The sequence below is a fragment of the Lithobates pipiens genome, unplaced genomic scaffold, assembly GCF_037356315.1.
Source record: "Lithobates pipiens isolate NorthernLeopardFrog02 unplaced genomic scaffold, aLitPip1_a1.2 Scaffold_3, whole genome shotgun sequence".
In the NCBI taxonomy this organism is placed as follows: domain Eukaryota; kingdom Metazoa; phylum Chordata; class Amphibia; order Anura; family Ranidae; genus Lithobates; species Lithobates pipiens.
The window spans coordinates 36,639,183-36,871,232 of record NW_027507790.1 but is presented as its reverse complement, the minus strand read 5'-3'; the positions used below and the strand labels follow the sequence as shown (position 1 = coordinate 36,871,232).

General features: G+C 44.3%; 1 protein-coding gene across 4 annotated transcripts; it reads right to left on the bottom strand.

The window, feature by feature from the left end:
- Positions 1–60,942: 60,942 nt before the first annotated feature.
- On the bottom strand, positions 60,943–229,998 carry PRKAB1 (protein kinase AMP-activated non-catalytic subunit beta 1). 4 transcript variants are annotated; one of them, XM_077461431.1, is made up of 8 exons: positions 229,585–229,986; positions 169,419–169,553; positions 77,580–77,746; positions 72,969–73,062; positions 72,761–72,875; positions 63,500–63,633; positions 61,673–61,741; positions 60,943–61,587 (listed from the first exon to the last, which is right to left on the bottom strand). In XM_077461431.1, the coding sequence occupies exons 1-8, from the start codon at positions 229,762–229,764 to the stop codon at positions 61,510–61,512; spliced, it is 972 nt and encodes a 323-aa protein (XP_077317557.1). In that variant the 5' UTR covers positions 229,765–229,986; the 3' UTR covers positions 60,943–61,509. The 4 variants fall into 4 exon arrangements, with proteins under 4 accessions (XP_077317557.1, XP_077317558.1, XP_077317560.1 ...); XM_077461432.1 differs by lacking the exons at positions 169,419–169,553; positions 229,585–229,986 and adding an exon at positions 93,045–93,277; XM_077461434.1 differs by lacking the exons at positions 60,943–61,587; positions 61,673–61,741; positions 63,500–63,633; ... (1 more) ...; positions 72,969–73,062; positions 77,580–77,746 and adding an exon at positions 137,775–138,079 and having other exon boundaries at positions 229,585–229,998.
- Positions 229,999–232,050: the final 2,052 nt, after the last annotated feature.

Here is a 232,050-nt window from a genome sequence, read left to right as displayed (position 1 = left end):
GTACAGCCGACCGCCGCCTGAAGAGATGGATATCTCGGTTGTGGCAGCAGCTGCTGCCGTTACCAAGATATCCCTCTTCAAAAATAGGACGTACATCGTCGTGCGGCGGTCGGCAAGTGGTTAAAATCCATATTTTTTGCTAGAAAATTACTTGGAACCCCCAAATATTATATATATATTTTTTTTTTTAGCAGAGACTCTAGAGAATAAAACGCTGATTGTTGCAATATTTTATGTCACACGGTATTTGCGCAGCGGTGTTTTAAACGCAACTTTTTGGGAAAAGGGACACTTTCATGAATTAAAAACTGCATAATGTGAAAGATAATGTTACGCCAAGTAAATAGATACCAAACATGTCAGACTTTATAATTGCACGCACTCGTGGATTGACGACAAAGTACGGTACCTAAAAATCTCAATAGTCGACGCTTTAAAAATTTTTTACGGTTACCAGGTTAGCGTTAGAGGAGCTCTAGTGCTAGAATTATTGCTCTCACTCTGACGATCGCAGCGATACCTCACATGTGTGATTTGAACACCGTTTACATATGCGGGTGCGACTCCCGTATGCGTTTTCTTTGCTTCGCGAGCTCGCGGGGACGGCGGGGGCTTTAAAAAAATTATTATTATTTTTTATTTTAAAATGAATAAATTGTTTTAAAAAAAATAATAATAATTTGATCACTTTTATTGCTGTCACAAGGAATGTAAACATCCCTTGTGACAGTAATAGGTAGTGACAGGTACTCTTTATGGAGGGATCGGGGGTCTAAAAGACCCCCGATCCCTCCTTTACACTTCAATGTATTCAGATCGCCGAAAACGGCGATTCTAAATACTGTATTTTTTTTTAAACCGGCGCCATTGGCAGCCGAGTAAATGGGAAGTGACGTCATGACGTCGCTTCCGTGTTTACTATTAGGATACTGGAACAAAGCCGATTGCGGCTTCGTTCCATATCCTCCCCAGCAGCCGGAGGCATCGGAGCTTGAATCGGTGCTCCCGATTGAGCGGGAGCTCCGGTAACGGTGGCGGGGGGGGATCCCCTCCCGCTCCTCCGGCATAACAGCCGGGCGGCTTTTAGCCGCTTCGGTTGTTATGCCTGGATAGCCAATCGGCCGCTGTAAAAAACAATACCGGGATGATGCCCCCGGAAGCCGAGTACGCAGATCTGCGTATGCTCGGCGGGAAGGGGGTTTTAACCGCTTCCCGCCCGCCCTATAGCCGAATGACGGCCTTAGGGCGGGCGGCTTCCCTCGCCTGGCCGTCCCTGGACGGCCTGGTGTTTACTTCCGCAATGCGCGCCGCCGCGGGCGCGCATCGCGGAAGTTCTGTGTTTGCCGTGTCCCCCGGGGACAGGCAAACACAGATCGCTGTAAACGGCCAATCACAGCGGCCGTTTACAGCGTGATCGGCGTGTCCAATGGGAGATGATCTCATATGTAAACATATGAGATCATCTCTCAGCGCCGCTCTCCCTCCTCACACAGACAGCGTGTGAGAGGGGAGAGAAGAACGGCTGCAGCAGCCGTCAGTGTACAAAAGAAAAAAAAAAAAAAAAAAAAGTAAAAAAAAAGTGCCATCCTCCCCCAGTGCCACCCCCCCCCCCCCGTGCCACGCCCCCCCCAGTGCCATCCTGCCCCAGTGCCATCCTGCCCCAGTGCCATCCGCCCCAGTGCCATCCGCCCCAGTGCCATCCGCCCCAGTGCCATCCACCCCAGTGCAATCCACCCCACCCCAGTGCCACCTGCCCGCAGTGCTATCTGTCCCCAGTGCCACCTGTTGTCAGTGCCATTTGTCCCCAGTGCCATCTGTCATCAGTGCCACGTATAAGTGGCATCTGTCATCAATGCCACGTGTTATTAGTGCCATCTGTCATCAGTGCCACGTATTAGTGCCATCTGTCATCAGTGCCACGTATCAGTGCCATTTGTCATCAGTGCCACCTGTCAGTGTCACGTGCCATCTGTTGTCAGTGTCACGTGTCATCAATGCCACTTATCAGTGCCATCTGTCATCAGTGTCACGCGTCATTGGTGCCACGTATTAGTGCCATCTGTCACCGGTGGCACGTATTAGTGCCACGTATTAGTGCCACATGTCATCAGTGCCACGTATTAGTGCCACGTGTCATCAGTGCCACGTATTAGTGCCACGTGTCATCAGTGCCACGTATTAGTGCCACGTGTCATCAGTGCCACGTATTAGTGCCACGTGTCATCAGTGCCACATATTAGTGTCATCTGTCATCAGTGCCACGTGTCATCAGTGCCACGTATAAGTGTCATCATTGCCACGTATCAGTGCCATCTGTCATCAGTGTCACGTGTCATTGTCCTGGTGCTTCAAAAGTGTAATAAATAGTCAACAAGTTAGATGTGTAATTTATGCTTCTAGAACACGTGATGGCGCTCCCTGCATGTTGGGCCTCTCTATGTGGCCAGGCTGTGAAAAAGTCCCACACATGTGGTATTGTAATACTCAGGAGGAGTAGCAGAATTTTTTGGGGGGTGTCATTTGTGGTATACACATGCCACGTGAGAGAAATAACCTATTACAATGACAATTTTGTGGAGAAAAATAAAGAAAATGAAAAATCTTCATTTTGCAAAGAATTGTGGGAAAAAAATGACAACATCAAAAAGCTCACCATGCCTCTTACTAAATACCTTGGAATGTCTACTTTCCAAAAAGGGGTCATTTGGGGGGTATTTGTACTTTCCTGACTTGTTCGGGTCACAAGAAGCGAGATAGGCCACCAGTACATCAGATGTGATCAATTTTGTGCGATTCGCACCACAGCTTGTAGACTCTATAACTTTCACAAAGACCAAATAATATCCACTAATTTGGGTTATTTTTACCAAAGATATGTAGCAGTATAAATTGTGGCCAAAATTTATGAAGAAAAATTAATAATTTGCATAATTCTGTCACAGAAACAAAGAAATATGCGTTTTTTTTCAAAATTTTCGGTCTTTTTTCATTTATAGCGCAAAAAATAAAAACCCCAGAGGTGATCAAATACCACCAAAAGAAAGCTCTATTTGTGGGAAAAAAAGGACAAAAAATTCATTTGGGTACAGTGTTGCATGACTGAGTAATTGTCATTCAAAGTGTGAGAGCACCGAAAGCTGAAAATTGGTCTGGGCAGGAAGGGTGTTTAAGTGCCCAGTAAGCAAGTGGTTAAGCACCATTAAGGGGCAGATATCCGCTTTGGTTGTCTTTGGTGCCTACATTTGTTCGGGGATTCGGCATGTGGCCCCTCCGGTATGACCGCCGATGTCCCCGTGGGATCTGAATCTGGTGCTCTCGGTGCTTCAGAAACCGCTGTTTGAAAACATTAGGGAGATCCCTTTATCTCAGGATAAGGCGGTGCTGCGTCTGCAGCCTTCTTTTCTTCCGAAGGTTGTTTCGGCCTTTCATCTAAATGAGGACATTGTGCTTCTGTCCTTTATGTCCTCGGCTGTCACATCCCAAGGAAATCACTTTACATTCTTTGGATGTGGTCCGGGCTCTGTGGGTGTATTTGTCTGCTACGGTTCCGTTCTGGAGGTCAGACTCTGTTGGTGGCTGGTCTGAAGAAGGGCCTGGCGGTCTTGTCAGCCACAATTTCTTGGTGGATCAGACAGATTGTTGTGCCATAAGGGGGACAGGCACCTCCCTTTCCTGTCATGGCGCCTTCTACCAGGGCAATTGGTGCTTCCTGGGCTTTCCGGCATCAAGCGTCCATTTCACAGGTGTGTAAGGTAGCTACGTGGTCGTCTGTACAGACACTCACCAAATTTTATAAGGTCCATATGGGCGCATCTTTGACTGATTGGATTGACTGATCGGATCCATTTGACACAGGCTTATATGCTTAGATAAATGGTACCCGAGCCTCGTAAGAAAGACCCACGATCTGGCAAGGTTTTGCCTGTAATGTGGCTTCCGGTTGCTGGACCCTGCAAAGTGGAATCCTGGACACTACAGCGCTAAGGCATTCCTGCAGGGTGTTGTACAGGTCCAAGGGAGTGGACCCTAAACATGAAAAGATTACCCCGTCCTTGAAGGTTCTCAAGTGACAGGAACCCGCCATGAAGGGTGAAGATTGGGATTTTAGTTTCTAAGCTGCCCTGCGCCTGGACAGGTAAGTGAAAACCCTTTACTTATTATTGTGGGGTATCAAGCTAGCTAGAGGCTGGACACCTGTGTGCGGTGACCATATGGGAGAGTTTTGGGCTAGCTGTGGGTGTTTGCAAAGTGTACTATTTTTTTTTTTTTTTTTGCTTGTGTCTGGCTGTTTTTTTACCTGTATTATGGCGCATGACTGCGCCATGTCGCCTTAGTTCACCAGGGCGCACATGCGTTCGCAAGAGTGCCTCTATGTTCAGTTAGTTTGGCGTACGCAGCTTCGCTACACGTGCAGTAGCCTTTTATCTGGGCGCACAAGGATTCGCATCATATGCGAATACAGCCACACCCGTTCCCCAGGACCCCGCACGTGCGTGTGCACACCCAGCTTATTTAAGCTGTATAGGCCAAGCATGCGGTTCTTCCAGAAGGCAGCTGTGGGACACAAAGCAGGCTCTGAACAGACACTTGCAGCGGTTCATTTTTTCCTTACCCGGGTCACGTAAGTCATCAAGTGTTGCTTGGCAAGTTAAAGGTGCTTAGCAGGATTGTTATAAGGGCTTGGCAAGGCCTATTAAAGGGTCTCCCTTCTGAGGTATTTAAATACTACACCCAAGTACTCTATTTTTGTGGCTATTAAATGTCTTTTAAAAAAAAGAGGAGTGGGAGTAACGCTACAGGGAAGGGCAAACCAATATCGTCAATAGTTCCTGACCAGAGAGACCGGAGGCTCCTGGCTCAGATTGCCCATCTGGTATTGTGCCTACAGTCAACACTGCTGCTTCATCCTTTATCACTAAAGATGAACTGTCCTCGGCTCGGGTTAGAGCACAGGATTTCTGGCATGATTGCCTCTATCCTGCAGGGTAGCAGGAAGCTTGACAGATCCCCCTCCCCGTAGACTCCTAGTTTGGAGCAGGAATGGGGAAGAGCTTAAAGCTCAGGACTCTGTGGAGGGCCCAGCAGATGAGTCTGCTTCCGAGCAATCTGGACAAGAAGTTATCCAGTTGATGTCTGCCTCCCAGGCGCAGAGGCTTTTGACCCTGACTCTGACCGAAATGGTTCATTCTGCCTTTAAGTTGCCTCTTGCAGAGGTGACTGAGCCCCCCTGGTCCTCTTTGGGATCTGTGAGGCCGCTTTTCCTGCAAACCCCCTGTTGGAACAGGTGGTGTATGCTGATTGGGAACATCCTGACAGGATTTTTGTTCCTCCTAAGAGGTTTTCCCTTTTATATCCCATGGATGAAAAATTTGTTAAAAAATGGACATGCCAGCAGTAGATGCAGCAGTCTCTTCCTTTAACAAGAACTTACTTGTCCGGTAGATAACGCACAGGGCTTGAAAGACCCTGTTGATGAGAAATTTGAGTAATTTTTAAAGGCTTCCTTTTCTTTGGCAAGTTCAGCTATTCAGCCAGCTGTTGCAGCGATTGGTATCTGCTAGTCCGTAAAGGATCAGGTCAAACGACCTGATAGGCCTAACCAGGAGGATGATCTGTCTGAAAGTAAGACCGATATTTCACGAGCGCTGTTTTGCTATTGACACCTTAAAAGATTCAATACAGCAGGTTTCTTGTTTGGCTCTCGTCTGTACATAGGCGCAGACTCTTATGGCTTAAGAACTGGTCAGCCAAGATTCCTTGTAAAAAGTTATTGGCATGTTTCCCTTTTCATGGGGAATGGTGATTTGGTGATCATTTGGACAAATATATCCAAAAGATCTCTCCGGGGGGAAGAGTTCTCTACTTTCTGTGAAGAAAAACACCAGCTGTCCTTCATTTAAAACCTCAGAGACTGCTTCCTCAAATGTGTCAGCACCAAGGCAGTTCTGCCGCAAACAGGGCACTAGGGCAAGGGCCACAAAAGGCCCTGGGTCCAAGATTATTCTAAACCCAGCACCAAGCCCTTCTTTGGAGGCCCCCACTCCATCGAGTGGGGGGGGGGGGGGGGCTTCTGCATTTTGTGGACATTTGGAGAACAATAATTCAGGCTAGAGTTGTGGGGGGTTCCCCCTCAGAGGTTTCTAAGATCCAGCATTCCTTTGGATCCTCCAAAAATAAACTTATTGCTTCAGGCACTACATCATCTAGTACATCTAGGAGTGTTTGTAGAGGTTGCGGTATCTGAAAGGGGCACAGGGTTTTACTCAAATCTGTTTACGGTTCAGAAACCAAACAGGGACACGAGGCCCATTTTGGACCCAAGATCCCTGAACAAGTATCTACTGATACAGTCCTTTCAGATGGACTCTGTCTGCTCAGTAGTAGCCTCACTCCAGAGGGGAGACTTTCTAGCCTCCATTGATATAAAAGACACGTATTTACACATACCTGTCTTTCAGCCTCATCAGAGGTTCCTACGTTTTGCAGTAGATGAACGTCATTTTCAGTTTGTGGCTCTACCCTTCGGTCTGGCTACAGCTCCCTGGGTGTTCACAAAGGTCCTAGCAACAGTACTGGGTCTTTTAAGGGCCCAAGGGATCCTGTTTAGGTATCTGGACAACCTTCTACTCGAAGATCACTCATTACAGGCTCTAGAACAGAACATAATATGCACAGTGCAGAATTTGAAAAGCTTAGGCTGGATCATAAATACCGAAAAAGTGAAACCAGCTCAAAGTCTAAAATATTTAGGTCTGATCCTAGATACAATGCAAATATATACAATACAGCGCTAGCAATTATAATAAAAGTGAAAATAATGAACAGAAGAGTCCATAAGATGTGACTGAAGTGCTCCGATCCAAAAGTGCTTCAGAAATTTTCAGGTGTACCACAACACCCCCTCCTGTGTTCCCAATCACCAAATCACAACAACCCCCCAGCTTTTCAGTCTAGAGGTCACTTCAGGCTTAAAAGTGATGGCGGATTTGGCATCGGATCATCAGAAAAAACTTCCTTGAAAAGGTTCTCAGACAAATAGGTACCTGGCCAAAATCAGCCAGTAAAGTCAAACTGGCTTCTGACGAATGAGCGTGCTTTAAAACAAGCAGTCGCTTGGCATCTAGTCAGCTCTTGCAGCTAATGGCTGCGAGCACTAACCACTAATGTGTTCTGGTGAGGGGGGTGGCCCCCCATCAGAACAGAAAAGCACAGCGGGGCAGATGCTGTATCCAGTCTGCCACACAGTAGCCTAAACCAGGGCTCAAAATGTCAAGTCCTGAGCTACAAGCCAGGCCTTAAGGGCCACTCGCCACCATTTGCCCCACCCAACCCCTACCCTTCCCCGAAACACGCCCTCATAAATGATTTAATGAAATTACACTGACAAATGTTTTATGCCGAATTAAAAATAAATATTTACTTTATCAGTGCCACCTCACCAGTGCCCATTAATGCAGCCTGATCAGTGCCCATCAATGCAGTCTCACCAGTACCCATCGGCGTAGCCTGACAAAGTGCACGGGGATCAGAGATGGGAGAGGCACAGGAGAGCCAGCTGGATCATCACAAAGAGCAGGGATCACTCACTGTGACAGCTTTGATTTGAATTGCCTGCAGTCACACAGTCTCGGCTCCTATGATAGGCATTTGACCAGTGTTCTGGCTATCAAAGGAGGCGGGACTTTGTGTGACTGTAAGGCAATCCAAGTCAAAGCTGTCACAGCGGGCAATCCCCACACTGTGCGACGATCCGGCCGGCTCACATTTTCTCCCTTCTCCTGGACGATCGCTGGGAGAACGGCTCCCATTCAACCCTGCCTGTCTGCGGCATTCAATCCCCTTCCGAGGCAGCCCCGCACTCGCCCTCAAGCTTTTTCCACTCACCAAATACGAACAGGTGAGTGAAAATTTTGAGGGCTGGCCTAAACCATATAAATACAGAAAGGTGCGCCATACCAAACCCACATCACTTTTTTTGCTCAACACAGGGGGGTCCAACCTGCAACCCAACACAAAATCTTCAACCAGATATTAATGCGTTTGTTTATAGAAAACAGTGTCAAATATCATACTCTTTTTATGTTGCCCCCTTTTAGTTATATAATAGAAAACATTATTCAGATAAGTACATTATCTATATCGGTGATTGTTAACTTGTGATCTGCCCAACCTTTTCTGCTCATCAGCTATCCTTATTGTTGGTGTATTTTATGCGTGGACAGGGGTCAAGTCCTGGGGGAAAAAGGTGTGGGAACTTACCCAAGATTCCCCCTCCCCACCTCAAAAACAAATGTATCCCCATCCCCGCCCAGAATTATCTGCATCCCTTTCCATAATATATCCCCATCCCCACCCAGCGTCATCCATCCCTCTCCACAATGTATTCTCCTCCCTCACCCAGAATTATCCCCATCCCCAGGATGGATGATTGTCCCTGGGGATGGGGAAACATTGTGGAGAGGGATGGATGATTGTCCCTGGGGATGGGGATACATTGTGGAGAGGGATGGAGATAATTCTGGGTGGGGGATACATTGTGGAGAAGGATGGATGATTCTGGGTGGGGATGAGGATGATGAAGTTGCATTGTGAAAATGGATGAGGATGACTCTGAGTAGGGATGAGTGTTGCATAGTGAAGAGGCTGTAACTCTCATCCCCACCCAAAGTCATCCTCATCCATTTTCACAATTCAGACATGATACAGGAGATGGTCAGAGACTGCGAACGTATTACAGGAGATGGTCAGAGACTGCGGACGTATTACAGGAGATGGTCAGAGACTGCGGACGTATTACATGAGATGGTCAGAGACTGCGGACGTAGTACAGGAGATGGTCAGAGACTGCGGACGTAGTACAGGAGAGGGTCAGAGACTGCGGACGTAGTACAGGAGAGGGTCAGAGACTGCGGACGTAGTACAGGAGAGGGTCAGAGACTGCGGACGTAGTACAGGAGAGGGTCAGAGACTGCGAACGTAGTACAGGAGATGGTCAGAGACTGCGAACGTAGTACAGGAGATGGTCAGAGACTGCAGACATAGTACAGGAGATGGTCAGAGACTGCGGACGTAGTACAGGAGATGGTCAGAGACTGCGGACGTAGTACAGGAGATGGTCAGAGACTGCGGACGTAGTACAGGAGATGGTCAGAGACTGCGGACGTAGTACAGGAGATGGTCAGAGACTGCGGACGTAGTACAGGAGATGGTCAGAGACTGCAGACGTAGTAAATGAGATGATCAGAGACTGCAGACATACTAGAAGATAGAAAAGCACTAGGGGGCTAGAAAGCACTGGGGATTGCACAGCGTGGGGGTTGGAGAGCGTGGGGCAGGGTCTGGAGAGCACTACAGGGGCTAGAGAGCACTGGGGATTGGAGAGCATGGGGGCTGAGAGCACTGGGGGCAAACGGAGATAAGTGGGGGAACTGGATTGAACTGGGGGGAAGCACATGGTGGCAGTGAGAACTCGTTGGGGTGCCGAAGATCACTGGGGGGAAAGGGAGCACAGGGGTGAACTGGAAAACACCAGAGGGAACTTGAAAGCACTGGGGGGGGGGGGGACTGGAAAGCACTAGGTGAGCACTGGGGGAGATCATGGGGTGCAGCAACAGAAGCTGGATAGGAGGAGTGGTGGGAGCAGCAGCATATAGAGGAATTGATCTTTCTATAGTCCTGCAGCTGCTAGATGCCTGCAAGAGGGAGAGGAGGAGAAGCAGGCATTCAGCGGTTGCAAGAGGGAATATGGAAAGATCAATTCCTCTATATGCCGCTACTCCTATCTAGTCACACGTTGAGCACCTACGTTTTCCCTGTCTGGCAGGCGACAACAGGTGATGGCACTGGGATCCAGCGCAGCTCCTTCCCCCTTCTTGCCATCATAGGGCAGCTGGGTAGTTTCAGCTCCCTGCCATGCCTGCTGAACGAATAGGCAGGATGAGCAGCGTGGGCTGAAGAAGCAGCCCATATGCTTTCCCCACATGGACATGTGGCATTGTGTGCACCTCTGAGCAGCGCCAGCCAAACACCCCCCAATCTGTGGCACCCCACTGATAGCAGCGGCGTCCTGCAGGAGGGATTCAAATGGGAACGGCGTTCCTGCTGCGGCAAAAGTGCAGGAATTCCGTTCCCCTGCATTCCCGCAGCACTCGACCCCTGTGCGTGGACCAAGATAATTCCTCTTCTTCCAGTGTGGCACAGGAAAGTCAAAAGGTTGGCAACCCTGGTTTAACACATTGATCACAATAAACATTACTTGGTAAACTACTGGATACTTCAAGAGAAAGAAGCCACCCTGAAACAGGAAACCTGGGGCAGCAGTGATGCCACCAGCTAAAACTGGAACACAGGCAAGGATTGAAAGAGAAGCTGTATACTCAGTTAATGATTAAATCAGCTGCTGAAAGTGCTTTGGGATGTAAAAAAACAATTAAAAATCAGCACACCGACCTATAAATTACAATAAACTGTTCCTAAATTTATAAACCTCAATGTTTTTTTTGTTTTTTTTTTCTCAATCAAAGGTTTTATTGAAAATAAGATCAGGTTTACAGTCAAAATCTGAATACAAATATCATTGCAGTCAATCTGTAAACAATAAAACATATAAATACATCTCCATTGTGTTCAAATTTGGTTAGCGGCTAAGTTGAAGTAAGTACACAATTGAAGACGCTAAGTAGCGTATGATGTTTGGGGACAGGTGGGTATGGTGTGGAGGGTGTGGGGGGGGGGGGAGGAGGGGGTGTGATCAGCCCATTGCTATCATTCATAACTCCGTTAATTAGAAATGTTCTATGTCGGTTTAAGCTTTGCTCCCACCATGTTGAGGGTCAAAAGATGCTAAAGAGTTTAATCTCTAAGCGTGTGCGGAATTCAGGGGAGAGTGTGAAGGCCAGCCATGACCCATGTTTTGATAAAGTTTGTGCTATTTTCATGTTTGTTAGCCATGATCTCCTCCATCTTATAGATATATTGTACTCTGTCTAACCAGGCTGTAATGCTCGGTGTTTTGGTTGTTTTCCAGTGAATTGGTATCAGTGTTTTAGCGGCCGTGAGTAAGTGTCTGGACAATGAACCTCAATGTTTAGGACAAATCCAATGCAATATTCATGATGTCCTCACTGCAATTTAGTAAATAGCAGCTTCGGCTGGCCCTAGGAGGGGAAAATCCAGGGATTGTGTCATGTGCAGCCCACTCAGTTATGAGAAAACAGTATTATTACCTGTTAACTCACTTTCCTGACACCTTCATGGCAGCACACACTGGGTTGTGACTCCGCCCCCACAACCTGACAGGATTGGTTTAACTATAAATTTGAAGGGGAGACGCCCCGCTGTCTTCTCTTTTTTTATCCTCACCTGACAGGTTGGATTAACAGGTTTCTCAGAATTTACAGATGAATAAGCCTCTTACCGCAATCGCCCCAGCAGGTTCAAGCCTCTTCTGTTTTGAAGTCCCTCCTGTACAGCCTCTAAAAGAGCTTCTATGGAGGGAACCCCCATTCTGGTGGTCTAAGGGAGCGTCTGGATTTTGGCATTTTATAAGCTTTAAAGAAGCTTCTGGTCCTTGCTGTCCTCCGCCGTGCTGTCATGGCCACCGTCATCATTTCCATCGCTCTGCACATGTGCAGAGTCAGGTATGCACTGGGTTACATTATGCCCTTACCCAAGATGGTGACGGGTTTCTCGGAACGCTTCTGCGCATGCGCCAGAGCGTCATTCGGCCGCCGCAATGACACCATTTTTAAATACAGGTTTTCTCTCTCTTCTCTTTGTGCTGTGATGTTGTTAGATGATTCCTGCTTCCCAGCAGATCGCCCAGCTTCTCAGGTAAGTCTATTCTTTATCATATCAGCATCTCTGCCTATATTCTTGCTTAATATTTTCCCAGTTTTGAAAAAAAAGGGGGGGGTAAATATATTTAATTAATATTAAAAAAAAAATATATATATATTTATAATTAATTGTTCATAAATATATAGTCTGCAAGATTTTTTTTCTTATTATCCTCAGCCTGCACTGTCCACTTTTTTCCAATGGAGTCCACTGCCCACGCAGACCACCATCAGCAAGATAGGTAAGAGGCTGTACCAGGTATAGGTAAGTATTGAAGAAGGGGAGAAAAAAAAGAGTGCCACACTGCTAAATGCTGCATTTTTTTGGCAGCCCTACCAGATCAAGAGCCGCAAGTTCCAGGCATGAGAGAAAATCAAGCCACACTTCAAGCAGAAGGTCGCGCAGGAGTCTCTCAAGATCTCCATCTCGCCATCAGAGACATAGCTCCCAGCATAGTCGGTCAGATCGCAGGCGGTCTCCTTCCTCACACAATCAAACTTGCCTGCCGCTCTTGCTTCAATGAAGCTGCTAAGGAGAAAGAAGCAGACGCGAGGATGGCCACAGAACTCATGAGAGTCAGTGCAGGAGTCCATTCTGGAAACAACAGCACCCGCAATGGATAGAGCAGTTCCTAGTACGTCTTCAACAGACCCCCCTCACACCCAGGCATCAGAATCTTCCTCTGAAATTGAAGGTCAGGAGATGTCTGTAGGGTTTAATTTTTCTCTAGTGGAGCCCTTCGTGAAGTCAATCAAGGAAGCAATCGGCTGGGAAGACGATATAGCAGAACCACAAAAAATTCGGAAATATTTCCCAAATTTAAAAAGAAATCCGGAATCCTTTTCGTTTATAGAAGAACTCAAGGATCTCATTAAAGACGAATGGGAGAGATCGGATAAGCCATCTAGTCTTACTAACAGGCTGGCGACGATGTACCCTTTGAACGAGTCAAAAGTGAAGCCTTTGATTAACGCTCCAGTAGTCGATTCCTCCTTGATGTGTCTCGTCACACTACCAATCGAGGATGCTGTCTCCTTTCGGGACGTGCTCGATCGGAAGATGGACCTGGAATTGAAGAAGGCATATTCCATGGCCGGGGGTGCTTGCAGACCAGCCATTACCACAGCAGCAGTGGCTAAGGCCATCTCAGGATGGGCAACTAAAATAGAGAAAGATCTACTGGATGGCATAGAAAATCCTAAATTGAGACTTAAAAATATTAACCAAATTACTGGCCACTAGACTCAATAAAGTAATTAAATCTCTGATTGACTCTGGTCAAACAGGCTTTATGCCAGGTAGGTCCACAGACATCAATATACGTAGACTGTGTTCTAACATTCATGCCCCTCATGCTAATTAAGGCACTAGGACCATTGCCACCCTTGATATAGAGAAGGCACGGTGGAATGGGTGTATCTGTGGGAGGTGCTTAGAAGAATGGGTTTCCCACTGAAGTTTATTGCCTGGATACGCACACTATACACCGGTCCCCTAGCATGCATTAAACTGAATGACTCCCTGTCTCCTTCGTTCCCCCTGCAGAGGGGCACCAGGCAGGGATGCCCTCTCTCCCCGGCTTTGTTCGCCCTGGCCATGGAACCTATTGCTGAGGCTCTCAGGAGCTCGGCCGAGGTCCGTGGTCTTAGGGTGGGCTGGCTGGAGGAGAGAGTGGCTCTCTATGCGGATGAGCTACTGCTTTTTTTTTTTTAAATGATCCTGGTGATTCTCTGTGGGGCGCACACGGAATCATGGGTGCCTTCTCTGCCTTCACCGGGTTGAAGGTGAATTGGCATAAGTCTCAGCTCTTTCCGGTGGACAAGGGGGCCAGGACCTCACCATCCTCTGACCCGCTTCAGTGGGTGTATAGGTTTACCTATTTAGGTATTATTATTTCAAGAGAGAGCAGGGACTTTGTCCGGCTCAATCTTGAACCTGTTCTGATGGGGATCAAGTCCAAATTGATGGCGTGGGGCAATCTTCCCCTCTCCCTCATTGGGCACATCAACCTTCTAAAAATGAAGGTCCTCCCCAAACTTACGTACTTATTTAGGAACTCCCCACAATGGCTGACTAAAACCTTTAATTCTCTTAAACAACTTTTCCTCTCCTTGATCTGGGGATCTAAATCCCCTAGATTCAAATACACCACTCTCACCAGGTCTGTGGGTGGTGGGGGTCTGGCTCTTCCTGATTGTCACAAATATTTCTTGGCCACTCAGCTTGTAACCGGCCATTGGTGGTTGCAGCCAGACCTGACCACGCCGCAAAGGTCCTGGAGGCAGCTATAGTGAGGTCTCTGGAGGCCTTGAAGGGGTTGATATTCAGGGGGCCAAAAACACCTCACTGCCTCACCCCTTCTATGCGCACCACTATGAGGGCGTGGAAGGTTGGAGAGGCACTGAGGGCATCCCTGCCGAACTCCTGGTCTCCTCACACCCCCCTGTGGCTGAATCCTAACCTACCACAGTTCAGTACCATCCCGGATCCACAGGCCTGGGCCCAATGCAAAATACTGACTCTCGAACATGTTATCACCAACGGGGAACTCACTCCCTTTCATGTACTGCGTACCAAATTTAATGTACCTGCATGGGCCCATTTCCAATATCTTCAAATCACACATGCTTATCGGTGTCAGTTTTTGGGTCAACCAGTCATACTGGAATATTCTGAGCTTGAATCCACCCTTTGGGTAAAAGACTTGGAGAAACCCATGTCTCAGATTTACGGGTCCCTGCTGGTTGCTGCCATCCCCGAGTTGTCCTCCCTCCGCAGGAAATGGGTGGGGGACATACCGGGGCTGGATGAAAATGACTGGAGGGAGGTTTGGGATTTTCCGTTCTCCCCTCTGGTCTCAGCCAGAGACAAATTGGTCCAATACAAAATTATACACAGAGCCCACTGCACACCCCACAGACTGCACCAGATGTCGCAGACGCATTCCCAGGCATGCTGGCGCTGCTCCTATCAGCCAGGAGACTTCTTTCACATTTTCTGGGCTTGCCCAGTGATTGTGAATTATTCGAAGGAAGTTCTCCGGGTGATAGCTAAGATTACTAAGACTAGTATCCCTTATGATCCTAAATATTGTCTGCTAGGGCTAGTGGAGCAAATGTCAATCCTCAGAGCTAGGAAAATACTCATATCCCTGTTACTGTACTATGCACGCAAGGCCATCACCATGAACTGGAAACAATCGTCTCCCCCCTCTATCAAGTTCTGGAAAAACCTGGTAAACGCTAGTTTGCCCCTCTATAAGGCCACCTACTCGAGCAGGGGTTGTCCACAAAAATTTGAAAAGGTGTGGACCTGCTGGTTAGATGATAACACTACGGCAACTGATGTAGTAAATAACCCATAGTTTAACATTATGGCTATAGTATGATAGTAGATTGACCCAAATACTCTTATGTCATTATGTCCTGTCATAACACTGAGCACAGAATCTCCTGCGCTAACCTCTCCCCACATTGGGGTATAGATAGGTAAGATTATGTTTGTGTTGGTCTGCCCTCTTGCGGTCTGTTGCTGCCTCAGAGGCAGACTGTTTATTATGTGGTGTGTCCTTCTGTGGCCTATTGCCACATCTTACAGACGTAATCTCTTGTATAAGTACAGAGAATCTAGATCCTACCATCCTGGCAGGGAGTTTAGGAGAGACTGGAAGAACACAAAACCTTCTTTCCTGAGGATGCAAAAATCCAAGACTGCCCCAGCAGGGGAGCAGCAGAAGTAGTTTTAAAAATTCGGTGGGCGCCAGGCTAAAGAACTTCATTCAAATCTGGACGAACCATATAAAAGATCTATGGACACTGTCCACAATCAAATTTGGACACAAGTGGAAATTCACAAACAAGCTCCCAGGGAACCTCTTCCAGCCAACAAGATTGCCATCCGCACTATCCAAGAGAAGTCTGCTAATAAAATATGTAGCAGAATTAAAACAGAAGGGGGCTATTCTAGAGGTCCCATCAGGTCAAAGGGGGAGAGGATTCTACCCCCCTTTGTTTCTGGTGAAGAAAAAGACAGGAGATTTGTGACCTGTGTTAGATCTCAAGAAGCTCAACAAAGGCATCAGAGTGGAGGCCTTCAAGATGGAAAGTCTCCAGTCCATACTTCTGGCAATAAATCTGGGCGATTGGATGCTATCAATAGATTTATCGGACGCCTATCTTCATATCCCAATTGATCCAGCCTTTCAAAAGTTTCTTCGGTTTGCCATCAATCAATGCCATTTCCAATTTCGGTGCCTCCCATTCGGCATCTCCTCGGCACCCAGGATGTTCACGAAGGTCCTGTTACGATTGGTGGCATTCCTCAGGGGGAAAGGATTGCGAATTCACCATTACCTGGACGATATCTTACTATTAGCAAAAAATCAGGACACACTGATTCAGCAGCGGGAGGTGGTTCTTACAACTCTCCAGAATTTTGGTTGGATTATCAATTGGAAGAAAAGTAGTCTGCAACCCACTCAAAACATGGTATTTCTGGGAGCAGATTTAAACACCAAATTAAACAGGGTACAACTCCCGCAAGAAAAGATTCAACCTTTTAATACAAAAAATTGGGAAGTTTTTATCAACAAATCATCTACCAGCCAGAGCCTGTCTTGAGTATACTGGGGTCTATGTCCGCAACCATACCCATGGTGCAATGGTCACAATGGCACATGAGAGTTCTGCAGAACTAATTTCTCAGGCAGTGGGATGGAGTATCAATGCATCAGACCATTCTCATCTCCAGATCAGTGGAACAATCAATATGGTGGTGGACGCGCCCGAGCAATCTCGGGAAATACAGACCAATAATCCCTCCGGACTCCGAAGTAGTCACTTCGGATGCCTGCCAGAGCGGCTGGGGAGCCCACTTTCAAGATCAGACAGCCCAGGGCCAATGGCATTTCCAGGCACAAGGTGTGGTCTCCAACATATTAGAACTCAGGGCGGCCTTCCACACCTTAAGGGCATTCACACCACTCCTGAGCGGGAAGAATGTGCTTATCAGAATGGACAACAGAGTGACAGTGTCCTACGTTCAGAAACAAGGAGGTACCAGGAGTGTCACACTGATGAAAGAGGTTCATCCCATTTTAGAATGGGCACAAATACACTTAGTGGATTTGAGGGCAGTATATGTCCCAGCGGCACAGAACATGTTAGCCGACTACCTGAATCGAGAGACTATCAAACAACGAATGGTCATTGAGTCTTCGGGCTTTCTTTCTCCTGAGAGAAGCCTGGGGGATGCCGGAAAGACTTGCAAGCCACACCGATGAACATCAAGTGTCGCAGGTTCCTGTCGAGGGGTTCATTCCCATAAGCCGAGGGAGTGGATTGTCTGGTCCACCCATGGGATTTCAGGTTTGGGTACATATTCCCTCCTACTCCGTTAATTTGCAAGATTCCTGTCCAGGCTCCGGAGGTCCTCAGTGACAGTAATCGCAGTAATTCCACTTTGGCCGAGAAGACCATGGTTTACGACCCTTCTACAGCTCAGCCTTCAACCTCCAATTCCTCTTCCAATAACCCCGAATCTTCTATCACAAGGGCAGTTACTATACACAGCACCAGAGAAATTGCATCTGATGGCCTGGAGGTTGAGAGGACTAGACTAAGGGCACAGGGCTGTTCTCAGGAAGTTATATCAACCCTGATGCAGGCCAGGAAAATCACTACTAATACCATCTATACAAGAATTTGGGAAAAATTCTGCTCCATGGCCCAAGAGAAAGAATGGAATCCCCTTTCTCCGGAACCTCCTCAAACTCTAGAGTTCCTTCAGTCGGGAGTTAACAAGGGTCTAAGCTCAAGTACCCTCAAGGTACAAGTATCTGCTCTGTCTGCTAAGACAAGTACAAGGTGGGCATTCCATCCCCTGGTTATACAATTCCTGAAAGCTTGTCTAAAGTTTAAGCCTCCCAGAAAACCTATTTTTTCATCATGGGATCTGTCAGTTGTCCTCCATGCTTTCTCCAATCCTCAGTTTATTCCAAATGAATCTATCTCACTATGGGACTTGACTTTGAAGCTTTCTTTCCTCATTGCAATATCAGCTAAGAGAGTATCAGAAATCCAAGCACTAATTATCTCAGAACCCTACTTAGTATTCTTTCCTGACAGAGTAGTTCTAAGACCTTCAGATCGCTTCATACCAAAAGTAGCAACTTCCACTATAACCAAGACATCATCCTCCCATCCTTCACTGATGATCAGGGTGAACCTCATCTGCTGGACATCAAGACTACCATCAGTAACTACTTCTTAGCAGCTACCACCTCTTTTATAAAGACTGATTCTCTCATGGTCATTCCCCATGGAACCAGATGCGGCCAAGCGGCCTCCTCACGCACCATCACATTCTGGTTGGTGAGATCCATTAAAAAGGCATATTCCACTCAGCATCTGATGATTCCTGAAGACATCAGGGCTCATTCAACTAGGGCAGTGGCTACCTCCTGGGCAGCATATTGCAGGGTCTCACCAGAGACAATATGCAGGGCAGCAACATGGTCTTCCGGACATACTTTAATTTCCCACTACAGAGTGGATTCTGCTCACTTGTCCTTGGCGGACTTTGGTAGATCCATATTTAGAGCCAATTCTTCCGCATTATAAGGAATAATTATTATTTTCATGCACCCACTCGTCTGACGAGTTATTTCCCAGTGTGTGCTGCCATGAAGGCGCCAGGAAAACGGAAAATTGTATACTCACCTTTCTGTAATTTTCCTTTCCCGACGCATCTTCATGGCAGCACACAGTTGCCCACCCCCTTTTTTCGTGATGATATGTGCAGAGAATGAAGCGGGGTGTCTCCCCTTCAAATTTATAGTTAAAACAATCCTGTCAGGTTGTGGGGGTGGAGTCACAACCCAGTGTGTGCTGCCATGCAGATGCGTCAGGAAAGGAAAATTACAGAAAGGTGAGTATACAATTTTCCGTTTTTTTCAGGACGGCTTACAGAGATAGGCTCCTCCCACCTAGCACAGAAAAAATATTATAAATGTGCAACCATAGGCAGTAGTCCCTCCTCATTAAATAACAGAAGACACAGAACAAGCTAAATTAAATACTTTCATTAGCGTAGCCTCATTTATGTCTACATAGTCCACAACAAAATGTTTTTTGATTGAAAATGTATACTTTATTTTGCATAAAAATATTTAAAAAAAATACTTCAACAGGGTACATTCCACTCTGTACTGCGATCCAGAAAATTAAATACACTACATGACAATACAGTTCCAAGCATACAAATAAATCACATTTTTCCTGCGGGATGATGCCTAATGTGTTTTGTAGAGTAATAATACCCAGAAATAGGGATGAGCCGAACACCCCCCCGGTTCAGTACGCACCAGAATTTTGAACGGACCGAAAATTTGTGCAAAATTTAGAACCCCATTGAAGCCTAGGGGACTCAAACGTTTGAAATAAAAAGTAAATACTACAGTTTTTTCGGGAGCACTGATTTTATTGACGATTAAAGTGAAAAAAAAAAGTGAAATATTCCTTTTAATATCGTGTCTGGGGGCATCTATAGTATGCCTGTGAAGTGGCACATGTTTCCCGTGTTTAGAACAGTCCCTGCACAAAATGACATTTAATGTAAAAAATGTCATTTAAAACTGCTTGCGGTTTTAATGTCATGTCTGGTTCCAGCAATATGGATGAAAATCATTGAAAAAAAAAATGGCATGGGTAGCCCCCCCCCTGCCCATTACCAGCCCCTTTGGGTCTTGTACAGATCGTAAGGGGAACCCCATACCTAAATTAAAAAAAGGAAAGGTGTGGGGCCCCCAGGCCCTATATACACAGAACATCAGTATACAGTCGGTGCAAACAAGACAGGGACTGTGTAGGTTTGTTGTGTTCAGTAGAATCTGTTTGTAATTTTGAACTGGTACATTTTTAAAGTGTAGCTCCAGTCAAAAAATCAATTTTTAAGATTTTTGGAAAACATGGGGAAGGGTTATCACCCCTGTATCATTTTTTTGGCCGTCCGTCTTTTTTCATCTCACTTCCTGTTGTCTCCTTCTGTTTGCAAGTAGGAAACGTTTGTAAGTTGGATGTTTGAAAGTAGGGGCCTGCCCTATATGTTCTGCAGAAATGGGGGCCTAAGGTGTTGGTGTTGCCCCAACACTGTAAGCCCTCAAAGTGACTCTTGGTGGGCGCTGGAGCGCCCTGCTTTGAACGATAATATCATCAAGAATTGTAATTACATGCCATTGTTGAACAGTGGTAAAAAAATTGGCCTTTGGTGGTTGTGGTGGTGCTGGTGCCACAACACTGTAAGTCCTCATAGTTACTCTCGGTGGGCGCAGGAACGGGCCCTGCTGTGAAATATTATATCAAGAATTGTAATTACATGCCCCTGTTAAACAGGGGCTGAAAAATTGGGCCTTAGGCACTGCTTGCTGGTGCCACGACACTGCAACCTCTCCCAGATACTCTAGTTGGAGTGCAAGAATGAGCCCTGCTGCAAAGCATTACATCAAAAATTGTAATTACATGCCCCTGTTAAACAGAGGCTGAAAAATTGGACCTTGCGCACTGGTGCCACGACACTGCAACCTCTCTCATATACATATCTGCCCCAGTGTGGCTCCTGTCCCCCAAACAAACCAGTGCAAGCACGGCATGGCATCTTTTTGCCTGCGTATTTGCGTAGCCCCTTGAATGCCTATGGAACACCGCTGGTTCCGAGGACAAAGCACTGGAAGAGGCCATGGAGGAAGAAGAAGAGGGGGTGGAGGAGAGAGGTGTCTGTATTGAAAATATAGGTAGTAAGGGCGCTCTGCTGCAATATTCTATACCTCCAGGAAAAAATAATAAAAAATAAGTGGGTGTGTTTACATCAATTCCGTGCACGGTGAAAAAAAATAAAAATATATAAATATATATATACACACACGCACAATGTGAAAACAAATCAATAATCGAATATTAATATATAACTTATATCACGTGTTGAATATGTGTCTTTCCAAGTGCACAATACTAGAAACCAAATACTAGAAAATGTATATAAAAACATTGATCACAAATATGATTAAATGGTGCGGATAACACAAATATTAGTTCATTAATGAGTGTCCATAATATTAAAACATGTAAAAAACCGATCCAAAAGCGTAAAGTGACTAGTGCAAATAATCCTTGGGGGGTATAAAATCCAGTGCGATTTGGTGCAGTTTTCATGCAATAGGCAGAATTCGCACTCACCAACTCCCCTGCCCCTGCAGGGGTAGAAGCGCCTTCACAGTTTTAGCCACTGTGTAGCTATTTGTTGGTCCTAATGTCCCGCTCTCTGCTGGTCCCAGTGGTCTGTTTACAATCTCAGGGATATGTTCCTCTCGGATATAGAGAAAAGAGATCGCCCATAGCGTAATATTGTAAGCATTCGGCATTTATTGCGTAAAAATTAGAAAACTACTCACAAGGATACAATATTAAAACCGCGATATGTGCAAGCACTGCCTCTTGAAGGGAGAGTCTGTGTGTGTGTCCTAGGCCATTTCCTACGCGCTTCGTCATACGTCCTCTGGAGCTGGAGGACGTTGTATGATGAAACGCGTAGGACATGCTTTCTGCATTTGGACGTGGGTGCACTGCTATCATAGTGTCCGCAAGTACCTGGCTGTGACACACCTAATTCTACACCTTCATTCCTCTCAGTGCAGGCTTCAGAGAGGACTGAAGGTCTAGTGGGGTTGGAGATTCCAGCTGATGAGGAGCAAGGAGAGGTCCACTTTGTTCTTTGGTGTGGGTCTTTAAGGTATGCTTGCCAACAAGCTGCATGGCAGGTCAACATATGTCTGGTCAAGCATGTGGTGCCCAAGCGGCTGATGTTTTGGCCACACGAGATACACTTGAGACAAATGTTGCAAATAGCAGCGGTGCAATCTGATGCACTCGTCTCAAATAAGGCACACACCAAAGAACTTTTGGAATAACGCACAGAGGCAGCGCCCTGCACAGGCGGAGCTCTGCGGTGTGATTCAGTCGGTGTGCTGTCCCTAAGCTAGCCCCTGGAGGGCATCCTGCCTCAGAGATGTGCCTCCTCCTCTCTACTATCAGGCACCCACGTGGAGTCAGTGACCTCATCATCCCCTCCCTCATCACTGGAGCAATCCTGGCAGTATGCTGCAGCTGGTGGAACATGACTGCCAGATTGCTGTCCTTCTTGAGCATCCCCTCTCTCTGCGCTCACGCTACTGCCTTCCTCTAGCTGGGTATCCTCCTGGAACACGTACCCAACACTGTGCTCAAACAGTTCGGGGGACTCCTCGGGAGGACATGGTGGGTCTAGGGAAGGAATGACTGATGATATTGAGACAAGGGAAGAGGACGCATTGGCAGCTGCTTTGCTAGTACCCTGAGCTTGGGTGAGAGAGGATGAGGAGAGCTTGGTCCTCCACTCTACCAAGTATTCAGCATGATGCGGCTCAACACGTCCAGCTGCCGAAAATAAGGACAAGTGTGTCCCATGGCCACGTGCTAATGACGATGCACCGCGTCCACGACCAGCACTGTTGTCTCTAGACACAGAGCCTGCTTGCCCTCTTATTGGCTCGTGACCGTCTGCCTCTCCTTGTTGGACTTCCAGACATAGTAATGGCCTGCAGGGAGATAGGAAAACCAGCAATTGGGTAGTGTATATACTGTGCTGGAGGCACACAACACCCACTTTAACTCCTGCAGATGCCTGTATTAGAGAACACCAGCAATAAAGGGTAGATACAGGTGTATACTGTGCTGGAGGCACACAACACCCACTTTAACTATTGCAGATGCCCGAGAAAAGAACACACTGTCCCTGCCTATCCTTCTCTCCCTGCATGCCAGAACACACTACACAAGGCCGCCGCGCTGGCAGCCTTATATAGTGTGGGGCGTGTACTAAACCCCCTGAGCTATAATTGGCCATAGGCATCCTGCCTGTGGCCAATTATGGCTCTCCTCGCTGCCGGCAATGTGATTGGCCAAGCTTGCCGGGTCACAGTGCATGCTTGGCCAATCATGATCCAGCAATGCACTTAGATGGTGCCGTGCATTGTGGGCCATGAGCGCCACATGAATTTGGCACGAACGGCCCATAACGTTCAGTATTCGCCGAACAGCCGATGCGTTCACCTCGAACACCAAGATCATCCCTACCCGGAAACATCACATCATGCATGACACCGCATTACCCTGAAAGTGTTAACTAAAAACACGTAACTAGCGAGTCATATAACTTTTCAGACAAATTGCATCTCAATAGGCAACGGGTGTGATGGGGGTGGGGGGGTCTATAAGGGAGGGGGAAAAAAGAGTTCAGAGGCCCGAAGCTTTACTGAACTGCCAAAGGATAGGGGGGAGAATCTTCAGACCTCCTCTTCCTCCTTAAAGTCCATCAAGTTATAGTCTCTGAGCAGACTGTGAACCAGTCTGCGACAGTCCTCTATGGACATCCTCTCTTGCTGGTGGATGAGGCGCTTTCTGTTGCACCATACAGCATCCTTAAAGCAACACAGCACCCGCCAGGCACTGTCAATGTCCTCCTGTGAATGAGTTCCACAGAAGCATCCATTCAACACACCGAAGTGTGTGATTGCATTCTGTGGTACAAAAGTTCTGGTTCCAAGGCCCTCAACAGGTCCTGTACAAAGGGGCACTCCCATAAAACGTGCAAAGCAGTTTCCTCCCGGATGATACAAAAAGAGCAGTGCCTGTATCTGCACAGGTTTCTTGGCATGGATGAATGTCCTGCGTGGCAACCCCCCTTGGATTGCCATCCATGATAGATCTTTGTGCCTGTTGGCGAGTCTCTTTGAAGAAACATTTCTCCAGACCAACTTTGTTGAGACTGTTTCAGGCCTCCCTTCAGCCACTTGCAATGCCTGATGCTTTAATCAACTTGTGGATAGTTTTTGGCTTCCACAAGTCGGGTTTAACTCCATGCAGCTCCAGCTCCTTGATAAACGTAAAAGTATCCAAGTAGTACCAAGGACTGTCCCAGTTGTAGGGGATGGAACTGTCCCATTTGTCCCATCCAAGGGACCTCCAAAGAGGCAGGAGGAAAGAACGGGATGTGGCGTTACCGCCACAGTCCAAAGTTCTGTCAACCAAAGTCCTGCGGATGCAGTTACAACCAAAGAGCACCCGCAGTAGAGTATCAATTTCCGGCACTCCCTTACGAGGTTCCTTAAACATAACCACCCACTTCACTCTGTCCATTTTGGAGCTCCAGATGAAGTGAAACACTGCCCTGGTGATGGCCTTGCAGGTGTTAACCAGGGGAGGCCAGGCCTGGGCGAGGTACTGCAACACAGGGAGAATCTCGCTGCGGAGTACCAGTGTTTTACCTTCGATGGTGAGTTCTCTGAGGGTCTAAACTTCTAACGCATTTTGACCAGTCTCTCCTCCCAGGACTTCAGGACTGCAACCTCAGCTCCAAACCAGACCCCAAGAATTTTGATGAAGTCCATTTGACGCTGAAAGGAATGGGTGCAGAAGAAGACAGGAACCACTTTCCTGAAGAGCATGACTTCTGACTTCCCGCAGTTGACATTTGTCCCTGAAGCTTTGCTGAAGTCCTCACAGGTCTGGGCGAGTGTGTCGATGGAGCGCCGATTGGCACAGAACACCGCCACGTTGTCCATGTAGAGTATGCACTTGACCCCCTATCTGTCCAGTCCTGGTGCGGTGATCCCTCTGATCTCTGGGTTCCATCTGATGCTTTGGGCGAAGAGCTCTATACAGGAAACAAAAAGAGGTGAGAGGGCAGCCTTCTCTGATCCCAGATAGAACTGGAAAGGGGTCAGCTTTCCAGCCATTCACCAACACCAAACTATAGATGTCAATATACATCACATTCACACAAAACATTTCTCCAAGACCAAACCTGCGCAGAGCTCTGCACATTAACTCATGAGAGACAAGGTCAAAGCCCTTCTCCTGGTCAAGACTGACCAGGGCCGCATGCACATGGCGGCCATGAATGCACTGGACCGTGTTCCAGACTAGTGTAAGGCTGTCCGCAATCCAGCGACCAGGAATGCCACAAGTCTGATCAGGGTGGGTGATCTGTCCAATGACAGACTTCAGCCTGTTGGCTAAAACCTTGGCAAGGATTTTGTAGTTCACGTTCAGGAGAGATCAGAAGCCAATTTTTATGATCCGTTGTCTCTCCCTTCTACTTATACAAAATCGTGATTATCCCCCCCCCAGCGATGGAGGCTTTCTGCCCTCCACCACCATCTTCTCATACAGCTTGAGCAGGTCCGGGCCCATGAGATCCCACAGCGCTACATAGAGCTCTACTAGGAGACCATTGCAGCCCGGGATCCTGCCCTACCTAAAGGATTTAGCGGCAGAGTGCAGCTCCTCCAATGCCAAGGCAGCGTTGGTGGCCGATGAACCTGCAGGATCAATTGTGTTAGAGATACCTGACAGGAACCTATTGGCCACCTTTGTGTCTATTGGTTTCGGGGAGTAGAAGTTGGTGTAGTAGTCGCTGACCACTTGCATCACAGCCTCCTTCCCCTTCTGGTCTCATCACGCAGCTCTGACAAAGGTGCGTGTCCCAAGTGAAGTTTCCTGAAAAAGAAAAAAAATTACATTTCCCACCTTTCTTAAGATTCTCCACCTTGGCATGGAAGAAAATGTGCCTGGATTCTTCCTCGAAGTGTCCTTTCAGGCTCCTCGTGGTGTCCTCCAGTTCCTGCCTAATGTCCCAGCCACGGTGGTGAAGGTCCTGCAGGGACTGCAACTGATGATGCAGTCTCCTGAGTTCCCTCTTCCTGGCACACACTTGCTGGCATCCCCTTGCCTGAAAGGAGCTGCACAGATTGACTTTCACAAACTCCCACCACTCACTTACCCTTCTGAAGAATCTCTTTTCCTCTTTCCAGGTGGCAGAGGCCTCCCTGAGTTCCCCCATCAGTTCCTCATTTTCCAGCAGGGTACTATTCAGCTTTCAGGAACCCAGGCCATGGGCAACGCCCTCGCCCAGGTCACCCCGAAAGTGCATGGCCCTGTGGTCAGAGAAAAAGCAGTGGACCATGAAGAACTTGCGATGCCTGACTGCCCTTGAAGTGAGCACAAAGTCTATCCTGGAACACACAGATCCATCGGGTCAGCACGAATAGTTCACATAACTTTTCCCTATGGATCCCACGGTGTCCAGCAAGGAAGCCTCCGAGATCATCTCCCTGAGCAGCCTAGAAGTGGCATCAAGTTTTGCTTACATGCTGGAGCTGCGCCCGTCCTCCTCGATCAGACTGTTAAAATCACCGCCAATCACTACTGTTGTAGTGACGAGTTGGGTCCGCAGGGTCTGTAAAAGTTCCAGCCACACATTCTTATCTAGGGGGCATACACGTTGATGAGTCTAACTGGCTCTCCCACCCATGAGCCATGGATAGATTCGACAGTGAAGCGCCCACCCTTGACAAGAATGGCTACCCCTGCGAATTTACAATCGCCACCTCCAGACCAGAAGGAGGGACCAAGGGTCCACTGGGAGGATAGATGAGTGTACCCCCTCAAGGGAGAAAGAGCGCACTGAAGCATGTAGACATCACGCTGACGAGTAGAAAGGTCAGCACCGCTTGCCTTCTAGATGTATCCTTGATACTCCTCACATTAACAGAAAAGCTGGAGATCTCAGCCATAATAAAAAAAAGGGTATGAGGTCTAGTCAGCAAGGGGCCGAACTTACCTCCACTTAGTCCACAAAAAATAGGGAAGGAACTGACGCCGCCCTGAAAGATTCCTGGAAAAAGTGAGTTAATCTTCCAGGGTGGCTTACAGAGAAGACAAAATAGGACTACCTGGTCAGGGCAGGACCACAGCCTGCAGCACTTTCCTGCCAAAGGACTCGTCTTTACTGGCAAACAGATCCAGCTTGTAATGTTTTACGAATGTCTGGAACCTGGACCAGGTTACAGCTTTGCATATCTGGAGGGGAGATGCTCCAGCTCTTTCAGCCCAAGATGTGGATACTGCTCTTGTGGAATAAGCATTTACTTTTGAAGGTGGTGTCAAGGATGCTGTTTTGTATGCTTCCGTGATGGCTGATTTCATCCACCTTGCGCTGGTATTTTTAGATGTCTTTTTACCTTTGTTTGGACCTGCAAACATCACAGACAGGCTCGAGGAGGATCTGGATTCCTTGGTGCGCTCAATGTAAGCAATCATCTCCTAACATCTATTTTATTGAAAACCAGCCTCTTTATGTGTTTAGGGTCTGCAAAATTCAGGGATTACGATTTCTTCCAATCTATGGAAGTTAGAAGGTACTTTGGGGAGAAAGGCAGGGTATAGAGAGAGGGTAATTTTGTCTTGCAAAATGATGCAGAAGGGTTCAGACATTGAGAGGACCTGGATTTCACTAACCCTTCTAGCAGAGACCAGTGCCACCTACAAAGACTTGAACGGTACTTTACAAAGACTTTGCAACACTCTGACCAACTCCCAGGAAAGGAACCTCCTTGACTTGGGGGGCCTTCTACAACTTATCGCTGTAAGAAATCTCTTCATTAAGGGCTCTTCTACTAGCCTCTGATTTAGAAAGCTAGCTAGTGCCAGATACCTGTACCTTGAGGGTAGTGACTGCTATATTTTGGCTTGCTCCAGCTTGGAGGAAATCTAGGATGGCCAGGATCATAGCACTCTGTTGTTGAGCATGTGCCAGGCCCCAAACTTCTTCCAGATTTTATTGTATATAGCGTTAGTGGATGGTTTCCAGCTTCTAGGAATAGTGTTGATTACTCTTGCTGATAGAGTAGAGTAGAGTAGAGTAGATTGCAAGAGTAAATCAAAGCTAGGGATAGCAAATTTTCTGCGGTCCACTGTAGGATTTCTTCTGCTTTACTCAGAAGGCCTGCCACTTTAGTACCTCCGTTTGTGGATGTAGCTTACAGTGGTAACATTGTCCTAAAGGACTTGTACACGTCTTCCCCTCAGAGCCTGACGACAGGATATTAGAATTGCTTTCAGCTCTCTCGCATTGGAGAGGCAGGCTACCTGATAGTTTCCAGACTCCCTGGGCCATTTGTACGCCCGAGTGGGCTCCCCACCCCCTGACCACTGGTGTCCCTGGTGATTGTCACTGGGTGATGTTGAGACCAAAGTCGACCCACTGAGAGATTTGCCAGGTTCAACCACCACCTGATTGAGAGTTTTATTACCTATGGGATCTCTGCCCAGCTTTGAAGAGACTCCTTCTTTCCATCCCAGATCGACAGCATGAATGCTTGTAGTGCTCTTGTATGAAATAGGGCCCAGGATGGCTGCCATCATCAATCTGAGGACCCTCATGCTCTGAATTGAGGTCTCCAAGCTTGCACAGAGGTTGCTAACCTCTGATTAGTGACACAATTATTTCTTCCGTCAGAAAAATTTTGGACATAGTCGAGTTTATCAAATATCCCAAAAATACTATATTTTGAGTAGGGACAAGTTGGGACTTTTCCTGATTTACCAGCCACCCAGCTGTTGAAGGTGTTTGATGGTCTTTCTCAGGTTCTGTTCTACTTCTTTTGCCGAGTTTGCAAATATCAGCAGGTCGTCTAGGTAAGGGATTATTTGAATTCTGTCCAACCTCAGGATTTGAAGAACTTCTGCCAGAACTTTTGTGAAGATGCGTGGCGCTGATGCTAGTCTGAATGGCAGAGATCTGAACTGGAAATGCAGCATATTGAATCCGTTCTTCACCACAAACCTGAGGTATTTCCTGGACTCCACCTGAATGGGGATATGAACATAGGCGTCCCTTAAGTCTAATGGGGCCATGAAGACTCCCAAGGTTAACAACTCTGGTGGTGTAGATGGACTCCATCTTGAACCGTTTGGATTTTACAAATGTCTTTACCTGCTTCAGGTTCAGCCAAAATTTCCCTGATGTCTTTTTTTTCTGAGAAAAATGTGAGAATAAAATCCACCCCTTTTCTGATTTGGGGGGATGTCATTTATCACATTCTCCTCCAGCATACTCTGCAGGTCAAAGGACATTGCTGTCGCTTTCTCTTTGTCTCTATGTAGGATTGTTGGGTAAAATTTCTGAGGGGGATAGCCCACTCTACCCTGTACCTACACTTGATTGGATCCAAGATAAAGATGCTGCTGGAAATAGCCTGCCATTGTGGGAGGAACACCCCAGCCTTCCTCCCACATGGCCGGCAGGAGTCACTAAGAAGGGTCCTTTGGCTGCCTACTGCCACCCTTTTCTTTGGTATTGTTTAATTGCAAAATCTTTTATGCTGATGTTTGTCCCCTCTGCCCCCATCTGGCCCTTTTAAAAGGGACAAAAATTCCCTTTTTGTTGTTTCTTGGGGAAAGGAAACCCCTTTTTCCTATCGGCCGATCTTTCCAGCTCTTTACCGAAGAGTAAATCTCCTGAGAAGGGGAGGGAACAGAGCTTGGTTTTTGACACTATCTCCAACCCAGGCCTTTAGCCAGATAGTCCTCCTGGCCTCATTAAGGCTTACGGATTCTGTGGAAGCATCAGCTATATAGGCCACGCTTTATTTTTAGTTGGTAGTGCCTCTAGAATTTCTTCTTTGGGAGTGTCAGACTCCAGAAGAGCACGGAGCTGCTTCAGGCACAAATCAAGGGTATGAGCCATGCAAGTAGTGGCTAGGGCCGGTTTAAAGTTAGCGGAGCAGGCTTCCCACGCTTTCTTTAAGTATCCCTCAGCCTCCCCATCCATCGGCTCTTTTAGGGAACCTGTATCTTCGAATGAGAGCTCTGATCTCTTTGAGACTTTTGAATGGGAAGCATCTAACCTAGGGCACTTTTCCCACAGATTCGTATCTTCCTTGAAGGGGAATCATCTTTTGAGGTTTTTAGGAAAGAGGACTCTTTTTTTTTTTTCTGGAGCTTTCCATTCTTGGAGCACTGTTTCTTTTAAAGATGCATGAACTGGAGTGTTTTGGTCTGTTTGGATTGAAGGCCTGCGTATAAAAGTTTGTGAACCGACAATTTTTTGTTTTCTGGCTCTTCCAGCTCCTCTGAAGGAAACAGAAATCTCTAGGTTTTGCTCAATTTATCCTCCTTGAGCTCCCTTTCCCCGGAATCTGAGGCCGATTCTGAGCTCTCTTCCAATTCTTCCAGTACCCTCTGATCCTAGGTTACCCGTGCGTGAAAAGGGGCTGTTATCTTAGCACTGATGCTGGATGGGTTCCACACCTGATTCTCATGCCCAGGGGTTAGAAAGACTGTAAAGTCTGTTTAATTTCTCTTTTTTCATTGAATCCAGAAAACCTTTAAGAACAGACCCCGTTTCCCCTTTCATGAGATTATCGATACAATCTTGGCATGCATTCTTCCAACCAGAAGACATTTTCTTGGTGCACCTTTTTCTGGGTGCCGCTGCCTTTGGGCTCACAGGCTTTGTCCTGAAATAAAGCAGAGGACAGACCCACCCCATATTACTTCCACTGAAGCATGAACCATATATGCAAACACCTGGTGGATAACACAATTCTAGTCTAAGAATATCTAAAGAAAGTCTATGCTGTAATGCAAGACACCTTTCCACTAAGCAAAAAAACAAAGCAAAAAACAGGCCCCTGGTTAAAAAAAAACAAAAAAAAAACCCCTGTGCCCCCACCACAGGAGGGTAAGAAAGGAAACAGGAGCTTCCGAGTCCCCTATTTTCTTACCTTAGGACCAGATTCTAGTGATGGCACCTCAAGACCTGCCTCCATGGCCCTTGCTTCCTCCATGCTGCAGTCCTAGAAGTCCTCCCAGCACCATCCTCTGTCCAGGCCCCATATTTAATGAACCATGTCCAGGCCCCTTATTTAATGAATCCCTAAACATTATATATTTTATAGTATAGATTTTTTTTTATGACGCGCAATATTTGTGCAGCAGTTTTGCAAATGCAATTCTTTTGGGAAAAAAATAAACTTGTCACACTTTAAAATTACACGTTTGTGGAACAGTGATAAACTATGATACATCAATAGGTGAAGCTTTAAAATCCTTTTGTTACCAGTTTAGAGTTACGCGGAAGTCTGGTGCTAGTTATTGCTCTCACTTTGAGATCCCCAGCAATACCTCACATGTGTGGTGCAATCACCATTTACATATGTGTGGGACCTACTTCTGCATTCACATTTGCCCATGAGGATGGGGGGGGGGAATTTAAAAAATATATATATTTTTTTTTTTTACACTTTAACCTACACTAAAACATTACTGCTATCACAAAGGATGAACAACATCCCTTGCGATAGCTTGGGCCATGACAGGTCCTCTTTATGGAGAGATCTGGGGTCAATTATACCCTATATCTCTCCTCTGGCCCTCAAAGCGTCTGAGCAAATGGAGACTGGTTTAATCGGATGCTATACAAGCCGGTAACAGCTTGTCAAGAACAAACCAAAGTAACTACCGTATTTATCGGCATATAACATGCACAGGTGTATAACACGCACATTCATTTTAAGAGGGAAGTTTCAGGAAAAAAATTTAAATAAAATTTTTGTATTGGCGTATAACACGCACACGCTATTTGCATCCGATTTTCATGGTGAAAAAGTGAGCGTTATATGCCAATAAATACAGTAAATCCTCATTGCTTTCCGTTTCTGATGTCATGGAAGAGGGTAAGAACTTCTGTTCCTTTCACTCTTCTCAGAGCACGCAAACTGGTTGCATCGTTATCAAGCTCCCTGATCGAACAGGAGAGTGCAATAAACTCAGTGATGGGAAGAAGAGGGGGGGGGCCCCCTTCCACCATCTGGAAAAGTGAACGAGTGGATCTATACAAAATAAAGCAAGTAATAAGAGAATCCACAGCTGAGGGAAAAAAAAAAAAAAACACACAAAATGGTCCTGGTATAACCACATCAATAGGAGGTTGTATTATATATATATATATGCCCAGTAAATATTCAATGGACTCCTGCGCTTAAATGGGATTTGTGAGGAATGCTCTTATTTAGTGGATGCCGCAGGCACTTTCATGAGACACCAGCTCATGTATATAGACTAAAAGAAAAAATGGTGGTGCTGCGCTTCCAGAAAAATGGGACCTTACATGAAAATGTTATAGAGCTAATTATTCAGATGGAAATATGTCAGATGGTATGTATTTAACCACTTGCCGACCGCCGCACGACGATGTACGTCCATTTTTTGAAGAGGGATATCTCGGTAACGGCAGCAGCTGCTGCCACAACCGAGATATCCATCTCTTCAGGCGGCGGTCGGCTGTACGATAACGGTGGTCTCCGCGGCGGATTCGCCGCGAGATCACCGCTATCGGCGGCGGGAGAGGTGCCACCCCCCCTCCCGCCGCCCTCCCGCACCTTCCGCCGCTTACCGGAGCCGTCGGTAGCGGCGGAGGCGATCGGGTCCTTCAGTCAGCTGGGCATAGAGACAAGTGAGGCTAAGATGGCCCCCACTCGTCTCTATATCATAGGAGGGCGGAAGCGACGTCAAAACGTCACTTACGCCCATACCTCTTAAAGCTATATATTTTTTTTTTTTTTTTTTTGCATTTTAGCCCAAATATGAGATCTGAGGACCTTTTGACCCCAGATCTCATATTTAAGAGGACCTGTCATGCTTTTTTCTATTACAAGGGATGTTTACATTCCTTGTAATAGGAATAAAAGTGATCCATTTTATTTTATTTTTTTAAAAAGTGTAAAAATAAATTAAATAAAATTAAAATAAATAAGAAAAAAAAAACCCCGTTACGACGAGCTTGCGCACAGAAGCGAGCGCATACGTGAGTAGCGTCCGCATATGAAAACGGTGGTCAAACCACATATGTGAGGTATCGCCACGATCGGTAGAGCGAGAGCAATAATTCTAGCCCTAGACCTCCTCTGTAACGCAAAAAATGCAACCTGTAGAATTTTTTAAATGTCGCTTATGGAGATTTTTGAGGCTAAAAGTTTGACGCCATTCCACGAGCGGGCACAATTTTGAAGCGTGACATGTTGGGTATCAATTTACTCGGCATACCATTATCTTTCACAGTATAAAAAAAAATTGGGCTAATTTTACTGTTGTCTTATTTTTTTATTCAAAAAAGTGAATTTTTTCCAAAAAAAAGTGCGCTTCTAAGACCGCTGCGCAAATACGGTGTGAAAAAAAGTATTTCAATGACCGCCATTTTATTCTCTAGGGTGTTAGAAAAAAAACAATATAAAATGTTTGGGGGTTCCAAGTAATTTTCTAGCAAAAAAACTGTTTTAAACATGGAAACACCAAGTCCGAAAAAGAGGCCTGGTCCTTAAGTGGTTAAACTAGTATGGTAAAGTAGTATGGGAGAACTCTTATCCTGATGTAGAAATTATTCTATCAATAGTACCTGCAACAGTGTGTACACAATAATAACTGTCACAATCCCAAGTGCAACTTATATCTCTATGATATAATAATAGTGCTAAGTGCAATAATACATATAAAACCACATACAGTGGTCTAACTATAAATCAGACTTCTATGGCAAAAAGTGCTGAGTGCATCATAGCAAAACCAAAGTGACTGAAATATAAACAGTTACTGGCTATGTAAGCGCAAACTAGTGACAATAGTAAAGTGCAAAAAAATGCAAAACTACAGTGCAAACTGTGACAGTTATTATTGTGTACACACTGTTGCAGGTACTATTGATAGAATCATTTCTACATCAGGATAAGTGTTCTCCCATACTACTTTACCATACTAGTTTGAATACATACCATCTGACATATCTCCATCTGAATAATTAGCTCTATAACATTTTCATGTAAGGTCCTATTTTTCTGGAAGCGCAGCACCACCATATATACACATACATACACATATATATATATACACATACACATACATACATATATACATCAGTATTAAGGTGGTTAAACTACAGAATGAAGAAATACATTGACTACATATCTGGACAAGGCAGAAAAGCACCAGCAACAACAGGGGAAAAAGTTTTTGCCCAGAGTTCAGCTTTAACTATCACTTTAAATTGTTTCACATTAGTGGTACTGTTTACCACTCCCTGAAAAGCAATCGGCGGTGGAGTGCTTTTACACACACACACACACACACACACACACACACACAAGTCCACGGTCCTGTTCCGTTATCGCGCAATCATGGGTGCCTGGCGGACATCGCGACTGCCAGGCACTCACCTCGGCTCCCGAGTGACGCAGCAGGCGCATGTCCCCTAGACGACTGGGACATCATATGACACCCACCCAGGATGGGAGATCCCTCCTGTGGACATCATTTGATGATGGCTGGGATGGGAAGTGGTTAAAAGGATAAATTCTTTCTTAAATGTTACTGCTACAGCACCGACCGCCCGCCCCACATTTCTCTGTGACAGCAGGTGGGGAGAAGATCCTGGCTTGCTGTGACAGCAATTTGAAAAAGACGTGGTCATACAGGGCTCCACCCATCTGGCTGCGTCATTCATTCGCAGTGCTCTGTGAATAGGAAAATACAAGTACTGACATCTCGTATGAGGTACGAGCAGACAGATTTCACACAGAGTCTGCAAGAGCCCTGCATTCCAATTGTGATCTGCTGATCCCAGGTGCAATACTTTACAGGCTCCCTATAAAAAAAATACTAAGTGCAAATTTTTTAACTTTTTTTTTTTTTTTTTTGAACTTGCCCTTTAAGTCCTTTATATACCGTTATTCCAACATCATAAACTATTGGCAGCTCTGGAACACCAACTTATACAAGACACTAATATGTATGGAAAAAAAAAAAGAATATTCTGTAGTGTGTGGAATTTTTGAATATTATTTTTGGAAGATTCTATATAGAGAGGAGAGTTTCAGCAATAAGGTGCAGATTCGCACTGGGGTATGCAAACCGGTTTATGAACCTATGTAAAGCGCAAGCTTCAAGATCAAGAAAGCAATATTTTGGTGGCGTATATACAGTATAGCTGTGTGAAGGGGCCCAGAGGAAGATTTCCTAAGTCAATTGAAGAATGTGGAGTGGCATTTGGAGTTGTGCAGTCTATACAGTATTCAGGGAATTTATTTTTTATTTAGGGGAAAAGAATAAACCTCGCTACTAGTATGGATTGTAAGCCAACCAATTGAGATGGGCTTTTGAGGGTGTAAAGTTGTCATCATAATACAACACCACATATATAGATATATCTTTCAGCGTTGATGGTGCCTTTCCAGATGTGCAAGCTTCTCATCCCATACACACTAATGCACCCCCATACTATCAGAGATGCAGACTTTTGAACTTAGCACGGATAACAAGCTGGAAGGTCCCTCTCCTCTTTAGTCCAGAGGACATGGCACCCAAGAATGAATTTTGATTTGTCTGACCACAGTACAGCTTTCCACTTTGCAACAGATCCTTTCAAATGAGCTTTGGCCCCAAGAAGATGGCAGCACTTCTGGTTCATGGTAAGATATGGTTTCTTCTTTGCATGATAGACCTTCAGCTTGCATTTTTGGGTGGCATGGCAAACTATTTTCACAGGCAATGATTTTTGTAAGTATGCCTGAGCCCATTAACCACTTAACAACCGCCCTATAGCCGAATGACGGCTACAGGGCGGTTTCTTAACTCTGGGAGGCCGTCATATGACGCCCTCCCAGAATTCCGCTCTCGCGCGCCCCCTGGGGCGCGCACTCGAGAGCATCCGTGACCGCCGGGTCCATAGGACCCGGCCCATCACGGTAAACGGCCGCTCATAGCAGGCGTTTACCACGTGATCACTCCGTCAAATGATGGAGTGATCACTTGTAAACAAACCGGCGTCATGTTATGACGCTGGTTCCTCCCTTCCCCTCTCTGTACCGATCGGAACAGCGGAGGGGGAAGAGATCGGTGTCAGCAGCGATGTGGGCTGCATCTGCAGTGCCCACATCGCTGCTCACCGAAAATTAACCCCTCAATTCCCTGCCAATACTCTGCAATACCCTGCCATTACTCTGCAATACCCTGCAACACTCTGCAACACCCGCCAATACCCTGCAACACCCTCCAATACCCTGCAACACCCGCCAATACCCTGCAACACCCGCCAATACCCTGCAACACCCGCCAATACCCTGCAATGCTCTGCAACGCAATTCTCTGAGATACCCTGCCATAGTCGGTGATACCCTGCAATACCCAGCCATAGACACCCCCCCCCCTCCCGCCTCCCTCCGGTGCTTCTACCGACTCGCCAATACAAATCCAGAATCTTTTTTTTTTTTTTTTTTTTTTTTCAGGCTTCCCAGCTTAGAGGTGAGATGCGGGGTCTTGACATATCTCACTGTAAAGAGGACCTGTCATGCCATATTCCTATTACAAGGGATGTTTACATTCCTTGTAATAGGAATAAAAGTGATCAAAAAATGTATTTTATTTTTGGGGAAAAAAATGTCAAACTATAATAAATAAATTAAAATGAACTCGAATGCAGAAGCGAACGCATACGCAAGTCCCGCCCACATATGAAAACGGTGTTCAAACCACACATGTGAGGTATCGCTGGGAACGTTAGAGCGAGAGCAATAATTCTAGCCCTAGACCTCCTCTGTAACTCAAAACATATAACCAATAAAAAAAAAAAAATTAAATCGTCGCCTATGGGGATTTTTAAGTAGCGATGTTTTGGCACCATTCCACGAGCGTGTGCAATTTTGAAGAGTGACATGTTAGGTATCTATTTACTCAGCGTAACTTCATCTTTCACATTATGCAAAAATTGGGCTAACTTTACTGTATTTTTTTTTTTTTCCAGCACAAAACTGTTTAAAAAAAAAAAAAAAAAAAAAAAAGCATTCGAAAAATTGGTGCGCAAATACCGTGCGAGATAAAAAGTTGCAACGACCACCATTGTATTCTCCAGGGTGTTTGATAAAAAAACATATATAATGTTTTGGGATTCTATGTAATTTTCTAGCAAATAAATGATGATTTTTACATGTAGGAGAGAAATGTCAGAATTGTCCTGGGTGCTCCAGAACGCCTGATGGCGCTCCCTGCATGTTGGGCCTCTGTATGTGGCCACACTGTGTAAAAGTCTCACACATGTGGTATCGCCGTACTCGGGAGTAATAGCAGAATGTGTTTTGGGGTGTAATTTGTGGTATGCATATGCTGTGTGTGAGAAATAAACTGATAATATGACAATTTTGTGAAAAAAAAAAAAAAGTTTAAAAAAATCTTGATTTTGCAAAGAATTGTGGGAAAAAAATGACAACTTCAAAAAACTCATCATGCCTCTTACTAAATACCTTGGAATGTCTTCTTTCCAAAAAGGGGTAATTTGGGGGGTATTTGTACTTTTCTGGCATGTTAGGGTCTCAAGAATTGAAATAGGCCGTCAGTACTTCAGGCGTGATCAATTTTCAGATATTGGCACCATAGCTTGTGGACTCTAACTTTCACAAAGACCAAATAATATGCACCAATTTGTACTTATTTTTACCAAAGATATGTAGTAGTATAAATTTTGGCCAAAATGTATGAAGAAAAAATTACTAATCTGCTAAATTTTATAATAGAAACAAAGAAAAATTCATTTTTTTACAGAATTTACTGTATTTTTTCTTTTATAGCACAAAAAATAAAAAACCGAGGGATGATTAAATACCACCAAAAGAAAGCTCCATTTGTGTGAAAAAAAGGACAAAAATTTCATATAGGTCCAGTGTTGCATGACTGAGTAATTGTCATTCAAAATGTGAGAGCACCGAAAGCTGAAAATTGGTCTGGTTATTAAGGGTGTTTAAGTTCCCAGTGGTCAAGTGGTTAAAAGATGTACACCAAAGAGTCATGCCAATTTTTATTGCAGTGTCGTCTGAGGATCCAAAGATCACAGGCATCCAATATTGCATTTTGGCCTTGTCCCTTGTGTAGAGATTTCCCAAGATTCTCAGAATCTTTTGATGATAATATGTACTGTAGATGATCTATGTAAAGTCTTTGCAGTTTTAGGTTGAAGAAGATTATTCTAAAACAGTTTGAAAATTTTTAGCTGCAGCTTTTCAGAGTGGTGAACCTCTGCCTATCTTTACTTCTGCGACACTCAGACTCTCTAAGATGCTCTCTTTCTTTATACCCAATCATGTTATTGACCTGTTTCCAATTAGCCTAATTAGTTGCAAAAATAGGATTTTTATATACAGCTTACCTGTAAAATCCTTTTCTTGAGAGTACATCACGGGACACAGGAGCTTCATTACATAGTGGGTTATATAAGCACCTCTGGTGATTGGACACTGGTTAACCCCAATTAAGGAGAATTCCTCCCCTATATAACCCCTCCCATATGGGAGGCACCTCAGTTTTGTAGCAAAGCAATAGGAAACCACGTAAAACCCAAGAGGTGCGGGAGCCCTGTGTCCCGTGATGTACTCTCAAGAAAAGGATTTTACAGGTAAGCTGTATATAAAAATCCTATTTTCTTGATCATACATCACGGGACACAGGAGCTTCATTACATAGTGGGATGTCCCAAAGCAATGCTCAGTTTGAGGGGAGGGAGACACAGATCATAATTATAGACCGCCATGGGCCGGAGGACCTAAACTGCAGCCTGCAGTACACTGCGCCCAAAGGCGATATCCTCTTGCCCTCTGACATCCACCTGATAGAATCTGGTGAATGTGTGGACTGATGACCAAGTTGCAGCCTTACAGATCCGAGCCAGGGTGGCCTGGTGATGCACTTCCCAAGAAGCACTTACAGCCCTAGTAGAGTACGCTTTCACTTGAAAAGGAGGTATTTTCCTTTTAATACTATAGGCCTGAGAAAAAATATGTCTAATCCACTTTGAGAGAGTGGATTTTGATGCCGCCTGGCCCTTCCGGCAAAATAAATAAGCAATCAGTTTTCCTTATCTGAGCCGTTGCTTGAAGATAGATACTGATTGCCCTAACCACATCCAAAGTGTGCAAAGATTCTTCTTCTGCGGACTGTGGGTCCGGAAAAAAGGATGGTAGGATTACATCTTTATTCAAATGGAATCCCGAAACCACCTTAGGTAGAAAGGACCTGTTGGGGCGCATGACCACCCGGTCCTTATGAACAATTAGATACGGCTATTTGCTGGAGAGAGCTGCTAGTTCTGACACTCTTCTAGCCATGGAAATGGCTACCAAGAAAACCAATTTTTTGGTCAAAAGAACTAATGAAGCCAGATGCAAAGGTTCAAAAAGGTTGCCCCTGCAAAGCCGAGAGAACCAAATTCAGATCCCATGGGCATACCGGAGGTTTGACTGGCGGCCTTATCCGCATAGCCCCCTGGATGAAAGCCCGCACCAGGGAATGCGATGCAAGTGGCTTCTGAAAAAACAGTGACAGGGCCGAAATCTGCACCTTGATAGTGCTTACGGTCAAATTCATTTCTAGGCCTGACTGGAGAAAGGCCAAGATCCTGCTAATGACATACTTTCTAGGATGCCATTCCCTGAGTTCACACCAGGAAACATATGCCCTCCAGATTTTGTAGTAAATAAGCCTGGAGGCCGGCTTTCTGGCATTAACCAGAGTAGAAAGGACTGGCTCCGAGAGCCCACGGTCTCTCAGAATGTGGGTCTCAGCAGCCAAAACATCAAATTCAGACTGTGTAAAGCAGGATGGTAAATTGGACCCTGTGAGAGCAGATCTGGCCGGAGAGGGAGGATCCATGGCCTGCCTACTGCCAACTTCATGATCTCTGCGTATCATGGTCGCCTGGGCCAAGCCGGGGCTACCAAAAGAACCGATTTTGTTTCCCTCTTGACCCTTCCCAGGAATCCGCAACAGAAGCAGGTACAGAGGGAAGGCATAAATCAGATTGTACTGATCCCGGGGAACTGTCAGAGCATCTGACCCCTGAGCAAGTGTATCTCTTGTTCTTGACACAAATTTGTCCAGTTTTCTGTTGAACCTGGACGCAAACAGATCTACGTCTGGAGTACCCCACCTGCGACATATGTCCAAAAACACGTCGGGGTGCAGAGCCCATTCTCCTGGGCACAACTGCTGGCGGCTCAGAAAATCCGCCTGCCAATTTTCCACTCCTGGAATGAAGACTGCAGAAAGGCATGGAACATGCTTTTCTGCCCAGACAAGTATGCGATTCACCTCCTTTTGCGCAACCAGACTCCTGGTACCGCCCTGGTGATTGATATAGGCCACTGCTGTGGCATTGTTGGACTGAACCCGAACAGGCAGACCCTGTAGTCTGGAAGACCACTTTATGGAGAGCCATATAAACTGCCCGGATCTCCAAGACATTTATGGGCAATAGCTTCTCGATCGCAGACCATTTCCCCTGCGAGCACGTCTCCTCTAACATTGCTCCCCAGCCTGTCAGGCTGGCATCTGTTGTAATAACCTTCCATGGAAGAGGAAGAAAGGTTTTTTCCTTTCAGCAAATTCTCGGTTTGTAACCACCAGACGAGACTCTTGTGTGTCCCTGGGGATATACGCATAGGAAGATCCAAGGATTGGGGCTTCCTGTTCCAAGTCGCAAGGATGCATCTTTGCAGAGGCCTTGAGTGGAACTGGGCAAATGGAACGGCCTCGAAGGAGGTGACCATTTTCCCTAACAGTATCATGCACAACAGAATGGGGGAAGATCTCCTGCCCAGAATTAGGCGCACCAGATCGCCGATGGCCAAGGCTTTTGGCCTTGGTAGAAACACCTTGCCCTGAGCGGTGTCGATAAACATACCCAGGTATTCCAACCTGGTAGCAGGCTGTAGGGACGACTTTTCTAGGTTTATAATCCAACCTAGGCGTTCCAGGTGTTCTAGTGTTCTGGAAACACTGTGGTTCAGGAACGCTACTGTTCTCTCCATGAGAAGCAAGTCGTCTAGATAAGCCATGACGGCTATACCCTGAGCTCTTAGGTTTGCCAAGAGAGGGTCCAGAATCTTTGTGAAGACTCAAGGGGCCATAGCGAGCCCGAACGGCAAGGCCACAAATTGAAAATGGCACCGCTCTACCGCGAACCTTAGATACTTTTGGTGTGCGGGAAAAATTGGCACATGGAGATATGCATCCTTGATGTCTATTGATGCCATAAACTCTCCCCCTTGCAGGGAGGAGACCACAGTGCGAATTGACTGCATTCGGAAGGACCGGATGCGTAAAAACCGGTTCAGATCCAGGATAGGTCTGACACTTCCATTTGGCTTCGGAAGGGTGAAGAGATTAGAGTAAAACCCTGAACCCTGTTCTTTTGGGTCCACTTCTACTATCACCCCTTGGGATAGTAAGTGATCTAAGGCCAGAAATAGCGGTTTTTGCTTTACTGGATCCCTGACCTTAGAAAGCGAGAAGGTGGAATCTCCTGAAACTCTAGCTTTTAGCCCAGAGATACCGAAGAGATCACCCACTTGTCCCGGATCTCTTCCTGCCAGGCTTCCGCAAACTGCTGAAGCCTTCCCCCCCACTCGGCCGAGCGGGGGCGCCCCTTCACAAGGAAGCTTTTGGGCTCTGCTTGGCAGGCTTTCTCCCCCAAGTCTTTTTCTGCCCCTGGGCCCGGCCCTGAGCCTTTCCTGTAGAGGAGGGTTGAGAAGGCAGTCGCCACTGCTTAGAGCTTGATGCTCCGGGAGAGAGAGAACGCCTAAATGATGGATGTTTGCTCTTTTTGACTGGGAGGAGAGTAGATTTACCCCCTGAAATTTTTTGGATGAATTCGTCTAATTCTTCTCCAAACAGACGTTCCCCTTTAAAACGGGAACCCAATCAAATGCTTCTTGCATGATAGCTCAGCTGCCCAATTCTTTAGCCATAGGGCCCTTCACATGTGTACCAACAGGAGAGACAAACGAGATGCTTGTTGGACAGAATCCAAAATCGCATCAATCATGAAACACAGAATTTGAGGTATTTCTGCATAATTCTCCACTTCCTCACTGGCAAGGAGGCCAAGCATCTGCTTAACCTGTTCCTTGAGGAACTGACACAACCCCACGGCTGCGACTGTAGGTTGCACTACCGCGCCAGTCATGGAAAAGGAGGCTTTTAATAATGTTTCCAACCTCTTATCAGTTGGATCTTTAAATACCTGAGCATTATCCAAACGGACAGGTCAGGTTTTTATTCACGCAAGAAACAGCCACATCGACAGATGGGACCCCCCATTTCTTGGTGAAACTTTCCTCCAGAGGATAATGCATAGAAAACCTTTTAGGAGGAGTAAACAATTTATCGGGATGTCCCCAACATACATCAATTTATCCATTAAGGGATGAATTGGAAAGGAAAAAGCAGTCTGTGGGACTTTCCTGACTCCTAGGGAAGAAACAGAGGACGTAGCGACTTCAGCAGCAGGCATTCTGAATGTGGTACGCACCAAATCAGTATAATACTGCACCTGTTTTCTGAGCGCCTGGGAGGAGGGGACTCTCTCTCCGATTCCTCCGACTGCTCAAGATCCCTGTCCCAAGACAGGGATCTCTCCTCATTGTCAGAAGAATCATCTGAAAGAGGAATCTCAGCAGAGGGTGGGGATCTATCCCTTTTCCTGCTATCTTTCAGGGAAGCAGAAATAAAATGCATGATTCTCCCTTCAAAACCCTCCAATGTAGCCCTAAGGGAGTCCTCAGTGACGTATACTGGGGCTGAGCCATTAGGAGAGGCTGCAAAACCTGACAGGGGCACTGACTCGTCCTGTGAGGCTGGCTCCAGTCTTGCAGGGGGGGGGGGGGATGGTAACTTGCAGGCATTTTTAGAACCCCTAGACCTAGGCGGTGATTTACCAGTACCCTTGTTACCTCCCCCTGAGACCCTCTTACGAGGAGACATAGTCCTAAGCTACAAAGCAGAGGTACTCGTATATAGTGCAATCACTGTTGTGCTTAAAGTCTCACAATAAATATATATGCTTAATACTGCACAACCTGATGCTGAGTAGGTGTCTAGGTTTGCCTGGATCCAATCCCCTGGGATGCTTACTGCCCACAGCTCCTGTGTCTCACTCTTACAGCCCCCTGACGCTCTGGGCTTTTAAAAACTGCCACCTGGCGCCTGCACAATACAGCGCCGTGCACGGCTCACAACCACACTCCCCCCTCCTCCATTAGCCCGGGAGCACGCTCGGCGCACGTGCACGAGGACCACCGGAATCCAGGGGGGGAAAGGAAACTCCATCAGAGCTGCGTGGGACCCCCAGACTACGAGGGACCCCTGTATTACCTTGTTGTAGCAGAGACTGCAGTGGAGACGTGAGACCTCTGGAGAACCAGGCTTCACTGAGCGTGTGTACTGAAAGGCATGTAAGTATGCATCAGGCTGCTCTTACTCCCTCTAGTGGTGGAAACCAGGTAAGACATACTACTACTCAAAATGAAGAAATCCATAATATAATTATATATAGGATTAACTTCCCTTACCTGTCCTCGCCGCAGGAATTGCTGAAAACAGTCAGATTCCAGCCTTCACCCATCACGGCGGGCAGAGTTTGCCAACTTTCAGGTTTATCTGGGGTTCTTTCTCAGAAGAACCTCCTACCTGGACCTTGTAAAAGACTCTGCCAGAAACTTTCGTGTCATCTGTGTAAACAGTAAACGAAGTCTGGTTTTCCCAGAGCCCAGTCTTCCAATAGGAGAGGACTTACAGGCCAAACCTCGTTTCTTCGGATGACGAGGCCCGGGTACCATACCATCTTGGGAGACAAATATCGGCCCGAGATATGGATCCAGTTTGTTTTAGCCCTTAGGCCCCCGCAGAGACCTGCACAGAGCTTTCTTAATAGCACATGTTTTACGTGACCAACCACCATAGACACTGGCGAAAAAACGGAGGTGCCTCCCATATGGGAGGAGTTATATAGGGGAGGAATTCTCCTTAATTGGGGTTAACCAGTGTCCAATCACCAGAGGTGCCTATATAACCCACTATGTAATGAAGCTCCTGTGTCCCGTGATGTATGATCAAGAAATGTTCTTTCTGCTCTTCCTTAGGAAGAGTAAAACACCACTTTAGGCGATTCTCCACTGTTCCCACTGATGGATGCTGGCCCTGTATGTCACAGGAATCCCAATGTAAAAAATTCTGGCTGGCTGTACTTCCATAAAACCACCTTTATTGATGCAGAAAATTTGCAATGTACAAATGAGGGGTATAGCATACAGCTAATGTATTTCACGCCATTCTTGCCACTTAATCATAGCTCAACATCTTCCTTCTTAGTACCATGTATTTTGCCAGGTTTTTGTTGCCCTGTCACAACTTTCTAAGCTGTATTGCTGCCATCAATTTCAAAATTACCTTTTTTTCTTTTCTTAAAATGGTACATTTTCTCAGTTTAAACATTTGATATGTTTTCTATTGTGAATAAAATATGGGTTCATGAGATTTGCAAATCATTGCATTTTGTTTTTATGTAGAGTTTACACAGCATCCCAACTATTTTAGAATTGAGGTTGTACTGGTTAAAGCGGGAGTCCGCCGGGACTCGCGCTTTTTTTTTTTTTTAAGTCAGCAGCTACAAATACTGCAGCTGCTGACTTTTAAAATAGTGACACTTACCTGTCCAGCGCGCCCGCGATGTCGGCACCCGAAGCCGATCTCTAGATCGTCACTCGAGTGCTGCCGCCGCCATCTTGGGTATGGGAATCAGGAAATGGAGCCTTTCGGCTTCATTTCCCGGTTCCCTACTGCGCATGCGCGAGCCGCGCAATGAGGACGGTCCCCGCTGCCTCTGGGATCTGTGTGTTTCCCAGCAGGCAGCGGGGCACTTGCGGAAGGGGGTGGGCACTTGCGGAAAGGGGCGTAATCTACGCCCCTTTCCGCAGAGAGCTAGCCCGGAAGTGGGTGCAGTTACCTGGATTATCCAGGTAACTGCACCCCCCTCCCCCCTGAAAGGTGCCAATTGTGGCGCCGGAGGGGGGGGAGGATTCCGATGAGCGGAAGGTCCATTTTAGGGTGGACCTCCACTTTAAGCCTCATGTGCACTGGGCATATAAAAATAAAAAAGCAGATTGAGGGCATTTGACATTTTACATCAGCCTTTAAATGCCCCTCTAGGTTAGCCTATGTAGCTAGGCACATATAGAGGGTTTAACTGCTTCCCAACCGTGGCACATCATTTGACGTTGTCGGGTTTGAGCAGCGATATCTCAATGATGCCTGCAGCTACAGACATCATTCAGATATCTTCTTTTTCAGCCGTTGATTCCCTACACCATAAGAATGATCATAGTAGCTGTTCAGCCGATTGATCGCTCCGGTGCTTCTACCAACTCACTCCTGCCCTCCAGAAGGGCTCCGCCATCCCTGGATGCTGATCATAGAGATTTCCGGCAGACCAGATGGTCCCTGGAGTCTCTATGATCGTTCGAAGGCCGGGTACGATGTTATGAAGTCACGTCCGGCCTCTGTATTAATTTTATTATTATTTTTTTTTCTTTTATTTCCTCGCTTCCCAGGTTAGATGTGGGGGTCTTATTGACCCCCACATCTCACTGTAAAGAGGACCTGTCATGCTTATTCCTATTACAAGGAATATTTACATTCCTTAATAGTAATAGGAATAAAAGTGAAAAAAAAAAAAAAAAGTGTCAAACTAGAAAAATAAAAGTAAAATTAACAATACATTTTTTTTTTTTTTTTAAAGCGCCCCTGTCCCCATGTGCTCCCACGCAGAAGTGAACACATACGTAAGTCACGCCCACATATGAAAACTGTGTTCAAACCACACATATAAGGCATCACCTCGAACATTAGAGCGAGAGCAATAATTCTAGCCCTAGACCTCTTTCTGAAACTCAAAATATGTAATCAGTAAAAAATTCAAAGCATTGCCTATGGGGATTTTTAAGTACCAAAGTCTGGCACCATTCCACGAGTGTGTGCAATTTTGAAGTGTGACATGTTATGTATCTATTTACTTGGCGTAACATCCTCTTTCCATATTATGCAAAAAAATTGGGGTAACTTTACTGTTTTTTTTTTTAAGCGTGAAACAAAATGCATTTGAAAAATTGCTGTGCAATACCATGCGAGATAAAAAGTTCCAACCACTGCCATTTTATTCTCTAGGGTCTCTGCTTAAAAAAAAAAAAAAATACAAAAAAAAAAAAAAAAACATATGTTTGGGGTTATAATTTTCTAGCAAAATGATTTTTACATGTAGGAGAATGTCAAAAATTGGCCTGGTAGGCAAGTGGTAAAGGTATATTAGAAGAGAAGCAAATTAGAGGTTCAGGAGAGGTGCGTTTGAGCAGAAAAACAATATTAAATTACAGCACTGATACAAAAAATAGGATTTTTCAAACAGCTAACCTGTAAAATCCTTTTCTTGGACTACATCATGGGACAGAGAGCTTAAGTAATAGTGGGTTATGGGCCACCTTCAGGTGTTGACACTGGTATACCCAATACAGGAAGTTCACTCCCCTATATAACCCCTCCTCCTTCCAGGAGCAGGGGTTTTTGTAGCAAAGCAATATACTTAAACCCCATGAAAGAGGGGAGGGACCTCTGTGTTCCATGACGTACTCCAAGAAAAGGATTTTACAGGTAAGCTGTTATAAAAGTCCCATTTTCTTTATCGTACATCATGGGACACAGAGCCTAAGTAATAACTTAATGGGACGTCCCATAGCAATACTATTTGAGGGGGGGGGGGGAGAGACAACCCGTAGGGCAGCCCCAGACCTGTGGACTTATGCTGCTGCCTGCAGCACACTGCGCCCGAAGGCGATATACCTCCTTACATCCACCTGATAACATTTTGTTAATGTATGTACTGAAGACTAAGTTGCAGCCATGAAGGCCAGGTGTCGCACTGCCCAAGAAGCACTAACCGACCTGGTAGACTGCGCCTTAACTTGAAACGGGGGAGTCTTACCCCTTAAAATCATAAGTTTGAATTATAACTTTCCGAATCCACTTAGCGACAGCGGATTTCAACGCTGCCTGTCCTTTCTTGTCTTATGAATCTGAGCAGTTGCCTTTAAATACATTTTCACTCCTCTCACCCCCATGAAGACAATGTAGTGACTTTTCTTACCTGGAACATGGTTTTGGAAAAAACAATGGCAGGACAATATCTTGGTTCAGGTGGAAACCTGAGAAGACTTTTGGTAAAAAAAAACCTGGACAAGGGTGTAACACCATCCTGTCCTCATGGAAATAAATAAATAAAATATGGCTCTACAAGAAAGAGCAGCCAATTCTGAAACCCTCTTGCTGAGGATATAGCAACTAAAAATACCAAGGAATATGTTGTATCGGTTCAAATGGCTGTTTTTGTAACACTGCCAAAACTAAGTTCAAGTCCCAAGGGCTCAAAGGTGATTTAACTGGTGGATTAATCCGCATCACCCCTTGCATTAAACCCCGGACTAAAGAATGCGTAGCAAGTGGTCTTTGAAAAAAGGTTCTCTAGGTTGAGAATCCAACCCAAACTTTCCAGGTAATTGGTTGTAATGCGTACACTTTGCTTCAAGCGAGCCACTGATTGGTCTATTAACAATAGATCGTCTAGGTATGCCAAGACAGTTATGCCCAGTGCCCTTAGCCTGGCTAGAGGTGGGGCCAGTCCTTTTGTGAACACCCGGGGGCTGCTCTAGCTAGCCCGAAGGTAAAGGCTACAAATTGAAAGTGCTGCTGTTTTACTTCGAATCGCAGAAACCCTTGGTCAGCGGGAAATATAGGGACATGCAGATATGCATCCCTGATGTCAATGGATGCCAGACGTTCTCTTCCTTACAGGATAGAAACTACTGACCTGATTGACTCCATACGAAAGGAGCGCATTTTCAGGAACTGATTTAGATTCATTAGATCTAGAATGTAAATAGGTTTGAATAAAACCCCAAACCTTGCTCTTTTGTGGGGATCTGTATGATCACCCCCGAGGCCTGTTGTGCAGGGACCTCCTTAAGGGCCTCTTTGAACAGGACTTTTAGCCTAGTGCAGCGACTGCAGGCTGAGAAATGGACCCTGCCAAGGAAAGAAAAAAAAAAAAAAAAAAAGAAGAGGATTTTAAACCGAAAATCCAACTTTTTTTCGGTTGGATCTTTAACAGTGCACTTACACCCCCTTCCTGACCAGACCAATTTTCAGCTTTCAGAGCTCTCACAGTTTGAATGACAATTACGCAGTCATGCAACACTGTACCCATATGAAACTTGCGTCCTGTTTTCCACACAAATAGAGGTTTCTTTTAGTGGTATTTAATCACTAGTGGGCTTTTTATTTTTTGGGCTATAAATAAAAAAAAAAAAAAAAATTGTGAAAAAAAATGCATTTTTCTTTGTTTCTGTCATAAAATTACCAGTTTTTGGTCATAAATTTTGGCCAAAATGTATACTGCTACATATCTTTGGTAAAAATAACCCACATTAGGCCCCTTTCACACAGGACGGATCAGTAATGATGCGGCCCGTGATGATCCGCTTGCTCAGCGGGGATCGCTCAGTTGTCCCCGCTGAGCCGGCGGATAACAGGGCGGTCCCTGCACACTGTCCCTGTTCATCCGATCCGCTCTGCAGACTGATAGAAAAATAGGATTTTCCTCTGTCTGCAGAATCGGACAATTGCGGAGGCAGACGATATCGGGTGTCTGCGGTTATCCCATAGGAATGCATGTACGTCCGTATCTCATCCGCAAACAGATGGATGAAATACGGACATAAATGTCCGCATGTGTGAAAGGGGCCTTAGTGTACATTATTTGGTCTTTGTGAAAGTTCTAGAGTCTACAAACTATGGTGCCAATCACTGAAAATTGATCACATCTGATCAGGCCTTCAGTACATCAGGTGTATCTAATTTCTTGAGACACTAATAAGTCAGGAAAGTACAAATACCCCCCAAATGACCCCTTTTTAGAAAGTAGACATTCCAAGGTATTAAGTAGCATGGCGAGTTTTTTTTTTAAGTTGCCATTTTTTCCCCACAATTCTTTGCAATATGAAGATTTTTTTTTTTTTTTTTTTTACAAAATTGTCATATTATCAGGTTATTTCTCACACACAGCATATGCATACAACAAATTACACCCCAAAATACATTCTCCTACTCTTCCCGAGTATGGCGTTACCATATGTGTGAGACTTTTACACAGCATGGCCACATACAGAGCACCAACATTGAAGTGGCACTTTCAGATACTCTAAAAGCAAAAATGACACATCTCATTTCACAGCCACCTATTACACTTTCGAAGGCCCTGGAGTACCAGGACAATGGAATTGCCCATATGTCAGCGTTACAAAGAGTCTCCCCCCCCCGGGGGGATTTTCTTAGTGGCTGAGGCTTAATATTTTTTGTAGTAGCTCGTGGCTCTGTACAAATATATGTGGATCAGCCTTACCGCTGTCCTACCTTGCCAATTAATTAAAGCGGGATTCCACCCTAAAGTGGAACCTCCACTGATCGGATCCCTCCCCCCCTCCGGTGTCACAATTGACACCTTTCAGGGGGGAGGGGGGTGGAGATACCTGTCAAAGACAGGTATTTTCACCCACTTCCGGGCATAGACTCCCGTGGGAGTCTACGCCATTTCCTGCCCTGCCGCGCTGTCTGCTGGGACACACACGGGTCCCAGTGACAGCGCGGAGATTTCCTATTGCACGGCTCGCGCATGCGCAGTAGGGAACCGGGAAGTGAAGCCGATTCGCTTCACTTCCCGATTCCCTCACCTAGAATGGTGACTGCAGCAGCCGAGACCCGAGCGATCGATCGGCCTCGGCTGCCGGCATCGCTGGAACCCGGGACAGGTGAGTGCCCATTTATTAAAAGTCAGCAGCTGTAGTATTTATAGCTGCTGGCTTTTAATATTTTTATTTTTTTGGTGGAATCCCTCTTTAAGTAACATTGCTCAACTGAAACTTGTGTCTTTCTTAGACCGATAGGATGTATAAAATGCTGTACCTCCTTAGTTTTCTCAATTGGGGGAGAGGACAACTTGTTCAATAATGAACCCCCTCCTGCAATACACACACGGTTTGTAGCTGGTCACAGAGCTGTTAAAAGAGTGTGTATTTTTACTCCCTCTAGGAGGAGATTTTAAGGCATTACAATGTTTCATATGGAAGAAAAGGCATAGGTGGACTTGCAGTTCCTGAGGCTTTTCTCTTACCTTTTCCTCACTGCAGGATACTGCTGAAAACAGCCAGATCCAAACTTCATCCATCACGGCAGGCAGCGTTAGTAAACCTTCAACGCTCAGGCCCCTATAATAGGGGTTCCAGTCCTTTGGACCTGTACAGCACCCCTCAGGAGCAACTTTAGGTAATGTAGCATGACCAAAAAATAAATAAATAAATAAAAAAAAAAAAAAAAAAAAAAAAAAGGAAGGAGAAAATCGGTGCAAGCCTATTTTGAAACCAAAAAGCTCACGTTTATCCAGCTGTTTCTGCACTGCATTTACCTTACCGAAGTTATTGTGTTGCCTTTCCTATGTCCAGCTGTGGTTCACCTCAAGGAGATTCTCTCCATTATCTGGATGTGGTGAGGGTCATCCGGGTTTATCTTTCCGTCACTGCCTCACCAGAACATACAATACCATGCACCTGAGATGTCTACTGGGACACAGCATCTGGACAAATCCAACACTGTTTTTCCCACACATAGAGCTTTCTTTTAGTAGTATTTAATCACTGCTGGGTTTTTTATTTCCCTAAAAAAAAAAAAAAAAAAGTTTGTTCTAAAATTTTGCAAACAGGTAATTTTTCTCCTTCGTTGATATGCACCGATAAGGCAGCACTGGTGGGTGGCACTGAAGGGCATAAATAGATGGCACTGATAGGTACTGCTAGGTGACAATGATAAGCGTCACTGATGATGAGGCACCGATTGGGCAGCATTGATAGGTGGCACAGATACTTGGGTGAGGTCTTCCCCTCTTCGGGACCGCTGTCCCTTTGACAAAAGCCAGTGATCTGTTTTTTTTTTTTGTCTGCTCACGCTGTCTGCACGAGCAGTAAAAAAGCCGATTACCGATCTTTTGTTTATATCACGTGAGCAGCTGATCACTGGTAAGGGGCTGGGATCAGCCCCTTAATCCGATCTGTGATCAGCCAAGTCTCATTGACTCGGTGAGCACAGAGCGGGACGCGCAGGCAAAAAGGGTTGTTTTGCAGGCGCTAAAAATAGCACCTGCAAACCGACCTGAAACAGCCGCTGCTGTCTCTCCAACATGAAAGCTGGAGGGCTTTCACACTGGAGCGGTGCGGTAGCAGAACGATAACAAAAAAAAAATAATTAAGTCCTGCATCTTTGAAGCAGTGAAGGAGCAGTGTATACACCTCTCCTGCCCATTGAAATAAATGGGGCAGCGCGGCTATACCGCTGACAAAGCGCCTCAGCAGAGACGCTTTGTGGTGATTTTTAACCCTTTCTAGGCCACTAACGGGGGGGGGGGGGGAGGTTAGTGTAAAACCACCCCAATATCAGCCGAATAGCACCGCAAATCTGACGGTAAAGCGTTGCTAAAAATAGCAGCGCTTTACCACCGACGCTCCTCCCTCCCCCGTGTGAAAAGGGCCTAAATGACAACACAGCGCACCAATGAGCATAATGTGTGAATCTTGCTTAAAGCTGGCTACACACTATACAACTTTCCTTTAGATTTAGCAAAATCATATAATATGGGGGGTCAAACCTAAACACTTTCAAATTGTATGCAATCAGACATGACCCTTGTTGAAGGTAAATTTAAAGGAAATTGAACAAAAGTATACCCAGCTTAAAGCGTATTTTTCTTTTGGTTTAACAAACAGATTCTGTTCCTTTAACCACTTCAGCCCCAGAAGATTTCCACCTCAATGATCAGGCCATTTTTTGCAATACAGCACTGTGTTGCTTTAACTGATATTTGAACAGTCGCGCGGCCCTGTACCGAAAGAAAATTGACGCTTTTTTGCTATAATAAACATCCCAAAAATAATATAAAAAAAAAATCTTCAGCAGTTTAGGCCAATATGCATTCTTCGACAGTGTCCCTGTGCCATGTAAAAAAAAAAAAAAATCCATATCAGCGTGGCACACAGCTCTCTCGCTCCTCTCTGGCTGACGTCAGCGGGAGTGCTTGGCCCTGTGCGCTGGAAGTGTCGGGAAGTCAGCCCAGCGCTGGGAGCTGCTCTGATATAGCTACGCATATTTTTTACATAACACTTATTGGTATGTTACAGCAGGGATGGGATGGTTTTATACAAGTGGGTTAACAACCAAGACTCAATTCAAAGTTCCAATGTAGTAAGTAACATGCAAAAAATAAAAAAAAACCCACACGTTAATATTACTTGCATTAAATAGGAAAAACAATGCATAGGAAAATGTGACATTAGTCCACATGGCGCTAAAGAAGCCCATCACAAACCTTAAAGATGCAAACAAAGAATACAGTCAAACAACGCATAACAGTTACATACAGAAATACAGTGGCAGCCCGCACATTTGTTTTTTTCAGTCAACTCGCTGGTTGAACGAAAAAAATGACCTGATGGATTCCCTTATCCAAATTGGAGTATGTGTATGGGGGAATCCATCCCGTGGAGTTATTGGAGTCTTCCTATCAGTGATGCTACAGTCAGCAGCACTGATCGATTGTAAAAAAAAAAAAAAAAAATAACACGACAGGGTGGTTGTACAGAAGTCGATCGGTAGACTGACTTCTGTACAACCAGCCTGCCCATACATGAATGTAAATTTTGTGTGTCCTGCTGAACGGGCCACATTTGGATCTATGTACAGCCAGCTTTAGCAGGCATGCTTTTATCTCTTCTGATGTACCATGTGCTGATTTTAGTGGTGTTACAAAGAGTAGATTTACTAGGACATTCTGCTTCGGAGCTCAGCCACACAAGGATAGCGTACTAGGAAGACTTTACATTCAGATACACTTAATTTTTTTGCAGCTCATCAAGCCGTAGGTGTAAGGTCTGCACTAAGAAAGGATTTTACGTTCACCGACTGACACAGCTCCTTTCTTAGACCATTGAGACGTCCAAGCAGTGCCAAAACGAGGGGTGGGAAACAGCATAAAAACTTCACCCACATTGGCATGTGGGAAACAGTATAAAGCGTCACCCACCAAAAAAAACAAAAATAAATAGAGTGCTCCTCAATCTGGGAGTCACTACCTTACAAACCGCCTCAAAAAAGTCTCCGCTTTACACACTTGAGCGACAGACACTTGATGACGGAAGGCCCAAGACGTACCTATTGCCCTGGTGGAGTGGGCCATGACCGGTAAAGGAGGCACCTGCCCCTTTAAGGCACAGGCCTGTACTACAATCTGTCTGATCCACCTGGAAATGGTGGCCGACTAGGCTGCCATGCCTTTTTTCGAACCAGTCACCAAAACATACAAGGAGTCTGACTTCCGAAAGGGAGCCGTAGCAGACAAATACACCCTCAGAGCCCGGACCACGTCCAGGGAACGGAGGGCCAGCTTCTTAGGATGTGTCGGTTTAGGACACAGAGATGGTAACACAATGTCTTCATTGATGTGGAACGCCGAGACCACCTTCGGCATAAAAAGAAGGTTGCATACGCAACACCACCTTATCCTTGTAGATAACCAGATAGGGCGACTTGCAAGACAAGACCGCCAGTTCTCAAAACCCTCCTGGCCTCCTGGTGGTTTCTGAAGCACCGATAACACCAGGTTCAGATCCCACGGGGGCAACGGTGGACTCACTAGAGAGTGAGCAGGATCCAGCAGGATCCTGGATATAGAATAGGAGTGCGGACGCCATCCTTGCTCCTCACACATTGAGATGTAGGCCTTCCAGGTACAACGATATATTTTCCGAGAAGATTTCCGTACTCTCAGCATAGTTGGAATCACCGGGTCCGAAAGACCCCGGTTCCTCAACACCTGGCTCTCAATAGCCATGCCGTTAAAACCAGCGATGGGAAAGCAGGATGGAGGGAGGATCAGACCTTGAGACAGCAGGTCCTCTTGTAATGGCAGTCGCCATGGGGCGTCCGCCACCAGTCGCACTAGGTCCGCGTACCAGGGACGCTGGGGCCAATCTGGGGCAATCGGTATAACTGGAATCCCCTCAGCCTCCACTCTGCAGAGCAGACTTGGCAAGTTTTAGCGGAGGAAAAGAATAGATCAGCTTGGTACTGACCCCACGGAGCCACCAGCGCGTCTGCCCAAGTATATCTTGTCCTGGACACAAATCTTGGCACCTTCCGATTGAGACGGGAGGCCAGAAGATCTACGTCTGGAGTGCCCCATCGTAGGCACAGTAGCCTGAACACCTCCGGATGCAACGCCCATTCTCCTGGGTCCAGCATCTGGCGACTTAGGTAGTCCTCCTGCCAGTTCTCCACTCCTGGGATGTAAATGGCCAATAGGGCCGGTACCTGTAGCTCTGCCCACTGAAAGATGTGTGACCTCCCGTGCGTCGGCCAAGCTTCTTGTTCCTCCTTGGCGATTGACATGCCGCGATTGTTTGACTGGATCCTGAGCGGATGCCCTCGAAGTCTTATCAACCGGCATAGCCTGATCACTTGCAGCTCGAGCACATTGATCAGCAACTTTGATTTCTCCTCCGACCAGAGGCCCTGGGTCGACTGAACTCCCATTACTCCACCCCAGTCGGTTAGGCTGGCATCACTGTCCAAAATAGAGGTAGGAACGACTTCCCGGGCTGAAGTGCCGGGAACCTCAACCACCAGAGCAGGGAGTCCCTGACTAACTGGCTCACCTGAATCTGCCAATCCAGGGATAACGGAGACTTGTCCCATTTCATCAAGATCTCCTTCTGCAAGACTCTGGTGTGAAACTGGGCATACTGTACTGCCTCGGAGGCCACCATGAGCCCCAGGACTCGCATGCAGAAGCGTAGCAACGACCACCTGTGCTTCATCAGCAGTTTTACCACGGCTCTGAGAGTCTGCAGCTTGTCTGTACAATCACCGACTTTAGGTTCAACAGCCACCTAAATTCCTGCAGGGTCTGCATGGTGATCTCCACATCCTCCTAATTCTGAGGCAGAAGATGATCTCATGAGGAGATAGTCTAGGTAACCTACGATCGCGATCCTGCGTTGTCACAGCAACTCCAAAACAGGAGCCAATACCTTGGTAAAGACTCGTGGGGGGGGGGGGGGGGCTGATGCCAAGCCAAAAGGGGAGAGCCACGAACTGGTAGTGGGCTTCCCCAACTGCAAAATTGCCAAAATTTCTGATGCCATAGGCATATGGGTATGGGCAGGTACACATCCTGGATGTCCAAAGACGCTAGGGAGTCCCCTTGATTGAGTGCAGAGACTACTGAGCGAACCAATTCCATTCTGAACCGCTGTACTTTTACAAAGTAATTGAGGGCTTTTAGGTCCAAGATTGGACGTACCCCTTTTTGGGGACTACAGATTGGAGTAGAACCCCTGGAATCTTTCCAGCTCCGGAGCAGGTCCCTTACCACCCTCATTAGGGCCTCCCAGAGAGCCGGGGGTACGGGTATGCTCGAAGGGGGAAGAATCTGTTTGGCTACAGGATAGAGTTTCTCTCTTGGTCACCAGAGGAAATCAGATCGCAGACCAATTGGTCGGCCAGCCGAGAGGCCCACCGGGCTGCAAACTCCTGAAGGCGACCCCCCCCACCCGTGTTGGGGGCGGGGCAAACCTTCATGCGGTAGCACTTTTGCTCGTAGTTCCAGGGACGCTTTTGTCACTGAAGCCCCAGGTGGATAAAAAAAAGCAGTTTATGAGCAGAAAAAGAGGGCCCTTACCTATGGCGTGGCTCCTTAGCCTTCCTGGCCTGATGGAGTAGGGAACTCTTACCACCTGTGGCATTTTTAATAATGTCATCCAACGAAGCTCCAAAGGGCCACTGCCCAAGGAAGTGTAAATCAGTCAGGGCTTTTTATTTTATTTTTTTAGCCGAATCGGGCGCCTCAGCACCACTGCTGACACTGAAGCCCTGCATAACAGAGGGAGGGTATCCAGGGCTGCATCACAAACGTACTTAAAGTGGAAGTAAACCCATGGATTTAAACAGTAAAAAAAATAAATAAAAAAAAAGCATGCCGGGAATGCTAACTGCACATTGGCTGTGCTCTCAGCCAAACTATCAAACCATCCAATGGCTGGTGTCATAACGAATCACATGTGCAGCACCATAGCAGTTGAAGATTAAACAGAGGCAAAGATTGCAGCTTCCTTGGCTGAAAATGATAGGGGAATTTACTTCCACTTTAAGGCCTTGCACTAACTGGTCTTCTAGTTCCACGCAGACAGGAGAAGCCTGTTGCTCCTAGAATTCATGGTGCAAAAGTTTTGCCCACTCAGTAAGTGTCCGCGACACAAGTGCAGATGCCAGTACTGGTTGCATTGCTGACCCCACAACCGTAAACAAGGAACGGGCCACTGCCTCGGCCTTCCTGTCCGTGGGGTCCTTAAATGCAGGAGTCCCCTGGGATGATGGTTACTTTGTTTAACCTGGATACTGGGGGGTCCACGACTGGAGGAGCCGACCATCTTTTTGAGAAGGCTCTCCTCAAAAGGGGTATCACACCGCCATGTGTTTGGGGACCGAGAAGGTCCCTTTGCGGTTGACCCCATTCCTTGTACATGAACTTCTCTAAATACCGTATTTATCGGCGTATAACACGCACTTTTTTACCCTGAAAACAGAGGGTAAACTGTGCCTGCGTGTTATATGCCAATATCTGCTTTTTTTCAGGGGGGGGGGGGGCGTTAATCGGGCGGCCCGTCTGACTCTCCTGGCCATGGGACAACGCTGCCAGGACACTAACTTTACTGCTGGCCACCTCCCACACACCGCTCCCCCATGCCATTGTATGTCAATTCAAACCCCTCCACCAACGCCGCTCTCGTCCTTCAGCTCCGCCCCCTTCCTCGAGTGTAGCTTGTGATTGGAGGAGGAGAGCGGTCATGTGACCGTAAATGATTCAGAGTAGAGATGTCACATGACCAGGTCCACGGCGCCAATGGAGGTGTTCAAAAGATCCACAGGTGACACAGGAGGAGCGGCACACGAGAAGGGGCCGGCAGTGATGGCAATGCAGGTATTCAATAGCTCCGATCCAGAGCATGCTGGCAATGCCGTCCCAGGAGACTTGGTGGTCTCCTGGGAGTGCAGAGGAGGAGGCTTTATAATTAAAGGGGCCTGTGTACCATGCAGGGGCTCGGTGCGTCACTGTGTACCATGCAGGGGGCTCAGAGGTCTGTGGAAAGTTTTTTTTCCTGAAACTTCCCTCTTAAAGTTAAGGTGCGTGTTATACGCCGATAAATACGGTAAGTCAGATACGGAAACACCAGGTGTAGGGGCTGGCTTTCGGGACCCAAAAAGGGACCACTACATCAGCAGAGGGATCTGCTGTATCCTGAATCCAGGGCATCACGCACAGCTGTAATAAGTGCTCCAACAATCGCTTTATTGCGCACAGACCTGGACAGGGAATCATCCTCACTGTCATCTGAAACTACAGAGCAGGGGTCACCAGCCTCAGCAGGGCCCAGAGTCTGCATCAGAGCTCTCCCCGGAGGATGGGAGGGGGGGCCAGGGGGCTTTTTTTTTTACCACCTTTGTGCCCACGCACCGCCTCTATCTATCTTGGAACGTATTAAGGACCACTGACAAAGCGTCCAGAGGCACTGCAATGTCTGCAGGCAAACCGGTTGCAATTGCCTGGATTTCGGGTGAAGAAACACACCAGTTTCTGAAGCCATGCTGACCCTACCCTGTCTGCCACCTGTTGGGGACTTAGGACACTGATGGTCCCACCATGTTAACATGTTCTGCCTAATCCTCTCCTGAAGGCGGTGTAAGAACCCGATGGTCTAAGAAAGGAGCTGCGTCAGTCGTTGAACGCTAGAGAAACACAAAGAAATAAATCCCATGTACATAAGAATTCACAGCCTTTGCTCAATACTTTGGTGAAGCCCCTTTGGCACCAATTACAGCCTCAAGTCTGAGTATGATGCTACAAGCTTGGCACACCTAATTTTGGGCAATTTCTCCCTTTCTCCTTTGCAGGACCTCTTAAGCTCAATCAGGTTGAATGGGGAGCTTTGGTGTGCAGCCATGTTCAGATCTCTCCAGAGATCCGGTTCAAGTCTTTGCTCTGGCTGGGCCACGCAAGGACATTCAGAGTTGTCTTGTAGCCACTCCTTTGTTATCTTGGCTGTCTGCTTAGGGTCATTGTCCTGTTGGAAGATTAACCTTTACCCCAGAGTGCTCTGGAGCAGGTTTTCATCAAGAAGGTCTCTGCATTCATCTTTCCCTCGATCCTGACTAGTCTCCCAGTTCCTGCCATGGAAAAACATCCCCACAACATGCTTCACTGTAGGGATGGTTTTGGAAAGGTGATTATCAGCGTCTGGTTTCCTCCAGACATGATGCTTGTTATTCAGGCCAAAAGAGTTTCAACAGACCAGAGAATTTTGTTTCTCATGGACAGAGTCTTTCAGGTGCCTTTAGGCAAATTCCAGACATGCTGTCATGCGCCTTTTACTGAGGAGTTGCTCCCACCTGGCCACTCTACCATACAGGTCTGATTGGTGTAGCGCTGCAGAAAGTAAAATGGCGAACACAACAGGGAAAGCTAGATTTGGGAGAAGACATCAGGAAAGAAAAAGAACCAGGAGGAAGTAGACAGCGGAGGGATAAAACCCGGAGGAAGAAGATGCGTTGGAGCTACTTTATTTTTTTTATAAAAAGGACTTTGTCAAAAACATCTGTACAGGATTTATTATTAAGGCTCCATGGACACTGGACTAAAAAAAAAAAAAAAAAAAACGTTGATTCTACAGGCATTTGCCTTTTTCTCTTGCCTCTAGAAGCACTTCTATTGTGTTCTATGCGTCTTTGCATATTAGGGCTACTACAGGCTTTTTCTGTCAGGGACGTTCAGAGGCAGGAGAAAAAAAAACCTTCTCTATTGTGTTTTCTGGAGAAGGAGATGTAAAAACATCAGTCTCTCCTACACTTCTCTCACCTCTTCTGAAGGCCAAGTTTCCACATGTTTTTTTAAAAGAGGAAGGTGTGTTGTCACTGTAAAACGTTTCCTGGCTTTTTCAGAGGGGCGTGTAGTGCAAAAACGCCTATAAATACTCAAATCAAAACGAAATGCTCTTATAGACTCATCTAAACTTTGTACAATACGCTTTCAATTTGCGTCTTATGCCATGTTTTTAAGCTAAAAACTTTGAGGTTTTTTCTGCTCCTAGTGTGCATGGAGCCTTACACTTTTTTGGGTGATGGTACCCCCTACTCATTCACCTAGGTTGAGAGGCTGGATCTAGGGGCCACCTTGTTAAAGGGGGCTTCAAGATTCTGACAAGCTCCCACAAGCACCGCCCACGGTTTTTGGGAAGAGGGCATGGGGCCTGGGATTTTTTGGGGGGCCCCCTCCCTTTTTTCCTGACCTGCCAGGCTGCGTGCTTGGCTAAGGGTCTGGTATGGATTCTAGGGGGGGCCGTGTTTTTATTATTTTGGCATGAGGTTCCCCTCTCAAGATCCTCAGAGCACAAGTCAGATCGGTTAAGACGGATGATCCAACTTAGATGTGACTTGTATTCAAATCAATGGGCTGAAATCATGCCCAAGTCGGACCAAAGCAATGCAGGAACCCTTTTTAAAAAAAATCGGCTCTCATAGGGAAACATTGGGAGAACAGGTCACCTGACATTTATAAATCAAAGTCGGAGCACATGTTGCACCAGTGTGAACTGGCCTAAGCCTGTAACATAAAATATGGAAAAAGCACGGTGAATACTTTCCAGATGCACTGTAGTTTAGTTCATATGAAAAAAATTTTAAAGTATAAAACCAGTTATACATATTTTTGTTTGTTTGATAGGTCTGTGTGTTTCTCTTGGCTGACTTCAGTAGTTATCTTGGCTTTAAAGTGGAACTAAACCTAAGTTTTGTAAAACCGCAAATTAAAAAAAAAATAAAAAAAAATTACCTGTCTGCTTGCAGTTTTCTACTGAATGGACACGGAGCTTAGCATGTGCAACTCAGAATGCATTCCTGGCACACAAAGGAGAACAAAGAGAAAAACTGGTACATCCTAAAATGTATCATAAGGGGTTTTAATACTGTACGAGAGTAAGGGACTCAGGGAGCGCTAAATATCGGTGGGTTAGGGGCGCAAATTACTTGTCTTGCCTTGGGTGCTGACAACCCATGTTACGAAAATAATTTTACTGTTAGTGGTCCCCACAAATTGGGAAATTTTATCAAAGGGTCACGACACTAAAGAGGTTGAGAACCACTGTGTTAGAGGGACATCGGTCCCCTTAGTGATCACCAGTGCTGCCAATCAGTACCTACCAGTGCCACATATCAGTAGTGCTACTCAGTGCCACCCATCAAAGGAGAAAAATTACCCGTTTACAAAATTTTAAAACAGAATATGAATTTTTATTTTTTTAATTGGTCTTTGTTCAGCAAAAACTAAAAAACCCCAGTGGTGATTAAATACCACCAGTAGTGTGTTGCATAACCATGCAATGGTCATTCAAAGTGTGACAGTGCTGAAAATTGGCCTGGGCAGGAAGGGGGGTATAAGTGCCTAGTAAGCGCTTTTTTTTTTTTTAACACAACACCCCACAAACACACACACACTTTTTCAAATATGAACTTAATGAAAAACCTGCACAATCAGATGCACATTTAAGGCCTGAAGTAAGACAGTCCATCGGCCAATTATAATGTGCATTGATTTTTATGTTCTAAACAAAAAAATAAATAAAAAAAAAAACACCACACACACACACACACACACACACGTAAAATACTGAATGGAGCTTGTTAAATGAAGTTAAAATGAAACTAAACCCAGTGATTTGATGGCAAAACAGTTACATTCAAGACATGCCATGAATGACAACTGTCAGAGTTGCTTGTGCTCTCAGCCGAACTATCAAGCCATTAAATAGCTGGTGTCTTATCAGGTCACATGAGCAGCACCATTGCAACTGCAAACCAAACAGACTAAGATGGCAGCTTTCTTGGCTGTAAAAGGACAGGAGAGTTTAGTTCCACTTTAAAAAAAAAATAAAATAAATAAATAAAAAAAAGGGGGGGAAGATGACATTCAATCCTTACACTAATACCACATATATGGGTAAATAAGGCTTCAACATACACAATACCTCAGTGGCTTATATTTTATCCTATGTGCAGATAGCTTTATAATTAAGAAACACATATCAATGACTTAAGATTCCCCTAGATATACCTTATAGAACTCATTTATTTCAGTTGAGAGAAAAGATGTTACCAAGGAACAGAATAAATAGTGACTGGTAGGGTTGCCTTAAACCCCATGTAAAACTAACAGTACAGCTGTGATGTCCACACTCACAATCAGCTCACTGCAGAACACAGAAGCGGGGGGGATCTGCATTACAGTCCATTATTGATCTTCACACAAACCTGAGCCAAACATCTACAGTAATATTGCTGAAAAACTGCTGCAGGAAAATCGATTCTATTCACTAGTGCTGTCCCTTGCCCAACCCAGCAGGGCACTCTTCTGGGCCAGGAAAGTGCAAGCTTAATAAAAAAAAAAAAAAAAAAAAAAAAAAGTTGCTACCCCTACTTTGGCCAAATAAATGTGCAATCGAGACAGATCTAGAACTGCAGCACTGTCAATATAGATCCAACAGTGAATTGTGAACCAATATAATGCTCAATGCATTACTGACAGCTATAGCTTATTCCGCAAATATTTAATGCGTTTAATATATAAAAAAGTGAAAAAAGGCGTAAAATTTCAATGAGTACAGTCTATGGAGGCAGATCATATGGGTTTGTACAGCAGTGTGGTGACATACTTCTTCTTGTAACGATGAGTAGCACTTAACACCATCACACCATCCTAAAAGAAGAATACAAAGATGTAACAACTGTGAATGATATAGCTGAAGGAAAGAACTGCAAGAGAACATCAGAAAAATATGTACCTTGATGGATAGTGCGTAAAGGTGATTCAGCATGACATGATTGGGCTCTGGGAGCAAAGCTGGATCACACTGTTAAAATAAAAATGTTATATTAGATGGATATCTAGCATTTATTATTATTGGACCAATGCTGGCCAGGATCATTTAGTTGAAGTTATCCCAGTTTATCAAGCCCATCTTACCTGACCAAATTAGCCATACCGCTTTAATGCATCACTTCCACTTTAACACACTGTAACTCACATCTTCAATCTCTTCCTCTGTTCTGGCATATTCCCCAACTCTCTAAAAACATGCACTAGTTCCCCCCCCCCCCCCCCCACTTACTACAAAGCCCCAATTGTATCCCATCAATCTTAACCTACACCTCATATCCTTGCTCCCCCTTTTCCAATAAAGTCCTTGAATGCCTGGTCTACAACAGACTGAGCTACCACCTCACTGAGAATACCCCTCTTGGATCCACTTTAGTCTGGATTTCACCCTCAACACGCCACAGCAACTGCTCTCCTAAAACTCACAAATGGTTTACGAATAGCTAAAACCAAGGGTCACTATTGTGTACTCCTACTCCTGGACCTCACTGCTGCCTTTGATACTGTTGATCACTTCCAAAAAAAAAAAAAAAAAAAAAACACCCCAAAACACACACACGGTTCTGTTTTGGACCACTCCTAAATCTCCATCTACATTTCCTCTCTGGGTCAGTTGATAGCCTCACATGGCTTTCAATACCATTTCTATGCCGATGAAACCCACATGCATCTCTACTCCTCAGCTATCACCAATTTACCAACAGACATATCAATCTGGATGTCACACCACTTCCTCAAACTCAATCTATCCAAAACCGATCTCATAATATCCCCCACCACGTGCCCCTTCCTATGACTTCTCTGTCAAGATCAATGGCACAACCCATCCCCCATATCCCAAGGTTCTAGGTGTAATCCTCCTTTCGGTCCTACATCCAATCATTTTCCAAAGCTTGCCGCCTTAACCTCCGCAACATTTCCAAAATATGCCCCGTCCTAACCAAATGACACCACAAAGCTGATTTACTCCCTGGTCATCTCTAGCCTCGACTACTGCAACTCCCTCCTCATTGAATTACCTCTATACTTATAAAGGCTATGCCCCCTTCAGTCCATCATGAATGCTGTTGTCAGACTCATCCAACTGTTCAGTGTCTGCTACTCCTTTATGTTAATCCTTCCACTTGCTTCCCCTAACCCAACTAATTAAATGCAAACAACTAACAAATCCATCCACAACTCGGCCCCCAGCTACATCACTAACCTAGTCTCAAAACGCCAACCAAATAGTTCTCTTCATTCCTCCCAAGACCTCCTGCTCTCTATCCCGCTTGTCGCCACATTCCATGCTCGCCTCCAGGCGTAGGCTTCTCCAGAGCCTCTCCCAACCTGTGGAAATCCCTACCCTAATCTGTCTGACTATGCCCTAGTCTATCCACTTTTAGGTGATCCCTGAAAACCTCTCTCTTCAGAGAAGCCTATCTGGACCCCACCTAACAACTGTACGCCATCAGTTTATCCCTTTTGTATCCACTTGACCCTCCCTTTTAGATTGTAAGCTCTAATGAGAAGGACTCTGATGCCTCCTGTATTTAATTGTATTTTAAATGTTTTGCCCTCATGTTGTGAAGTGCTGCACAATCTGTTGGTGCTATAAAAATACTGTATAAAAACATTAATAAAATTAAATACATTGTTAGGTTATTTTATCATGCAGGTCATACAATCAGAATTACCACAGTCCAATAAAGTAAACTGGATTTGACATCTGCTACATTTTTTGCATACTTACTGAAATGCCTGTGTCTTTGTTAAGAATAACTTGAAGCAGATGGGGTGGGAGGATAGGGGGAGATTTGAAACGTTCTTCCAGCTTACAATTATATGCATCTTGCTGGTAAGGACCAGGAGGGGAGCTGGAAAGCTCTGGCAAAACAAAGCAGACATACACAGAATGCACAATGTTAAAGTCCAGGTGTAGCAAATTCAATTAAAAATAGATTCAAAGGCCATTCATTGCCATCTATGCTTTTAGAAGAATATTCAGCGCTGAGCATAAACTATTCCACAATGGCCACAATTTGAAGAAATTTGTACTTTAGGCACTGGTCACACCATTCCAATCAGAGTTCAACTTTTAAAGCTCAAGTTTTAAAGCATGCTTGGGAGTTCTATGCAGAAGTCAAAAACACCATTGTTTGGATTTGCCTTACAATTGCTGCAACACCATCAAAATATCCCAGTGTTGTCTGCATCACCACCTACATCACCAATTGCAAATGGGCTTAGTGAGCCAATCACTTCACCCCATTGTGGAAGTAACTGAACCTGACAGATGAAGCATTGCTTTTGATAAGATCATTTAACACTGCAGAGTAGCAGCCATGAAATAGTTACCCGTTTATAAGCTGTCATATGCAAAAACGCGTGGGCCACATTCTGCTGAATTAGCCAAAATTTGAGCCAGGAGTGGCCTTGTTGGCACCACTTGTCTTGACAAACGTCAAAAATCTGAGGTGCCAGGTGAAAATTCGCCAGTTGAACAGTGACTGTTCCAGCAACCACAGATATGACTCCAACGGTTGGCAGTGGAGATTCAGCCATTCACACACCGTTTAGTGTGGATGAAGGAATCTATCCATATATGGCTAGACTTGCTAAGTACAGGACTACTGGGAGCTGTGTAAAGTCCATGCTGGGTATACACCCGTCTCAACCATTGAATGTTCTGTGAAATTTTTCAAGCCAAGACATATTTATCCTACTGGGTCCCCTTCCTCTAAGTGAGGGCAATATTCAATAGATGTTTTCTGTAATGCACGGACTAAGTTGTATTAAACCCCAAAAACAAAAATTTAATAAAATTGCAGCTCACCAAATTTACATGTGGTGACTGCATTCTCCCTTAAAAAACAAAACAAACAAAAAAAATCCAAAACCACACACACACACACACACACACACACACACGTGCATTTTGGCTCACAAAAGAGGAAATAATGACTGGAAAAAAAAAAGCTATTATGAATAGCTTACCTGAGATCGAAGCCCCCGAAGCAACCCTCGTCCACGTCCCCCGTCACTGCCATGATAACTGGAGTGACTTCCGGGTATCGCGGCTCCAGCACTAGGACGTCACTCCAGCGCATGCGCACGGGACTTGCATTCACTTGCGGCGTGCATGCACTGTAGACAGAGGTACCCGTTTTTTTTTTTAAATATCTCCGTAACAGTATAGGTTAAAGAGATCCATTTCTTGCACCTACAGGTAAGCCTTAATCTAGGCTTACCCGTAAAAGCTGTCCCAGAGGGTTTACAACCACTTTATGAATTGGCCATTAAGAATTAATGGCACCACCACACGTCGGCAAAAGGGTTGTGCATTTTTTGTACATTGTGGGAAAGCGTGCGATTTTGCAAACGTTCAAGCAACACACAAATGTGAACCTAAGGATTGGTATGCTGCAATCGATTACATTTACCGCTTTATTTACCTGGCGACCATATAATCTACATATATGGTGGCAAAGTGGCACTGCTGCTCCCTAGTATGTGAACCTGCATTTCCGGGTCATTCGCTCCACGGGCGGCCCACTCCCACTGCGATTATACACAGCAGGAGCTGATCGGTGGGTCCCATGGACTTGAAGTCCACTGGCGCACACCGTTCCTTCGCCTCCTGCAAAGCAGAACACACAGAAACACAGGCTAGGCACACAGTTAACCCTTTGAGCACCTGTTAACCCCTTCCCAGTCAGTGTCATTAGTACAGTGACCATGCATATTTTTAGCACTTGCATAGTAGGCGAGGTTGAAAAAAGACACAAGTCCAACCTATGTGTGATTTTGTGTCAGTATTTCATTGTAGATCCCTGTAGGTCGTGACCGTTTGGGTGTTTATATCAGTTTCCAAAAACGATCGATGCTCCCCACTGAAACAGTGGAAGGGAAATCCACATCCTTGCCACTCTTACAGTAAAGAGCCTTCTACAAAGTTTAAGGTTAAACCCATTTTCTTCCAATTTATTTTTTTAAGTTTTTATTGGGAAACAAGACATTTGTACAGATAATCTTCAGTCAATTTTGAACAATGCTTCACAAAGAGTCAAAGATTTAGTAAGTTGCACAAATCAAAGATAACAAAAACAGGAGATAACATTGAAGCTGAAAGACCAACGTTATGGGGTTGTATAAAGTGTTGTAAAGCATGAAATCTCACCTAGTGAGATCGTGGAAAGTCATCCTAGATAAACACTAGTATAAATCAAGAAGAAAGATTCTAGATGGATCCGTCTACGAGCCCCTGTTATTAAAATGAAATCAGAAGAGGGGGTTATAACCGAGTCAGCAGGGGAAGGGGAGGGGAGTGGATGGCGGGCTATAAGTTCCAAAAATGATGGATCCCGAGGGCGATCAGCCATGGTAGTTCCAGTAAGGGAGAGAGAGAGAGTCTGAAGTGCCAGTGCCTTTCACAGTTCCTTTGAGAGTGGCTCATCGTAGAATGAAAGTTTGTCTAAAGCCGCTTGGTCAGCTGGTGAGAGGACCGAAGAGATGAAGGCTTGCCATCTGTAGAACAAACAAGCGCTAGATCTGGGTTCTTTGAAGTCTGTGCAAAACCGTTCTCTATACAAAAGGTTAAGGCAGTCCTTTTGAGTTGAATGATAGACACTGGATTTCACTCCAAGGCCAGTCTAATAATGAGTCTCCTTGCATTAAGCAGGCATATCAAAATCCAGTCTTTGGAGTAAGGACGTTTGGTAGTCCCGGAGGAGGTTAAAGCAGTGGAGGACAGAGACCAGGGCAACAGTAGAGGGCCCCAGTGACCGAAGATCAGGAGTAGAGGGTCTTTGGGCAGTTTGAGCAAAGTGATCTTCAAGACGAAGGAAATTACTTGGTCCCAAAACAAAGATTAAGGAGCAGAACCAAAAACTGTGTGAAAGAGGAGGTTTGGAGACCTTACATAGAAGGCATGAGGCTCCATTCTTATTGGATTTGGGGGGAGATGAAAGGGATATATGCCCGGTGGGCGATTTTGAGTCGAGTTTCTCTCCATATTTCGTTGGGGGTTAGTCTGAGAACCTTCTGTAGGCCAGACAGATCCTTGTCCGTTTGAGGTCTGGGAAATCCGCAGCCCAGTTAGCAATGGCGGAAGAGGATAATAAAGGGGATGAGTCTCGCAGGAAGTTTGTAGATGTTTTGTAGTAACCACTTTGCAAACGTTCCGAGAAGCTGGTTTTAGATCTCCGAGATTAATCTTTGCAGGTGTTAGAAAGGAAGCTGATGCATTGGTTATAATAGAATACTTGAGGAGGCGGCAGAGAGAATAATGTTGACAAGGTGGAAAAAGGGAAGTGGTTTTCCAGCATTCACGTTGCACATTGAGAAATTGGAGAGGCCTTCTTCCTGCCAGTCTGAGAAGGCTTTGCATTGAAGACTGGGAAGAAAACTAGGGTTCCCTTGGATAGTTAAATGAGGAGAAATGAAAGGTCGGAGTTGGAGGATTTTCCCGATTTCTCTCCAAGCTAGGGCCGTGTCCCGTAAAAGAAGATTATGTTGATATGGAGGGGGGAACAGCTTTCTATCTGCAGTGAAGGAGGGCAACCAAAGAGTAGGGGTGAGCCATTTCAGACTCTAGGATGTAGCTGGAGTGATGAGATGAAGGGCTATCCAGTCTAGGCTGGCCCTCAACAGGCATGCTAGGTTACACAATCTAATATGTGGTGGACCGATGCCCCCGTCACTCCTAGGAAGCTGTAATTTCTTGAAAGTTATGAGGTCTTTTGCCGGGCCAGAGAAATTTTGGAATTGAGAGATTTGACATACTTGTGTTTTAAGAGTAAGGGTATGGTTTGCAAAGGATAAAGCAGTCTGGCGAAGCTTATTTTGACAAGGTGGCACCTTCCCAGGAGTGAGGGGGAGATCCATCCAGTTAGATAGTTCCTGAAAACATTTAGTAAAGAGGAGGGTAGGGTCCCAATCTTTATTCCTAGATAATGTAGGATGGGGCGACTTTGAATAGGGAGTGCTGCGTCCAGGAGGGTGGGGTGTGTTTACCAATGGGGAGAATTTAACTTTTGGAGTAATTGATACCAAAGCCCAAGCAAAGACTAAAGTTATCAAAGATACTTTTAATAGTCAAGATGTCGTCTGGGGGGCTTGGCCCTGAAAACGAGGATGTCGCGAAAAGCGACGTGAAAAGTTCTGTGTTGCCTCGCAGGGGGGGCTATCTAGAGAGGGGTTCCAGCGCTATGTTGAACAAAAGGGGGGGGGGGGGGGGGAAGGGCAACCCATTCTGGTCCCTTTATGGAGGCGGAAGTCCTCTGAGAGGAGACCCGCTGCAACAAGCCTAGCTGGGGGCGATGTATACATAGAGTTATTGAGATGACAGAATGGGCCTGAGAATCCCATTTTAGAAAGTGAACGTGATAGCCAGTCAAAGCTTACATTATCAAAGGCTTTTTCTGCATCTAGGGTAATGATGGCGTAGTCCCCTGTGGGATCTTGCTTGGCTTGTTCGAGGGCCAGTAGAACCCTGCGAATGTTCAGGGTGGCTGTGCGCCCTTTCACAAAGCCAGATTGGGCAGGGTGTATGAGGTCAGGAAGGATGAAAGCTAGCCTGGAAGCCACTATTTGCGACAGGATTTTAACATTCAGGTTGAGCAATGAAATGGGCCTGTAAGAACCCTGTTCCAGTGGGTCTTTGCCCTTCTTAGAGAGTAGTTTGACGACAACCTGGTTGCCCGTCGGAAGATGGTTTACGCCCGCATATGGACGGGTGGCCCCTAAGTGAAGTATGGGTACCGTGATATTGGGGAGCGTTTTATAGAATTCGCATGTGAATCCATCCGGGAGCTTTAGAAGGGTGGAGGTTACGGATGGTGCGTTCTATTACATTGATTGTAATAGGGGCATTCAGGGTTTCCAACTGGGTGGGAGAAAAATAGTCGGTAGATTCATTTTCTCTAGAAAGGCATGGGCTAACATTTCATCAATTGGGTCAGGGGCATAGAGGGCCGTGTAGTATTGCAACATGGTTTCATTTATGTGCAGAGAGGTGGAATAAATTGTCCGTGTGATCCCACAGCGAGGTGATGTTCGTCGGACGGGACATGCCCTTGCACTGCCTGGAGAGGAGTTTACTTGCCTTATTTCCATATTTATGTAGAGTGGCGCCTAGGTGTGTTTTTTTGGCGATTTCCAGGGTATCAGCCCAGGTAACAAAGGCGGATTTGGCCGCTGACCATTTGTCCCCATTAGCAGGTGAATCCGAGGTGGCAAGAGTGCGTTGTGCACAATGAAGTCTAAGGCTAGCCATTTTAAGTTTCGAGAAGGCATTTTTTTTTTTTTTTTTTAAAGAGGTGGCATAGGATATAATCCGACCCCTCAGGTATGCTTTGCCAGCATTCCAGAGGAGGTTCAGATCCCCTGCATGTGGGGCAGTGGCCGGAGGAGAACTTTTCCCATGAGCGTTACATGTAGTTGCTAAAATCAGCATTATTGTGGAGGAAGGAGGGAAAGCGCAAGAGATTGGGGTGGGGGGGGGGAATGTCTAACTTGTCCCACGCGAGAGTTATTGGGACATGATCGGAGATGGCTATGTCACAAACTTCTGAGTCTGAAACTAGAGGGAAAAGGTTATCGGACCCAAAGAAATAATTGATCCTGGTGAGGATCTTGTGAGGGTTGGAGTAGAAGGTGAAGTCCCTGTCTACCGGATGTGATAAACACCAGAGGTCTGCAAGATGGAGGGAGTCCATAGTGGAGGAAAATAGGGTGGGAGCAGATGTAGCAAGTTTTGCCGTGTAGTGTTTTGGTGAGGACCTATCGTCTGCTGGATGCAGACGATAGGGGTAGATAAGGGGTGGTAAGGAGCCAGGAGGAGAGTTGGCAGTAGAATGTCTTTGTTGGACGGTTAGGTGTGTAAACATTAGAAATCACTAGTTCTTTGGCGCCTATTTTAACCCGGGTTGAGATAAAGCGTCCTTGGTCATCTGTGTGTGGATAAACCAGTACTCGGGAGGTTTTTATGAATCAGGAGGATGACGACACCAGCTTACCGTCCAACTGATTCTGCACCCAGGACTGTCCCTACCCAGAGTTTCTGCATACTATAAAAGTCAGAAGCTGGAAGATGAGTTTCTTGTAGCAGAGCTATGTTGGTTTTTGGCCTTTTAAGAAGAATCTTCATTCTCTTGTTAGAACGGAGACCCTTCACATTCCATGAGAGATTCCTACGGACATTCCTACAGAGAAAGGGGATTCATAGGAAGGACCAGTAGCTGTAGGAATATATGTTAGACACGAGAGGCACAGCTTTGGCACAGGAAGAATGGGGGCGTTGAGCCCTTGAGTGGAGAGTGTATGGTGGTATAAAGAGGAAGGCAGGGGAGAAGGAGAGGAGGAAGGGGATGGAAAAACAAGGCAAAACAAGCCAAATAACTAAAGCAGACAGAGTAAACTTTACTTTTTTCTGCATGAGTTCACTGTGCAAGGCGGTTCCCCATGCAGGACCCTGTATGAAAAGAGGAGAGCAACAAAGTGCCTGAGCGCCCTAGGGATGCTAACGAGGCACGAGGGAAACCCGGAGTGGATACGGGTTAAGGAGCCGGGTAAGTTGCACAGCGAGACCATAGTGGAGACCAGTATATAAAAAGGAATGTAACATGGCATGGTTGCAGCGCTGAGTTAACTGAAAGCAGTGAGCTTGAGTATAAAACATTTGAGAGCATATAAGGTTAAAAAAATAAAATAAAAAAATGAAGTCAAATAAATGAGGAAAAAAGCCCTGGGGATCCATTCCGGGGGTCGGTGACAGGAGGTGGACTCTGTGTGACCACAGAAGAGACCACTTATTTAGGGCAGAACATCAGTCAACGGGTGCGACACAAACAAGCCATACGACCTGTGATAGCGGAGAAGAAGTCCAGTAGCGGTGTGAAGATCTTCAACACAGTTGTGATTGCGATGGTCCAGGGCAGAAGGCCGAAAACGTTTGGGAGAGTCTTTCCAAGGGCTTCTCTGTTCCAGAGAGTGGAGGCTAGAGGCAGACTTGGAAGGCGTATGAGGGAGTGCATCTGCCCGTAGAGAACGGACGAAGGATTCTAAGGGATTCCAAGGGGTCCTGGAAGGACAGTTGGTCCCCTTTAGGCGATTTAAGGCGGAGAGTTGCAGGGAAAACCAGGGTGAATTTTATCTGTTGCTTGAATAATTCAGAGCAGATCGGTTGGAAAGCTTTTCTCTTCTTAGAGACTTCAATCAAGCAATTACGACTGGGCGCCGGTTTTTTTCCAGGAGCCGGTTCATCTGCTGCTGAGGGGCACCTAGAGATGGCGGATGGGACTTGGGGGCCGCTCAGGACGGAGGATAGGGTGCCTGGAAAAGGAGTTGAGGTGAGGCGCAGCTAACTCATGCGGCGCCGGAACCGGAAATCATCTTATGTTAACGAGTGGCCATGCGTCTTATTAAACTCCCTTTTCGCTGAAAGTTTTATCCCTATTGTGCGGTCACCAGTACGGTATTTCGAAATTTAAATCATATCCCCTCTCAAGCATCTTCTCCAGAGAGAATAAGTTCAGTGCTCGTAACCTTTCTCATAACCAATATCCTCCAGTCCCTTTAGTTTTGTAGTTTTGTTGCCTTCTAGGTACTCGCTTCATTTCCAACACATCCTTCCTGAGGACTGGTGTCCAGAATTGGACAGTATACTCCAGGTGAGGCCGGACCAGGCCCTGTAGTTAATCCCATTTTTAATGCATGCCAATATTCTGTTTGCTTTGTTAGGAGCAGCTGGCATTACATGCCATTGCTGATCACTGTATTAGTGTCACTGGTCAAAAAGTGTCAGTGTTCAACTGTTCACCGCAATATCTATAGTTTGTAGACACCAACTTGCAAACCAACCAGTATACGCTTATTTATTTTTTTCTTGCTTTTACCAAAAATATGTAGCAGAATACATATTGGCCTAAAATAAAAAAATAAAAAATCTAATTTCTTCAATAGTGCAAAAAATAAAAAAACTACTGTGGTGATCAAATACCACCAAAAGAAAGATTTCTGGGACCGTGACATGGTCAGTTAAAGTAACGCAGAAAAAATGGCCTAGTAATGGGGGGGGGTAAGTCTTCTGCAGGTCAAATGGTTACAGAAGAATGCACTGGAAGATTAGCTGTGAAAGAAAAGCTCTGCAATTAAAAAAAAAAAAAAAAAAAAAAAAAAAAAACATTTTTGTTCAGTTTGCTCACACTCTTGAAACTTTTTTTTTTCTTTTTTATTATTTCCTCTATACAGCAATTGCCTTGGGTGACACATACAAATGAGTGCAGTTGTTAGGAAAAATGGCAGTTGTGAGGAGCCAGGTAAGATGAAATGCAGGGAGAATAAACTTCAGTTTATGTCTCGTTCACACCATGGTGCAGAGACGTCCGTTTAAAACAAACACACACACACACACACACACACACACACACACACACACAATTGTTCTTCATGCGCCCTCACACCACAACACTGGTATCACATGCAGATTTTTTTTCTACGCAGGAATCTGCAAAGTGTACGCAGTTTTTTGCATGGTAAAAAAAAAAATAAAAAAAATAAAAAAAGGGGGGGGGGGGGGGAGGGACACAACATCAACACTGGTGTGAACAGGGCGCAAAAGTGACGTACATGAAGACTGATGTCAACTTGCATAGAAACAGACTGAAACATGCATGAAAACTGAAGTAAGCTCATGTCTCTGCAAGTGAAATCTGTGCAGTTTTCATGTATGCATGTATGGTGTAAACGAGCGCTTCAACTCTTCAGATATAGAGAAATAAATATGGGGGGGGGGAACACAAATTATATATATTTATTAGCCTCAGTCCTCCATGAACACACCCCATTTAAAATCTACTACGTTGTACTTTGACAGACAAAGAAATAGCTGAAACAAGTGGATAATAGCTTCTCATGTTATACATTTACAATGTTCTAGTTTTATGACTGGGCTATAAAAAAAAATCTCAATGTGCACTGCAAAATGAAGTATTTATGGCTGGACTTTTCATACCTGACACATCAGAGCCTTTCTGTGAGTCGACCATTAAGGCATCAAAGACTTCAAAATCAGTTTTCTTCACATTAAGGATATTGTTTATTGTCCCAAGCTGGCTAGTTACTACTGGCTGTACAAAAACAAATTAAAACGCAATCAGTTGCCTGATACTGTATGCAGGGTAGAAAAAAAATTAAATAAAACCCACACACCACAAGATTACCTCAGCAGGATCGTGAGTCCACTGGCCATCAACAAAAAATTTGTACTGGTGCTCCCCTTCTGGAAGATCCAATATTGCTACAAAGTTATTGTGGCTGCAACATAAAGAAAACAAATTTAACACTACAGAACATGCCAAATATTAAATCTCAAACTGAGGTTAAAGTAGACAGTTAAAAACGTATTTATTGTGACGGAAAGCTACAATCCAAAGCCAGGTTCAGCACATCTAATGAAGTGGTATCAATCTCAGCAGTATCCTGAGCACAGGGTGGCTTGATGACCTATCCCCTAGGGGACAAGACCTTGACTGTATAAGCTCACAGGAAGTTAAATGACACTGGGAGTCTATCAATCCAGACAATGAACAGTTTTGGAGCACAGAGCAGAGAGTCTGCAGGGTACAGCATAGAAGATAGTGTGATTTTCGCAGCCAGATTTAATATTTACTAGTGCATGTTAATAAACTGGAGCTGGGCTTTAAAGAAAATGATACAATAGTTTGCAACTGTGTATCTGCAAAATGATTTACAACTCTGTTCAACCAGCCCTATAATTCCCCACACCCATGTCACAATGCATAGCCTGAACGATAACTCAGCTATTTGCATGTTTAGTCATCTGCTCCATCAATAGACAATAAATTAGAAGTGTGATGATGCTAATTAGTTGTCCTTTAAGCAGGCAGAGAAGTATTAGCAATCTGTAAATTTTAATGAGAAAAGAGAGAAAAGGGCGCGAGAGAGCAAAAGAGAAAGGAGAGAGTTGGGGGGGGTCATCTTACTGGTTGCGTAGTATGACAGGTGTGACACACACACAGCCTTCTCAAAAATATTTTATATGTGCTGGTTTGCATGAGGATTAATTCTACTTATTCAGGTTCTTTCAGGAATTTAGATTTGATATTTGCAAAATCTTCTTCCAAGCACCTAGCGCTAGAATAGTATAGCTTATAAGAGGTAACCTTTTATACCTTAAAATACAACAGTACAGCGCAGATAATAAAACATAATACACAAAATTATAATATAAATAAAACGAAATGCAGAATAGATGAGGTAAGCAACAAGAGTCCACAAGTGCAGGGTGTCTCCTTCCAGCAAAGGAAAGCGATGATGTGATCCCTTCTACCAATGGATAGGATGGACTCTCATCTTAAGCAATGGACCCCTGACAAGTCAGACAGATCAAAAAGGCATATCCCCACCAGCGGTTAATCACAGACATCTGCGCTGTGCTGTTGTATTTTAATTTTTATTGTGGGATTTGGTATTTTGACCTATAGTATTCTAGCTGCAGTATCTAATTACGAGTTCTATATATATATATTTTTATTTTACATGTTCAGCACTGGTTGATTTGATTTGTTTTTCAACCTTTTATACCTACTGATAAGTAATCAGCATTAGGGTGCCAATACAGAAGCGACTTATTATGGCAAAATAGGCCTTTTATCCATTCCTTGCACATCAAACGGCTGTAAAAGCACACCTGATCATATTATAGCTGAACCTGCCAGTGTATGCTCCCACTATACAAGTGCGCTTTTTTCCTAAAGTTTAGACCGGGTGAATAACAATTTTGTCTAAACCTTTAGGTCTATTTTGTCAAAACAATCAACATTGTGAAGGCAAACTTAAAATGCTGGACATGTGCATTGCACTCTTCTGGTTTCTATATAGTTCTCCACAGCCACCATTAACTAGACTTACATTTTATTTTCCATATGACAATGATAAAGTAGTGACTAGTAGTGTGATCTGTGGAGTAAAGTCAGTCACAGAGGGCAGCAGTAAGCAGCTCTGGGATCTGGACACAATGCAAAACTTTCTCACCCACCTTACCCTTGATGGATTCTTCAGGATGTGCAAGAACGTCACTACTGCCCACATTTAAAAGGAAAAATGTTCCCTTACACAGTGGGTAAGACCGCTGATAAGCCAGTACAGCCGGCCCTGTTGTACTGGGCTCCGCTCAGCAGGGTGGGTCCAGGCAATCTCAAAGACAGAATGCAGAATTAGGGGTGTACTCTTCCCATTTTCTGTGCCCCTTTCTGTTGTGCTGGTCAGAGCAGAGGTACTATTTCTTCAGTTTTGGGCGCATGCCCATTCCACTCCCTCTCCACATGTTCTTCTGGCTTGGTTCAAGTCCCAGCCAGCCACCTGCCCATCTTCTTGCCTTTCCAGACAGAATGATCTTCCTACGCTCAGCTCTGCTCCCCACCCCGGAGTAGCCAGGGCCTGGAAAGCAAGACTTGAGAGGCCGTGAGGGGGGGTGGCAGTGACAGAGAGGCCGCTTAGCTGACAGTGTTCAGCAGGAACAGAGAGGAAGTGGATCATGGGGGCTGCCAGTTCCTTCAACACAGGTGTGATTTGGGGGTGTGAATAGACTACATTGCACTATATCATCATGGATGGTATCATAATGCAAAGACAGCAGGCACTCCATCATGGCTCTGGTTGGCAGTGCTCTGTCACAGTGTGTCACATAACATGGCTGCTGGTTTTGACAACTTATTGGTCATAAGTTAACAAAATCAGCACCCAACAGCCATGTTATGTGACACACTGACAGTTACATTAGTAGGGGAGGTTGAAACACAAAAAACGACATGAGTCCATCAAGTCCAACCTATGTGTGTGATATGTCAGCATTACACATATACATATATATACACACACACACACACACACACACACTGCAGTCGTTCAGGTACTTATCTAATAGTTTCTTGAAAATATCGATGCCCCCCCGCTGAGACCACTGCCGGTGGAAGGGAATTCCACATCCTTGCCGCTCTTACAGTAAAGAACCCCCTATGTAATTTAAGGTTAAACCTCTTTTCTTCTAATGAGTGGCCACTAGTCTTGTTAAACTCCCTTTTGCGCAAAAGTTTTATCCCTATTGTGGGGTCACCAGTATGGTATTTGTAAATTGAAATCATATCCCCTCTCAAGCGTCTCTTCTCCAGAGTATACGTTCAGTGCTCGCAACCTTTCCTCAATTAATATCCTCCGGAGCTTTTAAATAGCCTTGTGCCCTTCTTTGCACTCGCTCCATTTCCAGTACATCCTTCCTGAGGACTGGTGCCCAGAACTGGACAGCATACCTCAGGTGCAGCCGGACCAGAGTCTTGTAGAGCGGGAGAATTAGCGTTTTATCTCTGGAGTTGATCCCCTTTTTAATGCATGCCAATATTCTGTTTGCTTTGTTAGCAGCAGCTTGGCACTGCATGCCATTGCTGAGCCTGTCATCTACTAGGACCCCCATGCCCTTTTCAATTTTAGATTCCCCCAAAGGTTCTCCACCCAGTGTATAGATTGCATTCATATTTTTGCCACCCAAATGCATTAGACATTTTTCTACATTGAACGTCATTTGCCATGTAACGTCCGCAAATACAGAGATTGAATTGTTTATGCCATCCTCCAGGTCGTTTATGAACAAATTAAATAGGATTGGTCCCAGCACAGAACCCTGGGGGACCCCACTACCCACCCCTGACCATGCCGAGTACTCCCCATTTATCACCACCCTCTGAACTCACCCTTGTAGCCAGTTTTCAATCCATGTACTCACCCTATGGTCCATGCCAATGGACCTTATTTTGTACAGTGCCAGCCAAAACCATGACAAGAGTGCCTGCGAGTTCAAATATTGAGGATCTTAACCAGTTGCTGACCGCCCCATAGCAGATTTACTGCTACAGGGCGGCCACGCAGGATCACATATATTCATGTTCTTGCATTTCTGGGTTTTGGAGCCAATCAGCGGGTCTGGCGGACTTCATGTCCATCTGTGTCCACCGATCATTCTGTACACTGGCAGAACAGCAGTCTATGTAAACAAGCCACACCGCTGTTCTGTCAGTATGGAAAACATTGATTCAGTGTTCCTGAAAAGCAGGGACAGGGATCTATGCCTTCAATTAGTAAAAGCACCTCTCACACAGTAAGAAAACACTTGTTAGGCACATATTTCAATAGTACAGTGACATTACATATTTTTAGCACTGATCACTGTACTAGTGTCAGTGGTTCCCACAAAGTGTTAAGTGTCAGTTAGTGTCCGATTTGACTGCCGCAATATCGAAGTTCTGCTAGAAGTCGCTAATCGCCACCATTACTAGTAAAAAAAAATTCTGTATAATTTAATACATACATACATACATACATACATACATACATATACACACACAATACACTTGAGATTTTATTTAATTTTTTTAAAATCAAAAATACATATTGGTCTAAATTTATGAAGAGATTAGATTTATTTATTTTTTTATTTTTTTTTTAGGTTTTATAGCGCAAAGAAAAAAAAAAAAAAAATAAGGGGAAGGAGGGACACAGGTGGGGTCTTGGGAGGGGCCAGGGGGCATGGTCATGGCTGGTGCCAGGGGCAGGGTTGAGGGGGGCCCCCACCAAGTAGGCTGTATGGGGCCCCATGATTTCTATCAGCAGCCCTGGGTAAGACACAAAAGTTTAAGGACAAGTCATGTTAAATGAACATCAAATATTAGGGCATTTTGATTAGATATGAACTAGAGGGAGAGAGAAGTGTGTAAAGAAACAAGTGCAGAGTGAAATCAGAATAGAAAAAGGAGGCATACCTTCTTGTTAGAGGGATTTTCCCCCAGTTGTTAAATGACCCAGCTAAGTAAATTTCTTTCCCTCCTCCAGTCCACCGAAAAACTGTTGGTCGAGCCTGAGTCGGAGCTTTGTCATTTACTTCTAAATCATGCTGCCATGCCAAAAATTCATCTTTTTCCATGGGGGCCTGTAAAGGTCAACATAGCAATCATCACCTAAAACAGTAGTAGGTAAAAATATTTTGATAATAAAAATCTATTTATGCAATTAATACATGCATGCACTGATTTAAACAGACCAATCCCAGATCTACCTGTAAAAAAAAAAAATATATATAATGTGATGCAAACACTGCTGCTACACTTAGGCCCAAAACAATCCCTCAGTTGAAAAAAAAAAAATATATATAAAATATTAATATACATACATACATACCACACAGTAAAAAGTCTACTCACCCCTGTTAACCACTTGCCGATCGCCTATATACATCGGCAGAAGGGTTCGTACAGGCAAACTAATGCACCTCTACATTGCTCTTTAAGGAGGCAGCCTGCAGGTGCGCGAGGCAAGTTCCATAAGACGGGTACCATGGACTCGATCGCCGCAGGGATACCCACGATAGGCTCACGGAGAGGAAAAACAGGGAGATGCTAATGTAAACAAGCATCTCCCTGTTCTGCCTAGTGACAGTGTCACTGATCTCTGCTCCCTGTAAATAGCCAAAAATGAAAAAAGGCCTATAAACGAAACACGGCTAAAAGTGAATTATCACGTTTAGCGATTGAAATGCCTGTAAACTCTGCTTCTGAACGCATTTTTTGCATTCCAAAAAATGCCTCTAAACTCAACAGCCTAGAAATAAACTCTATGTGCATATACTGATAAGATAACAGAGGAGAGTTCAGGGGCAGTTGGGAAAAAAAACAAAAAAAAAAAAAACTCCCAACTGCTCCTAAATGTCAGTTTACCACCAGCAGCATTGTACAGGAGGCTTAACATTTTCCCACATTCTTTTGGGAGACTTCAGATGCGTTTTTGCAAAATTTAGCTGGGCTTCGATGTTTGGCTTCTGTAAGAAAAGGCTTCCATCTTGCCACTCTAGTCCATAGCCCAGACATAGGAAGAATACTGGAAATTGTTGTCACATGTACCTCACAGCCAATCTCTTCATCAATTTTGGAGGGGCGTCCAGATCTTGGTAATGTCACTATTGGGCAATATTTTCTCCACATGATGACTGCCCTCACGACGTTTCATGGCATATCTAATGCCTTGGAAATTCTTTTGTACCCTTCTACTGACTAATACCTTTTAACAATGAGATTTCTCAGATGTTTTGGAAGCTCTGCAGGCCATGGCTTTTGCTGTAGTATGCGACTAAGAAAATGTCAGGAAAGACCTTCAAGAACAGCTGAACTTTATTTGGGGTCAATCAGACTCTTTAAATGGTAGGTGTGCATGGACTCCTATTTAACATGAGTTTGAATGTGACTGCGATTGCTTAGACCCCTTTCACACTACGCCACTTAAGGTGTCAGCAGTAAAGCGGCGCCATTTTTAGTGGTGCTATTCAGCCGCTAGTGGGGCGGTTTTAACCCCCCCACTAGCGGCCAAAAAGGGGTTAAACCCACCTACAACGTCGGAGCGGCGTTTTGCCGGCGGTATCGCAGCGCTGTCCCGTTGATTTCAATGGGGAGCTGCGGTGGAGGAGCAGCGAGTTCACCACTCCTAAGAAGCTGCTGGCAGGCCTTTTTTTTTATGCCCTACCAGCACAATGCTCCAGTGTCCACCTGTGTGTAATTTCTTTTTTCCCCCAGTATAAATATTGCTGTTCTGTGAAGCCCTCAGAGGTTTGTTAGAGAACATTAGTAAACAAACAGCATCATGAAGGCCAAGGAACACACCAGACAGGTCAGGGATAAAGCTGCGAAGTTTAAAGCAGGGTTTGGTTATAAAAAAAAAATATGCCAAGCTTTGAACATCTCATGGAGCACTGTTCAATCCATCATCCGAAAATGGAAAGAGTATGGCACATCTACAAACCTACAAAGACAAGGTCATCCCCCTAAACTGACAGGCCGGGTAAGGCAAGCATTTATCAGAAAAGCAGCCAAGAGGCCCATGTTAACTCTGGAGGAGCTGCACAGATCCACAGCTCAAGAGGAATTATTAGTTGTGCACTCCACAAATCTGGCCTTTATCAAAGAGTGGCAAGAAGAAACCCATTGTTGAAAGAAATCCATAAAAAGTCCAGTTTGAAAATTGCGAGAAACCATGTGGGGGGCACAGCAGTTATATGGAAAAAGGTGCTCTGGTCAGATAGGACCAATATCAAACATTTTGGCCTATAAGTACGGGGAAATAAATAAACAAATAAGTAGAAAACCCATTTATCATTTTCCTTCTACTTCACAATCATGTGCCACTTTGTGTTGGTCTATCACATTAAATCCCAATAACATATATTTAAGTTTTTGGTTGTAACATGTCAAGGAGTATGAATACTTGTTCAAGGCACTGTATTCATCTTCAGACTTCATACCCATCTCCATACATTGACTGTGATCTCGCCTGATAACAACCCAATAATGAAATATGCTCTACTACACAGAGCTACTGCCTCTTACAAAATATCACTGAAGGCAGCAAAGAGCCACTGATCCAGCCTTAAAGTCACTTGAACTACTTCTTTAACCACTTCAGCCCTGGAAGAATTTACCCCCTCCCTGACCGGGCCATTTTTTGCGATACAGAACTGCGTCGCTTTAACTGACAATTTCAGTGTCGTGTGACGCTGTACCCAAAACATTTATTTTCTTTCCCCCCCACCCCCCCACAAATAGAGCTTTCTTTTGGTGGTATTTTATCTCTGCGGTTTTTATTTTATGCACTATAAACAAAAAAAAAAAAATACCCGACAATTTTGAAAAAAAAGAAAGAAAGGCAAGAAGCGTATATTGGTTTGCGCAAAAGTTATAGCAGCTACAAAATAGGGCTAGATTTATGGCATTTTTATTTTTTTTACTAGTAATGGCGGCAATTTGCGATTTTTATTGTAACTGCAACATTGCGGAGGACAGATCGGACACTTTTGGGACCATTGACATTTATACAGCGAACAGAGCTAAAAATAGCCACTGATTACTGTATAAATGTCACTGACAGGGAAGGGGTTAACACTAGGGGGGCGATCAAGGGGTTAAATGTGTTCCCTCAGCGTGTTCTAACTGTAGGGGGATGGGACTGCCTGGGGGGGAGATGAATGATCGTTGTTCCTATAGACTAGGAACACAAAATCTGTCTCCTCTCCCCTGCCAGAATGTGGATTTGTACACACACACACGTTCTGGCTGTCAGGAGCGATTGCGGGTGCCCGGGGACATCGCTGCTGCCAAGCACGCGCATCGGCTCCTCAGTGACACAGCGAGCGTGTTAACCCTTAATGGGGGCCCCTGTACAGCTACAACAATTTGTGCAGGGGAGCCATTCTGCCGCCGTCAAAAGGCGCATGGTCGGCAAGTGGTTAAAGTGTGTTACTAAAGGCTCTAATAAAAATAAAAACATGTTGCACTCACCTACTTTGTGCAATGGTAATTGACAGAGTGGCCCCGAACTTCCTTCTCTGGGGTCCCCTGCTGGCGATCTTGGCTCCTCTTCTTTTCCATGTGCCACAATAGCACAGCTTCCAAGCTGTGTGCCTATGGTGCCATGCTCCATAGAAACACACAGTGGTGTTTGTCCCCACCCAATCCTCGCATCATTTGACTGTCACCGTTGGCTCCTGCTGCTGCCCGACTACTGTGCATGAAGACGAGAGTAGAGAAGAGATCCAGCTGTGCACAGCGCTGAATCAATTCAGGACTCAAGTATTTAGGGAGGACAGCAAGTTGTGAATTTTTTTTTTACCTTAAAGCAGAACCAAACCCTCCTACTGTTCTCAGCCAAGGAAGCTGCCATCTTGGCCTCCGATTCTCAACTGCCATGATGCTGCACATGTGATCAGGTATGACACCAGCCATTTGATGGTTTGACAGTTTGGTTGAGAGAACAACCAATGGGAGTATTACATTCTCGGTACGAACAAGGATTGTAACTTTTCTTGAAACTGTTAAATTGATGGGTTTAGTTCCACTTGAAGGGAATGCCTTAAATATGAATTGCAGGAATACAGCAAATTTGTAAAAACGTGAAGGCACTCTGAGTTAAGTCCAAAGAGGTGCATGCCACCTCCTCATGTCTATTATTTACATCGGACAGGTTTACTGTGCTCCTGTAACAGCTTCTGGAGCTCTGATGCTGGACTCAGCCCTTTCAAGTGTAGAGTTGGTTCAGCGACTATGCCTGCCCCTCCCATCCTCCTAACCAATCACTGAAGCCTTTGTATTGTGTTAAATTATTCACACAATACAAAGATTTCTGAGAGTGGGCAGCAGAGGGGGGAAGGGTGGGCATAGATGCTCTGTGCTTCTCTCGTTTCTCTCAGACACCAGTGTGGAGTCTATGCCCCAGCAGGGCCATAAACCTGTCAGATAAAAATAATAGCGATAGGGGGCGTGGTCTGGACATGGCCGGGTGAAGACGTGTTTCTGCTGAGCTCCCGGCCTCCTGGTGTCCACCCTGGCTAACTATTGTCGTTGTGCCCTGTATAATGTCCTCCAAGAAGCGGGCCACTCAGCGGACTAAGCAGAAGAGCGACCAAGCTCACGGTTCCCAAGCCTCCGGTGAGTTGCAGAGGCTGTTCCACCGCGCGAGTGCGGGACCCTCGGGACCCAAGATGGCGGAGATGCGTGGCCCGGACTCCAGCACCGGAGATGGTGGAGGGACCCTCCGGGTCCGAGGGATCGCGGAGCCCGATACTGTACTTGGGCTCTCCGGCGGCACCGTCCACAGACCTGAGTGACTCCGTAGCCTTACCGGTCTACCGGACGGACCCGGAATTGAAGGCGATTATTGGGAGAGTAGAAGCGGCACATAGGGCGGAGATTGCGGCCGTCCGACAGGAGGTACAGAACCTGGACACTCGCGTTACAGCGGGAGAACAGTCAGCGACCTCCCTGGAGCAACGAGTGGCATCTCTTGAATCGCAGCAGAGGGACCATTTCCGCGCAGCGGTGGAGATGCAACTACGCATGGAGGAAATGGAAGACCGGGGCCGCCGGAACAATGTGCGGCTCCGCGGCCTTCCGGAGGCCACTGGGCCGGGGGATCTCCTAGCCACGGTGATATTCCGGCAAATAGCGGGTGATCAGCTACCGGACACTGTGGAGATAGACAGAGTCCACAGGGCCTTGGGCCCTAAATCGCTGGACCCGAGCCGACCCAGGGATATATTGTGCCGCCTGCACCACTACACACACACACACACACACACACACACCCACACACCCACCCACACGGACGTTATTGCACGCAGAGCCTGGGAGATGGGCGACATTGACTTCGATGGGGCCCAAATCAAGATCCTGCCGGACATCTCCAGACCGACCTTATACCGACGAGCCTTATTGAAACCCCTTTTTGATTTGGCCAGGCGCTGCAATGCCACTTACCGCTGGGGGTTCCCTATTTTGGTGACCTTTATTAAAAATCAGCACACCTTTATGTTACGGGCACCGGAGGCCCTACCAGAACTTTTCGCTTTCTTCAATGCTGACCCTATTGATGTCCCTAATTGGCTGGCCTACTTGCCTCGTATGCAGGGACGCCCAGCTGTCTCGAGGTCCTCTGCCCCGCTGCCGCGAAGAACACAGAGGGGGAGCAGACGTCCACGAGCACTCTCACAAGACAGCGACCGAGAGGTGTAAGCTGTTTCTCGCCTGTTACTTCCATGACACCATACGATCTACCTACCTTGCTTCTCCCGATCCAGTAACGCTCAGTCCCTCCCACCGTGTGTACCTCAAGACACCCTGCAGCGGATTCTGCCTCCATCGCCCCCTACAAGTAGACCTCGGTGCCAGGAACGTGGACCAGCACATCCTTTAACTTGCCAGCTATAACAGCCCTGACCCCCTACGGAGTCTAGGAGCAGTGCTCCCCTTTCGGAGCACCTCGGTCCCGGCGGAGTTGCTCCCTGCCCCCTCCTGTGCCGCCTCTCTGGGAAACCCTTCCTCGGCTACGACACCTGCGATAATCGACTGCACGCGGGGGACCGCGCAACCCTGGAACTGCCTACCGACATTCTTCCTCGTCGATGGATGGCCACCCAGCTCCTCGGCACCCCCCGCAGGTATTTCTGCCTTACGGCACTGAGCCGGTTATCCCTCACCGTTTAAGGAATGCAGTTTGTAAGGGCCGACCCTGCCGCCGTGATGGCGGACATTGGAGGGGGGGGTTGTAAGGAGACTGGGTTCCTGCTGTTCTTCGTCAAGTTGGTTAGGTTCCCTGTACATGCCTTTGCTGTGATCCCACTGCTGTTCCCCTACCCAGACCTTGAAGTGCCTTACATATTATTTATGGGGGGGGGACAGAGGCCTTGGGGGGAGTGGCAGGGGGAGGGCGTCGGGGAGCCTTCTGAGGGTGCCACACTCCCCTGCTAAATGTTTTCTATGCGGACTATACCACGGGCATACGACAGGAGACACTAACACACCTGATACAATGGGACCAGTTACGGATGTTTCAGCTGCTACCTGTTTCTCAAACTGGGGGGTCCTACCCCACTCTACTCGTCGGCGCGTTCATTGGGATGACCCGCTGGGGGGTGACTTTTGGAGATGAGTGCAGGTGCTCCCACAACGTAAGCTCTCATGTTACACTAACAGTGACTTCTCCTGAAACTGTCCCTCTGGAGGTCCACTGCTGCAGGGGTAGGGGGAGGGAGGGATGTACTTGCCGTTCTTATATACCGTTATGTTTTGTTTTCCTGTTCCCCCTTTTTTTTTTTTTTGCCTCTGGTCGGGAGACACTACTATCGTTGGTGTTTTAGGTAACAGAGCACCCTTATTCTTTCCACGATTATGATGATATATGCTCTGCACTATAGGGCTATTATAATGTTTGTTCCATGATATCTGCTCTCTACATTATACTGCTCGCAGGTTTACAGGTTTCCAGATGTCATGTTGTGTTTTACTGCTTTATACTGGCTGTTATGCTTCTTCATGCCGGGATGGACAGGGAGGCCGGGACCTCACACCGGTCCTTTGTCTGCCTTCACCCCACGTAGGCCGTAGTATACCCCCGGAAATCCGGGGTGATACACATACGAAGACAGTGTCTTCACCTTAGTTCTCTGCCCCGTCCCCTACACGGAGTACTGAGGTGTTACGCGGGCTCAGCCCCCCACCTCTCTACCACCCAACCTTCCCCCTCCTACCTCCTCCCAATTCTCTCCCACACCCCCTATCTATTCTTTAAACCCCTCCTGTCCCTACCCGTCCTCTTCCTTAGACATGGTGGTGGATTCCATCAAAATAGTATCTCTGAATGCCAAGGGCCTAAATACCCCCGAGAAAAGACGGATGTTGTTACATGACCTTAAAAAGGCTCATGCAGATATCGTCTTTATCCAAGAAACTCACTTTAGGGATGGCAGGCTTCCCCTACTCCGGAACAGACACTTCCCCAGGGTATACCATTCCACTAACCCCTCCTCCAAATCTAGAGGGGTGTCCATTCTGATCTCGGGCAGGCTGCCTTGGCAATGCCAGGCGGTTACCACAGATCCGGAGGGACGCTTTCTCTTCTTGCAAGGCCTGATTGGAGATATGCAATTTACACTAGCTTCTCTCTATGCACCTAATGTCCTCCAGGACAGATTTCTCAAACGCACCTTAACACGCTTAATGGATATTAAGTCAGGCCAACTGATCCTAGGCAGCGACTTTAATGTCCCGCTCTCTCCCTCCTCTGATACGTCCTCGGAACATTCCGCGATATCGCCCGCCTGTCGGAAGCGGATTGCCCAAACACTACGCGACACCCAACTGTGGGATGTGTGGCGACTACATCACCCCGGTGAGAAAGACTACACTTTCTATTCTACCCCACACAAAGTCTATTCCAGAATAGACTTTCTTGGTGTCGCACGACCAACTACACTTAGTGTCCTCTACCTCTCTGGGGCAGATTACATGGTCGGACCATGCCCCTATTTATATGACTTACTCCCTCAGTGACCACCCCTCACCTAGATCTCTTTTCTGGTGGCTCAACGAAAGCCTTTTACAAAATACCCGAGATTCTTACAGATATTACTAAAGAGCTTGGCCTGTACTTCAGGGACAATGACACTCTGGGCTGCGACCCTGGGATTCTCTGGGAGGCTCATAAAATGGTTATTCGGGGAATATTTATTAAACATGGGGCCCGTATTAAAAGAAAAAGAAATGAGCAACTCACACACTTGCTTGCCAAATTGGCCACAGTGGAAGCCCAACATAAACATACCCCCACGCAACCCCTGGAGGCGGAGTTGTTGACACTCCGCACGCAAATAACAGCAACTCTCCACTATAAAGCAAAAGCGGCGGTACAATTCTCCAGACGCATAGCTTATGAAAGTGGTGATAAATGCGGGAAAACGTTGGCCAAATCAGTTTCATATATTCCGCAGGTGGTTAACTTGCAAGGCCAGAAAGTATCTACTCCAATGCAGATTTCTAGCTCCTTTAGGGACTTCTATATGGGTCTCTATAACCTGCCGGACTCCTCCCGTAGCCAATCCCAAATAAATGAGTATATCACCAACTCTCGACTCCCCCTCACTCCCACCGAAGACACGAGTTCTTTTGGAGGAACCCATCACTCTGGCGGAACTGCAAATGGCAGTCAATGCATTGAAGGCAGATAAGGCACCTGGGCCGGATGGCTTTACTGCCCAGTACTATAAAACCCTTTTTCCAATACTGGGCCCACGACTGGTGACCTTTTTTAATGCACTAGGTGCAGACACCTCCTTCCAGAGAGACACTCTGAGGGCACATATATCCTGATCCCCAAGAACGGGAAGGACCCGAGCCACTGTGGTAGCTATAGACCGATTTCCCTCCTAAACCTAGATCTGAAACTCTTCTCCAAGATTGTGGCCACCCGACTAGCACAACACATCCAGTCCCTCGTCCATTTAGATCAGGTGGGGTTTATACCTACTAGAGAAGCAAGAGACAACACCATTAAGGTGTTGAACCTACTTCACATTGCAGAAGCCCAAAAGATCCCCTGTGTATTGTTTAATACAGATGCCGAAAAAGCTTTCGACAGAGTCAATTGGCGCTATATGTTCTCTGTCCTCCACCACATAGGTTTGGGAGACAAAATGTTGCGGTGGATCACTAACATTTACTCTACCCCTACTGCTCAAGTCAAGGCTAACGGAGTCCTCTCAAGCCCCTTCCCCATCCGGAACGGGACGAGACAGGGCTGCCCCCTGTCACCCCTGCTTTTCGCTCCCTCTCCCTGGAACCGTTTCTATGTACTATTAGAAGTAACCCTGATATATCAGGAATACGGTCTGGTGCCTCCCATTACAAAATATCAGCATATGCAGATGATCTTTTATTCTCACTGACTAACCCCAGCATCTCATTACCGAACCTCCTCAGAGAATTCCAGCTCTATGGTGCGATCTCCCACCTGAAAATAAACTTAACCAAGTCCGAAGCAATGGGCATAGCAGTACCGCCCTGTACCCTTTCTGATTTGAAAGCCAATTTCAGCTTTAAATGGACCGACAAAGCTTTGACATACTTGGGTACGAAAATCCCGGCTACTATTGCCCAGACATTTGATCTTAATTTTCCATCTCTACTGACTAAGTCTCGATTGCTGCTGGAGCAGTGGCAGGGAAGACTGCACTCCTGGTTTGGGAGATGCAACCTCCTAAAAATGAATATCCTACCCAAATTTATATACCTCATCCAAGCCCTTCCCATACATATAACACCCCCTTTTTTTTTTTTTTAGACAAGTACAGTCCCTCTTCACCAAATTTGTCTGGGCGTGTAAGAAGCCTCGGCTGCGCCACGCGCAACTGATACTCCCCAAACATTGGGGGGGGGCTAGCGCTTCCCGACATACGTAACTACTATTTGGCGCCCCATTTGGGAAGGATCGTTGACTGGAGGTGTAACGGGGCATCCAAACTCTGGGTGCAGATCGAACAGGCCCAGACCAATATATCCTTGAAAGGAGCACTGTGGTGTTATATAGAGCTCCCGACACCCCTGAAACTGCACCCCCTTATTGGTACAACGCTGAGGCATAGTTATGGCGCCGCCACCAAAACTTCCCTTATCTCGAAAATCTCTCCCCTGCTTCCCATCTTAGGTCATCCGAGTTTTGAACCAGGTCTTCACTATTCTACCTATGCAGCGTTAGTCGACTCCGCCCACGACCATGTGGCCAAATTTTTGGTGGGGGGGGGAATGGCCCTCTCCGACAGAACTCACTGTATCATCAGGAACATACCGTCTCCCATTCTGGACAGCCTTACAATTGCACCATTTTCTACAATCACTACCGCACCCCTGGGAATTCGCACAACATCTGACACCATTTGAGCACTTGGCTCGACGACTGACCCACTGGCTCATGTACTTTCCCAGACTTATGCCCTGTTATCTTCACCTGTAGACCAGCCTGATTTACCCTGTTTAAGTAAATGGGAGCAGGATCTCGACTGTCAATTCTCACCACTACAAACGAAACGCATTGTCACTCTGGCCCTCAAATCTTCTCTTTGTACCAAAATTCAGGAATCCAACTTCAAGATCCTTACCCGTTGGTACCTGACTCCTTCCAGGTTGAGCAAATGCTACCCCTCGTCCTCAGATCGGTGTTGGCGCTGTAATGAGGAAAAGGGTACACTGCTTCATATGTTCTGGTCCTGCTCCAGGCTGCGGTCATTCTGGGAGGAGGTTCGTCGCATCTCCCAGAAGTTCGCGGCCTACCCCATCCCGGCGGATGCTGCTTTCTTTTTGCTCCATCTCTCAGTAACACCTCTTAAACAATATCGGAAATCACTTATATGCCATCTACTAAACGCAGCTAAGGCGTGCATCCCCCTTCACTGGAAACAAAGCTCCCCCCCCCCCCCCCCCCGACAGTGGCACATTGGCTGCGAAAAGTAGAAGACGTGCGGAAATTGGAAGACCTAATTCTCACTGCACAGCACAAACAAGAAATATACAAAAAAAAAAAAACTTGGGACATCTGGTGTTTGTTCATATTCTCCGCTGAAGGACAAGCCTTGCTAAAACCCTGATTCTCCCCCACCCCCTTTGTGGGACTGATGACTTGAACCACCGCCATGTCTATCAGTCAATCCTTCTCCTGTCTATCCCCTACCTCTCTCCTCCTCCTTCCCCCCCTTTTTTTTTTCCTTCCTCTGTCCCCGTCCCTCCTTAGTTCTTCCCCCTATACCCCTCCGGCAACTCTGAGTTTTCTCCCTGTGGTTAGTGGGAAGAGACTCAGATACTGTACCCCGTTTATGTACCTCCTCAATGAGCCTTCACGCCCACCGATTTCACACCCACCGAAGCAAGGATCTCCTGTGCACCCATTTGTTTTACCATGTCTTGCTCATTGCACAGCTTGGGTTGCTACTCTTACTCTGTATCGCATTGCTTCCTGTATTCATGGCTCTAATTGTTTTTGCCTGTATTATGGGGTACTTTTCTACCCGAAATAAATAAAAAAATATATATTTGAAAAAAAAAATAATAGCGATAAGCCTAGACACTGCAGGCAGCTATCAGGACTTTACTCATGGTGTGCCTGCACTTTTTACATAGTTGCTGAAATTTTGTGCTTCAGCTTTACGGTAAAAACATTTTTTTTAGGGCTTTATAACCACGCTATAGCCGCAAGCCTGCTACAGCGAGGCTCTCGTTTTGGGAGGGCATTCTAGCACCATGTCCCCGCATGTCACCAGGGATCTCTCTGTGATCGCAATAAAAAGGGACAATCAAAGCAGCACTTTAACATGTGATCAGCTGTGTCCACAGTTGATCACACGTAAACAAAACTTGCCTGTTATCACATTCCTTTTCTCAAGTACAGTCAGCATGAGGAGACGAGAGCCAGTAACCGTCAAGTGTGACAGGGGACAGTTACACAGATCAGCAGGGCACTGATAATCAGTGCCTTGATTATCAGTGCAGCCCCAACAGTGGCCTTGAGTTCACATCGATGAAGGATAAGAAATACTTCTTTGCAAAGTTTTATAACATTTTTTTTTTCAAAAATCTCTGCCTTTTTTTTCGTAAAAAAATAAATAAAAAATAAAAATAAAAAACACACACAGACACAGTAGTGATTAAACACCATCAAGAGAAAGCTTTGTCTTTCTGATAAAAATGTCATATGGGTACAGTGTTGCATGACCACACATTTGTCAAAGTCCGACAGCGCTGAAAATTGGCATGGGCAGGAAGGGGGTGAAGGCGCCTAGTATTGAAGTAGTTAAAAGCTCAGCCATTTATAAGCAGCTTTGTATTATCTTTATTAATACAAAGCTTGCTCTGACTGGCTAAGCCACCTATGAATGGCTGACAGCCGCCCAGAGCAACTCAATTTTTCTCTGGGTGTGGAAAGGGATGGAAAGGTAGCTTGAGAAATTTTATTTTTAAAATGATAAAAGGATTAAACACACACACACCCTCCCTGCTCCAAGGTGGGTCAGCTGGAAATTAGATCATGCAGGGTGCTAACCCAGTCATAGCTGTAGTATTTCCACGTAAAAAATTTAATAAATAATATTTGGGATGGCTGCACACCCAAACGTAAATGAACAAATTGAAATTATTGCGGTACAAAATGTATAAAAAGCATCACAGAAAGCAAACAGGGGAGGCAAAAGGTTGATGCATTTCACACTACAAAAGTGTTACATGAAAACCAGGTGTACAGTACTCCCCTGGAATTCTTATTTCCTGCTTGAGTAATTTTCTCACTTTTAGCAAAGATCTAAAAGTTCAAGTACAGACATCCCCTGCAATGGAAGGTCATACGATATTGCAGTCCCAGTCCTTCATATGGTATCCACATCTACATGGAAACCTTCTATTGGCCGTCCAGTGGTGGGGTCTTCTAAGGTCTTCTAAGGAACCAGAAGAGGAATGACTTCAGTGGAAAGAACTGTAGAGGTCTTGGGGTAATCTGCAGGGCTTAGTGGCCCTCGGATCCAGCCAGTAAGTCTCTTGCTGAACAGAACAAGCTCTTCACCAAATGTAGCAGTTAGAGCAGGGCTTGACAAATCCCAGATCACCAATGGCGACTAGAAATTGCATCCTGGCACCTGTGCTTTTGTCAGCCCACATAAGAGAAGGGGTTTTTTCATTGAAAACAAAGCTTTGTTTAACCACTTGCCAACCGCCACCTGTATATTTACGTTGGCAGAATGGCACGGCTAGGCAAAGTAATGTACCCGCACGTTACTTTGAATTTTGCGTCATGCGGGTCACCAGCGGCACGCAACCTCTGCGACCGTGCCCGCGAGACCCACGGACTCTATGTCCGCAGGGATACCTGCAATCGTGTCACAGAGCTGAAGAACGGGGAGATGCCAATGTAAACAGCATCTCCCCATTGTGCCTAGTGACAGGGCACGGATCGCCTGCTCCCTGTCATCGGGGACAGCGTTCAGTGTCGGGTCACTGCTAGCCCATCCCCTAGAAAGTTAGATACACACCCCCAGGACACACTTAGCCCCTCCCCACCCTCTAGTGGTTAACCCCTTCAATGCCTGTGACATTTTTACAGTAATCAATGCAATTTTATAGCATTGATTACTGTATTAATGCCAATGGTCCCAAAAATTGTCAAAATTGTCCGATGTGTCCGCCATAATGTCACAATCACGATAAAAACCGAAGATCGCCGCCATTACTAGCAACAAAAAAAAATTAAAAATCCATAAATCTATCCCCCATTTTGTAGACGCTATAAAACTTTTGCACAAACCAATCAAAATCTTATTGCGATATTTTTGGTTAAAAAAAAAAAAAAAAAATGTCAAAAAATACGTACCAGCCTAAACTGAGGAAAATAATGCGTTTTTTTCAAAATTGTTGCTCTTTTTTGTTTATAGCGCAAAAAAATAAAAAAACTGCAGATGTGATCAAATATCACCAAAAGAAAGCTCTATTTGTGGGGAAAAAAGACGTCAATTTTGTTTAGGTACAACATCGCACAATTGTCAGTTAAAGTGATGCAGTGCCGAATCGCAAAAAGTGCTCTGGTCAGGAAGGGGTAAATCCTTCCGGGGCTGAAGTGGTTAAAAAAAAAAAAAAAAAAAAAAAAAAAAAAAAAACACACACACCACACAACACACTACCTTCTAACTTTTTTTTACCTGGTTTCTAGATTCAAAGCAAAAATGTCTCAAGCCCTGAGTTAGCGTGTTGAAACAAACCAATTACCACTGACAGGGATACTTACAATGATCAGCTTTTAATTTATTCATGTAAAACCTATCCCAAAAAGGGAGAAAAAAACAAAACAAAAAAAACAGTTGCTGTAACTGCAGTGTGATCCGGAAGCTTGGCTTCAATCTGTTAGTGTATCTAGATTTGCTAGTACATCTAACACTCCCCTCAGGAGGGGGACCGATTTCGACAGGTACCCGCTGCCACTCTCGTTCCCCCTTCTGAAGTTTTTGGGACCAGTCACAGAGCAAGCTGTCACAGTCAGGTGCCCATAGCAGAGATTCTGGCGTGGCCGAAGGAGGAGAAAGGGAGAAAACTGCTGGGGCGAGGACCCTGCTGGATCATGGGACAGGCGAGTGTGTGTTTATTAAAAGTCAGCAGCTACACTTTTTTTTTTTTTTTTTTTTTATTGTATTTGCTGACTTTTAATAAACACATAAGTGACCGGAACTCCGCTTTAAACTAGCCATATACTAGTAGATTTCAAACATTCATACAAAACTTCTGACCTGTACATGCAATGACTTGATCAATGCCATGCAAAAAGTACTTCAAGATTTTTTGGGGTTTTGTTTTTTTTATTTGCATTTGGAAAGAACGGACTTTCCTGAACGAAAACACATCTGATGCCATTAGAAATTTCCTTCCTGCTCCACCAAACTTTCACAAAACAAAAATGTTGACTCCACAAATGAGTAGAGAATCCAACAGATGTTCTAAATACAAGCAAAACTACTAGGACACAGCCTGCTTTTAGAGTGACAGCTGATTTCCCAGTCAAGGGCCTTTCAATGGGAAGTTCAGGGAGATAAATACATTCTATAAAATAATTTTTTTTGGGGGGGGGGGGCATTAGGAGAAAGACAATGAAAGTTGGGCTACTAACATGTAGGAGTTGCAGGAGAATTCCTAGTAAGGTAATGTTCCCTGTTATTAGTGTGGAGCCCCCCACACTGAGCAGCAGGTGTGAGCCCATCTCCTGTGTATGGAGTCCCCACATGTCTGTGTCTATCATCACCTCACCGACATGGCCTGGCTTCCAGCGGCCTAGCCCTTCTCCTCCTCAGGACCTGCCAATGACAGAGCCGACCAATGTCCAGCACTCCGCCTCACCTTGCTCTCCTCAGCGGGGTACATGTCAGCGTCCTCTGGGCTGTCCATTAATATTTTAGCCCGGTCTTCCCCTTTGGCGGCTCCGCCGCCGCTGTCCCTTCGCCCCTTCAGGGGTCCGGGCCTCTCGCTACTCGTATTCCCCATGTTCGAAGCACAACAACAAAAAAAAAAAAAAACCCGGTGAGCGAACAACCTAAAGGACTTTATTTATGTCTCCTCTACTTCCGCCTCCTGTTTCCGGTAGGGCTGGGACGCACTTTGCGTTCCACGCCTCGATGTCCGAACTCATGCCGCTGGGATTAGCGCGTGTCGCCCCGCCCATGTTGTCTTTCTGAAAATCAACAGCTAGAGAAAGCAGTTGTGGGCTTTCTGAAATCAGGTGAAGCTTTTTTTGGTTTAGGAATCTGTAACTGGCCACTGTTATTATGAGTAAAAAGAAGTATATTAGTAGTTTTGCTTTTAACCACTTGAAGACCAGTCATTTTTTGGCACTTTTTGTTCACATGCAGCAATCAGTCTTGTCACACCTCCCAGCTTTCTGAGATGGGAATGAGGGACACCTATCAGCAAAAGCATAGGACATACCTCTTGTCACGCCTCTTAACCAATTTAACCACTTGCCTACTGGGCACTTAAACACCCTTCCTGCCCAGACCAATTTTCAGCTTTCGGTGCTCTCACACTTTGAATGACAATTACTCAGTCATGCAACACTGTACCCAAATGAATTTTGTGTCCTTTTTTTCCCACAAATAGAGCTTTCTTTTGGTGGTATTTGATCACCTCTGGGGTTTTTATTTTTTGCGCTATAAATGAAAAAAGACAGAAAATTTTGAAAAAAAAACGCATATTTCTTTGTTTCTGTGACAAAATTATGCAAATTATAAATTTTTCTTCATAAATTTTGGCCACAATTTATACTGCTACATGTCTTTGGTAAAAATAACCCAAATTAGTGGATATTATTTGGTCTTTGTGAAAGTTAGAGAGTCTACAAGCTGTGGTGCGAATCGCACAAAATTGATCACATCTGATGTACTGGTGGCCTATTTCGCTTCTTGTGACCCGAACAAGTCAGGAAAGTACAAATACCCCCCAAATGACCCCTTTTTGGAAAGTAGACATTCCAATGTATTTAGTAAGAGGCATGGTGAGCTTTTTGATGTTGTCATTTTTTCCCACAATTCTTTGCAAAATTAAGATTTTTTTTTTCCACAAAATTGTCATTGTAATAGGTTATTTCTCTCACATGGCATGTGCATACCACAAATGACCCCCCCCCCCCCCAAAATACATTCTGCTACTCCTCCTGAGTATTACAATACCACATGTGTGGGACTTTTTCACAGCCTGGCCACATAGAGAGGCCCAACATGCAGGGAGCGCCGTCACATGTTCTAGGAGCATAAATTACACATCTAACTTGTTGACTACCTATTACACTTTTGAAGGCCCTGGAGCACCAGGACAATGACACGTGACAATAATGACAGATGGCACTGATACGTGGCACTGATGACACTTATACGTGGCACTGATGACACGGGGCACTGATGACAGATGGCACTAATATGTGGCACTGATGACAGATGGCACTTATACGTGGCACTGATGACAGATGGCACTTATACGTGGCACTAATACGTGGCACTGATGACAGATGGCACTAATACGTGGCACTGATGACGGATGGCACTAATACGTGGCACCAATGACGTGTGACACTGATGACAGATGGCACTGATAAGTGGCATTGATGACACGTGACATTGACAACAGATGGCACGTGACACTGACAGGTGGCACTGATGACAAATGGCACTGATACGTGGCACTGATGACAGATGGCACTAATATGTGGCACTGATGACTGATGGCACTATGTGGCACTGATGACACGTGGCACTGATGACAGATGGCACTTATACGTGGCACTGATGACAGCACTGGGGACAAATGCCACTGACAACAGGTGGCACTGGGGACAGATAGCACTAACAGGTGGCACTGGGGACAGATAACACTAACAGGTGGCACTGAGGGCAGGTGGCACTGGGGAGGATGGCACTGGGCGAGGATGGCACTGGGGAGGATGGCACTGGGGTGGATGGCACTGGGCGAGGATGGCACTGGGGCGGATGGCACTTTTTTAACTTTTTTTTAACTTACGGCCGCTGCAGCCGTTCATCTCTCCCTTCTCACACGCTGTCTGTGTGAGGAGGGAGAGCGGCGCTGATATGAGATCATCTCTCATTGGACACGCCAATCGCACTGTAAACGGCCGCTGTGATTGGCTGTTTACAGCGATCTGTGACTGGCTGTGTCTGAGGGACACGGCCAGCACAGAACTTCCCCGATACGCGCCTGCGGCGGTGCGCAGAGGGGAAGTAAACAGGAGGACATCCAGGGACGGCCTCACGGCAGTTAGCGTCCGCTCTGTAGCCGTCTTTCGGCTATAGGGCGGGCGGGAAGCGGTTAAGGACCAGGCCTCTTTTTTAAATGTGGTGTTTACAAGTTAAAAACATTTTTTTTTTGCTAGAAAACTACTTAGAACCCCCAAACATTATACATTTTTTTTCTAACATCCTAGAGAATAAAATGGCAGTCGCTGCAATACTTTCTACTTTATATTTGTTCAGCGGTCTTACAAGTGCACTTTTTAAAAAAAAATAATACACATTTTACAGAATTAAAAAATAAGACAACAGTAAAGTTAGCCTATTTTTTTTTATACTGTGAGAAATAATGTTACTCCAAGTAAATTGATACCCAACATGTCACGCTTCAAAATTGCGCCCGCTCGTGGAAAAGCAACAAACTTTTATCCTTAAAAATCTCCATAGGCGACATTTAAAAAATTCTACCGGTTGCATGTTTTGCGCTACAGAGGAGCTCTAGGGCTAGAATTATTGCCCTCACTCTACCGATCGAGGCAACACCACACATGTTTGGTTTGAACACCGTTTTCATATGCACTACTCACATATGCATTCGCTTCTGCACGCAAGCTCAGCGGGACGGGGCACGTTTAAAAAAAATGTTTTTTCTTATTTATTTTACCTTTTACTTTTTATTTTTACACTGTTTTAAAAAAAAATATATATATGTCACTTGTATTCCTATCCTCTCCTGCCATAGATAAAAGTGATCCTGCGGCGAATCCGCTGCAGAGACCACTTTTATCTTGTAACGGACTGCTGGCCCAACGCAGGGATACCGGGGGTTATGGCAGCTAGCTGCTGCCATAACAACAATATCAGTTCCCAAAATAGGGACGTACATGGGCATGCGTCTGGAAGTGGTTAAAGGAGAATTGTACAAAAAAACAAAATTGGTTAAGCCCACAAGTGTTTTTTTATACCACTCTCATTCCTTTATATTGGCTTTTGGAATATATAAATGCAGCAATTTAGAAATCAAATGAAAGGTTTAGTGCTGGAAAACACTTTTTGATAGATAAAAAGTGCATTTTATATACATCTATATAGATCAGACCAAAATGAGGGACAAATGAGGAGGAAAAAGGGACAGAGGGACATTGTTCCAAATCAGGGAAGGTCCCTCGAAATCAGGGACAGTTGGGAGCTATGGTTTAGTTTTTTGCTAGAGAATTACTTAGAACTCCCAAACATTATAATTTTTTTTAAATCAGAGGCCCTAGAGAATAAATTGGTGGGTTTTGCAATTTTTTATGTTACACTGTATTTGGGCAGTGGTTTTGCAAATGCACTTTTTGGAGAAAAAGACACTTTTACAATTTTTTATGCAAAAAACAAAAACAAAACAACAATACATAACCCTTTTTTTGGGGAAAATATGAAAGATGACGTCATGCTGAGTAAATAGATATCAAACATTTCACGCTACAAATTGCGCACACCCGCGACAAACAACGTCAATTTTACTATCCATTGCTTTAAAAGTCTTTAGGCCCCTTTCACACGGGCGCCTCCGTTCTGCGGGTTCCGCTTCCTTAGCGGGGGATCGATCCACTGATGCCCACTGAGCAGGTGGATGACAGGTCTGCCTCTGCTCACTAAGCAGAGCAGAGATGGACGGAGACCCGCTCTCATCTATGGGGAGATCTGATCCCACCCAATCCAATCTGCCAGATGGATGGAAAATAGGGTCACCATCCGTCTGATTTTGGCGGAGAGGATCGGATAGTGGCGGATGTCAGCGGACATGTCACCACTGACATCCGCCACTCCATAGAGGTGAATGGAGTGTCCGATCAGGTCTGCCTGAAAAACTGACAGGTGGACCTTATTGGATAGCCTGTGTGACAGGGGCCTTACAGGTTACCACTATGTCTACAGAGGAAGTGTGATGCTAGAATTGCTGCCCATGATCTGACTTTCGTGATGATACCTCACATGTGTGGGACTATCACTGTTTGCGTACGTGCAGGACCGACGTATGCTTTTGCTTTTTGCACACTAGCATGGGATTACATTTTTTATTTTTTAATTATTTATTTATTTTATTTAATTTATTTTTACACTTTTATTGCTGTCACAAAGAATGACCAAAACAGTTACAATCAAGGCAGTTGCTTGAGCTCTAAACTGAACTGCCAGGCAATCAAATGGCTGATGTCATAGCTGATTTCATGTGCAGCACCATGGCAACTGCAGATCAAGCAGTGACTAAGATTGCAGCTGCCTTGGCTGTAACATGTTGGTAGGTTTAGGTTTCCCCAAAAGTGGTTGTTAACCCAGTGAAGTGACTGGCCAGAGATGATACACAGAGATGAAACAAAACCTCCCACATACTTTGTACCTGTTTATCCACTGTCTTCCCTTCTCTGCATCCATTCAAAGTCCAGAATTTATACAGCTTGTCTGAGCTGTTAGAAAACAGGGGGCGGAGAGCTGAGTTTACACTCTACAGAGCTCAATGTGGAGAGCTCTGAGGGCTGATTGGAGGGAAGGGACACTCCCAACTTCACACAGCACACATGGACCGAGCTGAGGCTGTCAAACAGCTGGAGTTCCCGCCCCTGTCACTTTTTTTCTCTTGGTGTCAGTATTCATGCTGATAGCAGAGGAAGGAAACAGCAGACAGAAATTGCACTTAGTGCTCAGGATTGAGACCAGTAGACACTATAGATGGATATGCTTCATTCAAATTTCACGCCAAATAATAAAAAAATAAAATAAAATAGACCCTGCAATGCAAAGGCATAATGAGCTAGTATGCATAGCATACTAGCTTATTATGAATAACTTACCTGAGATGGAAGCCCCTGAAGCGACCCTCGTTGTCCTCCTCTGACGATGCCATCTATCCCAGAGTGACTTCCAGGAATCGCAGCTCCGGTGCTGTGACTGGCCGGAGCTGCGATGACATCACTCCCACGCAGGAGCCACCAATAACGGCATGTTCGCCGTTATCAGCGGCATGCTCAGTGCACCTGCGCGCCGCTGTCTACGGTGCATGCGCCGTATACAGCGGTGTCTGTCTTTTGCAAATATCTCCTAAACCGTGTAGGTTTAGGAGATATTTCTTGCACCTACAGGTAAGCCTTAATCTAGGCTTACCTGTAGGTAAAAGTGTCTGTAAGGGTTTACAACCACTTTAAGTTCTGCGGTTCATGTAGTGATGTCATGGGTGGAGCTAGTGTCCATATTATACCAGTTGTGGGTGGGGCCTAGTGAGTACAGTGACATGGGACTAGTACAACCTTGAACTGTCAAGACGTATCTTGAACTGAACCAGTCAAAAGAGCCCTATGCTGGGCTGAACTCCCAGGGAGAGGGATTCAGAGCGCTTGCGGAACTGACAGCTGCAAGTCCTGTGCATATGGCCTCAGGGCCAAAGTAAGAGTTCTCTTGTGTGTGTGTGTGTGTGTGTGTGTGTGGGAGCAGGCACCCTGGGAGCAAGTATCATCGGAAAGGGTGCCCAGTTGGGCAGGACTGGAGAGAGGACATTTTGAGAGTAGCAGTATGTAGGTGGAGGGCAGTGGGGTATGGTGGCAGTAATTCACACACACAGTTGCAGTAAAGAACTTGTATTGAAGAGAGCAGAATGCAGCCTGGCCATCCATTACCCTATCGGAAAGATGTCCAGAGGTATCACCAATGCTATGCTTTCCCTCCTAGTCAGGAACCTTTCCCTACTGCTAGTACTGTCCCTCTGATGACCTTACCAGAAATCCCTGTTGCTAGGCAGTCTTCCTAATCTGCCTCTGCGGTGATCTTCGGTCTTCTCTCCTCCTCGCGTTACCTTCTGGGTAATGGGGCACGCTGTGTTCTGGGAACTGTGTGTTTCCTAACACAGCGCGTCTCACTCACAAATCACTGCGCAACTCGTGCATGTAGGAAACGGGCAGTGAAGCCGCAAGACTCCACTGCCTGTTTCCCTTAGTGAGGATGGCGGCGCTGGAACCCGAGAGCTGAGGGATGGGTCGCCCTGGAAAGGTAGGTGTCATTATTAAAAGTCAGCAGCTACTTTTTTTTTAGCTGCTGACTTTTGAAAAAAAAATTCCCCTGCTGGAACACCCCTTTAAATAGACTCTGCCTGACTCAAGATGGCTACTAGAATCCCATGGGGTTACAGCATCCAATAGGATAGCTTCCCTAGTGACCAAAGGAAACCATAAAGGAATCCAGCTCCTCTTGACATCCTCCTGTAACAACACTGCTGCTGCAGGAGAGTGCTACCTGTTGTGGAGAAAGTAGACTGCACTTGTCTGTAAGTATGCTAATGGAGGGACCTTGCCACCCCTGACCCTTAGCTGTGGGCCCTGTGACTTTTTGTTGTAGCACCTAGGGCTCAGGAACTATTGAGTAGATCTCCCATCTCTGTTATGCTTCCTAGAAGGGAAGATGGCTTAATACGAGTTTTTGTGCTTTGCACTAAGAAAGATGTATGTTTCTACCAGTGGTAATGGTAACATAGTAAATTCTGAGGTCTGCAGTGTTGCAAGTGTTACTTTTTCTAAGATCCCAACAAGACTTTCCTTATTTCTCACCTAGACTAGAATGGCATTTGTTTGTCCTGCCCCCTGCATGTGTGCAGATGTGCTGCAGGGCATCAGGTCCTGAGTGAGCCCTGCGGCACACTTGCACATGTGTGGGTTCCCCGAATATCTGTATTTGAGCAGGTTTTCCCTGCACATTAACAAATGGTAGTTATTAAGGTGCTAAAGCATAGGAAATCTCCTGCACATATGCAGATGTGCTGTGGGTCTCTGCCAGGATTATAGTTGGAAAGGCCTGGAAAAAAAACCTGCAAAATTGAAAAAAAAAAAACATTTTCACGTTTTTTGCATTTTTCGGGGAAAATTGGAAAAAAAAGAAGTGTGGAACATGTTCCTTTATAACGATAAGTCGTATATCTCTGACATGGTATTCAAACTATATAACATATAAAGTCTTAAGCCTCATACACACGATCAGAAGATCATACGAAAAATACAGCTTGAGGCTTGATTCACACTAACGCGTTTTTTGATGCATTTTACATTTTGCAGAAATGCAGGGAAATTTTTTAACATGGGTTCCTATGGAACATGTTCAAACTCAAGTACTCCGTTTTTTCCTGACTTTTTACCGCGATTTAGCAGCGATTTGCACTTTGCGTTTCTGTTTCATTTTTTTTTCACTGTATATAGCTGGTTGCTAAGCAACCACAGTGAAAAAAAACGAAAAAAAAAATTCAAAACATGGCAAAATCGCGGTAAAAGCGAGTGTCCAAAAATGCGTCAAGCACCGCAAAAAGAACTGCAAAAACGCTCAAAAGCAACATGCATAGATGTGAATCGAGCCTTAGAAGCAATCGTACGATAATTGGATCGTTAGTACAGAGCTTTCGAGAGCCAATCAGGACAGTTTATCTGAAATTATTTGTTCGGACATCCACAGAATCTTTTTTCGTACGATGCCAGATCGTACGATTTTCATTTACATAATCAGTACAGCTGTAGTTCCAAAATGCAATACAAACGCATTACAACACATGACATCACTTCCGAATTTTTATTCTGTCGTACGAGAATTTTCGTGACTTTATTAAACTCATCAGATGCAATCTGAGATTTACATGCAAAAAAAAACGGACGATCATTCGTCCGATAGTCTCATCGTGTGTACCGGGCATTACATTATTGCAAGTTCTCTCAGCTGAAGACAAGCAAATCCTGGAATATGAGTCAACTAACACTGTACTTCTCAATGCAATTCTCAAACAAGAGAAATATGCATTTTGCCACTAGGAGGCACTGCCGGCGACAGGCTCCAGTTTAGTTTTCTTTTGGGCTCCATACAGCTGGGTGATTGTTGGAATACAGTTGATAATAGTTTCTGTCCTCTCCGGCCGACAGGAGAGGACAGGTAAGATGGTAAATTTGTCTGACAAATTTGCTTATATTATTTAACCTTTAAATAATTCCTAATAATGTTCTCCACCATCACAGCATAATGTTTATCTATAGACTGGTCAGTAAATAGTTTTTTCTTTTCCTACTATTGCTAAAATGATGAGACAAACATCAAGTTTGGAAACAGTTCCATGGTACAATTTGTGTTGCAAAGCTGCAATTTGCAAAGATTATGAGAAGAAATATTCTTTTCCAAATGCTACCAGGATGACAAACATATCCTGGCATACCAGAGGTTCCCTAAAGACACAAAAAAATACTTTATGGCATGAAATTACAAGGATCATAATGAAAGTGCTAGTAGCTTTCCTAATTCCAGAAATACTCTTTCTGCTGCTTCTGGATCATCACAAAGTGTTTCTTCACCAGCCATATCTTCAAGTAAGAAAGTGTAGCAAACCACTGCTTCACAAAAATACAAAATCGCTTCATTTGAAGATAAAATGACATCTGAAAATCAGGAAAACTTTGATCTTGCAAGATGAATGTACAGTGCCATAAAAAGTAAATCCCTTGACATTTTCCACATTTTGTCATGTTACAGCCAAAACATAAATGTATTTTATTGGGACTTTATGTGATAGACCAACACAAAGTGGCACATAATTGTGAAGTGGAAGGAAAATGATAAATGGTTTTCAAAATTTTTCACAAATAAATATGTGAAAAGTGTGGTGTACATTTGTATTCAGCCCCCTTGAGTCAATACTTTGTAGAACCATCTTTCCCTGCAATCACAGCTGCAAATATTTTGGGTATGTCTCACCAGTAAGGATGAGCTGGACACCCCCCAGTTCGGTTCGAACCAGAACCTGCGAATGGACTGAAAATGAGTGCGAACATTAGAACCCCGTTAAAGTCTATGGCACTCGAACGTTCGAAAACAAAAGTGCTAATTTGAAAGGCTAATATGCAAGTTATTGTCCTAAAAAGGGTTTGGGGACCTGGGTCCTGCCCCAGGGGACATGTATCAATGCAAAAAAAGTTTTAAAAACTGAAGTTTTTTCGGGAGCAGTGATTTTAATGATGCGTAAAGTGAAAAAAAAAGTGAAATATTCCTTTAAATATTGTACCTGGGGGGTGTCTATAGTATGTCTGTAAAGTGGCTCGTGTTTCCTGTGCTTAGAACAATCCCTGCACAAAATGACATTTTTAAAGGAATAAAAGTAATTTAAAACTGCTTGCGGCTTTAATGTAATGTCTGGTCCTGGCAATATGGATGAAAATCAGTGAGACAAGCCGCATGGGTACCCTCCCCCAGTTCATTACCAGGCCCTTTGGGTCTTGTATGGATATTAAGGGGAACCCTGCACCCAAATTAAATAAAGGAAAGGTGTGGGCCCCCCAGGCCCTATATACTCTGAACAGCAGTATACAGGCAGTGCAAACAAGACAGGGACTGTATGTTGTTAAGTAGAATCTGTTTGTAATTTTGAACTGGTACATTTGTAAAGTGTAGCTCCAGTCAAAAATCTATTTTTAAGCTTTTTGGAAAACACCTTGAATTGTGGGGTCCTTGAGGGTAGGGACCGATGAGAGTGTGCAATGTACAGGGATAGGGACAATTGTAGACACTCACTCAGGTTGAACTGGATGAACTGGTGTCTTTATTCAACCTTACTAACTATGTAACTATGTTATCACCCCTGTAACATTTTTTTTGCTGTCTGTGCACCTCTTCAGAAGATTTCACCTCACTTTCTGTCCCAATGACAAATGTTTTTTGAATTTTTTTTATTTTTTTTGTGAAACAAGGATTGATGATAAAGCATTGGTGGAGAGGAGACACATTTTTCATATATTAACTCTTACAGGAGAGAATTTCCCTTCCTAGGGGTAGATTTCATCTCACTTCCCATTGTCTCCTTCTGTTTGCAAGCAGGAGACATTTGTAAGTTGGATGTTTGAAAGTAGGGGCCTACCCTATATGCTCTGCAGAAATTTGGGCCTAAGGTGTTGGTGTTGCCACAACACTGTAAGCCCTCAGAGTTACTCTTGGTGGGCACTGGAACGCCCTGCTGTGAACTATTATATCAAGAATTGTAATTACATGCCATTGTTGAACAGTGGTAGAAAAATTGGGCCTTTGGTGGTGATGCTGGTGCCACAACACTGTAAGTCTCCACAGTTATTCTTGGTAGGCGCTGAAACGGACCCTGCTGTGAAATATATCAAGAATTGTATATGCATGCACCTGTTGAACAGGGGCAGAAAAATTGGACCTCTGGTGGTGGTGGTGGTGTTGCCACAACACTGTAAGCCCTCACAGTTACTCTTGGTGGGCACAGGAATGGGCCTTGCTCTGAAATATTAGATCAAGAATTGTAATTACATGTCCCTGTTGAACAGGGGCATAAAAATTGGGCCTTATGCACTGGTGCCACAACACTGCAACACCTCACAGAAACTGTAGTTGGAGCGGTAGAAAAATTGGGCCTTTGGTGGTGATGCTGGTGCCACAACACTGTAAGTCTCCACAGTTATTCTTGGTAGGCGCTGAAACGGACCCTGCTGTGAAATATATCAAGAATTGTATATGCATGCACCTGTTGAACAGGGGCAGAAAAATTGGACCTCTGGTGGTGGTGGTGGTGTTGCCACAACACTGTAAGCCCTCACAGTTACTCTTGGTGGGCACAGGAATGGGCCTTGCTCTGAAATATTAGATCAAGAATTGTAATTACATGTCCCTGTTGAACAGGGGCATAAAAATTGGGCCTTATGCACTGGTGCCACAACACTGCAACACCTCACAGAAACTGTAGTTGGAGCGTAGGAATGAGCCCTGCTGCAAAGTATTGCATCAAAAAATGTAATTACACGCCCCTGTTAAACAGGGGCTGAAAAATTGGGCCTTGGGCACTGGTGCTGGTGCCACAACACTGCAACCACTCACAGATATTGTAGTTGAGTGCCGCAACAAACCCTTCTGCAAAATATTGCATCAAAAATTGTAATTGCATGCCCCTGTTAAACAGGAGCTAAAAAATTGTGCCTTAGTCACTAGTGGCGACACTCAGAACCAAAAATTTTCTTACAAGCTATCAGCATGATCATTGAGTAGGAAGAGGATAGTCACTCAGCATAACAGGATAGTCACTCAGCATCAGCATAGGCAGTCTTGAAGGGATCTGACCTTTAAAAAAAAATGATTCGGTTACATCAGCATCAGGTGCTTGGCAGCTGGTGGTGATCCAAGACTGATTCATTTTTATGAAGGTCAGTCGATCAACCGAATGGGTGGACAGGCGCAACCTGTGATCGGTTACAAAGCCTCCAACAGCACTGAATGTGCGTGCTGAAAGAACGCTGGATGCAGGACAGGCCGGTAACTCAATTGCATACTGTGCTAGCTCTGGCCAGTGATCCATCCTCAAGACCCAGTAACCCAGAGGATTTTTCGGTGGAAAAGGTGTCCGAATCTGATCTTGCCCCTTGGTATTCCTGCACCATGTAAATCAGACACTGGTGATGGTTGCTGGAACCAATCATACCTTGGGGCTGCGGACTAAAAAATTGTCTGAACGCATCAGTCAGATGGCCACCTTCTCCACCACTCCTTCTGTGACTGACCGAAGCCTTAGCAACACTTTGTCCAGGACCAGGAATTTGTAACCTCCCAGTCTCTTGGAACGCGTTGCACAGACCTTTCTGCAAGGTCTTCCCAAAGAGGTTTCATCCTGTGCTCCCTCTGCGATGGGAAGATAAGGTCTGCAACCTTACCCTTGTATCGTGGATCAAGGAGGGTTGCCAGCTAGTAACGATCCCTCTTCTTTACCCGACGAATACGAGGATCCTTCCGCAGGCTTTGCAGGATCAGGGAGGCCATGCAGCGTAGGTTAGCTGAGGCATTAGGTCCGGAGTCCTCTGGGTCACTAAGGACAACATGATCTGCAGCCGCCTACTCCAAGCCACGTACAAGTCCACGGGTTTCTTGGGACTGTAAATGATACCAATAAGATTGCTGCTGATGCTAAGTGCCAAGCTCGACCTCCATGCTGAAACAATCCTCCTCGTCCTCTTCCTGTGTGATCAGCGGGGCAGCAGGAACACTGTCTGGATAAAGGGGGCCTTGAGAGGTAAGGAAGTCCTCCTCTTCCTGCCTCTGTTCTGCCTCAAGTGCCCTGTCCATTATTCCATGCGTGTGCTCCAACAGGTGGACAAGAGGGACAGTGTCACTGATGCATGTATCCCCAAACCTGACATTCAGCACCTCTGTGCTTGCAGCTTCGTGCTGCACTGGCTCCCTCCTGACTCCTAGGCCAGAACTTCTGTCTGCCGGGCGGAGCTGTCTCCAAGGATGAGCACTGACCTCTTTTTCTGGGATGATTATGTAGCGCTGACAGGCTTGTTTATTAACCACTTTCAGACCGGACCATTTTGCTGGTCAATGACCAGAGGTCTTTTTACAATTTGGCACTGCGCTGCTTTAACTGGTAATTGCGCGGTCATGCAATGTTGTACCCAAACAAAATTTGCGTCCTTTTCTTCCCACAAATAGAGCTTTCTTTTGATGGTATTTGATTGCCTCTGCGATTTTTATTTTTTGCGATATAAACGTAAAAAGACCGCAAATTTTGAAAAAAAATGATATTTTCTACTTTTTGTTATTAGAAAAATCCAATAAACTCAATTTTAGTCATACATTTAGGCCAAAATGTATTCAGCCACATGTCTTTGGTAAAAAAAAAGTCAATAACTGTATATTTATTGGTTTGCGCAAAAGTTGTCACATCTACAAACTAAGGTACGTTTTCTGGAATTTACGCAGCTTTTAGTTTACGACTGCCTATCTCATTTCTTGAGGTGCTAAAATGGCAGGGCAGTACAAAACCCCCCCAAATGACCCCATTTTGGAAAGTAGACCCCCTAAGGAAATTGATAAGTGGCATGTTGAGCCCATTGAATATTTTATTTTTTTGCCTCAAGCGATTGAATAATAATTTTTTACACAAAGTTGTCACTAAATGATATATTGCTCACACATGCTATGGGCATATGTGAAATGACACCCCAAAATACATTCTGCTGCTTCTCCTGAGTATGGGGATACCACATATGTGGGACTTTTTGGGAGCCTAGCCGCGTACGGGGCCCCGAAAACCAAGCACCGCCTTCAGGCTTTCTAAGGGCGTAAATTTTTGATTTCACTTCTCACTACCTATTACAGTTTTGAAGGCCATAAAATGCCAAGATGGCACAAAACCCCCACAAATGACCCCATTTTAGAAAGTAGACACCCCAAGCTATTTGCTGAGAGGCATGTTGAGTCCATGGAATATTTTATATTTTGCCAAAAGTTGCGGGAAAATTACAAACTTTAATTTATTTTATTTATTTTTTCACAAAGTTGTCACTAAATGATATATTGCTCACACATGCCATGGGCATATGTGAAATGACACCCCAAAATAAATTCTGCTGCTTCTCCTGAGTACGGGGATACTACATGTGTGGGATTTTTTGGGAGCCTAGCCGCGTACGGGGCCCCGAAAGCCAAGAACCGCCTTCAGGTTTTCTAAGGGCGTAAATATTTGACTTCACTCCTCACTACCTATTACAGTTTTGAAGGCCATAAAATGCCAAGATGGCACAAAACCCCCACAAATGACCCCATTTTAGAAAGTAGACACCCCAAGCTATTTGCTGAGAGGCATGTTGAGTCCATGGAATATTTTATATTTTGCCACAAGTTGCGGGAAAATTACAAACTTTTGTTTTATTTATTTTTTTCACAAAGTTGTCACTAAATGATATATTGCTCACGCATGCCATGGGCATATGTGAAATGACACCCCAAAATAAATTCTGCTGCTTCTCCTGAGTACGGGGATACCACATATGTGGGACTTTTTGGGAGCCTAGCCGCGTACGTGGCCCCGAAAACCAAGCACCGCCTTCAGGCTTTCTAAGGGCGTTACAGTTTTGAAGGCCATAAAATGCCAAGATGGCACAAACCCCCCCCCAAATGACCCCATTTTGGAAAGTAGACACCCCTAAATTTAGGGGTACACTAGTGAGACTAGGTAATAAATGGTGGGTGCCCTGAAACTATAAAAAAATAACTAACCAACCAGCGTCACCTGTAACAGTTATATGGTGATCACTGGTGAAAGGGTTAACTAGGGGGCAATCAGGGGGCTTTATGCGGTAGTATATGGGGGTCCCTGGCGCTATAAAAAGTTGCGGCGAACCTAAATACCTACCTGCCTAACTAGCGTCACCTGTGACACTAATACAGCGATCAGAAAAATGATCGCTTATTAGGCTGGGTTCACACTGGAGCGATGCGGGAACGCCACGAATCTGCGGCGGGTTCCCGCATCGCATCCCTCCCGGCGGCAGTTCACACTGCCCTATGCGAACTGCTGGGAGTGTCAGTGAAATGTTAATGACACCCCCAGATCAGTTTGCATATCGCAGTGCGATCTGCAAACTCGGATCGCATGGTGTGAACACCCATGCGATCCGATTCTGCTGCGGAACAAAAAAAGGGTCCCGTGCGAATTTGCGGCGGGTGCGGCGCGAATTCAGCCATACTATCTGTATGGCTGAACTCGAATCGCACAGAGATCGGATGTGATTTGCACTGCAGTGCGGTGCGAATCACATTCGTTCTCATAAACCGCTGCAATGTGAACCCAGCCTTAGTGACACTGGCGACGGGGGGTGATCACGGGGTTAAACCTTTATTGGGGGGGTTAGGGGGGTACATTAGAACTAAAGGGGCCTAACCCTAACTGCCCTAACAGTAATAACAGTCACAAATGACACCAATGCAAAAAAAAAAAATGCAATTGGTGTCACTGTGACTGGGGGGGCAGGGGTAATTGGGGGGGTGATCGGGGGGTGAAGGGGGGTGTGAGTGTGCCTGGCATGTTCTACTGTGTAGTGTCGTGTTGGTGCAACTTACCGATCCTCTCTCCTCGGTGCCGGAACGAAAAATACCGACACGGAGGAGAGATTACATCACTTCCTCTCCTGTGTTTACATTACAGGAGAGGAAGTGATGTCACGGAGCATTTCTATTCGTCGGGAGCGATCACGAGGGGGTGGCCATGAATGAATGGCCGCCCCCTCATCCCGGATCACTCCCGAACGAATACCGACCACCGCAGGCACCGGGGGGGGCCCGATCGGGCCCCCCACCCGCGGGAAGGCAGGGACGTATATATACGCCCATATGCCTGCCCGTGCCATTCTGTCGACGTATATCGTCGTGCGGCGGTCGGCAAGTGGTTAATGTGTTTCCATGTAATAATCAAAAGTCTATGGACATTTCTATGGCTTAGTAGTGGCATCTAGTGGCCAAATACTGGTACTGAACTTAAATGTTTATTGCTTTGAAGAAAGCACAAACGAGATATACAGGAAGTGACTGTTGTTTTGATCAGAAGGTTGACCCTTTTACCCAGGAGGCTTGATGACCTACCCATGAACACTTTCTCTGGCAGTGCATGCTAGGTAGGACATGAAAGGACCCTGAGTGGCCATTTTAGGTCTCTTGGGATTGCATGGCCAGTCTGTGAGGATCTGTGTGAAGGTCCTTCCGGGGACAGAGCCCACAACCTTTGCGGAATGCAAATCTCGCTTGTTTGTGCGAGTGATCTGACGGTGCCAGAGAGACAGTGACCGGATTTGAGAGATCCAGAGACACTCGTTTGAGCATCAGAGGACCGGGCTCACCCAGCGGAGCAGAACGGAGCGACAGGCCCATCTGACGGAGAAGCAAGCTGCAGTCACCGGACCACAGGTACTACACGGATCTCCGATCCTGTTAGTGAGCGGGTCACAGCCAACAGTTTATTAGCATCTTTACCTCAAATTAACCTACTTTAATCTGTGGATTACAAATCACAAGGAATTATTTTAGCTAGCGAAGACAAGAAGACCAACGACCAAGTACTTTAAGTGAGGTCTCACGCATAGCCTAAAAAGTAAGGGTAGCTCCCGGGTATTTATCTATATGTATATTGTTTGATATTGTGTATATTGAATCCCATTGTACCGTCGTCCAATGTTGGGATGACAGCGCAATTACTGTAATCACCTCTTTGAATATTTTCGCAGTAAAATACACTGTTGTTTAAGCATCCAGTTGTGTGGCATACTGTTTTCTCCTAGCAGGTGGAGCCAGTGGATCTTGAGGTTATAATACAGGTACCTTGCATTGTATTATATTGTACTGTATTGTATTTCATCACAGCTGTGTCAAGAGGATAGAGAGCCAAGTTAGTGGGGTGTTATTACCAGAGTGCAGGCCCAAATCAAACCAGCCGTTCCTTCGGGAGTCAGTGCTACAATTCTGAAGCCAGCGCACAGGTGTACAATTATCAAGCCTACCAAAATCAGGCATACACTGCTCATATGCACCTATGACACGGGGTCACATCTCCACAATATATATATATATATATCCCCTTCCCGCCGAGCGTACGCAGATCTGCGTACTCGGCTTCCGGGGGGTATACCGGGATGATGCCCGCACCTGCAGGCATCATCCCGGTACCGTTTTTTACAGCGGGCGATTGGCTTTCCAGCCATAACAACCGATGCGGCTAAAAGCCGCTCGGCTGTTATGCCGGAGGAGCGGGAGGGGACGTCCCCCCTCCCGCCGCCTCTCGCCGCTGTTACCGGTGCTCCCGCTCGATCGGGAGCACCGATTAGCGATCCGTCGGCTCTGGCTGCTGGGGAGGAACTGGAACGAAGCCGTAATCGGCTTCGTTCCAGTCTCCTCATCGTAAACACGGAAGCGACGTCATGACGTCACTTCCCGTTTACTCGGCTGCCAATGGCGCCGGTTTTAAAAAAATATCCGGTATTCAGAATCGCCGTTTTCGGCGATCTGAATACATTGAAGTGTAAAGGAGGGGTGGGGGGTCTTTTAGACCCCCGATCCCTCCATAAAGAGTACCTGTCACCACCTATTACTGTCACAAGGGATGTTTACATTCCTTGTGACAGCAATAAAAGTGATCAAATTTTTATTTTTTTTTAAAAAACAATTTAGTCATTTTAAAATAAATAAAAAAAAAAAAAAAACATTTTCAAAGCGCCCGCCGTCCCCGCGAGCTCGCGAAGCAAAGAAAACGCATACGGAAGTCGCGCCCGCGTATGTAAACGGTGTTCAAATCACACATGTGAGGTATCGCCGCGATCGTCAGAGCGAGAGCAATAATTCTAGCAGTAGACCTCCTCTGTAACGCTAACCTGGTAACCGTAAAAAATTTTTAAAGCGTCGCCTATTGAGATTTTTAGGTACCGTACTTTGTCGTCAATCTACAAGTGCGCGCAATTATAAAGTGTGACATGTTTGGTATCTATTTACTCGGCGTAACATTATCTTTCACATTACGCAAAAAAATTGGGCTAATTTTACTGTTTTTTTTTTTTCTTATTCATGAAAGTGTCCCTTTTCCCAAAAAGTTGCGTTTAAAACACCACTGCGCAAATACCGTGTGACATAAAATATTGCAACAATCGCCGTTTTATTCTCTAGAGCCTCTGCTAAAAAAATATATATAATGTTTGGGGGTTCCAAGTAATTTTCTAGCAAAAAATATGGATTTTAACTTGTAAACATCAAATTCCAAAAATAGGCTTAGTCATGAAAGGGATATAGTATCTCACAAACGTGAGTGCACCCCTCACATTTTTGTAAATATTTTATCATATTTTTTCATGTGACAACACTGAAGGAATGACACTTTGCTACAATGTAAAGTAGTGAGTGTACATCTTGTATAACAGTGTAAATGTGCTGTCCCCTCAAAATAACTCAACACATTAATGTCTAAACTGCTGGCAACAAAAGTGAGTACACCCCTAAGTGAAAATGTCCAACTTGGGCCCAAAGTGTCAACATTTTGTATGGCCACCATTATTTTCCAGCACTGCCTTAGCCTTCTTGGGCATTGAGTTCACCAGAGCTTCATAGGATGCCACTGAAGTTCTCTTCCACTCCTCCATGATGACATTGCGGAGCTGGTGATGTTAGAGACCTTGTGCTCTTCCACCTTCTGTTTGAGGATGCCCCACAGATGCTCAATAGAGTTTAGGTCTGGAGACATACTTGGCCAGTCCATCGCCTTTACCCTTAGTTTCTTTAGCAAGGCAGTGGTCATCTTGGAGGTGTGTTTGGTCGTTATGTTGAAATACTGCCCTGTGGCCCAGGTGATCATGTTCTTCTTCAGTATGTCACAGTACATGTTGGTTCCCTCAATGAACTGTAGCTCCCGAGTGTTGGTAGCACTCATGCAGCCCCAGACCATGACACTCCCACCACCATGCTTGACTGTAGGCAAGACACATTTGTCTTTGTACTCCTCACCTGGTTGCTGCCACACACGCTTGACACCATCTGAACCAAATAAGTTTATCTTGGTCTCATCAGACCACATGGTTTTAATAATCCATGTCCTTAGTCTGCTTGTCTTCAGCAAACTGTTTATGGGCTTTCTTGTGCACCATCTTTAGAAGAGACTTACTTCTGAGATGACAGTCATGCAGACCATTTTGATGCAGTGTGCGGCGTATGATCTAAGTACTGACAGGCTGACCCCCCCCCTCCACCTCTGCAGCAATGCTGGCAGCACTCATACTTCTATTTCCCAAAGACAACCTCTGGATATGACGCTGAGCATGTGCACTCAACTTCTTTGGTCTGTTATACCGCAGTATGGTCTTGGCCATCCTGCTGCAGCTCAGTTTCAGGGTCTTGGCAATCTACTTATAGCCTAGGGCAGTGATGGCGAACCTTGGCACCCCAGATGTTTTGGAACTACATTTCCCATGATGCTCCACTACACTGCAGAGTGCATGAGCATCATGGGAAATGTAGTTCCAAAACATCTGGAGTGCCAAGGTTCGCCATAACTGGCCTAGGGCATCTTTATGTAGAGCAACAATTATTTTTTTCAGATCCTCAGAAAGTTCTTTGCCTTGTGGTGCCATTTTGAACTTCCAGGAACCAGTACGAGAGAATGAAAGCGATAACACCAAATTTAACACACCTGCTCCCCATTCACACCTGAGACCTTGTAGCGAGTCCTATGACACTGGAGAGGGAAAATTGCTAATTGGGCCCAATTTGGAGCTTTTCACTTAGGGATGTACTCACTTTTGTTTCTAGTGGTTTAGATATTAATGGTTGTGTATTGAGTTATTTTGAGGGGACAGCAAATTTACACTGTTATACAACTGTTATGCAAGTTGTAAACTCACTACTTTGTAGAAAAGTGTAATTTCTTCAGTGTTATCACATGAAAAGATAGAATAAAATATTTACAAAAATGTGAGTGGTGTACTCACTTTTGTGAGTGTGTGTGTGTGTGTGTGTGTATATAGTAAGGCTTGTAATCTTCTTATTGACTTTTTGGTTTAATTAGATTAACCCTTTCATGACTAACCCTATTTTTGCCATTTGGTCTTTACAAGTTAAAATCCATATTTTTTGCTAGAAAATTACTTTGAACCCCCAAACATTATATATATATTTTTAGCAGAGACTCTAGAGAATAAAACGGCGATTGTTGCAATATTTTATGTCACACGGTATTTGCGCAGCAGAGTTTTAAACGCAACTTTTTGGGAAAAGGGACACTTTCATGAATTTTAAAAAAACGAAACAGTAAAATTAGCCCAATTTTTTTGCATAATGTGAAAGATAATGTTACGCCGAGGAAATAGATACCAAACATGTCACACTTTATAAATGCACGCACTCGTGGAATGACGACAAAATATGGTAGCTAAAAAATCTCAATAGGCAACGCTTAAATTTTTTTTTACGGTTACCTAGAATTATTGCTCTCGCTCTGAGGATCACGGTGATACCTCACATGTGTGATTTGAACACCATTTACATATGCGGACGTGACTTCCGTATGCGTTTTATTTGCTTCGCGAGCTTGCGGGGACGGCGGTCGCTTTAAAAATGTTTTTATTTATTTATTTTAAAATGAATAAATAGTTTTTTTTTTTTTTTTAAACATTTTTGATCACTTTTATTGCTTTTACAAGGAATGTAAACATCCCTTGTGACAGTAATAGGTGGTGACAGGTACTCTTTATGGAGGGATCGGGGGTCTAAAAGACCCCCGATCCCTCCTTTACACGTCAATGTATTCAGATCATCGAAAACTGCGATTTTGAATACTGTATATTTTTTTAAAACCAGCGCCATCGGCAGCCGAGTAAACGGGAAGTGACGTCATGGCGTCGCTTCCGCGTTTACTATTAGGAGACTGGAGTGACGCCGATTACGGCATCATTCCAGTTCCTCCCCAGCAGCCAGAGGCATCACATCGTGAATCAGTGCTTCCGATTGAGTGGGAGCACCAGTAACAGCGGCGGGAGGTGGCGGGAGGGGGGGACGTCTCCTCCCGCTCCTCCGGCATAACAGCCGAGCGGCTTTTAGCCGCTTCGGTTGTTATGGCTGGATAGCCAATCGCCCGCTGTAAAAAACAGTACGGGGATGATGCCTGCAGGTGCGGCCATCATCTTGGTATACCCCCCGGAAGCCGAGTATGCACATCTGCGTACGCTCGGCGGGAAGGGGTTAATCTATGCTGCCATCTATGTCTATTTCAATGTAGTCATTTAGAATAGCTGGTTAGATTTGGTACATGCAAGCCTCCGTACTTGCTATCCCATCAGGGCCTGCGGCAGCTTCTTCAGCCTTTTTCCTTTATCCTTTCACCCTGAAAGGAAGCAAGCACATCGGCTGCTAAGTTCTATGCTAGCCATCTGGATCCATCTTCGGTATGTTTACTATTTGTGTCTTCAGCTAGATAGATAGGGAGGCACTAATTGTATGATCTTTTATTAATTGCATTTTGTTTGTATCTGTTAGCCCTTGTACACACGGTCGGACATTCCGACAACAAAATCCATCGGATTTTGTCCAAAACTGGTGTTGCATACACACGGTCAGACAAAGTTGTCGGAAAATCCGATCATTCGTAACATCATGACGTTATTTAGTGACGACGGGACTACGTTCAGGCTAGTAGCCAATAGCTTTGGTCTAGGAATTTGATCTGAGCATGTATGGCACTTTGTCCGATCGGAATTCTCTACAAACGATCGGACAAAGTCCGATCGGATCATGTTGTCGGAAAATTTTTATATCCAGCTCTCAAGCTTTGTTGGTCGGACATTCAGACGGAAAAAGTCAGATGAAGCCCACACTTGGTCAGATTATCCGACAACACGGTCCAATCGGACATTTTCCGTCGGAACAATCTTGTATCAATAAAAGTTCAAAGGGATTCTGCGCCTACTGGAATGCATTGGTATGAGAGGAGTTATCAGTGTGCCCAAATACACCTCAGTCACGTGTAGTGAGGGGCATAACACACATATATATATATATATATATATATATATATACACACATTATATATATATATATATATATATATATATAATGTGTGTATATATATATATATATATATATATATATATATATATATATATATATATATATATATATATATATATATATATATATATATATATATATATATATATATATATATATATATATATATATATGTGTGTGTATATATATATATATATATATGTGTGTGTGTATATGTATATATATATATATATATATATGTATATGTGTGTGTATATGTATAATTTATTGTTATATTTTGCAGCTTACCAATCATTAGATGTGGTGGCTGCATCAGTTTATTTTTCTTTGTCTTTTTTATCTTTGTTTTTATCTAATGATCTGGCCAGTAATGCACCTTCTGTATTAGTGAAACACATCTCAGGAAGAATGAGAATAGGAGGCACAGCAGACAGCAGCATTGTCAGTCTGCGGAGGAGGGTAGTGTTAACATGTCACTAAAACACTATCAATAAATGTTGTATTACATGGTGTGTATACTCACTCATTTTCTGTATTCTGCAGAAAACCTGGTTGATCCTGCTGTTCTCAATCTCCCCCTTCAGTTCAAGTCCCCAATGCAGTTGGGGATTTTGCCGAGTAGTGTTTGCAGGTACTGCACATGTTCAGTTTTCAGTGTTTCTATGCTGAGCATTTCCTCCCTCTCACATATGAGCAGCCCATGTGACTACAGAGTCACACATTTGGGCATATACACAGTGGTAAATGGCAGCCCACTCCCTCTTACCTCCTCCATGGCCACTAACCAGCTAAACATAATGGGGGTTTGATATTACATATAGATTGATGGAGGCTTCACCTTCCTCCCATTCCAAGACACAGGTAGCAGGGGCCTGTGACTGGTAGAAATCTGCCCACACCATGTTATTGCCAAAAAAGGGACCATGTCAATTAATTGTGTGTTTACTAGCACTTTAAGTGTATTAGTACATTTAAATACAAATTGAAGCCAAAATCCAGCTCACACATTATAATCAGTTACAGCAAACACTTTCTTTCACTTTGAGATAAAAGTTGTACATGAATAAATAAAAGCTGATCATTTTAAGCACCCCTGCCAGTGTTAAATAGTCTGCCTCATCCATGTAACTGATACATTCTACTTGAGAGCCTGTGCTTTTGAAAAATTATGAACTTGCTAGCTGGATCACCAGATGAAAAAAGAAGAAAGAAAACCTAAAAAAATGAAATTAAAACAGCCATCACATCTAAGAATTGGTAAGCTGCAATATAATAAATGTTTGCTTTTGGGTTTAATACTGTTTTCAGTACAGATGCTCAATGGGGCATGTATAATTAAACTAATAATGTAAAAGAAAAAAAAAAAGATAAATTGACTAAAAGCATTTTACTCTCCATTTAATAAGAGAAATACTTAAAAAGCTATTCTTTCTTAATAACTGCACATGTTATTACTGATAGAAATTAACACTATTATTATTATTTTTTTTATTATAATTATTTATTTCACAGTTTTTAATTTACTGCTGTTTGTGCTACTCTAGGATAATGACCAGCCACTTGCTGGACGTAAAAAAAAACTGAGATTACAAATAAACTATGTCTAGTAAGACAGAACTGCTTCTCTTAATTATTGATGCCAAGTATGCACTTCAGGGGAAGTGACATGGTGTCATTCACATGCTACAGAGACTTAAACCACCATTACAGCACAGGAGTGCCAGTATAATATGATACTAATCTCATGATTTGAAAGCACTGTAATAACAATTTAAAAAGAACAAGTATGCAAGCAATAAACAATTTCCACAATGATTATGGGCTCTATTCACAGAAGGAACTTGTATGAGATATTTAGGTGTCAGAGCACATTTTGCGTATATATATTATGCGATCCTGAAACCGTTTGTGCAGTATTTACCCAAAAACACTGAAAATGCTTGGTAAATAACGCATGAACAGGCATTAAAATCTATTCACAGAAGGAAATAAATAAATGCATGCGGAAAATGCATGCAGAAATTAAGTAGTGGTCCAGGCATGCAGTATTTGTGGAATGTGTGCCGGCCAGCAGCCGCCTGCTCCTTAACAACCAGTAAATATCATGGTTGTTAAGAAGCGGGTGGCTACCATGTCCTTAACCACTTCAATACAGGGCATTTATACACCCTTCCTTACCAGACCAATTTTTAGCTTTCAGCGCTCTCACACTTTGAATGTCAGTTACTCATTCATGCAACACTGTACCTAAACAAAATTTTTATCATTTTTTCATACAAATAGAGCTTTCTTTTGGTGGTATTTAACCACCACTGGGTTTTTAATTTTTTGCACATAAGTGAAAAAAGAGCGAAAGTTTTGAAAAAAAAACACTTTTTTTTAGTTTCTATGATAAAATTTTGCAAATAAGTAATTTTTGTTCATAAATTTTTCCAAAATTTATATGGCTACATCTATTTGGTAAAAATAACCCACATTAGTGGATATTATTTAGTCTCTTTGAAAGTTTTAGAGTCTACAAGCTATGGTGCAAATCATTGAAAATTGATCACATCTGATTACACCTGATGCACTGACAGCCTATCTCATTTCTTGAGGCTCTGAAATGTCAGGAAAGTACAAATACCCCCCAAATGACCCCTTTTTGAAAAGTAGACAGTCCAAGGTATTTAGTAAGAGGCATGGTGAGTTTTTTGAAGTTGTAATTTTTTCCCACAATTCTTGGGAAAAAGAAGAATGTTTTTTTATTTTTTTACAAAATTGTCATAATAACAAGTTATTTCTCATACACAGCATATGCTTACTTCCAATTACACCCCAAAATACATTCTGCAACTCTTCCCGATACCACATGTGTAGGACATGGTCTGCAAATAGGTACTCGGGTATTCTGACGGGCTGATGACAGGTACTCTGTTACTCCGACGGGCTGGTGACAGGTACTCGGTGTCAGGTACTCACCAAAGCCGAAGTGCTGAGAGCGGCTTCCCTTGTAGCTGGGTGCACAGTACCCCTGAGGGTGGAACAGTGGGTACAGGGCACGGAGAGGCACGGGTTGCCAGCAGGTGACTAGTATGCAGCAGGTCTTCTGAAGGAAGAGATGCCCGTGCAGAAGATCTTGGAACTGGTAGAAGTAAACGCCTGCCAGGGGTTCTAACGCCTGGAGTGAAGGCCGAGGGTCAAACACAGGTATCAGTCCATGAGACAGAGGATATTCCAGAGGCAGGCTGATGGTCAAACAGAGGTATCAGTTCGTGAGACAAAGGATATTCCAGAGGCAGGCCGAAGGTCAAACACAGGTATCAGTCCATGAGACAAAGGATATTTCAGAGGCAGACCGAGGGTCAAACACAGGTAACAGTCCGTGAGCCAGCAAGGCTAAGTGCAGAAAGTCAGTTTAAACAAGCCAGGGGTCAGATCAGGAGAGAATCAGAGTGGTCTTCAAGCAAGCCGGGTCACAACAGGAACAGGAAACAGGAACACCTGTGAGCTGAGGAGACAAACCAGCAAAGACACAGAGCACATTGATGCCTTTTATAGGACTGTCAGGCCAATCAGGTAAGGCCCATAGCCGTGTGCATAGGTTTGCACATGCGTGTACGACATTGTATCGTATCACGCATATGCATGCGTCGTTGTGCAGCTCTTCCCCGCAAGCGCACGGGGAAGTGCCGACGTTGAAGTCTGGTGATTCTCTGACAGTGCCCCCCCCCCAAGGGGCAGCCTCCGGATGCCCAATCTGGCTGGTAGCTTGGGGTGTCTCCGGTAAAAATCCCATATCAGGCGAGGAGCTTGGATGTTACTGGAGGGTTCCCAAGAACTGTCTTCAGGGGGATACCCTTTCCATTTTACTAGGTATTGGGTCTGTCTTCCCCTTCTTCGACAGTCCGTTATGGCTTCCACCTCGAATTCTTCCTCACCTTCGACTTTGACGGGTGGAGGTGTTGCCACTTGTCTTTTCCGGTGAAGGAGCTTGGAATCACTGGTTTTCAAAGGGATGCATGGAACACCGGGGGAATTTTGTACGAACTAGGTAGCGCCAGTTCAAAAGCTACTGGGTTTACCACCCTTTTGATTTCAAAGGGGCCAATGAACTTGGGACCGAGCTTCCGTGACAGGTATGGCAATCTCAGGTTGGCAGAAGATAACCAAACCTTATCCCCGATCTTGAAACTTGGGCAACTCCTTCTTCCTCTATTGTAGTACACCTCATAGTCTCTTTGAGCCTTCTTCATGGCCTCCTGAATCTGTAGGAAATTGTCCTGAATTGACTTTACCCGTTCTTGGACTGCAGGAGCGGAGACTTCAGAGACGGAATCTGGCAAAAAAGAAGGGTGGTAGCCATAGTTCGCCCAAAATGGAGTTTGGTTGGTAGCGGAATGTACAGAGTTATTATAGGCAAATTCCGCGCAGGGCAGGAGAGAAGACCAATCGTCTTGGGAGCAGGAGCAAAAGCAACGGAGGTATTGCTCTAACGTTTGATTCGTCCTTTCTGTTTGCCCGTTGCTTTGCGGATGGTATGCGGAAGATAGAGAGGTCTTGATCTCCAGTGCCTTGCAGAGATTCTTCCAAAATTTGGAGGTGAACTGAATTCCCCTATCAGACACAATATTGGAGGGGACACCATGTAGCCTCACGACTTCCTTGATGAAAATATTCGCTGTAGCCGCAGCAGAGGGAGTGCCACACATGGGTAGGAAGTGTGCCATCTTCGAGAGGTGATCTACTACTACTAGGATCGTGGTAAACTTGTCTGAAGATGGCAGATCCACAATAAAATCCATAGAGATCTCTCTCCAGGGATGTTCGGGAACAGGTAAGGATCTCAAAAGTCCCCATACTTTGGTGTTAGCCCCCTTATTTCGTTGGCAGATAACACAAGACTGGACATAGTTCCTGCAATCCTTCCTCCAACCCGGCCACCAGAAGGAACGATAGATCAAATCAGCAGTCTTCTGGACCCCAAAATGTCCTGCCATCTTATGATCGTGAAAGGTCTGCAAAATCCGGAGCCTTACAGAGGGAGGAATGAATATCTTGTTGTGTGCCCATAGTAAACCATGTTTCTTTTCTAGGGAGGATGCTGTAGTTTCGGAAATTTGACCGGTGGCTTGTTTAATGGCTGTTTCTAGGTCTGGCTGGATTATTTGGAGGAAGTTGTGTGGAGACAGAATAGTTGCAGGTTCAGATGATTCTTCTGCTTCTGGAAACATTCGGGAGAGTGCATCCGCTTTTCCATTTTTGGAACCGGGGCGGTAGGTGATGTGGAAATTAAACCTGGAGAAAAAGAGGGCCCAGCGTGCTTGTCGGGGTCTGAGGCGTTTGGCGGCTCTAAGGTACTCCAGGTTCCTGTGGTCTGTGAAGATCATGATGGGTTGAGACGCACCCTCCAATAGATACCTCCACTCTTCCAGGGCGAATTTTATAGCGAGAAGTTCTCGGTCCTCGACATCGTAATTCCTCTCTGGAGGACTGAGTTTCCGGGAGGCGAAGGCGACTGGGTGAAGGAGAGCCTTCGGGCCACTCCTTTGGGAAAGAATCGCCCCTGCTGCGGATTCGGAGGCATCTACCTCCAATACATAAGAAAGACTTGGGTCGGGATGCCGGAGGATAGGTGCTGATGTGAAAAGTCTCTTTAGTTCATCAAAAGCTTCCTGGGCTTGCTGAGACCACTGGAATTTAACTTGCTGACGGGTTAGTTGAGTAATAGGGGAAATGATAGTGGAGAAGCCCTGAATAAACCTGCGATAAAAGTTGGCGAAGCCAACAAATCGCTGAACAGATCTCTTGTCTGTGGGTGCTGGCCATTCTTGGATAGCTTTGACCTTTTGTGGGTCCATTGAGATTCCCCCTGTGGTGATGATGAACCCGAGGAATTGGATAGTGTCTCTTTCAAACTCACATTTCTCTCCTTTTAGGTAGAGCCCGTGCTCTCTGAGGATGAGGAAAACCTTCCTGACGCGTGTTCGGTGTGTTTCTAGTGAGTTGGAGAAAATCAAAATATCGTCAAGATACACAATTACAAAGTTGTCTAGATACTCACGGAATATATAGTTGACGAGGTGTTGGAATGTGGCCGGGGCATTGCAGAGCCCGAAGGGCATCACTAGGTATTCAAAGTGTCCGAATCTAGACCTGAAAGCCGTTTTCCACTCATCTCCATCGCGGATTCGGACTAAATTATATGCTCCCCGCAGGTCTAGTTTAGTGAATACCTTAGCAGTTCTTAGGCGTTGGAAGAGTTCAGGGATGAGGGGGAGCGGATACCGGTTCTTAATAGTAATTTTATTAAGTTCCCTGTAGTCCACACAGGGCCTGAGTGAACCATCCTTTTTCTCAACGAAAAAGATGCCTGCGCCAGCTGGAGAAGAGGATGGTCGGATAAATCCTTTTTCTAGGTTTTCATCAATGTAAGAGCGTAGAGCTTCCAATTCGGTTTCCGATAATGGGAAGATCCGCCCGAATGGTATTTCAGAACCGGGTAGCAGATCAATCGGGCAGTCATAGGGCCGATGGGGCGGCAGAGTATCAGCTTTCTTTTTGTCAAGAATGTCCAAAAAGTCATGATAAGCTGAAGGGACATGCGGGAGATTATCAGGACTAGTCTGTATTGTCAAGCAAGAGGTGGACTTGTGGGAGGTTGGCAGGAGACAGTGCTGTGAACAGTAGGGAGAAGAAAAGCGTACTTCCTTCTTATTCCATTTAATCAGTGGGTCGTGGGCTTGTAACCAAGGAAACCCGAGGATGATCAGAAACATCGGAGAATGGATAATGTCGAAGCGAAGAAATTTGCGATGGCCAGAATCAGTGGATGTCAAGATTGGTTCCGTTTCTTGGGTCACGGGACCAGAGCAGGGTAGGGAGCCGTCAGCCAGGTGGATTTGAAGATGTTGTTTCTTAGTGCAGAGAGGGATGTGCAGTTTCTGAGCTAAAGTTAAGTCCATGAAACAACTTCAGGCTCCTGACTCCCAGCCGAACCTCCTCTTCCGCCACCTGTAATGAAATCGAGAGGACAAGATGAGATTGGGTGAAACCTGAAATTTGAGAATTCACCGCAGCATGAGGTCGGCACTTACTGGGCCTTACAGGACAGCTGCGCAGGAAATGACCCGATTCACCACAGTACAGACAAAGATTGGCTTGACGCCGATGGAGTTTCTCATCAGGGGTGAGCGAAGCCCGGACTAGGCCCAGCTGCATGGGTTCACTCTCAGCAGAGGAGGAAGGGACTGGAGCCGGTATAGGCAAGGGGGGTACCCGGGGTAGCATCCACGTGGGTTTAGATGATTAAAAGCGCTCAGAGCGACGCTCCCGTAGACGTCGGTCAAGCTTGGTAGCCAACTGGACCAGGTATTCTAAAGATGCAGGGGTATCTACCCGGGCCAGTTCATCTTTTAGGGTCTCAGAGAGGCCCAGGCGAAATTGATATTTAAGGGCAGCCTCGTTCCAGTCAGTGTCCCCAGACCATTTGCGAAACTCTACAATATAGTCCTCTACTGGTCTTTTTCCCTGGGTTAGGGAGTGCAGGATGGCCCCTCGGCCGTAGCGGTGCGTTGAGGGTCATCATACAGTTGTGACATGGCTACAAAAAAGGTCTCTACGGAATCGAGAAGGGAGCTCTTCTGCTCCAGGAGGTTATGGGCCCAGGACTGTGGTTCATCGGAAAGCAGGGAGATGATGAACCCCACCTTCACTGATTCAGAGTGGAAAGTCCGGGGCTGCAGGGCCAGGTACAGGAGGCATGCGTTTTTGAACGCCCTAAACTTCTTTCGGTTGCCCGAAAAACGCTCAGGAGTAGGGACCCTGGGTTCCGGAAGGGTCATGACTACTGCAGGTGTAGCACTGCCTTGAATCTGCGAAGCGGAAGAGCTGCTGGCTGTAGAAAGTGAAGGATCCGATGGATTGGGAGAGATCGCCAGGTGCTGTAGCCGGCCTTCAATCTGAAAGTAGCCATCCTGGAGTCGCTGCACTGCCTGAGTGAGGGCTGCAACCTGCTGGCAAAGAGCCTCAAGAGGTGAGCCAGCTCTGTCGGCTTCTGACATGGCTGGTTTGTACTGTCAGGTACTCACCAAAGCCGAAGTGCTGAGAGCGGCTTCCCTTGCAGCTTGGTGCACAGTACCCCTGAGGGTGGAACAGTGGTTACAGGGCACGGAGAGGCACGGGTTTCCAGCAGGTGACTAGTATGCAGCAGGTCTTCTGAAGGAAGAGATGCCCGTGCAGAAGATCTTGGAACTGGTAGAAGTAAACGCCTGCCAGGGGTTCTAACGCCTGGAGTGAAGGCCGAGGGTCAAACACAGGTATCAGTCCATGAGACAGAGGATATTCCAGAGGCAGGCTGATGGTCAAACACAGGTATCAGTTCGTGAGACAAAGGATATTCCAGAGGCAGGCCGAGGGTCAAACACAGGTATCAGTCCGTGAGACAAAGGATATTCCAGAGGCAGGCCGAGGGTCAAACACAGGTAACAGTCCGTGAGCCAGCAAGGCTAAGTGCAGAAAGTCCGTTTAAACAAGCCAGGGGTCAGATCAGGAGAGAATCAGAGTGGTCTTCAAGCAAGCCGGGTCACAACAGGAAGTGGTCAACAGGAACAGGAAACAGGAACACAGGTGAGCTGAGGAGACAAACCAGCAAAGACACAGAGCACATTGATGCCTTTTATAGGACTGTCAGGCCAATCTGGTAAGGCCCATAGCCGTGTGCATAGGTTTGCAGATGCGTGTACGACATTGTATCGTATCACGCATATGCATGCGTCGTTGTGCAGCTCTTCCCCGCAGGCGCACGGGGAAGTGCCGACGTTGAAGTCTGGTGATTCTCTGACACTCGGGTACTCCGACAGGCTGGTGACAGGTACTCGGGTACTCCGACGGGCTGGTGACAGGTACTTGGGTACTCAGAAGAACTGTGACAGGTACTCAGATGAACTGTGACAGGTACTCAGATGGGCTGTGACAGGTACTCGGGTACTCAGATGGACTGTGACAGGTACTCAGATGGACTGTGACAGGTACTCAGATGGACTGTGACAGGTACTCAGATGGGCTGTGACAGGTACTCGGGTACTCAGATGGACTGTGACAGGTACTCAGATGGACTGTGACAGGTACTCAGATGGACTGTGACAGGTACTCAGATGGACTGTGACAGGTACTCAGGTACTCAGATGGGCTGGGACAGGTACTCAGGTACTCAGATGGGCTGGGACAGGTACTCAGATGGACTGTGACAGGTACTCAGATGGACTGTGACAGGTACTCAGATGGACTGTGACAGGTACTCAGATGGACTGTGACAGGTACTCAGGTACTCAGATGGGCTGTGACAGGTACTCGAGTACTCAGATTGGCTGTGACAGGTACTCAGGTACTCGGGTACTCAGATGGGTTGTGACAGGTACTCGGGTACTCAGATGGGCTGTGACAGGTACTCGGGTACTCAGATGGGCTGGGACAGGTACTCAGATGGGCTGGGACAGGTACTCGGGTACTTAGATGGGCTGGGACGGGTACTCAGATGGGCTGGGACAGGTACTCAGATGGGCTGGGACAGGTACTCAGATGGGCTGGGACAGGTACTCAGATGGACTGTGACAGGTACTCAGATGGGCTGTGACAGGTACTCGGGTACTCAGATGGGTTGTGACAGGTACTCGTGTACTCAGATGGGCTGTGACAGGTACTCGGGTACTCAGATGTGCTGTGACAGGTACTCGGGTACTCAGATGGGCTGTGACAGGTACTCGGTTACTCAGATGGGCTGTGACAGGTACTCAGGTACTCGGTTACTCAGATGGGCTGTGACAGGTACTCAGGTGCTCAGATGGGCTGGTGACAGGTACTTGGGTACTCTGACGGGCAGGTGACAGGTATTCAGGTACTGTGACAGGTACTCAGACTATGACAGGTACTCAGATGAACTGTGACAGGTACTCAGGTACTCAGATGGGCTGTGACAGGTACTCGGGTACTCAGATGGACTGTGACAGGTACTCAGATGGACTGTGACAGGTACTCAGGTACTCAGATGGACTGTGACAGGTACTCGGGTACTCAGATGGGCTGTGACAGGTACTCGGGTACTCAGATGGGCTGGGACAGGTACTCAGATGGGCTTGGACAGGTACTCAGGTACTCAGATGGGCTGGGACAGGTACTCGGGTACTCAGATGGGTTGTGACAGGTACTCGGGTACTCAGATGGGCTGTGACAGGTACTCGGGTACTCAGATGGGCTGGGACAGGTACTCAGATGGGCTGGGACAGGTACTCAGATGGGCTGGGACAGGTACTCAGATGGACTGTGACAGGTACTCAGATGGGCTGTGACAGGTACTCGGGTACTCAGATGGGTTGTGACAGGTACTCGTGTACTCAGATGGGCTGTGACAGGTACTCGGGTACTCAGATGGGCTGTGACAGGTACTCGGGTACTCAGATGGGCTGTGACAGGTACTCGGGTACTCAGATGGGCTGTGACAGGTACTCGGTTACTCAGATGGGCTGTGACAGGTACTCGGGTACTCAGATGGGCTGTGACAGGTACTCAGGTACTCAGATGGGCTGTGACAGGTACTCGGGTACTCAGATGGGCTGTGACAGGTACTCGGGTACTCAGATGGGCTGTGACAGGTACTCGGTTACTCAAAAGGGCTGTGACAGGTACTCAGGTGCTCAGATGGGCTGGTGACAGGTACTTGGGTACTCCGATGGGCTGGTGACAGGTACTTGGGTACTCTGACGGGCAGGTGACAGGTATTCAGGTACTGTGACAGGTACTCAGACTATGACAGGTACTCAGATGAACTGTGACAGGTACTCAGGTACTCAGATGGGCTGTGACAGGTACTCGGGTACTCAGATGGACTGTGACAGGTACTCAGATGGACTGTGACAGGTACTCAGATGGACTGTGACAGGTACTCGGGTACTCAGATGGGCTGTGACAGGTACTCGGGTACTCAGATGGGCTGTGACAGGTACTCGGGTACTCAGATGGGCTGGGACAGGTACTCAGATGGGCTGGGACAGGTACTCGGGTACTCAGATGGGCTGGGACAGGTACTCAGATGGACTTTGACAGGTACTCAGGTACTCAGATGGGCTGTGACAGGTACTCGGGTACTCAGATGGGTTGTGACAGGTACTCGGGTACTCAGATGGGTTGTGACAGGTACTCGGGTACTCAGATGGGCTGTGACAGGTACTCGGGTACTCAGATGGGCTGGGACAGGTACTCAGATGGGCTGGGACAGGTACTCAGATGGGCTGGGACAGGTACTCAGATGGGCTGGGACAGGTACTCAGATGGGCTGGGACAGGTACTCGGGTACTGAGATGGGCTGTGACAGGTACTCAGATGGACTGTGACAGGTACTCAGATGGGCTGTGACAGGTACTCGGGTGCTCAGATGGGCTGTGACAGGTACTCAGGTACTCGGGTGCTCAGATGGGCTGTGACAGGTACTCAGGTACTCAGATGGGCTGTGACAGGTACTCGGGTACTCAGATGGACTGTGACAGGTACTCAGGTACTCGGGTACTCAGATGGGCTGTGACAGGTACTCAGGTACTCGGGTACTCAGATGGGCTGTGACAGGTACTCAGATGCTCAGATGGGCTGGTGACAGGTACTCGGGTACTCCGACGGGCTGGTGACAGGTACTCGGGTACTCTGACGGGCAGGTGACAGGTATTCAGGTACTCAGAAGAACTGTGACAGGTACTCAGATGAACTGTGACAGGTACTCAGGTACTCAGATGGGCTGTGACAGGTACTCGGGTACTCAGATGGACTGTGACAGGTACTCGGGTACTCAGATGGGCTGTGACAGGTACTCGGGTACTCAGATGGACTGTGACAGGTACTCAGGTACTCAGATGGGCTGTGACAGGTACTCGAGTACTCAGATGGGCTGTGACAGGTACTCAGGTACTCGGGTACTCAGATGGGTTGTGACAGGTACTCGGGTACTCAATGGGCTGTTACAGGTACTCGTGTACTCAGATGGGCTGGGACAGGTACTCAGATGGGCTGGGACAGGTACTCGGGTACTCAGATGGGCTGGGACAGGTACTCAGATGGGCTGGGACAGGTACTCAGATGGACTGTGACAGGTACTCAGATGGGCTGTGACAGGTACTCGGGTACTCAGATGGGCTGTGACAGGTACTCGGGTACTCAGATGGGCTGTGACAGGTACTCGGGTACTCAGATGGGCTGTGACAGGTACTCGGGTACTCAGATGGGCTGTGACAGGTACTCGGTTACTCAGATGGGCTGTGACAGGTATTCAGGTACTCGGGTACTCAGATGGGTTGTGACAGGTACTCGGGTACTCAGATGGGCTGTGACAGGTACTCGGGTACTCAGATGGGCTGTGACAGGTACTCGGGTACTCAGATGGGCTGTGACAGGTACTCGGTTACTCAGATGGGCTGTGACAGGTACTCGGTTACTCAGATGGGCTGTGACAGGTACTCGGGTACTCAGATGGGCTGTGACAGGTACTCAGGTGCTCAGATGGGCTGGTGACAGGTACTCGGGTACTCCGATGGGCTGGTGACAGGTACTCGGGTACTCTGACGGGCAGGTGACAGGTATTCAGGTACTGTGACAGGTACTCAGACTATGACAGGTACTCAGATGAACTGTGACAGGTACTCAGGTACTCAGATGGGCTGTGACAGGTACTCAGGTACTCAGATGGAATGTGACAGGTACTCGGGTACTCAGATGGGCTGTGACAGGTACTCGGGTACTCAGATGGGCTGTGACAGGTACTCGGGTACTCAGATGGGCTGGGACAGGTACTCAGATGGGCTGGGACAGGTACTCGGGTACTCAGATGGGCTGGGACAGGTACTCAGATGGACTTTGACAGGTACTCAGGTACTCAGATGGGCTGTGACAGGTACTCGGGTACTCAGATGGGTTGTGACAGGTACTCGGGTACTCAGATGGGCTGTGACAGGTACTCGGGTACTCAGATGGGCTGTGACAGGTACTCGGGTACTCAGATGGGCTGGGACAGGTACTCGGGTACTGAGATGGGCTGTGACAGGTACTCAGATGGACTGTGACAGGTACTCAGATGGGCTGTGACAGGTACTCGGGTACTCAGATGGGTTGTGACAGGTACTCGGGTGCTCAGATGGGCTGTGACAGGTACTCAGGTACTCGGGTGCTCAGATGGGCTGTGACAGGTACTCAGATGGACTGTGACAGGTACTCGGGTACTCAGATGGGCTGTGACAGGTACTCAGGTACTCGGGTACTCAGATGGGCTGTGACAGGTACTCGGTACTCAGATGGACTGTGACAGGTACTCAGGTGCTCAGATGGGCTGGTGACAGGTACTCGGGTACTCCGATGGGCTGGTGACAGATACTCGGGTACTCCGACGGGCTGGTGACAGGTACTCGGGTACTCTGACGGGCAGGTGACAGGTATTCAGGTACTCAGAAGAACTGTGACAGGTACTCAGACTATGACAGGTACTCAGATGAACTGTGACAGGTACTCAGGTACTCAGATGGGCTGTGACAGGTACTCAGGTACTCAGATGGGCTGTGACAGGTACTCGGGTACTCAGATGGACTGTGACAGGTACTCGGGTACTCAGATGGGCTGTGACAGGTACTCGGGTACTCAGATGGGCTGTGACAGGTACTCGGGTACTCAGATGGGCTGTGACAGGTACTCGAGTACTCAGATGGGCTGTGACAGGTACTCAGGTACTCGGGTACTCAGATGGGTTGTGACAGGTACTCGGGTACTCAGATGGGCTGGGAGTGGGACAGGTACTCAGATGGGCTGGGACAGGTACTCGGGTACTCAGATGGGCTGGGACAGGTACTCAGATGGGCTGGGACAGGTACTCAGACGGACTGTGACAGGTACTCAGATGGGCTGTGACATGTACTCGGGTACTCAGATGGGCTAGGACGGGTACTCAGATGGGCTGGGACGGGTACTCAGATAGGCTGGGACAGGTACTCAGATGGGCTGGGACAGGTACTCAGATGGGCTGGGACAGGTACTCAGATGGGCTGGGACAGGTACTCAGATGGACTGTGACAGGTACTCAGATGGGCTGTGACATGTACTCGGGTACTCAGATGGGTTGTGACAGGTACTCGGGTACTCAGATGGGCTGTGACAGGTACTCGGGTACTCAGATGTGCTTTGACAGGTACTCGGTTACTCAGATGGGCTGTGACAGGTATTCAGGTACTCGGGTACTCAGATGGGCTGTGACAGGTACTCAGGTGCTCAGATGGGCTGGTGACAGGTACTCGGGTACTCCGATGGACTGGTGACAGGTACTCGGGTACTCCGACGGGCTGGTGACAGGTACTTGGGTACTCTGACGGGCAGGTGACAGGTATTCAGGTACTATGACAGGTACTCAGATGAACTGTGACAGGTACTCGGGTACTCAGATGGACTGTGACAGGTACTCGGGTACTCAGATGGACTGTGACAGGTACTCGGGTACTCAGATGGGCTGTGACAGGTACTCGGGTACTCAGATGGGCTGGGACAGGTACTCAGATGGGCTGGGACAGGTACTCGGGTACTCAGATGGGCTGGGACAGGTACTCAGAGGGACTGTGGCAGGTACTCAGATGGACTGTGACAGGTACTCAGGTACTCAGATGGGCTGTGACAGGTACCCGGGTACTCAGATGGGTTGTGACAGGTACTCGGGTACTCAGATGGGCTGTGACAGGTACTCAGGTACTCAGATGGGCTGGGACAGGTACTCGGGTACTCAGATGGGCTGTGACAGGTACTCAGATGGGCTGTGACAGGTACTCAGATGGGCTGTGACAGGTACTCAGATGGACTGTGACAGGTACTCAGATGGGTTGTGACAGGTACTCGGGTACTCAGATGGGTTGTGACAGGTACTCGGGTGCTCAGATGGGCTGTGACAGGTACTCAGGTACTCGGGTGCTCAGATGGGCTGTGACAGGTACTCAGATGGACTGTGACAGGTACTCGGGTACTCAGATGGGCTGTGACAGGTACTCAGGTACTCGGGTACTCAGATGGGCTGTGACAGGTACTCGGGTACTCAGATGGGCTGTGACAGGTACTCGGGTGCTCAGATGGGCTGGTGACAGGTACTCGGGTACTCCGATGGGCTGGTGACAGGTACTCGGGTACTCCAACGGGCTGGTGACAGGTACTCGGGTACTCTGACGGGCAGGTGACAGGTATTCAGGTACTCAGAAGAACTGTGACAGGTACTCAGGTACTCAGATGGGCTGTGACAGGTACTCGGGTACTCAGATGGACTGTGACAGGTACTCAGATGGACTGTGACAGGTACTCAGGTACTCAGATGGACTGTGACAGGTACTCGGGTACTCAGATGGGCTGTGACAGGTACTCGGGTACTCAGATGGGCTGTGACAGGTACTCGGGTACTCAGATGGGCTCTGACAGGTACTCAGATGGGCTGGGACAGGTACTCGGGTACTCAGATGGGCTGGGACAGGTACTCAGATGGACTGTGACAGGTACTCAGATGGGCTGGGACAGGTACTCGGGTGCTCAGATGGGCTGTGACAGGTTCTCAGATGGACTGTGACAGGTACTCGGGTACTCAGATGGGCTGTGACAGGTACTCAGGTACTCGGGTACTCAGATGGGCTGTGACAGCTACTCAGGTACTCAGATGGTCTCTGACAGGTACTCGGGTACTCAGATGGGCTCTGACAGGTACTCGGGTACTCAGATGGGCTGTGACAGGTACTCGGGTACTCAGATGGGCTGTGACAGGTACTCAGGTACTCGAGTACTCAGATGGGCTGTGACAGGTACTCAGATACTTGGGTACTCAGATGGGTTGTGTCAGGGTGATAAGCCGCATCCCCGATCGCCGCTCTGCACATGCCCTAAGCGCGTGCATGGGTGCTGTGACTGCACAGTACATGTGACCGGCTGTGATTGGACATGGCCGGTCACGTGTATCGGGGGGGGGGGGGTGGATGGGGATGAAAATCCCACAGATCAGGCATGGGCTGTGTCCGAGGGGCACATCTCATCCATGATCACCGCTCTGCGGGCCCCCGGGGGCCCACAGGAGCAGCAAAATACCGAAAATTGGTCTGGGCAGAAAGGGGGAAAGGGGGGTTTAGGTGGCCAGTAAGCAAGTGGTTAATGCACCAAGCACCATATTTTTTTCTCTAGCTAAATGATCAGCTCATTGAATCAGTATATGTTTTTTGTGCCCTTTAACACCAACATCTTTACATTACAGCTTGTCTTCATTTAGTGTATATATGTCATTATATCAGACAATTAATTAGAATGAGATAATATACACAGTGGGGTTGTGTTATTCAGATCTGTACCAGTGGCTCCGTCTACAGGAATCCTTTGTGTGAGCAGAAGATTTCTGTACATAGCAAGGACATTTCAGAGTACCAGCAGGGAGAAAAGTCAGATGAACAAATCCCCTGCCTTTGTTGTATAGTATTCCATAATGTAATGTATACAAGGTGTCGGTGAGTCGGTGATTGCGTCAAATGGTGAAATAAATAGCAGCCTCTCCTTGCACGTATTGAAGCTTTCTGCATGAACCCCTCATATTATTTACGTGAAAACATTTTTACAAGTGAAAATTGAAAAAAATATATTTAGAAGTCTCCGCTCTAGAGTTACATATCAGAATACAGATACACTGCAGTCTTGCAAAATGCAGCTGTCCTACACGAAGTGGCAGGTGCTAATCTAAGTACAGGAGCTGAGGCCAGCACTTTAACCTGACCATCTGTCCACGTTTATAACAAGCAGGAGAACATATGAGAGCGTGTTTCTCTAAAGCCTACACTAGTAGCTTGCATGAATACTGAAATCTGCACCATTTGATGGATTACGATCTTTTCATGGGAAACGCATGTGATCTACCACCCAGTAATTATCATACTTTACTTTCATTGACGACTTGTAAACCTGAATTAGGCCTCGTTCACACAGCTGTTGAAAATAGGTGCTTTTTTTTACCTCTCATTTGTTTAACTGATTCAGCCCTGGAAGATTTTACCCCCTTCCTGACCAGAGCACTTTTTGCGGTTTGGCACTGCGTCACTTTAACTGACAATTGTGCGGTCCTGCGCCATTGCACCCAAACAAAATTGCTGTTTTTTTTTCCCCACAAACAGTGCTTTCTTTTGGTGGTATTTGGTCACCTCTGTGGTTTTTATTTTTTGCACTATAAACAAAAAAATGAGCGTTAATTTTGGAAAAAAAAAAACACATTATTTTTTACTTTTTGCTATAATAAATATCCCCCAAAAATATATTTAAAACATTTTTTTTTTCCTCCGTTTAGGCTGATATGTATTCTATACATATTTTTTGTAATAAAATGAGCAATAAGCTTATATTGATTGGTTTGTGCAAAAGTTATAGCGTCTACAAAACAGGGGATAGATTTATAGCATTTTTATTATTATTATTTTTTTTTACTAGTGGCGATATGCGACATTATGGCGGATACGTCAGACAATTTTGACACATTTTTGGGACCATTGACATTAATACAGCAATCAATGCTATAAAAATGCATTGATTACTGTAGAAATGTCACTGGCAGTGTAGGGGTTAACACTAGGGGCGATCAAGGGGTTAATTGTGTTCCCTAGTGTGTGTTCTAACTGAAGGGGGACTGAATAGGGGAGATGACAGATCGCTGTTCATACTTTGTATGAACAGACGATCTGTCACTTCTCCCCTCAGAGAACTGGGATCTCTGTGTTTACACTCACAGTTTCTGGGTTCTCGCCGTGTTATGAGCGATCACGGAAGATCATCGAGACCGCCGGGCACTTGCATCGGCGGCAAGCTGTGGGCGCTCGCGCGAGCCCCTAGTGGCAGTCAGAGGGAGCGACGTAACATAACGTCAATTCGCACAGCCGAGCCATATTGCCTCAGTACAACTGCGGCGGCTGGTCGGCAAGCGGTTAAACAGGGAGCAGATGGAGGCGTACACAACAGATGTAGGCCCGATTCACACTTATGCATTTTTAGTGCTTTTTGCATTTTGCAGATTTGTCCTACAGTCCATTAAACATGGTTTCCTATGGAACACATTCTGTAGTGCAAATCTGCAAAATGCAAAAAGGTCTAAAAATGCATAGGTGTGCATAGCTCCCAACTGTCCCTGATTTCGAGGGGCTGTCCCTGATTTGGGAGGGACTGTCCTTGATTTGGAGCAATGTCCCTCTGTCCCTCTTCCCTCCACATTTGTCCCCCATTTTTTGTCTGATCTATATAGTTGTATATAAAATGCACTTTTTTTCTTTCAAAAAGTATTTCCCAGTGCTAAACTTAAATTGATCTCACTCAGTTCTAAACGTACTTCCAGGCACAGCAGGCTTTCTCTGAAAAAGTTACTTTCTCCTTCTATTTTGAAAGCATGCGCAGGAGTGACGATATGTATTTTTTAAGGAGATTTGCACACAGGTCATGTTAGCATGTTATGTTGCCAACATGTGACATGCACCTTGTTAAAATGATCTAAAAAGACTCTTGCTCCTCTAGCTCCTCCTAAAAGAGCTTTTAACCTTCAGAGGGGCTAATGCATATGATTAGCTAACTTTTTGCTTTTAAAGGGAAACTCCACACTCCATTCTCCAATGCACTTGTCTCCCCTCTCTAACCCCTTGGATTTCCATGGGCTAACTTTTGCTTTTAAAGGGGAACTCCACACTCCATTCTCCAATGCTCTTGTCTCCCCTGTTCTAACCCCTTGGATTTCCATGGGCTAACTTTTGCTTTTAAAGGGGAACTCCCCACTCCATTCTTCAATTCTCTTGTCTCCCACTTTTAATCCATTGGATTTCCATGGGCTAACTTTTGATTTTGAAGGGGAACTCCACACTCCACTCCATTCTTAAAAGGCTGTGAGCTGCCTTCACCAATCCATACCACATCCTTTTTCAGAGCATATAAAAGGGACACTAGTAAAGGGGCAAGAAGAGCAAGCACCAAACCCCCTCATGAACCATACAAGGCCACATGCACTCAACATAGCTGGCTGCCTTTGGGGCATGTAGGGCTCAGCCCAAAACCAATCACAAAGCACCTTGTACCCACTATTTTAAAGGGTCTTTCCACATTCCATAAAGCCCCTTGTCTGAAGCCCCCCACAACTCGAACCTAGGGTTGTGTGGAGGAGGCCCTTGTCCCCCTGAATATGGGAACAAGGTGGTTTACTTTTGGGGTGCCTGAGCCCCTCCTGCCCCCAAGCATTCACCCCCCTTTCATGGGCTGGCTTGCTGTGTGTTTGGCTAGGGGTTTGTTAGTGTGTGGGAGGGGCACAATATTTTTTTAGTTTGGGGTGGTATTTTTCACACAGGGTTTCTCATAGCCTTAACAGACCCAAATGGCTTTGAATATATTGGGGGGCAGGCTATTTTTTGTTTTGGGTTAAAATCTTGCAGTTGCAATGTAGATTTGTACGTTTTCTCTAAAGCCGTACATCTTTGAAGCAGAATTTTGAATACATGCTACAGATGTACCACTTTACAGGCAGAGTAAGCCCCTCCCCCCCCCCAAATTTGGGTTGTTTTTTTGTGCTTTTTGTGTGTGAACCCAGCACTTGGATTTTTCTGGGCATGCTCAGAAAGTGTGTTTTTAGGGTTACTAATTTAAGGATATCTGTAACAGAAGAAATGTCTCTACACTGGATGAACTTGCATTTTGTGTGTTTCATGGACTGTGTATGTGTTTTCAATTGCCTAATTAGCACACAAACCTATGTTATATAAAGCTTGCAGATAGCATTCTTTACCTTGTCCTGAAAAGAGGTGTGTGTGTGTCATGTATTTTCTCTTTGTATATTGTTTGTTATGTCATTGCAAAACATATGTGTTTTAGAGCAAATATTTTTAACCGCTATAGTCCTGCTGCCCATCAATCTCCTAACAGCGTTATGACGTCAGCGTCACTGGCCCCACCCTTCGTGTTTCGTCACAAGGGGACGTCGTCTGGGGATTGGCCAAGTCAACGATTACACTATGGAGGCATCTCTTGTTCTTTTTATTTTTTGAGCGGCATGATTGCCATACCCATACCCATTCTGTAAGCCGTTTGAGGAGCCGTTACAGATTTTGGGGATACCTAAGAATTTTCCCCTATGCTTAAAGTGACCATTGCAGTATGGTCATGTGGAGTCGGTAAGGGTTATCATTACTCATTTCTGGTGTGTGACTTATTTTGGATATAGTTACCGACTGGGATAAAGGAGTCTGTCTTCACTCATTTGAGATTGGATGTGTTTTCCAGCACTTTATGTGGACTATTTCTTTGTGCACTATTTACTACCTCAACCTATATTGGACTTTTTTATTTATTAATATATTATTATTTATATACATTATTTGCATAGGTTATGTATTATTGTTTGATATCCCAGCAAAGAATTTTTTTTATACATGTCAGGATGTTTATGAATTTTGGTTGGTGTCTGCCTTAGTTTTACTCCTTTAGGGATTTTTTCACCATTACTTGGGTATTGATTTTATTTATTTATAATTTCTTAATATATTTGTTATTTTATTTCACGTCACTTTGATGGAATATTATATTTTGTCACTTTAGTGGGACAATTAACTATATAAGTATATCAATAATTTTTATTTATTTATTTTCTGTCATATTGATATTTGATTTTGTTTGGTATTTTCATTATTAGCACTGCACTTTTTTGCACTTGGGTAAGTATTCATGCTTAGGGGTGAGGTGGGTGGGGCTCTATACAGATACTGCAACTTTGCCCCAATTAGGCAAAATTACAGAGTTTCTATAAATATTTGTTTTCCCATCTATATATTTATCAAATTTTTCTCACTGATGGTATGCATTTTACATGATTTAATGTTTATCGGTAAGTCCTTTTAACTCTCTTTTATAACATTATTGGCACTATGAATAGCATTAATTTATTCCCCTCTTTTCAGCTTACGAGGACATATTTTAAACTTTCAGTTTAAAGAATCAGTAACAAGAAGAGGCATATTTGCTTGCTATAACATTGCTAAAACATTTTTTTAAATGTGTAAAATAACAGTGCCTGTAAGATGTTAAATATCAAGACATGAAAGGTGACAGCTTCTCCATGGCAATGAATTACTGGTTTACAGTCAGAAATTAACACATTGTGAAATCTCAAGTACTGTTAGGTGAAATATATTAGAATAAATGATGGATTTAAAAAATGCCATGCTTTTTACATTAGCTTCTCTTTTAGACACAAAATGGTTTAATTATGGTTGAAAGGTCACAATTTTTACTAAAAAGAGGGGGAGGCAAGTCATTTTTTTTGTTTTGGTTTTGTGAAGCAAATGTGTTTGTGACCCATATACAAAAAGTTCTGGAAAACTTCCCCCTGCAGTACAAAGCACAGGCCGTGTGCCGACGTTCAAACAAGCTCATCCATGCTAACTGAAAGCTGAAACAGATCAGACAGAAAGAGGAAATGCTGCATACCTGAACCCAGCCACTATATGGAGAGTAGAGATAAAGATACAGCTTCAGCCAGAACTCCTCCTAGCAATGCTCCTCTGACATGTTTCACCCCGCCTACAAGGGCTCTATGATTAAGCCCCGGAGGCAGGGCGAAACATGTCAGAGGAGCATTGCTAGGAGGAGTTCAGGCTGAAGCTGTATCTTTAACTCTCCATATAGTGGCTAGGTTCTGGTGTGTGGTGAATGTGTTTGGATGGATTTTGGAGAGTTTTGCTTCAAGTGAAACCATAGGCAAAACTTATTTTTTCATTATGGATACAGGAAGGTAGGATTATAACCCCTTTAAGGTTTTTTTTGCCCTCTTTGTCCCAATAAGGAGATTTACCTTCACTTCCTGCCCCATAGCCAAAAGAGGAAGTGAGAGGAGATCTCTGAAAAATAAGGGAATCTCTTGGGGACCCCCAGGTCACCAGAACTAGTGTCCCCTTTAGAAGATTTCTTCTCTATTAATTTTCTGGGAACAAACCAAAATCTGGGATTATTTTACCAGCACCATACACACTATCAGATTTTCTGCTGATTTTTGTCTTCAGATTTACCAAAACCATATAATATGAGGTCAAACCTTAGGAGTTTAAATTTGTATGCAATCAGGCAGGCCCTTGCACTACATGGTTTTGGTAAATCTGAAGATACAAACCAGCAGAAAATCTGATGTGTATGGGGCTTTACTTTCTCTTTCAATGGTAATAGTAAACAGGACAAATAGAGAGGGTGACTCTCTAAGGGAGGCCCAGACAGCAATAAAAACTGACAGGTGGTCTAATCCCTCTCCACTCTATCCAAAAAAAAAAAAAATGTTTTGCCATTACTTTTAAAGGTAAGTTTTTTTAAACAAAAATAACAAACATGTCATACTTACCTGCTCTGTGCAAGGGTTTTGCATAGAGCGGCCCCAAACCTCCTTTTCTGGGGCCCCCAGCGGCTTCTCCTCTTGGGCGAGTGCCCTCATGGAGAGCCGATTTCCAATGGCTTCCGCTGCTATCAATCTATCCAATGAGGACCCGAGACAGCGGCTGGAGCTGCTGGGCTCATGCTCATTGCTGTAATGATCGGGTTTAGGTAAGAAAAAGGCGGGTTCTGTGGTGCAGCTGCAGCACAGAAGGTTTTTCACCTTAAGGCATAGAATGACCCTTGGGGAATTTACAACTCCTTTAAGTCCGGGATAAGATAAAGTTTAGTGGCAGTTACATTAAACATTATGCTTTAGTACTTGCCATTGCAGCCCTATGAAAACAAATGCCAACATAATGGGTTACCTTTATTAAATATCAATCCTCTTTCCATAGCATGGACTTGTCCAGTGTTTGTTTCCATCTTTGATGTGAACAAGCATGTCATGGCCACTGCTAGAGGCTGCTCTACAATTGGGGGAATAGCAATCTATTGTCAGAAACCATGAATCAGACTGAGGCAGAAGTACAATTAAATCTCACTTGTTTAATAATAATAAAAAAAGGTAAACAGAGTAAACGTAGTCAAAAGATAGCCAGAGTTCAGGAACCGAAACAGATAGGCAAGCCAAAACGTCAGGGAGCCAGAGATGAGTGTAGTAGAACAGCAAGCAGGATCTGGAGCCAGAAGGAATGTCAGCCAAGCAAGTCTGTAACAGGAACACAGGAGAGTGTCTCTAGAGATGTGACCAAGGCGACGGTAGAGATCATCTGGAGTGGATGGCTTAAGTAGGCAGGACTGACGAGCAGGATATCATCAACAGGTGTGTCACTGTGGAGAGAAAGGAGCTGGCAATTAGCTGACAGCTGAGCGGCCAGCTCAGCTATGTACAAGGACTAGATTTTTTAGTGCATAATAGGAAGTACTCAGAACTAAACAGTATTGCTGGAAACAGAACTTATCTTTAACCAATTGCTGCCCGCTGACCATCATATGACGACCAGGCACCGCGGCTCTTGTTCTGGGTGGGCGTCATATGACGTCCCTCCATTTAAACAGGGCATGCGCGCAATTGCGTGCCTGCAGACCTGTACCTTCGGTGGCAGCATGTCATGGAGACACCGCTCACCACTGAGGGGGGTGAACAGCCATTGGGCATGGCTATTTACCACGTGATCGGCTGCGATGAAGTCACGGCCAATCACAGATGGTACCGCCCCACTTTGCATGCCCCACTTTACCAGCTCGTCACCGACGCTGATAAACAGTCAGTGGCCGGTGGCTTTTTACCACATGATCGGCTGTGAAAGGATCACTAAATATAAACATAGAGCAGTAACGAGATGTTACCGGGTTCTCCTCCTCACACATCAATCGTGTGTGAGAACTAGATTGTGGTAAAATCTTGTTACCGCTTACAGTGTGCACCAACACACACTGATTCCCCCCCACCCCCATAAAGAGAACCTGTCACCACCCATCAACGTACCTTTCACAGTTCATCTGAGTACCCGAGTACCTGAGTACCTGTCACAGTCCATATGAGTACCCGAGTACCTGTCACAGTTCATCCGAGTACCTGAGTACCTGTCACAGTCCATCTGAGTACCTGTCACCACCCTTCAGAGTAGCCGAGTACCTGTCACCATCCCATTAGAGTCCATGAGTACCTATCTGTAGCCCATCAAAGTACCCGTGTAACTGTCACCAGGCCATCGGAGTACCCGATTACCTGTCACCAGGCCATCGGAGTACCCGAGTACCTGTCACTGGGCCATCAGAGTACCTGAGTACCTGTCACCAGCCCATCAGAGTACCTGAGTACCTGTCTGCAGCTCATCAAGTTAACAGAGTACCTATCTGCAGGCCATCAGAGTACCCAAGTACCTATCTGCAGCCCATGCCTCATAGAATATACGTTGGGGTCTTTGCTTTCCAAAATGGGGTCATTTTGTGGGTAATTCCACTGTCCTGGTGCTCCAGGACCTTCAAAAGTGTGATAGGTAGGAATGAAATGAGATGTGTAATTTATGCTCCTAGAACGCCTGAAGGTACTACTTCAATGTTGGGCCTTTGTATGTGGCCAGACTGTGTAAAAGTCTCACACGTGGTATCGCCATACTCGGGAAGAGTAGCAGAATATATTTTGGGGTGTAATTTTTGCTATATACATGCTATGTGTTAGAAATATCTTAGAAATTGACAACTTTGTGTAAAAAAAAGTGTTTTCTTTTTTTTTTTTACACATTTTCCAAAAACTTCTGGAAAAAAATGAACCTTTCAAAAGACTCATTATGCCTCATTGTTTGCGTTAATAAAAGGGATCATTTTGTGGGCAATTCCATTGTTATGGTGCTCCAGGGCCTTCAAAAGTGTAACAGGTGGTTAAGAAATGAGATGTGTCATGCTCGTAGAACGCCTGAAGGTGCTACTTCAATGTTGGGCCTTTGTATGTGGCCAGGCTGTGTAAAAGTCTCACACATGTGGTATCGCCATACTCGGGAAGAGTAGCAGAATGTATTTTGGGGTGTAATTTGTGGTATGAATATGCTGTGTGTAAGAAATAACCTGATAATATGACAAATTTCTAAATAAAAAAATAAAATAATCTTAATTTTTCAAAGAATTGTGTGAAAAAATGACAACTTAAAAAAACTCACCATGTTACTTGCTTAATACCTTGGAATGTCTCATTTTAAAAGGGAGTCATTTGGGGGGGGGGGGGGGGTACTTGTACTTTCCTGACTCGTTAGTGTCTCAAGAAATGAGATACACCTTATGTACTGAAGGCCTAAACAGATGTGATCAATTTTCAGTGATTGGCACCATAATTTGTAGACTCTTTTTTTCACAAAGACCAAATGATATACACTAATTTGGGTTATTTTTAACAAAGCTATGTAGTAGTATACATTTTGGCCAAAATTTATGAAGAAAAATGACTAATTTAATTTGCAAAATTTTATGACAGAAACAAAGAAAAGGGCGTTTTTTTCACAAAATGTATGGTCCTTTTTATTTATAGCACAAAAAATTTAAAACCCACTAGTGATTAAATACCACCAAAAGAAAGCTCTATTTGTGTGAAAAAACGACACAAATTTCATATGGGTACAGTGTTACATGACTGAGTAATTGTTATTCAAATTGTGAGTGCGCTGAAAGCTGAAAATTGGTCTGGGCAGGAAGGGGGTGCAAGTGCTCTGTATTGAGGTGGTTAAAGTGCCACTAAACATCATAAAAAAAATCAATAAATGGTGTATTACATGCTGTTCATAATCACGCAGTCACTATGAGATTCATTTTCTGTATTCTGCAAAAAACCTGGTTGATCCTGCTGCTCTCTATCTCTTCTGTTCATGTCCCCAATTCAGCTAGGGATTTTGCAGCTCTAGTGGCAACTCTGCACATGCTCAGTTTTCAGTAAGTTTCTATGCTGAACATTTCCTCCCTATCACATCTGAGCAGCTCATGTGACTAAAGGGTCAGACATGTGGATGTATACACATTGGTACACATTGGTAAATGATAGCCCTCTTCCACCCTCCTCCTCCATACCCACTAACCAGCTAAACACAATAGGGACAGGATATTACATGCAGATTGATTGAGGCTTCACCTCCCTCTTATTATTAGACACAGACTGGAGGGGTGTGATACAGCCTGTGACAGCCAGAAATCCACCCACACCATGGTATGTTATTTCCACATAATAATAAAGATTTTATTTCAAATATATATTTATATGCCAATTTAAAACAGTTTATTGATATTATTTATTTCTTTTTCGTGGATTCCAAAAGCTTTTTATTTCTTTTTATTTTTTTTTAACATGTGAACAGCAGCAGGGGACTAGAAGCTCCTGCTTATGTTTCCCTGCAGACAGGCTGGGAAAGACATGGGTTAATGTGACAGTTGTATATCAATTAGGAAAAACGTACTTAGAATTTTTTCATAAAAAATGATTAAAGTGCCATCATCCACATACAGAAATAGAAGGGGCAATTTGAATAAAACAGTGTGTGTTTAGTATTACTTTAATAAACATCATGCTACTGTTGTTTAGAGGCTCCTTGGGCAAATACAAATGTCTAAATATGGTTTTATGTTCTAAGTTTATAAGGCCTTTAATGAATACCCATAAAACCTGAAATAAGTCTTTACAATGAAAAATCGTCTAACTTCCACTTACAGATTGTAGGATTACAAATGGAACATTCTCAGAGGTTCTTGTTTTACGTTGGTGTTAGTTGTGTCACAAGAGATTTTGTGTTTTCCTGCTGTGAAGAATTTGTCATTCTTAAGTTGTAAAGTCACATAGGGCCATCAGCAGCACCATCACAGCTGAAGGTTTCTTTTTGAGACAGGAAAAGTGTCAGAGCTACATTTTTCTTGAGGCATCATTATGACCTTCTTAAACATCATGTAACACAAGCCTTAAGTGAGACTCCAATGTTCTCAAGTGGGTCAGTTAGCTTCCAGCTACTAATGGTAGTATCTCGCCTTATCTGGAACTTGAATTTGATGTGATTCAAAAAGCAATAACTTATACTTTATGTCAGAGGACAGGTTTATAAATTTTATTACTGTAGGACTGAAGCTTTTTTGGTTAATCGGCTAAAAATACGAGTCAGTTTGTATAGATGATGAATGAAACTACCATATGTATTAGTGGGCGCACCATTGCTTCTATATCAAGAATGCTGCAGAAAACAATAAGTCTTTTTAGATTTATTTGTGATCAATCCTATTTGGCTTAGACAGGTATGGATTCTAAAATGATGAAAATATAGCTGTATGAAAAAATAAATAAACAGTTTCAGAATAAAATATAAGGTGGCGCAGATTGCCACATCATATGGTTCACTACACTGTTGGCCCTCCAAGAATTCCCTGGAGGTACCCTGAAGTATATATTCCATTTCTCACTTGGAGCCTCTCAAATACACATATTCAAATTCTGACTTTAACAAAGTAAAAGCACAAGCAATGCCCCAACCTACGGAGACTCACATAGCAGGATGCAGATGAAGGATTCATTACAAATATGATTTCTCACCTTCTGTGCCTGCTTTCCTAATTTTATTGCACATCATTTTGCTTAAACCATCATCTAAATCTATTAATTTAATAAACATTCAAATCAATGGCAAATTGTATATTTGTGACTAAATATGAGATGTACCCTTTTTCCTTATGTTGTGCAACATTAGATTATTTTACTGTCTGAGAACTGCCTTTTCTATTGCATAATAGCTATCTCCTTGTACCGTTTATTTTTAGTCTGCAATAATACACCTGCAAAGACACCTGCAGGCATTTTCATGTGTCTGCATTTAGTTAGTTAATTACTGTGATTTCCATTTTAAGTAAAAGGGAAAATAGAGTATAGAACAGTTTTAGCACGCTAATAACCTCAACTTACCAAATGAAAGAAATGTGAAAAATGCATTATTTATTAAAATTATTTCCAAATGCAAGGCTGATCTGTGAAGAATATAATTTACTTAAAATCAACATAAAACCCTTTTTCAATTAAATGTCAAATGCAGTGGCAGATGCAAACAAACGAAAATTCTGAAAAAACCCCCATCAATTGCATCCTCACTGTGCCCATCAATTGCAGCCACTGTGGCATCAAACGCAGCCACTGTGCCCATCAAATGCAGCCACTGTGCCCATCAATTGCAGCCCCTGTGCCCATCAAATGCAGCCACTGTGCCCATCAATTGCAGCCACTGTGCCATCAAACGCAGCCACTGAGCCCTATCAATTGCAGCCACTGTGCCCATCAAACGCAGTCACTGTGCCCATCAAACGCAGCCACTGTGCCCATAAATTGCCGCCATTGTGCCATCAATTGCCGCCATTGTGCCTTCAAATGCAGTCACTGTGCCCATCAAATGTAGCCACTGTGCCCATCAATTGCAGCCACTGTGCCCTTCAAATGCAGCCACTGTGCCCATGAATCACAGCCACTGTGTCATCAATTGCAGCCATTGTGCCCATCAATTGCAGCCATTGTGCCCATCAAATGCAGCCACTGTGTCCAACAAATGCCGCCACTGTGCCCATAAATTGCAGCCACTGTGCCCATCAAATGCTACCACGGTGCCCATCAAATACCGCCACTGTGCCCTAACAAATGCTGCCATTGTGCCCATCAAATACCGCCACTGTGACCCCCCCGCCCTCTCGCCGTCTGCCCAGCACTTACCCTATCTCGTTGGGGCAGTGGGTGAAGGTGGCAAGCTGTGTCCTCCATGCGTCTCCCCCCTCCTGCTAGGCGTCCTATCACAGCGCCTGTTGTTTCAGCCAGTCAGGTGATGACTAACACACCTGCACTTCCCGACTGGTGGAGAGGCAGTTCAGTGTTAGAAAAGCGAAAATTCATTCATTCTCTTTTCTGACACACCTGGGTGAACTGCTTTGCGCTTGCAGTTCCCCTTTTTTAAAGCCTAGGTACCAGGTACTTCAAAAATACATGATTGCTGCTGGAATTCAGGTGCCCGGTGTCCAAAAAGGGGCCGGATGCCTGAATAGGGGGTGGTGGCGGCAGCCATGGATAGATTCATGCTATGCATGAATCTATCCATTATTCATATAGGGGGGTGGATGTGGAGAGGAGGCAGTGCCTCTGCGCACTTAATGGATGCACAGCCACTGGTCAAATGTAAAAAGGGTAAACCATGAAGACCAAGGGAAATAGTATAAGGCTGGGTTCACACTGCAGTACGGATCGGCTCACAACAGGAGTTCAGTGCGTCCCTGTTCAAAGTTTGAGGTCTGATTTCAGCCATTAAATGTATCGTCATTTACGCTGAGACCACTTGTATGATTTACCATCAGTATGCTTTGAGGATTGTCGCTGGGCAGCAGCTAAATATATACCATATTTATATTATATAAAATATATATATATATATATTATAATACTATATTTTAAATGTTTCATTAGGTCTGGCTACCAGGTCTTGGACAGCTGCTGCCACTCTGCAGACTCTGGCTTTCACCCCATTAATATCAGATTCCCTCCATGACCCAGCAGCACTTCTCCTGTTTTTATGTAAGTGTGCTATTGTTGTTTTTATTAAATATAATGGATTCACTAACTCCTGCGCTTTGGCTATTTATGTTTCTCATACTCTGCTGAAGATCCTCCCTGGCTTGATTTGCCTGAGATGCGGGACCTGTGATCCACTCAGCCATCCCTTCATCCATCCATCCAATCATCCTTCATCCATTTAGGCATTCTTCTTAATGTGTCTCAGCCGTTGATCTGTCTGATCCAACTCTCCATTCATTCATCCATCCCTGATCTTCTACATCTGCTCTCCTCTTGCAGTAATTGCAGTAATTGCCTTGCAATATCCCTGCGGGGTTTCATCCACTCTGGATCAGCACTCCCTGGAACAAGTACTTTTTAACCTTTTCCAATTTAGCAGACTTGTTCAGTAATTTTTTATCAATTTTCATCAGTATTTATAGTGCATGTGTTTGGGACTCTACACTGTGAGTGCTGAGAGAACTTATCTTCTTCTCTTCTTTTCTTCAGCATGCTTATGAGACTTCTTGAGCATATTTAAGCACCTTTTGCATTTACATTCGTTTGCTTATGTATTGCACAAGCCCGTAGTCTGCTACAAAGAACAAGTATGGGTTTGCGTGCATGTTCTTTGGGCATAGAAACAAGTCAAGTTGCTTTGACTTGATTTTGACTTCTGATATGCTTATGATTTGCTTTAGACTATTTCTGAATTGTTTTGTGCTGCAGTTGTATTGACATTGACTTGTAGGTACAAGGAAAGTGATTTATAAATCAACAAATGCCTATATCCATACAGTGTGTTAAAAGACAGCAGCATGATCTGAAGTTAAAAGAAGTTCCACTTTTCCACCTCCTCTATCACCTTTTGACAGTTTTTTTTTTTTCGTGGGGGGGCAGGGACCTGCTTTTGACAGGTACCTGCTCTCACTTCCACTTAGATTGTAATATAAACAAAAAAGCAGCACTAATAACAAACAATTTACCAAAAATAAATAGAAAATAAGAAAATGAAAACATGTGAGAAAGCAAGTAAAGTACAAAAGAAAACCTAAATCACCATACAATCAAGTGATCAGATACATACACAAAGAATGTTGATATGTAACAATAGATTGAAATGTCTGCTTAAAGTGGTAGTATGGTAAATTTTTTAACTTTTACCTACAGGAAAGCCTATAATAAGGCTTACCTGTAGGTAAAAAAAAATATCTCCTAAACCTGTACGGTTTAGGAGATATTCCCCTCGGTATGAGCCGCTGACTGCAGCGGCGCATGCGCACAAGGGGGTTCTCGCCGTGAAAATCCGGCAGCGCTCGTCCGGCCGGACTGAAATCTCCCGCGCGCATGCGCGGGAGTGACGATATCGCGGCTCCGGCCACTCACAGTGCCGGAGCCGCGATACCCGGAAGAGACGCCGAGGGAGCATGTCAGCTCCCTCGGCGTGGATCGGGCCAGATGTCGGGGCCTCGTTCTAAGGTAAGTATTTCATAATGAGCTAGTATGCGGTGCATACTAGCTCATTATGCCTTTTGCTTTGCAGGTTTAAAAAAAAAAAAAAAATTTGCGGGTTTACTACCGCTTTAAATGTAAACAAAATAAAGAAACAAACAAAAAACAAAGCCTATCTTTAACACTTGTTTTTCCATGTGGAATCTATTTCATAAAGGGTAAATATCATTTCTCATCAACTAATGGGATATAGTCCATCAACCAATGAGGAGATCCCACCATCCTGTGACACGGCTAAAAGCGCCTCTTACCAGATTGGATCTATTAAGACCATCATATTATAAATGGTCTTAATAGGCTCACCACATAAAATCCAAGGACGGCTTCACCATGGCAAACGAATGCCCTCAACAGCTGATGTCACAAATGGATGAAAAATAAACAGCCTCCCATCATGAAGTATGTTAAAAGAAATCTGTCCCTTTGTTTAATTTAAAAGTGATTCCCTCATCCACATTACATGGGTATAAAGCAACAATAAATAGATTCTTGACAAAAAAAATATTACACGCATATAGCAGGCTGATAGCTCCGGTATATGCAATGCTAAGTCGGAGCGGCAAACAGCACAGACCAATGCCGACAACAATGCATGATGAGGTCACGAACGAGCCATTGGCACACCTTTGGTACACATCGCATTAAGCATCATGAGAACCAAGCCTCATGTTTGGTCATCTTGCTAGTTGTCCCACAATCTACTTCAATATAGCATTTCAAGGCCAGCCATCCTAAACTCTGCCATGTCTGACTTGTTTACTGTCATTCAGTCATGCAACATGATTCATGATGGATCCCAGCTTTGTTGCTTTGCTTGGCGACCTCAGTAGTGGTCTCTGTGTTGGAGGAGACATCTGAAAAGTGATAGTGGAAATTCTGTTTTTAATCTAGTGCACTCTCCTTTTCTTCTTTTTTTATCATTGTCTCACAAATTTGTCCTAATTTATAATTAAAGTGAAGAAAATGTCATCAGCACCGCAAGGATTCCTTGAAAGGGTCCAAAGCTTTATTCTGTGGTCACATGATAGATATACAGCAACGTTTCAGAGCCACGCAAGGCCCCTTCGTCTGGTAAGTGACTACGAAACATTGCTGTATATCTATCAAGTGACCATAGAATAAAGCTTTAGACTCTTTTGAGGAATCCTTGGTGCGCTGATGACATTTTCTTCACTTTGATTATCCACAGTTTTTAGCCTATGGTCATTACAGCACCCAGCATCTCTGAACAGCCAGTTTTCTTGAATGTGTGCAAGGGGAACATTGAGTTTGGATTTTCTCATTTATAATTAGGCACCTCTGAAGAAGAGAACTAAAATCGTATCTCGAAAGCGTCAGTTGTTTATCTGTTTTGGGTTTCCCATTTGAATTTTCACCATTGTCAACGTATAGCTGCTGTCTATGAATTGCAATGGCCTTTTGATGAATTTTTGTATAAATACATTTTTTTCATTGCTTTTACCTATGTAACAGTTTTTTTGAGCCTGTGCCTCGATTGTCACGCTCCAAGAGGGTTCTTTCATTTACTTAACCGTGTCACAGGGTGGTGGAATCTCCTCTATGGTTGCACTATATCACATTAATTGATGAGAATTTATCTTTACTCAACTTCTATGGAATGGATTCCACAAGGAAGAATGAGTATTTAAGATAGACTTTATTGTTTTTTTTTTCTTTCTTTTTTTCACATTTAAATGGACTTTTCAATCTATTGTTACACATCAACATTCTTTATGTATGTATCTGATCACTTGATTGTAGGGTGATTTATATTTCCTTTTGTACTTCACTTGATTTCTAAAGTTTTGATTTTATTATTTTCTATTTATTTTTGGTTAATTATTTGTTATTAGCGATGCTTTTTTGTTTTTATTGACTGGTATCAGTTTTATAGCAGCCGCTTGTATGACCAACCTGGGCAGGAATGCAGGCATGTCCAAAGTCCGGCCTGCATTCTGGTTTCAGATGGCCCCCCCGGCAATTTTGACATGTATATCTTTTGTAGCCCCCACGAATCCCCGAGTGACAGGGGTCACAAAATATGTACATGCTGGCTGCCTTGGAGGGGACGGGGGGGGGGGGGACAAGTGCTGTACATACAGGAGTATTTCCTGTTTACACGGTGACCTCTGTAAAAGGAAGTCCCGTCTCCTGTGCTCTCATTGGATGACTGTTCTGTCCATCATAGGAGGCGGGACTTTCTATTAAAGAGGCCGCAGAGAAAACAGGAGTTTCTCCTGTATGTCTGTTGGCACTCGTCTTGCCCCTTCCCTGTCCCCTCTGAGGCTGCAGATGGCCATTAATCAGGCTGCACTGATGGCAATGGTGAGTCTTCATTCATGACAATGGGTGCTGCATTCAGGACAATGTGGGTGCTGCATTCAGGACAATGTGGGTGCTCTGCATTCAGGACAATGGGGGTGCTCTGCATTCAGGACAATGGGGGTGCTCTGCATTCAGGACAATGGGGGTGCTCTGCATTCAGGACAATGGGGGTGCTCTGCATTCATGACAATGGGGGTGCTGAATTCAGGACAATGGGGGTGCTCTGCATTCAGGACAACGAGGGTGCTGCATTCATGACAACGGGGGCGGGGGGGGGGGTTCTACTTTCATGTCAAAGGGGTTTGCTGCATTTATGGCACTTGTGAGGCTGCATTCATGGCAATGGTGAGGCTACAGATAGGCACTGATTAGAGAATTCTTGTTGGGCAGTGTATTAGTGCTCGGACAAACACACTTAGACTGAATTTTAATGGTTCAAAGAATGTCAGGCAAAATGGTTGGCCCTCACGTATGTTCACTTAATCAAATTTGGCCCTCTTTGAAAAAGTTTTGTCGAGGTTCTCCCCCCCTTTGCCCGCAGCCTTTTGGCACATGGCACAGGTCCCAGAAAGCTGCGGGACAATTCACAAAGTGCAGCACAGTTTGCACATGTGCAGTGGGAGGCTGGCTGTGAAGCTGCAAGGAATCACAGCCGGCATCCTACACTTAGGATGCCTGCATCGGCTGATCTGAAGACCGGTGAAGAAACGGCTTGGGTGAGGACGGTGTTGGATCCTTGGACAGGTAAATGTCCTTATATTAAAAGTCAACAGCTACAGTATTTGTAGAAGCTGGCTTTGAATTTTTTGTTCCTACAGCAAATAGCTGTTTTAAGCATGTGGAATCTTGTCAGTTGCTAAATATCTTAGTAAATATCTTAGTAAATGGCACTGTGATTTCAGGGGGTCATGGAACATGTAGCAGGTGACCTGCATATCCTGTGGCCTGGCAAACCTGGCCAAGGTTCTTCCCCTCCCTTTTTTCCTCTTCACTGACCCACCCAGAGCTGCTCACTCTGCACCCTTCCCTGTGTCCCTATTGGCAGGAGTAGGAGAGCAAATGACAGGAGCAATTACAGGAACAAACCAGAAGGAACTTAACAAGCAGCAGCAGCTGCAAATAATTCTGGGATATGTAGTCCCCATCTAAAATGCCCCATCGTTTTCTATGGACACAGAACTACAAGAGCCAACATGCTCTAGGTGCAAAGGAACTAAAAACTCCATCTTGCTGATCTGAGGAGATGATCAGACACAGCGAGGCAAGAGAAAAGACTGGACCTAGGGGAGAGGTGCTGACACCCAAGCCAGTCCACCACATGATTTCAGGCATCCACAGTTGCTCAGGGACATCCAGCCTGAAAGAAGGGGATCCCAGGTGCACATCCAGGCACACCTGCATCGATGGTGGTGAAGCATTCCAGTGTGAGGTGGTCAGTCGGGTCACCAGGAGAGCCTGCCTGTTCCAGGACATTCGTTTGGGCCTGACCACAGGATTTGGGTGAGGGGACACTTGTCTATTGCAGAAAACAAGGACACTGCACACAGAGTTGTATGGACACTGTTTACAGACACCATTGTCCTTTCACCTTGCATTCTTTACTTGATAATCCAGGTCAGTGTTGTTTGGCCCTGCTATTCAGGAGTTTAAGTGCACCAACGAGAGTGGCTAGCTGAAGATACAAAGCCTTATCTTTCTTCAAAAGGACTGAAGTTACTAGTGCCATATGGGCACGCACACACATACTCAGGGCTCTGTATATGTAGTGGGTGTGCGGGACAATTTATCAGAGAAGCTAAGCCATTAAATATTGATTTGAATACAGTGTTTGTAGTTGGGCCTGTGGTCTCAGGAGTCAAAATGGAGAGGTCTGACATAAGAAAGGGTAATTCTTCTGCTCTTCTCCTGCCTGGAATCATGGATCCAATTTACATAGAGGTATAATCTACTATAGGATTGTCATTGCTAAGTGTTTACCTCTGCTCTTGGGGTTATTCTCAGGCTGAGAATCCCCTGATAGTAGCCTGAATACAATATTGAGCTATATTGCTCTTGGTCTTAATTATTATTGTTCAACTAATTCACTTCACATATGTGCATTGTTACTATTTATTACTTTTCCACAGAAGCCTCACAGTAAAGGCAATTTATGTGTTTTATCATAACGTGTGTGTTTCTCATTGGTCCTTACACTTACACTATTGCCATGTGTGCCAGAAGGGGCTGAGACTGTTATTGGGGCTGAGAGGCAGAGTAACAGACTTAAGCAGCTGCTACGGGGTAGTGCTACATGTGGGGGCTCGTCTGGGATTTTTACCGCTACTCTGCAATCAACACCCCTCTCAAGACAGCACCCCTACAAGTGGTAAGATGGCCCCAGCTGCTGCAACACAGTGGTGCCATGAAGAAAGCGCCTGCCCCGGAGTCAAGCATAGTAATTGAGTTCTCAGGGGATCAAGAAAGAACAGATCAGCCAAGAGGTGAAGACATTGATTCCAGACCAGAGGACATGGTTGATTGATATCAGACCAGATCAAGAGACCTCTTACTCCTGTGCACTACTAGAGTGTAAGCTAGGTTTCCTAACAGTTTGCAAGGAACCAGTGTACAGTTATCTGACAAGACTGAGTCTCATCTAATTCAGCACATCAGACATGTCTCCAGCAAGTTCTAGCCAAGCTGAGGTCATGAAGGAAGAAGTCCATCCATGACACCCTCAGCCATGATTGGGCCGGAGTTCTTCACTACTATGGGAGATTTCATGTCAAAGTGCCAGAGGGATACTCCACCATGCTCTGGAAGTAGGTTACAGAGCCTATGACCTTACCCAGGTTAATGCAGTTATACATTCCTTTGCCGGAATGTCTCTGTCTCCTTTTCCTCCTGGCCATTCACAAAACAAAGCTTGGGGTAAAGCATTTTGTAAATGGCGAGAAGGAAAAGAAGTTAGAGACATGAACATAGCCTTTGCATCTATGAGACCTACAGGGCTTACAATAAATTGGGCTGAAAGTACAGTTGGAGCTGTACCAATCCCAGCTTGTAAACAAACATTTTGCACATGTAGAATAAAGCCAGCATCACAGGGGGTTGCTTTTGTGGCAATGGATGTATAACTACTTTAATGCAGGCTATAATATTTTATTTGCAATATTGTTATTATTACGTGTAATAATAAATTGCCAGATCTGCTACAAGTAAATGATAACCCCCAACTCCACTTGCAGGGTTTCTTGGCAAGCAGCAATTGCAGATCTGGTTCTGGAGAGTACCTTCTGGGTAGCCAATAATATTATCTTACAACAACATATTACATTTTACTATTATATAACAATATTCAGCTAGTATGAGAAATTAGAAACCATTAGCTCGTTTGTGATAATTAGGGAGCTCAGTGTCCAGTTTTGAGTTCCCAATATTGTACTTTACTTATGCTACAGGCATAGAAGAGCACTGAACCTTGTTAAAAAACAAAACAAAAACCAAAGTTAGAATTCTTAGAACACAGATAGACCTTTGAGATACAAAAAAAAAAAAAAGAAGAAAAAAACTGTTTTGCAAAACTGTAACTATCTTTGTACATTTTAGACATACTGTTATGTTTTACCCATTGAAGGAAACTTGTTATGGGAGGAATGTGGAGCCTGCCATTGCTGAACACACTTTCTGAAAATGCTAGCCTCCTGGTTGTAATGATGATCCCCATACTTCAATACTCTAAGCCATTGACTTTGAACAAGAATTCAGATTGGAACTTCTGACATTTCTTTGACTTTCCTATTCTACAGACTTGTTCTGGGTCAGAGACACAAAAATATCTTTAAAGGGGTTGTTTTTTATTTTCTAAATACATTCCTTTAAGCTAGTGCATTGTTGGTTCACTTACCTTTTCCTTAGATTTCCCTTCTAAATGTTTTTTTTCTTGGTTTTCTTTGTCTGAATTTCTCACTTCCTGTTCCTCCTCAGTAAGCCATTCAGTAAGCTGTTCTGGCTGACTAAACACCGCTCGGATGATGGTGTGAAGTTTACTGAGGAGAAACAGGAAGTGAGAAATTCAGACAAAGAAAAAAAACATTTAGAAGGGAAATCGAAGGAAAAGGTAAGTGAACCAACAATGCACTAGCTTAAAGGAACCTATTTAGAAAATAAAAAAACAAAGCTTTACAACCCCTTTAAAGCAAACCTTCACCCCAAAAGTACATAAAAACATGGAAAAGTGACAGCAGAAAAAGAGTAGTCCACTGAGTCTGCCTCTTTTTTTTTTTTTTCCTTTTTTATATATACTTTTTAGTATAGATCTATGTTTGTCCTAAGCATGTTTACAGCCATTAACTGTTGACTAATTCACTATCTCTGCTGGAAGTTTATTCCAAGCATCAATTAACCTTTCAGTAAAATAATACTTTCTAAGATTAGTTTTGAACTTTCCTCCAGTTAATTTGTGGTCATGTACCCATGTTCTTGATGTTGGTATCATATAGAAAAAACTTCTCCCCTGAACCGTATTCACCCCCTTGTATTTAAAGGTTTCAATCATGTCTCCCCTTTCCCTTCTTTCCTCCAGACTGTACGCTTTAAGTTCCTTAAGTCGCTCTCAATATGTTTTATCTCCAGAACTTTCATAATTTTTCTTAACTGTCTCTGGACTCGTTCTATCTTATCAATATCTTTTTGTAAGTGAGGTCTCCAGAACTGGACACAGTATTCTAAACGGGGGAATGGGGACTTCCTTCCTCCTGCTGGTGATCCCTCTAGTGATACATTCTAGAATTCTATTCACTTTTCCCACTGCCTGATCACACTGTTTACTAATTTTGCAATCACCTGAAATAAGTACCTCCAAATCTTTTCCCTTTGTAGTGCTGGCTAACACTGTACCCCCAATGTTGTACGGCATTAATTTACATTTAAAAACATTGAATTGCAGTTTCCACCTTTGTTGACCAATCTTTCAGCAATGCCAAATCATGTTCCATGTTACAGACACCTGCAACCCTATTACACACCTTTGTATCATCAGCAAAAAGACATACCTTGCCCAACAAATCTTAAAGCCGCGTACACACGGGTGGACTGTATGGCCAACTTAGTCCGTCAGACAATCCGACGGACAGTCCGTCCTACTTTCGAATGAACAGACTTGACCACACACGGATGCAAAACAGTCCGTCGAAAGTTTGCGCGATGACGTGTACAGCACGTACGATGGGACTAGAAATAGGAAGTCCAATACACAGCAATGCAACCTTTCGCCGTGTAAATCCTTTCTGAGCATGCGCCATACTTAGTCCGTCGAACTAGCCTACTCACGAGCGGATTTTGTCCGCTGAAACCAAAGTCTGACGGACAATATTACGGAAATTCCGAAATACTTAGTCCGCCAGACTGCACGCTGAAAAAGTCCGCTGAAGCCCACACACGAGCGGACTGTCCGCTGAAATGTGTTTCGACGGACTAAGTTGGCCAGACAGTCCGCCCGTGTGTACGCGGCTTTAGGTATACCAGGGGGAAAATAATTATTTCTTCCTCTGCAGAATTTCTAAGTTTGCCCACTTAACAATAAATAAAGGGTCTATAATTTTTTTTATCATAGGTGTATTTTAAATGCTAGAGACAGAATATCAACCAAAAATCCAGAAAAAGCACATAAAACAAATGCTATAAATTAAGTTGCAATTCAGTGAGTAAAATAAAAATTTGATTCCCAAGCAAAACATGACTTAGTATTTGGTGGAGCACAGAGGTAAGACGTTTCTTGTCATTGGTGACCAGGTTTGCACACATCTCAGGGGGATTTTGGTCCACTCTTCTTTACAGATCTTCTCTAAATCCTTAAGGTTTCTTGGCTATCTCTTGGCAACTCCAAGTTTCAGCTCCCTCCTTAATATTTCTATAGGATTAAGGTCTGGAGACTGGCTAGGCCACTTTATGACCATAATGTGCTTCTTCTTAAGCCACTCCTTTGTTGCCTTGGCAGTATGTTTTGGGTCATTCTCATGCTGGAAGACCCATCCATGACCCATCTTCAGTGTTCTGGCTGAGGGAAGAAGGTTCTCATCCAAGATTTTACAATACATGACCCCGCTCATTGGCTCTTCAATGCTGCAAAGTTGGCGTGTACCTTTAGCAGAGAAACAGCATAATCAGCATTTTTCTTTCTCCAAACACAGTGAGTCGAGTTAATGTCCAAGAGCTCAATTTTGGACTTATCTGACCACAGCACTTTCCCCCAATCCTTCTCAGACTCATTTAGAAGTTCTTTGGCATGACTGTACATGTACCTTCTTGAGGTGGGGGACTCGCTGTGTTTGGAGGAAGAAAAATGCTGACTATGACCCTAAGAAGACCATACCTACACCATCCCTACATTCAAGCACAGAGGTGGAAACATTTTGCTTTGGAACGGTTTGTCTGCTAAAGGTACAGACCTACTTTGCTACATTGGATGGGGTCATGTATTGTAAAATGATGAGGACCTCCTTCCCTCAGCCAGAACACTGAAGATGGATCATGGATGAGTCTTTCAGCATGACACTGCCACAAAACATACCGCTAGGCAACAAAGGATTGGCGTCATTAAGGTCAGAGTGGCCTAGCCAGTCTCCAGACTTTAATCCTATAGAAATTTTATGGAGGGAGCTGAAACTTTGAGTTTCCAAGTGACAGCCAAAAAAACCTTAAGATTTAGAGAAGATCTGTAAAAAAAAAAAAAGATTGGACCAAAATCCCTCCTGAGATGTGTGCAAATCTGGTAACCAACTATAAGAAAACATCTTGCCTTGTAAGCAAGGGTTTCTCCACGAAGTATTAATACATGTTTTGTTTGGGAACTGGATACTTAATTTACTCACTGAACTTAAACTCAATTTATATTTGTATCATGTGTTTTTTCTGGATTTTTGGTTGATATTCTGTCTCCATCATTTAAAATACACCCATGATAAACATAATAAACCCTTCATCTTTGTCAGTGGGCAAGCTTAGAAAATCTGCAGGGGATCAAATATTTTTTTCCCCCACTGTATTTCTTACATAGAGATTAAGTAGAACAGGACCCAGTACAGAGCCTTGTGGAGAGTCCTACTGTCAAAATACAATATCTCAGGAGGGTAGAACCCTCATCCATCTCGCCACTTGTTGAAAAAAAATAAAAATAAAAATAATTTATGACCAGCTAACGACTTGTCAAGACTCCTCATAGGGCTTACATGATGCTTCAGCAAAACTTCCAGCCAGATGTGTAATTATTATTACATCGTTAAAAGTATTTTTTTAATCCTAATATTATTTTAATTATAATTTAATTGTAATATTATTTTAATACCAATTAATATAATTCCAATAGTGTAAATACATGAATTTTACTTGATATCAACTATTTGTGGTCCCTATAGAGTAGATCTCAGAAAAAGGGAAGGAGAAGCAGCACAAGGAGCATGTGGGTAGAGCAGTATACGGAGAAACAAGCTCATAAGTCTGCTGCTTCTGCTGCCATCAGTCTCAGAGTGGTTATTGGGAGGAGACATGTAAGTGAAGTTGAAACTGCAGCAAAGAAAAATCCGGTCTTCTCACTTGCCAGAAAGTGTAAATCTCAGATTTTGGTGGATAGATATGCATATCTTTTGGCTGGGAAAACGACTCTTATTAATGATTTTCACCTGTGCACTTAGTTATTTGCCTGAAATTCAGTTTTAAATGTTCATTCCGCCTTGAATAGGTTTGAACTAAAAATTGTTCTGGATGAAGCCATGGTAAATCCTGCGTTTATATAAACAGAAGTCCCAGTATACATTGAAGATGTTTTATATTTTTGGAAAATACATTTTATACAAAGGCCTATCAATAATATGGATATTTCAGTCCCTGCTTGCTCTTAAATATTACATAGTTCAAGTATCACAGCCAAAATATAGAATAAACATTTAATTTACTCAAGTACAAAGTTAAGAAAATCTACAAACCAACATTTATAAATATAGAATAGTTATCAAAATGAATATAATCTTCAGGTCAACACATATACACACAAACTTTTCCATCATGACATATCCCATTTCTTGGGCGTGTATTTTAGTTCATGATTTATTGTTATTCATGTTAGCAGGAAAAAGGTGTATTTTCTAAGGCGGTTGGTTAAATTGGTGATTATTAAAGATGAAAAAGAATAGCGGTGATATGAAAAATATTATTTTGATATGGTGTAGCTGACTCTGCTATTCTAGACAAATGTCACAGGTAAACATGAAATGTTTTCATATTACAAAAATTCTGAGTATTCCATTTGTTTGGATTTAATGAGAGCACCAGTCTAGGTTTTAGGAAGCCGGTAGGCATACCACTTATAAATATTTTATAGCGCAGGAAGTCCAGAGAACACTTTGCAAAGTTGGCCATGGATCATTGTGAGTGTCATATTTCCATTGCAGGATATCAGAAGGTATGTTGTGTAACTAAAGCTTCACGATCTTATTTTCGGCAGGGAATTGTGTGATGACAGACTGTTTGCCTAAAATCCGACCGTTAGTACGTACTATCAGGCAATTGTTGGCCAACTTACCACCAACAAATGTTGGATGGCAGGCTAGTAAATTTTCGGCGGACAACGGTTTGTTGTCAGATTTTCCTATTGTGTGTACACAAGTCCGTCACACAAAAGTCCAAAGTACAAACATGCATGCTCGGAATCAATGCTCACCAAACATGACATTAGCAGAAGGTGCCCAAAGGGTGGCGCTCAGGAGCTGAGATTCCTCGTAGTACGTCACTACGCTCGTGTTTGTTGGCCGACAATTGTGTGCCGTTAGTATGCAAGACAAAATCCAGGCACACGCCCTTCAGACAAAAGTCTGATGCTTTGTTGGCCAACAATCTCATAGTGTGTACGAGGCTTTAATCTTAGAATTCTTAGTACTTGTGTGTTCTGAACTTCCATGGCTATGCCAGTATGAGGAGCAATAAACAAAATAAATAAAAATTCTGCATGTGCAAAATGTCACCTGTTTTTATGTCTAAAGCCACTTATGTATATACATACAGAATATATGCGTACACACACACTTATAGATGTATACAAATCAACTGCTTCCATTGTGGCTGCTTTGAAGGTGAAGACTCTCAAATGCAAGACCTTGCCTCCTCCCATGTGGAGATCTGCATAGCCTAATGCATGAATAATGCAAGCATGATCTCTTGTTTGGCCTTCAGACTGTATGCTGAAATAAACAATTAAAAAGAAATCATTAAGAGACATTTACAGCATGAATATATTAACTAAGGTCATAACATTTACAAAATTGCTGCTCCTTTGTTAGATGTTTTAATACTTATACAATTACAACGCTCCACGTCAATAAGAAAGTTTTGCTGCAAGTTCAATGGCTTTAAAAGCTTCTTTTTTTAAACTAAAAATGCCCCTGCAACAGTGATCACAGGGAGTAATATATGTCCCTGCATCAGTAGAAGTCATAAATGTCCCTGTGTTGGCAGTCACTAGTAGTGTTCAGTAGGAATAGTAAATGTCCTCACATTGACAGTTATTAGAAGTGTATGCCCCTGTGTCAATATGGGTAGTACATGTCTCTGCATCGGTGGTCAGTAGGAGGAATAAATGTCCCAGCATGGATGGTCAGTGAGAGTAATAAATGCATCCATAGAATTAAAAATACCCCTGCATCAGTGAACAGTGATAATAAGGGCCCTTGCATTAGTGGGAGTGATATATTGCCCTATGCCAATGGTCAGTATGGTACCCCTATGTCAGTGGAAATGGTACTCCTGCATCAGTGTGTAAGAGGGGGTAGCGTGATGGGGTGGCTGTCACGTTCTCCACTTTTCTCTCCTCATTGGGTGCGCCAAGCAAGGGTCACATAAGCGGCCTATTCCGGCCTCTATGCTAGGCTCTTTGGAAAGAGTCACTGCTTCACACATCAGGTACCTTTGCTTGAACAGAGGATTGAACTCTAATACACTCTCTTGTTTTTACTGTACATCGCCATGGTCACTTGTACATTTAGGAGGGATTTGCAGAGCCCTTGCCCTCTCTACCTGTCCAGCATATCACCACTACCTCATTCCCAATAACAGTATGGAGTCCCACCGTGTGTGTGCACTTGGCATAACTCTTCCTCTTCCATACATGTGTACTGACTGGGGACCTCTGTGGCACTAGAGAAATCTTTGTTACCCTTGGTAACCACTGTATCTTCACACCGTATTTGTACTGTTGTCTTCATACCCCAGCTTGCCTAGTGACCTCAGCTGTAGGCTATATGTGACGGTTACTTGCATTATTCCCCTTGAGTAATTTCAGACCACGCAAAGGCAAAATGCATTCTTATTCTAACATCCCTAGTCCCAAACTCTGACTAGGGATGTTAGGAAAAGACTGCAAACTCTACATGGCATGCCACTGATTAATAGCATCATGGGCCTGGTGCTGAAGATTTTGGTGAGCCTTTTCATGGAAATAAATTCCACTTTCAATTCTATGTGGGGGAAGGGTCTATTTTCACTTCCATTCCTCCCCCAATCACCACCCACATGAAGGCCCAGAAACACCCACAGTAATCCTTAGACAGTAATCCTGTCCACATCAACTCCCACATCTGCTCCAAGTGACTCCCATAGCCCGCCCTAAAACTACAGAGGCTCAAAGCATGATGGGACATGTAGTACATGTAGTATCAGGACTGGCAAAGGAAGGAAACAGAACTTTGAAATTGAGGCAGAAGGAGGAGTGACATCACAGACACTGAAACCTGCTGTATTCAGCTAAAGGAGGTAAGATACACACAAACACACACACTGATATCGGGGTTGTGATTCATTTATATGCACAATGCTGTTGTTTTGGGGAGGAAAAGCTGGAGTTCTTCTTTAAACTTCACCTACCTACACACCTCACCCCTAAAATACAAACCGTCTGGGCTATATAACACAATCAATATTTCACACATACAAGGCATGAACAACAAGATTCAGGGTATTATATATAATAGTACTTAACCATCTCTGCCTGGTCTACAGGCGGTGGAACTCACGATACTCATTTTGCTGGTACAGGAGACCAGTAAATTCGAAGGTGAAGGGGAAGCTAGAGGCTTGCAGCAGAGAATCATTCTGGTCTTCTGTGGAGGACAGTTTAGCATAATTCTTGTGGACATATGTCGGCACTGGCTGCTCAGGAGGAGACTGGCATCATCGGCATTCCATGAGTCACAAGGACAAATTGAGCAGCCACGTCACAATGTAGATGCCTGGTGTTGGCGAGACCTCATCCAGGTTGGTCTCCTAGGGCAGGGTAGGAGGTGACTCCAAAATGGAAGAACTGGTGGTATCCAGACAGTCTTTCGTTGGGGATTCCAGCATAGGTAGAGGTGGTACTTCTTCCCGAGGGGATTTAGAGACTCCATACTGGTTTTGCAGGATGGCAGCTCAACCCATGAACAGCAGGGGTAGGCCATACCAGAGAGCTGGCTTTGGCCAGCTTGAGGATCTTTGTCGGAGGTTTGGCTGAGGTAACTTCTCTGGCAGCGCGGGTAGCCTTGGGCTGCCGATCACATGGCAAGTTCCTGTCAGGTCATCTGAGTCCAGATGATAGATGCACCCTGTTGGGGTCTGGAGTGGCCCCTACGGCTGACTGCAGCGGATGGAGCTCTAGGTGATACAGGAGAGCAGGTACTCTGTAGTACCAACATGGATGACACCGGGAGCTAGAGCATGAGATTTCCCAGGGTGTGTAATCTAAGAGCCAGCGCGTGTTCACAGAGGCCCCTAGTGATGTTGGAACCTCATACAGTAGCCAATCAGGAAGCAGACATGTGTAGTTTACATAGACTATTGCTGGGCAAGCCTGGACAAGTTCTAACTAGCTAGGTATTGCCACTTTCCCTTTAGAGGTGGTCTTCAGGTATATGCAGTAGGCATAGCCCCACAAGGAAGGGTCACATGATAGGCCTACCATAGGATGGGTTCTTCTGGGCTATGCTATGCACTTTAGAAAGGGGCACTGCTTCACACATGGGGGGGGGTACCTTAACTTGAAACAATGACTGAACTCTAATATACTCTCCTGTTGTTACTGTACATCACCACGATCACTTGTGCATTTCCTCTCCACCTGTCCAGGGTATCACCAGTACCTCACTCCCAGTAATGGTATGGAGCTCCACCATGAACCTAGGGCTGACTCCATGCGTGCACTTTACTTAGCTGTTCCTCTTCTGTAGCTGTGTACAGGCTGGGGATCTCTGCTGTGCTTATCTACTCCAATTGCTATGGGAGATAGACCTGCTCATGGAGAGTTTTAACAGCAACTTCTCCTGCAGGAAGCTGTCCAACCTGTCACTTTTACACACTTATGAAAGGCTGCTAGAGATACCTTTGTTACCCTTGGTAGCCACTGTGTCTCCACACTATTATCTATGGTACTGTTTTCTTCATTCGCCACTGTGTCTAGGGACTTTGAGCTGTAGGCTATATGTACCGGTTACTTGCATTGCACCCCTTGAGTAACTTCAGACCAGGCGAAACCAAAGCTACAAAGCTTTTACTGAAGAATAATATAAGATAACAGTTCAACATTGAGTGCAGTCTTTTCCTAACACCCCTAGTCCCTAACTTCAGGCTTGTGGCTGCCCCAGCATACATGTATAGGAAAGAGTCCATTCTTGGCAGGGTCCATGGATGGTATCTTCAGGGAGGACTGTTCCCAGCACTTTCCCTTAATAGCAAGAACTCCAGGTGCCCCTGTGACACTGGTTCCCCTATGTCAGTGGAAATAATGCTTCTTCGTTGATGTTCAGTGGCTCCCCCCTCCATGTCCAGCTCTATATCCCATGGTGCTCCTCATAGTGATGGCCTGACTGGGTCTATACACCCACCATCTGGAAGAAAAATATACCTCCTGATGCCTGTAGCCTGTTACATTGCTGGGTGCAGAAATGGTCTCTTTTTCAGTGCCTGTTATGCTGCATGTCGTGAATGCAATTGAAAAGCCCTGCATCCTGTGTCTTCTCATTACAGAGGCTGGACTATGGAAACCAGCAGGCCGTAACTGGCCTGCAGACCATAGTTTGGGGACCACTGTTTTAATAATTGGCCAAGTTGCAAGGTATACAGCAAATCAGAAAATGCCTTTGTGTCACCTTTAAATGCAATCAAGCATCTGATACCCATTACAAAACATGCCTGGTCTGGTAAAATGATCACAGTTATAGCACAAAAAATACAAGACATAATAAGCTTTACTACAACATATTAGCCATATTCACTACAGTTTCTGACGTATTATTGCAGTCATAGAATGTTTTTATTTATGGCTCTGTTCCTGTTTAAGCATGCAGTGTAATCCAATGAGCCTGTATCTAGATGTGGAACATCTATTTTAAGTCCCATATTTTTTACAGGACACAGTGACAGTCGTGATGTCATAATAAAGTGGATCTTCACTCTCTGAATCAACACTGCCTATTTTAATCCTTTTGCTGTTAGCATTAGTAAGTAGATAGTAAAGTATGTCATATTTACTTGTTTTAAACTTTTTTTAAAATGTGTCCCTTACTTCCAAGCCTCCAGGAGTCCTCAGGAGGGAAGGAGGGGGTTTTGTCAACTAAGCACATCATCCTGCCTATGTGCCTAAGCTAAGGGCACATGGATTCCAGGAAGTAAATGCTGCATGAAATGCTAGGGTGTGCTTTCAAAGTGATTTCTCAGAAAAATAAATCATGGGGAAATGGATGAATTGGTAAATTTTGCTTTGAACATTACAAATGAATTAAGTAGTGCTTTTGGTTTGTAGTGCTCTGATGCAGTGTGTTTCCACTTTAGGTATAGAACAACATGGTAAATGGGGAAAGTAACTTTAGCTACAGTTCAAACAAACTGTTAATTTCCTGTTACAGCAGGAACACTTGTTATATTCAAACTTTTCAACTACTGTAACATAGTTTTAGTGCTGGTAATATATCATTTTCTTTTATACTTGTAGGCCGGAGGTCAGAAAGCTTTGTTACCTTGTAGGCTACATTAAAATATACAGCTGTAAATACATTGATAATGAAAAAAGCTATATTGAATTCAACCATCTTCTTTTAATAGCGATAGACGGTATAGGAAGTGTATAATAGAACCAGGGTTGCCAATCCCCCGCAAGATTTTTTGCAAAACATGGAAAACTGAGCGACAAAATCCATTTTTACTGACAACCCGAATAGTTACAGAAACTTCTATTAGAAACAAAAAAAATTATTCATGCGGTAGAGGTCTCTGCAAGCAACTGAATGAGCCCTTGAAGGGGACGTCGCTTATTTTAGTACGGGTATTCAGGTCTTAAGAAATTAGTGCACAGGTGTGGGCAGCCTAAAGTTGGCCATAGATGGTTTGAATCTCGGCCGGTTCAGCAGGGACAACCAACATGCCGGATTTTTACATGCAATAATTGTCAGCAGCTATAGCTGCTAGCAATAACCACTGTGTTCTCCCGGCAGGGCCTGCACCCCCCTCCTGCTAGGAGAACACAATAACTCCATGGGAGGGATTCCCACATCAACACTGTCTGTGTTGATTGGATAATTGAGCGATTTTATTTCCTGCAACCCATGATTACAGGAAAGAAAATCATCTATGGCAGGCATAAGACTAAACTTGTACTGGCGGGTGTCCACATCTGTCAGGTGAGGTAATTGTAGGCTCGAGTGAAGGAGGGGACAAGTAGCAGTATTGAGAAGGATAAGGAGTGGGACTGGAGGGATTTTTTAATGGGTGAACATATACTTGTTAGTTAACTCTTATAAAAGAGCTTGACACACAGGTGACATACAGATACATGAATCAATTTAGTTATAAAAAGAGTTGCAATTCTCTTTAACCACTCTCATGTTTCTCAAAGCCAGTGCTGTGCTGCATAGCTAAGTGAGTATACTCACCTTTCTTCATTATTGATACGCAGTATACCTTGATCACCTACCTACTCGTATAAAACTCACAATGCTGTCTTCCCTCTCCAATTCTGGGTTATTTTACTGAAAAATTATCCAAAGACAGATTTTGTATATTTATACTAATGTATTAAAAGTAAATGTAACAAATACATAATTGGGTTAGAAGAATCTCTGACAACTCAAAATTTGAAATCCTGGTGAACAGCATTTACCCTGGACAAATATAGAAGGTGAATCTCCCTAATGGGGACACGGGTGGCAATAAAAACCCTTCCACACTTTGCACTTTCATACTCCATCTAGAACTAATAAATGAAAAAGTTTAGATGAACTTTAAATATCAGTTTTTAGTGGACTGACTGTGATCCATATTAGTTGAAAACTTTCAATAAAAACCTTATATATAAACCTATGCATAAAACTGAAGAGAAATATTCCTTCTTGTTATGTATAGCTCTCGTAATGGCTTTTTTTTTTTTTTTATCAGATATATATGATTTTTAACAGACGGTTCAGTTTTTACAAAAATAATAGGTTATATAAAAAAGGGTTATATAAAAAGGTTATATAAAAAGATAGTAAAAGAAAAAGAATTGTGTAGCAAGCAGTTTACATTCTGTAAATGCCATTCTTGATCATCTTAATAGAATGATAGGCATTTAGCCTATCAGTAATACCAAGGGTCATGACACTTAAGCCCCGTACACACGATTGGATTTTCCGACGGTAAATGTGTGATGACAGGCTGTTGGTGTTTGCAATAAACTTAACTTTCTAACTTACATACATTTACATCCTGCCCATTGGCTCTGGGAGCCCAAAGTCCAATAAGAGCAATCCTTGAGTGACAACAAATTTTACAACGTTGCAAAAAAAAAAAAAAGAAAGGAAAACATTTTACCTCAGATTTAGGGTAGTTTGTTTTTTTAGGCTCCATGCACAATTAAAATGTTGAAAATGTAAAAAAAAAAAAAAGGTGTGTTGTCACTGTCCATCATTTCCTGCCTTTTGCAGAGGGACGTGTAGTGCAATAAACGCCTATAAACGAAATGCTCTTAAACTCTCATAGATTCGCCTCTGTACAATATGCTTTCAATTTGAGTCTTTTATGCCACGTTTTTAAGCTAAAAATGTTGACGTTGTTTCTGCTCCTAGTGTGCATGGAGCCTTAAACTTTAGCAAACTGGAGAGATGCAGAGGGCCCTTTCTGCAATGTTCAGCATAAATGGGCTTGCTTGATCTGAATACTTGCATCTTAGAGAAGAAGTTGCCCCCTAGTTTGGACAACAGTCCAGTTTCAATTTTTCTAAAGGATCAGCTAACTGAATAAAAAAAAAAAAAAAAAGTTTGTAGAGTATACAACAGATCAGATGACTGAAGAACAGCTCAACTGTAAAAACTTGGGTCAGGGACCTGTTCCATCTTCCTGTTAGGCCCCCACATGTTGGCAGACCATTCCTGAGTGCTGCGCCCAGCTTTCCTTATGATGACTTTAATTCCTATAAATGGAGTGGCATAGGCTCCAGTTGGCCTCAATATCCAAGAACTGTTAAAAGTAAGCATGGAAGTCAGGACTTGTACAGGGTTTTAGGACACTCAAATTCTCCAAAGCTTTCTCCTCACACCATTCTGCTCTTTTTTCCTCCAAGTCGTCCATAATGGCTTTAAGCATGTACGGGCAAGTAAGAGAGAAATTTACCTAGCACCTACACTGGGAAGGTGCTACAGGTGTTTATCCAATGACCTACAGGCACCTGCTTCTGCTAAAAATCATTGCTGCAGTGTCTCTTTCACAGCTGCTGAATACTGCCTTGAATGTCTGTCTTACGGTACTGTGAGGGTTAACAGCAGCTACTGAGGAAAGTTGCACCGCTTGCCTTCCCCCTTCCGCCATTTACAAAACTCATACAAATATTGTCCCACAAATCATCGCTTTCTGTGAATGGAGGAGAAGTGGATGAATGCCAGGATTGCCACCACCCATTTACAGAATGTGATACATTGTGGCAGTGGAGTAATATGAGAAATATGAATGGTGGAGAGAGTAGAAACAGGGGGGGGGGGGGGGGACAACTTTTCATAGTAGAAGCTGCTGCTGTTAATACTCACAGTGCTGGAAGACAGCTGCTTAGAACAGTATGTACATTCATAAATTTACAGTTTGCTATAAAAATGTCTCAACTGTAGTCTGGGACAGTTAGCTCTATTGAGACAACACAAGAACTACACATTTTTGAGATAACTGATCCTAAGGATATAGGCCTCTTGTATATATCCTAAGATGTATGTAAAATACAGCCAGAGGAGGTTCACATGCTGTAGTAAATTTATTGTGACATGCTGAGTTGCCACGCAGCCCTGCCAACTGCTGCTGGTTTTGTGGTTGTGCCATATAGCCTCATTATAAATTGCATTTCAGTAAAAAAAAAAAAAACAATGAAAAAAAAAAAAACCCACAGGCATTTAGAAGGTGGCAGGATTACTGCTTAATTTGAGATTTCTGCAATTTTAAAAGCGTTTCACCGCAGAACACTTTTCAGAGTGTTAACCACTTCAATACAAGGCATTTTCACCCTCTTCTTGCCCAGGCCAATTTTCAGCTTTCATTGCTGTAAAATTTTGAATGACAATTGCGCAGTCAACTGTAGAGCTTTCTTTTGGTGGCATTTGATCACTTCTGCGGTTTTTATTTTTTGTGCTATAAACAAAAAAAGCAGCGACAATTTTGAAAGAAAACACAATATTTTTTACTTTTTGCTATAATAAATATTCAGAATTTTTTTTTTTAAAGCAATTTTTCTCAGTTTAGGCCAATATGTATTCTTCTACATATTTAAAAAAAAAAAAAAATAGCAATAAGCGTATATTGATCGGTTTGCACAAAAGTTATAGCTCCTACAAAATAGGGGATAGATTTATGGCATTTTTATTATTTTTTTTTTACTAGTAATGGCAGTGATCTGTGATTTTTATCATGACTGCGACATTGCGGTGGACAGATCGGACACTTTTGACACTATTTTGGGACCATTGACATTTATACAAAGATCAGTGCTATAAATATGCACTGATTACTGTGTAAATGTCACTGGCAAGGAAGGAGTTAACACTAGGGGTCGATCAAGGGGTTAAATGTGTTACCTAGGGAGTGATTCTATCTGTGGGGGGTGGTACTGACTAGGGGAGGAGACCGATCGGTGTTCCTATATACTAGGAAAACACCATCTGTCTCCTCTCCCCTGACAGGACGTGGATGTGTGTGTTTACAGACACACATATCCATGTTCCTCTTCTGCCCCCAGCAATCGCGGATGCCCAGTGGACATTGCAGCTGCGGGCACGTGCATTGACTCCCGAGTGATGCGGCGGGCGCATCACTCGGGAGTCAAAAGCTAAAATACCACCGGAAAGCCGAGGACATCATATGACGCCTGCCCAGGATGGGAGATCCCACCTGCGGACGTCATATGGATATGATAACATGTGGGTATTGAAGTGGTTAAAAGAGTTGTAAAGGCAGAAGGTCCAAGATTCTTCCTTCTGATTTGGCTGAGACACAGCAACAGCACCATTGGCTGCTGCTGCTGTCAATCAAAGTCAGCTAGCCAATCAGGGCCGGGTTAGGGCTCCATGTCTGAATGGACACAGGGAGCTGTGACTCGGGTGCCCCCATAGCAAGCTGCTTGCTCTGGGGACACTGAACAAGAGGGAGGGGCCAGGAGAGCAGAACAGGGATCCGATAAGAGTAGGATCCAGGCTGCTCTGTGTAAATCCACTGCAACAGAGAAGGTAAGTATAACATTTGTTTAACGTTTGTTATTTTTATAGGAAAAAACCCCCAAAAAATAGATTTTACAATCACTTTAAGCTGTATGACTAAATGGCACAGGAGCTGTGTCATTTGTTGTACTTAGATTGTTCATTTGATGTGTGCTCATGCACAGAACACATTAAAATTCTTAAAATTGATAATGTCAATTTAATTATACCATGTGCTATGTTGTGTCATGCTGTGGATGTAGCAGTTTTATGAAAGGCGTGGTGTTGTCTTTAATAGTGGTATTTCTTTAGAATTCAGACTTCTTACACACAGCACCACACATGTTACAATCTGATTGTATGATTTTCTAATTTTGTAATGAAAGGTAATGCTTGATTGATAGGATGGTTTAAAGAGATTGTAAACCGTTGGGGGTAAAAAAATAAAAATAAAATAAATCCTGCAAGGCAATGTCATAATGTGCTATTATGCATAAAAACGTACCTTGGAACGAAGCCCTCCAGCGCTGCAATGCCAGCGCAGAGACTTCCTTCCAGGTTCACGGCCTCCAGCTACATGAGTGGCCAGGGGCACGATGACGTCACTCCTGCGCATGGACTCTGAAGGGTCGGCACTGTAAGCTGGACCTTCAGAGCACATGCGCTGATGATGTCATTGGCTGCATGCACTCTGAATATCTCCTAAACTGTTTAGGATATATTCATAGTTCCCACAGTTAAGCCTTATTATAGGCTTGTCTGTAGGTAAAAGTGGTGTAACAGAGTTTACAATCGCTTTAAGTAGGCGATCATATTACAAAGTTTTTGCAAATCTAAAGTTAATTGTACAGTGATTATATATGGTAAAATTGTAATGTGTATGGTGACCCCAAGATATACCACTTCAGCCCCGGAAGATGACCAGGCCATTTTTTGCGATTCGGCACTGTTTCGCTTTAACTGACTGTCGTGCGATGATGCACCCAAACAAAATTGATGTCCCTTTTTTCCCACAAATAGAGCACTGTACTTTTTGCTATAATAATTATCCCCATTTTAATTTATACATTTTTTGGAAAAAAAGGTAATTTTTAGGCTGATATGTATTCTTCTACATATTTTTGGTAAAAAAAAAAAAATCGCAATAAGCATATATTGATTGGTTTGCGCAAAAGTTATACCTTCTATAAAATAGGGGATAGATTTATAGAATTTTTTATTATTATTATGTTTTTTACTAATAACAGCGGCGATCTGCGATTTTTTTTTATCGGGACTGTGACATTATGGCAGACACATCGGACACTTTTGACACATTTTTGGGACCATTGGCATGTATGCAGTGATCGGTGCTATAAAAATGCACTGATTACTGTAAAAATGTCTCCGGCAGGGAAGGGGTAAACTGCGTTCCCTATGTGTGTTTCTAACTGTAGGGGGAGGGGACTGACCTAGAGGAAATGAAAGATCATGGTTCCTAGATATTAGGAACTCACGATCTGTCACTCCTCACAGAACAGAACAGGACTTTGTGTGTTTACACACACATATCCCTGTTCTGTCTCTCGTGCCTGTGATCGCTCATGGCCGGCAGCCATAGCGACCGTCGGCCATGAGCATCAGCACCCCCCGCAGTGCAGCGAGCACGTACGCACGCCTGCTATCCTGATCTCACCATGTATAGCTATGACGGCTTGCGGGATCGCGTCGACCTGCCGCAGTATAATGATGGCCGCTGGTCGGCAAGCGGTTAATCCATGAGTGTGAACATACCCTGAAAGGTACATTAAAGAGGTTTTACTTCCTCTTTCATTCCCTGCAAAGGCAAAGCATAATGGACTACTATGCATCGCATAGTAGTCCATTATGTGTCACTTACCTGACACAGGAGCCAGCGAAGTCACCGCTGTCCCCTGTAGTCCAGCGCATCCATCTTCTCGGTGGGGTCTTGCAGCTCCACCGCTGTCATTCGGCAAAGCCGCGATGACGTCACTCCCACGCATGCGCATGGGAGCCGACACGCGTGGCATCTCCGTCATTGAAGATGCCGCGCTCAGTGCGCCTGCGCGCCGCTGTCTACGGCGCATGCGCCGTAGACAGCGGTGCCTGTCTTCGGGCAAATATCTCCTAAACCGTATAGGTTTAGGAGATATTTCTTGGACCTACAGGTAAGCCTTAATCTAGGCTTACCTGTAGGTCAAAGTGTGTTGTAAGGGTTTACAACCACTTTAAAGCTGAAATAGCAATTTTAAAATTCTGGTAAATATATCCCAGTACTAATACTGCTTCATATGTAAAATTCATTTAAAAATCACAATCAGTCAACAGTCTTCAGAATGAAGGGCTTATAACGGAGAGAACACCCTGCACCTAAGCACATATTTATAATTGTTACCACTATCTCTTCATGCAAGTTATTCTATCTTTTAGTATTTGCAGTCTTAGCAGGCAACGTATTCTGAAACACATGACTGTCCTCACACAGTCAGAGTCAGCAAATTCATTTATTTGATCCTCTCACACCATCGAGTAATAGAAAGGAGAAATTGAATGTAATTTCATACACAGTAACAATAAAAAGAATGCATACCGTTGTAAAATGGACAACACAGTACGTAGTAATAACCGCTAGACCAATAAGTATTGACGCAATCGCTACATACAAGGCATTACGTCCCAACCTCTTCGATCCATCGATATCTCCATCATTATAGCTGTTTAAGGCCTGCAGTAGTAAAAGTACAAAATTAATTTATCTTTTTATATCAGAATGTGCTTTCTTTCTTAATAACTAGGTTATCATTTGATCATGTTAGTACAGAAAAGAAAATAGAAAGCATATTTCAGTTGCACATAAGCATTCAATAAATTGCAAAACTGTATTTAACCACTTGGCCAAAGACCAGAGGACTTTTTGCGATATGGCACTGCGTCGCTTTAACTGACAATTGCACGGTCGTGCGACGTGGCTCCCAAACAAAATCCTTTTTTTCCCACAAATAGAGCTTTCTTTTGGTGGTATTTGATTACCTCGGCGGTTTTTATTTTTTGCACTATAAACAATAACATAGTGACAATTTAAAAAAAACACAATATTTTTTACTTTTTGCTATAATAAATATCCCCAACAAATATATAAAAAAACATTTTTATTCCTCAGTTTAGGTAGATACATTTTCTTCTACACATTTTTGGTGAATTTTTTTTTGCAATAAGCGTTTATTGATTGGTTTGCACAAAAGTTATAGCATTTACAAAATAGGGGATAGTTTTATGGCATTTTTATTAATAATTTTTTTTTATTAGTAATGGCGGCAATCAAGGATTTTTATTGTGACTGCGACATTATGGAGGACAGATCGGACACTTTTGGCACGATTTTGGGACCATTCACATTTATACAGCGATCAGTGCAATTAAAAATGTATTGATTACTGTGTAAATGTGACTGACAGTGAAGGGGTTAACCACTAGGTAGCGCTGTAGGGATTTAGTGTGTCTTAGGGAGTGATTCTAATTGTGGGGGGGAGGAGCTGTGTGTGACACAACACCGATCACCGGCGCCCGAGGTCAGCCCCCCGAACCGACCACAATGCATTGCAGCACGGAACAGTGCATTGCAAGCCCTGATTGGCTGAAGCAGTAAGAGCTTCAGCCAATCAGAACACAGAGCACTGTCAGAGTCATGATTGGACACTGTCATCATGACTTTATACAATCATGGCTCATTCCCGCCCCACAGTATAAAAGTATTCTTTCAATAGCAGCCATTTTCAGTGCGATTTCGGCATGAAGAGAGATAGAACAGGGCTCTGTTCAGTGCTATTGGTTAGTTAGTGTGTTATACTGTGCTATTTTGCTTCAATTGTCAGTGTAGAATATTAATTTAGTGTCAGTCTAGGGCTAATGTGCGTGTAGTGAGGAGGACCATCATTCAGATTTGGATAGTGTGCAGCTAGAGTAGGGACAGCTCAAATAGTTTCCCTGTAGTGTAGTGAGACCGTGTCAGTAATCTTTATATTAGTGCATAGCTAGAGTAGTGACAGCATTGGTGAAGTGGCGGTTGAACACCGTCTATTTGATTGCGTTACAGCCAGTTTAAAGCCATATAGTTTTGTGTGCGTTCGTTCCAGTTTAACGCCATATAGTGTGTTGATGGCACTTTAACGCATATAGTTTTGTGCGTTACTGCCAGTTTAATGCCATTTACTTCTGTGTGCATTACTGCCAGTTTAACGCCATATAGTTCTGTGTGCGTTACTGCCAGTTTAACGCTATATAGTTTTGTGTGTTACTGCCAGTTTAACGCCATTTACTTTTGTGTGTGTTACTGCCAGTTTAACGTCATCTAGTCACTGTACATTTGGTGCATTATATTGCAGTATATTATAGTGTATCTGTGGAGTGTGTCTGTGTAGTGTGAGTACGTAAATTAACCACTTCAGTCCCGGACCAATTGTCAGCCTAAGGACCAGAGGTCTTTTTACAATTTCGCACTGCACTGCTTTAACTGGTTATTGCGCGGTCATGCAAGGTTGTACCCAAACGAAATTTGCATCCTTTTCTTCCCACAAATAGAGCTTTCTTTTGATGGTATTTGATTGCCTTTGCGATTTTTTATTTTTTGCGCTATCAATGGAAAAAGACCGAAAATTTTGAGAAAAAAAGATATTTTCTACTTTCTGTTATAAAAAAAATTTTTGTCCCAAGTAATTGAATAATGACACAAAAAAAAAAGTTTACAAAAAGTTGTCACTAAATGATATATTGCTCACACATGCCATAGTTATATGTGGAATTGCACCCCAAAATATATTCTACTGCTTCTTCTGAGTACGAGGATACCACATATGTGGGACTTTTTGGGAGTCTAGCTGCGTACGGCACCCCGAAAACCAATCACTGCCTTCAGGGTTTCTAAGGGTGCAAATTTTTGATTTCACTCGTCACTACCTATCACAGTTTCGAAGGCCATAAAATGCCAAAATAGCACAAAACCCCCCCCAAATGACCCCATTTTGGAAAGTAGACACCCTAAGCTATTTACTGAGAGGCATGTTGAGTCCATGAAATATTTTATATTTTGTCACAAGTTGCAGGAATATAAAAATTTTTTTTTTTTTTGCACAAAGTTGTCACTAAATGATATATTGCTCACACATGCTATAGGCATAAGTCAAATTACATCCCAAAATTAATTCTGCTGCTTCTCCCGAGTACGGGGATACCACATGTGGGGGACTTTTTGTGAGCCTAGCCACGTACAGGACCCCGAAAACCAAGCACTGCCTTCCGGATTTAAATATAAAACGCTACCAAAAAAAACTGTTAGCGATCGCAGGGATCAGGCCTGACTGCGATCGCTGCAGTTATGTGTTTAGTGTTTTGTAAGTGACAGTGATCGATCGATACTGCACTTGGGTGGGCTGGGCAGAGGGGCAAAACGCAGGTGCTAGCAGGTATCTGGGCTGATCCTGCTAACAATGCATTTTTTTGGAACCCTAAACTGCTGGGGACGCTAGTATAGATCTGATCAGATTAGATATTGATCTGTTCAGATTCTATACCACTACGGGAGGTTTATGCTTTGCGCGTGGGTGTTAGCGGTACTGGCAATAACCTAGCGCTGCCTGGGGCGACGCAGACCCTGACCCTAAACCCTAATTGATATCACCCGCCGGGTGATCAAGGGGTTAAACCTTTATTGGGTAATAAATGGTGGGTGCCCTGATGCTATAAAAAGCAAACTAACTAACCAGAGTTACCCGTAACACTTATACGGTGATCACTGGTGAAAGGGTTAACTAGGGGCAATCAGGGGGTTCAAATTTTTATTAGGTAGTATATGGGGGTCACTGGCGCTATATAAAAACCTGACGGGGAACCTAAATAACTAACTGGCTAACCAGCGTCACCAGTGACACTTATACGGTGATCGCTGGTGAAAGGGTTAACTAGGGGCAATCAGGGGGTTAAAACCATTACTGGGTAGTATATGGGGGTACCTAGCGCTATAAAAACCTGGCGGTGAACCTAAAAAAAAATAACTAGCTACCTAGCAAAACTAGTGACACTAATGCAGCGATCAGAAAAATGATCGCTTAGTGACACTGGCAAAAGGGGGTGAAAAGGTTAACTAGGGGCAATCAGGGGGTTAAAACTAGAAGTCGACCGATATGGGTTTTTCTCTGGCCGATGCCGATGCCGATATTTAGAAATCATGGCGGCCGATTGCCGATATATGATGCCGATTTTTTTGGGCCGATATGTTAGGCCGATTTTATTTTATTTATTTATTTATTTTTAATCCCCCTTGATCTAACACACCTTTCCCACTGTGGCGTTTTAAGGCGCTTTTGGGCTAAAAATAGCGCCTGTAAAGTGCCTGTAAAATGGCTCCCCTGCAGTCTGTGTGAAAGACAGAGTGCTTTCACACTGAGGCGATGCGCTGGCAGGATCTTAAAAAAAAGTCCTGCAAGCAGCACGTTTGGAGTGGTGTATACCGCTCCTCCACCACTCCTGCCCATTGATATGAATGGGCACCACTGCCGAAGCGCATGCAATGCGATTTGGCAGCAGTGCTTCATGGGCGCATTTAACCTCTTCTTTGGCCGCTAGCTGGGTTATATGTGCCCCACTAGCAGCCAAATAGCACCGCTAAAATGATGGTAAAGAGCCACTAAAACTTGCGTTTTACCATCAACGCCTGCCCGCTCCAGTGTGAAAGCGGCCTTCATACGTGATACAGAAAATTTCTTACAGTTAAACATTTATTAAACAAAACAAACCTCCAATCAGTTTACTTGTATGTATGATTTAGATAAATATATATATATATATATATATTAAATAAAAACAGGTAGTCAAAACTTTTGGACAAAAAAAAAAAAAAAATGGGCTAAGTATACTGTTTTTATTTTATTTTTATTTTTTAAATGGTGTATTTTTTTCCCAAAAAAATGCATTTGAAAGACCTCTGTGCAAATGCCGTGTGACATAAAATATTGCAACAACCGCTATTTTATTCCCTAGGATCTCTGCTAAAAAAATATATATAATTTTTGGGGGGGTCTAAGTGATTTTCTGGCAGAAAATACAGGATTTTTACTTGTAAGCAACAAGTGTCAGAAAATATTTAGTCTTTAAATGGTTAAACTGAGAACTTCTACACACAGAGATGACTTAATTCATTCATGTGTAAACATTGTATCATTTAGTTCTTTTCTTGGCAGCCTGCCCAGAGAGGAGGAAAGTGTTGCTATGACGACTCAGTCAACTTAGACTGACTTCTATTACAGAAATCATTTCAAAGTCCCGCTGTAGTTCTAAATCGGCTTTTTATCAGCACAAATCGGCCGATGCCGATTATTTAAAAAACGGCAAATATCGGCCGATATATCGGTCGACCTCTAGTTAAAACCATTATTGGGTAGTATATCGGGGTACCTAGCGCTATAAAAACCTGGCGGTGAACCTAAAAAAATAACTAGCTACTTAGCGGCACCAGTGACACTAATGCAGCGATCAGAAAAACAATCGCTTAGTGACACTGGCAAAAGGGGGTGAAAGGGTTAACTCTAGGGGCAATCAGGGAGTTAAACTTTTATTGGGGGGGGTAGGGGGCTACCCTGGACCTAACACTAACTGCCCTGACACTTTTTACTGTCACAACTGACACTGAATGCGGTGATCAGTAAATAAATGATCACTGCAATCAGTGACACTGTGACTGGGGGGGGGGGGGGGGGATTTGTGTGCCTATGTGTGCCTACATGTTAGTGTAGTGCTTGGTGCACTTACTTTCAGTGTTCTCCTCGTAGTCCGGTCAAAAAGACCGCCCGAGGAGAATGACATCACTTCCTCCCTGCCTGTGTTTACTATACACAGCGGGAGGAAGCTTCTCATTCGCCAGGAGCGATCGAGAGGTGATGGCCAGAAACCAACGGCCATCCCCTCATCCCGGATCGCTCCTGCAGCGAAACGGACCGCCGCATCCAGTGCCTGTACATGCCATTCTGATGACGTACATTGCCATGCGGCGGTCCTTAAGTGGTTAAAGTGCACCAAACACCTCTTTACGTTGATTAAATGCATCCACGTACAGATTTCAACTTCTTCTTTACATTTGCTTATAAGCACCGCACCCTCCCTCCCAATATTGTCTGGGAGGACAACAGGGGGAGACAGATGTTCCCATGGCACTGTAAGGGGGCCAGCAACAAATGTGTCCACAGGCTAAGGTGGACATGGTGGTCAGTTCTCAGGCAGGGCATCATTTCCTCTGTTTAGTGAGTTTGCCAATTCTATCCAGCCACAGCATGCAGAGGAGGTGGTTTACTGGCTTACTAAACCTTCCTCATCCTCCACATCCTCTGTCATGCAAGCAGAGACAGGTGTGCAGTCCCCTGCAGTTGCCAGAGTGGATTAACCTGCCTCCTTGTTCACATCTATTCCTGCCATAGCCCCAACATCAGCCATTGAGGAGTCAGCTGAGTTATTTGACCACAGCCTTCAGCCACTTGCTCCTTGATGATGCCCAGCCATTACTGGATTTAGATGTTGGTTCTGAGGTTGAGGATGACAGGAACATGAGCCTACGGAGAGGGAGGAACGCTAGTAGACAAATTGGCATTCATGTTCCCCAAGCCGCAGCACATTGACAAGTTGTCTACAGTGGTAATGATGAATATGGAGGAGATGGAGATGATGATGATGACGATGATGATGAGGTCACTGAAATGACTTGGGTGCCAGATGGAGCAGAGGAGGAAACTGAAGGTGAGGCAGCACAACCCCAAGGAGGCCGACATCAAGAAAGAGTAGAGAGCAGCCACCCTTTTCCATCACATTGTGCATCTGTTATCTCCCAGCCCACTCCCCAAAGCTAAACTGTCTGAGCCTTTTTCATCACATCTACAGCAGATCGCACTGTTGCTATCTACAAACTGTGTGTCAGGCACAGACAAATCCTTTGCCTGATGAAAGAGTGTGGTCGTCTTGCAATCTCGACCCGCACGCTCAAGAAACGTGTCGCATGCTTATGACATGGACCGGACGTGGACCGGACCACTGGCTGATGTTTTAATCAGATACACCAGATGACCCCTCTTGTGTTAAATGCCTACTTTTGCCTACTAAATGTGAGTGCAAATTTTACTATTTTCACATTGTAAATAAAGCTTTTGAAAAATCTGCACCCAGAGGCGCCCCTCTCTTCTTCTCTTTTTATCTACATCTTGGGCAGCTTTGCTTCATGTAGCTCCTGAAGTCATTTGCAGGATGACTTCCTGGTCTTCTATGAAGACGTTTATGTCCTACTACTGTGTTGAACCAGCTGTCCTATCTTCAGTTAATTTTGGTTTACTGTCTGGTGCAATTGATCCAGAGTTTAGTAAATGAGGTAAGGCTTCACTTTGCTAAGATTAATCAATCACGTGCAAGGAAAATAAAAAAAAACAGCATTTTTGCTTGCACGTTACAGATCCTCCCTTCCTTGCACTGTCCCCCTGGACAAGTCCGGATAAGACAGAGCCTATGGAGTCAGGCTGCACATGCTCAGTTTGGTGTGTATTGCATTGTCTAGACAGAAGGTCAGGAGCCCTGCACCCACTGTGGAACCTGTCTGGATTTTAAGGAAGTTTTAAGGAAGTGTTTGGATTCAGACATGCTCTCAGCTTGGATTTTTGCTATCCTGTATATGTGTACTGCTGCTAATAAATTCCAAAGAAGAGAAATATTATACTATGTGGAGTCTTTTGTCTCTCTATTTACTCCGGCTCTGAGGCTTTTCTAAAACACCACACGCTGATCAGCTGTGAAGTTCCTAGTGTGTATCTTATGAGACTGATTTAATTTCAAACTGTATCACTTATTGCACAATTGCACTTTATTATACCATATTTGCACTTGTGATATTACATTGCACATATGTTATGATTTATTTAATTTCAAACTGTATCAATAATTGCACTTTATTATACCATATTTGGATGTATGCACATCACATGTGTTGTCTGATTCGCATGAATTGCACTTTTTGCGCTGCACTTTTATTTATACAAGCCTAGAATAAGGCTTACCTATAGGTACTGAAAATATCTCCTAATCGTGCTCCATTTAGGAGATATTTACTGTGTTATGCGCCAATGATGTCATCGATAAATGCACTTGAAGAAACGGCCCCTCCGTGCTGTTTATTCACAAAGTGAGTTCCGTTACTGGCTGCTCCTGCACGGGAGTGATGTCATGTGTCTCCGGGGTCCGCGGGCCCTGAAGGAAGAGGGGCGAACATGGATGTGGCTCCAGCGGGGACAGTGAGGGCTTGTTTGCAGGTAAGTGGCACATAATGTGCTAGTATGTGATGCATTATGCTTTTACTTTGCAGGGGTAAAGGAAGGAAGTAAAACCCATTATACTTCCTCTTTAAATCATCCAATGAGGTGCAAGCAAAAAAACAGTTTTGAACTTTCCCTTGCACTTGAGTGGGTATACAAAGTTAATAGGGCTTCACTTTTTTAACCACCTACCACCCGCGCTATAGCCTTAATTGCCAGGAGGCCGTCATATGACGTCCTCCCGTGCATGATCTGCCTGCACGCTCTGTGTTCACCTAGTCTATCAGACTCGGCTGATCACAGATCGAAGTAAGGGGCCAATCCCAGCCCCTTACCAGGTGATCAGCTGTCAGCCAATGATAGCTGATCACATTATGTAAACAGATCAGTAATCACCGGCTTTTGTCAGACAGACATCGGCCCCTCACACAGAGAACCGAGGCTGCCTCATCTGTGCCCACCAGTGCCACCTGCCAGTGCCACCTACCAGTGCCCACAGTGCCATCTAACTTTGCCCAACAGTACCACCTACTAATGCCCACCAGTGCTGCCAATCAGTGCCCATCAGTGCTTCATCATCATTGCGAACGATCAGTGCTGTCTATCAGTGCCACCTATCAGTGTCCTTCAGTGCCACCCATTAGTGACATTCATCAGTGCCACCTCTCACTGCCTATCAGTGCCACCTACGAGTGCTGCCTTATTAGTGCCCATCAGTGCAGCCTATCAGTGCCCATCAGTGCAGCCTCAGCACACATCAATGAAGGAGAGATTCTGATAAAACTTTTATTTTTTCCAAATTTTTGGTCTTTTTTGTTTTTTTAGCAAAAAAAAAAAAACCCCAACAGTGATTAAATACCCATAAATGAAAGCTCTATTTGTGTGGAATTTTTTTTATAAAAAAATGTAATTTGGGTACACATTGCATGACCGGGCAACTATCATTTAAAGTATGAGAGCTCTGAAAGCTGAAAATTGATTTGCGCAGTAAGGGGGTTTAAGTGCCAAGTAAGCAAGTGGTTAAAGTGAATGTACTTTTTTTTCTTCAGATATGAGAAGATAAAATATTTAACAGGTGCACAGAAAACAACAAAAATATTACAGGGCTTCAACCTTAACCTACTTTACTAAAGCAAAGTAGTTTTACTCCTGTCTGTTCTGCTGCTGAAGAGCAAAAACACGCTGCTGATTAGTAGACACATGGGGGTGCCTATCATTTTTGGAAATCACAGCTCATTTTCCCATGTGTAAAAACATGTAGCACCATGTGAATGCGGTTGTAGAAATGGTTCAGGGGCCTTTTCCCTGCATTTCCTGACATATGAATGAGATGCTGTGCCCACGCAAACATGGCCGCAGGGAAATCATATAAGTGTGAACCTAACCTAAATCAATCCCAATGAGTCATCAACCTAATTTCAATTAGAAGGGACCAGCTGGGAATGAGATTACAGCTGTACTGTCACTTGTGCTAATGATGGAGCTTGGGAAATAAAAGAATGTACTTACAGTATATGCTGTAAGTTGTTTAAAAACAGGTGAATATTAAAAATAAAAAAGTTGAAAGGGTGTCATTAGAATGTGAATGCATAATAAACTACAAGGATAAAACTACAGGAGTCTTGTGCATCTTTAGCTCCATTTCAGGGCCGAATTCAGGCAAAAATTTGGCCCTGATTCATCCCTGAAATGGAGAACTGAGACGCACCAGACCCCTGCTGTGAGCCGCATCTGGCAACAGTGTTATCCCAGCCTGATAAATGTGCCCCTATGTAGTCCATTAAGTCTGCCCTTTTTTATAGACATTTCCTGAATATAAACCTATGTTTCCTTCAGTTATTGTTGACTGGCTGACTAGATCTGCTAGAAGTCTGTTCCAAGCATCCAATATTCTTTTAGTAAAATAATACTTTCTAACATTATCTTTGAACTTTCCTTCTGCTAGTATAAGGTTATGCCCCCTGTTCATCAGCTGAGCTTCATATTGAAAATACAAAAATACCAAGTTGTACCGGCGCTCAACCTCCCCCTTGCTGTGCTTGAGGGTCTGCTGCAATCCCAGTCCTAGTCCCCCTCCAGAAAAACCAGGATAAGTGAATGATGTATATATATATCTTTATGGGATTGCGCCTCCCACTCACTATTTATACTACCCCCTTCTCAATAGAGTATGCTTAATAATACTTATATTCACTAAATAATCACTGTGCCCCCATATTATCCAAAATATATACACAAGACATTAATTTACAATTACAAAAAATATAGCGTCCTTATTGTGCGATATTTTAATTCCATTGCTCCAACTGTGCCGTCTTAATCACCGATCATCTTCTAATCAAAAGTCCACTTGTGTCAACTAAAATAACCAAAACTGTGCCACCGTCACCAAGCAGAATGGCCACTCACCAGATGTCCCCAATCAGTAAGCCTTCGGTTCATTCAACAGATAACCAATCCCCGTTAGCAATTCCTCAACGTCCATATATTCATACAAAATTAAATGGAACCAATATAGTGTAAAACCGTTTTAACTTTAATGGAAAAATCAATACTGACGACGCTTAAATGCAAAACGCATAGGAGTTGTGGGAGACATACGGTCCTTGAATACAAGCCAGGAACAGGTCGGCCCAGTGGAGGGAGACTAACACTACCTGCAGAACATCAGTGGCTTGCCCGATTTTAGAATGGTTTTCTCATTGCTGGAAAGGCTTGGTGTCAGCCAATAGACATTGAAATGTGAGTGCAATACGTTTTTTTATTGATTTTTCCATTAAAGTTAACAGAAAGGGGTATGTGGATGTCTCCTATCTCCCCATGGAGACATCAACAAGGAGAAGTGAGCATAGGGACTATTACGGGGCACATAAAATATTTATCATATAGAAGAAATATTAATACCAAGGTAATAGATCATGTTTAAAAATAGAAAATTTATTTAAAGAGAACAGAGAAATAAATACATAAAATATCACAAGCTTCCGTTGATAGAGACGAATGAGGTAATTATTCGACTAGTTTCGCTGACATAGCTTCATCAGGATATTACCTGAGTCTAAAAATATACAGTTATTAGTATAGCAATTCATTAATGTCAATAATTACAATATAAACATGACCAATAGATACCATCATTTAGACATGGGAGACATTGTCATTACAATATATTAACATGGACGCGGAATTCCTACCTCTCTATCAGCCCCATTCCAGCTCCTAGACAGATTCAGTGGTGTGGAAAGGGAGGAAAAACTCTTTCCCGGCGACTGGGGGAGGAATGTTTCACAGCAGCGATAATGGGTCCATATATAAAGGATATTGGCTAAATATATAAGAGATATATAGATAATTGATATTTGATTTATCAATATATATTGAAAAGGGTAAGGGCCACCGATAAGAAAGGAATGTGACGACAGTGGATGAAATTACATATTAGTCATCCAAGGATTGTGATAAAATTAGTGGGTCATTAATCCCCAATCCACCAATGAAATGGGTTCCGTGATATAGAAGTGTGTCCAGAATAACCAATTTGTGAACAAGTGAAGCATCAAGAACGGAAAAAGAAAGGCCCAGAGCCTATAAGGTATAAGGAACAAATGGTGTAGACAGGAAAGTATATATAAAAATAATATATTATAGTTACCCCTTGTTCAAAAAGGAGAACAAGGAATTTGGGGGATCCCGGGGATACCGAGGACACTGGTTTAGTCAAGGGTATTGTATATCAAAATTGTAGATGGTACAAGGTCCCAAAATAATTGGTAGAATGGTCTGCGCTAGTGAAAGAAATAAACAAATTCAGAGCCACGTCTTGAAGAGAAAGAGTTGTACGCTGAATATAATCTCCTATAGCTGGGTATTGTTACTTACCCCAGTACCGTTTGTCCTCTACTTCCACCGGGTCCCGTCGCCGCTGCGAGCTGGCGTGTATAGCGCCACTTTTAAACCCCCCAACCCCGCCGTAATCACAGCGTCGTGTCGCCGGCGCGTGACGTAGGAGGGGTCAGTGGTCCGGACATTGCGCGTATCTATGTCGTCAGCGCGCATGCGCCTGTCCCCCCCGGACTCCAAAAGCATGGCCGCGCGTCTCATAGAGACGCTAGGCTCACGTGGTCCGTCCGGTCAACGGCGCATGCGCGTCAATTCGACGCAGCGCGTCAATGCACCTCGGCAAAGAGGGGGGGGAGAAAATAGAAATAGTCCCGCCCCACATTACGTCGGCAAAAGCGGGGAGAGGGATGTCAGCCCAACATCAACACTAGGTGTGGGCGGACACCCTCCCCCACCCCCGAACCACACCAGCCGCCGGGAACAGAATCTCCCCCACACACCAAAGAAAGGCCGAAGCACACAGGAACCAGGGGCTGTACTGGGGCAGATCAGAGGCCACATCCATGTCTGGACATATAACTGTATTAAATGAGAAATTTGTGTTTAGTAGCACATACCATAGATCAAAAGAAATCGAAAACAGACATAATTTTTTGTAAACAGTTAATAAAGGAAGGAGATAATATAAATTTAAACAAAGCATAAAGCAATTTTACTTCAATATTAAGACACAATTAACTCATGTGTCAGAAGAGTCTGTACAGGGGTGGAGGTAGCAGATGAGGGCGGCACGTCCAGTGTCCCTCCAACAGATATTTAGAGGGGGTCATATTATAACCAATATTTTTACAATTTTGAGATGGAAGTAGAGGCAGAGGCCGGGATACCACATCTGGGGCATCATGTGCCTCATAACTACTCATAGGAAGGCTTTAAAGGAGTTGGTTTCGTTGAGTCCAGGGGGGACAAGTGCGTTTCGTTTTTCTATCCATAAAGCCTCTTTCTGTAGTAGCAATTTGTCCCTATTGCCACCCCTGATGTCAACCGAAACCACTTCCAATGCCACAAATTTAATAATTCCTATTTCGTATCGATGGTACAATCCAATGTGTCGTCCAATGGATGTTAGTTTTCCATTGGTTGTGTAGTAGATGTGGTCCCCCACTCTCTGTCTAAACTCACGGATAGTTTTACCGATGTAAAACGCACCACAATGGCACAGCATTAAATATACAATCCCAGTGGTGCTGCAATTGGCTCGGGATTGCAATTTATGCTTTTCTCCATTTGGGAGGGTCACAGATGTTCCGGAATATATCCATGGACACATGGAGCATTGGCCACAGGGAAAAGTGCCTTTCTGACTGGGTCTCTGAATGGATTTTATCTGAAAATGGCTACTAGTGAGCCGATCTCTCAGTGATCTGGCCTTTCGAAATACTATTTCCGGAGTATCTTTTAAATATTGTGTAAGTATGTGATTTTCTGTAAGCAGATGCCAATGCTTAGAAAGTATGGTTCTGAATGTGTCATGGTGAGCCGAAAATTGTGTGATAACCTTGACCGTTTCTGTTCCAGTTTTTTTCTTTTTGGGATACAATAGGGATGTTCTTTTATGGCCTATGGCCCTATTGAAGGCCTTTCGTAGATTTGTAGAAGAGTAGCCTCTGAGTAAGAGGCGTTCTCTAAGGGCTGCCGCTTGTGTATGGAAATCTTCCTCCCGTGTGCAGTTGCGCCGAAGTCGTAGGTATTGTGCGAATGGGATACTGCGTAGCAGGGGTTGTGGGTGGGCGCTGGATGCGTGCAACAACGTGTTGCCTGCTGTTGGTTTTCTATATAGGCTCGTTTCTAGGAGTCCATCTGGATTTTTGGAAATATAAACGTCTAGAAAGGGAATCTTAAAGGAATCAAAGGATACAGTAAATCGTAGGTTTAGGTTGTTTCGATTGATTAGCTTGACAAACTCCAAAAGTTTGTTATTTGAGCCCGTCCAGATGATAAATAAATCATCAATGAATCTAAACCAACATAAAATATATTCCAGATGGCCCTGAAGCAGGTCACTTGAAAATACTTGTCTCTCCCAAGCGCCTAGATATAAGTTCGCATAGGAGGGGGCACAAGATGTGCCCATGGCAACACCTTGTGTCTGTAGAAAGTGTTGTTCTTCAAATAGGAAGAAGTTACGAGTAAGAATAAATTTTAATAATTGCAAAATAAACTCATTTAGGGGCCAAGAAGACTCCTCTTGTTCCATTAAAAACATTCTGGCCGTCTCGACGCCCCCCTCGTGGGGAATACTTGGGTAGAGTGCCTCTACATCCAAGGCCACGAGGAGGGAGTCGGGAGGACTCTGATCTGCCCCAGTACAGCCCCTGGTTCCTGTGTGCTTCGGCCTTTCTTTGGTGTGTGGGGGAGATTCTGTTCCCGGCGGCTGGTGTGGTTCGGGAGTGGGGGAGGGTGTCCGCCCACACCTAGTGTTGATGTTGGGCTGACATCCCTCTCCCCGCTTTTGCCGACGTAATGTGGGGCGGGACTATTTCTATTTTCTCCCCCCCCTCTTTGCCGAGGTGAATTGACGCGCATGCGCCGTTGACCGGACGGACCACGTGAGCCTAGCGTCTCTATGAGACGCGCGGCCATGCTTTTGGAGTCCGGGGGGGACAGGCGCATGCGCGCTGACGACATAGATACGCGCAATGTCTGGACCACTGACCCCTCCTACGTCACGCGCCGGCGACACGACGCTGTGATTACGGCGGGGTTGGGGGGTTTAAAAGTGGCGCTATACACGCCAGCTCGCAGCGGCGACGGGACCCGGTGGAAGTAGAGGACAAACGGTACTGGGGTAAGTAACAATACCCAGCTATAGGAGATTATATTCAGCGTACAACTCTTTCTCTTCAAGACGTGGCTCTGAATTTGTTTATTTCTTTCACTAGCGCAGACCATTCTACCAATTATTTTGGGACCTTGTACCATCTACAATTTTGATATACAATACCCTTGACTAAACCAGTGTCCTCGGTATCCCCGGGATCCCCCAAATTCCTTGTTCTCCTTTTTGAACAAGGGGTAACTATAATATATTATATTTATATATACTTTCCTGTCTACACCATTTGTTCCTTATACCTTATAGGCTCTGGGCCTTTCTTTTTCCGTTCTTGATGCTTCACTTGTTCACAAATTGGTTATTCTGGACACACTTCTATATCACGGAACCCATTTCATTGGTGGATTGGGGATTAATGACCCACTAATTTTATCACAATCCTTGGATGACTAATATGTAATTTCATCCACTGTCGTCACATTCCTTTCTTATCGGTGGCCCTTACCCTTTTCAATATATATTGATAAATCAAATATCAATTATCTATATATCTCTTATATATTTAGCCAATATCCTTTATATATGGACCCATTATCGCTGCTGTGAAACATTCCTCCCCCAGTCGCCGTTGACCGGACGGACCACGTGAGCCTAGCGTCTCTATGAGACGCGCGGCCATGCTTTTGGAGTCCGGGGGGGACAGGCGCATGCGCGCTGACGACATAGATATGCGCAATGTCCGGACCACTGACCCCTCCTACGTCACGCGCCGGTGACACGACGCTGTGATTACGGCGGGGTTGGGGGGTTTAAAAGTGGCGCTATACACGCCAGCTCGCAGCGGCGACGGGACCCGGTGGAAGTAGAGGACAAACGGTACTGGGGTAAGTAACAATACCCAGCTATAGGAGATTATATTCAGCGTACAACTCTTTCTCTTCAAGACGTGGCTCTGAATTTGTTTATTTCTTTCACTAGCGCAGACCATTCTACCAATTATTTTGGGACCTTGTACCATCTACAATTTTGATATACGATACCCTTGACTAAACCAGTGTCCTCGGTATCCCCGGGATCCCCCAAATTCCTTGTTCTCCTTTTTGAACAAGGGGTAACTATAATATGTAAGAAGGCCAGTATGGTGGCCTGAATTTATGGGAGGAGCCCGGGGGGTATTTAACCAGCCCGTTCGCCTGTGGTAGTTGTCGGTTTCCGGTGCGCAATACCACGTCACTAGGCCGACAGCGCGTGTTGATCACCATTGATTACCATTCGGACAAACGTCTCCCTTCCAGGAAGTCTCGCAGTGCTCGTGTTCCATCCGGTTTTGTACAATCTCGCTGGCTCGACTGCCACAGGTAGGGGTCTCGATTGACCTTCCTTTCCATTTTTGTTTGAGTGTCGTAAAACCCAAAAAATGTCATATCGTTCGTGATGATACCGGGTTGTTATCACTCAAAACGCACATGTCCGCATACGCCCTTCATTTCACGGGCGTCGTTCGGTAGATATTGCTTGTAATACTATGTTAGTAGCTGGTTGTCTAAATCTTGTTTGTCGTGTGCCAGTCGTATCTTACGGCACAACGACTCGTGCCTCTGCCACAAGCTGGCTCACGTAGGCCATTTCTTCATTTCACCTGTCACTTACTACGCTCCAATTCGAATCCAGTTGCATAAACTAAATGCGCCGATTCGTCCCGGTGTGCCCCTAGGTACTCGGCCTCATTTCGGTACATGCTCCAGAGCCCGCTCGTTCCAACCGTCCGGGTCTCTGTCATGGGGGGGGGTCATTTCACGTCACCTACTACGTTCGAATCGATACCAGTCGTCTTTTCAAATAAAAACGCACAGGTTCGACCAACGTATCCCAAGGATCTTGGCCTCATTTCAGTACATGCTCCAGAGCCCGTTCGTTACCATTCCAACCCGGGCCCTGTCATGGGAGTCATTTCACGTCACCTATCACGTTCGAATCAATACCAGTCGCTTTGTCAAAACGCACAGGTTTTGATCGACGTGTCCCAGTTTGCGTTGGCCTCATTTCGGTACATGCGCTAGAGCCCGTTCGTTGACGGTCGCGAGTCGCGTCCTCTCCGAGTCGTAGCTCTACCATGGGAAACATTTCATCCTCATCTAGTACGCCCGGTTCGAGTCCGATCGCATTCACTTGCATCGACTCGTCCGGACGGTCCCAGGTTTGTAGGTTTTTCGGCCTCATTTCAGTGCATGCTCCAGAAATCCGGGTCGGTTCCAGCCTCAGTCCGTGGCCGGCCGTCCCAGGCCTCTGTCATGACAACAGTCCTTTAGTTCATTTCACTGTCACATTCCGCGCTCCGGTTCGAATCCAGTCGCACGATCGCATGCACCGATTCGTTCCGGTTCGCCCCAGGTTATTTCCCACATTTCAGTACGTGCTCCAGAGTCCGTGCTGTTGTCAGTCATACTAGCGACACGACCAGTGGTGCCTCTGTCACGGCAACCATACTTCATCTCACGATCACTTATAGCGCCCCGACCCGAATCCAGTAGCATCTATGATGCATCGATACGGTTCGGCGTGCCCCAGAGGGAACAGCCACATTTCATTCGTTTTTTCCACAGGTTGCCTGGCGTTCGGCCAAAAAAAAAAAAAAAGAGAAGGAAACCCCAAAAGGAAAACAGAAAGTATGAGGGAAATAACGGCGCGATGACTTAGAAATTGTGGCGAAGAAATATCTACTCACCGGTGCACTTCAGTTGTGTTAGCCAGCCGCTTACGTCGCTTGTCAGTTTCCTTGTTAGGCTCCTTCAACAATTATCATCTGTTGTTTCTCTCTCCAGGTCAGTCTAACTTTAGCAGGTCCACCCTGCACCAGCTTGGACGTTGTCTCCCAGGTAAAAAAGGGCTAGGAGTGGAAAAGGCGACAGCGAGACGGACCGATACACATATGTATGTACGCTAAGGCACACGTCAATATATATGTGTATACGCGTTCGCTTCCGCCTTAGTACCCAGCAACAGGTGGGTTCACTTAGAAAATAGAGAAACAGTCTTGACTTTGTCATCCTTTATAGGTTCCGGTCGTCCATCTATCTTCCCCAAAGAGATAGGACATCACTCCTAGGACACGATCCATCAGGAGCCATGTCCCAGCTCGGCAGCGAAGACCTTACTGCCCCCCTGTCACCTCGCCCGCCTTCAGTGAGCGACAGCACACAGTCTTTCAGGGGCTGGACTATCCCTAGGCTGACAGCAGAGCTCAGACGCAGGGGCATCCCCTTCCCAGCCACAGCTAGGAAAGCAGAGCTGTTTAGGCTCCTCTCTACCCCCCCAGCTACCGCCGGGCCTAGTACCCCGCCTCAGGCTACTCTGCAGTCCATCTCAACGGCCATAGGCCAACTACATGCCATGGTGTCGTCTCTATCCAGCTCGGTCACAGATGTTCAAACCAGAGTGACCCTCTTAGAAACACTCCCAGCCACAGCCACCCCGGTTCCGGACTCAGTCCCGTCTCCACTACCAACAGGTACCGAAGGCACATGTCCCGTGGTCTGTCCAGCACATCTGGTGCCGGCCAGCATTAGGAAGGACATCTTGGACGGCAAGGATGTTAACCTTGCCTCCTTGCTCATTTCAGTACATGACCTGGCAGAGAATAAGGCTTACACCTGGGGGGATGTATCCGTAGTCCTCAAAGCTAAGGACCCCAGGCTGAACCGTAAACTATCCATCCCCGAGTTTACCCTAGCCTTTGGAACGCTGAGAGATGTCGTTTGCTCAGCCTCTCCTGCCAGGAGGGTAGAACTAGATTTGTATCTCCACACGGTGGTGGACCTGGGATACAAATATGGTGGCTTTGCTTTCTACGATTACCATCGTTCCTTCTCAGCGAAAGCAGCCGCCAAACTGGCACAGTTCCAGTCACCCACAGACTGGAGCCTTATGGATACGGAACTATTCTGCCGGCATTTTGCCGGCCTTCGTTCACCCCTGTGTGCCATCTGCCAGTCCTCCACCCATACCGCTCCCTGGTGCGCCAACATACCGGCTAGTCGCCCAGTAGAGTTCCCCTCCACCTCTGCCGCAGCCCTAGGCCCATCAGGCTCGGCACCTAAGAACCAGGTGGACAAGTTTGGACGCACGGTCCGAACCGTTGGGGGTGCGGCCATCTGCAATAACTTTAACTATGGTTCTTGCAATTACAGCCAGTGCCGTCTACTGCACATCTGCGTTATATGCCACAGGGCACACCCCAGAAATTTGTGCGAGGTCAAAGCGCACAAAGGCTCTTGACTAAGCCGTATAGATGTGCTTTGCCTGGGCTTCTATCTCAACACGCACCCCACTCCTTCACTAGCCACCTTCCTCATCGGTGGCTTCACCTCAGGTTTCCACACCGGCCTCATCTCCCTACCCCACCAAACCCACGAGTGCAGAAACCTCCGCTCAGCAGCCTCTGACGAACAGGCCATCGACCTGCTGCTGCAGAACGAGGTGGATCGAGGCTTCGTCATAGGCCCCTTCACTCAGCCCCCCTTCAATATGTGGAGAGTTAGCCCTATTGGGCTTGTCAAGGGCAAGTTTTCCAATAAAAACCGTTTAGTGTATGACCTGTCTGCGCCTCGTTCTTCTCACATTCCCAGCTTAAACTCCTTGATCCCTTCTGAGGAGTTCTCCTTAAAGTACTCCTCCGTGGACATGGCAATTCAGTCCATCCTTAAAGTAGGCACAGGTGCGTGGCTGGCCAAAGCGGACATATCCGACGCCTTTAAACTGTTGCCTATCCACCCGTCCCTCTGGTGCTGGCACGGGATTAAGTGGAAGGATCAATATTACTTCGCTACGAAGTTGACGTTCGGCTCCAAAAGCAGCCCGTGGCTGTTCGACATGTTCGCTCAGTCCCTCGAGTGGATTCTCTTACACAAGGTCGGCTGTCAGCAAATTATCCACTACCTAGACGACTTCTTGTTGATAGAACGGCCAGGCACACCTCCGAGGGATCTCGACAAGTTAAGGACCGTCTTTGGGAACCTCAATGTTCCCATCGCTGAACATAAGGTGGAAGGACCCGCACATTCAATCACCTTCCTTGGAGTCAATTTAGACACCAGCTCCATGAAAGCCAGCCTGCCCCTTGACAAACTAACCCGCATCAAGGCGGCACTCCACGAATTCACTCGGACCAGGGGATGTATAAGGAGACAGCTGCAGTCGCTGTTGGGCATGCTCAACTATGCCATGCGCATTATTCCACAAGGCCGTTCCTTTGTATCACGTCTGTTGGTCTACCTGTCTCAGGCTCAAGACCCGGATCAAATCCTCTGCCTAGACACCGCAGCTTTAGCAGACCTGGCAATGTGGGACGAGTTCCTGTCCAACTGGAATGGCATCTCTCTCTTCATCCCGTGCATCTCACCTCTCTCACCACAGGTAGTCACAGATGCCGCGGCCTCTACAGGGTTTGCAGCAATTTTTGGCCACCATTGGTTCGCCGGACCCTGGCCTTCTCAAATTCTTAGGATCCCGGGGTTTAGTCAATCCTCTTCACTCTTCGAGCTCTACCCCATGGTTGCAGCCGCCCAGCTCTGGGGCCCTACCTGGTCCGGACAAACGGTAGGCTTCACCACCGACAATCAGGCCACAGCCGAAATTGTCAATAAAGGCAGGTCTAAATCTCCCTCCGTGATGTCCTTCCTACGCAGGCTGGTGCAGCTGTCGCTACCGCACCAATTTAACGTTGTCTGCATGTTTATCCCAGGGAAATATAACCTCGCAGCTGACGCCCTGTCCCGTTTTAATTTCTACAGGTTCCCAGTGCAGATACCGCATCAGCTCCTATCCCGCATTGGTCGCAGTTGACCCTGGAGTAGAGCCGCATCTACTAGGAGCCACGCAGCTCATCAACCGTTCTTTATCGGACAATACTCTGAAAGCCTACCAGGTAGCCTGGAAGGCCTTCAACACATTTCTGGTTGCCTCCACAGTAGGCACCCCCACAGATGCTAGACACATACTAGCCTTCATCTCGTACTGCCACAACCAACTGGCCTTGTCTTTTAACACCATCCGCTTATATTTAGCTGGCGTTCAGCACTTCCTCTCAATCCAGGATCCTACCAATCCCTCTGTTTTTTCGTCCCACGCTGTCCGAGCCATACTACGCGGCATCCAAAAACAACAGCCGCCAGTGAAAGTCAAACGGCTCCCCATCACCAGTGCCATTTTCAGGGACATGTCCACCATACTCACCAGCTACCCCTTCGGTGCTCTCCCCAGTCTGGTCATACAGGCAGCCATTTACCTAGCCTTCTATGGCTTCCTTCGGCCCGGTGAGTTCACTCACAACAGCCCACACAGCCCAGTCCTCCGCAGACGTCATCTGCTCCGTCACCAGGACCATTTCATCCTCCACCTCCCGGTAACCAAGACCCAGCAGACAGGCACCGGCGTAGACATCCACCTCTACAAAACTAACAATGCCTGGTGCCCGGTCGCGGTGCTTACACAGCTTCTCTCTCGGCTACCTGAGCTCCCGGACTCTAGCCCTCTTTTGCCCTTCCCGGTCAAACCACTAACTAACCACCAATTCATTAAGCATGTCAGGATTCTCCTCCGCAACTTGCTCCTCAATCCCAGTGAGTATTCCGGCCACTCCTTCCGCATCGGAGCAGCTTCATCCGCATCCCGGCATGGGGTCCCGGACCACGTCATCAAAAGGTTGGGCAGGTGGAAGTCGGCCTGCTTCACTCGGTACATCCCTAACCCACAGGTAGAGATGTCACGAGCATTCACTCAACTGGCTCAATAAAGATTAACCAGGAAACAATAAAACTCTTATCCCTACCTGACTGTTTTGCCCCCTTATTTTGGTATACCGTCCATTAGACCAAGGCACACTTTCAGGTCCATTTCATATAAGGTGTCTCATGATAAGCTTGTTTTGTTCAGATACATATCGGCCATAGGGCTCCAGCCATAAGTAAGAAGGCCAGTATGGTGGCCTGAATTTATGGGAGGATGCCGGGGGGTATTTAACCAGCCCGTTCGCCTGTGGTAGTTGTCGGTTTCCGGTGCGCAATACCCTCCCTCCCATCCCCTTTTTAGGGCATTTATCTAAAACATTTCTCTTCAATCACATTTATTCTAATTACTGGGTATGCCCCCTTATTTTGGTATACCGTCCATTAGACCAAGGCACACTTTCAGGTCCATTTCATATAAGGTGTCTCATGATAAGCTTGTTTTGTTCAGATACATATCGGCCATAGGGCTCCAGCCATAAATTATATTTATATATACTTTCCTGTCTACACCATTTGTTCCTTATACCTTATAGGCTCTGGGCCTTTCTTTTTCCGTTCTTGATGCTTCACTTGTTCACAAATTGGTTATTCTGGACACACTTCTATATCACGGAACCCATTTCATTGGTGGATTGGGGATTAATGACCCACTAATTTTATCACAATCCTTGGATGACTAATATGTAATTTCATCCACTGTCGTCACATTCCTTTCTTATCGGTGGCCCTTACCCTTTTCAATATATATTGATAAATCAAATATCAATTATCTATATATCTCTTATATATTTAGCCAATATCCTTTATATATGGACCCATTATCGCTGCTGTGAAACATTCCTCCCCCAGTCGCCGGGAAAGAGTTTTTCCTCCCTTTCCACACCACTGAATCTGTCTAGGAGCTGGAATGGGGCTGATAGAGAGGTAGGAATTCCGCGTCCATGTTAATATATTGTAATGACAATGTCTCCCATGTCTAAATGATTGTATCTATTGGTCATGTTTATATTATAATTATTGACATTAATGAATTGCTATACTAATAACTGTATATTTTTAGACTCAGGTAATATCCTGATGAAGCTATGTCAGCGAAACTAGTCGAATAATTACCTCATTCGTCTCTATCAACGGAAGCTTGTGATATTTTATGTATTTATTTCTCTGTTCTCTTTAAATACATTTTCTATTTTTAAACATGATCTATTACCTTGGTATTAATATTTCTTCTATATGATAAATATTTTATGTGCCCCGTAATAGTCCCTATGCTCACTTCTCCTTGTTGATGTCTCCATGGGGAGATAGGAGACATCCACATACCCCTTTCTGTTCCAACTATCGGGATGAGGTGCACACATCTAGCTATATAACCATTATACTCTCAAGCTATTTTTCCTTCCATTAAAGTTAAAACGGTTTTACACTATATTGGTTCCATTTAATTTTGTATGAATATATGGACGTTAAGGAATTTCTAACGGGAGGAATGCGTTGTGGATTGGTTATCTGTTGAATGAACCGAAGGCTTACTGATTGGGGACATCTGGTGAGTGGCCATTCTGCTTGCTGATGGTGGCACAGTTTTGGTTATTTTAGTTGACACAAGTGGACTTTTGATTAGAAGATGATCGGTGATTAAGACGGCACAGTTGGAGCAATGGAATTAAAATATCGCACAATAAGGACGCTATATTTTTTGTAATTGTAAATTAATGTCTTGTGTTTATATTTTGGATAATATGGGGGCACAGTGATTATTTAGTGAATATAAGTATTATTAAGCATACTCTATTGAGAAGGGGGTAGTATAAATAGTGAGTGGGAGGCGCAATCCCCTAAAGATATATATATTGAAAATACAGCCTTCCTTAGCTTGATTCACATTTTATGTAAATGTTTCTCATGTACCCCTTTTCCCTTTCTTTCCTCCAGATAGTACATATTAGTTACTCCAATCTCTCCTGATATGTGTTATCCCTTAGACTTTGCACCACTTTTTATGTCTATCTCTTGACTCCTTTACATTTTTTCTATATGTGTTTTTTAAGTAATATTTGAAAACTGGTCATAGCAGCAGCAGCAGTCCATCTGTATGGGGCGCAGTGGCGCTGCTCCCCTAATCCATGCACCCAGCCCCTAATTTATATGCAGAGTGCTGCATGGATTCCAATGTTTTTTTTAAGCACGTGATTAGAGCCTGAGGCTCTAACTGGCTTAAAAAAAGGGTGGACCCGTCCAGTTGTGTGACAATAGTGAATTAATATAAATTATTTTTAATTAATTATTATTAATGTCTTCCTGATTCTCCTTCTGGATTAGGAAGCGGGTCTTGGGACCTGATTGGCCGAGAGGAGAAGCGATCCTATTGGCCACCAAGGAGGAGGAGGCAGAAGACGCGGGAAGGAGGAGACCCAGTGTGAAGCCGCCGCCTGGAGAAAGACCGTGACCTAGATGGGGGGTGAGGAGCAGGCTTTCCCCACAAGGGACTATTGGGAGAGGTTAACTAGGAGTCTGTTGAAATATTTGCGACCACAGTTTGGAATAGGGAAAGGGAGGCACGTATAATTGACATGCCCAGTCTAGGTAGTATACTTCCTCTATAGATTATATTATGGTGTGTTTCAAATGAGGAGACTATGGCTCCCTCAGTAGTGGTACAGGCATTATTAGAATTGGGATGAAGCCAGTCATGAATATTAACCAGTTGAGATGCCAGATAGTATAGGTATAAATTAAGGAAGGCCAGTCCCGCCATGTGTAATGGGAGGCGCAGTATTTCTGGTGCTACTCTAGTGGGTTGCCTGTTCCAGAGGAACGCAGTGCAGATGGTTTCAATAGTTTTATAAATGGATTTGGAAATTTTGAATGTGGAATTGGGCATGACATATAGTGGGTTTAGGTAGATAAATCATCTTAAGGACACCTCCCATGAGATCCAGGGGCAAATCTTTCCACTGTATGGTCTGTATTTGTAATTGTAGCAGTAAGGGGCATAAATTATTGGTTGTATATAAAGAGAGTGGTAGTTGAATTGTGAGGGAGGGAGTACCCCGTTTTGCGGTTTGCGCGAAAGTTATAGCATTTACAAAATAGGGGATAGTTTTATGGCATTTTTATTAATAATTTTTTTACTAGTAATGGCGGCGATCAGTAATTTTTATTGTCACTGCGACATTATGGCGGACACATCGGACATTTTTGACACATTTTTGGGACCATTGTTATTTATACAGCAATCAGTGCTACACAAATGCACTGATTCCTGTGTAAATGACACTGGCAGTGAAGGGGTTAACCACTAGGGGGTAGTGTAAGGGTTAAGTATGTCCTGGGGAGTGATTCTAACTGTGGGGGGATATGGCTACGTGTGACACATCCCTGACCTCTGCTCCCGATCACAGGGAGCAGAGATTAGTGACACTGTCACTAGGCAGAACGGGGAGATTCTTGTTTACATTAGCATCTCCCCGTTCTTCCTCCCCGTGAGGCGATCACGGGTATCCCCGCGTTCGAGTCCGCGGGACCTGCAACCCAACTCACAGTGGCAGGATGGAAAATTTAAAGGGATGTACAGGTATGCCCATTTGCCCAGCCATGCCATTTTGGCAACGTACATTGGCGTGCACCAGTCGGGAACCTAGTGTAATAACTGTGGCGACAATACTAATAGTAATTATAAAGAATCTGCCATCTGGGTCTGTCTTAACCATCAGAACCTCGGCCGTGAGGGACTTCGCTAGCAAAATGGAGACCCCTTGGGAGTAGTTAGTGTGGGTGGCGTGGTACTGGGTGGTCAGCCAGGGACGCTTAAGGGACCACAGTTTGGCTTTGGTAAAGGTGGGTCTCTTGAAGACAAATGATATGGGGCTTATATTTTTTAAGAAAATAGAATACCAGGGACCGCTTTTGAGGTGAGTTCAGACCCCTGATATTCCAAGAAATCAGTTTTAATGCTTTAGCCATAAAAAACTATATAAAGTATAACAAACACAGGAAGGGTCTTGAATAAATGCAATACAATTTACATTATACTGCTTGTAGTAGAAGCTAAGATGGATGTGCAGTATCAGCAAAGGAGGAGCACCAATAGAAACATAAAAAAACAACAGAAAATTACCTTAAAGTCCAGTAATTTTCAGCAACCAAAACGTAAGAATGGCTTAAAAAAACAAGAAAACTCGCACCCCCCTACCCTGCTCAACTATCCCAAATAAAGTGAGCTTTGGTTCCCGAAACAGAAAAGAAAAACAAACAACAGTTATGAGAGGCAACATAAAAACCTGTGGCCTCGCCACCAACTGGTATGGGGGAGGTAGTGGGCCCAGAAAGGCTCCCAGTAGAGGTGTAGACTAGGCACCCACCCCCGTTTGGTTTGCACCAGAACATGCAAACAGGCAAAAAATGTGTTCGAACACATGAACACCATTAAAGTCTATGGGACATGAACATGAAATATCAAAAGTGCTCATTTTAAAGGCTTATATGCATGATATTGTCATAAAAAGTATTTGGGGACCTGGGTCCTGCCCCAGGGGATATGTATCAATGCAAAAAAAGTTTTAAAAACTGCAGTTTTTTTGGAAGTAGTGATTTTAATAATGCTTAAAGTGAAACAATAAAAGTGTAATATTCCTTTAAATTTCATACCTGGGGGATGTCTAAAGTATGCCTGTAAAGTGGCGCATGTTTACCATGTTTAGAACACAGTGCAAAATGACATTTTAAAAGGAAAAAATTAATTTAAAACTACTCGCCGCTATAATGAATTGTCGGTTCGGAAATAAAGTTCATTGATAAAAATGGCATGTGATTTCCCCACAGGGGAACCCCGAACCAAAGTTTAAAAAAAAATGGCGTGGGGGTCCCCCTCAAAATCCATACCAGACCCTTCAGGTCTGGTATGGATTTTAAGGGGAACCCCGCACCAAAATTAAAAACAAAAATGGCGTGGGTTCCCCCCAAAAATCCATACCATGAGGACATCATTGATCCGGACCAAATCGACAACTCCATTTGCAGAAATGCAGCCCAAAACTTGCAGGAACCTCCTCCATGCTTCATTGTTGCTTGCAGACACTCATTATTGCATGGCAGCGAACAACCTGCCTCCTGCTACAGCCAAATATTTCTAATTTTGACTCATCTGCCTAGAACACCTGCTGCCATTGTCCTGCACCTCAGTTCCTAGGTTTGTGTGCATAGTTGAGGTGCTTAGCCTTATTCCATGCCAGAGGTTTAGCTTTTTGGTTGAAATTCTTAAATGAAGACAGATTCTAATTAGATTTCTCTGGACAGATGGGTGTACTTGGGTCCCAATGGTTTCCACCAGTTCTGTGCTGATGGCACTGCTGGACATCATTTGAAAGAGAAGTAAGCATGATGTGTCTTTCATCTGCTGCATGAAGTTTCCTTGGCCGACCACTACATCTACAGTCCTAAACGTTTCTTTTTGCTTCTTCAAAAGAGCTTGAACGGGGCATCTTGAAATTCCAGTCTCCTTTGAAATATTTGCCTGTGAGAGACTTTGCTGATGCAGTATAACTTCCTTGTGTCTTGTTGTTGTGCTCAGTCTTACCATGGTGTATGACCTGTGATATGAAACTTTCTTCCATAACCTCACCTTAGTAGCAGAGTTTGGTTCCTCATCCAGTTTTAAGATTCCTACACAGCTGTTTCTGTTTCAGTTAATGACCAATTCAAATTACATTTGAAATTGATGATCATTAGCACCTGCTTGGTATAACTGGTTAATCATACATCTGACTCTAATCCTACAAAATCCCTGATGTTGTGCAAGTGTACAAAGTCTGCAAGTGTAAGAATTGATGCTGCTTTGAAGCCAAAGGGTAGTCACACCAGACAATGATTTCATTTATATTTTTCTTCTGTTCGCTCATTTTGCATTTTGGAAATTGCTACAAATAAAAACACATTTGCACAGTACTGTATATCTAAAAACAACGTGGATGGAGCATCAGATGGGCAAAAGTATACAGTTTGAATTAAAAATCACTGTAGCCCATGATAACACCACAAGTATATGTAAACAAAACCATGATATGAAAACACACAGGGCTCTGTGACCCTTTAAGGTGCAGGGTGTGCATTCCACCCAAATGGGCTGGTAAGCTGCAATATATATATTTTTTGTTTTTGTGATTAGATACGCTTAAAATGTATTGAAAGACAAAGCATTGTTTAAAAAAATGTTAAACAGAGTATACAATCATTTTTATGGGCACTGTGTGTCCCCGCTATGGAGATCCACACTCTTTATTTGTCCCTGTGACCATTGTCACTGAAACAGGAATGGAGACAAAATCTTCCAAACAAAAACACTTGCTCCTGTGATGTCTAACGGTTTTCCCCACTATAGAAATAATTCTTCTTTCTGATCTGTCTGTGGGACACGGAGTGAAAGGAAATCTTCCAAATGTTTACAAATGGCAATCAGCGATCAGCGACATATAACAAGACTTTGATACTGCGGCGGTCAATCTGACACTAACTGACACTGGGCGGAACTGACTGACTGTCACTGACATCACCAGTGACATTAATACAGTGATCGGTGATAATACTAAACACTGTCACTGTTAACATCTAGGACGAACAACAGGTTAAATTGATGGACTTGTGTCTTTTTTCAACCTTACCAACTATGTAATATGATTTGGATTTGAAAAAATACTCTACGGCAGGTGGTGCTTGCAGATCATCAATTGCCACAGTGGCAGTTGGTAGAGCCATTTCCAGATGGACTGCCAATGTAGAAAAATATCTACGCAAGGGGGCAGACCAGGAGAAGATCATTAATTCCCTTCAAGAGCTTAAGCTGGCAGGAGATTTTGTTGCTGAGGCATCAGTGGACATCATCAGATCCTCTGCCAGAGCAATGTTATCTTCTGTTATGGGAGGGAAAGCCATAACAGAAGCCTTAAACCCTGGGTAGCAGACCCAGCATCCAAAACAAATTGGTGCAAGATTCCATATGATGGGTCTAACCTAGTCGGATCCAAACTGGATTCGGTCATTTCAAAAGTAACAGGAGGTAAGTTGGGTCTAATTCCCTCCTACAAAAGACAAAAGCCAAAAAAGGAGTCTTCCTACAGGTGAAACCTCTCGGAGAGATACATGGAAGCAAAGGCATATAGACCAGGAATAGCGTTTAAAAGAAACTGGAGGAATACACAGTCTTCTTTTTTGAGACTTCAGAAATCAAAGGCTAGCCCAACGGGGGAGCAACAAAAGTCTTTTTAAAGGTGCGCCTCTCCATCCTGTGAAGGTGGGAGCCAGACAAAAAAAGTTTGTACAGGTTTGGACCGAACACATAAAAGATACCTTGATGCGTTCTACAATAAAGTTTGGACACAAATGGAAATTCAAAGGCAGATTGCCCGAAAACCATTTTCAGTCAACCAGACTTCCATCGTCACCAGAAAAAAATTGATTATTATTAGTACAGTGCCTTGCGAAAGTATTCAGCCCCCTTGAACTTTTCAACCTTTTGCCACATTTCAGGCTTCAAACATAAAGATATAAAATTTTAATTTTTTGTGAAGAATCACCAACAAGTGGGACACAATTGTGAAGTGGAACGAAATCTATTGGATAATTTAAAGAATAAAGGTAGTAGGTTGCGCTATGGAACTTATGTAAAAAATACAGGGTAGATAAAAAATATATAGGGGAAGGAAAAAATAGGTAAGAGCTGCCTCTATTACTATCCACCTGGTGGGGTGGAGAATGTTAGATGGGGAGTACTATGAATAGATCTGGCGCTATACCTATATATGAAAATATATGTTGCCAAAAACTTAATAGTGTACTAAATTAAAAGTGTTATATCAAACTGGTGTGTAAGTGCCAATGTGCAATAAATAATTCTAGTATTGAAATAAAAATATAAATATATGAACTATAAACGAAAAAGTATGTGTATAGAATATTTGTCGCGTTGGTAAGTATTTGCCAGCGTGCTGGCTATAAAATGTAAGATTAGCTTGGGTGCAATGGAAAACCTGAAATAGTGATCACTTCTTAAACTCTAGAACATGTAAATACCTTAAACTTGTGAACTGCTTAATATATTAGTGATCAATTGGATAAGAATTATACAAATAAAATATGAACCGCAAAAAAATATAACCCAGTAATTGGATTTAGAGTGCACAGATGTGACAATAAGGTCTATGCATGCAGTAATAAAATGTACAAAAAATATATGATAAATATCAGTACATCAAGTGAAACATGCCAAATATTGGGACTGAAAAAATAAAAATAAAAATTGTTTTTCAAAAATAAAAATGAAAATAAAAGTAAATATAAATAAAAATAAAAATAAAAATAAAAATAAAAATAAAAAATAAAAATAAATATAAAATAAAAAATAAAAAATAAATAAAAATAAAAATTAAATATTTGTCCCGGAAAAAGTCTAAAAATATAAAAGATAAAAAGTAGACAAGCAAGAAGTCTCTAGTGCAGTGCAATTAGTGGGGGATTTCCCGTGGGTGAAGGAAGGGATGTGATGGATCCAAACTATTCTTCATGCATTGTGGACACTTCTAGGTTGTACTCTCACCAGAAAAATAACCCCGTCCGGGGTGGATCAGCCTCCACAGTATGAGCTACTGTGTCGCTCTCTGGCTTGCTTCAAAATGGGCTGCTGAGGATCCCTCGTTATTTCCAGGTGGAGTGTGCCACAGTATATATATATTAAAAGAGAGGACCATCCATAGTGTGATACCGTATAAATCAATTTATTTAAGAAGATACTTAAAACTACTCACACTTTTGGTAGGAGTAATAGCATGAATGGATACAGTATAAAGGATGCAATGTGAAAGGTATGGAAGCTGCTGGGAGCGTTCCGTTCGGCTTCCCCGCCGTCTGTAATGGAGCTGGGAGCGTTCCGTTCGGCTTCCCCGCCGTCTGTAATGGAAGTGTGTATTCGATAGGCCACGCCCTACGCGTTTCGTCACTGGGACGTCATCCGGAGCGGCCATCTTTACACACCTCACGCTTTATATAGGACACAATGCACCTATCGCGCATGCGCGGACAACCGCCGCCATTTTAACTGTGGGAATGCCCTTATGTCTAATAAAGCGCGGTGGTGATTGTGTTCCTATTACCATCCTATGCAGTGTTCTGCCGTTTGACCCACCGAAGGTTTTTCATGCAGAGCTATATATGTCTGCTAGTTTACTAGTATGTGATTATGCTGCTTACTAAAACCAAATTTAAATTACGCATGAATATAATACATATGAAGTTACAAATAGAAATTACTGAAAAAAACATAAAAATATAAAAATAAGTGACATTAACAATAGACAAACCGTGTTATAAAAGAATTACTAACCGATCATAAAACGATAGAGGCTTTGGGCGGATAAAATTTGGGCGGATAAAATTTGGATTTAATTGTGTAATACGGAGGGAAAGAGAAAGTATAATAAAAACATGTGTGTGTAATGAATAAAATAGCTGAAAAAATGGGGTGGAAGATAAGAATAAAATATACAATATAAAAATTAAAAAGTTAAAATTGTGGGATTGGATTAAGATGAAATAAATAATTTTTAATAAATTTAACTTAATGTAGGATATTTTGGTTTCCTGGCTACGTGAGTGTATGTGTACAGAAGAGAGGAATATTTCAAGGCTAAATGTGCCCTTCCTTGATTACTATTTTTCTTTTTGGAGTAATGGGTTGGGGTGTTCATTAGTTGAATAGGTAACATTCGACCCTCAGTGCTGTAGTTTGCATTCAACCAGAAATTCAACCTACAAACATCTATACTTATTTCTTCAACGGTAATACAAATGAAATTGTATTCGTGCGATATTAACATTATTAGTTGATAGGCAGCATTCGACCCCAGATGCTATAAACTATATTCGATCAGGAATTCGGCACTGAATAATATATTATCTTTGGTAATCGTGTAAATAGGATTGCGTTCCTTCTAGATAAATTGTTGAAAAATTAAAAATTAGAAATTAAGAATTGAAGTGTGGGAAGAATTATATTTTTTATATAAAACTATTATATTAAAATAAAAATTAAAATTAAAAATTGGTTATAAAACAGTTCAAATCCAGGTCTATATTCATTCCTGCTGGATGTAAACTTTCTAAATTAAAAATCCACTTTGTTTCATTCTGTGAAATCTTCTTAGTCATGTCTTCACCTCTCCAGTGTCCCTTCACTTTGTCAATGGCATAAAAAATCATTTGGTTGGGATCTTGGTTGTGAAAATCCCTAAAATGCCGCGAGACACTGTGTTTGTCATATCCCTTCCTAATGTTTTTAATGTGTTCACCAATTCTTATATGTAGTTCTCGTGTTGTTCTTCCTACATATTGTTTGCGGCACGGACATTCTATGACGTATGTCACATGCGTGCTTTTACAGGAGATCAATTCTTTTATGGGGAATGTCCTTCCATTGGTAACTGACATGAATTTAGTGGTTTTCCTTTGGGTTTTTTTGCTTTTGCGACATGGAAGACATTGTCCACACTTAAAAAAACCTTTTAGATGTTTACTAATTGTTATATGTCGTGGGGGGTCGATCGTGTTTTTAACCAATTTATTTCTTAGATTAGGGGCCTTCTTATAAATAAACGCAGGATTATTGGGTAATAATTTCTTTAGCGTTTCGTCCGTTTTTAGGATTGGCCAATGTTTTTTTATGATCTTTTCTATTTGTTTATGATGTCTGTTGAAACCTGTGAAGAAGGCCATTTCTATATTTTTCTTATTCCTGCCGGTCGTTTTGTCCTCTATTAATTTTTTCCTCTCAGTTTTCGTTATAGTTTCTTTGAGGGCTCTGAGGTAGGGTTCTTTATATCCTTTTTGTATAAATCTTCTAATGATAACCTCTGCTTGTACGTCAAAATCCTCTCTTTTAGTGCAGTTTCTATATATTCTTAGGAGTTGCCCTTTGGGTATGTTGCCCATCCATCTTGGATGGTGGCAACTTGACGTAGGTATATACCCATTTCTGTCCGTAGCCTTAAAAAAGGTTTTTGTACCCAGTGATCCTTCTGACTTAAAAATTTGTAGATCTAAGTAGTCTATACTTTGTGTGTCGCATTTTTCTGTAAATGTGATACCATAAATATTAGAATTTATTTCTTCCAGGAAGGACCGTAGTTCGTCTTGGGAACCACCCCAGACTATTAAAATGTCATCTATATACCTTCTGTACATTTTTAAATTCTCTCTGGGGATTCCATAAATTTGCTCTTCCTCCCAGTGGTCCAGGAATAAATTTGCTACGCTGGGTGCGTATTTAGCCCCCATGGCAACTCCCTTGGTTTGAACATAATATTTGTCTTTGTACCAGAAGTGGTTATGTTTCATCGCCAGGTCTAGTCCTTCAAGTACATAGTCTATTTGTTCTTGTTTTAAGTCCGATCTTCTGTGGAGGGCCCATTCTACCGCATTGAGGCCGTCCTTTTGTTTAATGTTGGTGTATAGAGAATTGACATCAATGGTGACCAATAAATCCTTTTCCTCAATCTTAATGTTATCCAATTCCTTCAACAGTTGTCTGCTGTCTCTCAAATAGGATTTGCCTTTGGTTACCAGTGGTTGTAAAAAACCGTCCACATATGCTCCCAGTCTTGAAAAAAGGGAGTCGATCCCACTTACTATGGGTCTCCCCGGGGGTTGCGTTTGGCTTTTGTGGATTTTTGGGACATAGTAAATTACAGGAGTTTTTGGTGCTTTTGGGATTAAGTATTGGGCTTCTTTTTTGTTAAGAATCCCTTTATTTAGGCCTTTTTGGACATAGTTCTTCAGTTTATTTTTATATGCCGTTTTTGGATTTTTCTTTAATTGTAGGTAAGTGTCCGGAATGCTTAAAAGATTGGCCATCTCCTGTTCGTAGTCTATTTTGTTAAGTATGACCAGTCCTCCGCCCTTGTCCGCTGGTCTTATGACTATATCCTTCTTTTTTTCCAACTGTTTTATGGTCTTCCAGATGCCCTTCTTCTTAGAGGGTTTGATTGTTAATTCCCTAATATCTCTTTCAACTAATTTTTTAAAAACTTTGATTCCCTCGTTTTGCTGCTGGTTGGGGTTAAAAATTGAATTATTTCTCAGCTCAGAATGTTTAAAATTTGTTTTTTCTTTCTCTTTCCCTGAGTTTGTGTTGTTGGCAAAAAACTTTTTAATATTTAATTTCCTAATGAATTTTTGTAAATCAATAAAGGTTTCAAATTTATCCAAGTTCTTGTCCGGCGCATATTTTAGGCCTAGGTCAAGTACTTTGAGTTCCTCCTCGCTGAAAGTGGTCCCGCTTAGGTTGTATATACCTTCACCTAATATTCTCGCCTTCTTTTTCTTGAGGCCTCCTCTTTTGCCCCTCTTTCGTTTCCTTCTGCCCACCTTGGGGGTCTGTATTCCCTCCCCTGGTTCTCTCGGTAGTCCTGTTGTGTTGGATATTCTTCTCTCGTGTTTCCTGGGCCTGTCCACCTGGGATTCCATCCTCCATTCCTCCTCGGAGGTCTCTGATATTGGTTTCTTGTTGGATATCGGAAAGGCCTCCAGCCGTCTCTTGGTCCAAATGGGGGATTCCTCGGGGGTCTGTGACCTTGCCCCCCGTGAAAAGGACCATTTTGATACCTGTTCTGAAAGGGGGTAGTTTGGGGGTATCTTCTAAGGGGGGAGTACCTATTGTAATGTCTTGGAATATTATAAGGGTCCGGGTGTGGTTGTGGGACATGTCTAGGAGTATCCCATTCTCTTCTGTCCCGGTTAGTATTATGGTTGGTTTCTGATCCTCGGTAATTGGGTGTATGAGGTTCTATCAATCTGATTGCTCTGTTGGGTGTTTGGGTGGGTTGTTGCCATTCTACATCTTCTCCATTTCCTTGGTCTTCGTCTGGGTCATCACCCATGGAAATGTTGTTGTCCTCATCTGTATAAGTGGTGTCCATTTGCCACTTGTAAATTTGCTGATTTTTATAGTCCAATACATCCCTCCGGAATTTTTTCTGCTTTTTTTGTTGGACTTCTTTGTCATATTTCTTGATTGCTTCTTGTAGATTTTTTTCTTTCTCCTTATATTCAGTTGTCTCTTTATAAGGTGACAGTTGTTCTTTAATGTGTGAAATCTCTACTTCAATATTTTTAAGTTTGACTTGTCTTCTTAGTACAATCTTTTGTAATAGCATAGTTTCACTTTCATTGAAAAATTTAAACCAGTCTTCCATTAAATGTTTATCGTTAAGGGCATCATTGGGGGAAACGTCCCATCTTAGTCTCCTAGGAGTGATTTTTGCTGAGATATACATCTCCAAGATGGCTATGTCCCACCATACTCTTAATTGCTTTTCTAAATTGTGTTTTAATTGTTTGAACAGACTGTCTAAATCCTTGCACCCAAGCTAATCTTACATTTTATAGCCAGCACGCTGGCAAATACTTACCAACGCGACAAATATTCTATACACATACTTTTTCGTTTATAGTTCATATATTTATATTTTTATTTCAATACTAGAATTATTTATTGCACATTGGCACTTACACACCAGTTTGATATAACACTTTTAATTTAGTACACTATTAAGTTTTTGGCAACATATATTTTCATATATAGGTATAGCGCCAGATCTATTCATAGTACTCCCCATCTATTGGATAATTTAAACTTTGTTAGCAAATAAAAAACTGAAAAGTGGTGCGTGCAAAATTATTCGGCCCCTTTACTTTCAGTGCAGCAAACTCACTCCAGAAGTTCAGCGAGGATCGCTGAATGATCCAGTGTTGTCCTAAATGACTGATGGTGATAAATAGAATCCACCTGTGTGTAATCAAGTCTCTGTATAAATGCACCTGCTCTGTGATAGTCTCAGGGTTCTGTTGGAAGCGCAGAGAGCATCATGAAGACCAAGGAACACACCAGGCAGGCCCGTAATACTGTTGTGGAGAAGTTTAAAGCCGGATTTGGATACAAAAAGATTTCCCAAGCTTTAAACATCCCAAGGAGCACTGTGCATGCGATCATTTTGAAATGGAAGGAGTATCAGACCACTGCAAATCTACCAAGACCTGGCCGCCCCTCTAAACTTTCAGCTCAGACAAGGAGAAGACTGATCAGAGATGCAGCCAAGAGACCCATGATCACTCTAGATGAACTGCAGAGAACGACAGCTGAGGTGGGAGAGTCTGTCCATAGAACAAAAATTAGTCGTACACTGGCCTTTATGGAAGAGTGGCAAGAAGAAAGCCATTTCTCAAAGATATCCATAAAAAGTCTTGTCTAAAGTTTGCCACAAGCCACTTGGGAGACACACCAAACATGTGGAAGAAGGTGCTCTGGTCAGATGAAACCAAAATCAAACTTTTTGCCCACAATGCAAAACGATATGTTTGGCGTAAAAGCAACACAGCTCATCACCCTCAACACACCATCCCCACTGTCAAACATGGTGGTGGCAGCATCATGGTTTGGGCCTGCTTTTCTTCAGCAGGGACAGGGAAGATGGTTAAAATTGAGGGGAAGATGGATGCAGCCAAATACAGGACCATTCTGGATGAAAACCTGTTGGAGTCTGCAAAAGACCTGAAACTGGGACGGAGATTTATCTTCCAACAAGACAATGATCCCAAACATACAGCAAAATCTACAAAGGAATGGTTCACAAATAAACGTATCCAGGTGTTAGAATGGCCAAGTCAAAGTCCAGACCTGAATCCAATCGAAAATCTGTGGAAAGAGCTGAAAACTGCTGTTCACAAACGCTCTCCATCCAACCTCACTGAGCTCGAGTTGTTTTGCAAGGAAAAATGGGCAAGAATTTCAGTCTCTCGATGTGCAAAACTGATAGAGACATACCCCAAGCGACTTGCAGCTGTAATCGCAGCAAAAGGTGGCTCTACAAAGTATTAACGCAAGGGGGCCGAATAATTTTGCACACCCCACTTTTCATTTTTTTATTAGTTAAAAAAGTTTCAAAAATCCAATAGATTTCGTTCCACTTCACAATTGTTTCCCACTTGTTGATGATTCTTCACAAAAAATAAAAATTTTATATCTTTATGTTTGAAGCCTGAAATGTGGCAAAAGGTTGAAAAGTTCAAGGGGGCCGAATACTTTCGCAAGGCACTGTATGTAATGGAACTAAGACAAAAGGGCACGATTCTGGAAGTTCTGACATCTCAAAGAGGGAGGGGATATTACTCTCCATTATTCCTAGTAAAGAAGAAAACAGGGGATCTGCACCCAGTCCTGGATTTAAAATATCTCAACAAAAGAATCCAGATCGAAGCCTTTAAAATGGAAAGCCTCCAGTCAATGCTGTTAGCAATAAACTTAGAAGATTGGATGCTGTCCATAGACTTATTTTACGCCTACCTACATGTTCCTATATATCCTGCTTTTCAGAAGTTTCTCCGCTTTTGGCCAACTGTTTAAGCAGGAAGCTCTTGTGGAACCATCAAGCCTTCTCTCTCCTGACCGAGACTTGGAGATTCCTGGATATCGATCTGGCAGCAACACCTGCTAATACCAAGTGTCAGAGATTCCTGTCAAGAGCTTCTTACTCATCAGCTGAGGGAATAGACTGCCTTCACCATCCTTGGAACTTCCAAATAGGATACATTTTTACAGGAAATGTACCACTAACACCAACTATGGGAGGATATGGGATTTTCATCTGTTGCTCAACAAAGAAATTGGAATCTATTATCTACAGAAGCCCCGCATATTTTGGAATTTCTCCAGTCAGGGTTAAAGAAAGGTCTAATCTCAAGTACTCTAAAGGTACAATTTTTTGCCTTATCTGCAAAAACAGGCACCAGGTGGGCCTTGCCTCATCTGGTGATTCAATTCAGAAAGGCATGCTTAAAGATCAGACCTCCAAGAAGACCAACATTTCCATCATGGAATCTCTCAATAGTTCTAGACTTTCAAGTTCCCCTTTTTATCCTGCTGATTCTATCTAATTATGGGACTTAACAAAAAAATTATTGTAGGGTTTCTCCAGAGACGATATGCAAAGCTGCTACCTGGTCATCCAGAAATACATTTACCGGTATGTCACACTATAAGGTGGATTTTGCTCAATTAACAATGGTGGAATTTGGAAGAACCATTATTCGAGCCAACTCTTCAACTACATGTTAATAGATATAATTTTCTTTCAGCCACCTGACTAGCAAGTTATTTCCCAGTGTGTGCTGCCATGATGCATCAGGAAAACTGAAAATTGTATACTCACATTACTGTAATTTTCCATTTCTGACGCATCCTCATGGCTGCACACAACATCTCACCCTTTCTTAAGTGATAGATACAGAGAATGAAGCGGGGTGTCTCTCTTTCAAATTTATAGCTAACCGATCCTGTCAGGTTGTGGGTGCGGAGTCACAACCCAGTGTGTGCTGCCATGAAGATACATCAGGAGAGGAAAATTACGGAAAGGTGAGTATACAATTTTCATTTTTTGGAAGGAAAGACAATTAAATGAGGTGTCGTTTTTATTGGGTATTGCAATAATAATGCAGTTTAGCAAGCGGCTCTCTAGTAAAGTGAACAATACGAGCTCCAATAGGTCACTGTGACAGAGGATTCTGGTTGGTTGGATTTGAATGCAAAGGGAGTTTGTTTTGTTTGAACAATATTATGTAACAGGGATAAATAAAAAAGTATATGGGTACAGCACATTCTTTTTCAGTACAAGAGGCTCTCTATTACACAAAATAGCTTTTGCTCATTGGTTAAATTAATAATATTTTGATGAATGAACCATTTGTTAAAGTTTAAATAGAATGTCATTCTATGCCCACCGATAGAAAAATAGTCACTGAAACAGGAGAAGAGGTGAATTCTGTCTGACTTGCGGTAATGAGAGTGAGTTTTAATTGCACATTATTAGGAGATTAATCTTAAAAATGAAATCTTGTTGACCTGCCACACAGGAATTTTTTAATTACCTAGTAGCTTAATGATATTTCTAGTGGTAAAGTTCTTTACATTAATTATAATGTGTAAACTTCACAGTGCTAGTCACGGTCATAAATTGTACAGTATAATTGTCAGGCCCCCTATATATATGTAATATATATATATATATATATATATATATATATATATATATATATATACACACACACTGTACTATACAGTATATATATTTTACAGTTGTGGGAAATCTTAATTTAACCCGAGGGGTGGTGGTAAAAATGAAGAAGACACAAGATGTATGATATACAGGAAATGATCTTATCTGAGTTTTATACACCAGAAACCTAGGCTGACAGCCATTTATTTCTGGTATTTGGCAGAAGAGCTGTTATTCTTTGAAAAGTTTTTTTTTTTCTTTTTTTTTGGGGGGGGGGGGGGGGGGGGTTAGGGAAAAGTAATGGTATAATCATTGTATAGATGTCATGTTTGTAATAGTGAAAAACTTTCTGAAAGTAAAGAATATATAAAAAAAAAAAAAAATTTAAATAAAGTTGAACTGCAGGAAACTGCTAAATACACTGCTCTACCTGTAAACTACATTTTTGTAATATAATTCTGTCTAACCGAGAAACGTATACAGCTCTGCTGCACAGCACATTCCTGTCCAGCAGGAGACATGATTTATCTTTGCTGCAGTTATGTAACCCTTACAGGTCCCCCCTGCCCCTTCACTGGGACAGTAAAAGAAAAAGCAGCACATTGATGAGCTCATCTCTTTGTCACCCTGCTTTCTCTACCTGTCAGTATGCAACTTGTTAACATACATTGAGGGAAAAAAGTATTTGATCCCCTGCTGATTTTGTACGTTTGCCCGCTGACAGAAAAATGACCAGTCTATAATTTTAATGGTAGGTTTATTTTAACAGTGAGAGACAGAATAACAATTTAACATTTTTTTAAAAACCTAGAAAAACACCGGATCCCAGATATACTGCAGCACAATGGCTCTCCTGGGCAAAATGCCATACGGGTACGTCCTACCCTTTTTCAGCCACCAAAGGGCATGCTACTAAGTAGGAAAAACAATATTTCTCCTCTCCTAGTCAATCCTATCCCCATACAGTTAGAACACACTGAGGGAACACACAATTAAACCCTCGATCGCCCCTAGTGTTAACCTCCATCCCTGCCAGTGACATTTACACAGTAATCAGTGAATTTTTATAGCACTGATCGCTGTATAAATGCCAATGGTCCCAAAAAAGTGTCAGAAGCCTCCGATCTGTCTGTTGCAATGTCGCAGTACCGCTAAATATCGCAGATCACCGCTATTACGAAATTAGAAATTATGAAAATGCCATAAATCTTTCTCATAGTTTACAGACACTATAACTTTTGCGCAAACCAATCAATATGCATTAATTGCGATTTTTTTTTTTTATTTTACCAAAAATATTTAGAAGAATATATATTGGCCTAAACTGATGAAGAAATTATTATTATTTTTTTTAATTGGGGGATATTTATTATAGCAAAAAGTAAAAAATATAGTTTTTTTTTTTCAAAATTGACGCTTTTTTTTGTTTATAACGCAAAAAATAAAAACATCAGAGGTGATCAAGTCCCACCAAAAGAAAGCTCTATTTGTGGGAAAAAAAGGACACAAATTTGGTACAGTATCGAATGACCGCGCAATTGTCAGTTAACCACTTCCCGACCAGCGCACGACGATGTACGTCGACAGAATGGCACGGGCAGGCATATTGGCGTACATGTACGTCCGATATTCGTTGCCGCCGTGCCATCGGGAGCGCGCCGCCGGCGGCGCGCTCCCGCGCTGGTCGGGACCCCCGTGAGTCCGGTCGCGGGACCCGCGGACTCGATCGCCGCGGGCATCCCCGCGATCGTCTCACGGAGCGGCCGAATGGAGGAAATGCTGTATAAACAACATTTTTCCATTCTGCCTAGCAACTAGTGACGCTGATCTCTGCTCCATGTGATTGGAGCAGAGATCAGTGTACACTAAATGAAAGCCCAACCCCCCCACAGTTAGTAACACACCCCTAGGAACACTTAACCCCTACACTGCCACCCACTGGTTAACCCTTTCACTGCCAGTGTCATTTACACAGGAATCACTGCATTTATATAGCAGTGATTACTGTATAAATGACAATGGTCCCAAAAATGTGTCAAAAATGTCCGATGGGTCCCCCACAATGTCGCAGTCACAATAAAAATCGCAGATCGCCGCCATTACTAGTAAAAAAAAAAATAATAAAAAATTATTAATAAAAATGCTATAAAACTATCCCTATTTTGTAAACGCTATAACTTTTGCGCAAACTAATCAATAATCGCTTATTGCGATTTTTTTTACCAAAGATATGTAGAAGAATACGTATCGGCCTAAACTGAGGGAAAAAAATGTTTTTTTATATATTTTTGGGGGATATTTATTATTACAAAAAGTAAAAAATGATGCGTTTTTTTCAAAATTATCGCTCTATTTTTGTTTATAGCGCAAAAAATAAAAACCGCAGGGGTGATCAAATACCACCAAAAGAAAGCTCTATTTGTGGGAAAAAAAAGGACGTTAATTTTGTTTGGGAGCCACGTCGCACGACCGCGCAATTGTCAGTTAAAGCGACGCAGTGCCGAATCGCAAAAAGTGGTCTGGTCTTTGACCAGCAAATTGGTCCGGTCTGAAAGTGGTTAAAGGGATGCAGTGCCAAATTTTAAAAAGTGCTCTGGTCAGGAAGGGGGTAAAATCGTCTGGGGCTGAAGTGGTTAAAAAAAGTTATGAATTGATTTGCATTTTAATGAGGGAAATAAGTATTTGACCCCTTCACAAAACTTGACTTAGTACTTGGTGGCAAAACCCTTGTTGGCAGTCACAGAGGTCAGACGTTTCTTGTAGTTGCCAACCAGGTTTGCACACATCTCAGGAGGATTTTTGACCCACTCCTCTTTGCAGATCCTCTCCAAGTCATTAAGGATTCGATGCTGATGTTTGGTAACTTGAACCTTCCGCTCCCTCCACATATTTTTTATGGGATTAAGGTCTGGAGACTGGCTAGGCCACTCCAGGACCTTAATGTGCTTCTTCTCGAGCCACTCCTTTGTTGCCTTGGCTGTGTGTTTTGGGTCATTGTCATGCTGGAATTCCCATCCACGACCCATTTTCAATGCCCTGGCTGAGGGAAGGAGATTCAATACCCAGCATTTGACAGTACGTGGCCCTGTCCATCGTTCCTTTGTTGCGGGGAAGTTGTCCTGTCCCCTTAGCAGAACCCCAAAAGCATAATATTTCCACCTCCATGTTTGACGTTGGGGATGGTATTCTTGGGGTCATAGGCAGCATTCTGCCTCCTCCAAACACGGCGAGTTGAGTTGATGCCAAAGAGCTAAATTTTCACCCAGTTCTCCTCTGAATCATTAAGATGTTCATTAGCAAACTTCAGATGGGCCTGTGCATGTGCTTTCTTGAGCAGGGGGACCTTTGCGGGTGCCGCAGGATTTCAGTCCTTCACGGCGTAATGTGTGTTACCAATTCTTTTCTTGGTGACTATGGTCCCATCTGCCTTGAGATCATTGACAATATTCTCCCGTGTAGTTCTGGGCTGATTCCTCATGGTTCTCATGATCACTGAAACTCCACAAGGTGAGATCTTGTATGGAGCCCCAAACTGAGGGAGATTGACAGTTATTTTGTCTTTTTCCATTAGCGAAAAATTGCACCAACTGTTGTCACCCTCTCACCAAGCTGCTTGGGGATAGTCTTATAGCCCATTCCAGCCTTGTGTAGGTCTACAATCTTGTCTCTGACATCCTTGGACAGCTCTTTGGTCTTGGCCATGGTGGAGAGATTGGAATCTGATTGATTGTTTCTGTGGACAGGTGTCTTTTATACAGGTAAAAAGCTGAGATCAGGAGCAGTCCCTTTAACCTCCCTGGCGGTATCCCCGAGCGTGACTCGGGTTTGGTTTTTTCTTGTATTATCGGTAACCCCGAGTCACGCTCGGGGTAACATTGCAGAGCGGCGAGCGGAGATCTTACCTTCTCCTGGCGCTCCAGCGATGTTCTCCGCTGTCCTCCGTGTCCTCCCCTGTGATCGCCGACGCGATCGCCGGCGAGATCACGGCATCCTGACTTCCTGGTTCCGTTCTCTGAAAGCAGCAGTGGCGCGCTGGAGCGGAACTGGGCGGGAATTTCAAAAAGTGAACACAAACACATAAATAGAGGTGATACATTGTAATCTGAGAGGATTACACTGTATCATCTCTATCTGACTGATAAACTATACAGTGCCCCTTGCCTCCAATAAAATAAAATATAACATGGTATCAAAAAAGCGCCACTTCGCTACAAAATCGCCATTGGACCAGCTGAGTGACAGCGGTAGCAACACGGAGTTGCTCGCAGAAATTAGCGATAGCGAGTCGTGGGGAGATTTGTCGTCTGACACTGACACGGATCTGACAAGTGACAGCGGTGATGATCCTGCACCTGACCTCAGCGATGTGCGCAATTGGTGCCCTATCGACTGCGATACAGACCAGGTAGCGCCGCCAAGATTCCCCTTCACTGGATCACCTGGGATGAAGGTAGATGTCGAACGTGACAATCCTCTGGCATACCTGCAATTATTTCTCACTGAGGATGTAATTGAAAAAAATGTCACAGAGACAAACCGCTACCAGGTACAGCAATCCACTACGCTGCATGCCAGGTTTTCCCGTAACAGAAAGTGGGAACCAGTGACCAAAGAGGACATCTGGCAGTTCCTGGGACTCATTATTCTTCAGGGGGTAGTGGGGAAACCGCTCCAGAAATGGCACTGGACCACCAATAAATTACTGGCCACGCCGTGATGTCCGAATACCGTTTTTCCCTCATCATGAAATATTTCCATTTCACAAACAATGAGGAGTTTGATGAGGCCACGCATCCTGCACCCAAACTAAAAAAAATCTGGGAGGTATGGCAAATTATTGTGACCAATTTCCAGCGGACCTACGTGCCAGAAAGGGACGTCTGCGTGGATGAAAGCTTGATGGCCTACAAGGGACGCCTGAGCTAGATACAATTTATTGCCTCAAAAAGAGTGAGATTTGGCATAAAGTCCTACATGATCTGCGAGTCATCCACCGGGTACATCTGGAATTCGGTCATTTACACCGGTAAAGGCACGAAGTTCAACCCCAGGTACAGCGGCTATGGGATGGCCACATCATCAGTCCTTACACTGCTGGAGCCATAGTTGAACCAGGGATAATGTGTGACCATGGACAACTTCCATACGTCTCCGGAACTTTTTGAGGTTTTGCTAAAAAACAAGACCGATGCGTATGGTACTGTTAGGCCTAATCGACGTGACATGCCATCTCTGTTCTCCAGGAAAAATCTAAAAACCGGAGAAATGGTTGCCTGGCAGAAGGGTAAGATGATGGCAATGCGATGGCGAGACAAGAAGGACGTGTGTCTCATGAGCACGGTGCACAATACCGCCACTGCCATGGTCCACACCAAACGTGGGAAAGATGTGCTGAAGCCGCAAGTCATGATAGACTATAATTGCACTATGGGAGGTGTTGACAGAGCCGATCAGGCAATGACATTTTATTCGGCTATGCGCAAGCAGCAAAAAAAATATTATAAAAAGATTTTCCGGCATCTTCTGGAGCAATGCCTTTGGAATGCATATGTTCTATACAGAGCACAGAGTCGCAAGCCTCTTATTCATGCCAATTTTACCTGGAAGGTGGCTGAGCAGATTTTCATCAAACACCAGACACCATCAGGATCTGCGATCAGACCTGGACGACATGCTGTTGACGTTGTCAACCCAGAACGCCTAACAGGTCGTCACTTTGTAGACTATATACCACCAACCGCAAAAAAGGCAGCACCTACCAGAATGTGTGTGGTTTGCTGCTCAAAGAGAGACAGCAGTGGAAAAAAAGTCCGAAAAGAAAGCCGGTTCTATTGTCCGGATTGTGATGTTGGACTGTGTGCTGTACCTTGCTTCAAAATTTATCACACTCAGGATGTTTATTGAATTTTCTTTGTTTGACAAATTTCATTATTTCGCATTACTTTATTGAATAAAATTATATTATTTATCAGATTATAATTCATGATTTTGTGTTTCAAACTTTATCACATCTGGGATGTCTACTAGAGTCTTGTTTGGTCAGGGTTTAGTAAGTAATTACTAAGAATTGCAGGCCTATGATACATAACACCAAATTTCCATGCAAAAGAATTGTACCGCTTTTGGAATAGAATTCCTGACAAAATCATACCGCCAGAGAGGTTAAGAGAGTGCTCCTAATTTCAGCTCATTACCTGTATAGAAGATGATTGATAGGGGGATCAAATACTTATTTCACTCATTAAAATGAAAATCAATATATAACTTTTTTGAAATGTGTTTTTCTGGATATTTTTTTGTTATTCTGTCTCTCACTAATAAAATAAACCTACCATTAAAATTCTACACTGATCATTTCTTTGTCAGTGGGCAAATGTACAAAATCAGTAGGGGATCAAATACTATTTCCCCTCACTGTATAACATATAACCAGGGCCGTCTTTAATATTTATTGGACCCTGGGGAAAAATTTTCTTGCCCCCCCCCCAATGTAATTTCACTCTCCACCTACTCTGAGACATGCAATAAATAGCAGCTATACTTAAAATCAGTTTACGTATCAGATCAGGCAGCAATTGTGATTGGTTGCCAGTGGTTACAGAATATCATGACTGCTTACTGACTGGTTGCTAGAGGTTACAGCACACATTACGCTCACTGATTAGTTGCTAGATGTTACAGCAAATGATTTCTGCTTAATTGGTTGCTAGAGATTACTGTACAGTATTACTGCTCACTGATTGGTTGCTAGAGGTTACAGCACATCATCTCCTCACTGCAGGGGGGCACGAGCTACATATGAATGCCGCCTTTATTTACATATCAATCCCGCCGGCTGCAGCTATTTACTTATGAATGCCACCGCTATTTACATATGAATGCCGGTATTTACATGTAAACAAATGAGTCATCTGTACACAACAATAGGACAGAGCGTGGCAGCATTAGTACCAGCATTTCACACTGAGATATCAGGACACAGAACAGGACTAAAACTTCAAAGGACAAGGGAATTTAAACTGGGATAGTTGGCAAGTATGAGGCAGCTGATTTGGGCCCCACAACAATGACAGGGCTCAGGGCAGCTGCCCCTTTTGCCCTGCCTTAAAGACGGCCCTGCATATAACTATTTCAGCACAACTGTCTCTGTGTGTTCTTCTCCCAGAATGGGTTGTGCTGTACAGGTATTTCAGCAGATAAATTATATCATTCAGGTACTTATACTACTAACATCTAAAAAAAATATTTTATGATGTGTTGCATTTACTTAGGTCATTTGTATCTGTTATATTACCTTTAAACCTGTTACAAGCCTAGACAGAGCATATGGTGAAAAACTGCTTAAACTAGACTTTACTTTAAACCTTGTTCTGCTCGGCACCGCTTCCTGTTTTGAGCATCAAATGACAAACTCAACGTTGCTATTTTTTGCAAGCACATTACAGACATGAAAGCCTGTGAAGGACTTCTAGTTGTTAGAACACTCAATGGCTCAGATCGCTTCTAACTTTAGTGTAAGAGCCATGGATTAAAACAAGATCGTGGTTGCCACTGCAGCCATGAGCTTGTTTAACCCTTTGCCTGCCATAATGTATACGATGTATGGAGAGGTTACAGACAGGAGTCTGGGATGTAAATTGTTCCTGGCAGTCATAGGACTAATATGAATTGTTCTTGTCTGCTTAGACTCTGTAAACCCTGTTATATGTAATTGGCCTTGTAAGAAGAATTAGGGTAGTATTTATTAAAGCGAAATCTAATTTTGTATAGTTTTGGACTTTTGTCAAAAGATCCCTTAGTTGGCCTAAACTCCACTCTTTAAAAAATAAACCCAAAATCCATATAAAAGTAAAACCAAATTTCAGTGTTTGGGAATAGGGCAATTTTTTTTTTTTTACCTGTGCTTGATATATATTTTCCCTTCACTAGTATTTGGTAATGATCACATACAATGATGTGAAAAAGTATTTGCCCCCTTTCTGACTTTTTATTTTTTTGCATATTTTGCCACACTTAAATGACTCAGATCATCAAACAAATTTTATTATTACACAGAGATAACCTGAGTAAATACAAAATGCAGTTTTTAAATGATGGTTTCATTTATTAAGGCAAAAAAGCTGTCCAAACCTGCCTGGCTTTATCTGAAAAAGTAATTGCCCCCTTAACCTAATTACTGGTTGTGCCAACCTTAGCGGTGTTCTATCGGATAGTGCCCACTATCGAGAAGTGCCTAAGACGAACAACGCATGCATGGTACGGAACAGCACAACAGCTGATTTTACGATCAGCTGTTGTGATGGCGAGATGGCGCCTGCGCACAATAGACGACGGAAGAATTTTCTGTGTCAGATTGTGCCTTCGGGCTGGCGAGGCTTGTTTATGTTGGTGAGGGGCAGATTAGTACATGATGGGGGCAGATTATTCAATGATGGGCAGTGCTGCTAAGATGGGGCAAATATTTAAATGATGGCCAGTGCTACAAAACACATATTTTTCTGCTATTCTTCCTGGACGCTTGCAGGGCGTGTTTAGTCAACTGAAGGGCGGGGTTTTCTATCTGAAAAATATGTGTTTTGCAGCACTGGCTATCATTTACAAATCCACCCCCATCTTAGCAACTGCACATCATTTAATAATCTGTACAAATCTGCCCCTCACCAACATAAACACGCCTTGGCAGCGTGAGGCATAATCTTCCATCGGCTATTGTGCGCAGGCGATATCTCGCCGTCACAACAGCTGATCGTAAAATCAGCTGTTGTGCTGCTCCATACGGCGCATGCGTAGTTTGTCCTGGGCACTTCTCGATAGTGGGTACTTTCACATTACTGTGGAGCAATTTTGGCCCACTCTTCTTTGCAGAATTGTTTTAACCACTTGACCACCCCCTTCCTAACCAGACAAATTTTCAGCTCTCACAATTTGAATGACAATTACTTAGTCATACAACACTGTACCCATATGACATTTTTGTCCTTTTTTCACACAAATAGAGCTTTCTTTTGGTGGTATTTAATCACCGTTGGGTTTTTTATTTTTTGCGCTATAAAAGAAAAAAGGCTGAAAATTCTGTAAAAAAAAAAAGCATTTTTCTTTGTTTCTGTTATACAATTTAGCAAATTAGTAATTTTTCTTCATAAATTTTGGCCAAAATTTATACTGCTACATATCTTTGGTAAAAGTAAGTACAAATTGGTGTATATTATTTGGTCTTAGTGAAAGTTATAGAGTCCACAAGCTATGGTGCCAATATGGTGCCAATATCTGTCATGTACTAATCTGCCCCTCACCAACATATATCTGAAAATTGATCACACCTGAAGTATTGACGGCCTATCTAATTTCTTGAGACCCTAACATGCCAGAAACGTACAAATACCCCCACAATGACCCCTTTTTGGAAAGCAATCATTCCAAGGTATTTAGAAAGATGTATGGTGAGTTTTTTGAAGTTGTAATTTTTTCCCACAATTCTTTGCAAAATCAGGATTTTTTTTTTCTTTTTTCATAAAATTGTCATATTAGCAGGTTATTTCTCACACACAGCATATGCATACCACAAATTACACCCCAAAACACATTCTGCTATTACCCCCGAGTATGGCGATACCATATTTGTGAGACTTTTACACAGCGTGGCCACATACAGAGGCCCAACATGGAGGGAGCACCTTCAGGTGTTCTGGACCACCCAGGACAATCCTGACATTTCCCTCCTACATGTAAAAATCATAATTTATTTTCTAGAAAATTACAAAGAACCCCAAAACATTATAAATATTTTTTAGAAAAGACCCTAGAGAATACAATGGTGGTCGTTGTAACTTTTTATCTTGCATGGTATTTGCGCAGCATTTTTTCGAACGCTTTTTTTTGGGAAAAAAAATGTTTTGTGTTTTTTTTAGAAAAGACCCTAGAGAATACAATGCCGGTCATTGTAACTTTTTATCTCGCACGGTATTTGCGCAGCATTTTTTCGAACGCTTTTTATTTGGGAAAAAAAAACAGTTTTGTGCTTTAAAAAAAACAAAAAACAGTAAAGTTAGCCCAATGTTTTTCCATAAGGTGAAAGATGAAGTTACGCCGAGTAAATAGATACCTAACATGTCACCCTTCAAAATTACACACGCTCGTGGAATGGCACCAAACTTCACTACTTAAAAATCCCCATAGCCGATGCTTTAAAATGTTTTACTGGTTACATGTTTTGAGTTACAGAGGAGATCTAGGGCCAAAATTATTGCTCTCACTCTAACGTTCGCAGTGATACCTCACATGTGTGGTTTGAACATCGGTTTCATATGTGAGCAGGATTTACACATGCGTTCGCTTCTGCATGCGAGCACACGGGGACAGGGGGCGTTTTGTAAAAAAAAAAATTTTTTTATTGTTCATTTTACTTCATTTATTTTAGTTTGACACTTTTTTCCCCAAAAATACATTTTTTTGATCACTTATATTCCTATTACAAGGAATGTAAACACCGGAGGGTGGCAGGAGGGGGGATGTCCCCTCTCGCCTCCTGTAAAAACGATCAAGCAGCAGAATAGCCACGATGATCATTCTTATGGTGTATGGAATCGCTGGCTGAAAAAGCTGATATCTGAATGATGCCTGAATGATTATACAATATTTCTAACACATTGCATGTACATACCAAAAATGACACCCCAAAATAGATTCTCCTACTCCTCCTGAGTACGGCGATACCACATGTGTGAGACTTCCACAGCCTGGCCACTTAAAGAGGCTGAGTAAAGCCAAGTATGACTGAGCATGGCAGAGTATGGCTGAGTATGGCTGAGCATGGCTGAGCATGGCCGAGTATGGCCGAGTATGGCTGAGCATGGCTGGGTATGGCTGAGTATGGCTGGGTATCGCCGAGTATTGCAGAGTATGGCAGGGTATGGCAGAGTATGGCAGGGTATGGCAGAGTATGGCAGGGTATGGCAGAGTATGGCAGGGTATGGCAGAGTATTGCAGGGTATGGAAGAGTATGGTAGAGTATGGCAGGGTATTGCAGAGTATTGCAGGGTATTGAAGAGTATTGAAGAGTATTGCAGGGTATTACAGAGTAGTATGGCTGAGCATGGAGGGATGGCTGAGCATGGATGGATGGATGTGACTGCAAATGTCACAGAGCAGCGCTGTGGGCACTACAGATCCAACCCACAGTGCTGCTGCCACCAATCTCTTCCCCTCTCCTCTCGCACTGTACCAATCGGTTTGTTTACAAGTGATCGTCTGTCTTTTGACGGAGCGATCATGTGGTAAATGGCAGCTATCAGTGGCCATTTACCGTGATCCGTGATGCTGGAAAACCCTCCAATGTGGCTGAATTAACCGTTTGCCAACCGGCCCATAGCCGAATGACGGCTACAGGGCGGTTGCATAAGTCTGGGAGGGCGTACAGTGATGTCCTCCCAGAATCCCGCTCTCGCGTGCCCCCTGGGGTCACGCACCCGAGAACACCCATGACCGCTGGGTCCAGAGGACCGTCATTTGGCTATGGGCTGGTTGGCAAGTGGTTAATTCAGCCACATTGGAGGGTTTTCCAGCATGAGCAACTTGTGTAAGGTCATGATACAGCATCTCAATTTGATTTAAGTCCGGGCTTTGACTAGGCCACTCCAAAACCTAAATTTTGCTTTGTTTGAACCATTTGGAGGTGGACTTGCTGTTGTGTTTTGGACCATTGTCCTGCTGCATAACCCAAGTGCACTTGAGCTTGTAGTCACAAACTGATGGCCGGACATTCTCCTTCAGGATTTTCTGGTAGAGCTCAGAATTCATGGTTCCATCCATTATAGTATGTCTTCCAGGTCCTGAAGCTGCAAAGCAGCCCCAGACCATCAGGAAACCACCACCATGTCTGACTGTTGGTATGATGTTCTTGTTATGAAATGCTGTAATAGTTTTATGCCAGATGTAATGGGATGCACACAATCCAAAAAGTTCAATTTTTGTCCCATCAGTCCACAGAATATTTGCCTAATGCCACGTACACACGACCGGACTTTCTGGCAGACTAGGTCCGACGGTCTTCCTGATGGACTTTTGGCTGAGTTCCGACAGACTTTCCAACTAAGTCCATTCATAAGTCCGTTCGTTTTGAACGTGATGATGTAAGACGGGACTAAACAAGGACGTTCAATAGCCAGTAGCCAATAGCCAATAGCTTCTCTTGCATTGTATTTGGTCCGTCAGACCAGCACACAGACGAACGGTTTTCCCGATTTTAGTCCGTCGGAATTGAGTCCGTCGGATAGATTTGAAACATGTTCTATTTCTAGGTCCGTCTGATTTTTTTTCGAAAAACGATCGGACTAGCCCACACACGATCAGATTGTCCAACGGACTAATCCCTTCGGACCTAGTCTGCTGGAAAGTCTGGTGGATAATCAAGATGTTTTTTGGTAAATGTGAGATTTGTGTTCTTTTTGGTCAGTAGTGGCTTTGGCCTTGGAACTCTCTCATGGATGCCATTTTTGCCCAGTCTCTTTCTTATTATTGAATCATGAACACTGATCTTACCTGGGGCAAGTGAGGCCTGCAGGTATTAAGATGTTGTTCTTTTATGACCTCCTGAATGAGTCATTGTCATGCTCTTGGAGTAATTTTTGCAGGCCGGCCACTCCTGGGAAGGTTCACCACTGTTCCAAGTTATCGCCATTTGTGGATAACAGCTCTCCCCGTGGTTCACTACACTTCCAAAGCCTTAGAAATGGCTTTGAAAGACTTCCTAGACCGATACATGAACATTACTTTGTTTCTAATCTGTTCTTTCATTTTTTTAGATTGTGGCATGATGTGTAGCTTTTTGTGATCTGTTAGCGTGCTTCATTTTGTCAGAAAGCTTCTATTTATGTGATTTCTCGATTCAACATGTTTGGCAGTAATCAGGCCTGGGTGTGACAAGTGAAATTTAACTCAGCTTTCCAAACAATTGTGGTTAATCACAGTTCATTCATAATTCAGCATGGGAGGGGTGTCAGGGCTGGGCTCAGCCCTTCCTTCACTGAGCTGGCCGCTGACATTCCTTCTGGCTCCAGATCCTGCTTGCTGTTCTACTACGCTCATCTCTGGCTCCCTGATGTTTTGGCTTTCTGACTATCCGTTCCGGGTCCTGAACTCTGGCTATGTTTTAACTATGTTTACTCTGTTTACCTTTTTTTATTATTATTAAACAAGTGAGATTTAACTGTACTTCTGTCTCAGTCTGATTCATGGTTTCTGACAAGGGGGCATTTACTTTTTCATTATCCTTATTCCTTATAAGGTTTTTTAAAAATAGAAAAAGATACATACAAACATTGAACATAATAAACATTCAGCACTACAATTCCCAGCACCAGTGTACAATGCAACTCCCATATCAAATAACAACAGACATCATTAATCCTTTCATATTAAACCCTAGTAAAGGGGGAAAAAAAGGGGGAAGGGGGAGGACATATACAATGTACAATAATGATATAGAGTTAGGCCGCGTACACACGGGCGGACTGTTCGCCCAACCTTGTCCGCTGAACAGTGTTTGGGCGGACAGTCCGCTCGTGTGTGGGCTTTCAGCGGACAGTTTCAGCGGACAGTTGGACGGACAAAGTCTTTCGGAAATTCCGAAAAACTGTCCGCTGAAACTGTGTTTGAGCGAACAGTCCGCCCGTGTGTGGGCTTGTCCGCTGTACTTTCGAAATGAGCGGACTGTTCCCGCTCGGAAAGTCCGCCCATTTCGAGCGCGTGTACAGGTAGGCGGGGCCCGCGAAGGAGACGTCGCGGGCTCCGCCGCCTGGAATGGGCTTAAAGGGGAACCCCAACGCCGAAAAAAATCGGCGTGGGGGTTCCCCCCAAGTCCACACCAGACCCTTGTCCGAGCACGCTACCCGGCCGGCCAGGAAAGGGGGGCGAGCGAGCGCGCCCCCCCTCCTGAGCCGTACCAGGCCGCGTGCCCTCAACATGGGGGGTGCCTTGGGTAAGGGGGGGCCGCGCGGCCCCCCCACCCCAAAGCACCTTGTCCCCATGTTGATGAGGACAAGGGCCTCTTCCCGACAACCCTGGCCGTTGGTTGTCGGGGTCTGCGGGCGGGGGGCTTATCGGAATCCGGGAGCCCCCTTTAAGAAGGGGGCCCCCGGATACCGGCCCCCCACCCTATGTGAATGAGTATGGGGTACAATGTACCCCTACCCATTCACCTGTGAACTAAAGTACAATAAAAAACACAACACAGAGAAAAAATATTTTATTGCACAGCTCCGGGGGTCTTCTCGCCGGACTCCTCCGCTATGTGTGTGTAGCTCTTTTGCTAGCGGAGGAGTCCGGCTTTCTTCCTCCCCGCCGCCGGCCTCTTCTCCCGACTTCGGGGGTCTTGTCCCCCTCTTCGGTTCTTCTGCCGGGCCACCGCGCCTGGTCCGGTGGCCCGGTCTTCTGTCGCCGTCTTCCGTTCTTCTGTCGCCGCCTTCGGTTCTTCTGCCGGGCCACCGCGCCTTCTTGTAGCTCTTTTACAGGCGGTGGCCCGGTCTTCTGTCGCCGCTGTCGTCGCCGCCGCCGCCGCCTTCCGTTCTTGTTCTTCTTCTTGTTCTTCTTCTTCTTCTCCTGGAGATGTTGACTCGACGATCTCTCCGGCCGGAATGCCAGAGCCGCGCTGTGCGGTCACTTATATAGTGACAATGGGGCGGTGTCACATGGTATATGTCACATGGGTTGGTCACATGGTGACCCCGCCCCCTTACGATGTCATAGTCCCCATGTGACATCAACCCATGTGACCAACCCATGTGACATATACCATGTGACACCGCCCCATTGTCACTATATAAGTGGCAGCGGAGCGTGTCCCTGGCATTCCGGCCGGAGAGATCGTCGAGTCAACATCTCCAGGAGAAGAAGAAGAAGAACAAGAAGAAGAACAAGAACGGAAGGCGGCGGCGGCGGCGACGACAGCGGCGACAGAAGACCGGGCCACCGCCTGTAAAAGAGCTACAAGAAGGCGCGGTGGCCCGGCAGAAGAACCGAAGGCGGCGACAGAAGAACGGAAGACGGCGACAGAAGACCGGGCCACCGGACCAGGCGCGGTGGCCCGGCAGAAGAACCGAAGAGGGGGACAAGACCCCCGAAGTCGGGAGAAGAGGCCGGCGGCGGGGAGGAAGAAAGCCGGACTCCTCCGCTAGCAAAAGAGCTACACACACATAGCGGAGGAGTCCGGCGAGAAGACCCCCGGAGCTGTGCAATAAAATATTTTTTCTCTGTGTTGTGTTTTTTATTGTACTTTAGTTCACAGGTGAATGGGTAGGGGTACATTGTACCCCATACTCATTCACATAGGGTGGGGGGCCGGTATCCGGGGGCCCCCTTCTTAAAGGGGGCTCCCGGATTCCGATAAGCCCCCCGCCCGCAGACCCCGACAACCAACGGCCAGGGTTGTCGGGAAGAGGCCCTTGTCCTCATCAACATGGGGACAAGGTGCTTTGGGGTGGGGGGGCCGCGCGGCCCCCCCTTACCCAAGGCACCCCCCATGTTGAGGGCACGCGGCCTGGTACGGCTCAGGAGGGGGGGCGCGCTCGCTCGCCCCCCTTTCCTGGCCGGCCGGGTAGCGTGCTCGGACAAGGGTCTGGTGTGGACTTGGGGGGAACCCCCACGCCGATTTTTTTCGGCGTTGGGGTTCCCCTTTAAGCCCATTCCAGGCGGCGGAGCCCGCGACGTCTCCTTCGCGGGCCCCGCCTACCTGTACACGCGCTCGAAATGGGCGGATTTGCCTCCGCCTTACGTGGGCGAGTCCGTTCATTTCAAAAGTTGAGCGAACTGTTTGCCCAACCTTGTTCGTCAAACAGTCCGCTCGTGTGTGGGCAAGTCCGCTCATGCAAATTTTGAGCGGACTGTTTGATGAAACTGTTTGACGAACAAGGTTGGGCGAACAGTCCGCCCGTGTGTACGCGGCCTAAGATATCCCCAAATAGCAATAGTAAAAAAGTTTATAGGTTCCCATCTGGGCTTACACAAGCCTCACTACCCGCCACATAGTTCATCTATTGGGCCAGGCAGTTTTGAACAGCTTTTTTCCCTTAATAAATTAAATAATAATTTAAAAACTGCATCTTGGATTTACCCGGGGTTATCTTTGTGTAATATTAAAATGTATTTGATGATCTCAATCATTTAAGTGTCAGAAATATGCAAACAAAAAAAAAAAACAAACAGGAAGGGGGAAAATACTTTTTCACAGCACTGTATGTAGATTGGTGCTCCCAAGCTACAGTTCAACCCCATCTAAACTCAGTAGATTTGTATTGGTCTTCATTAAGGCACAGAGGTAACATACAGTAGTTGTCTTACTGAAGTAAATATTGCTATTTGCAATACAGCAATGTAGACTATATGCCTTCCTAAAGCGGAGTTCCATTCGTTTGTACGTTTTTTAAAAGTCAAACAGCCACACTCCTGTCCCATGTCTAGTGATGTGTCCGCCCAAAGCCTCGCTCCTCTCCGTGGTGCCGTCATTGCAAGTGTGAGCACCCGGCTGAGACAGCTTGCGGCTTCACAGCTGGGTGCGCACTGTGCATAAATGTCGCGCTGATCTCTTTTAGTGGGCAGGCAATCTTCTGGGACCTGTGACATGTCCTAGAAGATTGCAGAGAGGGAGGGGCTGTCAAGGGGGAGTGGAGTAGTCCCCTAGGCTGCGGGGCGACTGAAGCAGGAAGGGAGACAGCAAGTACCTGTCAAAACAAGGTATCCACTCCCTCCCCCCAAAAAATGACATGCCAAATGTGGCATGTAAGGAGACAAGGAGTGCTTAAAGCTGAACTTCAACTTTTGTGTGAAACTTCTTTTTAACAACAATTGGCACATTTCTAGTAACACAAGCACTGTTAAGTCATGACATGAAATATGACTTGTATAGAGTCTATATAGAAAAACAACCTTAAAAAAAAACAAAGAAAAACATCAACAATAGTAACTCACACTGTATAGAGGTAAGTATAATATATTTAGCAGGGTTAACAAGAGCTCTAAAACACTCCCATTAGCTATGTTTAGTTGAAATATGTTTCCCAAATGGCCCAAGAATTATGAAACTTATCAGCTTGAAAAAGTATATATACCATATGTTCTCCATATTCAAAGCTCAAAGCTAATGTGTCTTTTCAGTTCCATGATACTTGGGGTCTCATTAGTTTTCCATTGTTTAGTTATTGAGAGTTTAGCAGCAAATAAGACATGCATGGTAATAGGCCTTAGGTCAGCAGGTATTTTTTCTACTCCAATAATAAGAAGGGCAAGTTCTGGAATAAGTTTTAAGATCAGCCCTATAATTGATGAAAGCAGTATTAATACCGCCTTCCAAAAGCATCATAAATGAGGACAGGACCATAACATATGTGTTAAAGTACAGTAACATATGCCACATCCCTTCCAACGAGAGTTGTCAGGTGGTGTTGCAAATTTGGTTACTGTATAGGGGTTATATACCATGTCAAGTGAATTATTTTTAGACATTTTGAATATACATGGCTATAAAGAATGGCCTTTCACCATTGCACATCAGTAAATGCAGTTGTGAGTTCCCTCTCCCATCTAAACAGTTGATTTGCTAGATGATTAGAAGATTATTTTTTATTAATTTAGTATGTTGTAAAAGTTCAACCCCATTCTAGAACCGTACAGCAGGACATGTAGTAACACCTCAATATACAGAAAAATATGCTAATCATTAGTGTAACTGCATTATTAGGAAAGCCAATGCACCCACACCTCTACACTGCTAGATGGCTTAGGGTCAAACTGAAAAAGATAAGGAAAGTGCAAAGATGAAGCTGGACCCGTAGTTTTTTTTTACTGGAAATGTTATCTTAAAGGGGTTGTAAACCTTCGTGTTTTTTCACCTTAATACATCCTATGCATTAAGATGAAAAAACTTCTGACAGTGACGGTCCCCCCAGCCCCCCTTGTTTTACTCACCTGAGCGTGTTTATTCCCTCGGCGGAGACGGGCTCTATCTCTCTGCCTGTTGTCTCGGCTTTTGATTGGATAGATTGATAGCAGCGCAGCCATTGGCTCCCGCTGCTGTCAATCAAATCCAATGACGCGGACGCTGGGAGACAGGGCCGGGTCTGGCATTTTGTGTCTATAGACGCAAATGTTTGACTTGGGAGCGCACCCGCATGGTAACCCCCAGGGAGAGCGCTTCTTCTAGGGGGTTACTGATGTGGGGAGGAACTGATATCGCCGCCGGGGGACCTCAGAACCGGTGGATCAGGCCCACTCTGTGCAAAATGAACTGCACAGTAGAGGCAAGTATGATATGTTTGTTATTTAAAAAATAAAAAATAAGCAAGGGTTTAAAACCCGTTTAACGTATTACTGTTGGTGTAAATTATTTGGGTTCCTGGGCAAGTGGCTATTACACTCCAGAGGATCTCCTCAGTCTTTTGGGTTTGTAGTTTGATGTAAAAAAAGTGGAAATTGAAGCGCCACACCACTACCAAGAGGTCCAGATACAACTTCATTCCATTAAAGGGGTACAGTTCAAAAAGTATCTAACGTGTTTTGGGGGTCTAAGTGCCCCCTTCATCGGGGCTTGACCGGCAACAAAGTGAACAAACAAGAAGTGAACTGGACCTATAATGGCATTCCTTCTGGTGTGAATTCAAAGCACAGACCTAGTCAGCAGCTGGTCTCCTCCTGGTCAGGAGAACACACAGTGATTATTGCCAGCGGCTATAACCACTGGCAATGATCGCATGAAATACCCAACAGGCTGGTTGTACCCAAATTGATCAATCAATCAATCAACTTGTGGTAAAATTAGCCATACATGGTTCGAATCTTGGCTAGTACCTGCTGAACCAGCCATGATTCAAACCTATGGCCGGGTTAACACTACCCTCTCCAGACAATACTGCTGTCTTAAAGTGTTATTTCATAGCTAAAGGAGACAACCTATGTTGGCCCACACCTGTAGAATTTTGTTTGAGCAGTTCAGTCATTCAACGGTGCCTTCATGAATTCAACTAATTTTTAATGAATTTTCATTCAAGTACCATGTCAATGTCTTGATTTTTGTAAAATGAACTATCCACTTCCAGATAAACTTCCAGATTAACAAGTGCATGCTTATAAGACTAGTTACTTTTTTTTTTCTCAGCCAGGAGTGAATTCAACGATTAGACATTTCCTATTAGATTTGATAAGAATTTTCTATACATTTTTTCACTCGCTCTGGTTGAAATAGATTTTCAACAGATTTTAACTCTTAGGCCGTGTACACACGGGCGGACTGTCCGTCCAACTAAGTCCGTCAGACAATCCGACAGACAGTCCGTTCTACTTTTGAATGAACGGACTTGACCACACACGACGAACAGACAGTCCGCTGAAAGCTTGCGCGATGACGTGTACGGCACGTACGACCGGACTAGAAATACGACGTCCAATACACTGCAATGCAACCTTCGGCCGTGTAAATCCTTTCTGAGCATGCGCCATACTTAGTCCGTCGAACTAGCCTACTCACGAGCGGACTGTTCGCTGAAACCAAGTTTGGACGGACAATATTACGGAAATTCCGAAAGACTTAGTCCGCCAGACTGTCCGCTGAAAAAGTCCGCTGAAGCCCACACACGAGCGGATTGTCCGCTGAAACACGTTTCAGCGGACCAAGTCCGTCAGACAGTCCGCCCGTGTGTACGCGGCCTTAGGCCGCGTACACACGGGCGGACTGTATGGCCAACTTAGTCCATCAGACAATCCGACAGACAGTCCGTCCTACTTTCGAATGAACGGACTTGACCACACACGATGAACAAACAGTCCGTTGAAAGCTTGCCCGATGACGTGTACAGCACGTACGACGGGACTAGAAATTGGAAGTCAAATACACAGCAATGCAACCTTTCGCCGTGTAAATCCTTTCTGAGCATGCGCCATACTTAGTCCGTCCAACTAGCCTACTCACGAGCGGACTGTCCGCTGAAACCAAAGTTGGACGGACAATATTACCGAAATTCCGAAATACTTAGTCCGCCAGACTGCACGCTGAAAAAGTACGCTGAAGCCCACACACGAGCGGACTGTCCGCTGAAATGTGTTTCGGCGGACTAAGTTGGACGGACAGTCCTCTCGTGTGTACGCGGCCTTAGTTAATCAAACAAATGTTCTGAAAACAACAATTTTCCAACAAAAGTCTACAGGTATAAGGCTAACTTAAAGCGGAGTTCCGTTGAAAAAAAAAATGCAGCTGCTGACTTTTAATAATCATACTCTCACCTGTCCCAGGGTCAAGGGATGCAGGGGAATATAGCCCTGCTAGTCTCTCCTCTCTGTAGCGCCGGCATTGTCACTGTAGCTCCACAGCCAGGCATGCACTGCGCATGTGCGATGACTGGCCGGGCAATAATCTGGGACCTGTGATGTGTCCCAGATGATTGCCGAGAGGGAGAGGGGAGAGGTATACTTCCTCCTGGCGCTGCGGTGCCCCAGGAGGAAGTGGGATCTGGAATGTGGTATGTCAGGGGGTCACCTTCCCTTAAAGCGGAAGTTCAATTTTTGGGTGGAACTCCGCTTTAAGACAGGAAGTGTTTAACTGGCTGGATCACCACGTGAAATTAATGGGAAAAAAAATAAAAATAAAAACAGAAAACTAATGCAGCCATCATATCTAAAGCTTGGTAAACTGCAATATGTTACATTTTTGGTTCCGGGTTTAAATAGGCATTAAGGATACATCTAATTGTTATCAGCAACCATCTAATGTTTCCTTTGCTTTAGTTTTCATTAAAGTACCCAGCAGTTGTTGCTGCAGGTCAGTCATTTTCTTAATGTCAACCGTTGCTCACATGATGATGTACTTCTAATGTATAATTGGCATTTCAGAGAAGAGATAATATACAAGCATTTGTAGAATTGTAAATTGCTTCAAGATTGCACATTACTTTACCACCAAGACTCACGCCCTGTCTAATGGACAAATGTCCTTCTGGAGATTAATGGTCTTAATAACTTTAATATCAAGGACACTTTGCCTTTATTTTATGGCCGCCACTTAATATTTTTACAATCAGTATAAAGCATATTGAGAATCGCTTTAACTCCCATTCACATAAATTGGATATGAAAGTCATTAGCAAAGCATTATCATATTAGCATTATTTCATTATATTGAAGCTACACGAATGCCATTATCACATATACATAAATTCTGCAGCTACAAAATGTATGTACATCAGCTAATAAATAGTGATACCAGTTAGTGATTTATGCACACTGATATTTCCACTGTGGTACTGCTAGCTTTGACTTGGACTCTCTTCTGTCACATACTGGACCTTCTATATTTGTAAAATGAGTCAATGGACAGGAAATAAATCATGAATTGCTGTAAATTACAAGTGTGTTGGTTTTTAAATCCTATTTATCACATGGTTTATATAAACTGTCTAAATAAAATGTTATATATACATATATATATATATATATATATATATATATATATGTATATATATATATATATATATATATGTATATATATATATATATATATATATATATATATATATATATATATATATATATATATATATTGCAGGTTCCGGGTTTATATATATATATAGATAGATAAATATCAATATATAAAAATTTTTATTTTAAAATATACATTTTTAAAATGAATGCAATGTTCAAAGTGTAGCAATTCATATCACCTATGAAGCAATTATTTTTCAGCCCTAAATTGATGGAAGGTGGCATCTAATTGGTTGCTTGGAGTGACTGCACTTTGCGCATCATCAACACTCTATGCGTTCCTTAGCAAACAGGGTGGTGCGTTTAGTTGCAACAGCATCCATTATCAAGAAAGTAAATGTTTAGTACTTACCATTATAGAGAACACAAATGCAACAATGTTTATAGGATATGCAGGGCAGAAACAGGCGAATATCGATAAGATCAGGTAATTGCTGGGCATGGGAGGTTGCGTGGATTCATTGTCAATGTTAGTCTCTGGGCTCTCTTCTAAAGCCCTTTTGATTTCTGGACTGGAAGGAGTTGGAGACATGGAAAATTCAGTGCACAGAAAGGGGTCTATCCAGAAAGGTTCAGCTGTCTTCTTTGAGGCTGAGGGGCGGCTATGAAACCCAAGTTGGGATTCAAGTAAGAAGTGATCTCATCTCGGCTGATGCCTGATAAGCAACGGAGCAACAGCCAGGGTGCTAGTGAAAGAAGGCAGACACAAAGATTTGCCTCAGAAGTCCTCAGAAGTGAAATGCAGATCTGTAGCCTTGTCTCCTAAAACCTGGTATTGCTATTTGATGCCTAGTGCAGGCCAGTTTCATCTTGGACAGAGCTGTTGCTGTTTATCCTGTGTGGGATACTGCCCTGATGATCTGGAAACCTTCTTGTTTTAATGCTGCTGTGATAAATAATTAAAACTTGCAAGTATTTGTAGGACTTTTAATCTCAAATTTTCTCACTTGGATTGTAGTGTGGCTCTACAATGAATTCCCAGACATAATGGGATTTATTTACTAAAGGCAAATAGACTGGTCACTTTGGAAGGAATTTGCCCCACAGCTTAGGGAATGAGGTGAAGCTCTGTTGACTTCCATCATCCAATCATGTGCAAGCAAAATGCTGTTTTTTAAAATTTACCTTGCATGTGATTGGATGTTTTTTTGCATAGTAAAAACTTCACACGTTCATTAGGCTCTGGGGCAACTGTCAGCTGGTGGGTGTCTTGCTATCCTAACTCTAATCCCTGCATGTAGGAGAGGCTCCTTACGATGCTGCAAGAGAAAGGAGTCACCCTGAAATAGGAAACCTGAGAAAGTGGTCATGCGGTGTGCTTTTGCACCTCTTGTCTGCATGTACTTGAATAAACCTATATTCTTAAAAAAAAAAACACAGTGCTGCGTAATAGTGCACTAGATGCAGTACAGATGCATACAGAGATAGGAACAGGGGAAGGGGTTAATGTAAAATCACATACAGTGTTAAGATGGAGATGAGGGGGTTAAAGTACAGATAATAGAGGAGCAGGATAATTTACAGGCCACATACAGATACAGGCTGGAGTTCAGATGTGCAAAGGGGGGAGGGGTGAAAGGGTTAAACTTCACAATAAATAACAATTAATACATGGATTAGCAGCAGTCCAATTTACTGGTTACTACTATTTCCTCTCCTTCCTCTTTTGTAGGAGAAAGGGGGGATCAGCAATATAAATAGTGAGTGAGTGACTTGTATAGCGCTACCTATGCGAACTGAATCGCCTCAGGGCGCTTTCTTGCCATCAGAGTCCATCTGAGAACAACTGTTTGGAGCCCTTAATGGGTGCAATCCTCAGTGTAAACAGTAGTGTGTTTACCTTTGTGATCGCTGTGATTGGGCATCACAGTAATCGCATGGTACAGAGCCACGTAGGTCAGCTCTGTATGTGGTATCTGTGAACCAAGCTATCTGAGAGAATGACTCCATTCATAGTCATTATTGGGTGCAACGGCCTACCATGGGCAAATTCTTCAGCTGCAAAAAAGCACTGGGGAAATATCAGTTCACCATTCTACCATTCATAAACATACAGCTGTAGCGTAGTGGTTGAAATCTTCTTTCATATTAATGAGCAGGTAGCTTAAAGTGGACCTAGTATCATGTATGTTTTTTATGTTACATTCATGCATGTGTAGTAATGTGTAAGTGGGCTATCTTTAGTTAGAAATTATTCTTACTACACATGGGAGAGAGCATGACCTTAGTCTAGGCAAAATCACTTGACTGGAGCTCAAGAATTACTCATTTAAGATAAAATAAATGGCTTTTTTTAACTTTTGTATTATACTTATACTGTGTATTTATTACTATTATTATTATTTATATTATGCAGACTTATAACATGTAAAGTTACTAAAAGGTGCACTTCAATTGTAATGTATAGTGGTTAAGTCCATACATTTTTTATAGGCTACCAAAAAACATGTGGAGCCAATTCAATGTCAGTAAAATATTTCCAAGGGGGCATCATTCCAATTGGAATAATTGTACAAAATATTTGAAGGACTCTAATTATGCACCCTAGAAATTATTCATTGATCATATACAACTAATATCAGTTAAAAGAATGCACATTTATTGTACACATAGTATTAAAATACCACAAAACATATGTGATAAAAAGGATCTTCTCATGAGTTACAACAAACATGCATATGAAGGCTAAAGATGACCTAATATGAAATATCTGGCTTATTCTACACATTTTGCAGTGATCCTGCTTCTTCAGGATTGAAAGTGTGCTTTCATATAAGAGCCAATAATGAATTAAGATCCATCTACAAAAAATACCAAA

Coding starts and splice junctions, on each gene's coding strand:
- PRKAB1 (XM_077461431.1), bottom strand. CDS start 229,764: ATGTCTCCAACTCCTTCCAGTCCAGAAATCAAAAGGGCTTTAGAAGAG. Junction 72,876..72,968: donor GGACTCACGATCCTGCTGAG/GTAATCTTGTGG, acceptor GTTTTTGTACAG/CCAGTAGTAACTAGCCAGCT. Junction 61,588..61,672: donor TTTACGCACTATCCATCAAG/GTACATATTTTT, acceptor TTCTTCTTTTAG/GATGGTGTGATGGTGTTAAG.